This window comes from Acomys minous (assembly GCF_964271855.1).
Source record: "Acomys minous genome assembly, chromosome: 6".
Classification (NCBI taxonomy): Eukaryota; Metazoa; Chordata; class Mammalia; order Rodentia; family Muridae; genus Acomys; species Acomys minous.
Window position 1 is genome coordinate 107,960,599 of NC_140487.1, and position 284,960 is coordinate 108,245,558.

Here is a 284,960-nt window from a genome sequence, read left to right on the forward strand (position 1 = left end):
GTTGCCACCGTGTTGGGATGAAACTTTTTAGTGTTGCAGCTGTTGGGGGGTGGGGGGTCACCCATGTTCTTGTAAGTAAGCCCAATAAAAATCATTGGTTCACCAAGATAGATGTGGGTGGAAATGTTTGTGTCCTTGGTGCCCTGCCTAGAGTGAATAGAAAAAATAGTAATAATAATGCAACTAAGGAGAAGGGGGAGGGAAGATCAGGAGAGCAGATCCTGAATTAACCCTTGGCTCTGTAGAAGATGGGATTGTGAATGTCAATGTCAAGCATTTCTCCAAAAGAACGAAGGTGAGCAGGAAGCGCACAAGCACACAGTGTGTGTGTGTGTGTGTGTGTGTGTGTGTGTGTGTGTGTGTGTGTGTGTCTGTGTCTGTGTGTGTGTGTAGAGCAGCTGGAGCTGTCCAATGGAGCAAGGTGCTTTCTGAAAGCCATTTGAGGCTGGCCAAATGCTCAGTGGATAAAAGTGTTTGCCACAGAAGCCTGTCTCCTAAATTCAATCCCTAAGACTCATGTAAAGGGAGAGGGGGAGAAGCAGGCAGACAAGAATATAAGTACATATTTATTTATTTAATTAATTTATTTATTTATTTATTTATTGGTTTTTCTAGACAGGGTTTCTCTGTGTAGCCTTGGCTGTTCTGGACTCACTTTGTAGACCAGGCTGGCCTGGAACTCACAGCGATCCACCTGCCTCTGCCTCCGAGTGCTGGGATTAAAGGCGTGCGCCACCACACCCGGCTATACTTTTTATTTCTTGGCACACACCTGTAATGCCAGTCCTGAGGAAACAGAGGCTGGTGAGATCTTTGTGAGTTTGAGGCCAGCCTAGTCAACAGAGCAAGTTCCAGGACAGCCAGGGATAGACAGAGAAACTCTGTCTCAACAAACAAAAACAAAATTATTTTGGGGGGCTGGAGAGATGACATGCTTTTCCATAGGACCCAAATTAACCCCCAGCACCCACAGGGCAGCTCACAGCCATCTCTAACACTAGTTCTAGGGGATCTGGTGCCCTCTTCTGTCTCCATGGACGCTGTGTGCACATGGTGCAGACATGCATTCAGGCAAAAGACCCATACATGTACAGTTTTAAATATTTGTACTAGCCAGGCGGTGGTGGCACACACCTTTAATCCCAGCACTTGGGAGGCAGAGGCAGGTGGATCGCTGTGATTTCGAGGTCATCCTGGTCTACAGAGCAAGTTCCATGAGAGCCAGGATTACAGAGAGAAGCCGTGTCAGAGAGAGAGAGTTGGATTCCCCCACCCCTGAGCCCAAGAGAAAATTCATATATTTGAGATTGGCATATAGGGCCTGGGGAGATGTGGCATATAGGGCCTGGGGAGATGTGGCATATAGGGCCTGGGGAGATGTGGCATATAGGGGCTGGGGAGATGTGGCATATAGGGCCTGGGGAGATGTGGCATATAGGCGCTGGGGAGATGTGGCATATAGGGCCTGGGGAGATGTGGCATATAGGGCCTGGGGAGATGTGATATATAGGGCCTGGGGAGATGTGGCATATAGGGGCTGGGGAGATGTGGCATATAGGGGCTGGGGAGATGTGGCATATAGGGCCTGGGGAGATGTGATATATAGGGCCTGGGGAGATGTGATATATAGGGCCTGGGGAGATGTGGCATATAGGGGCTGGGGAGATGTGGCATATAGGGGCTGGGGAGATGTGGCATATAGGCGCTGGGGAGATGTGGCATATAGGGCCTGGGGAGATGTGGCATATAGGGCCTGGGGAGATGTGGCATATAGGCGCTGGGGAGATGTGGCATATAGGGCCTGGGGAGATGTGGCATATAGGGCCTGGGGAGATGTGGCATATAGGGCCTGGGGAGATGTGGCATATAGGCGCTGGGGAGATGTGGCATATAGGGGCTGGGGAGACGTGGCATATAGGGCCTGGGGAGATGTGGCATATAGGGCCTGGGGAGATGTGGCATATAGGGCCTGGGGAGATGTGATATATAGGGCCTGGGGAGATGTGGCATATAGGGCCTGGGGAGATGTGGCATATAGGGGCTGGGGAGATGTGGCATATAGGGGCTGGGGAGATGTGGCATATAGGGCCTGGGGAGATGTGATATATAGGGCCTGGGGAGATGTGATATATAGGGCCTGGGGAGATGTGATATATAGGGCCTGGGGAGATGTGGCATATAGGGGCTGGGGAGATGTGGCATATAGGGCCTGGGGAGATGTGATATATAGGGCCTGGGGAGATGTGGCATATAGGCGCTGGGGAGATGTGGCATATAGGGCCTGGGGAGATGTGGCATATAGGGGCTGGGGAGATGTGGCATATAGGGCCTGGGGAGATGTGGCATATAGGGCCTGGGGAGACGTGGCATATAGGGCCTGGGGAGATGTGGCATATAGGGCCTGGGAAGGTGTGATATATAGGCGCTGGGAAGATGTGATATATAGGCGCTGGGAAGATGGTCATAGGACCTGGCTTGATTCTCAGCTCCCTCTTGGCAGCTCACAACTCTCTGTAACCCCTGTCATAGGGGATCTGATGCCCTCTCCTGGCCTCCTTGGCACCGCATACACATGATACCCAGACATACATGTAGGCATTCACACATACACATAAATAAATAAATAAAGGCATGGCATGCATGTCCTTAATCCCAGGGTTCAGGAGGCAGAGACAGGAGTATCTCTGTGAATTCAAGACCAGCCTGGTCTACATAGCAAGCTCAAGGCCAACTAAAGCTACAGGATGAAACACATACATACACCCCCACCCATCTCAAAAATAGGTAGGTAGGTGGGTAGATAGATAGATTATAGATAAAGTGCTGGGTGTGGTAGTACGTGCCTTTAGTCCCAGTACTGGGGCTCACTCTGAGTTTGAGGTCAGCTTGGTCTACAAAGTGAGTTCTAGGTCAGTCATAACTGTTAAGTAGAGAAACCCTATCTCAAAGGGGGAAAAATATTTTTCAAAGATTGGCATGTTGCCTAGGTGTGGTGGCACATGCCTTTTTTTTAATATTTATTTTTATTTTATATACATTAATGTTTTGACTGCATGTACATCTGTGTGAGGGTGTCAGATCCCCTGAAACAGGAGTTATAGACAGTTGTGAGCTGCCATGCAGGTGCTGGGAATTGAACTTGGGTCCTCTGAAAGAGCAGTAAGTGCTCTTAACCCCTGATATCTCTCCAACCCCGGAACATGCCTTTAATTCCAGCACTTGAGGCTGTCAGATCTCTGAGTTGAAGGCCAATCTACATAGTAAGTTCCAGGATATCCAGGGCTGTGTAGACAGACCCCATGTCTAAAAGCAACCAACCGACCGACCCACCCACCATTGCCCAGACAGCCAGAAGCCAGGAAGTTTTTTTTTTTTTTTTTTTTTTTTTTTAGTTTGGGTTTGGTTTGTTTGTTTTTCGAGATAGGTTTTTTTTTTAAGGTTTTTGGTTTTTTTAAAACATATATGAGTGCTCTGCCTGTATGTAATGTACACCTGCATGTCAGAAGAGGGCATCAGATCACATCATAGATGGTTGTGAGCCACCATGTGGTTGCTGGGAATTAAACTCAGAACCTCTAGAAGAGCAGGCAGTGCTCTTAACCCCTGAGCCATCTCCTCAGCCCCCCAGAGACAGGGTTTTTCTGTGTAGCCTTGGCTGTCCTAGATTCGATTTGTAGGCCAGGCTGGCCTTGAACTCACAGTGATCCGCCTGCCTCTGCCTCCCGAGTGCTGGGATTACAGGCGTGCGCCACCACACCCGGCTGAGGCCAGGAAGTTTTAGGTGAAGCCTGGTATGGCTGTAAGGATGGAAAACATTGCCTAGGGTACCTGGGTGTAGACTAGAGTTGAAAATAGACAGGAAAGGGCTAGCTGGGATGCGGGTATAGGTGTTTGGACCCAAGATAAGGAAGGAACCCGTGAGGGAGCTCTCTGAGGAAGAATTCGCTAAAAAGCAAGGGGGTTGTGGAGAGGCTGGAGGTAACAACAGGATAAACGCTGAAGACAGAGGGGCCCACCTAGGACTAGGAAGCCGTCATGAAGAAGCTAACTGTGGCTGGACGCAGTGGCGCGTGCCTGTAATCCCGGCACACAGGAGGCAGAGGCAGGAGGATTGCCTTGAGTTCCATTCCAGGATTTCTTAGTGAGCTTTTACCTCAAAAAAATAAACAAAACTGGGAATGTAGCTCAGTTGGTGTAAAGTGCTTACCTGGCATGCACCAGGCCTCGGGTTTGATCCGTTCCCCCTATGCCACATGAACAAGACAGATGATGCGAGCCTGTAATCCCAGCAGATGGAAACCAGCCTCCAATACAGTAAATCCTGTCCTAGAAGGGGCAGGAGGAGGAGGAAGATAATAAGGACGAGAGGGGAAAGAAATAGGAAGCCGACGGGAAGGAGCGGAGCAGGATAAGACCACCCCTCTCCGTCTGGGGAAGAGCCCTGGCGAGGAAGAGACTCCATTCAGGATGCTGGTGCTGCGTCACAGGGAAGGCTTTGCAGGCTTGAACCTCTCCGGAGGCAGGGAAAGGGGAGGCTGTAGTTTTCAGGGCTACATCTTCTTAAGGCAGGCACAACCCTGCAGCCACTGGCGACTATAAGACTTCCTCACACCAAGGCGGTTTGCCAGGGTGGTGCAAGAGCCTTGAGAAAAGGTAGAGCACGCCTTGGGCCGTCGGTTGGTGGCACACACCTTTAATCTCAGCTCTTGGGGTCTCAAGAAGGACAGCCTGGCCTACCCAAAGAGAAACCTCGTCTTGACAAAAACAAAACAAAACACCACAGCTTGGGGCTGGCTACTGGAATGTGGAGCTCGTCTGGGTAATTCAGCCATGTGAGTCTCCCCGTCTGGCCATGACAAGAGTGTCTATAAAACAATCAGGACTTCCGGACCTGGAGGGTTGCTGTGTTGTTATGGTATAAAAAGCCCATGGGGGCTGGAGAGATGGCTCAGTGGTTAAGAGCACTGCCTGCTCTTCCAAAGGACCTGGGTTCAATTCCCAGCACCCACATGGCAGCTCACAACTGTCTGTAACTCTAAGATCTGACACCCCTATACCAATGCACATAAATTAAAATTAAATAAAATATTAAAAAAAAAAAAAGCCCATGGGCGTGAGACCACACTGTGAGAAGCGTTCACACAGCACAACAGCCCTGTGGGACCAAAACTGCCGCTATTCTACAGCTGAGAGGCAGATGTGTGACTCTAGCCCACTGGACACTGCAGGGAGGCACTGGGCACAGTGACATCATCTTTTCCTGTGAGTGGGCCTGGCCTTCGAGGCAGGGGATTTCCAGACTAGTTCTCCCAACCCTAATTAGACTGTTCCCTCTGCCCCACCCCACCCCACCCCACCCGCCCCTGCCCGAGACAGGGTTTCTCTTGTAGTCCTCAGTGCCCTGGACTTGCTTTGTAGACCAGGCTGACCTTGAACTCACAGAGATCCGTGAGTGCTGAGACTAAAGGAAGCCATGTACCACCATTTTTGTTTTTCGAGCCAGGGTTTCTCTGTATTAGCCTTGGCTGTCCTGGACTGGCTTGAGGCGCTTTGTAGACCAGGCCAGCCTCGAACTCACAGAGATCCACCTGCTTCTGCCTCCCAAGTGCTGGGATTAAAGGCGTGCGCCACCATGCCTGGCTCTACTTTTTTTTTTTTTAAGTAATTTGCTTGTATGTTTATAGGTGTTTTACGTGCATGTATATCTGCGCACCACTCCCTGCTTGATGCCTTCAGAGTTGGACGATTGTGAGCTGCTATGAGGCTTCTGAGAATTGAACCTGGCCCACTGAAAGAGCATCATGTGCTCTCAACCCTGAGCCATCTCCTCCCCCACCCACCATAGGAATGGTTGGCCAGCATGTGTGTCTATGTACCACATAGATGCCTGGTGTCCGTGGAGGTCAGACAAGAATACCAAATCCCGGGCTGGAGAGATGGCTCAGAGGTTAAAGGCATTCACTGCTCTTCCGGAGGACCTGAGTTCAATTCCCAGCAACCACTTGGTGGCTCACAACCATCTGTAATGTGATCTGTTGCCCTCTTCTGGCCTGCAGGTGTACATGCAAGCAGAGCTATTGTATACATAATAATAAATTAAAAAAAAAAAAAGAATACCAAATCCCTTGGAGCCAGAGTTAGGAATGTTTGTGACCCACCATTGTGGTGCTAAGAATTGAACTATTATTACTCTACAATACTAGCAAATTCTCTGAACTGCCCCCCCCCCACTCCCCTGCATCCTTTTTGTTTGTTTGTGGATTTTCTTGCTGTTGTTTGGTTGGTTGGTTTTCTGGTTTTGGTTTTTCGAGACAGGGCAGGCGGATCGCTGTGAGTTCGAGGCCAGCCTGGTCTACAAAGCGAGTCCAGGACAGCCATGGCTACACAGAGAGACCTTGTCTTGAAAAACCAAAAAAAAAAAGAAAGAAAGAAAGAAAGAAAGAAAGAAAAAAGGAAAGAAAGAAAGAAACTCTCGGGCTGGAGAAATGGCTCAGCGGTTAAGAGCACTGACTGCTCTTCCAGAGGTGCTGAGTTCAATTCCCAGCAACCACATGGTGGCTCACAGCCATCCACAATGAGATCTAGTGCCCTCTTCTGGCCTGCAGGTGTACATGCAGGCAGAGCACTGTGTACATAATAAATAAATAAATATTTTTAAAAAAGAAAGAAACTCTCCTGGTAAAACTACCTCTGCATGACTGAACTGCCAGGAACTCAGCTCCACTGCACCGCCTCTCAACTCACTGACTCAATGGAACTGACTAGAACTCGGAGATCTGCGTGGCTCTGTCTCCTGAGAGCTGGGATTAAAGGTGTATCCCACCACGCCTAGACCTAAGCTTTTCTTTACCTGGACCTTGCTCTGTACCACGTTGGCCTTGGATTTAGAGATCTGCTTACCTCTGTCTTCTGGGATTCAAGGTGTATATATCTGTATTCCAGACCTTCCCAGAAGGCCTTTGGAGGTGATCTCTTGACAGAGCAGCCATGTTCTGAATTTAAATTCCTCTCTAACCAAGGCCCATCATCCAATGGTTCCCCCAGCAAACAGACCCTGCTGGCTCCTCCACCTTGTTTCCCATGTGTCCAACAAATAGCTGCTCATTCCCGGTCAGCCCCGAAACAGAGTTCTAGTCACTCAGCTTGGCTTGGGAACCGTGAGAAGCTACGTGCCTGTGTTAGGGCCAGACTCAAGCTACCGTAAGGGCTGGGAAACTGGAAGCCAAGCTTGCGCTAGAATTCCCCCTCACCTCCTTGCCAGCAAAGCAGTGGACAGACGCTGGGGAGCTGTCCTCCAACACAGGGATGCTGCCGGAAATGGTCATGTGGAAGCCAAGAAAGAAACCTCGAAGAAGCCGGGCGTGGTGGTGCACGCCTTTAATCCCAGCACTCGGGAGGCAGAGGCACGCGGATCGCTGTGAGTTTGAGGCCAGCCTGGTCTACAAAGTGAGTCCAAGACAGCCAAGGCTACACAGAGAAACCCTGTCTCGAAAAACCAAAAAAAAAAAGAAAGAAAGAAAGAAAGAAACCTCGAAGCATGACATTGCCCCTCAGCTGTCAGTGAGGCAGGCCCTGAGTGAGCGAGCCTGCCCCTGATGTCATGTCTTAACCTCCCTGTGCAGGGGAATTAAAAAAGAATTTGTTTGCTCTGGCATGGTAGCACAGGCCTTTAATCCTAGCACTCAGGAGGCCAGCCTGGTCTGCAAAGTGAGTCCAGGACAGCCAGGGCAGGTACACAGAGAAACCCTACCTCAAAAAAATAAAACAAAAAATAATGTTTTACTATGGGTTTTTGCAATAGTCTAAGGTAACCCAGGCTGACCTTGAACTCTTTACTAAGCTGACAATCTCTCTCTCTCTCTTTTTAATTTAATTTATTTTTTTTTTTATTTTATCTCTGTGTAGCTTTGGCTGTCTTGGATTCACTTTGTAGACCAGACTGGCCTCGAACTCACAGCAATCTGCCTGCCTCTGCCTCCGGAGTGCTGGGATTAAAGGCGTGCGCCACCACGCCTGGCTTTTTTGAGAATCTCTTAACTCCTCTTCTTGTCTCTGCCTTCCAGGTTGCAGGAGGACTACAGGCATTTGTTTGTTTTCATTTTTTCAAGACAGGGTTTCTCTTGTAGTCCTGGCTGTTCTAGACTCTTTGTAGACCAGCCTGGCATTGAACTCACAGAGGTCCACCCGCCTCTGCCTCCCGAGTGCTGGGATCAAAGGCTTGCGCCACCACCACCTGGCTCAACTACAGGCATTTGTGTACCATTAAATGACAATAAGTTGCATACCTGGTCTTAGATTTTCCTCTAGAAAGGAATTGTGCTGAGAATTAAAATCCCAGGAGAGGGCCTGGCCTAGGGGGACACATCTGTAGTCTCAATCACTCCAAAGGGGATACTGGTTCAAGGGCAGCCTGGGCACTTTAGCAAGATCCATTCAGAATATAAAAGATAAAAGGGCGGAGGCTGTCTGTAGCTAGCCAAGCCCTGTGTTTAATCTCAAACAAAGAAAAAAGTCCCAAGAATTAGAGGGCAGGCACATGTCAGTCTTTCTGTCATTTGCCCTCCTGTCTCACAGGAGAGTCTGAGGCGGGCACTGCTTTAACCCTTTCTCTCCTGGAGTCAACACTGGCATGGCCCTGAGTCCTGCTTCCTCCGGCTGGGGGATCTAGGATTTGAGGCTCTACGGAGGAGCCTGACACCAGCCCAGTCCTCTTCCAGTTTGATGTCCCCCTGCTGCAGGGCCTGTTCGATGGCACGGGTGATAGTGTCAAAGGCCAGGTCCACATTGCAGTTACTTTTGGCTGAGGTCTCCACGAAGGCCATGCCCAGCGAGGCAGCCAGCTCCTCCGCCTCCTGCGTGGAGACGCACCGGCTGCTCAGGTCACACTTGTGACCAACCAGTAAGAAGATGACTTTGTCGGGGCCCTGAGTGGACAGGACCTCCTGGTGCCAGGCTTGGATGTGTTCAAAGGACTGTCTGTTGGTCACGTCGAAGACCAACAGAGCACCCACCATGTTCCGGTAGAAAGATCTGGTAATGCACCTGGGGGGAGGGGGATATAAAGTAGAGTCTGAGCGTCTTTACGACAGCCTCAGGGGCTCCAGAGATCACAGGAGCTTCCTAGTCCAGCCCAGCACATCCCAGTCAGGGTCTCAGTGAGTCCCCGCTCTCTGCATCACTGACAGTTCCTCCAGGGCTGGGTGAGGGCTTCGGGTGAGGGGATGTGGCTCGGTGACAGCACTGTGTTGGGGCTGGGGGCTTGAGGAAGAATGTTAACTCAGAACGAGGAGGCTGTTCTGGCCAGAGATCACATCCAAAGACCTCCTAGATGGGTGTGATCGGGCTGGAATACAGACACGCCTTTAAGTCGGGGACGCAGAGGCAGACAGATCCTAAGGGAAGCTATTTAAGAGGCACTTTTACTAGGACAGTAATAGAGAGATGGGTTGGGGGGAGAGAGAGAGGGAGAGAGAGAGAGAGAGAGGGAGAGAGAGGAAGAGAGGGGGGGGGAGAGAGAGAGTGAGAACCTCAGGTGAAAATAGAAGAAGAAGCCAGATTAGAGCAGATTGATAAATTAGTTTGAGATAAATTAACGTGAGGCCAAGCAGAGCAATTCTGGGCTGAGAGAGAAGCCAGATTGAAGAGGTTAGTCGGGAGAAGAGTTTGAGCCAGAACAGCTGAGTTGAATCAGCCAGCCCAAAGCTCAGAAAGAACAAGTAAGCGTGAGCTTATTCAGCAGTAAGTCTCAGAGGCTGAAAACATTCTAGGCCTAGATTAGATTGTACCGAGGCTAGAAGCTTCCAGGACTAGGCCTAGGTTAGCAGAGGGAGGGAGTTAGCCTCCCAGATAACAACTGAGCCAGGAGAATAAAAGTTACTTTTACGGTTGGTTTGTAAGATGAATGATTGAGTGCCGAGGGTTTGACAGGGTAGGGGCCACGGATCTCTGCTTGAGCCCTGCAGTTGGCACCTGCGGGGCGAGGGTCCCCCTCAGGTGAATGACATTAAGACAAACAGACAAACACACACACCTCTCAGGTGACTGGCATTAAGACGGACTCTCTGTCTCTCTGTCCCTCCCTCCCTCCCTCCCTCCCTCCCTCCCTCCCTCCCTCCCTCCCTCTCTCCCTCCCTCTCTCTCTCTCTCTCTCTCTCTCTCTCTCTCTCTCTCTCTCTCTCTCTCTCTCTCACACACACACACACACACACACACACACACACACACACACACACACACACACACACACACACTTCCTCCGGCCCGCACCTGAAGCGCTCCTGTCCTGCTGTGTCCCAGAGCTGCAGCTTGACCTGCCGCCCCGGGGACAGCTGCAGCGCGCGGCTGTAGAACTCCACGCCCACAGTGGGCTCCGGCTCTGGCTCCGGCTCCAGCTCCGGCTCCGCCACCCGCGGCGACGCACCGGCCACATAGCGCCGCAGCAGTGACGTCTTGCCCACCGCCCCATCCCCGATCAGCGCGATCCGAAACTGGTAGCTGCAGCTCGCCCCCTCCATGGGCTCTGGGCTCTGACAGTTTCTGTGTGGCTCCGCCCCTGTTGCGGGGCGGGGGAGCCTTCTCCTCCTACTCTTCCTATGCGTCCCTCCTGGTCTTGGGACAGCTTCGGAAAAAGGGTCACAGTCAGCGGGGCTGAGAAACCTGGCCCCTGGGAGGCCAATCCCTGGTGTTGGTCGGGCAGGGTGGAAATCCCTACCTCTGTAGTAAAGTGGGGCCGTGACAACCTCTACTTCACAGGATAAAGGAAACAGAAGCCTTTAATCTCAGCCGTTGGGAGACAGGGGCAGGTGTATCTCTGAGTTTGAGGCCAGTGTTGTCTGGGATCTGGAACAGCCCAGGTTCGATTATGCTTCGTTTACTTCTCTTTTTATATTTACTTATTGGTATGTGTGGATGGGTAGACATGCACCAGGGCACATGTGCGCAGGCCAGAGGACACCTTGAAGGAGTTGGTCCCGGGGACTGAACTCAGGTCTTTAAGCTTAGCAGTAAATATTTTACCCAATAAGCCATGTTGATGGCCCTCTTCTCAGTGATCCTAAACAAAGAATCAAAAAGCCACTTAAGGGCGCTGGAGAGATGGCTCAGCGGTTAAGAGCACTGACTGCTCTTCCAAAGGACCCAGGTTCAACTCCCGCCACCCACACGGCGGCTCACAACTGTCTGTAACTCCAAGATCTGACACCCGCACACAGACATACGTGCAGGCAATGGACATAAAAATAAAAATAAATAAAGATTTTAAAAAAACACTTAAATAATCCTAGCCAGGGAAGCTGGGCAAATGCAGAGAGGCACAGCTGGAGAGGAGCCCTCCCCAAAGATGAGCTCGGGTCAGCTGTGCAGTGTCAGCATCTGCTTCTTTGAACTTCCCCTCTCTGAGGCTCCTGCTGGGGCTGGGGTCACGTGTCCGCCTCTGATTGCACCTGGCATGAGAATCCACGTGTCAGCTGAGCCACCCCACAGATAAGGAGTGTGTAACCCAAGGGGCTAGCCTGGGCTACAAGGGGGTCCCTGACCCCTGCTTCCTCATCTGCCAAGACAAATCCACACGGGGTGGCTCAGAACTGTAAGCCACAGTGGCTAGGCATCTGCACACTTCCATTGGGGCGCTTTGGGTTGTGGTTCAAGGGCCACTTACTGGTTTTGCAATCTCAGCCAAGTTTCATTCATCTTTCAGTTGTCACATGCGGGCCAGCAGACAACTTTGTGGAGTCAGGTCCAGTGGCTTCTGGGCCTTGAACTCAAGTTTCAGAGTTGTACTGCAGTTACCAGCTGAGCCCTCTCACTGGCCCATCCTTTTTTTTTTTTTGGTTTTTGCGAGACAGGGTCTCTCTGTGTAGCCTTGGCTGTCCTGGACTCACTCTGAAGACCAGGCTGGCCTCAAACTCACAGCAATTCGCCTGCCTCAGCCTCCCGAGTGCTGGGATTAAAGGCTTTTTTTTTTGTTGTTCTTTTTAGACAGGATTTCCAAGGCTACACAGAGAAATGGTGTCTCAAAAAAAAAAATCAAAACCAAACCCCCCTAAATATAAAAATAAACAAAACAAAAATAAGGTAGGGTTTTTGTTACTGCGGGTGTCTTTAATCCCAACACCCAGGAGGTAGAAGCAGGTGGATCTCTGTAAATTCAAGGTCACCCTGGTCTACAGAGTGAGACCCTGTGTCAACAACAAAATATCTCCCGAAACTACCTCTCCCAGCTCGCTGTGTGGGTGCTAGGACCCGAACTGTGCTCTTCACGCTTGCACAGAAAAATCTCTGAACCTCTGCGGTGTCTCTCCAGGCTAAAACGTATTTTTTCAGGTGTATTTAGGAGCTGAAGGGTATAGCTTTGGAGCAGTTTGTGGTAAGGCTAATAATAACCTCTACTATTGAGGAGGGAAAAAAAAGCGAGGTAGGTCTGGTGGTCATGGACCAACAGTGCAGGATTGTAATCCCAGCTCCTTGGGAGGCTGAAGCTTGGCCTGGGTAAACTAGTGAGTTGCTATGTAAAGCCAAGAAAATGTCACCTCTTTGCTATATACCATAGTGTGATATGGCCAGCTGCCTTGCCCCCTGATGCCTGCAGTGATGGGTTGTAACCTAGAATCATAAGTCCAATAAATTTTTTCCCTCAAAGGTGGGGGTGGGGGGGTGGGGGATGGGGGTAGGGGAGGCCAATAGAGGCATACAATTTACAAATTAACCATACCACAGAATAGGCAGTTAATCCTTGGACACCACTATTTACATTCCCCGCCCCACCCCCTTTTTGAGACAAGGCCTCAAGTAGCCCTGGCTGGCCTCAAAACTTAGCTTAACCAATTCCAGCACTGGGAAGTAGAGGCAGAGCTAGGTGTATCTTTGTGAGTTCGAGGCCAGCCTGGTCAATGTAGTAAATTCCAGGACAGGCAGAGCTACAGAATAAAGAGACCCTGTCTCAAAACAAAACAAAACACCCCCAAAATCTCTTCCCCTCCCCCTCCGACAGGGTTTCTCTGTGTAGCCTTGACTGTCCTGGACTCACTTTGTAGACCAGGCTGGCCTCGAACTCACAGCGATCCACCTGCCTCTGCCTCCCAAGTGCTGGGATTAAAGGCGTGTATCTGAGGTGCCTGGCTTTTCAGAAAATCCTTTCTAAACTTGGTGTTAATTCAAAGTCGCCCGGTGAATTAATCCACAAGGATGGCAACTGTTCTCAGAAGTGAAGTGCAGAGCCGATCCCCTCCCTTTTCCTTCCTCCCTCCCCAGGCTCTGGCTTTTTGCCGGGGAGATGATCCCTATTGTTTTCTGATTGCTGACAGAAGCACTGAACTTTCCAAAGAAAGAGCCACTTGCAGGCATCCCTTCCGGGCAGGATTGGGAAAGGGTGTGAGGTGGAGGGAAGCGCAGGGCTGTGTATCACTGTCAAGCTGACAAATTGTCCCATAGGCTGAGATCAGCAATACAAGACGACGCAGTAGTATTGTTGCTGAGCACCAACAAGCAAAGGTAAAAGGTAATGTTTTAGACAAGCACAGCCCACACACGGAACGTGAAGGCGAAAAGGGCAAAGGCAGGCGGGACAAGACTGTAACAGCGGCACTAAGCTTTGGAAGATTCTCGATCCGTTAGCGGCTTTGGGTGCCAGGGACTCCATCCTAGTCTGAGCCCCAGCTTGCTCAGGGCTCAGTGTAAGTCCAGCTCGCTGTGCTGTGGCCCCAGTGGAAATATTCAGGGCCGGCTCAGCAGCAGGACCAAGAGCGGCGCGTGAACTACATTTCCCAGTGGCGCCTTGCGGCAGGCGGAGGGCGCAGGCGCTGCTTAGGGCGCGAGCGTATATAAGCAGGCTGCAGGGCCGGTTTGGTCCTTTCCCTCTTGCTCTCCATGCTGGTGTGTTTGGCTCGTGGCGCCATGTACTCTCCACTATTACCCGCGCCCCCGACCCCCAGGCTGCCACCCCCGGTCCGCACTCTCCAGATGCTCACCCAACGGCTGTGGGATGCAGAGCCTACGGCGGAGAAACCTGGCTTTTCCATCTCGGCGTTTGGCCGGTAAGTCACCATGGCCGCATGCGCAGTGGTGGTCGGCGGCCTACGCACCGCGCCCTTGCCCGGGTGAGTGATGCAGGCGATCGGCTTGGTGGTGGTGGGATCCGGTAACGGCATTTACGGGCTGAAGGGATTACGTGCTTGGGTGCAGTGACCTTAAGGGACGACTCTGAACCAGGCCCGTGTCAGTTGTCTGACCTTTGTCGACCAAACTCGGTCCTGTGCTGGTTTGAACTCGGGTCCTGGCACGTGCTACGTGATAACGTGTGTCAGCTATAGCACCCAAAAGTTTCTTCCCCCGGCCCATCCTTAACCCTTACCGAGTACGGCAAGACATTTAGAATCTCAACTTGTCCTTTTCTGATTGCGAGAGCGGCAATTTTAAAAACTTAACCGTAGTGGCTAAACCAAGTTAGTTCGTCAGAATTTGTGTGTGGAGACCCCGGAGCGTCATGAGTTCGAGACTGCTGCGGGTTATTTTCAGGAACCTGTGCCAGTGTTTTAAGCTGCATGCATTAAACTAAGGGTCTTTGAAGCTTACAGGGTTGTCTTTTTTTGGGGGGGGGGGTTGGTCCGTCTCTGGTAGACAAAGCTGTACGGGTGAGGCAGGTGGCACGCGTGTGGGCTGGAGAACTTGGAACCACACCTGTCTGTGGCCCTTATCGAAGCTACAGCAGCTTCTCTGTAGCTGCTGTGGTCAAAACGGAGGCCCAGAGAAACAGTTTTCCTTGACGGTCGCGGTTCTGTTTTGCTGTAACTGTTCTGCAACATTTTGGGAAAAGACAACTCCACCTTCAGATTTCTCAAGGGCATCTAGGGAATCAATCTATATGAATATGAATGTGTTCAGTGGGGGTGGCCCACGACTTTAATCTCGGCACTCAGGAGGCAAGTATGCCAGCCTGGCCTAGAGTGAGTATCAGGCTACAAAGAAAACCACGCATCAACACAAAGCCAGTAAAAAAAAAACTTTACGTCTTGAATGTGGAATTAACAGGCTAACATAGTTGGAAGTAGTTTGGTGGGCCTTTAAATGTCTTGGTATGTAGCAGTGCCTTGGTCACTTATCTGTAAGAAGGCCAGTTGAGGACCAGGTGCAGGTGCTATAAGATTACTGTGGATTGGAAGGGAGTTGGGCTACATGTGAAGTGAATAAGTTTTTTGAAATTAATAAGAAAAGTAAAAAAATTGCTGTGGATAATTGTGTTGCCGTTAATCTTAGCTGTTCCAGATGAAGACGCCATGAAGTCAGTAGTACAAAAGAAGCCCAGAAGCCGCGAGGGTGGTGACGTGGCAGCAGTGGGGCCTGGTAAGTGGCGGTTTGGGGGTTGAGAAATACAGCATGTTTCCAAGGGCTGTGGCTGGTTGTAGCCATGGGATCTCCAACTGCATGCCAGAGTAACTGGAGAGACTTTGACAGCCCAGGTCTGCACAGTGCCTGCAGCTGCCACTCAGCTTTCCTATACACACGGGGCCTGGACTTGGCTGGAGTACTGTTTGTGCTGTCCCTCAGTGCTCACGCCAAAGCTTCCTTCTCTGCAGGTTACACTCAAGGCTCTTGGAAAGTCTGCGAAGCTAGCCTGTCTGCCGTGCTCATTAAACCAAGGTAAAGTTGCTCTCTGAGACAGCCTGACCCTCTGGTTCCCTTTCCCATCGGATCGCGACACTGGTCTTGGTGGTCGTAAAGGAGGAAGAGTACCCTGAAGCTGGCCTCACAGCGCTGTACTCAGGTATAGAGCATTGGCCAGATTCAGACACGCCCAGGCTCTAACATGGGATAATTTGAGAATTAAAGATACCTCTGGGCAGTTGTACCATTGCATTGCTGACTTGGGTTTCTTTCATGCGTTACTTTTTTTAGGGCTGTGTAACCAGTGAAGGGGCCATCATTTACACTTAGGTCTACAGTTGGTGGTTAAGGGTAAGTTAAGGGCTATTAGGAACCCTGGCTGGAAAAACTAAGGTTAGCATCTCAGTAATTCATGGTCTTGCCTGTGTGTGCTGTAGTAGCTGCTCACATCCAGGGACAGGGGATGCTTGCCGTGTGGCGTGGCTTGGCTTGTCATCTACCCATTGAAGGCCATGAACAGTCCTGAGCTTGCGCTATTACCCCTGCAACCAGGGAAGATGCATCCTGAGGAGGGGGAGGCCGGCAGCCCAGACACTGGTCCATGATGAAACCTAATCTTAGTGGACATCTGTGGATGAGAAATGCGGATATGGGACTGAGACCAGTTCTTAGAGAAAGCCTGACCGTGGGGAATTTGAGCCTGAGGGCAGAACTAACACTGGTCACTCATTTCCTTTCTAGAAAAATTCAGCAAGAGGAATGACTGCCTTGGAAGCAAGCAGAAGTCTTTGACTAATACTCAGCCAGGCAGCACTTGAAGGTAGAAACAGGTGCATCTCAGCCTGGCCTACAGAGTAAAATGACTTAATATGTAATTGTCAATAAAGACTTTGGAAAGTGTCTCTCTGTAAGTGGATTTTTAAAAGTGTTCTGACTGCTACTAAACCATCTCTTACTCCCCTTGATTTTTGTGGTGTGATGCCCATGAGTCATAAACTGCATTCTGAGACCACAGAGAGAAGGCTCCCAGTGCTGGACACCAGCATCTGGCCTTTTGAGTATCTGACCATAAAGCTGCTTGACCCTCCACAGGGCCCTGACCTAGGAAGAAGCAAGGCTTGGCTGCTCCAATAATTAGCAGGTCCTGTCACTGTTCGACTTTGTTCTTTGGGCTTGTGGGAGCTGGAGTTTTTCTACTGGTGGAAGACAGGATGATCAAGGCAAATTTAGTTTATTGAAGACAGTCTGAGCCAATAAGCCTCAGGTCAGGGTTAGGACACATGGGGCCATGGGAAGGTGTAAGGCCCCCAGCAGTGTTAGGTCTATGGATGACCCTGGTTCTTGTGAGTTCCTGAGGAGCAATTACAGGCAGAAGGGTGGCTTGTGGGAGGCAGGTAGGTGTGGCCTTTGCTAGGAGCACTTGTCAGATGAATCTGAGTATCTCACACCCCTGCCTGGGCATTTTAAATGGGAGCTGGTTTTCACCAATTTAATAGCACATAGAGGCAAAAGAAGTTGACAACAATTTCAGGAAATGACAGTTTATTAAAGTCTTATAAAAGATAAAAGCTTCAAAATTAAAAAACTATTGCCTTGATAACAGTCCATGTCCTGGCTACAGCATGGCAGGGATCTCTGAGCACACAGTGTCCAGGGGCTGCCAGTGACAGTCCATCAGTGCATCATACAGCTCCTCGCTCTGCTCCATGAACTCCTTGTTGGCCTCAGTCACATCCAGCTGTGGTGCTGGGTCTGGAGGGAAAAGGAAAGGTCAACCAGGCCCAAAGAGCCACCTACCTAGAAGAGTTCATTGAGGTCCTGTCTGCAGGCTTAGGATGGTGTCTAAGGAAGTGATTTGGAGCATGTGACAGCTGCTGTTTCTCCTTTAGCTTACAAAGCCACACCTGGATAACTGCCTTAGATTTCCAGTTCTCAAATTTAAAACATTTAAATTAATGAATCCAAAGTGCCACCTTAAGAACTGAACCGATATCTAATGTAAGACACAGTCACATGTGTGGTGGGCCCTGTAACTACTCGGGAGGTGGAGGCAGATGGATCATGAGTTTCAACTGAGCCTTAGCAGATATATTGAAATGTCTAAAAAATAATAAAACCTGCCTGGCGTGGCGGTGCTCAACTTTAATCCCAGCAGAGGCAGGCGGATCTTTGTGAGTTTGAGGCCAGCCTGGTCTACAAAGGGAGTCCAGGATAGCCAAGGCTATACAGAGAGACCCTGTCTCAAAAACAAATGCATATCAGACATTTAGGTTTTTGAGGCTGGGTCCAGGTGCATCTCAAACTCAACCCTGCCTCAGCCTGGAGATTATAGAGGTGCTCTACCATGTTAGGCATGGAGGGCCTCAGTGTAGAGTCTCAGCAGGAGTTAGCTGTAGGCTCAGCTAGCAATCAATTAAGACACTGACACTTGTTACATTTTAAAATAGCCATAGCTAACCTGGGGCAGGGCAGATATTAGTCTTCTAACTACTCCCATAGTGGGGCAGGCATGTGATACCTGTTTTAATTTTATGTCATTTGTTTTCAATAACTTTTATTAAGCTACCTCCCATCTATAATCCCAAATACTTGTTAATGTTTTTATCTGAGCTGGGTTCTCCATCCATGCTGGCCATGTGTTTTTCTTTCATCTAACCCATGGTGGCCTCCTCTCCTCCTCATGGCGGTCTTCACCACCCCCCTTCTTTGGACCCTTAGCCACACCTATCTCATTTGCCCTGCCCAGGTGGGATGGCTTTTTATTAATCAAAAGGTGAGCCACAGAGACAGTAATTAGCACCAAAATACATTAGACCACCCCCAACAGTTAGCTGTGTGGCCCTGTCTGGTCTAGAACCAACACTAGGTCTAAATAAAGCTTTGCACTACCACACCAAGCTGACTTGTTTTCCTCTTCTGCTTCTCCTTCATCTTTCCTGGCACCATGTAGACCAGGCTGGCCTCTGACTGGGAAATACATGTCCTTGCCTGACAAGCGCAGTGTTTAAAGGCTGGTACCACAACACCTGCTCTTCTCTCCTTTGATACAAAGTCTCACCATGTAACCAAACCTGGCCTTGAACTCAAAGTAATCATTTTGTCTCAACCAGACAGTTTAAACTCAGCTGTACTTTAAGAAAACTGAGCTGCAGCCTGGCATGGTGGCGCAGGCCTTTAATCCCAGCACTTGGGAGGCAGAGGCAGGTGGAGCTCTGACTTCAAGGCCAGCCTAGCCTGTAAGTTCCAGAGAAACTGTCCGGAAAAACAAAATAAAGAGCAAGCTCACACATCTTTAGTGTTCTCCGGCATCTGGCTGGCACCTGAACAGTTAGCAGAGGCACCAGGGGATCCTTACCTTCCAGGGCATCATCCCCGACCTCTTCATACGTCTGTCAAGAGAAGAAAGGATGGGTGAGGGCCCCGAGAAAATCCAAGATGGCTTTTTACAAGCCTTCCCCACCTTCTCAGAGTCCTAGTCCATGGGGAGAATTCACTGGGGACAATGATGGTCCCTGGAGGCAAAATGAGACCCAAGAGTTGCCAAGCGCGGTTACCTGCATGGTGCTCTGTGTGTAGCCATACTGGGGGTAGCTGTAGCTGTAGCTGCCTGTGTTCTGGTCATAGCCCCACTGGGCATAGTAGTTCTGGTACTGCTGGTAATACTGGTTGTAGCTGTAACTGTACATCTGGCTGTACTCAACTGGCTTTACGCGGCTCCTTACAGGAAACAAAACCAGCTGTAAGCGGACACTTCCCTCCCACTGCCCTCCACATTCCCCATGCCCGCCCTGCTATACAGATGAGGGCACAGAACATTCAAGTGACTGCTCCTGGGCCACATGACTAAGGGACAGACAAAGCTAGGTGGTCTGCCTGCAGATCCTATGCCCTAAGAAACAAGCTTTTCTGGCTCAACTGTGTGCTTGTCAGGCCTGACTCTTTCTTCAAAATTCCTTTTTAAAAAAGATTTGTTGCCGGGTGTGGTAGCGCACACCTTTAATCCCAGTACTTGGGAAGCAGAGGCAGGCGGATCTGAGTTCCAGGACAGCCAAGGCTATACAGAGAACGCTGTTTGCATTTTGTTTTTAAGACAGGGTTTCTCTGTAGCCTTGGCTGTCCTGGACTCCCTTTGTAGGCCAGGCTGGCCTTGAACTCACAGAGACCCACCTGCCTCTGCCTCCCAAGTGCTGGGATTAAAGGCGTGCGCCACCACGCCCGGCTGGAGTACACCTTTAATACCAGCACTCAGGAGGCAAAAGCAGGGGGTTTCTGAGTTTGAGGCCAGAATGGTCTACAGAGTGAGTTCCAGGACAGTCGGGGCTACACAGAGAAACCTATCTGTAATAATAATATAATAACTAATAAAAAGAATAAAATGATAATGATGACTCAAGATGGATTTCAAACTACAGACTACTCACCACCTGGCCCACACTGCAGCAGCCTTTACTGTCTCTGCAGGAACGTTACTTTTCTGTGGAGCTGAACTCAAGTCTTTCACATGCTAGGCAATGTGCTTCCCCCTCCCCCAGCTGCCTCATCTGATGAGTTACCTGGGATTTGTAATTTGTTCTTGCAGTGCTGGGGACACATACAATAAAGGCCTCATTTATCACTGCCATCATACCAACAAGAAAGCTAAGTCTCTAAACGCTCTGGAATTGACAAGATGGTTCAGTAGGTAAAATGCATAACCCCGACAACACACACAAAGATGAAAGAACAAGGCTGTACTCTGACCATAGGCTCAATGGGGGCCTGTGCACATCTTTGTGCGCATATATGCAGTATAATAAGTAAAATGAGCTGGGTGTGGTGGCACACGCCTTTAATCCCAGCACTCGGGAGGCAGAGGCAGGCGGATCGCTGTGAGTTCAAGGCCAGCCTGGTCTACAAAGGGAGTCCAGGACAGCCATGGCTACACAGAGAAACCCTGTCTCAAAAAACAAAACAAAAACAACAAAAAACCAAATAAAATGTCTTAAAATTTAAAAACTGAAGCCAGGCGTGGTGGCACATGCCTTTAATCCTAGCATTTGGGAAGCAGAGGCAGATGGATCTCTGTGAGTTCAAAAGTCAGCCAGAACGAGTCCAGGCCAGCCAGAGCTACACAGAGAAACCCTGTCTTCAAAAATGAAAACAAAAACAAAACAAACAAAAAACTAGAGCCAGGTGTGATGACTCTCACCTTTAATGACAGCTCTTGGAAAGCAGAGGCACTGCTAAATATATGACCTTCTCTATAAAAAAAGAATAAAGTCCCGTGATTTGGCTGAGGCTAATCCTAGGACTAGACTTAACTCCCAACAGGGTGCCAAATCCACAAAGGATCCACTACTTTAAAAGTCAGGAAAAACATGTATGGAGAAACTTCGGAAACAGGCTCAGATCGAAGTGGTAACCTAGTTGAGAAAATCTCAGGAGCGCAAGCAGAGCTCAGGCACGGGAGGATGGTTTCCACTAAGAGTGTCCTGACACCAACATCACACAGGAGCCACACGCTGACTCCAGCATGCAGCTGGCTGACTCAGGAGAATCACTTCTGTCCTCACCACTGGTACATCCCATTGCTCTGCTAATGAAGCCAGAGAGGAAGCTGTTAGCAGGAGCTGAGAGCACCAGGCACTGCAAAGGCGGCACTTAACTAAGCACCTGTAAACGCCTCACTTTGTGAAGGGGACTCAGCTGCTGTCTGCTGAAGCATGCAGCTCTAGACCAGGATGCTTTGCTGCAGGCTGTAGGCAGAAAGTCCGCCTCTTTATGAAGTAGTGCATCTCCACCACTCTGTGGACAGCAACTGAGGTTCATCTTCCCCACCTGGGCTCCTTGAGTCTCCTTCAGGCAGTCTCCAGGGCCTGACCCTTTCCTGAGGGCTTGAGGACACCTCCCCAGGGGCGGGCACTGATTATAACAACAGCGTTCAGTGTGGCATAGATAGAAGAAGTTAGAAGTTTGCAGACGAGCCTTTGTCTCTGTTTACAGCCATATGGACAGAGTCTAACTATTGATCACCCTAAAACGGCAAAAGCGATCAACAGGGGAACTGTTGGACAGAACCTACACATAAAACACGCTGCAGTAGTTAAACCTAAAACCATCGGCAGGAGACTATTTGAGTGGAGACTGTGCTTTGCTTAGAAGGTGAGGTCTAATACCAAGCAGCCCCATTCCTACCAAGAAGCACATGCAGAGAATTGTGAAACTGTACGGGGAAGTGTGCAAATGGAATAAACAGAGAAAAAGGGAATAAATATTACTTATGAAATTCAAAACTGAGTGAAAGACTCTGGGTTTGAACCCCAGAATTACAAAAGAAATAAACCTTACCACATGTAAATTGACTTATATATATGAACTTGGAAGGGAATTGAGAAATGATAATTAGCCCGCATGGGCTGGGCCTTTAATCCCAGCACTCAGGAGGCAGAGGCAGGTGGATTGCTGTGAGTTCAAGGCCAGCCTGGTCTACAAAGTGAGTCCAGGACAGCCAAGGCTACACAGAGACCCTGTCTAGGAAAAAACAAAAGAGAGAAAGAGAGAGAGAGAGAGAGAGAAATGATAATTACCTTTGTTTGTTTGTTTGTTAAGACAGGGTTTCCCTGTGTAGCCCTGGCTGGCCTGCAACTCTGATCATCCCATCTCAACCTCCTGAGTCGGTCCTCTGGAAGAGCATCTCTGCAGACCTGTAACTTTCTCTGCTGAGCCTGCTGGCCCACACCTATAATCCCATCACTCTGGAGGCAGAGGCAGAGGCAGACGGATCTCTGAGTTTGAGGCCTGCCTGATGTACAAAGCAAGTTTTGGGCCAGCCAGGGCTACACAGTGAGACCTTGTGATACATTCCAGTCTCTGTGTGTCAACATGATCATGCGGAAGGTCCGTCCTGAAGTCTGGCCGCTTCTGTACTGCTTTTGCTAATGGAAGGGGTGCGACACCCAGTTCCTACCTCTAGGGCTGCCCTGTGCACTGACTGCAGCAGCACCCCTCGCTATGACCTCCTGGATGCTACTCCACATCCTCTGTCCTAATACCCTAAGAAACTCCCAGATGCTGCCAATGCCTCCTAGGGGGTGACATTGCCACCTGCTGAGAAGGACCGCACTGGCTGACGGGTAAGAACTGTCACTCATGATAGCATACACATTTAATGCCAGCACTTGGAGGCAGAGGCAGGTGGGTCTCTGTGAGTTCCTGGGTAGTCACGGATAGATAGTAAGATCTGCCTCAAAGAACAAAACAAAGAACTTAGGTGTAATCAGAGAGGCCTTGTCCCTAAAACAAAAACAAAAAGATGAGCCAGGTGTGGTGGCGCACGCCTGTAATCCCAGCACTCGGGAGGCAGAGGCAGGCAGATCTCTGTGAGTTCGAGGCCAGCCTGGTCTACAAAGTGAGTCCAGGACAGCCAAGGCTACACAGAGAAATCCTATCTTGAAAAACCAAACCAAACTAAACTAAACCAAACCAAATCAAACCCCAAACCAAAAAGATGTTACTAATGGAAAAATTGCTTTATGCTTGTGTAAGACAACACACTTGAACTTACAAGCGTTTTCTATTTCTACCTAGCTAGTTAACAGTGAGACATACAATATTTCAGAAGGTATCCAGAATTATTTTTAAATGAATTTATTAATTTTTATTATTTTTGCTCTTTTTTTTTTTTTTTTGAGATAGGGTTTCTCCGTGTAGCCCTGGCTGTCCTGGACTCGCTTTGTAGACCAGGCTGGCCTTGAACTCACAGAGACCTACCTGCCTCTGCCTCACTGAGTGCTGGGATTGCAGAAATGCACTACTGCACCTGGCTCTATGTTTATTTTACATGCACTGGTGTTTGCCTGCGATGTACAGCTGAGGGGAGGTGTTGGGCCTCTGGAACTAGAGTTACAGATGGGTGTGAGCAGCCGTGTGGGTGCTAGGAATTGAACCTGGGACTGTGGGAGAACAGCCAGCGCTCTTAACCGCTGAGCCACCTCTCCAGCTCCAACTGTTTAGAACTCTGAGCCAGTCATTCCCACTGCAACAGACACTATCTGGAACTTTGTGAGCCTCCATATAAATAAGGCTAAACTTGAAAGAAAAGTTTCCCCTCTGTTTAACTCTGATCAATTCTATAGATAATTTCCCAACAACAGCTGCTGGGCAAGAAGTAAGGACATAGACAAAGGTCGGGCCTTGGCTCTCGCCCTCAGCGTCTGACTACCTAGCTGGGAGCGTACTTGTTCATCCCCACACCCAGCCTGAGCAAAGCACACAGTATTTGTGACTTCTGCCTCTCTGTCGCTTTGTGTCCCATGAATGGATGGGTGTCCTGATTAACACACAGCCAGCGAGAGCCCCAGGCTGGCCCAGGGCCGCTGCTCTCTGCAGGACTCACGCTTTAGGAATGGCCACACTGAGCCGCACAGGTTTAGACCCCAGTCCCACTGCTCCCTGGCACTCCGTCAAGGCTCGCTTCTGTTCCAATTCATCTGTAAATTTCACAAAACCATAGCCCCTGGAGGGAGAGAAAACCCAACACACTCCTTAGATCCCAGCTGTGATGAAGCCTACACGGAACGGAGGGTGGGGAAGAAACAGGAGGAGCGCGGGGGAGGAGGGCTGGGGGGGGGGCGCCGAGTCCCAGCACACACGGTGCAGAGGGAGGAGGGCTGGGGGGGGCGCTGAGTCCCAGCACACGCGGTGCAGAGGGAGGAGGGCTGGGGGGGGCGCTGAGTCCCAGCACACACGGTGCAGAGGGAGGAGGGCTGGGGGGGGCGCTGAGTCCCAGCACACACGGTGCAGAGGGAGGAGGGCTGGGGGGGGCGCTGAGTCCCAGCACACACGGTGCAGAGGGTCAGGGCAGACACACTGTGATCCCTTCTTTCTGTTCAGTTGCCCACTCCCCTCCACTCCTTCATCCAGGCTCCTTCCCAGTGTGGAAGGCAACACTGTTTCCATTGTGAAGTCGGCCCACAGGCTTTTCAGACCTTATGAGGGGTTATGCTGGGTGTGTGGTGGAGCAGGTACAGACAGACCTGGATCCTGAGCCTGCAGTTGGTGAGCGCCCCTCCCATGGAGTGCCACACTGCACTAAAGAGCAGCCAGAGTTCAGAGGTCTGATAACTTGCTCAAAGTCACACACACACACACCAGAAACTCTGGACCACACGCTGAAAGCCCGAGGATGAGGACTGCATTGATCAAGAGTCCATCTTTTGCTGCTATTGGCCTGTAATACTAGCACTAAGGAAACCAAGCATGGAGAATAGTGAGTTCCAGGCCAGCTACGGCCGCATGGAAACAAAGAGGAGAGACAGGACTGAGGAAGTGCCTCTGTGGTAGGGCACTCACTACTCACTGGCTCAGCACACTAAGTAGCTAGGTGCAGCCCCAGTACTGAAATATAAAAAGAATGCGCCATTCTTCGATTTGGAGGATATATATGGCTGGGTTCAATCCTATGCACAGTAAAGAAAAAGAAAATAAGAAAAACCTTCCTTCCTGCCTGGAGTTGGGAAATAGAACTCAGGACCTTGTACACGCTAAGCCAGCTCCCTAACACTGAGCTATACACTAGCCCTTTGAATGTTTTAACTTTTTTTTTTTGGTTTTTTTCTGTCTGGCAGTAACAGTCCTGGCTGTCCTGGCCTCTCTTTGTAGACCAGCCTGGCCCTGAACCCAGAGATCCACCTGCCTCTGGCTCCTGAGTGCTGGAAATACAGGTGTGCACTGCCTCATTAGGCTAAACTATAACATTTTTAACTACGTAGAAAGCCTTAGTAACAGAAGTAAACAGCGATAACTAGCTATTTATACTATTTCCTCTACTGTCAATCATATGAATGCCACAGCTAGATTGTCTTAATGTATAGACTGGAACATAGTCAGGGAGTGTCTGTCATTTGTCTAGTGCATAGCTCCTTGTCAGTGATGAAGGTGAGGTTCACCCCAGGCTGCCTGGCTTGGAAGCCTGCACTCGGAGGCACCACCCTCCCTGGTGTCTCCTCAACACCTTCACAGGGGGTATGAATGCAGAACCAGGAGGAAACACAAACAGCAGGGAAGGCCTTACTTAGACACGCCTGTCTGGTCCAAAACCACCTTGCCTCCCCGGCAGGAGGGGTAGACTTTGACAAAGAACTCATACAGCATGCCATCATCCACGTCTGGGGTCAGGTCCCCCACAAAGAGGGAGTACTCAGGGCTGAGAGGAGAGAAGAGTAAACAACAAACAAAACAAGACAAAAAAACAAAACTCTGATGTCAGTTTCTGAAATCTTCCTTTCTCCGCTTTTCTTTTCTTTTTGTTTTTTGAATCAAGGCTTCTCTGTGTAACAAGAGCCCTGGCTGTTCTGGACTCGATTTGTAGACCAGGCTGGCTTTGAACTCACAGACATCTGCCTGCCTCTGCCTCTTGAGTCTCTTTTCTAAGACAAAAGGCTTTGCTATGGAGCCCAGGCCGATCCCAAACTCCTAGCAATCCTCCCACCTAAGCTTCCTGAGTGCTGGAATGGAACTACAGGCACATTTTGCCATATCTAGTGGTATCTGGCATAGTTCAGATAAACCTCTAGGGCCTTCTCAAGAATACCAAATCTGATTTGCCTACTTAATCAGATACCCTAGACTCGAACCCAGTACCTCATGTGTGTGAAGCTTAGTCAGCCTAGCATTTTAGTTCATTATACATGTGGCAAAGGAGTTATGGAAACAGTACCATGTCCTGAATTTTCCAAACAATATAGGAAAATTGTCTGACTTTTAGCATCAAGAGTTCTCTGAGTTTGAGGTATGGCCAACCGCTGTAAGTTTTAGGGCAGCCAAGGATATAGTAAAAACTTGTCTCAAAAAAATAAAGAGTAAGAGAACGAGAGAGAGAGGTGAGAGGCAGAGAGACAGAGACCAGATGAAGGGATAGATCAGAGGCATCTCCATGGAGTTTTCACATGTTGAATGTAATGATAAAATAAAATAAGACACTAGGGTTGGAGAGGTGGCTCAGAGGTTAAGAGCACTGTCTGCTCTTCTAAAAGTCCTGAGTTCAATTCCCAGCAACCACATGGTGGCTCACAACCATCTACAATGACATCTGGTGCCCTCTTCTGGCACACATGTGGGCAGAATACTGCATAAATAAATAGATCTTTAAAAACAAAACAAAACAAACAAAAAAACCAAGACACTCTAAAGCCCTAAAGCTATTTAAGATGAAATGCTCAAACTCTGTTGGAAAAGGATAAACAAAGGTTTTCTAGAAATGTTTACAGATGTATTTAGTTAGGAGAATAGTTTGCGTTTTGCGCCACCAGGCCAGGTCTATTTTAGCATTTCAGGCATGATACATATTCTTTGTATAAAATTAGAATATAAAAACTCACAAAGAAGCTAGGCAGTGGTGGTGGCTCACAGCTTTGATCTCAGCCCTGGGGAGGCAGAGACAGGCAGAGCTGAGTTCCAGGCCTACAGAGTGAGTTCTAGGACAGTCAGGGCTACACAGAGAAACCCTGTCTTGAAAAGCCAAAAACAAACAACCCAACCTCATAAGAAAAATAAAATTAGTGGCCAGATCTGGTAGCCCATGCCCAGGGGTAGAGAGGAGGATGCACAGTTCAAGGCTAGCTTTAGCTCTATAGCAAGTTCACAGTCAGCCTTGGCTGTGTGAGACTTTGCCTTGACACCTATACACATGCTGGGAATGAACTCGAGTCCTCTGCAGGAGCAATGCGCTCTCTCAACTGCTGAGCCATCTCGCTAGCCCATCATACGGCTTTTGAAACAGAGTCTCATATAGCTCAAGTTAGCCTCAAACTCCACATTTTGCTTAAAATGACCTAATCTTCTGGTTTACCCGCCTCCACCTCCCATGTGGTGGGATTGCAGGCGAGTCTATGCCAGTTTATGTGGTGCTGGGGACTGAAACAGGGCTCCCTGCAGACTCTGCCTAAGGAGCTACGTCCTCCAGCCCTGTCATTCCTTTTGGGTTTACAAAAGTTCAACATGATCCATTATATCTCATTTCTGCTACTTTTAGTTCTCATATATTGCCCAGAGTGCGCGCAGGAAACCTCACCTGCAAACCTCAGGCACTCAGGAGGCCGCGGCAGGAGTCTGAGGTCACCTAGGCAACACAGCCATATTGCCTACACCATGACATGGGGACTCTACAATGTGGCTGGTGAGCATTCCAGTAAAGGAACACATTATAACTGAGCCCCTTCTCTACCATCAGGCCGTCTGGGGCTCCCTCAACGTTCCCAGTCACACACATGTTTTAATAAGCACTTGTGAGGCTACTCCTTGCACAGAACCATGAATAAATTCTCAAAGTTGGAATTACACGGTCAGTGTAAAACAAGCTTGGTAAAGCTTCTGAGACATTGTCTTAAAATGTCAAAAACTACTGAAGACTAAGGAGAACAACTCAATTGTTTGGTTTGAGTAAGGGCCTTGCTATGCAGCCCTGGCTAGCTGGGAACTCACCATGTAGGCTAGGAGTACCTCCAACTTGCCGGGTTCCTCTTGCCTCTACCTCCTGAATGCTGAGAGCAGGGATGGCATGGTGCCACCATGCCTGACCACAGTGCTGTCTTTAGAGGCTGAAGAACCATTGCTCAATAAGAAGCCAAGTGAAGCAGGCAGCATTGCTTCCAATGTCGAAATGCAAAATTGGATTACTTCTTCTAGCCTGGACTGCTAAATCTCTAAGGCTGTAGAAATGCTGCTTCCTGAGAGCCACTGTACATGATAACCAATGCATACTGTTACAGTAAGTAGATTCTATTATTATTATTATTATTATTATTATTATTATTATTATTATTACTACTACTACTACTCACAGTGCTGCCTGCATATATGCTTGCACAACAGAAAAGGACACTAGATCTCACTATAGATGGTTGTGAGCCACCATGTGGTTGCTGGGAATTGCACTCAGGACCTTTGGAAGAGCAGACCTCTGAGCCATTTCTCCAGCCCCCAATAAGTAGATTCTTACTGAATAAGACCTCAAAACCTAACAGGGTGGAAGGTTGAAGGAGGACCACACAGAGCAAAGATATGATACTGCCAAGCATGGTGGCACACACCCAAAATCTTAAGCACCTATGAGGCATAAAGATGACTGCTGTGAGTTAAGGCCAGCCTGGGCAACATAGTGAATTCTAGGTTAGTGTAGTCTACAGACCCTGTCTCAATTAAAAAAAAAAATGCTAGTTGGCGGTAGCGCATGCCTTTAATCCTAGCACTTGGGAGGCAGAGGCAGGTGGATCTCTGAATTTGAGGCTAGCTGGGTCCACATAGTAAGTTCCAGGACAGCCAGGGCTACATAGAGAAACTTTGATTGAAAAACAAAAAATAAACAGCTAAGGCTGAGACAAAAAATAGTTTTTGCCTTCTGTGGAGGATTGAGTGAGACTGGCTCCCACAGGTGCATATATTTGGTGTTTGGTCTCCAGTGAGTGAAAGTCTTTGGTAGGATCAGGAGGGGTGGCCTCGTTAGAGAAAGTCTGTCACTGGGCTGGGCTTTGACGTTTCCAAAGCCCATTCCAAGCCCCATGTCTCTCTGCGCCTACTGGTCAGGACATCGTTCTCAACCACTCCTACAATGCTTACAATGTCTGTCGCCATGCTCCCTGCCGTGATGATAAAGGGCTACCTCTGAAACTCTTAAGTAAGCCCTCCCCCCATTAAATGTTTTCTTTATAAGAGTTGTCGTGGTCTCTGTGTCTCTCCACAGAAACCTTGAGTGACTAAGACACCTTCCATGCACAAGGATCTGGGTTCAATTAGCAGCACTGTGTGTCACTACCATCTAGCAAACCTGGGGGTGAAGCACATGTCCTAACCCAGCACATGGGAGGCAGATGGAGCAGACGGTTACAAGTTTAAGGTCATCCTTGACCAGAGCTTGAGGCCAGTCTGGGAACATGAGACTCTGTCTCCCCCACTAAAAGGAGCCATCCAAAGAAGGAAGGACATGGCCTGGCCTCACACGGAGGCCAGGGACGGGGAGAGTGTTGTCTTTCAGAAGGGGGCAAATTGCAGCCAGAGTCCCCTCCCCACCCTCCTGTTGGCAGTAATTGCACTGTAACATCCCGTGCTTCTGTTCAGACATATATTAGGGCTTGACCTACACTGGTGCAGCTCCTTACTTACCTATTGTCTGGTTGTTTTCCATAAGTTGCATAATTCAGTTTAAAACGTTTTGCCTGGAAATTTAAAAACACATGGACAATTAAAACGGAGAAGGGTCTTTCAAAAGTCAAACAATATTTGAAAAAAACTGAAATAAATTACCTTGGCCAAAACATCTCCCCCTCTCTAAGCCTCAGCTTTTCTCCTGTATAAAATGAAGGGGTTGCACGGTTGACCGTTAAGGGCACTGCCAGCTCCATGGTTCTATGAGCCCAGGTGTGGCAGCTGGTACAGCTGTAAGCTAAGTAACTGTAGGAAGAGCAGAATGTGACTCTCTTGAAATGTGTTATTGCTGCTGCCAGCCTGTTCTAGATTCTCAACTAGGAAAAGACCTAGAGCTTCATTCTTTTTTTTTTTTTTTAATTTTTAAAAAATATTCTTAAAAAAGATTTATTTATTATTATGTATACAGTGCTCTGCCTGCACGTACACCTGCAGGCCAGAAGAGGGCATTAGATCGCCTTATAGATGGTTGTGAGCCACCATGTGGTTGCTGGGAACTGAACTCAGGACAGTGCTCTTAGCCGCTGAGCCATCTCTCCGGCCCCTAGAGCTTCAAATCTTCATTTATTATTTTTGATGGAGAATGAACCCAGCGACCTGGGCATATGCTAGACAAGTACTCTCCCACTAAGCTACACCCCCAGCGCAATTTTTGGATCTTCTGTAATAAAGGGAGTACTGCAAAGCGGAAGGGCCTGGGCTTGAAGGCAGTTAATCTTCCGTCTGAATCTTGGCTCTGCCACTTACTACCTGTGTCGCCCTCAGCGAGTCACTGCACCTCCCTCAGCTTCAGTTTCCTGCTTGATCAAAGATAACAGAACCTATTGTGCAGGTGGCTCAGGGGTTAAATAAAATGCTGTGAGTTTCCGGTAGCAATGCATTATGTGCTGGTAATTAACGACAACAAAACGGCAAGGTCTTCATCATCCCAATGTCCTTACAGGTGTGGCTCCTGGAAGGGGCTTCCCATTAATTTTGTGCAAACACTTCTCGGCTGTGGCCAAATCGGCAAATTCCACAAAGCAGTAGCCAGCTGGGATTCTGGAAGCAAGCAGAGAAAGATAAGGATGCCAAGAGAGGAAAAATCGCTTCCTCTCCCCCCCCCCCCCACTTCTCTGTTAAGACAGGTTTTACTACATAGCTCTGTCTGCCCTGGAACTCACTCTGTAGACCAGCCTGGCCTTGAACTCATAAAGATCCACCTGCCTCTGTCTTCTAAGTGCTGGGATAAAAGACAGACATGTGCCCAGCTTAAAAAAAAAAAAAGTGGTTTTCGGGGGCTGGAGAGGTGGCTCAGAGGTTAAGGTCCTGAGTTCAATTCCCAGCAACGGCATGGTGGCTCACAACCATCTATAATGAGATCTGGTACCTTCTTCTGGTGGGCAGGCCCACATGCAGGCAGGACGTTGTATACATAGTAAATAAATAAATGGTTTTCAATAACTCGTTTTTCTGATAGAGCCATACTATTTTTGTTCTACTCTGTAGTCCAGATCAGAAATAACTACAAACTTAAAAACAAGGACTGTGAATCTGGCCAGTCCCTGATTTACTTAATAAACCACTTACTATGTATATGTGATATCACCTATGAAATACTGTCAAAAACCCTTAATGTGATCCATTCAAGCCTTCAGATCCATTATCTGGCTTACTAGAACTTGAGAATAGCCCCAGAGAAAATACAGAAGAAACCAATCCAGGTCATGATTTCTACCTACATTAGAGCTGGGCAGTGGTGGCGCACGCCTTTAATCCCAGCACTTGGGAGGCAGAGGCAGGCAGATTGCTGTGAGTTGGAGGCCAGCCTGGTCTACAAAGCGAGTCCAGGACAGCCAGGGCTACACAGAGAAACCCTGTATGGGGGGGGGGGGAAGAAAGTGTACATTAAACTGGGCAGTAGCAACACACAACCTTAATCCCAGCTCTCAGGAGGCAGAGGCAGGCAGCTCTCTGAAAATGTGAGGCCAGCCTTGTCACAGACTCAGTTCCAGGATAGCCAAGTCTACACAGAGAAACCCTGTCTCAAAAAGCCAGACAAAACTACAAAGTCCACACTAAAGCACCTGCCTAACACCCACCGGATTCTGTACCCAGCTCAAAGGCAGGGAAGTGTCATAGGAAAAGGAAAAGGAAGGCTCTAGAGCTGCTCATGATGGTGTGATCAGAACACGTGAGATGGCAAAGTTTAGAAGCTGAGGCTAGCAGGCTGCCTCAAGTTCAGTGCCAGTCCTGGATGCATAGTGAGTTCAAGGCCAGTCTGCACTATAAAATGAGACCCTGTCGTTTTAAAGATTTATTTGTTTATTATGTATACAGTGTTTTCACCTGCCTGTTCCCCTGCAGGCCAGAAGAGGGCACCAGATCTCATTCTAGGTGGTTATGAGCCATCATGTGGTTGCTGGGATTGAACTCAGGACCTCTGAAGAGCAGACAGCGCTCTTAACAGCTGAGCCATCTCTCCAGCCCTGAGACCCTGTCTTTTATACTTTTTGTTTGAGACAGGTTCTCTACGGAGCCTTGGCTGCCCTTGAACTTAATATGTAGACTATGAAAGCCTTGAACTCACAGAGACTCACCCACCTCAACTTGTTTGCAGAATTCTTGGATTAAAGGCATATTCAGCTCTTTTAAAAATTCTTTAATATTTACATTAATTATTTGAAAATCCTTTGCTTTTTTGAGACAGGGCATCACCATATAGCTCTGGCTTGTTTTGGCTTCCCAACATGCTGGGATTAAAGGCATGTACCACCACTGTTCATCAATTATTTGAGAATTCTGGACAATGTATCATGGGTCTAGGGTTTCCAACTCTGGTCAACAGGCTTATGAGGTAAGTGCTCGGACCTCAGCCTGACTGCTGAGCCACCTCACGGCCCACCCCGGGCACTTGTACTTCTGAACTCTCCTAATTTCTTGAAAAAAAAAAAAAAAAAAAAAAGAAAGAAAGAAGGTGGGGCGGGCCACATGCTCAAAACTATAAAAAAGGGGAGCTGGAGATATGGTTCAGCTGTAAAGAGTTCCGTACAGTAGTACAGAACCAAGGGACCTCAGTCTGATGCTCAGCAACCATGAAGGGCCACATCACCGGATTTGACACCGCTGGCCTGCAAGGGCACCTGCACTCTTCCTCATCACATACATACACCTGTAATCTAAAGTAAAAAACAAAAGAGCCAGAAGTGCGGACACACCTACGATTCCAGTACTCGGGAGGCAGAAGCAGGGCTGCTGTAAGTCTATGGTACTACAGTGAGACCTTGGTTTTTTGTTTGTTTGTTTTGTTTTTTTAACACAGGTTCCAGCATCCTGCCCGGCAACACTGGGATAATGAAACCTGAACTTCTGCTCAGGAAGCCACCTTCCACATTCCTTTTTTTTTTTTTTTCAATGGTTTTTCGAGACAGCGTTTCTCTGTGTTAGCCTTGGCTGTCCTGGACTCGCTTTGTAGCCCAGGCTGGCCTCGAACTCACAGTGATGCACCTGCCTCTGCCTCCCGGAGTACTGGGATTAAAGGCATTAGCCACCGCCTGCCAGGCTCCACATTCCCTTTTTTTTAATACTGTGATCCCTCCTCCTAGGGATGGCGAGAGAGGCCCTGACCCTGTGCGGTGTTTATTCTCTTGGATGACAGCAGCGGCCACTTCTATTCGGCGAGAATGGAAAGAGGGAAAGGGAGCCGTACCCAGTGAGGCGGTTTCGGATGATTTTGACGCTCATCACGGTTTCCCCCATGGTGGCGAAGGCTCTCGAGATGAAGTTCTCATCCATGTAGGGTTCCAGCTGCATAGACACCAGAGCAGAGAGGCCCATGAGGGGTCCAGCCCTTCCCACACCGCCCAGGACACCCCACTGCACTGTCAAGCTAGACTAGCCAGGTTTTCCTCCCCAGAAGGGCGCACGCCTTTAAGTCCACTACTCGGTAGCCAATGGCAGGCAGATTCTGTGAGTTAGAGGCCAGTTCGGTCTACATCGTGGGTACCAGGGCAGTCAGGACTAGAGGAGACCCCCCATCTCAAAGCAAAACAAACAAAACAGCTCCCCCCTCCTTTAAAGAACTCCCCATGCCTTCTGCCCTAAAGACACAAGACCCCTCAATCCTTGGGGTTCCTCCCACTCACTCCACGCCCCCCAAATCTCCTTTTCTTTCCCACGCTGGAAAGAAGGACCCCAGAACCTCTAACCCATAGACTCGGCATCGGATGAATCTTGGATGTTCTAGACTCCCTTTCCTATGAGGGCCGGGGTAAGACGGGGGCCTCGCTACGAAGCCATAGCTGGCCTAAAGCCTCGAGCTTGTGGCAATCCTCCTGCCTCTGCCTCGCAAGTGCAGGGATTAAGGCGTGCGCCACCGCACCCGGCCTGGTTTACTTTACGTCTCCGGTACCTTTCCTGTTCACTTCCACCCTTCTGGGATCCGAAGGCCCCTCCCCCTCAGGCCCTTCCTCCTCCTCCTCCTCCTCCTCCTCCAACAACTCGAGACCCTCTCGTCCTCCTCGGAGCGGAGGTGTCCCTCACTCACGTCTCCCATCCACAGGCTGGCCGCCATCCCGCACCCGGGCGGGGACGGTGCGGGCTTGTGGCGCGCGCCCGCGCCAGTCTGCGCCGCCGAGACCGCCCGGAGTCTGCGCCCGAGGCACCTCCCGCGCACACGCGGAGCAGGCGGCCGGAGGCGCCGATCCGGGTTTTCCTCGGATCTGTCAGCAGCTTCCGGTTCGCAGGGGGCGTGGCGTCGTGGCAGGCCCGGGGCGTGGCTTCGGCACGGGCAGGGGCGTGGCTCCGAGTCGGCGCAGGAAGGCTAGCTGGCAAACGCTCTGAGGAAAAACTGTGGGTTGGACTGCTCCGCTCTCTAATAAAAGCACGTAAATGCGTCTCTAAATAGAGATGTAAGAATTGCTCTCTGTAGGGAATAACAAGCATAAGCACGGAAGGAGAATTAGTGAGGGAACCCCTCTGGGAGCGTGGACGACCCGCTTCCCTGGGACTATGGAGGAGCCGCGGCCGGCACAGCCGGTCCTCTTCCTGTTAACCAACCTCGAAAAAACCGAGAGCGCCTTTTTGAAGATGTAATGGGACTTTATTTTCCTAAAGCCCTGTGGAGGAGAGGACTAAGGGATAGTTCTTGATAATCCAATCAAAGACTGATGACTCATCAGTTCTGGGGGAGCGGGCCGGCAGTGGCATGATCTCTAGCTTCGGTCAGGTTTTGTTGAAGTCCAGTCCTCGAAAAGCATACCTTATCCTTAACGGTGGACCCATCTCTCCAGCTCCACGCGTTTTTGCTTTTTTGTTTTGGGGAAAGGCGTCATTATGTTGTGCCCAGGTACACACTATATAATTTAGGCTGGCTGCAAATTCTCGGCAATCCTCCTTCAGTCTGTTAAATGCTAGGTTTACAAGTACTAGGCATCACTCCTGGCTTCTTCCACTTTTATAGTATTTTACTCCAAAACGTCAAGGCTTTACCACAGGGCACAGACTTGCCCTAGAAAACCCCTCAGTAAGGGCTGGAGAGATGATGGCTCGGAGGTTAAGAGCACCCACTGTTCTTCCAGAGGTTCAATTCCCAGCAACCGCATGGTGGCTCACAACCATCTATAATGAGATCTGTGCCCTCTTCTGGCCTGCAGCCATACATGCAGGCAGAATACTGTATACATAATAAATCTAAAACAAAAAAACAACAAAAACCCTCAGTAAACTTGGTTTTTGAAAGCTCCTAAGGTGGGTATCTCCCAGGTTTCAACATCAGTGTGGTACCTAGTTCAAAGTGGGAAGCTCCTGAATTGAGATTGGCCTGCCAACGGAAGCCCACCCAGAGTGCCTGAAGGAGCCCTAAGCTCCTTAAATCCCAAATTTAGGATGTCGCTCCAAGCCAAGAGCAACGCCTCTGAAAACCAGAGGCCAACTGGGTCTACAAATTTTGTATTTCCCTCTGTGACTGTATGAATAGTGCTAAGGGGCAAAGGCACATGCCACCAAGCTGATGTGCCCGCACCCGCACTCACACGTTTAAAAAAGGTCTTTCAGGGTAATTATTGTATATATGTATAATAATATAAATGTATATATAAAAAAGTAAAATAAAGGTCTTTCAGGCCCCGATGTGGTGGCACACGCCTTTAATCCCAGCACTTGGGAGGTAGAGGCAGGCGGATTGCTGTGAGTTCAAAGCCAGCCTGGTCTACAAAGCGAGTCCAGGACAGCCAAGGCTGTTACACATAGAAACCTTGTCTTGAAAAAAAAAAAAAGCTCCGCCTCGTCCGCCTCCTTCTGCCGCTCCTGGTGCTGCTTGTGTGTTCCTTCAGTGCGGACCTGGTGCCTCTTTTGTGAAGCGGCAGCTGAGGAGACTCCGGCGCTTGCCATGGCCGACGAGAAACCCAAGGAAGGAGTCAAGACTGAGAACAACGATCATATTAATTTGAAGGTGGCGGGGCAGAGGGTTTGTCGATGAGGCAGATCAGATTCCAGTTTGATGGGCAACCAATCAATGAAACAGACACACCTGCACAGTTGGAAATGGAGGACGAAGATACGATTGATGTGTTCCAGCAGCAGACAGGAGGTGTCTACTAAAAAGGGAACCTGCTACTTTACTCCAGAATTTTGTTATAGACCAAGAATACATTCTCAATTAGAAAGCCGCAATTTGGTTCCACCATCCTGACTACTACAGTATAGTTTTCTCTATTCTTTCATTTCTCTGTCCCCATTTCTTTATTGTACATAAAGTAACTGGTGTATGTGCACAAGCATATTGCTCTTCTTTTTCTCTTTTGAACTAAATGGCCAATGTTCTGCTTTGGTTGACATCAGATGGAGACGGTCTGGGGAAAGTACTGGTTCTGTGAAAACACCCCCCCTTTCTCCACTAGTGGCATGCGCATTCAGCTCTTATCTTTATATTCCAGTAAGTTATTTTTCTCTCATTGTTTTAACAAAAGAACCCAACAACATAAATCCCTGCATACCTTGTTCGATTGGAGAATTTTAATGTTTTTCATTTATCATTGTAAAACCAAGGACAATTTTATAACTTTTTTGTAAGTAGCTGTTACATGTAGGGCAATCTGTCTTTAAGTAGGGGTAAATACTCTTGAACAAAATGACCCTAGATAGTTTTCCCTTCAAGTCAAGCGTCTTGTTGTTTAAATAAACTTCTTGTTTAAAAAAAAAAAAGAAAGAAAGAAAGAGAAAGAGAAAAATAATCCTGTAAAGAACAAAACCCTGGTTTGGGATTAAGAAATTACATCCCAAGCTAGAGAGAGAGCTCAGAGGACTTGAGTTCAATTCCCAGCAACCACATGGTAGCTCACAGCCATCTACAATGTGATCTAATGCCCTCTTCTGCTGTGCAGGTGTACATGCAGACAGAGCATTGTATAATCAATAAATAAATCTTAAAAAAAAGAAAATAAAAATTCCATCCCAAAGCCAGGCCTGTAAGATTAGACTTACAGGCTGAGCAGGTCAGGTCAGCTTGGCCTACACTGGGAGCCCAATTTAAAAAAAAAAAAATCGCCTTCACCTCTCTTATGCATTATGGTCGTTTAGAACCCTCAGTGGTTCCTACTGCATGACTACCCAAACACCTTTTGCCTTCTCCAGACTTTGGAGAGATTGTACCAGCCACACCCTTAACATAAGCAGGCTTGTAGGCATGTTTATCCCATTCTTTTAATAATGCCTGGCACATGACAAACACCTCTAGGGAACATGAATAAAAAGAAAGTGCGTATTTTATAAAACTCTAAATTTATTCAAAGTGTTAAAAGATTTCACTCTTCCCTCTAAAATAGTATACAAAAACAAAACAAAACAAAAAACTATTTTCTTAGCCACTGTTACTTCCTTTCCTCAGGACCAGCCTCTGCCCTCCAATCCTCCCACAGCACTGTTACAAAACCAACTCCTCCCTTCCCCAATACCCTGCCTTGACTGCCCAGCCAAGCCCAGCATGGCTTCTCAGTCCTCTGTGGCAGAAAGGCTGGCTGGGGAATGCACAGGTGACACCCAAGAGACAGAGGGGTGCTTTGTGCTTTTCAGAGAATAGCTAGTTGGCTTTTTCCAAGTGGACCACTGTTTTGCCCATGGACACCTGTTTAGAGCCAAATGTTTGGCTTAGGTCACCCAGAGCCTTGCAAAGCCTTTGTCCAGATCTCCCCAGGCATGGGTCCATCCCCGACAACTGCATCTAATGACCACACATGCCGTCTGTCTCCTTGGCAACTACTGTTCAGGGCAGGAAGACTGGCACATGGGAAGTAGGGCTTGACGGAGTCCCAACTGTTCAGAGCACGAACCCCAAAACCCCAGGGCAGGAAGGTTTGGGGTAGCTGGGCAATGAGCCAGGGCCAGCGAGGACCACAGGAGGCGGGATAGCGAAGGGAGGCAAGGTCTAATGACATAAGTCTGGGGTAAGCAAAGATCCTCTGAGACCCCCCCTTCCCACCCCCACCCCCCACATCCTGCAAGTACCAGGATGAATGGAGAAAAGAGGACGAAACAGAAGAAAGGGGTTTTGCTGTGGTGACGACAGCTGCTCAGGGCTGGGGACGGGCCTTCTGGAATCTGTAGCTGGCTGTTTTCCTGTTCTGTGAAGCTGGGTTGAGGGCCAGAAGCCAGACCCAGGAAGACTTCATCAGCTCTGATCCTTGTCCTTAACTAGTAAGACGGTGTGCTGGCCCCCACTGGACACAGTTAAGACCACACGGTTCTCCAGCTGTTTGCCAGTCATTTCCACAGGGCTCCAGGCATCTTCCTCCTCCCCAGTGCCCAGCTGGTAGTTGGTGCCCATGCCCCAGGCAAAAACACGACCTGCAAAGGACAGAAATAGAGGCAGCTATCCTTGGGGCCCTCAGCCTGGCCTTTCAACACCAGGAAATGCCCGGGACATGAGGCTGAACTTTTGCCATGACCAATAGCAGTCTAGCAAGGTTCCAGGCCAAGAGTTCAAGGGAGTCTGGAAGAGCCTGGGAGGTTATATCCTCCACGGCATCCTCCCTGCTCCCAGGAACAGCACTGAGGGGCCCCATCCTGAGTCCCCGTTGCTGGAACCAGCCAACTTTACACTGTTCAAGACCCTCCCTTGGGTTTGATATGCCACCCTCTGGTGTTTTGTTTTTAATTGTTTTGATAAGGTGGCACTATGTGGTTCTGGCTGGTCTAGAACTCACTATGTAGATAAGACTGGCCTCAAACTCATGAGATATGCAGCTCACAACAATCAGTAACTCCAGTCCCCCGGGGATCTGATGCCCTCTTCTGGTCTCTGTAGGCATCAGTATATACATGCAGGCAAGACAACATAGATATTTTAAAAGATAAAAAATAAGTAAAATATAAAAAAACCATTCTTGAACCCAGTATGATGGTGCACACCTTTGATTCCAGAACTCACAAGGCAAAGGCAGAGGCAAGCAGATCTCTATGAGTTCCAGGCCAGCCTGGTCTACGTAGTGAGACCCTTTATCAAAAGCAAAACAACAGTAAAAACACTTCAGAGTTTCTGAGAGTCAATGGTAAAGCAGTGTTATCTCCACCACTGCATCTCAGTTCCACCTGACAGGAGACAAGAATTTGCTGGTCATCATGAGCCCCAGGCTCCAACCATACCAGGTCTGAGGAGCCCCACTTACCATCCTTGGACACGGCATACCCCACAGAAGCCCCACAGGCCACTGAGGAGATGATGGGCAGCCTGGAAATATGGGTGGGGATGCTCTTCTCCTCAGCACCCTCCCCAAGGCCCAGGCGCCCGTACTCAGCCCGGCCCAGGCTGTATGCTTTTCCTGTGTGGTGAAGGAGAGAGCAGAGCATTAGCGGGGGCCCCACGCTCCTGAGGGCTTGCTGCTGTTCTCAGGTGGTGATACGGTCTGCAGGGAGCGGGAGCTACAGACACAGAAGGACGTGGGACTCCTACCTTCGGAATCCATGCAGATTGTATGATGCTGGCCCCCAGAGAAGCCCACCCAGGACTTGGTGGAATTCTTGAAAGATGTCAAGTTCTGAGGAATGAAGCAAGATCCAGTGCCTGGAGTTCCTGTTGTCAAGGGTGAAGGTGTTCCAGAAGCTTCCCTTCTCACTGCAAGCCCTCCCACCACCCCCTCCAGAAATGCTCTGAGGGGTCTAGAGTCGTGCCTGAGGCTGGGATCAGGACTCACCGAGCTGGTGATAGTTGGAGAGGCCAAAGCCATACACGTGGCCCTCTCGAGAGATGGCAAAAGTGAAATAGGCGCCACAGAAGACATCCTGGAACCGGACACGGCCACGGCTTCCCCTGGATTTCAGCAGCACACATTTGGGGACCAGGAGTCGCTCTGTAGTATAAAGGAAGCCAGGATCAGTGACAGACACAGGGTGTTTTCTCTTCCACAAAATCCCCAAAGGAGGCTAAGCAGGGTCATCCTTGTTAGAAGGGAGGTAACTTAAGCCAATAGAGTTCAAATGCCCTACTCTGAACTTTAAAAGTCACGAAGTGGAACTACTCTGTGCCAAACATTTTTTCCTTTTTCTTTTTGGATTTTCGAGACAGAGTCTCTCTGTGTTAGCCCTGGCTGTCCAGGACTAACTTTGTAGACCAGGCTGGCCTCAAACTCACAGTGATCTACCTCCCTCTGCCTCTCAAGTGCTGGGATTAAAGGTAAGCGCCACCACACCCGGCCACCAGACATTTTTTGATTAAGTCATTTCTCTCTTTATAGTAACCTATAGGGGTAGGGCGAGAGGGGGGGGTTTAGAGGTAAGGAGCCAGCCCCCAAAGTCTGAGGATCTCGACTCCGCCCCCCATTTTTTTTTTTGGAGATTATTTATTGGCTGGTCTAGAATTTACGCCTCTGCCACCTGCCCACATTACAGCCTGCAGTGCACTGAATGTAAGCCCCTCACACAGAATCCCTACTGCCTTTTACCAAATTGTCCCCCTGGAGGCATCAAAGCCACTTACCAAGGCCCTGGCGGCCACCTCGATTGGCAAATAATTCAGGCACACGGCCCAGCTGACCCTGCTCTCCACAACCCAAGGTGTAGAGGTCTCCATCAGTAGTCAGCATCACCAAGTGGTCATTCCCTGAGGACAAGAGGAAAGCAGCAGAGGACGGCTTGCCTGCGAGGTCCGAGGCTGGGCTGCCTCAGCTCCTGGCCGCAGTGTGCCCAACACTCACCTGAGGCTACCTTCACCACGGGCATATCTAGCTGCACTTGAACAGGCACCATGCTCTTCTTCATGGGCTCCAACAACCCGATCACACCATTATTGTCCTAAAGGAAGAGACAGAGACTTAAGCTCTGTAGGGGCGACACAGCTGCCTGGGGAAAGGCAGGAAGTGACAACAAATATGGACAGTGAGACAGCAGCAGGGGCCTGAGGAATGAAAACATCCACAGTACGGGAACTGTGTTAAAGCAAGCGAGGGGCAGATGTGCTGTAGGTCAACAAATCTGGCTAAGAGTCAGTTAATAATTGGAGCAGCATGGCAAGAAGATGGAGGTGCAATGCATTATTCCAAGCATTTCTGTTAAAAACTTCCCCATAGAAACGTTAACAACAGCCTCTACAGGCATGCTGGCAAGCTCCGTTCATCCCAGAACTTACCAGCCTGAGCTATGATCTCTTTGAGTTGGAGGTCAGCCTCATCTACACGGGGATGCACACCAAGACCCCATCTCAAAAATATAAATGAGGGCCTAGCACAGCACGGTGACACACGCACACACTTTTAATCCTAGAGGCAGGAGAACCTCTGTGAGGTCAGAGCCCAGCCTGTTCTACAAAGCAAGCCCCAGGACAGACAGAACTACATAAAGTAGTAGTTTATGTACAAAAACTAAGTGAATAGATAAATAAATCAGTGAATAAATAATTGCTTTTGCAATAGCCTTAATAAGGACATACTCATGAGATTCCATTTTGTTTTTTAGTTTACTTTTAAGGTATGTGTGTTTTGCATGTACCTGTGTCTATGCACCGTGTGTGGGCCTGGAACCTGAGTTATAAACAGCTGTGACTGCTATGTGGGTGTGGGAAACAGCCTGAGTCCTCTGCAAGGATATACATGCTCTTAACCACAGAGGCATCACTCCAGCCACAAGACTGAAACCATTATTTCACCACGCTGGGACTGTAGCTCCCTTGAGGCTCTTCCTGACTGCCATTCACAAAGCCCAGGGTTTGATCTCTGCCTTCAGACAAGAATGGGAGCCCCTAATTCCAGCACCCAGAAGCCGGAGGCAGGAGGATCACAAGTTCAAAGTCATTCTCAGCTACACAGCCAGTATGGGGCTAACCTGAAATACATGAGACCTTGTCTTGGGGGGAAGGGGGAGACAGGGACGGATGGATGGACACTATAGTCCCTCGACTTAGAAAGACCAAGAAGTGACACTCATCACCCCCACAAATCTTTCTTTCGAAGCCTCCAGAAGAGGGTCATGAGTGAGAAGGGGAAACGGAGAGCGAGGCAGGGGATGAGCAGACACAGCAGCCTCCAGGGGCAGCCGCAGCCCAGAGGCAACCTTGACCCATCCCTTCCCAAAGACATGTATCACACTCAAGCAAACAGCCAGTCGAGTGGACAGCCCAGGAGAAGATGGCAGGGGTTGGCTCTGGGCCCTGCCTCTGCATGTGATCACTCCTTCCCACCAGTAGGCAAGCAGAACGGGGACAGGAGAGCAGGTCACTTGGGGACCCTGAGTTCACTCTGCCTGCCAGCCTGCACATAATTTTGTAGGCCCAGTCTTACCCGGAAAGAGCCCCACAGGAAGACACGACCATCTTCAGTGAGGGCTGCCGTGTGACTGTCTCCTGCGGACACTTGCACCACCTTCTCTTGCAGCTCCACTTTCCCAGGGACCATCTCTGAGCCCTCCACTGACGTGTCCCTTCCCAGGGCACCCTCATCATTGCAGCCGAAGGAGTAGACCTGTGCCCAGGGTGTCCCATTAGCACAGGGCCTGACCCACACCCTTGCCCCCAGGCCATATCCAACCCAACCCCGCAACCCTCTGACCTACCTGGCCACTTTGGCTCAGGCACACAGTATGCATGCCCCCAGCCTCAGCCTGCACGACATCTTGTAGAAGGGGTACCAAGGCCGGCTTCTTCCTCTCCAGCACACTCTCACCCAGCCCTAGCTGGCCCACGTCGCCCTGGCCCAGTGTCAGCACCAAGCCTGGTTCTGTGTTGTGGGACCTGTGTGAGACTGAAGGGCGGAGAAGACAGGCGCTGAGCGTGCAGGATGAGGGCAGAGAAGAGGTCACATCACGGGCTCTGGGATTCTGACGGCCTGGGTTCAAGCCCTTGCTCTGCCAACAGGCCATAAATAAGACCTTTGTGGGGCTAAGTGTCCTCATCTGTGAACGGAGGATGACAAGAGTATCTGTCTCGCAGGGTTTTTGTAAGGATTAAAACACAAGCAAGTTATTGACACGAGGAGGACTGAGAAACGAGGAGACACAGAGTAAAATGCATCTCAGTGGGCAGAGCACAAGGGCAGTGAGGACAAAAGGCAATTTCCAGGTGAGCCCAGGGCGAAGGTATGGACCCACAGTGCCAACCTTTTACTAACTGCTCACTCTACCAACACTAGCTGGTTCTGCAGATCTCCCATACTTAGAAGTCCATGTTGCCAGGCCTGGTGGCACACACCTTTAATCCTAGTCTTTGGAGACAGAGGGAGGTGAATCTTTGTAAGTTCAAGGCCAGCCTGGTCTATATTCTGAGTTCCAGGATAGCCAGGACTATTCTACCTAAAATAACCTCAAAAATAGAAGACTTTGCTTTACAGGACATGGAACAGAGCCTCCCGGAGTGTCGCTAACCTTCCCAGGTAATAAAGCTAATTAGCGGAGTTTACACTGGAACTCAGGGCAACCACCTGGGTTAGAGCACTTATTAGCTCCCATCTGAATGCCCCTCCAGCCCTGTACACAGGACAGAAACAGCCCCTCCTGCCAGCAGGGCAGCACACGGCTGCTTCAGAGGAACAGAAGGCCCAGTAAGAACCCACAGGTGCATTTGCAGAGAGGTGTGGGCCATGCAGTGGGGAGTGCAAGGTCTTTTGGTGGCCAATGAAAGCCTGCCACAGCCCTCCGGTCAATGGCATCCAGTGCCCTCCCCAAGGGTGTGGCCTCAGCTGCCAGGGCCACTGCCGCTGCACAGAGGCTGCCCTGGGCAGGAAGCCAGCTGGTTGGGTTTTCTGGTCAGTTGGGCTTGGCCCACAGGCACCTTGGCAGGAGCGCGTGGCAGGACCGCGGTCACGAGGGCCTGCAAAAAACAGACCCTGTCTGAGTGTGCGCCTGAGCTCCTCCCTCCCACGCCAGCCGGCACTTCTCTCGTCCTCGCCACACTCGGGGTTGTGAGAGAGAGACGTTACAGGACAGGTCTCGTCTACTCCCCAAGGACTCGGACAGGTGACGGGAGAGCTCATCTCCACTCTATCAAGGAAAGCGCAACCTCAGCTAGGTGAGGTGACCTGGCTGTGGTCACACATGCAGAAAGAGGCGGAGCTAGGACCTGAACCCATCTCTGAAAACCCAGGAGGTCCAAGAGCCTTGGGCTTTCAAGCTGTTAGTTCAGAGCAAATGGACCTAAGGCCAAGGACTTTTCAGGGAGAGGAGCCCAAAGTACTTTAGATAGACTAAGTCATGCATTTGCCTGGGGCCAAATTATAGGATCCTCGTTTTGTTGCTATCATTTGTGTTTTTTGGGTTTTTGGGGGGGGGGCAGAGGGTTTTATCAGCATTTGCGTTGAGTGCTCTGGTAAGTCTTGGCTTAGGCCTCTTTTCTGACTGCTAAAGGATTGAACTGGGTGCGACGCATGAGACCCTGCAGCTGGGCAGAGTCCCTGGACATCTAAGCCCCTCAGCGCTTCAAGCCAGGGAGGAAGGAGCACAGGCCCGGCGTCTCAGGGCCAAGAAGGGCTCTCGGCCAGCTTACCTTTCACCTTCTTGCTTTTGGGGATGGCATCTTCTGGGGGTGACCTTCTCTTAGCTATGCGCTTGGGTGGCATCTTCCTGTCCTGAAAAACCCAGCCAAACACTACTTGTCAGAATAACACCTTCCCGTGCAATGTTTATCAAAAGCCTGAGAAGTAAGAGGGGTCCCACAGCAGTCGCCCCTCTGGGCGGTTATCCCAGAACCGTGATTTGTGAGTAACAGCAAATTCACATTCTCTGCTGTTGCTAACACGGGGAAAATGAGCAAATCACATGCTTAATACTACTGGACTGAGGGCTGCTCATCCTGGCGAGAACCTGCCTAAGTCCCAAGTCCAGTCCTGGTTCAAATCCCAGCACTGGGTCCGGTAGCAGACGCTGTAATCTCAGCTCTAAGGGGGTGGAGTCGGGAGGAGCTCAGCACTAGCGGACTGGCCACACTTGGAGACTATCCACGGCACAACAGTAGGAAGCCATCAAAAACGACGGTTTTAGAGACAAACTCTACTGAACAAAAAGACATTCTCCGTGACTAAGAAAAGCAGACAGAAGCCAGGGGAAGTGCCTACTCATGACCCCAGCACTGCCGCACCCAGAGTTCTAGGCCAGCCAATCTCAAATACATCTAACAAAAACAAGTGGTGCATGCCTTAATCCCAGCATTTACTCAAGAGACAGAGACAGGCGGATCTCTGGCCGACTCAGTAAATTCCAGGCCAGCCACAGCTACACAGGGAGACTCTGTCTCAAAACACAGCAAAACAACAAACCACACAGGACAAAATCAAAACCTCAGGCCCAAACCAGGCAGTCTAACTATTATTTTGAAACAGTCCAATGCAGCTTAGGATGGCCTTGAACTCCTCACCTTCCTGCCAATACCTCCTGAGGTGAATTTACAAGCGTGTGCTTATAGAAGTGGCTGATGTAAGGGTTAAATGAGCTGATACTGTGGCAGCACGCCGTGTTGGGGTGTGGCTCATTGGCAGTGTGTTTGAGGCTCTGGATTCCATCCCATAACAGGAAAAAAGTTTTAATTAAAATAAAACTGGGGGGTGGGGGGTGGGTGGAGAGATGGATGGCTCAGTAGGTAAGAGCACTGGCTGTTCTTCCAGAGGTCCTGAGTTCAACTCCCAGCAACCACATGGTGGCTCACAGCCATCTATAATGTGACCTAATGCACACTGTGCACTAAATAAATAAATCTTAAAAAAATATATATAAAATAAAATAAAACTGGGAAGCCTGGCATGGTGGCACATGCCTTTAATCCCAGGCAGAGGCAGGCAGATCACTGTGGGTTCAAGGCCAGCCTAGTCTACAAAGTGAGTCCAGAATAGCAAAGGCTACACAGAGAAACTCCCTCTTGAAAAGCCAAGAATAAATAAACAAATAAAATAAAGCTGAGAGCCAAGCATAGTGGTTCACATCTTTAATCCTAGCACTCAAGGAGGCAGAAGCAGAAGCTCTGAGTTCAAGGCCAGCTTGGTCTACAAAGCGACTCCATAGCAGCCAATGCTACACAGAACAATCCTGTCTTGAAAAACCAAAAAACTAAAAAAAAAAAGAAAAAAAAATTTTTTTTTTTTGGTTTTTCAAGACAGGGTTTCTCTGTGTAGCCTTGACTGTCTTGGATTCACCTTGTAGTCCAGGCTGGCCTCGAACTCACAGCGATCCGCCTGCCTCTGCCTCTCAAGTGCTGGGATTAAAGGCGTGTACCACCACGCTGGCCCTAAAAAAAAATTTTTTTTAAAGGAAATAAAATAAAGCTGGGAGTTGTGGCACAAGCCTTAATTCCAGCAGACTAGCCAGCCTATCCACACAGTGAGTTTAAGGACAGGCAGGTCTATATAGAGACCCTGTCTCAAAGACAAACTCAATAAATAATTTAAAATGTTCCTATAGTAAGTGCTCACTCAATAAAATAATGTTGGTGGTAGAGTGGTCTTCAGGGTCTTCTCCCAGGTGATACTGAAACACATAGCTATTGGGATCTAAGCAGCTCACCAGTCCTTCTCCTGACACACAGGGATGAAAATCCTGCTCAAGGGCCGGGCGTGGTGGCGCACGCCTTTAATCTCAGCACTTGGGAGGCCTAGGCAGGCAGATCACTGTTAGTTCGAGGCCAGCCTGGTCTACAAAGGGAGTCCAAGAAAGCCAAGGCTACATAGAGAAACCCTGTCTCAAAAAACCAAACCAACCAACCAAACACTGCTCAAGGCGACAAGAGAGAGACCAGCAAAGGCCCCGCCCAGTGTCTGCTGAGATCTGATCTGAACTACCCCCATGCCTCCTGTGAGGCCTGATCGCCTCAGGCTTCCCAGTTGTCAACTCTGAGGCTCTGGATACGAGGCTAGAGAGTTCTGACTCAGAGGGAGGAAACCGAAGCATTTAAAACAGGCCCAGGATCCTGCTGAGCCTGTGTGGGTTGTGGCTGGCCCAGTTCTGCCATGAGGTGGCTTCCATCCTCCCTGTGACGGGATCCGCCTCTGAGACCCCTCTCCCTACGCAGAAAATGGTTGCCCTTTGGGATTAATGGGAACTCAATCCACTGTCATCTGTTAAAAAGGAGACATCAAGGCCGGGCGCGGTGGCACAAGTCTTTAATCCCAGCACATGGGCGGCAGAGGCAGGTAGATTTCTGTGAGTTTGAAGATAGCCAGGGCTGTGCTACACAGAGAAAAAACCCTGTCTCAAAACAAAACAAAGCAAAGCAAACAAAAGATGACAAGGACCTCTGAAGGCAGACAGAAGTCTGGGCTGCATGCATGCCATTAGCACAGAGCAGACGCTCAGTGACGTGTGCACCCGTCTCACAGACACTCAAGAGTGCTGGGGTTGGGCTCAGATGCCATGTGTGGCAGAGGCAGAGGAGGTGGCAACCTGCCTCGTGTGCTCATGGAACTTACATTGTAGGAAGAAAATAAGATTATTCTAAAAGTCATCCCTTGTTCCCCTCCTCCTAAAGCCGCCATTCCCGCCCACAGAAACCAGGAAAATGTTTTTCATGAGTTTTCAATGCACAACAACAACAACAAAACAAATTTTACATGCCTTTAATCTCAGCACTTGGGAGGCAGAGGCAGGAGGATCTCTGTGAGTTTGAGGCCAGCCTGGTCTACAGAGCAAGTCCAGGACAGCCAGGGCTACACAAAGAAAACCGGTCTGGAAAAACACAAAATTTACTTTTCAAAACAAGCTGAAGCTAGGCATGGTGGCAAATGCCTGGAATCCTAGTGCTTATGAGAAAAAGGTCATTCCCAGCCACATAGCCACACTGAGGATAGCCCAGGCTACATGAGACCCTGTCTTAAAAACCAAAACAAAGGGTTTTAGAAATGATCCTTCAGTCAGCAAAGTGACAGTTGTGCAAAGCACAACATACCTACAATCCTAGTGCAGGGAAGATGGGGAGACACACGGCCCCCCCCCCCCGAAGCTCCCTGGCTCGGCAGGGTACCTAACAGGTCAGCTCCAGGTTCACTGGCCCAATGAGGAAGGTAGAGAGCCATCAATAAAGACACTGTGGCCAAACCTCTGCCCTCCACAGTCTCTCACGCACATTCACACAAACACGTGTGTACACCACACAACAAACTCAACGCAACTCAGAAAAGCCAAGACATCGGCCCTCCTATTTCATGATGCTCAGCTGCCAGATCCAATGGGTCCCCTGCTGAGGGGAGAGATCCTGAGCTACCCTAGTCGTCTTTGAGCCACATGGTCTTGTGACCCGGGCAACTCTCGGTGCTGCACTTGGCAGTAGGCAAACACAGATGCAAGGCAAGGGAAGGGCAGCACTTTTTAAAAGGTGGATCTAGCTGGGTGTGGCGGGCAGAGGCAGGATTTGTGATCGCCACAATTCTAGGCCAGACTGGTCTACACAGTGAGACCTACTCTGTTTCAACAAATACATAAGCCAGAGCTGAAGAGATGGACCAGCTCTTCTCGGGGACCCAGGTTTGGCTCCCAGCACCCAGGGGCTGCTCACAATCACCTGTGACTCTAGTCCCAGGGGATCCAATGCCCTCTTCTGGCCTCCTGGGCCACAGCACGCATGCGGTACACAGACACACATACAGGCAAAAATACTCATAAACGTAACAACATCTGTTACTGTATTTGCATTCCCCCTTCCGCTCCCCAGGATCCATCTTCAAGGACTTTAAAAACTGGGAAAAGGCTGGGCGTGGTGGCCCACGCCTTTAATCCCAGCACTCAGGAGGCAGAGGCAAGCGGCCAGCCTGGTCTACAAAGTGAGTATAGGACAGCCAAGGCCACACAGAGAAACCCTGTCTCAAAAAAAGAAAAAAAAAAAAAAACCCAAAACAAACAAACAACAACAAAAAATCTGGGAGAAGAGCGAACAAGACTCAGAAACAATATCCAGAAAGGAGCCAACTTGCATCAAAAGCACCTACAGTGTGCGACCCCCTAAGAGCTCAGGTCTGTCCCCCATGTCAGGGACAGGTGTGCAGACCACTCCTGGATGACGACGTGACAGCGCAGAGGGCACCCCACCCCCACCCCAGCTGGAGCTCCTCCCAGCCTGTTTCCTCACCTGCTAAGTCAAAGGGTAGGAATACTAGGTTAGAAGGATCAGGAGCCAGGTGTTTGCCTGTGACCCTGGGGGCTCGCCACAGGCTCGCTTCTGGAGCATCTGGCAATCCCAGCAGCAGCCCCCTTAATTCCCCCACACTCAGAGGGAACTCCCTCCCTAGGCACGGGGGGGGGGGGGGGGGGTAGGGGTGGGGCGGGGGTGGGGTGGGGGGAGAACACGGAAGAATATCTTTGTGGGGAAGGCTACCAGGAGAGAAAGGAAGGCCTGTGCAAGCAGCTGCTGCTGTGTGCTGTCAGGAACTGAGCTAGCCCACCTCACACCAGGAAGTCCCGCGCTCGGGGTCGGCCTGAGGCTCTCTGTCAGTTTTTCCCTAGGGAGAGGGGCCATAGCTTCTGGCAGATTAGAGCCACTGACTTTGTGCAGATTATAGGACCTGGTACCTTTATTTTATAGGTAAGACGACTAAGGTCCAATAGGATCTAGTGGGATGGGGACCCAGACTCCTGTTTTTAATTGTCCCTGCACCCAGGACGTGGTGAGTCACTTTTAACTCATCTTTCCCAAGCGCCATTAGGGTGGTCTTCTTGGGTGAAGTCTCCCACACCCACTGCAACAAACTTCCCACAATCCCCACACACCACTGATGTCTGCGATCCCCCCAAACACTTCTATCGGCTGCATGCCCTGTGCCCCATGGCTGGATTTTACCCTCTTTGTAAGATCCAAAACATCTTACAACCTCACCAAGAAAGCTATCCCCCAACCCTCCACGGCCCGGTTACTGCTTCCGTTTTGGAGTTCCAGTCCGTTTCATACCCTCAGCTTCTGCCAAGGCACACGTGGTCGGGGGACTTAATTTCTGATGAATCAAAGCAGCAGCAACGCGCGAGCTCCACGGGCATACTTTGCTGGCCTCAGGAGACCCTAGCTGTGGGCCCATGGAAGTCTCGCCAGGGGGCTCCCGGGCTCCGCAGAGGTCACCGAGGCCCGCCTTTGTCACCATTGTTCCCCAGCGGGTTCAGGAGTAGCACGGAACCGTCAGGCGGCCAACGACCGGGTGACACGGGGTAGGTGGGGGTTAAGAGCAGGCGGCTGTGTGGACGCGGCCGTCCCCTCCCAGCGGAGGCCACCGGAGCTCACCGCGGCCGCGCGCCCCCGGCCGCCGCGCACCGGCCGTTTGAATCTCCCGCCGCGTGGCGGGGCGCGCGCCCGGAGCGCGGCGACTAAGGGGCTGCGCGGCCCGCGCGCGGGGCGAGGCGGGGCCCACGCGGGCCGGAGCTCGCGCGCCCGCAGGGTCACTTGCTTCACGTGCAGCCCCCGCCCGGCGCTACAGCACGCGGGCAGCGGTCTCGGACCGACACGGCACCGCATGCCACCCAGATCTCCGTCCCTGGGGTTCCCCGCGAATCGGAGCGCGCGACCTACCTCGGTGCAGGGCGGCCACCAGCAACTCTGAAGCTCCGCGGCCGGCGGCGAACTGCCCTGAGCATGCGCTCTGCGGGCCTCCGGCCGCGACCCTGACCAAAAGGGAAAACACAGGGCCGAGCGGCCCCTGGCGGCCACTGTGGGAAATGCGAGCGGCTGCTCCTGGATTGTACCCACTTACAGTGCTTGGATTTGAGAGACCTTAAAGTAGGACAACCAGGCGGAGAAACTACCAGAATCCTAGTTTGTTCAGGAAAATCTGGTGCGTGAGATCTGTACGGAGCAAAACAGGGCTGAAAAATCCAACTATTACCATCCCAACAGGGCCATCTGACTCAGCCTCGGTAGGGATCAAGAACGGCTAATCTGGGGCTGGAGAGATGGCTCAGAGGCTAAGAGCACTGTCTACTCTTCCAGAGGTCCTGAGCTCAACTCCCAGCACCCACATGGCAGTTCACAACTGTCTGTAACTCCAGTTCCAGAGGATCCGACATGTTCTCACAGACATGCATGCAAGCAAAACACCAATGCAAATGAGATAATTAAAAAAAAAAAAGAACGGCTAATCTAAGTGGGAAAGGCATTCAGGATGGGGAAAACTTGCTTATTTACTACATGTATGGCTGTTTTTCAAGCAGGTATGTCTGTTGTGGGTCCAATGCCGACGACGACAAGAAATAAGGAGTTGGTTGCTCTAGAACTGCATTTACAGATGGGTGCGACCCGCCATGTGTGCTGCAGTGGAATTTCTCCTGTAAGAGCCAACAAGCTCTCCCAACAACCAAGCATCTCTCCAGCCCCTGTCATTTGCAATGACAGAGGGTAGAGTGAGGGTCTAGTGTGTCCACAGAGGCACTTAGTTACCACGGGAGGGCTCTGGTCACATGATATAATCAGAACTTTAAGAATGGAAGAACAGCTGGGCGTGTTGGTGCCCACCTTTAACCCCAGCACTCGGGAGGCAGAGGCAGGCGGATCGCTGTGAGTTTGAGGCCAGCCTGGTCTACAAAGCGAGTCCAGTATAGCCAAGGCTACACGGAGAAACCCTGTGTGAGGGGGTGGGGTGGGGTGGGGTGGGGTGGGAGGAAAGAATGGAAGAGCATTGACCAAGCGGGAAGAGAGAGAGGGCTGGGTTGGAGGCACTGCTTATAATCCCATGATTCCGGAGGCTGAGGCAAGAGGATACACAATGAGATGATTCTATTTCAGAAAAGAAAAGGAAAAAGAAATGCGGAAAGGAGAGAGGGATTATGGATGTAGCTCAGTGGCTGAGTGTAAAGTTCAAGGTTCAACTACAAGACCATGAAAGAAAGGAAAAGATGACTCAGGGCTGGGCTAGGAACTGCTGGGAGCTTACACTGGAAACGGAGCACTGTGAAAAAGGTTCCTTTCCCCCTAACATCCTCATGCAACAGCCCTGTAGGTTTTGTTTTGTTTTCAATTATGTATACAGTGCTCTGCCTGCATGTACACCTGCAGGCCACAAGAGGGCACCAGATCTCATTATAGATGGCTGTGGGGCTTGAACTCAGGACCTTTAGAAGAATAGCCAGTGCTCTTAACCTCTGAGCCATCTCTTCAGGCCCAGCCCTGTAGGTTTAAAGTGTCCCCAGGTAATGTTCAGAACACCTGACTGTATGGTCTTCCTGAGGGCTGTAATCTCTACAAAAGGTATTTAGTGTTTCACATTAATTCTGAATGTCATCCTAAAGAGACATTGTTAGTGTTTTTCAAGACAAGGTCTCACTATGAGACAAGGCTGCCTATACCTCCCCGTTATTTATTTATTTATTTTGGTTTTTCGAGACAGGGTTTCTCTGTGTACCCTTGGCTGTCTTGGACTCGCTTTGTAGACCAGGCTGGCCCAGAACTCACAGCGATCCACCTGCCTCTGCTTCCAAAGTGCTGGGAATAAAGGCGTGTGCCACCACGCCCGGCAAGATCAGCACATGGAAAGGGCTGGCACCTTGGCCACAGCTGGGGGTGGGGACCATCAGCATACACAGCCTCATGTGTCACATTTTTACTTGTGGCTATGCATGTGCATGCTAGCATGCTTGTGGAGGTCAGGGGACAACTTTCAGGGCTTCGTTCCATCTTTCCACTGTGTGGTAAGTCCTCAGGCTTGGCAGCAACTGAGCCGTCTCCTTTGGATGACTATTTCCCAGCTGTATGTGCCCTGTCATGTCGTGCCAGCCACAAAGCAACCCCCTAATTTTGTCTTACCTTTTCAGGCTTACTCCTGCCTCCATCGTGACCTCCTCTCTTGGGTGGTAAACTGTGACGTTTCTCCAGGCTTCACCCTGGGAACTCTCATCTTTCTGCTGTCTTTCTCCAAGATCTTACTCATTCACATGGCTTAATGTAATTACAGAAAAATGATCCATCACTTATCTTACCTTATAAAAAATATTTTCCCCACTCTAGATGGTTGTGAGCTATCATGTGGTTGCTAGGAATTGAACTTGGGACTTTTGGAAAAGTAGCCAGCACTGTGTAGCCTTGGCTGTCCTGGACTCGCTTTGTAGACTAGGCTGGCCTCGAACTCACAGCGATCCACCTGCCTCTGCCTCCTGAGTGCTGGGATTAAAGGTGTGCGCCACCACGTCTGGCTTATAGGCAGCACTCTTAAAGGCTGAGCCATCTCTCCAGTCCCAAACCCACTTATTTTTAACTATATGTCTGTGTGTAGGTTTGTTCATGAAGCATAGTGCCTGCAGCCTGCAGAAGACTTGAGGTTAGAAAAGATTTAAGTTGTTGCTCTTAAACTGGGCATGGTGGTGCATGCCTTTAGTCCCAGCATTCAAGAGGCAGAGGCAGGTGGATCTCTGTGAGTTCCAGGTCAGCTAAGGCTACACAGAGAAACCCTGTCTCAGAAAAAACAAAACCAGTTAAGTAAACAGGCAAAAATGAAAGAAATTGATGTTTTTTTTTTTTTTTGCAGAGAACCTGGCTGGATTCTCAGTACCCATATGGTGGCTCTGTAACTCCAATTCCAGATGAACCCATGCCCTCTTAAAAAATACACGCAGGCAGCATTCACACATAAAATGGATATATCACACATAAAATGGATATAAAGTGCTGGAAATAGGCCTTGGCCTTTGGGGGCTGTGGCTGCTCTCCCAGGGGACCTGGGTTCAATTCCCAGCAACCCACATGGCAGCTTACAACTGTCTCTAACTCTACTTCCAGAGGACCTGAAACTCTCACAGACATATATATGGCTAAACACCAACTGCACATTAAAACATAAATTAAAAGAAAAAGTTTTAGGCTGGGCGGTGGTGGCACACGCCTTTAATCCCAGCACTCGAGAGGCAGAGGCAGGCGGATCGCTGTGAGTTCGAGGCCAGCCTGGTCTACAAAGTGAGTCCAGGACAGCCAAGGCTACACAGAGAAACCCTGTCTCGAAAACCATGCCCCCCCCCAAAAGGGGGGCTTCAGCTTGGTGTTGGTGGCACACACCTTTAATCACAACACTAGGGAGGCTGCATCAGGGTTATATAAATTACTAGACATCACAGTAGAAGTTGGGAGCTATCATTTATTTCAATGTTCAAACTTGAACCCAGGACCTCTCACAGACCAGGCAAGTACTCTACTTTTGAGCGAATCCCTAGGCCCTGGCTACCATTTTCCTTTTTCTGGCATTTCAAGAAACAGGGCATCTTTATGTAGCCCTGTTCTCAGAGATAAGCCTGCCTTCGGAGTGCTGGGATTAAATATGTGCAACATTTGAACTTGTTTAATACTTACATCTGCAGTTACATGCCTGTGTTCACGAAACCCAGGATGTGGTATGGATGCTGGGGTCCCATGGCTGTATACTAGATGCTCTAACCACTGAACCATCCATCTCTCCAGCCCCACTCTCATTTAAAAGCCCTAGTCTATGGCTGGGCAGTAGTGTGATACTTTAATCCCAGAGGCAGGGAAATTTGAGGCCTATCTGGACAGCAGGACTTCACAGAGAAACCGTTTTTTTGTTTTTGAGACAGGATTTCTTTCTGTGTAGCCCTGGCTAGCCAGGAACTCAGAAAAGGGAGGGCATCAGATCCTATGGAACAACAGTGCTTTTAAACCCTTGGCTGCCCTGGACTCACTTTGTAGACCAGAACGACTCTGACTCGGGAGTGCTGAGATTAAAGGCGTGTCCCACCCCACCTGGCACCACTAGCATTTTGAATAGCTTTTTTTTTTTTGAGTGTTTCTCTGTGTAGCCTTGGACTCACTCTGCAGATCAGGCTAACCTTGAACTCACAGGGCTCCACCTGCCTCTTCCTCCTGAGTGCTGTGATTAAAGGCCTGCGCTACCTCACCTAATGAAACCTTTCAACACCAACAAAAAGACGTTTATGTGGACCAGGCTGGCCTGGAATACACGTGCCAACAGGCTGATTCTGCAGTCAATTCAAAGAAGCCTCAGACCTAGCATCCTGCTCTATACCTTGTTCCAGGCGTACTACTAGTCCTGTAGAGATAGGTATTTTGAGAGGGGGTCTCACTGAGCAGCCCTGGATAGCCTCGAATATGTCTACCTCTGGCTTCAGAGTAGAGGAATTCTAAGTACACCAGCTGGAGGTGGGGGGGGGGGGTAGTTAAAGAGATGGCTCAGTACGGGCTGTTCTTCCTGAGGACCCAGGTTCAATTCCCTGCACCACCCACAAGGTAGCTCATAATTGTTAACTCCAGTTCCAGGGGATCTGCCACTCACATACATGCGGGCAAAACCAATGTATATATAAAATGTGCCACCTGTGTTAGGAATTGAATTTAGGGGATCACACATGCTGAGCAAGAACTCAGCACTAAGCTTTATTCCCAGCCTTGTATAGTTACCTACATAGTATACTACTGGCTAATACAAGTTCATAGAAGAAACACATGTCTGGAGGTTACCAACCAGTGACATCTTTCTGTGGGAGGCTGGCAATTTGAGATCAGAATTAAGGGTACTTGCCTTAGGAAAGGGTTCAACTAAAGCTGGCCTGGAGACTAGCCTTCTTGGAAGCAGCAGGCTAAGCGTGAGTGGTACCAGCAGCGTTTTAACCCAGACCCAGACCGCTCATCTCAAGACTGGCAGCATGCAGGGGGACATTGCAGTCATTTCCGTTTTATCTGGAAGCCAACATACTTACTCCCCATCGAGGCCCCACTACAGGAGAACTAAGGGGTTGAGTGGTGGTCTGTCTCAACTCTTGAAAATCCTGCCCAAACAGGCTTCAAACTGTCAGACCCACTCCTTGGCATTTATAGCACTTGGGCATGAACTTTTTTTGACAAGGCTGGTCACACCATTCACTTAGATAACACTAAAAGCCAACACCGTAGCCATTGTAGTTAAGAGAAACGCCAAGTGTCACACCCATTTCTTTTTCACTCCCAAGGACAGGGGAATGTAGCAGCGTATTTAGGCCTACCTTCAAGATGACTGCCTCTCCTCCCGTTCATCCTTCAGACCTTTGCCTTTCCTAGGCATGCTGAAGGCAGCCAGCACTTCCCATTATGACTTGAGGACCCATCCCTCACATAAGGCCACCACCAGTTTCAGGCCTGAGCAGTCCACAGCTCGCTTGACCAGCACCTCCCAACACCCAGTACCTACTCCAGTCACATCACCATCATGGTGGAGAACGGAACTCAACCTGTCTTTAGCTGCATCAAACCTTCACTCATGGTTTCCATTGCTAGAAAGAGACCTTCTGCAGTCTCCTGCACGCGCACACCAGACACAAAACAGCAGAAAATAAATTCAAGTCTACTTTAATTCACAGAACGTTAACATCAGAATTATTAGGCATATCACAAATATTCACAATACAAATACATTCTGTAACCTATAGTGTGATCTTATAGGAAATATAGACACAAACAAGTTCCTCATGTAGTTTATATGGTTCTGGGGAAGACTAAAGAGGGCCTTAAAAAAAAGAGGCTCACACATTACAAATACTTCTACACGTAGTAGATGGACAGTTGGGGCACAACTATGGTAAAGTCCTTCCAATAGATTTTTAAAAAGCACTTGGGGAAAAAAGCATCCAGGAGGGTCTAAGTTTAAAAAAAAAAAAAAACTCCAAAGGCAGACAAATTTTTCAAACTCCATACAAATAAAAGGCCTCAAAGTTACACATCAAGTTAACCTTTGTCAGGTGGCTGTGACAGGTCCTCTTCTTTCCTGAACAAAAATAGCACAATGATTAGATTCCTGAAAAAAAAAAAATGGCACACTGAAAGCATCAGCACTTAAGACTATTGTTTCCTGCATGGTTTGTCTCCTCAGTCACCGTCCACAGGACTCTGAGAAGTCGTAGGAATATGCAGGCGCGGACTCGAAGCCCAGCTTTATCTTCAACGTTGTGGAAGGGGACTGTACGTCACGGGGCAAAGCCCTATGCTCCCGTCCGCCACTAGGACAGAGCCCGGGGAGAGTGACCTCCCGGGGTATCCACGTTGGAATGCAATCTGTCAACTTCACCCAATACTCAAGACCAAACCCCACTAGTCTCTAGCCACTAATAACTTACACACAAAATGTATAATACCCGAGTTTTCAAATGGAACAAAGATCACGTGGCAGGCACTATTAAGCCACCTTCAGAGCTGGAGTACACTTACCTCCACGAGCTACTTGCGATCACCGGTGTGAGCTCTGCAATAGAAGGCATCCTATTAGTAAATGAAATTCTTAGAAGCAGCCTCAGCCCGAGACGGTTTGATTTTAGACTGTTTCCTGCATGGTTTGTCTCCTCAGTCACCGTCCACAGGACTCTGAGAAGTCGTAGGAATATGCAGGCGCGGACTCGAAGCCCGGCTTCATCTCCAACGTTGTGGAAGGGGACTGTACGTCACGGGGCAAAGCCCTATGCTCCCGTCCGCCACTAGGACAGAGCCCGGGGAGAGTGACCTCCCGGGGTATCCACGTTGGATGGTCACAATAAATAATTCCATTTGATTAAAAAATAAAAAGGACTGCCCTTTCCTTGCCAAACCTCCAGCACTGTGGTTTGTCTCCGTGCCGGAGCTACTGGCCTGAGCCACCAAGGCCGCCTTGAAGAGCAGCTCTCTGAATAATTTAATAGACTAGGGTCAAAAACTTGCTGCTGGGGCACTAGGATCAATGATTTAAAGCCCAGCGCCAAGTACAGTCACAACCCAATCACATGGCAGGTTTTATCAGAAGCAAGAGGGGCGTTTCCTCTTAAGCAGAACGAATTTTAAAGAAAAGCGCATATAAGCATTCTCTTGAGTTTTCCCGGCAAGATACCACTAGCTTTGGGGTTCCCTAAAGCAAACGCCTTACTGGGTTGGGAGGCACGTGTCCACCGGGACCAGCCATACTAAGCGAGTGAACCCCGGCTTCACAGGCGGATCCCGCCCAGCAACAACCCTTCCACCCAAAGCCTCGGTGCCGAGGCGCGCGAGTAAACCCAGAGCAGCAGAGGAGGCAACGTAAGAAAACTCACCAACACAGAACCACACCAGAGATGCAGAGTCTTAAGAGACCGAGACGTGCCGACACAGCCGTATTTATACCTTATGAAGGGACCGGAAGTCATGCGACGTACAGTGCGCCTGCGCAGCACATGCGCACTTAGGACCATGGGAAATTCGCTAAGGATGATGGGATCTTCTTAACGTTTAGCTTTCCCTCTATCGGGATTGGAAATCTCTTGAGCTACTTACTAGGTTTTTCGCCCGTTTTCTGTGGTCTGTCCTCCCTATCTGGATACACTAGCATATACAAAATGAGAAGAAGAAGAAAAAGAAAAAGTCTAGAGAAAAGCTTTTGGAAGAAACAGTTGATACAGAACACAGGTGCATCTAGAAGTGTTGGCTGCAATTAAAAACTTTCCGGGAGTGGGAGGCGCTGGAGAGATGCCTTGGTGGTTTAAGAGCACTGGTTGCTCTCCCACAGTACCTGGGTTCAATTCCCAACACCTGGATGGCATTTCGCAGCGCTCAGCTCACAACTGAGCTGTCACTCCAGTTCCAGGTATCTGCAGATACAACACACACGGTCCACATAACACAATTTGTATTCCATGCAAATAAAAATCAAGCATATTAAAACACAAAACAAAGAGCTTTTTAATGTTTTTTGGGGGGAGGTTGTTTTTGTTTGTTTTGTTTTTGGTTTGGTTTTTCGAGACAGGGTTTCTCTGTGTAGCCTTGACTGCCCTAGAAGGAGCTGTTTAATGTAATGGTCACTTTACACACAAACACATCAAACTAAAAATGCCTTTAATCCCAGGTTTCTCTTCATAGACCAGACTGGCCTTGAACTCACCAGGGCCTCCCTGAGATTAAAGGTGTGCACCACCACACCCTGGCAAATAACAACAACAACTCCACCACAGCCTGCCAAATAAAGAATAACAATAATAATTATTACAAAAATTGTTTGGGTTTTTGTTTGTTGGTTTTGGGGTTTTGTTGTTTTGTTTTTGAGCCACAGTTTCTTTGAGTAACAGCTTTGGTGGTCCTGGACTCGTTCTGTTGACCAGGCTGTCCTGGAACTCACAAAGATCCGCCTGCCTCTGACTCCCAAGTGCTGGGATTAAAGGTGTGCGCCACCACCGCCGCCGGCTCCCCGCCCCTCCTCCCCAGAGCTTCTCTGTGTATAGGCCTGGCTGTCCTGGATATATATATATATATATTCCTTCATGTACTCTAGCCAGTTGATTGAATTGAAATGGCCTCTTTGTTTAAACGTTGTGTGCCAATGTATGATGGTGGGGGGCAGTGACAGGTGTCACAAAGTATCCAGGTTGCCAACTGAGCTAGGCTGCTTTTCCTTTGTGCTGACCAGGGATGGAATTGAAATTAATCTTGACCATAAGTACAGTCTGATGATGGTCCATTCACTCTTTTTTGTTTTGTTTTGTTTTTCGAGACAGGGTTTCTCTGTGTAGCCTTGGCTGTCCTGGATTCACTTTGTAGACCAGGCTGGCCTCGAACTCACAGCGATCCGCCTGCCTCTGCCTCCCGAGTGCTGGGATTAAAGGCGTGCGCCACCACCGCCCGGCTGGTCCATTCACTCTTGACCCTTACTGTCTGTGCAGATATTAAGAACACAAAAGGGCTGGAGATGGCTCAGTGATTAAGAGCACTAGCTGCTCTTCCAAAACAGAAAAACCTTGTCTCAAAAAAAAACAAACAAACAAACAAAAAAAAAAACCTAAAACCAAAATCAAAACAAACTAACAAACAAACAAAAAAACCCAAACAGTTGTTAATGGCCATGTGGGTGCTGGGGCTTGAACCCTGGTCCCAGAGTGCTGGGATGAAAGGAATGTGCCGCCACTGCCACCAGGCTCATTCTCAGCTTTTATAAAACATCCAGTCCCAGATGGGCATGGTGACATGCACCTTTAACACTTTTGTAAATAGAGAGAAGTATGAAAATTTATCCCAGCCTGGCTTTGAATTTGCTGTGTTACTCAAGATGACCTTGAACTTAGTTTTTTTAATGTGCACTGGTGTTCTGCTTGCATGTATGTGTGAGGGTGTCTGATCTTAGAGTTACAGACAGCTGCCATGTGGGTGCTGGGAACTGAACCTGGGTTCTCTGGAAGAGCAGTCAGTACTCTTAGCTGCTGAGCCATTTCTCAAGCCCCCTCCCTCCCTCAGACCTTGAATTTCTATCCTTCTGCCTCAGCATCAGAAGTGTTGGGAGACACTTTGCCTTGTTTTGTGTGATGCGAGGACTGTAACGCAGGGCTTGGTGCATACTGGGCAAGCACTTTACTGAGCTACAACTCTGGCCCTGTTGAGTTTGGTTTGTGTAGAGAAATAGGCAACCATGATAGACTCTCACTTCTGGCTACATATAACATCTTTTCATGGGAGTCGTTAGCAGTGTTTCAGGTATTATTATTAAGTTGCTTGAATCTTCTAGAATAAAGTAAAACAAAACCATAGGTCAGGGGTGCGGCTTAGCGGTACAGTGACTGAGGCACAGGAGTGCATGAGGCTCAATTGCCAGTACTGAAAAACAAAAAATGAATAAATCCAGTTCTTTTTGATATTCTAAAATACTTTAATAATTAATATCGGTGGGAAGGCTGATATACAACGTAATTACTTATTTTACAAGATTCTGTACATTAGGGAAGCCTCTTAACGTACAATATGCTAGGCTTTTACTCCTTTACATTATGACGGTGAGTTTCAAATTACAGGAAGAAAACACAAAATCGGCTTTTATATACATAGAAACAAAACCACTGACTAGATGCCACGCTAACATATCCCGGTCCAGAAGACACGTGAGATGAATGAGTCAGAGCCCTTGATGGCACACGGGAGCAGACGGGAAGCTCAGGCTTGGCACTGAGGAAAGCAGCAGCGAGGAGACTGAAAAGTTGCTTAGCAGTCAGGCATGGTGGGCACAGCTGTGCGCCCCGTACTTGGGGCAGGGAGACAGGGGGATCCTTGGCTACACAGTGAGTTCAAGGCCAGCCTGAGCTACATGAGACCCTGTCTAGTAAAACAAAACAGAAAATGTTGCCCGAGTCATAGATAGCACAGGCGTACGCACAGTGGTCTCCAAACCACCATGAAAGGGTGGTTTGGAATCAGCTGGGATGGAGCAGGGGCAGAGCCCTGGCCTCCCTTGTGAGAGCTCGGCTTTCCTCACAAAGACGATGGTGGATGTTAGCAGTTCCAGCAGGTTAGCAGCCCTGGCAACCTTGTATCTAGACTTCTAACAGACTTAGTGGAGCCATGGTTGGCTTCTCTTTCCTTAAGCCAAGTGTTAAGAAGCTCTGAGGAGGTGGGGATGCAGCCTTTTCTCCATAGCTAGAAAGTATCTGCAGTAACAGGAAAAACAAACAAAACCACCTCTTCCCCCATAGAGAAGAAAGTACTGCTTTTAAGGTCACTTTAGCTTTTTCTTTGCCTTTAGTAAGTGTGATGTTACCAAAGAGAAAATCGCTGAAAGAATATAGACAGGAAACAGAATAAAGAAAAAAAATTTTTTTTTTTTTTTTTACAATTTACTAAACATTAAGGTAAGTAAAAGCTGGGTTGATGCCTATGCTCCTAGACTGGGAAAGGCGAGAAGGAAGACCTTAGTCGAAGGCTAGCTTGTGCTACACACTGAGGTGCAGACGTATTTCTCTTCCTCTTACAGTGTAAATAGCAATTAGGAGAACAGTAAGGCTGTATGGGTTTCAAGAGAAAAAGTCTTTGAGGTACAAAAGCAAATGTGTATCACAAATACAAATGGGGAAGACCTGATGCAAAAACTTAGGCACCAAGCACACTGGCTGCAGCCTGGAATCTAAAGGCCAGAGCGTGCGCAGGAAGGCTGCTGTGCAGAGGGGCTCTGCAGTACGGAGGGCCAACAGCACTGAGGGCTCTGCAGTACAGAGGGCCAACAGCACTGAGGGCTCTGCAGTACGGGGGGCCACAGCTCTGAGGGGCTCTGCAGTACGGAGGGCCAACAGCTCTGAGGGACTCTGCAGTACGGAGGGCCACAGCTCTGAGGGGCTCTGCAGTACGGAGGGCCAACAGCACCGAGGAGGGGGCTCTGGCCACAGGCATGGGCACCAGCAGCAGACAGTGCTCCACTGGCTGTGGTAATTTACAGTATCATTTGGTACAAGGATCACATAATAGCCTATGAAGTGTGGCCCAAACAGGCATTAATATTAAGGCCTTTTTCTTGGTTTGAATATATAGAAAATGCACATGGCTTTGTCATTTGAATGCTTGGACTCTGATTGCTGCATAGATTGGGTAATGACTAAATTTCCATTATTTCTTTACGATCACTTTAAAAAATAAGGACCAGCATGAAAGCCACGCATGACAGCTCACACTTGTAATCCTAGCACTCGGGAGGCTGAGACAGGAGTTTGAGGCTAGCCTGAGCTACAGTGAGTTGCAGGCCAGCCTTAGCCATAGTATACAAGATCTTGTCTCAAAACAAAAGGAAAGGAGCTGGGAGGACAAGTGCCAAAGCGAGCAGCAGGGCAGACCCTGAGCTTTCCAGTCGGCCTCACTGCCGTGAGCTAGGAGGTATAGTGCAGACCCCGAGCTTTCCAGTCAGGCCTCACTGCCGTGAGCTACGAGGTATAGTGCAGTCTTTTAAATGGCACAGAGAGGGCCAACACTCCTGGAAGTGGGGGCCCCTTTGCAGAAGGGTTGATGTCTCCAGAAGGTTTTTTTTTTTTCCTGTCAAGATGATTTGATGGGCGGAACTAAAGCCTTCATGAGCGGGTCTCGCAGCAGCCAGGGCAGGCAGGAAAGGCTCCTGGTGCAAACTGCCTCAGCACAGACAGGTGTGCTGCAGCCAGGGAAGCGCAGAAGCTGCAAGGGGCCCTGAGCTGCTGTGGCTGCTGAGCCAAAAGCCCCCAAGTCTGCTGCAGCGCTGTGAAGAGGCTCGAAGCACGGGTGCCTCACTCTTCTCTACGGGAAGCACAGGAATCTGTTCCAGTGAAAGCTACATTCACAGAAGTGCTGTTCACCCTGAACCAGATCCCAGAGCAGCTCTGGCCGGGCAGGAAGTGCTATGCTGACCCTGGAGACAAGCAACAAAATAGCTCTGCTTTTCCGATCGATGGTCCTTTAGTTCCTTTCTCATACTTCAGGCTCATGGGCGATGGTAGCTGGAAGGAGTCAAAAAGGGAGAAGCTATCAGACAATGGAGACTGTCTTCTTAGTTTTAGATTTTGTTTGGGAAAAGTAAAAGGATTTTTGTTGATTACAAAAATATACACATAAGCTGGGCGTGGTGGCACATGCCTTTAATCCCAGCACTCGGGAGGCAGAGAGACAGGTGGATTGCTCTGAATTTGGGGCCAGCCTGGTCTACAAAGCGAGTCTAGGAAAACAAAGGCTACACAGAGAAACACTGTCTTGAAAAGCCAAAACCAACCAACCAACCAACCAACAATACACACTTCAAGTGGTGCTGAGGCCTGGCCCAGCACTAAGTTAGCTCTGCAGCGTGGGTATGGCTGGATTAGTACCGGGTGCCACAGCTGGAGTGGTGTGGTGCTTCCAGCACTTGGGAGCTGGGGGCAGGAGGCTGTTTCCCCTTCAGGATCTACTGTTTGGTGCTGACACGGGTGTCACATTCACACTCTAGGCTGAGGAGGGAGGGTCTGAGAGGGGTGCTGCTGGCTCTCTAGATGCCAGGCAGCTCCATCTCAGTATGCTATGGGCACATCAGAGTTTGTAGAAGGCCAAGGTTCTGATCCAGAACTGTATGGACTGTGTCTAGGAGCTCGGTGACGACTTGTAGAATGTACTTAGCTGTTACACAGCAAACTGTCTCACAGAGATCAGTAACCAAGGCGGAAGTGAGCACTCAGGCCTGCTGCCTTCTGGAGGCTGAGACGGTATCAGGAGCTCCAGGCAGCTGGGCACGATGGCACAGGGCTGCAATCCCGGCACTTGGGAGGCAGTCAGTACATGCCAGGCCAGCCACAACTGCACAGGGAGACCCTGCCTCAAAAGCAACAACAGAAAAAGTAGCTGGGGCTTAGTAACTCCAGTGAATCATCCCAGCACTTAGAAGATGGAGGTTAGACAGCTCTGAGTTTCAGGCCAGCACTGGTCATACATAAATTCTAGGCCTCGGCTATGACAAAACTCAGAATGGGCATTTACAACTGCTTCTCATTCTCTTCTGTTGGTGGTGCTGCTTTGGGACAGGGTCTGACTTAGCCTAGGATGCTCTGGAACTTACTGTGTAGCTGAGGATGACCTTGAACTCCTGATCCTCCTGCCTCTATCTCCTGAGTGCTGGGATAACTGACATACAACACCATACCCAGTTTATGGAGGTGTGGGGACGGAACCCAGGGCTTCAGGCATGCTAGACAAGCCCTCTACCAACTGAGCTACACCCTCAGCCCGTGGTACTTATTTACTATTCTATTTTTAAAGTGTGTGTGTGTGTCTGTGTGCTGTGGGGTGTGTGTGTGTGTGCGTGTGTGCTGTGTGCGCGTGTCTGTGCGTGCATGTGTGTGTGTGTGTGTGCTGTGTGAGTGCAGGCCCACGTAGACAACAATGGATATGTGGAAGACAGATGACAGCCTAGAGTTTCAGTCTTTGTCGTCCATCCTGTTTGAGTCACTGCTGTGTATAGCAGGCTAGCTGGCCCATCTCTCCCTCCATCGCAGCGTGGTGCACGGGGATGACAGACACTCACTGCTGCAGTGCAATGTGAGCTCTGGGGACCAAACTCATCTCTATACTTTCCCAGCAGAGCCATCACCTGGCCCCATTTAACTTGTTTCTTAATATAAAGTCTTATGAAGTCCACACGCTGGGATCATGGATGTATGCCACCAAGCCTAGCTTTCCAGATTAGCAGATTCCTGAACACCTCTCAGGAATGATTTTGGCTGTTGGGGAAATTTTACTTAGCTACAAATAACTGTATCTTTTGGGTCTCACCGTGTGAAATGTTTGCTGTCTTCATGGACCTCCATCTCTGAGCTTTTAAATTCATTCAGTTCTTTTCTTATGGCAGCCTGTAGGAGAGAAGGAAGATTTAAAGATCTTATTTTCTCCTGAGGAGCAGCTGTGGGACTTAACCCAAGTCTCTATTGGACTTAGCTCCAAGAGGATCCTGGGCACAGCTCAGAGGGAAGAAAACGCCAGGTCCCAGACGTGTGTCACCCTTCCTGACACACACACTATGCTTCATGCAAACACCAAAATTTGAAGTTAAAGCAAAGAATTAAAAAAAAATTCACCTAAAAAAAATTCACTGAGGCTGGAGAGATGGCTCAGAGGTTAAAAGCATTGGCTGCTTGCTCTTCCAGAGGTCCTGAGTTCAATTCCCAGCAACCACATGGTAGCTTACAACTATCTATAATAGAATCTGATGTCCTCTTCTGTCATGCAAACATATGTGCAAATAGAGCACTCATATACATAAATAAATAAATGTTAAAAATATACTCTGTATGGGGCTGGAAAGATGACTCGGTGGTTAAGAGCACTGTCTGCTCTTCCAAAGGACCTGGGTTCAGTTCCCAGCGCCCACATGGCAGCTCACAAACTGTGTGTAACTCTAGTTCCAAAAGACCTGATACTCTTACAACAATGCACATAAAATAAAATAATTATTAAAAAAAAATACACTGTACAGTCTGTAGTTTTCACAGCACATTAAACATGGGCATAGAAGTGAAATAAGCATAACTCAAATATAGTACCAAATTTCCTCCAATTGCTGCTGCTAGAAATGTTTTTTTGTTTTGAGACAGGGTTTCTCTGTATAGCCTTGACTGTGTGTCCCAGTCTCCCTTTGTAGATCAGGCTGGCCTTGAACTCACAGAGATCGGCCTGCCTCTGCTGGGATTAAAGGCATGCACCACCACTGCCCAACTTAAAAATGTTTTAATGGGTCCGGAGAGATGGCTTAGCAGCAGAGAGCACAGGTTGCTCTTCTAGAGGACCTGGCTTCACCCACAAGGTGGCTAACAAATGCCTGTAACTCAGTGCCAAGGGATCTGATGCTCTCTTCCGGCCTCTCTACACAGGCATACAGGTCTGCAAAACATTTGTACATATTAAAAACATTTTTAAAAATGAATTTTATTTCATCTCAAATTTTTGTGCTATGATACAGCTGGTTTCTTTTAATGTTGAATATAGTATCTGGGTTTACATCTTGGCATTTTGTATCTTGCTTTAAAAGTGAGCATTCTATCAAAACTAGAAGCACTGTCGCAAGCTTCCCCCTCCTATTAGTAACTCGCCAGACTATGGATTCCAGAGACGCCCACACTAGGGTCTATGCTGTGCTTGGCTAAGTGCTTCTCTCTCTGTTACTCCCAAGTTTAAATCTGTGTCTCTTAAACCCTAACTGTGCTTCAAAATAAAATAGTAACAGAAAAGAGACAAGTAAGAGGGAGAATATAAGAGACTACGTGAGCATTTTTGAGTTACCTTGTCGGCAGGAGTCAGCTTGGTCCACGGTTTATCGGCTCGACGGTCATAGTCTTGAGCATCTGTTACCTCCACATACTCATTAAACCTCAGAATCTTCCTGGCAAGAAGTTCAGCTACAGTTGGCCTTTGACTGAGCTGAAAGAAACAGCCAATCATTCATTAAAGTTGCCTTGACCATTCAATGAACACTGGAGTTATTTGCGAGCCTTTTTTTTTTTTTTCCTTTTGAGACAGGGTCCTATACTGTAGCTCAGGCTAGCCTGAAACTTCCTGCTGACTCAACTTCCTCAGTGCCAGAATGACAGGCCTGAGTCACTACATCCAGATTACCTGGGAAGCTCTAACTATGCCACCCTGGATCCCCAAAGCTCCCAAGGGATTCTGGGTACCAGGGGTTTAAGTTAGTGAGAGCATTTCCCACCAATCTGAACTGTGTTTAATACCTGAGACTCAAGGAGTGGAAAGAGAGATCTGACACCCACAAATTGTCCTCTGACTTCAACATGCCTGCCAAAATATGCAACACTCCATATACACAAAATACATAAAAATGTATTAAAAAGGATAAGAGTATATATTTATTTATTTATTGTTTTTTTTGAGACAGGGTTTCTCTGTGTAGCCTTGGCTATCCTAGACTCGCTTTGTAGACCAGGCTGGCCTTGAATTCACAGCGATCCGCCTGCCTCTGCCTCTTGAGTGCTGGGATTAAAGGCGTGCACCACCACTCCCAGCTTAAGTTTTTATTTTAATTCATTTCATTGTACAGAGAATTACTGCCAAGCCTCATGTTCTACAAACTTTACTATGTGCCCCAAGAGCCTGAGGACCTGGTTACAATGTAGAGTCTGACTGCAAAGCACATGTATAGCATCCCTGACACCCTTAGCCTGTTTCCCAAGACTGGCCCTCTCCCTCCTCCCTGCCCCAAGAAAAAGTATATACTGATTAAATGGGTCTAGAATAGAACCTGAGATTACATAGCTCTGAGAAGTTCCCAGGTCAATACAACCTAAAAAGCAGATTCTGTGGAAATTATAATTTCTTTTTAAGTAAAGATTAATTCGTGTATTTTATGTGTAAAGGGCTCTATCTGCATGTGCACCTGCATGCCAGAAAAGGGCATCAAATCACATTATAGATTGTTGTGAAGCACCATGTGGGTGTTGGGAATGGAACTCAAGATGTCTCTAAGAGCAGCCAGTGCTCTTAAGCACTGAGCATCTCTCCAGCCTTGAGACGTCATTTAAGGCTGTACAGTTAGGTAGCCTTAAATGATAAAAGGCAACAGGCCTAGGGGCGATCACTAATCAGCAAGGATAGTCCCTCTGCTCCTGGAGAGGGACAGATAAAATATCCACAATTTCACTAATCTTGGAACTTTTTTTTTAAATATTTCTTCTTATCCTTTATTTATTTGTTTGTTTGTTTAGTTTTGAAATAGGGTTTCTCTGAGTATCCCTGGCTGTCCTGGAACTCGCTCTGTATACCAGGCTGGCCTCAAACTCAGAGATGCACCTGCCCCTGCCTCCCAAGTGCTGGGAGTAAAGGTGCTGTGGCCTAGGCCTGACCGTTGTGATGATTTTTAGGATGTCCCATGAAGAGGTGAGAGCACAGGAGAATCTGCAGGAGGGAACCACAAACATAGGGGGGAATGGCAAAGAAAGGAGACGACTCAGCACCAACACGGCCTAATGCATGGCAAGTCCTACCCTACGGATCTCGACCATGGAGAAAACCATGTCCCTTCCAATAGTTCAGGTCTCAGGATCATTTTAATTATTTTCTTGATTAGAAAACAACCAGTTTCAAAACAAACAAACAAACAAACAAATAAACAACAACAAAAAACCCACCAGGTGTGGTGGTGAATGCCTTTAATCCCAGCACTCCGGGAAGGTAGAGGCAGGCTGACTGCTGTTAAGTTCCAGGCCAGCCTGGTCTACAAAACAAATCCAGGACAGCCAAGGCTATACAAAGAAACCCTATCTTGGGGGGGAAAAACCCCAAAAAACTAAAAACAAACAAAAAACCCAAACAAGGGCTGGAGAGATGGCTTGGAGGTTGGGTGCACTGGCTGCTCTTCCAGAGGTCCTGAGTTCAGTTCCCTGCAACCACATGGTGGCTCACAACCATCTACAACGTGATCTGATGCCCTCTTCTGACATGTAGGTGTTCACGTATACATAGTATACATAGTAATAAATAAATAAATCTTAAAAACAAACAGAAACACAAAACATAACAACCAGTTTGCTTTGCAAAAAATGGAATATTATACAATCCTATCATTGCTTCTACATATCAACAAAATCTTTAGTATAAAATGGCTCACTGGCAGAGCACTTGTCTAGAATACAAAAGGCTGTTCTTTTGATCCCCAGAACCAAAAAAAAAAAAAAAAAAAAAAAAAGCAAACAAGACCCTGTAGACAAGAACCTCCCACCCAGGTCAGAGCTTTGGTTTAAATGCATCATGTGCCAGCCTTTTTCAAACATTATGAACAAGCCAGCAGATGCCACTCCTGTTAATGTGCTGGGTTTCTATGATATGTTTATTTTCTTTCTTTCTTTCTTTCTTTCTTTTTTCCCCGAGACAGGATTTCTCTGTGTAGCTTTGGTTGTCCTGGACTCACTCTGTAGACCAGGCTGGCCTTGAACTCACAGTGATCCGCCTGCCTCTGCCTCCCAAGTGCTGGGATTAAAGGTGCGCGGCACCGATATGCTTATTTTCATACTGATCTAAGGCATAAGCCAAATTTGGTCATAGTAATCACACAGGTTGTCCATATACAAGGACACCCACCATACCTTTCTAGTGAGCCGACGCTTAATCTCCCGTTTCTCTGCTTGGCGATCAGCTTCATTTTTAGCTTCAGTTGACAAAAACAAAGAGTATTACTTCAAAATGCTAATTTGCATAGCAAATATTTTAGTAATCATAATACACATATTTCTTAGAGGCCAAAGCAGCTAACAAGAACATTTTCCTAGCACGGCAGTGGCCAGGCACACCTTTAACCCCACCACTAAGAAACAGAGGCAGGAGGATCTCTGTGAGTTTGAGAACAGCCTGGTCTAGAGTGAGTTCAAGGGCAGCCAGGGCTACACAGAGAAACCATGTATCGGGAAAAAAGAAAAAAGAAAGTCAGTGACTAGAGAGATGGCTCAGAAGTTAAGAGCACTGGCTATTTTCCCAAAGGTCCTGAGTTCAATTCCCAGCATTCTCATGGTGGCTCACAAATATAATGAGATCTGGTGCCCTCTTCTGGTGTGCAGGAGTACATGTAGGCAGAGCACTGTGTGTGTATATATATATAAAATAAAAATTTTTTAAAATGTGTGTGTGTGTGTGTGTTTGGGGGGGGGGGAGGGAGGGAGAGAGAAGCCTGGTGTGGTGGTGCGCACCTTTAATCCTAGCACTCAGGAGACAAAGGCAGGTGGATCTCTGAGTTCAAGGCCATCCTAGTCTACAGAGTAAGTTCCAGGACAGCCAAGGCTACAGAGAAACTCTGTCTCAAAAAACCAAAACTGAAACGAGAGAGAGAGAGAGAGAGAGAGAGAGAGAAAGAGAAAGAGAAAGACAGAGAAACAGACAGGTAGAGAAAAGAAAGGAAAAGCAAAACAAAAAGAGGAAACTTTTTCCTGTCTAATGTAGAGTCAAATATCTAAAAGCCAGACAGGAACCTATAGCAGGGTATCAGGTTTGCTGCTCATGAGCTAACCAAACGGGACCGAGGATGCTATGAGAACATCCTGACAAAGCTGTCTGGCATGTCACAGTACACTAAACAATACCATGGTGACATCTTCCTGGGAAGCTTGGACTTCCTGAGAGGGACTAAGTCCTGTTGGCCCTTTTAGCACACACTTCTGTCCTAGTGCATACTACATCATGGTGCACAGAGAAGACCTGGGCCTTGGCACGCTGGACTCACGCTGTAGTATATTCCGCTGCTCCAGCTCTTCCGCGGTTGGTCTCTGACTCAGTCGCCTACAACAGAGAGACATGGGGACTTACTGTCTGTGGTAACCCACCAAACACCGTTTCTAAGAACTTGGGTTTTGGTTTTTTTGGCCAAGATTTATGTTGATGGATAACAAATCTGTAAAAATTTTAACATATATATCAGTAGTTTGTTTATCATGAAACCAACTTGACACAGAAAGTGCTAACACACAGCACTATATGGAATGTGGTGGTCACACGGTGAGGCCAGCACCTGAGGGTAGATACACAGGCTTACTAGATCCTGCCTCAGAACAGAAAGGTGGACGAGTGTGCTGGTAACTTAGCAGCTAAAAACACTGGCTGTTCTTACACAGAACCTAGGTTCTGTTCCAAGCACCCACATGGCAGCTCACCCCAGCAATCTGCCTGTCTCTGCTGCCTGGCTTTTTGTTTTTGTTTTTTGTTTTTCAAGAAAGGTATTTTCTGTGTAGTCCAGGCTATCCAAAAACTCACAGCAATCCACCTGTCTCTGCATTCTGAGTGCTGGGATTAAAGGCGTGCTCTACCACACCTGGCCCAGAGCAAACATTGTAATGATTAACTAAACCCTACCTAGCTGCTTTTAGCTTTTTTATTAATAAGTGTTTTACTACCTAGCCTAGGCTACTCTCAAGTTCACTACAGTTCTCCTACTTTAGTCCAGCTGCTGGGATTCTGGGGACGTAGCACCATTCCAGTGTTTTAACTTTTTAGCGTTCCCCACGTAGGCTATCAATGCTGCATTTCTACCACAGAGTAAGGCTCCAGCTAGTTCACACCCTTGAGCTGGTTCACACCCTTGCTTCCACTTATGCTTTGTTTCTTAGTCCGTCATTCCCCTAAGTGTGGACAGATGTCTCCGGTGGTTCTGTTTCTCTGATTATTAGTGATGCTGAATATATTTTTGTTCTAAGACAGAATCTCACTGTGTACCTCTGACTGTTCTAGAACTCACTATGTAGACCAGGCTGGCATCAAACTCAGAGATTGACTTGCCCCTGCCTTCCAAGTAATGGAATTAAAGGTATGCACCACCATACCTGGCCATGCTGAATGTTTTTAAAATATATCTGACGGCATGCATACACACACACACACACACACACATATATATACACATGAATGTATGTGTGTGTGGATAGATAGATAGATAGATAGATAGATAGATAGATAGATAGATAGATAGATGATAGATAGATAGTGTTTTATTTTTTGGAAACAGGGTTTCCCACTGTAGATTAGACTGGTCTGAAACTTGCGGTAATCTTCTTGTCTCAGCCTCCTGAGTGCTGGGATTCCAGGTATGTGGCATGCAGTCTGCTGCAATCCTGGGAGTAAGGCAACAGTAATGCTGTCCTTTGCATGGCCAGTCAGGGAGTGAAGGCGACGTCTCAGGAAAGGTTACACCTGTGACCAATTATTCCGCATTTCCTGACAAGAGTAGAGGTAGAGGGTGGGGAAGGACCCGCACTGCTGGGCACAGTCCCCGACGCCGCTAAGTTCCAGCACATGGGAGGCAGAGGCAGGAAGCCTGCCATAGGGACAAGGCCAGCTTCAGCTACAGAGTGAGTTCCAGGCCAGCGTAGGCCAAAGCATGAGACTTACACAAAACAACAAGAGAGTTGACACTAGAATCTCAAAAAATTTTGCACCGAGGACACGGGTAGAAACTAATGGAATCCTGGCCTTCAGTTGGCCCCAGGATCAGTAGTATGAACAAGAAATACAAACCAGGCCCCACCCTGAAACAAAACCTGGTTGGGACACAACAATTTGCTTCTTAAGCAAGCCTGCTAGGTAGGTTCAGCCTGCCAAATGAATACTTAAGTGTGAGAACCACTGACTGAAATTAATTAGAATAGCAAAACCCAGAGGTAAACACCATCTAACAGGGCATGACTCAATTAATTGTATCAATTTAGTGGACATTAGTAGTAAGGGCAAAAGCTAAAGATTTGACTGCTGGTGGTGGCGCACTCCTTTAGTGCCAGCACTCAGGAGCAGAGGCAGGCGGATCCCTTGAAGTTGGAGGCCAGCCTGGTCTACATAGCAAGTTCAAGGACAGCCAGGGCTACACAGTAAGACCTTGTCTCAAAACAAACAAACAAACAAATGACAACAAGGAAAATTGTTATGATTTTTACAAAAATGTTAGCTGGGCAGTGATGGGCAGGACTTTAATCCCAGCACTCAGGAGGCAGAGGCAGGTGGATCTCTGAGTTTGAGGTCAGCCTGGTCTAAAGAGAGAATTCCAGGACAGCCAAGGTTACAGAGAAACTCTGTTTCAAACACACACACACACACACACACACACACCAACAAAAATCAAATAAAGCAAAGCAAAGCAAAACAAACAAACAAACAAAATAACGACTCTGTATCCTTTTGTGGGTCAGATCTAGCTGAGTCATACTTTTCTTTTCTTTTTTTTTTTTTTGTTTTTTTTTGTTTTTCAAGACAGGGTTCCTCTGTGCAACTTTGGCTGTCCTGAACTCCCTTTGTAGACCAGGCTGGCCTCGAACCCACAGCAATCCGCCTGCCTCTGCCTCCTGAGTTCTGGGATTAAAGGCGTGTACCACCGCACACGGCCTTCAGATCTTGCAGCTATAGATAGTTGTGAGCTGCCATGTGGGTACTGGGAATTGAACTCTGGTCCTTTGGAAGAGCAGTCAGTGCTCTCAACTGCTGAGCCATCTCTCCAGCCTCTAGGTTTTCTATTTCCCATAGTCTTCTAACTATTAATATGATGAAAACATGTTTCTTTTCATAGTGTCAAATGAGAAAAAAAGAAAACACCTTTGCAATCATAATTGATAGATGGTAGAGCCAGACATGGTAGTGCATACCTTTAAACCTAGCAATAAGGATGCTGAATTAAGTGGATCTCTGTGAGTTCAAGGCTAGCCTGATCTACATAGCAAGTTCCAGGTCCACCAGGGCTACATAATGAGAGCCTGACTCAAAAAATAATGTATGGAGCTGAGAGATGGCTCACTAGTTAAGAACACTGGCTGTTCTTGCAGAGGACCTGGGTTCAATTCCTAGCACCCACATGGCAGCTTACAATTGTCTGTAACTCCAGTTCCATGGGATCTGACACCTGCACACAGACATACCATGTCACACAGACACCCAGGTAAACACCCAGTGCACATAAGCTAAAAATAAATAAAAGTTTAAAAATATACTAGTAGCACACGCCTTTAATCCTAGCACTTGGGGGGCAAGAGACAGGAGATGGCTCAGTGGGTAAAGTGCTTGATGTGCAAGCAGGAGGACCTCCGCTTAGCACCCATGTAAAAACGAGGTTTAGCGGCAAGTATCTGCAATCTCCGCATTGGGGGAATGAGACAGGTGGTCTGGGAGCTCTCTGCCTGGCAAGCCAACTCAGCAAGCTCCAGGAGAGACCCTGCCTTAACTGATACGGCAGGGAGGGACAGAGAGCGACTCGGATGACCTCACCTTTGGCCTGTGTGGGGTTGATCTGGAGCTACTATGTATTCAAATATTAACTGCTTGACCCCCGAGATCCTTACTGTCCTACCAGCGAATTCTCACGTATCCGCAATGACACCTGTGAACCTTGCCTCCCAAATTACCCGATTAACTAAAAGTTGCCTACAGCCTGGGCCAATCAGAGGAGAAGTAGGCAGAGTGAAGGTTCAACAGCTTGTGGAGTCCCAGAAGAACTGCTGGGAAAGAGAGGAAGAAGGAAGGAAAAGCAGGTCAGCATGGGTTAACTAGGAGCACGTGGCCAAGAGCTAGGCAGGCAGGTGGCTCTGAGTTCCAGGCCAGCCTGATCTATAGACTGAGTCCAGGACAGCCAGGGCTCTGTGTAACACAGAAACCCTGTCTCAAACAAACAAACAAACAAACAAACAGCTGCCTGTACTGAGGACCGGCCTGGTGGAGCAGAAGCTGCCCAAGTGGAACAAGTGCAAATATTTATGGGGATTTTAGATGAGAAGCGGACAAGTTATCTTAGAGAGTTGATATCTGCCCGGCCTAGTGTTTCAAGGCTTATTATAAATCTAAGAAGTTTCTGTCTTTTATTTATAAAATAACAGGTTAGGGAATAACTGTTGCTATAGTAATAACCAGATTTAATTAATATTAACAGAATAATTAATTCCTTTTACATATATGAATCAATACTAAACATTTTTTAAAAGATTTATTTGTTTATTATTATGTATACAGTGCTCTGCCTGCATTTACACCTGCATGCCGGAAGAAGGCATCTAATTACATTACAGATGGTTGTGAGCCACCATGTGGTTGCTGGGAATTGAACTCAGGACCTCTGGAAGAACAGCCAGTGCTATTAACCGCTGAGCCATCTCTCCAGCCCCCACTAAACATTTTTAAATCCAGAACAAACATGGGTGAGGCACACCCCTACCTTCCTATTCTCTCTCTCACACACACACATACTCTGAACACAAACTATGTGCACACATACATACACACACTCTGCATGTATGCACACACACACACACACACAGTGCACACAAACACACAAGTAGAAAAGTTAAATATATTATAAGGAATAACTGAAATTTCACAAGAAGACAACCAGACTGACTCAAATGTAGGTGCATTCTATAAAATATATAAGCATATTATTTTTTTTTTGTTTGTTGTTGTTAAGACTATGGCTCTCTACATAGTCCTGGCTGTCCTGAGCTTGCTGTATAAACTAAGATGGCCTGGAACTCACTGAGATCTGACTGCTTCTGCCTCCTAGGTGGTGAATATGTTCTTAAAAAAAAAAAAGCATGGTATTGGTGGTACATGCCTTTAGTCCCAGCATTCGGGAGGCAGAGGCAGGTAGAAATCTGAGTTCGAGGCCAGCCTAATCTACAGAGCAAGTTCCAGGACAGCCAGGGCTACACAGAGAAACCCTGTCTTAAAAACAACAACAGGGGCTGGTGAGATGGCTCTAGTGGTTAAGAGCACTGCCTGCTCTTCCAGAGGTCCTGAGTTCAATTCCCAGCAACCACATGGTGGCTTACAACCATCTATAATGTGATCTGATGCCCTCTTTTGGCCTGCAAGTATATATGCAGGCAGAGCACTGTATACATAATAATAAAATAAATAAATGTCTAACATCTCACCTAGTTCAGAGCAGCTGACTAGGGCTGGAGGGATGGCTCAGAGGCTAAGAGCACTGACTGCTCTTCCAGAGGTCCTGAGTTCAATTCCCAGCATCCACTAGGCGGCTCACACCCATCTATGTGATCTGATGACCTCTCCAGGTCTGCAGGTGTATATGTAGGTAGAGCACTGTATACATAATAATAAATAAATCTTAAAAAAAAAAACGAAAGAAGGAAAGAAAGAGAACAACAGCAATGAAAGATAGTGAGGATCTTCTAGGGAGCCCGAGTTTGATTCCTGTAATCCATATAAAGTGGCTCACAACTGTCTGTGACTCCAGTTCCAGGGGACCCTATACCCTTCTAGCCTCCGAGGGTAACACACTCATGTGTGCACATGACTGTAAAAACACATACACACACACACACTTATTAAACCTTTAGAATAAAATAGCTAAGAAAAATCTTCATTTTAAAGCAGATCACAGAGACAGGGTAATTAAATATTACATATTACCTCAGGCTAGAAAAATTAGACTTGAAAGCATAAACCCCTATTAAAAATATTACAGAGCAAAGCTAAAGAGATTTCTTAGCAGTTAAGAGCACTGGGTTCAGTTCCAGCACCCACATGGCAGCTCACAACTGTCTGTATCTCAAGTTCCAGTGAATCCAACTCCCTCACACAGACATACAGACCAAATATCAATGCACATTAAAAAAAAAATTTTTTTTTTAATATTATGGGGTAAACTGGGCAGTGGTGATCTCTGTGAGTTCGAGGCCAGCCTGGTACAGAGTGAATTCTACAACAGTCAAGGATACACTGTGGGGATAGGAGAATGTTTGTTGGAGCACTTAGCAGTAAAGAAAAAATCAGCTGAGCCTGGTGTGGTGGCCCATGCCTTTAATTCCAATATGCAGCAGTGGGAGGTGGATCTTTGTGAGTTCAAGACTAGCCAGAGCTGTATCATGAGACTGTCTTAATAAACAAAATCAGCTGGACGTGTTAAGTGTACAAACACCTGTAATCCTAGCACCTGACAGACTGAGGTAAGAGGATTCAGAGTTCAAGGCCAGCCTGGGTTACATAGAGATTTTGACGGCAGCCTGAGCTACAATGAGAAAACCTGACTTAAAAAAAAAAACAATAAAAAAGCCAGGTGGTGGTGGTGCACACCTTTAATTGCAGCACTTGGGAGGCAGAGGCAGGCAGATCTCTGTGAGTTCCAGGCCAGCCTGGTCTACAAAGTTAGTCCAGGATAGCCAAGGCTACGCAGAGAAACCTTGTCTCGAAAAAACAGAAAAACAAACCAACCAACCAAACAACCAACAACCAACCAGAGATTATGAATGCTTGAGATGGTCTCACTCTATGGCCCAGGTTAGCTGGGAACAAGCCATTGCCTAGCTTCCCTGTCCAGCGTGCTGGAGTTACACGTGGGAGACATCAATAGCCAGCTTCATTGTACGCTGAAGTGTCTGGGCCACACAGACACTGTTTACATATAAACACACGTATGCACAGACAAGAGGCCAGTCTGCATTTCACATTCTTCCTTTTTTTATTTCAGCTGACTTGAAAAAAATATACTAACTTTTTTTTAGAGAAGTAGTTACATGGTATTTATTAAATGAAAAACAAAACAAGTACGACGAGTCAGGTCGACATTTCGTGGTTCAGCAACCGGATAAAGTCACACAGGAATCTGAGTGTGCCGGGAACCAGCCTGACCTCTTTAGCAACTTTTGCAAAACCTCCCGTCTTATCTGATGGTTGACCGCTCCCAGTGAGTGCCATCTGTGTAGTTCCCTGACCTCCTTAAGAAACGCTGTCTTAAAACACGTGAATGCTTCACTTCTAAGTGTCTGACACACACAACCCCAAACGCCAGGACCTACCGGATCAGCGTGCTCCCAATCTGGTGCCGAATTTCATTCCACTCCTCCTTGCTTTTACGAGGCCAGGAATTCAGGTTCAGCTCTGGTTCACTGGGCCTGCTGTTCAGTTTCATGGCCAGTGTGTCTTTCCTCTTCACTCTGTTGGCCAGGGCACCTTTACACAGGGAAGAAATGCTGAAGCGCAAAGGCACAGGCTCATGTGACCCACACAAGAGTGAGAATACGACTCCCATCACCCAGCTGGCTTCAGATGACCCAGCCAAACACAGAAGGGACACATAAGACATAAGACACTTCAAGGTATTTTTGGCAAAATGGCCAGAGATAGCTAAAGAATACCTTCTCTCTACTACCAGCTCTCCACACTGAGTTTCTAAAGATGGAATCTTGTCTATACTGGGACAGTCCTCCAATTTAAAACATAGAAGTTTTTTATAATATAGCTTATAAACTGTTGAATACAATGTTTCTGAGAGAGAACCTTCTATATTGCCGGGCTGCTCTCAGACTCCCGAGCTCACTTACTCTGTTCACCTCTCTTCTTCCTCTCAGTAGCTGGACTACGTCATCACCTGGGAAATCTCCCAACCCGGCTTTCTTTGCTGTTCTGAGACAAGCTTTCTAGTAGCTATCGGCCCACACTCCTGCCCCTCCCTGCCTGCCGCCCTTCGTCCCTCCAGACCATTTTTGGTTTTGAGTTCATTTGGAAGCTCAAGCTCTGTTCCAACTAATGTGATCTTCTGCCTCACCCTCTCAGGTGCTGCGCTTACAGGTGTGAGCCACCAAACCAGAAGACACTTTTTTCTTTGGTTTAACAAGAAGCTCGCTATATTGAAGCTATATTGAAGTCTTTTATTTAAGTCTTTATTTGTAATGGGATATGTGTTTATGTCTGTGTGGAGGTCTATGCTGCACAGGAGGCCAGAGCTGTTGCATTCCCTGGAGCTGAAGTTACAGGTGGTTGTGAGCTACCCAAATGGGTGCTGGGATTCGAACCAGGTCCTCTCCAAGAACAGTATCCATTCTTAACTGCTGAGCCAGCCCTCTAGCATTTCACCTAGCTTTTCAATATAACCTCGGTACCAGTTTTTCTCTGTATTCCTTAGATACTCGTATCTCTTCGGTCTCTGTATTTCCTTCATGGTGTGAATGGGTTTGGTTTTTTCTGGTGTTGGAGACTGCACCCAGGCCCTGTGCTTAGCTTAGCACAGGCTCTATGACTGAACCATAGCTCTGGTCTCTGGATGAAGAGACCTAAAATACAAACCAAGAATCTGAATGATGGTGGCGCACACCTTTAACCCTAGCACTAAGGAGGCAGAGGCAGGTGACTGTCTCTGAGTTCAATGTCACTCTGGTCTACACAGTCAGCTCCAGGATAAGCTGGGCTAAACAGTGAGAGTCTGTCTCAAAAATATGTAAGTATTAGCCAGGCAGTGGTGCCATACACCTTCAATTCCAGCACTCGGGAGGCAGAGGCAGGCAGATCTTTGTTGAGTTCGAGGCCAGCCTGGTCTACAGACCAAGTTCCAGGACAACCACGGCTACAGAAAAACCCTTCTATAAAAACAAACAAACAAACAAAGAAACCACACAAACCAATAAATAACAACAAAAATTAAATCTGGACAATTCTGTCAATGTAGCTCCTTATTCAACAGAAGCGTGACAACAGGGAGGAGGATCCTTCACACTGGCTTCCAACAGCCGCAACTCCATGGAACAGGGACTATCTCCACTCTTGCTGGGGACCTAGCTCGTGGGTAGAGGCTCTGCCTGGTACCAGCACCACACACAACACAACTTTCTTCTGCACTTCCCCTCCTTTCCTTACTTTGATGGCTTTCCTCTTCATCATCTTCATCCTCTTCATCTCGATACTGAATGGGACCCTCTGAATCTGAGTCACTCTCCTTTTCTTCCTCTTGCAGACACAATGGTAGTTTCGGAGTGGCTGAGGTAGACGTCATGTCTTCAACAAACGCCACCGGGCAGATCTGCTCTTCTTCTTCATCATCTGGACTAACAAATAAATGTAAGGATATGGTTTTGTTTTTGTTTTTGTTTTTTCAGAAACAATGAGATTTCTCAAAAGAAAAGACTGGACCACACATAAAAATCCATTGGTGGAATAACTCATAAATCCCAGTCTTAACTTTAACACTCTTCCTATGAAGCTTTTTAGGATTCATGTAAAAAAGCAGTGGGTTCAAATCACAGCCTGATTTTTGGTAGTCATTAACACATTTCAGAGTTTTCCCAATTTCATTCACAAAAGCCTTTAGGGTAGTTAGTACTCCCATTTAGAGACAAGATACTAAAAACAAAGAAAGGCTGAGCTGTGCGCCTGGAGCTGGAGAGATGTGAGAACTCGGAATCCTCACCATGAGCAAAGGTATTTTTTTCTTTTCCTTTTTCCTTTTTTGGGGGGTGTTTTCTGAGACAGGGTTTCTCTGTGTCACGTTGGCTGTCCTGGACTCGCTTTGTAGACTAGGGTGGCCTGGAACTCACATGCTGGGATAACAGGCATGCACCACTGCACCCAACCATCAAAGGCTCTTAAGCACCATGTAACATATTTGTATCATCTAAAACCAGTAGTGTTAATGTTCATATCTACAAACAGATAAATGTGGTGTTGACAGAGAAATCACCATAAAAATCCAATTAAAAAAACCCCACAAGGTTACAGAAATCAGCAAGATAAAAAAGCCCTGCTTTTAGAATTGACTCTTGGCAGGAGCATTCCTGGAACTTTAATTTACCCACAGTGTCTGAGAACCTTTCCTGTGCAGAGCCACCTACACTAAGCACAGAAACAAGAGGCAGGCAGTAAACACTCACACTTTCAGCATTTCAATGGTGATGGGAAGTGACCTGGTCCGACCCAGGGTACCACTGTCCTCAGAGAAGCTGGCGCTGTTCTCAAAGAGCAGTGAGTGAGCTCTGTGAGTGCCTTCCAAGGGAGGGGTCATGGGAAGGGGGCTGGTAAGGGCCTGCTGAATTCGGATATGCAGTGGGAGTGGGGGCAGCCGGGAGGGTATGTGGGGTTCCCCAAAGCTCTGGTCCTGTATCTTCTTGAGGATTTCCTTTTTCTGATCTTCCTGCTGGGAAACATCCTGGGACAGATCTAGACAAGGGGAAAACTCAACTTCTGGCACCATTTGAAAAGTCTTAGCCGGGAACGGTGGGGACCGCGGGGGCTCTGGAGGTATGTGGGTAGGCAGTGGGGGTGATGGGGAGGAAGGCGGGATGATCAGCGGAGCTTCCGAACACATGGAGACAGTTGTTTCTCTTTGATCACTTGCTGTTTTTGTTGTGAGTGAAGCAGCGGGCTCGGAGGTGGGTGCCGAGGTTGACGGAATGCCTCTCTTGGGGGGCAAGGGCGGGGATGGTTTCCACAGCACTGTGCCGCTGTTTACTGCCTGCGATAGTTCAGCTGGAAAGGAGAGAGCAACACGGCGTTACCATGGCTTTATAATGCACTGAAGTCCTAGGTCAGAGCTGAGGCCAGAATTAACCATTCAAACAAATTATATAATTTCATGGCTTTGCAATTCCTGAAACAAAATTTGTATTTATTCAGGGAAAGGCCTAATAAGTAGAGGTATGAGAAAACCCAGATGATTAAAATTTAATTACTACGATGATAGATGTGACAACTCTATGGCCTGATGGTATAAACAGAATAGGTGCAAGGGAAAAAACTCATTAGAAGTTGTTTCTTAATTTCTATTTTATGTGTATGAGTGTTTTGTTTACATGCATGTCTGTGCAACACTGTGTGCTTGGACTAGTGCCTGCAGAGGCCAGAAAGAGGGCATCAGATCCCCAGAACTGCAGTTACAGATGACTGTGAGCTGCCACTGTGGGTGTTGGGAATTGAACCTGGCTCTCTTGAAGAGTAGCCAGTGCTCTTAACTGCTGAGCCATCTCTCCAGCCCAATAATCCCAGAACTCAGGGGAAGAGTACCACAAGCTCAAAACCAGCTTCCCTGCATAGCTAGTTCCAGGCCAGCCAGGGCTATAGTGTAAGACTGTCTTCTCTGTGTAATTGGGGATGTGGGGGGAAAAGAACATACAACAAAAGTTGGTCTTAAGCCGGGCACGGTAGCGCACGCCTTTAATCCCAGCACTAGGGAGGCAGAGGCAGGTGGATCTCTTTGAGAAAATATGACAGATCAGATTCAAACGGCTTCCCGTGGTATTCTGAAATTCATCCCAGCTGTAGGCTGAGTGACCTGCAGGTTGGATAGACTTGCCAAAGTCCAGAAACGTCAGCAATTCCTTGGAGTCAGGCTCTGCTCAGTGATCTGACGCAGGGCTGAGCCCTTTATGTCTTTTAAATCATTTGTGTGTGCATGCATGTGGCCACCAGAGGACAACTTGGGGTAATTGGTTCTTTTTTTCCCACCATGAAAGACAGAGAACCGAAGTGAGATTGTCAAGCTTGGTGGCAAGTACCTTTATCCCTGAGCCGTCTCACCAGCCCTGTTTGTAAAGTCTTATTCTCCAGTACCACCTGAGGTGAGAAGGAAACACAAAATACCATCTCTTTTTTTCTCCCTCCTTCCAGAAGGAATACTAGCAGCCAGACACTAGGAAACTTGCCCGCGATCATACTAGAAATAAGCAGGCCTTTAGCTAGTATCCGGCCTGGCTATCCTCTGTTCCTCACTGCCCTCTCTTAGGGGCACAGGCCCTTTGTACAGCCATGTTCACTTGGCATTACCCTCTGGGCTTGATGGCAGGACAACTCTTGCCTCCATCAGCAGCGTGTTCACAGGGCTACACACAGTGTGCCCTCGATACATGCCTCCATCAGCAGCATGTTCACAGGGCTACACACAGTGTGCCCTCAATACATGTTGACAATACAGACGCCCTTACTCTATCATGACAGTACACATCACTATTCATCTTCCCAGGGCCCGAATGACTCAGGCTTTAACCCATGTAAGAAGTGGCCATCGCATCACAGTAACGAACTCTGGGAACCTATTAAAGAGGCATTCTTTTGATGAGCAGCCTCTAATCATCTACCTGAATCTTTTATTTTAGCCTATCCAATGTTCTCAAAGAATCTATAAATTTCCCTAAAAATTTATTGTTTCCCCTTAATCTCATTCCATGTATGCATTCTAAGTTGAGGATAAGCTAATCTCAGACTAATATCACTTATCAGAAGCTACACAAAGGGAATTTTGCGCGGACACAGCAGTGAGCCCTGATGATCTCAGCGGTGAGAGGAGGATGAGGAGTTCAAGATCACACTCATCTACAGAGTGAGCTCAAGGAGTGAGCTACAGATGAGACTTGTCAGAAAAACAAAAACAAACAAGGAAAAAAACTGAACCCCTCCCCCCCAAAATCAAAAGAACAATCTAGAAAACAGTGCATACAATATACAAAGGAAAAATAGCAGTTAGCTATTCCATCTACAGTAAAACTGGCCCCCAGCAAAACCATATTTCAGTTTTTCTTTTCTTTTCTTTCTTTTTCTTTGTTTTTTCGGGACAGGGTTTCTCTGTGTAGCCTTGGCTGTCCTGGACCCGCTTTGTAGACCAGGCTGGCCTCAAACTAACAGTGATCCACCTGCCACTGCCTCCCGAGTGCTGGGATTATAGGCCTGTGCCACCACGCCCGGCTTTCTTTTTCTTTTTTAAGACAGAGTCTCTGTACAGCCTCAGCTGTCCTGGACTCACTTTGTAGACCAAGCTAGACTTATACTCAAAGATCCGCCTGCCTCTGCCTCCTGAGTGCTGGGATTAGAGGCATGCACCACCATGCCAGCTTCAGCGTTTTAATTTTAGTTGAAGTAAGATGTTTAAATTTTTGTTTGTTTGTAAACAAGGTTTCTCTATGTCACCCTGGCTGTCCTAGACTCACTTTATAGACCAGGCTGGCCTTGAACTCACAGTGATCTGCCTGCCTCTGCCTCCTGAGTGCTGGGATTAAAGGCATGCACAGCTATGCCCAGCCTGATGCTTAAATTTTTTGAGACAGGGTCTCATTGTGTAGGTCTGTAGGTTGGCCTGAACTCACTATGTAGACCAGGTTAGCCTGAACTCATCCTGTATAGCCCCTACCTTGTTTTTAAAGGCATTCTATCATTAAGACCTGAGGCTTGCCAGTTAGGCAAGGCTGACTGGCAAGTGACCCCAAGAATCCACCTGTCTCTGTCTCCCTAGCAGTCACTGAGCACCATCATACCCACATTTTAGGAGAGTTTTAGGGGTCATGCACCTGTGCTTACAAGGCATGTATTTTATAGACCTGGCTACCCTAGACTCCCTTTGTAGACCACCAGGCTGGTCTTGAACTCACAGCGATCCACCTGCCTCTGCTTCCCTGAGTGCTGGGATTACAGGCCACAACGCCTAGCTATTCTTTTTATGGTTTTCTTTCTTTTTTCTCTTCTTTTGGTTTTCCAAGACAGGGTTTCTGTGTGTAGCCCTGGCCTTGCTTTGTAGACCAGGCAGTCCTCGAACTCACAGAGATCCGCCTGCCTCTGCCTCCTGAGTACTGGGATTAAAGGCATGCACCACCATGCCTGACTCTCTTTTTATGTTTAAAAAAATTTTTTTTTAATGTATGTTTGTGTGTGGGTAGGTACCCAGAAAGGCCAGAAAAGGCACTGGATCCCCTGGAGCTAAAATTACAGATCAGCGGAGGCAGTTCTGAGAGAACAGGAAGTGTGCTTGATGGCTGCATCATCTCTTTAAGAACTACCCCACCCCCAAACCCAGCCCATCATCTTTAAGGATTTCTAAGTAACAGCTCATATTAATCAAAGCACTTGATCTTTAAAATCAAAGCATTAGGAGGTCATTAATTTTAGAACAAGGTCTAACTTTAAATCAAATCTATTAATCTTGGTAAAAACCATAAATTATCCATTTCCCTTTTGTGAGGACCTGTCATGAAAACGATGTTGATTCTTCAGTCATGAGGCCTACTGCTCTGGCCTACCAGTTAAAGACACTTTTAGGTTTGGTTTGGTTTTGCTTGGTTTTCCATGTTCTCAGGTAGCCCAGGCTAGTCTTAACTTACTACATAGGTGCTCCTGCCGAGACTCCTCCTGCTCCTGCCTCCTAAGGACTCAGATGGTAGATAGCTACTTAATGTGTTGCCATCACTAGAAAGACAGACAGCACTGGCCCTGAGAGGAGCACAGAGCACAGCACCTGGACCAGCAGCATCACCATCCTCTGTAAATCTAATAGAAATATAGACTCTTGGGCCGGCTTACTGACATCAGACCCTCTGGGATCAGGGTCCCCTCAGGCCTTCTAGGTGAACCCAGCCAACAGCAATCTAGATGACAGCCTGAGAACCACACTGTGGCGATCAGAGGCAAGTTTCTGCCCCACATTAGCTACATCCTTGGTGAGTCACAGCGTTTGCGCTTCTAATTGTCTCTACAGATAGCAGACACAGTCATTTACTACAGCCAAGGGGGTTCTGAGAGTGCAGTGAAAGCTCCTCAGGCTCCTCAGAGGTAAGTCAGGACATCCACTAAGGCAACGCCAACACAATGCTCCTCCTGCCTCTCGACATGGCTTTTGAAGCCTAATAAGGTTCAAGTCACTCCACCCAATAACCTAGTGACATTAGGTTATTCATGACTTTACTTTGTATTAATTATCTGGGCAAACATTAATAAGAACTTTAAGCAGGGGTGAGTTTAATATTGTTTTTCCTGAAAAATCACATTTTCATTAGCTCTGAAATACTTTATCAGTAACGGCTTTTCCCTTTCCTTTCCTTTCTGGAAAATGTCAGTGGGGAGGGCAACTACGATAGGACTGTAAGAGACCTAACCAGGACTTCAGGAACATGCAAAGTAGCTCACTAAGCCCATAAGCACATCCTCACGCACTTCCCGGCCTTCATCTTGCAGTGGTCCTGAAGACTGACCCCAGGGCGCTCCGCATGCTGGGCCAGCACTTCACACGGCTGTACCCCAGGCCTTCACTGTTCTTTAACATTCCCAGACAAGAAGGCCCCAAGTTCAAGACTGGCCACCAAGGCCTTGAATTTATAATCCTCAGTAGCTGAGATCACAGAGCTGTTCTAGCAGGCCTGGTTTCCTTTACCATTACTTATTTTTATACCTACCTACCTATACCTATCTACCTACTTACTTTTGACACAAGATCTATAGACGCTGAGCTAGAATCTGCTATGCAGACCAGGACAGCCTCAATGTTAGCAAACCCTCTATTTACTGAGTGCTAAGTTTACAGCATGCCACCACACCTGAGAGAGGAGCATTCTTAACTCTCCCCAAGATAAGTGTGATGTTATCAGTACAACTTAAATACCTCTGTAGTTCCCATGAAGCCACTAAACTGGACACTGAATCACAAGTTAAACAGACACTGACAAAACCATCATTTTATTTACTAGACTTAATGCTTAAAGAAGGAATTGGTGGTTTAGAGTAGATGAGCTATTGCCCCTGTAACTGCGCCATTACTCTAATTTTCTCACCGAGGCTGGAGGAAATTCTATGATGGTCAAAGTCTGTCATGGTCTTCACATCAACTATTCGTAATGGGATTTTTTGTTATTGTTGTTTTGGGTTTTAGTTTGTTTTTTCAGAGAAAGGGAAATCGTAACAGAGTTTCATGTAGCCCAGGCTAGCCTCAAACTCACACATCCAAAGATGATGTTGAGTCCCAATTCTCCTGCCTCTGCCACCTGAGTGTTTCCCAGGTGTCACCAACATTCTAGGGAATATTCTTTTTAAATTTTCAAAATTGTAATTATCCAATAAAGTAAATAAGGGAAGTTAAAGTTACTTTTGTAATCCTTATCTAATAAAACAGATATTAATCTCCCCAGATTTCAACTTAATTTTACTGATGTTTCCAATTTATAACCATTTTTATTTTAGTCTTAAAGCTTTTTTCTTTCTTTCTTTCTTTTCTTTTGGAGGGGGGCCAGGGTTTCTGTTTTAACAGCCTTGGCTATCCTGGACCTCATTTGGTAGCCCAGGCTGGCCTTTAATTCACAGAGATACCCTGCCTCTGCCTCTCAAGTGCTGGGATTAGCACACCTGGGTCTAAAACCTTTTTCCATATTGAGAATATTCAGAAGATGAGTTAGAAAACTTTTTCACAGAGCAAATCAGTAATCTAATAGTCATTCAATAAAACCAAGCCAAACCCAAACCCAAAATCTGAAAACTTACCAATAACAGGGTTGCTGTTTCTGTGAGCTGGTTTAGGGGGCGGGATGGGGGGCTGCTTGGCAGGGCCTGTATGAGTAAAACTTAGGGTGGCAGTAGTGTTAGCGCTGACAGGAGCAGCAGGCAGAGTCCTGGGGGCTGGGGCAGGGGTGACAAAGGAATTAGCAGTCTTTGTTATGTTTGTGGCAGCAGTGGAGACAGCAGATGTCGTGGTGGTAGAGCCAGAAGTAGAGGAGACAGCCCTCACTGCACTGCTGGACATGGCCTCCTTTGCCTGGCCTTCCCTGGCTTCAGAAGAAGAGGACGAGGTTCTTTTGGGGGGGAGTAGAGGCTGCTTAGGTCCATGCTCAGGACCAGACTCTGCTTCAGAGTTAGGCTGGCTTCCAGTTGAACCTGTGCAATAGAAGACACGATTTAAAGAGGGAGAGAGACTGAAAATGTGAGCACACTTACAAACAACTTCACCAATGAATTTACAGCTCACAGATCAGTTTCCAGCTGCCTTCAACAGGCCTACAGAATGTCAGTGAGAGACGCTCAGAAAGCTGGGCGTGGTGCCACACATCTTTAATCCTAGCACTCGGGAGGCAGAGGCAGGTGGATCACTGTGAGTTCAAGGCCAGCCTGGTCTACAAAGTGAGTCCAGAACAGCTAAGCCTACACAGAGAAACCCTATCTTGAAAAAACAAACAAACAAACAAACAAAAAAGAAAAAGAAAAAAAAAAAAGAAAGAAAAACCAAGATCAGCACTCGGGAGGCAAAGGCAGGTGGATCACTGTGAGTTCCAGGCGAGCCTGGTCTACAAAGCAAGTCTAGGACAGCCAAGGCCACATAGAGAAACCTTGTCTCAAACAAACAAACAAACAAAAAACCCAAGCCCAAAACAAAACAAAAAACAGCTAAGGTTACACAAACAAAAACCAGAAAAACCAAGATGAGGGCTGGAGAGATGGCTCAGAGGTTAAGAGCATTAGCTGCTCTTCCAGAGGTCTTGAGTTCAGTTCCTGGCAACCACAGGTGACTCACAACCATCTACAATGATATCTGGTGCCGGCTCCTGGCGAGCAAGCATACATGCAGGCAAAACATTATACATAATAAATAAATAAATCTTAAAAAAAAAAAAAAAAGAAAAGAAAAGAAAAACCAAGATGAAGCTGGGCAGTACTGCCACCTAACCAATCAATCAATCAATCAATAAAATATAAACAAGTTTATTCCTCTCCCCAAAAGGAGAAGGAATAATAACAACAAATATAAACATAATATAAATATAAATAAAATTTCCCCTCTCTCTAAAAGGAGAGCAAAAAAAAGACATCCAATGTCAACCTCTGGTATCACATGTATATGAACACACACCCATAAAAGCACAAACACAAAATTTCTTGTAGAACATGAGGAATGTGGAGCTTGACAAGACCCCACTGAAGAGCTAGGTGTGGTAGCTCATACCTGAAACCCAGCACGTAGGAGGCAGAGGCAGGAGGATCTTTTTGAGTTTGAAGCCAGTTAGTCAACACAGAGACACTGTCTAAACAACAACAATCTGTGGCTTTCAACCCCCAAAATCTCTGGTACCTAGTCTCTTCTTTGGATCCTCTTCTGGAGTAAGATTCCTAAGACTTGATACTGTGACCAGCTCCTGTTCCACCAGTTCTGGACTAGAAGACCCGGCACTCCCTATGGGGGTGGTGTGGCCATTCTTCAATGTGGCATGGCTCTGCTTTCCTGGATCCTCACCACCTGCAAGAAGAAAAAGAAAGTGCTAAGTAATGGACCTGGCAGGCCCAGATGGGAAGCAATGGTGGCTCCTAGGCTCCTTCTGTAAGCAGGCTTATCGTCCAGGCCTGTGCTGTCAGCATCCCTGCAGCATTAGCAGAAACAGTAGCTCCTCTTGCAAAAGGTGGTTTATTGCCAATTATACCAAGTAACTGGCAGATAACCTATTCTGCACACATCACAATGTTAAGGCGGGTATAGCTCAGGGGTAGAATACTTACCTAGCCTATGTAAGTAAGGCCCTGGGACCAACAGCCAGCACTGAGGAGGAAATGGACACTAGTCTGATAGAAAGACTATAGTGAGAACGAAGAAAACCCATTCTTCTGGGATGGGAAAGGGTTTGCAGAAGCAGCAAAGAAAGTGATAGGCCCTGAAAGAGGAACATAAGACTACCACATTGACGAAAGATGGTCAACTTAAACTAAGACAATAGCAGGGGCTGAAAAGATGGCTCAGTGGTAAAGAACACATATTGCTCTTGCAAGGCCCTGCGTTCCGTTCCCAGCATCCATCCCAGGCAGTTCCAGGGGATCTTACAACTCTAACCTATGTAGGCCTCCGCACTTATATGCACATACCCCTACACAGACACACCAGACATATACATAAGTTTAATAAGTAAATCTTGCCAGGCAATGGTGGTGCACACCTTTAATTCCAGCACTCAAGAGGCAGAGGTAGGCAGATCTTTGAGTTTGAGGGCAGCCTGGACCACAGGTGAGCTCTAAGATCGCCAGAGCTACACAAGAGAACCCTGTCTCAAAAGAGAGAGAGAGAGAGAAGGGTGGGGAGGGAAGAGAAAGGAAGAATGTTGCCTCGGAAAGCTGTTAGGAAAAAGGGTTATAGACAAGTAGCATTGAACAGGAAAAGCAATAGAAACTATTGTTTTAATGTATGTGGGGAAAAAAAAATGGCAAGGGCCACAGAAGGTTGCAGAAATATGGCCACAGCTGGCTGTCCTGCTACTAAGTTAATTGGTTAGTAACTAAACTAGCTCTGATAGTCCTTGTTTGTTTGTTGTTTTTTCAAGAAAGGTCTCTTTGTCTGTGTAGCCCTTGCTGTCCTAGACTCCCTCTGTAGACCAGGGTGGTCTTGAATTCACAGAGATCCAGCTGCCTCTGCCTCCCCGACTGCTGAGGTAACAGGAGTGTGCCACTGTTCCCGCTTTACTGTTTGTTTGAGACAGAGCCTTAATATGTACCCCTGGCTGACCTAGAGCTCCCTATATATACCAGGCTGGTTTTTAACCTAGAACAACTCTCATGACTCTGCCTCCTGGGATTATAGGTACATATCACTACCATCCAGTTGTAGTTTTGTTTTGTTTTTGTTTTTTGAGACAGGGTTTCTCTGTGTAGCCTTGGCTCCTTGAACTCACAGCGATCCACCTGCCTCTGTCTTGCATGTGCTAGGACCAACGATATGTGCCACCACACCTGGCTTTTTATTTATTTTTAAAGCTATTATTTATTTACAGACGTGTGCACATGCATGAATATGTCATGAGAATATGCTGAGATGAGGCGACTCATGGGTGTCAATTCTCTACAGGTTCCTTTACTTGTGAGACCATCTCTCTGGCACTGTACTTTTTATATTTTATTAATTTTTAGACTATTTTGTTGTTGGTTTTTAAGTGTATTAGTGTTTTGTCTGCATGTCTGTATACCACATCCTTGCCTGGTGCCAGGGGAAGGCAGAAAAGGGCGCTAGCTCACCTGGAACTGGAGTTACAGACGCTGTGCGACGTTGTGTGGATACCTGCAACTGCGCCCAGGTCATCTGGAAGGGCAGCAAGTGCCCTTAACACCGAGCCACACCTACAGTGCCTATTTCTTACTTTAGGAGAGGAAGGGGCAAGATGGCAATTCTGCAAAAGTAGTGAACTAATCTGCGTATGAAACTGAAGAGAAATGAACTGAACCAGGGTACAGTGCTGGGTCTTCCATTTCTAATCCCTCGCTTCCTAACAGTCACACAAGACAGTCTCAACACTATTCATCCGTAACGAGTACTCAACCACCACGAGTGATCACTGTGATGGTGAGGTGAGCACGGAGGCAATTTGGTCAAAACTACCAATCCGCAATTTCAGGTAACTGTCACCACTGAAGGTGGCACAATCTGAGGAAGACAGAGGGACAGCAAAGGTGCTGCCAGGACCCTCACCAATTATTCTAATTCAGAGCTTAAGAGTGAAGCCAGCCACCTGGGAAGAAATAGGGAACCACACTTTTACAGTGCTCCTCCACCATAACTACAGCAAGAGTAAAGCAAAGCAGAGAAGTCAAACATGGAGTGGGACCCAAGGACAGACCACTGCACACACAGGCGTAGCTGATAATTTGGAACTCACCCTGCTCGGGGTCCTCCAACAGAACCCCTCGTTTAACCAGCTCTTCTCTCGGTTTTCGCATAGATATTTTTCTCTCTAAAACTAACATTAAATTGGAAACGGAACTCAGAAATGTGGCAGTTGGAAGGTCAACATATATCTTAGCTTTATAAGTATTAAAGAATAAAGTGTACCGAGAAGAGACTTGATACCCTATGAGCATATACAGGGGGAGGAGGTCCCCCTTAGTAACAGTCATAGGGGAGGGGAGTAAGGGGAAAATAGGAGGGAGGGAAGGAGGGAGGAATGGGATGATACAAGGGATGGGATAACCATTAAGATGTAATAAGAATAAATTAATAAAATAAAATTAAATAAAAATAAAAATAAAAAATAAAACCAAAACAATGGCTGGGTGTGGTGTGGCTGCCTTTGATCCCAGGACTCTAGAGGCAGAGGCAGGTGGATCTCTGTGAGTTCGAGGTTAGCCTTGTCTACAAAGGGAGTCCAGGACAGCCAAGGCTACACAGAGAAACCCTGTCTTGAAAAACAAAACAAGGGCTGGGTGTGGTAGTGCATACCTGTAATTCCAGCGCTCTGAGAGGCAGAGACAGGCAAATATCTGTGAGTTCAAGGTCAGTCTGGTCTACAGAGTGAGTCTAGGGCAGCCAAGGCAACACAGAGAAACCTTGTCTTGAAAAACAAACAAACAAAAACAAAACAACAATAACTCGGTAGTGGGCTAAGCAGAAGCACCTTAGACCTGCTACAGTGCAGGGAATACAGAGTTTCATTGCATATTCCTATCTAGTCCTTTTATTTTCATATTTATTATTTGTTCCCCTCGAACTCTGCCTACTTCTGCCTCCCAAGTGCTGTTTGTTTGTTTTGGACACAGGGTTTCTCTGTGGAGCCTTGGCTGTCGTACCTGGACTCACTTTGTAGACCAGGCTATCCTCAAACTCACAGCAATCCACCTGCCTCTGCCTCTGCCTCCCGAGTGCTGGGATTACAGGGTGCACCACCATGCCTAGCTTCAGACTTTGAAATTTTTAATAGACTCAAGAAACAAATTGTAGTTTAACCAACAATTAAGCTAGGCGCGGTGGCACATGCCTACAATCCTAGCACTTGGGGAGGTGGAGGCAGGTGGATCTCTATAAGTTCAAAGGCCAGCCTGGTCTACACAGCGAGTCCAGGACAGCTAAGGCTACACAGAGACACCCTGTCTTGAAAAACCAGCCTCCCTGCCCCCAAAAAGAACAAAACTACAACTGGACACCATGATCCACACCACTGCACTTGGGAGGCTGAGGCAGGATTAGTGCTACAACAGAGGCCATGCCAGGAAAGAAGTGAATAGCAGGTTAACTGAGGCCCTGCCTTAAAAAAATTAAAAAGCCCTGAGGCGTAGGTCAGTGGTAGAGCACATGCCTGAGGTTCATAAGCTTACTCCTCAACACAAAATGCAGAGAGCAAAGGCTCAGTAAAGGACCATTTATCTAAATTCTGAAAGACTACGCTTTTCAAGTAGGAGGTTATAGAAGTTTAGGAAGATGTGAAAAGTTGGGTGCTTCTAAAACAGGAAACCCACTGGGTAGGATGTGTGCCTTCCAAGCAGAAGCCCTGCCCAATCTCCAGCACTGTAGAAACACAATCTACTGCACATCCCTGGAATTCTAGTGCTCAGGAGGGAGAGGGAGGAGAAGACGCGGGCAAGGCCGTCCCTGCTGTATACAGAGTACATGGGCACCCTGTGATGCATGAGACTGTCCTCTATAACAATCAAGGAACCAATTAATTAATGGAACCCCCACAAGCACTTTGTTGTTACTGTTTGTCTCGTATAATCCAGACTCTGAATTTTCTGTGTGGCCAAGGATAACTTTAAACCCTTCATCTTCCCGCCTCTGCCTTCCAAATGCTGGGATCATAGCCTAAACTACCAAAACCACCTAAATCAGGGAATTTTTATTTTTTTCATGTGTGTGAACAATTTGTATGTATATGTGTGCAAGCATACTTGGTAACATGCATGACATGGTATGATGTGAAGGTCAGAGGTCAACCTCCAGTATCAGTTCTCACAACTTTGGTTGAGACAGGGTTTCTCTGTGTAGCCTTGGCTGTCCTAGACTCACTTTGTAGACCAGGCTGGCCTCACAGAGATCCACCTCTGCCTCCCGAGTGCTGGGATTACAGAAGTGCGCCACCATGCCAGGGACTCGTTTTTTTTCTGTTTTTCTTTCCCCACTGTGCATGCCAGTTGTCCCTTGGGTTTCTGGGGATTCTCTGTTGCAGTCTTTCATCTCCCACAAAAGCACCGGACCACAATAGTATATGCACCAAACCTGGCTTTATGTGGGTTCTGGGGTTCCAATTTAGGTCCTCACATTTGCATCAAGAATCTGACCTACTCAGTCACGTCCTCAGCCCACACAGGGAACACTTAAAATTAGAAGCCTTATCCCAGGAAACATTTAAAATTAGATGCCTTATTAATTTGTTTGTTTGTTTGCTTATTAGCAAGGTCTCATAGGGCTCGGAACACTTAAAATTAGAAGCCTTCCTTACTTATTGATTGATTGATTGGCAAGGTCCTACAGAGCTCCACTTAGCCAGAAACTCAATATATGTATCAGGAAGAACCTAACTAGGCGAGCACCCACCCCACTCCTCAGAGCACACATTTAAATCTTACATCTTACCTTCTGATGTTTCTTTGAATTTATCACTGCTTTTTTTTTTCCTCCATTTCCACGGCTTGAAGATCTTGCCAAATCCGGAGAACTTGCTTTTTCTTTTGGTGGGAGGTGTTGTGTCTCCTGCTTCCACACTGTCCATGACCATGCCTGGGTCTCCAGAGGGCTGCTCGGCTTCTTCTGCACAGAGAGGAGAGTGGGAGGGGACAGCCAATTCATTATTCCTGCATAACCTCTAAAAATGTCCCCCTCTTCCTGTGACTCTTGGAAAAGATGAGAGCAACGAAAAACAATCAGGAGGGAAGTCACACTGCAGATGTCACGTGGACAGCCAAGGCCCAACTCAAGTCTGATGCCACTTAAGAAGAAAGTTGAAGAAAGTTCCATGAGCCGATGAGGACCAGGGCCACACCCATGAGCTCTGTATCAGCGAAGCGAGGAATCCACCACTGAGGACTCACTGTTGAACACCACCCTCTCAACAGTGTCCTGGATTCAAACAGTTCAGGGAAGGGCAACCCATCAAGTGTTGACACCTCGAGTCTGTTTATCAGATTTACTCCCCGCAACAAAAGGGGCTCTGCATAAATGTGGAGGAGTCTGAGGAGGGGGAGGGGCATTAGAGAAGATGCTTTGACATGGAGGGACAGAGGGACTAAGGGGGCAGCAGAGGTGAGAGTCTACTTTGCCTATCACAGTATTGCTTAGGGAAAATGCTGCTAATAAGGATTTGACCCAAAACAGGTGACACGCCACAAGCTCAGGGCTGAGATCAAAGATCTTAAGGCCCTCATAATGACAACATGCACAGGCCTTAGTTAGCTTTAACGGTAGAGAAAGTAGCAGCCAAGGCGGGACAGGAAGGCAACCATGACAACAAAAAGAAAAAGCAGGAAGGCAACACAATGCAGCCTTGCACTCCACCTACTGCCCCAGAGTTGTTTGGCCTAGTGAAGGAAGCAGCTCTGAGGACGTGCTGCTGGGCCAGAAGCACTCAACCTATGGACAGAAACAATGATCTCCTTTTAGCACAGTAGGTCTGTGTTGTTGTTATTTTTCAAATACATTCTTTTTTACGTTAGCTTCTGGGCATGTGGGTGGGTGGGGAGGCAGGGGAGCTGCACACAGCCCAGGGCATATGTGGAGGACAGGAAAACAGTCAATCTTCTTCCACTGCGTGGGTCCTGGGACTGAACTCAGGTCATCAGGCTTGGCTTCCAGGGCGTTTACCTATGAGCCACCTTGGGGCTGGGTTAGGCCCTTTTTCAGACAATGGCTTGCTAGGTAGCCCATTCTGGTCTTGAACATGTGATCTTCCTGCCTTAACCTCTTCAGCATTGGATTTACAGGTATGTGCCTCCACACATGACTCCTGTAAAATCCATGAGTGTTGCAGAAAATGTTATTTAACTGAAAGAAGAAAAAATTACATACATCTAAAGTTTTCTTTTAAAGATTTTATTTATTTATTTTATGTACATGAGTACTCTATCTGCATGCACACCAGGAGAGGGCATTAGAGGGTATAGATGGTTGTGCTGTGAGTCACCATGTGTTTGCTGGAAATTGAACTCAGGACCTTTGGAAGAGAAGACAGTGTTCTTAACCTCTGAACCATCTTTCCAGCCTATATCTAAAGTTTTAATTGGACTAAAAATGGGAAAGAAAAGACCATAAAGGGAAACAGCCAAAATTTCAGCCAGACAGAGAAGGTTCTGCCTGAAGGGTCTTTAAACAAAGTTATCATGGAGCCAGGTGTGGTGGCATCCTTTAATCCCAGCACTTGGGAGGCAGAGGCAGGTGGATCACTGTGAGTTCGAGACCAGTCTTGTCTACAAAGTGAGTCCAGGAGAGCCAAGGCTTCACAGAGAAACCCTGTCATGAAAAAACCAAAAACCAAAAACCAAAAAAAAAAAAAAGCAACCCATACCAAACACTCATCTTGGGTTTTGTTTTTGTTTTTGCTTTGGGTGGGGGCATTTGGTTTTGTTTTCTTCTTCTTTTTTCTCTGTGTAACAGAGTCCTGGACTCACTTTGTAGACTAGGCTGGACTCACAGAAATCCATCTGCCTCTGCCTCTGCCTCTGGAGTGCTGGCCACTAAATGCTTTCCAAAGTAAAACTTAATTTGACACTTTTAATTCTTCATTATTTTTAACACTGTATTTATGTGTCATCTTTCTTGCAAGGATTCAAAATGACAAAGACTAGAAATGTAGCTCAAACTTTTAAAGTATGTGTGTGTCTCTATGTCCAGTCCCTATTGAAACACACACGAAAACACATGTGCGCACCTGTTTTGCTTTGTATAAAGCAGGTCCTGAGCATATCACCAAATACAGAAAGTGAAAAGGAAAATTTTTTTGGTTTTTCATGACAGGTTTCTCTGTATAGCCCTGGCTGTCCTGAAACGCACTCTGTAGACCAGTCTGACCTCCAAGTCAGAGATCCACCTACCTCTGACTCCTGAGTGCTGGTACTAAAGGTGTGCGCCATCATGCCTGGCAGAAACATTATTTTCTTTGCTTCTCTCTTCATATGTATCTGATTTTGTCAAGTGTTTTAGAACAGAACTTTGCTTCATGCAGTGGGGTGAAGCCACACCTAGCCCTGAACATTATGTTTTCCAATTCATTCATCCATATTAACATTTGTTATCCATGTATCATTGTATTTTTACTTTTGTTTGTTTTATGTGACAGGGTCTTAAGTAGCCCAGGCTTACTTTGAATTCATCTGTAGCTAAAGATGACCCTGAACCCCTGATCCTCCATGGCCTCCCTCTCAAATGATGAGATTACAGGTATGAGCCACCACATCCGGCTTCACTTAGGTTTCTATTCTTCTTCCTCCTCCCCTCCCTACTTTCAATGACAAACTGCATATTATCTCAGTGACTCACACGTCTGTCCAAATATTTAGAATCAGCCCAACTGCCTTCATAATATACAGGCTTTTCAGGAAGTGGGACCATGAATCCTTTTAAAAACTCTGCAGTCAGGTGTGATGGCACACACCTATAATCTCAGCACCCAGGAGGCAAAAACAGGAGCACCAAAAGCTCCAGGACATTGTAGGCTAAGAAGGAGACCCTGTCTCAAAAACACAAGGGCAGGGCTGAAGCTCTCAAAAGTGAGTGTGGCACTGGCACAAGGTCCTGCATGCAACTAAAACACCCTAAATATTCAGGGGGCTTGTGTCCACTAAGCCTGTCACCCAAACTCAGATTATTATCTAGAAACCTCACATGTTAAGAGACAGAGGCAGGCATTTTCTGCCTTGTTGAGGCAGTTGGAAGAGCCCAAGTTACAGCACTGCTCAGCAAGGCTTCCCCACAGGGATGACAAGGTGACCCAGTGCTTCCAAGGCTCACTCACACACACCTCAAAATAAAAGGAACCATACCCTTGTTTTGTTTTTTGAGACAGGGTCTATGTGTAGTCCTGGCTGTTCAGGAACTCTATGTAAGCTGTGGGTCACACCCCTTTGGGGTCACCCTCAACCATCAGAAAACCTAAATATTTACATTAAAATTCAAAACAGTAACAATATTACAGTTACAAAATAGCAACAAAAATAATTTTATGGTGGGGAGAGGGTCACCACAACATGAGGAACTGTATTTAAAGGTCACAGCATTAGAAGTGTGATCTCAAACCCACAGAGATCCTCCTACCACTGTCTCCAGAGTATTGGGATTTAAGGCATGAATTGCCACACCCAGCCAGAAACACAAATTTTTCTAAGCAAACTTATATTACATTTCGTATACAACTGAAAACAGTGTGCACTGTGCCAAATACAGTGGTGCACACCTATAATATCTGCACTTGGGAGGCTTAGGCAGGAGGATTGCTTGAGGTTCAGACCACAGAGTGAGTTCTTAAACTACATACTAAGATCTTAACTCAAGAATAAACAGGGCCAGAGAGATGGTTCTGTGGGTAAAACCTGGTCTGAGTTCCCAGAATATATCACAAACTCACACTGATAATAAAGTAATACGGGACTAGAAAGATGGCTCAGCCGAAGTCCCAGGTTCAAGTCCCAGCACCTACACGGTGGCTCACAACCATGGACAACTCCAGTTCCAGAGGATCAGAGGCTCTCTTTCAACCTCCACAGGCATCAGGCATGCATACAGCGCACATACATACACACAGGAAAAACATAGAAACACATTAAACAAGATAAAACAATTTTACAAATTAAAATAATAAACAATGTATCATGAGCAGGACCCAATGGCTCACAGTTAATGATCCCAGCACTCAGCACTATGAAGGCACATAGGCTATGTTCATAGCAAGCCTTGTCTAAATACAGACACACATGCTGGGTGTGGTAGCGCACGCCTGTAATCTCAGCACTTGGAGGCAGAGGCAGGCAGATCTCTGAGTGCGAGGCCAGACTGGTCTTCAAAGAGAGTCCCAGGACGGCCAGGGCTATTACACAGAGAGACCAGGCCACCAACCAGACGATGGCGCCGCATACTGTGCAGTGTGGCTGGGTATAGTGTAATGCCCAAATGTGCCAGTCAGGTCAAATTGGTTCTTTGTGTTGCACAATCATTAATATCGTGTCTGGTGTGCTGTCTGCTTGTTCCACACTGTTGGGAGAGGTACAGTAGTATCTCTAATTATTAAAGGAATTTGTCTCTGCTTTGTGTGACAAGGTCTTACTCTTCTGATGGATAATTATAGATATAGTTATGTTTTCCTCTTTTTTATTCTTTTGCCTTTCAGGACAGGGTTTTCTTGGCTGGCTTATCTTGGACTTGCTTTGCAGACCAGGATGTTCTTGAACTCAGAAATCCACCTGCCTCTGCCTCCTGAGTTCTGGGATTAAAGGCATGCGCCACCATGGCAGACATGTTTTTCTCTTTTACAAAAAAATTTAAGAGCCAGGCATGGTGGCACAGGCCTTTAATCCCAGCACTCAAGAGGCAAAGGCAGACGACTTCTGAGTTCCAGGGCAACCAGGACTACACAGAAAAACCCTGTCTCAAAAACCAAAACCAAAAAATTTAAGAAACAAATATATGAGGGTATTTCATCTTCATATATGTCTATGCACTCTGTGTGTGTGTGTGTGTGTGTGTGTGTGTGTGTGTGTGTACCTAGTGCCTGAGGGGGCTAGAAATAGAAAGAGGGTGTCAGATCCCCAGGGACTAAAGTTGCAGATAGTTTTAAGTCCTGGTGTGAGGGCTGGGAATCCAGGTCCTCTGGAAGAGCAGCCAGTGCTCTTACCCACAAGCCATCTCTCCAGCCCGTAAGTACATTTAAAACATTATGTGTATATGTGTGTGTGCACATGTGGTTGTGTGGGTCCCTGTGAGTTCAGAGGAAGGTATCAGATCCCTTGGAGCTGGAGTCCTGGGAAGTCCCAAGCCACCTAATGTGAATGCCACCTCTCTAGCCCAGATGGTTTCCTCTTGATTGGACCCTTTTTACTAATATGAAGTTTCCTTTATCACTGTAGAAACACATTTCCCTCTATTTTGTTTTCCTGTTTCACTTGACAGCTGTCTTTTTGCCCCCTTGAAACAAGGTCTACGCTGGCTGCCTTCAAACCCAGGCTCCTCTCAGTCTCTCAAGCACAGAGATGACAGGTGCACAGCACCACACCCAGTCAGCCATCTTTTGTTTGTTTTTTGTTTTTGTTTCCGAGACAGGGTCTCTCTGTATAGCCTTGGCCTCACCTCCCCAGTGCTGGGAGTAAGACACCACCACTGCCAGGCTGGTGCCACATACTTTTAATCTCAGCTCTTAGGATGCAGAGGCAGATGAATCTCTGTGAATTCCAGACCAACTTGGACTACATGTCAAGTTTCAGACCAGCAAGGGTTCCATGTGAGACAGCTGTCTAAAGGAAAAAGAAACAGAAACAGAAAGAAGAGGAGAGAGAGAAGAGCAAGAAGGGGCGTGAGAAATAGCTCAGTGGTTAAGGGCACTGGCTGTTCTCCCAGAGGACCTAGGTTTGCTTCCCAGCACCCAGATGGTGACTCAGAACCATCTAAGCCGGGTGTGGTAGCACCCGACTTTAATCTCAGCACTCGGGGCCAGAGACAGGCGGATGGATCACTGTGAGTTCGAGGCCAGCCTGGTCTACAAAGGGAGTCCAGGAAAGCCAAGGCTACACAGAGAAATTCTGTCTCGAAACATCCAAAAAGCAAAACAAAAACAACCGTCTGTGACTTCAGTTCCAGAAGAATCCAGCATCCTCTTCTGACTTCTTCACCAGGCATGCATATCATGCACAGATAAGTATGTTGGCAAAATACTCATATACATCAAGTAAAATAATGTTAATAAAAATAAAGTGGCTGGACAAGCACAGTGACTTACACATGTAATCCTAGCACTCAGGGTGGCAGAGGAAGGCAGATCTCTATGAGTTTGAGGCCAGCCTGGTCTACAAAGTCCAGAAGCCAAGGCTACACAGAAACCCCATTTCAAAAACCCAAAAAATGAATAAATGGGTGAATGATTCCTGGGTAGGGACACCCAGGCCTGACCTCTGGCCTCCACGCATACCTGCATACCCACAAATAACAAAACAGACGTCTTCCAATATGTGAGTAAGGAATTGATCAACTATCACAGGACATTTTAATGACTTATAACTGGATGACAAATTAGTTTGTAGAAGAATTTAATTTGAATCTGAATTTATAATTTTGACCTTTTTAATTAAAAGTTAGACTTACTTATTTGTGTGTTCACGTGCACATGCAGTGTGCATAAGGAGGTCAGAGGACAGCGTACAGGAGTCTGCTCCCTCTCGCTACCATGTGGGTCTCGGGTCAAACTCAGGTTGTCAGACTTATGACCAGCAAGTGTCTTTACCTGCAAAGCCATCTTTCCAGCCCCTTTATAAAGTTTGATATTGAATAATATTTGAGATAAATAACAGTTGCGTAGGTTGTTGTGAAAATAAGAGTTATATAATATGCTATTTTGTAAATTGCATTTTTGTGTGTTTTGTTGTTGCTGTTTAACTTTTGTTTTTTTGAGATATCGTTTCATATGCCACAGATGGCCTTGAACTTTTGGTAATTATCTTTGATGTTTAATTTAATGTTGGTTGATCTGGCTATCAAATGCTGGGATTGTAGGTGTGTATTATCTTGCCATTATAAATTGTATGCTATAAGCCTTTGTTAGTAAGTGAATCCACATGTAAGAAATAATACTCCTAGCCGGGTGTGGTGGCTCACGCCTTTAATCCCAGCACTCGGGAGGCAGAGGCAGGCGGATCTCTGTTAGTTTGAGGCCAGCCTGGTCTACAAAACGAGTCCAGGATGGCCAAGGCTACACAGAGAGACCCTGTCTTGAAAAACCAAAACAAACAAACAAACAAAAAAAACAAAAAGTATGTGCTACCCCTATCCAGGGGTGGTTTAGTTTTATGGTTTTGGTTTTGATTTTTGGTATTTTCGGTTTTTAGGTTTTGGAGACAGGGTTTCTCTGTGTCACCCTGGTGTTCTGAAATTTGCTCTGTATACCAAGTTGGCTCAAATTCACAGAGATCTACCTGCCTCTGCCTTCTAAGTCCTGGGATTAAAGGACTGTGCTGTGTGTGTATGTGTGTGTGTGCGTCTGTGTGTGTGTGTGTCTGTGTGTGTGTGTGTGTGTGTGTGAGAGAGAGAGAGAGAGAGAGAGAGAGAGAGAGAGAGAGAGAGAATTTTAAAAGCACAGAGAGGGTTGTCAAGATAGATATTTATAGTCATAAAAACCACTAAAAGTTGGCTATAGTGATACATGCCTATGACTGGAACACTTCAAAGACTGGAGTAGGGGTTAGCTGTATTTTTTGAGATCTAGTCTAAGGTGCATAGCGAGTCCAAGGCCAACCTGGATTTCAGAGCAGAGACTTTGTCTCAAAACAACGAAAGCAAGCCAAACCTTTTAACACTTTGGCTCTTCAGATATTCACTAATTATGTGTAAGTTACACCCATACATAAGTAGATAAAGAAAACTAACCGAGGATGGCGGCACACACCTTTAACCCCAGCAGTTGGGAGGCAGAGGCAGGTGGATCACTGTGAGTTTGAAGCCATCCTGGTCTACAAAGCAAGTCCAGGGCAGCCAGGGATACACAGAGAAACCCTGTCTCAAAAAAACAAAACACACACACACACACACACACACACACACACACACACACACAAAGAAAGAAAGAAAACTACAAATAAATGTATATTAAAAAAAAACAGGATTAAACAATACACCCGAGGTCAAAGACTATATAATTTTATATATCCCAATTTTAGTAGTACCAGGGACTGAAACAAAGGCCTCCTGTATTATACCACTAAACTGTGTCCCTAGGCTTCTTTCCGTTTAATTTTTTCTTAAAATTGATTGATTGATTGATTGATTCTGTGAATGAGTGCCCTATCTGCATGTACACCTGCATACCAGAAGAGGACATCAGATCACATTATAGATGGGTGTGAGCCACCATGTGGTTGTTGGGAACTGAATTCAGGACCTCTGGAAAAACAGTCAATGTTCTTTTTTTTTTTTTTAAGATTTATTTATTATTTATACAGTATTCTGCCCGCACGTGTGCCTGTCCACCACAAGAAGGCACCAGATCTCACTACAGGTGGTTATGAGCCACCATGTGGTTGCTGGGAATTGAACTCGGGACCTTTGGAAGAACAGATGGCGCTCTTAACCTCTGAGCCATCTCTCCAGCCCCTTTCCATTTACTTTGAGATGAGACCTCATTCCCTCAGACTGGCCTTGCGCTCACTGTCTCCAGCTTCCAGAGTGGCTGGTCTTACAGACAGTAGCATCACACCCAACCACAGGTAGGTCACCTATGCTGGATGGCTACATGTTGTTAGGCAACAGAAATCCACAAAACACAAATCTTCAACATTCCTTCACTAAATTTGTAACAAATGACTAAATTACCTAGTTTATTTGAATTCCACGTCTATTATTTATACTGTTTCAATTTAAAAAAAGATTTATTTCTTTATTACATATCAGCGCTCTGCCTGCATGTACACCTGCCGGCCAGAAGAGGGCATCAAATCTCATTATAGATGGTTGTGAGCCACCAGGTGGTTGCCTGGGAATTGAACTCAGGACCTTTGGAAGAACAGTCAATGCTCTTAACCTCTGAGCCACCTCTTCAGCTCATACCTTATCAACTTAAAAAATTATTACTTATTAATTTTTGGCTGGTTTTTGCTTTCATTTGTAAGATCACATCCTGTCCCCCATTCATTATGTATGAGTGTGTGTGTGTGTGTGTGTGTGTGTACATATGCCAGGGCTCATGTGTAGAGGTCAAAGGACAGCCTGAAGGAGTTTCTCTCCTTCTACCATGTGGGTTTCAGGGATGAAATTCAGGGCATCAAACTTGAATGACAAGTACTTTTACTACCAGTGCAATATTTTTGGCTCTTTTTGGTTTTGAGGTTTTTGTTTTGTTTTGTTCTGGTTTCACACACAATGTTTCTTTGTGTAACAGAATCATAGAGGCGCTATGTAGACCAGGCTGGCCTCAAACTCACAGAGATCTGCAAGTCTCTGTCTCCCGAGTGCAGGAATTAAAAGTGTGCAATTCCTTTGAGCATGGTGGAGCACGCCTGTAATCTCAGCACTTAGGGAGGCAGAGGCAGGTGGATCTCTGTGAGTTCAAGGCCAGCCTGGTCTACAAAGCCAGTCCAGGACAGCCAGGGCTACACAGAGAAGCCCTGACCCTGTCTTGAAAAAACAAAAACAAGGGGCCAGTTGTGTTGGTGCACACCTTTAATATCAGCACTCAGGAGGTGGATCGCTGTGAGTTTGAGGCCAGCATGGTCTACAAAGTGAGTCCAAGACAGCCAAGGCTACACAGAGAAACCCTGTCTTGGGGGGGGGGGCGGGGAAGAAGAAAGAAAAAAAAAAGAAAGAAAGAAGAGATGAAAACAACTCAACAAACAAACAAAAAAGACAAAGAGTCCCACTGCCCATCCCTGGCTGACCTTAAACTTCAGCACTTTGGAAACAGGCAGGATAGTTTATGACACTTTGCCACAGCACTTAACACATTGCTCTTGTTCTCTAAAAGATTTAAAAACAAGTTTCAGAAAACTGCAACAAAGTTAGAGAACCAAAATCTTTCACTAATGAACAAAGCCGACTTTGTGCAGAGAAGGCCTGCATAGCTTCTGAAGATCTTACACAGCCTTGACCATGGGGCTTAGAAAGAACCGGACAGAGGAGACAGATAAGGTTTCTGCACTTCTCTCTCTCTCTCTCCTCCTCTCCTCTTCTCGCTCTCTCTCTCCTCTTCTCTCTCTCTCTCAAAAGATTTATTATTATTATTAATCATCATCATCATTCAGTGTTCTGCCTGTGTGTACACCTGCAGGCCAAAGAGGGCATCAGATCACATATAGATGGTTGTGAGCCACCATGTGGTTGCTGGGAATTGAACTCAGGACTTCCAGAATAGCAGTTAGTGCTCTTAATCTCTGAGCCATCTGTCCAGCCCCTGGTTTCTGCATTTCTCACACAAGCAGAGAAAATGTATGTTGTCACAGCTGCAGCCAGAAGTGATTCACTAGAGCTCAGCAAGTGGAAGAGGGCTTGCTTAGCCTAGGGCAAAGCCCACACCACACAGTGAAGCTGCTTACACCTCAGCCACAGGACGTGCACACTCCATAGATAAGGATGCCTGACTGCGAGGCTGAGCAACAGCGGCGTCAGTACAGTGCTCACCAAGACAGTTTGGTTTTGGATCCCCAGCATCCATGTAAAAGCCAGCATGGCAGCTCGATGCCAGTAATCCCAGCACTCCGGACATAGAGGCAGGTGGATCTCTGTGAGTTCAAGGCCAGCTTGGTCTACAAAGCAAGTCCAGGACAGCCAAGGAACCCTGTCTGGGAAAAAAACAAAACAAAAACAAGACTCTAGCTACTGAACCAAGAGACCTGAGTTTGATTTCTGGGTTCCATATTGGGGAGGTAGAGAACAGACTCTGTTAAGCTGTCCTCTGACTTCTACAAAAGCACTGTGTGTTCCATATACATGTCTCTAAACATGCGTATGCACACATAACAACTACCTAAAGAAAAACAATGTAAAGCACAACAACAACAATAAAGTAGAGAGAGTGACTGAGAAGGTAACTGAAATCCACCTCAGGGCTCCACCTGCACACCTTCATAAATACGTGCATATACACAACACCACACACACACACAGCCACGCACATACACAACACCAGACACACGATATAGCACAAACACACATGAACAGTACCACACACACCTCAGGACACCACATGATACCTAAACACACACACAGGTCTGTTTTTTTTTTTTTTTAAAGGAAAGAGTGAACAAAGACCTAAGTATTATAGCTCTAGTATACCGAACTGCGGCATATTTTGGCTTATTTATCCCTCTAAAGGATCTGGGGAAGCCTTCTAATCAGTGCCTTCTAAAGCACATCCTAAAAATATTAGTATCCGAGGGTGCCGAGGTGGCTCGGTGGGTAAGAGCACTGGCTGCGCTTCCACAGACTTAACTCTGACTCCTGCTCCCCCCTATCTGTAACTCCACTTTCAGGGGACAAGATGCCCTCTTCTGGACTCAGTGGACACCAAGCGCACATGTGGTATGCAGGGCAAAACCCACATACAAGTAAAATTTTAAAAAACATATTTTTTTTGTTTGTCATTTTTTGAGACAAGAGCTTCTCTACATTGCCCTAGTTGTCCTGGAACTTGATCAGGCTGGCCTCGAACTCACAGAGATCCACCTGCCTCTGCCTCCCAAGTGCTGGGATTAAAGGCGTGCGCCACCATGCCTGGCTATTGTCTGCCATGGTTGGGATCAAATCCAATCCAGGGTCTCAGGCATGCTAGTAAGCACTTTACCTCAGGCCACACCTCCAGTCTCCCAAAGTTCTTGAGAAGTGTTTCAGGCGACCCAGGCAAGCCTGGCACTCAGTATGTAGCCAAGAGGAACGGGGGCATTCCGATCCCCTACCTCCACCTGAATGCCAGTTTTACAGGCATGCACCACACCCAAGCTTATGTGGTGCTGGAGACTGAACCCAAGGCTTTGTCCAGCTAGCAGGAGCACCCTACAACTGGGGCACAACTCAAGACTCCTTGGTTCGTTCATTCTTTTGTTCTTTCTTTCTTTTTAAAAAATTATTATGTATACAGTGCTCTGCCTGCATGTACACCTGCAGGCCAGAAGAGGGCATCAGATCTCATTATAGATGGCTGTGAGCCACCATGTGGTTGCTGGGAATTGAACTCAGGACCTCTGGAGGAGCAGCCAGTGCTCTTAACTGTGAAACCATCTCTCCAGCCCCCTGGTTCATTCGTTAGTTAGTTAGTTTGTTTGTTTATTTACTTAGTTTTCCTGATTCTTTCTTAAAAGCACAGAAAAAGTGATCAGTATAGAGATTAGACAGATGTTCTTTATAAAAAAAAGGCCACATCACTAAATCGTACCAGTTCAACAACTTGATGTTTCTCAGAATCCTCTCATTTCCGTGGTGTGAATAAACGCCTGCCATTACTTGAGATCAGTTTCTGTTTGAGAAGACCTGTGGTGCCGCAATCACAGCGGCGCTCTGCTACCTAGTGGGTAACTTATCAATACAGGGTAAGGTTGGCTTGAGGAGCAAAAACGCAACGTGTCCTTGGAAGGGCGAGAAGGTGGGGGTTGGGAATATCTCTACTTTGGTTCTTTTTTTTAAGAAATTGTTTAGTTAAACGTCTGGGTGTGGGAAGCAGGGTCTCCTAAAACCGAGGCTGGCCTGAAGTTGCTATCCGGTCCAGGCTGACTCTTGAGCTCCTGGTCCCCTGCTTCTTCCTCCAGGCCCCGGGGCTGCCCGCCTGCACCCCACTCTGCCTCTATTCTGTTTGCTCAAGCTGAAGTGGTCCTACAGGGTCGCTTGCATTTTTCTGTATACCCTTTTCTTAAAAGCATTTCACTTTTTAAAAAGTGAAATACTGTACCGAGAAAGCCTTAGTGCAGCGATCAAAGGGAAGCATGGCTGGATCCCGTCCTGACTGCAGTCCACATGCTCTGTTTCAGGAATACCTGAAAACACTTTCCCTGGAAAATCAGAAGCTAAACTGCAACGAATTATGAGGCACATCTGAGGTATTACCTGCTTCCCAACCCTTTACGCTTTTCTTTAGTCACTATCACTTTTTTTTTTTAAAGACTCAGTTTCCCTGTGTAGTCCTGGACTCACTTTGTAGACCAGGCTGGCCTTAAACTCAGAGATCCACCTGCTTTGCCTCTTGAGCGCTGGGGTTACAGGCATGCGCCACCACGCCCGGCTGTCACTATCACTTCTTATTTTATCATAGTGGTTGTTTTTAGCCTTCGCTAGCCTGGAACTCAGTGTGTAGACCAGGGAGGCCTAAAAGTAGAGATTCACCTGCCTCTGCCTCCTCGGTACTGGGATGAAAGGTGTGCACCACGCCCAGCTTAGACCTTTTATTTCTTAGTAGAAAAAAACCCAAATTGAAGAGGCCTCCTGAAGTTTCCAGAGCCAAACTTACCCTATACACTTTTTCCTTAAATAACACACTGCTCAGAAATAACTTTGACGCTTTCGCTTACTCTACCTTTTCCAATCTTCTTTTTAAAACCACTCCCCAATCTATCATCGTCATCAACTATAACACCCTCCAAAGATAGGAGAATGTGCTCGCCAAGGTGATGGGCGACCTCATCACTTCACAGCTCCAACTCCGAGCCATGCTCACAATTCCCACGTTCTTCAGTGTGAGCTGCCCCGGGACAGTCACTTCAAAAGTCCTTACGAGGAGCAAACAGAGAAGAAAGCCCAGGTCTGGCTTGGAAGTGGTGTAACAAGTCTAAAAATCTCACTCAACCTTTAAAAATGGGCCCATTTTTAAAATTCAGCAGTTTTATTTCTAGATCACACACGTTTCAAATGCCCAAACTTGAGCGGGGCATGGTGGCACACAGCTGTAATCCCAGCACTCGGGAGGCAGAAGCAGGTGGATCTCTGTGAGTTCGAGGCCAGCCTGGTCTACAAAGTGAGTCTAGGACAGCCAAGGCTACACAGAGAAACCCTGTCTCAAAACACCAAAACCAACCAAACAAACAAAAGACAAGTGCCCAAACTTACAGAATACCAGTAAGATACCGCTGATCCCTAACAGCTCCTGTAAGTTTTATTTTCTACAAAGACAAGAAATTAAGAAGTAGGTAACTTCCTAGCAACATAATCTAAAAACAGAACTTCAGAAAACAAAAAAGACAAGGTTGTAAGAAGGAAATGGATTTAGCTGAGTGGAAACAACTTTAAAGTTTTCATTCATTTCTCACAAACTTTTATAAATGTGCCAAGGTCTTGCATTCCAATTCCTAAGAGACACCAACTTCAGCTGTAACCCTGCCTTGCTTCTGCCAAGATGTCTTATTTTTCCGCCTTCTATTACTCACCAACTGCATCTGGATTTACCGGTCTGGAGACATCAGCTTGCCCCATGGTTATAATTGTCTTAGATGTATCCCACGACAACAAACTGTCCCGGACAAAAGCAAACTTCTTTTAAAAGACAAATCCACAGAAAGGCCCAGCAATCCTGAACCACAGCCCAGTGCCGAGAAGCAGCATGAGATGGGGAGCTTCTGTGTTCCTGTGTCCAGGCCACCGGCTACTGAGGATCTCACGAAGGTCTTCACGCTGGCTCTCTTCACACGGGAATGCCTGTCATTCCAGAGTGCACAGTGTGTAGAGCTCCAGTGCGGAAGGGGAGGAGACAGCCAACCACATTCTGGCTGCCAGTGGCACAGCCCAAAAGCCCGCACCTCCTTTTCCTGACTCTGAGCGTGGTTGGAAGCCTGGAGGCTGAGAGCCAAGAAGACAGGAAGCCTGCCCCGCCCCAAAGTATAGCAAAGACCCTACACATTTCCTCATAACAGAACAGCCCACCAGCAGCAGGGCCTGAGTAGCAGTGGAATGTGGACAGCAGGCCATCTCAAAGGTACATTCGAGATACGGCCTCACTTGCAAAACATTTAATTATTCTAGAATTTCTGTGTTGTATACAGACTAAGTATTTGTTACCTCCCCATCCACCCACATTGTACAACACTCATGTGGCTTTCATCCTCCTTTTCTGGTGTGTGTGTGTGTGTGTGTGTGTGTGTATGTGTGTGTGTGTGTGTGTGTGTATGTGTGTGTGTGTATTTGTGTATGTGTGTGTGTATGTATGTGTATGTGTGTGTGTGTGTGTGTGTGTGTGTGTGTGTGTGTGCGTGTGTTGGGGCTGGAGAGATGGTTTGGCAGTTAAGAGTATGTGTTGTTCTTTTTCTTTCTTTTGGTGTTTTGTTTTGTTTTGTTTTTTGGGTTTTTTGAGACAGGGCTTCTCTGTATAGTCTGGCTGTCTTGGACTTGCTTTGTAGACCAGGCTAGCCTCAGACTCACAGAGATCTGCCTGCCTTTGCCTCCTGAGTGCTGAGATTAAAGGCGTGTGCCACCAGTAAGCTTGGGTTTCATTCCTAGCACCCATATGATGGCTCACACCATGTATAACTCCTGTTCCTGTTCCAGGGGATCCAACATTCTCTTCTGACCTTTGTGGGCACCAGGCATACAGAACACATACATACATACATACATACACACACACACACACACACACACACACACACACACACACAGAGGCAAAAAGACATAGAATAAATCAAATATATCTTAAAATAAATCATATATATACATGAATCTCTGAAGTTAACAACGTATAATTACTTACAACACACACACACACACACACACACACACACACACACACACACACACACGCGACACAGTTTCATGTAGTCCAGGTTCGCCCTAACCTGGACTATGTATCCTTGAATTGCTGACCTTCCTGCCTCTACTTCCCAAGTGCTGGTATTTAGGCTGGCATTACAGGCCCACACTACCATACTTGGTTATGTGATGCTGGGGTTGACCCAGGGGCTTTGTGTGACATTTTCTTTTACATGTATTTATTTGTGTGTGAGAGAAAGCACACATACACACACCTGTGGAGGTTAAGGAAGACTTCATTCTTTTCAGCCTGTGGATCCTGGAGATAGAACTTAAGTTATAAGGCTTGGTGGCCAGCGCCTTTACCTGCTGAGGCATCTCAGTGGTCCCTTAACACCTATTATCAACTTTTTGTGCATATGTGTACGGTGTAAGTATGGGCACGTGTGCATGTATGCAAAGGCTCCTGTGGAAGCAGAGGTCTGCCTTCCTCCAGCTTCAGTGGTCCATGTGCCCTGTGCTAGGTTAGCTGTGCAAGGTCTTCATGCTTACACAGCAAACACGGAGCCACCTCCCTTCATCTTTATGATCCATCTTGATAGAGAAACAAACAACACAAAGCCACAGTGATAGCAAGAAAGAGACTGAAATGCTGAGGCACAATACAAGGAGAAATGTAGAACACTCAGGCAATGATGTAATGACACACTCTGGCTGCCGGGCTTTGGATACTTGCTGGTAACAGCATCTGTCAATGCCTATTCCACGTCAGGGTAGAAGGCCTCCCTAGCCATTTGTGCAAACTCTTCACTATATTTTTCATCTGTGTAAAATTTTCCTTTAGCCTAGAAGCTCTTTCCTAAGTCCAGGCGGAGAGGATCTATCCACCATTTTTGGGAGGTGGGTTGGTTTTTTGAGATAGGGTTTCTCTGTGCAACAGAGCCCTGCTGTTCTGGATCTCTTGCTGTAGAACCACCACACCCGGCCATCTGTCCACACTTTAAGAACTGGTTCATGGACTGGAAAGATGGCTCAGTGGTTAAGAGCACCATCTGCTCTTCCAGAGGTCCTGAGTTCAATTTCCAGCAACTACATGATGGCTCACAACCATTTATGATGTGATCTGATGCCCTCTTCTGGTGCACATGTACATACAGATTGAGTACTCATATACATAAAAATAAATTAAAAAAAAAAAAAGAAATAAAAGAATTGGCTCATGCCAGACATGCTGGCGCATGCCTGTAATCCCATCATTTGGGAGACAGAGGCAGGTGGATCTCTGTGAGTTTGAGGCCATTCAGGTCTACAAAGTGAGTCCAGGACAGCAAGGACTACAAAAGAAACCCTGTTTCAAAAACAAACAAACAACAAAAACAAAAAACACCAACCAGCCAAACAACAATTAAAAAAAAAAAACAACAAAAAAAAAAACTATCTGGGCATGGTGGTGCACGCCTATAATCCCAGCACTCAGTGAAGCAGAGGCAGGCAGATCTCTGTGAGTTCGAGGCCAGCCTGGTCTCAAAGGGAGTCCAGGACAGTCAAGGCTACACAGAGAGACACTATCTCGAAAAAGCAAACAAACAAAAAAAGAACTGGCTCAAATTTTGCTTCCTTGGTTAAAGCCTTTCTTTAGCCACACTAACAGGATTCCCATAAAGATTTCCTGAACACTGATTATGTGCCCAGCACGATGTTGGCACCAAAAGCAAGGTTTTGCCCTAGTTGCTTACAGTACTGAGAGCTATCACAGAATATAATGAGCATATAGGCACCTTGTAACCACATACTGGGGGGAAGGGGTAACCATGTCTACAGGAAACCAGAGAAGGTATAACAGGGGCGAGGAAAAGGAACAAGTAGCAGAGACACTACTGCAAAGACAAAGAACTGATTACCGCCATGACTATGGCACAAGGACCAGCACTAGGGCAGTGGAGGCAGAAGGCTCTATTCCGGGCTATGTAGAGCTACATGATAAAATTTTCTAAAAAGAAAACAACTCAAATCAAACAAAAAGAATGACTAGGCCAGTGGTTCTTAAACCTTCTCAATGCTGTAACCCTTTAATATAGTTCCTCATATTGCAGGGACCCCCAACCTTAAAATTAATTTTATTGCTACTTCATAACTGTAATGTTAGGTGGTCCTGTGAAAGAGTTATTTGATCCCCAAAGAGGTCGTGACTCATAGGTTAAGAACCACAGGACTAGGCAATGGTCTTGGGGTACACAACACCTAGAACTGCAATAATCTACACACATCCTCGATGTCTAGAAGCTCTCCATGGGCGGGGACAATGATGCATTTATCCTTACACTAACTACCAATGCTTGACATAAGTAGCCCGGTGCACGCTGTACATGCAACAGGTCTCTAGCCACCTGAACCTGCCGCCCCTGCAGCATGCCTCACATATGCTAGGCAAGCAAGCACTGAGCTACAGCCTCAGCAAGAAACAGCATTAGTCTGAAGACTTGCTTACAGAACCTATAGCAGAAGGCAATCAGTGTCACTTCTGTAACCCAGCATTCAGGAAGGATGCTGCAGTAGGAGGAATGACAAGGTAAAAGCAGCCAGGTTATACAAGACCCCACTTCAAGTGAGACAAGGCCATCAGGACAAAGGGTGTGAGGAGAGGAGAAGACGTGCAGAACGCACTGCTCTGTCACTCGCTTTTGGGGGTCAGGGGATGGCATGCTCATAATGAATTTTGAAAATGTATTCCCAGCTGAGTGTGGTGATGCACTCCTTGAATCTCAGCACTTGAGAGGCAGAGGTAGGCAAATCTGTGTGAGTTTGAGGCCACCCTGGTCTACATACATGGTGAGTTCCAGGACAGCTAGAGCTACATTATGAGACTCTATTAAAAAAAAAAAAAAGGCCCTATATGGGGTAGGGGAAATATATAAATGGTAAAATCAATGTTCCACTTTCTTCACAGGAGGATTGTAAAAGAGTAAGTTAAAAAAAAACTGTAAAGTAGAGAGGTATTGAGGAATTAGGGATCACTTTTTTTTCACAATTAATTCAGAAAAAGAAATCATGAGGGCATACCTATGAATGGAGATAATTCCTCATGTTCTGAGGAGTAGCTCAAGAGAAATACCTACAGCTCACTGGCCGATCAGCCTAGCTTGTATGGGGACCTTCAGGTTCAGTAGGAGATGATGTCTCAAAAAATAAGACCGAGAGCAACATGGTGAGGCACGGTGGCACACACTTCCAGTCCTAGCTCTAGGGAAGCAGAAGCAGGCAGGTCCAAGGTCAACCTGATCTCTACAGCCAGTCCCAGGACAGCCGTGGCTTACACAGAGATATGCTGTCTCAAAACAACAAAACAAGAAGATGGAAAGCTGCAGACGAATAGACATCATGTCCCCCTCTGGCACCTACACGCATACACCACACACCACATACAAGATGCAGTGTGACAGAAGAGAGGAAGACATACAACACAAATTCATCCATATGCATGTACACACATGTGAGTTTGTATCTGTACTCAGACATGTATACATACACATGAGTGCTCACACATACAAGAAAACATATATTCATACATACACCATATACAGACAAAAAAAAGTTACCAGGATTAAAACTCTTATCAAAGTGCCTTCCTGTTAAAGCGATGACTTAACCAATGCAATATTCTGGGTGGGGGGTGGGGGGTGGGGGAGAGACTCCAGGAAATGTTGGCCAGGGCAGTGGCCACAGTGTACTTTCTATAATGAATCTAAGTCAATGCTTGCCAAATAAGGCAAACAAACAAACAAAGAATTCAAGTGAATTGTGTTACTAAGAAGCCTCACTGGCCACCAATTTTTTCTACTCTATTACTTTTTCATGAGCAGAATATGGTTGCTTTTTATAGTTACAATAAAAGAAATTAAGTAGTCTTTTAGTGGGGGAAAAAAGCCTTATAAAATCACATGGAAGTGCCAGCTGAACTCTATTAAGAAACGGAGAGGTATCAATGATGTGTGGAAACTGGGCAGGCAGAACCCAGGACCCAATGCAGGGTTTTGAAATGTGCTGCTTGTTTCCCAATACGCAGCACTCACTGCTGGTGACTCAGGAGATGACGCGCAAGCACTGCTGCTCTGCCTCCCTTCTCTCTCTCCTAGCTCTTTACAACTCAGCTGCCTCACAAACCATCTCCAAGCAAAGGAGACAGAAATGTGCGTAGACTCAGGCCTCAGTCACGTCTCTGTGGGAACACAGGAACTGAGGAGAGCCATGGCACCTGAACGGTTATGCAGGAACTTCCAGCACGGGTTCAGGCTAAGGGGCATTCCTTTCCGGCTCATATGCAGAAGAATCCATTCTTTATCCTCTCCTAAATAAAAAGTCTGAGTAATGAACACCTGGTGCCATAGTGAGCCAACACTCATTCCTGCAAAATCACTAAGGATGACTATGTAAATGTTGTTTCTATCAAACTTGCTCCAGCTAGTAATTCAAGTGCACTTAGCTGTTTTCATGTATAAAATAGCCCTCCCTTCAAAACCTTCATTTTTTTTTTTAGAAACACAGGAGGGGTTGTATATAATTAAATTTTTTTCACAGAATTTTTAAAATCAAAGAGAAAATGATGTTTTGTATTACACATACCTTTGCTTCTAAATTTCATTTTAAAAATAGAGCCAAATGTACTTGTGTCATAGGAAAAGTCTAGAGAAATCAGACACTATGCACCTATGCTTATCTGTCAATGCTAAAGCAGCCAGTGTAATGCTACATTTCTGAAAAGCTTTATGAGAGCTGTGGATAAATATGTATCCCAAAAAACAGAACCTTCCAAGAAACAAAGTTAGTGATTGTCATTTCAACCTAAAAGCTGTTTCTTTTGTAAAGAACCCTTAAATGAAATATGACCCCACCAGAGGTGATGACTTATGCTGAAGGTTCTAGCAATTGGGAGGGTGAGACTAGTGTTAAGCCACCAAGTGAGACTGTACCTCAAAAATAAATAAATAAATAAATAGCTAGCCAGGTGGTGGTGGTGGCACACACCTTTAATCCCAGCACTCAGAAGGCAGAGGCAGGTGGATCTCTGTGAATTTCAGGCCAGCCTGGTCTACATAGTGAGTTCCAGGATACTCAGTGCTACACATAGAAACCCTGTCTCAAAAAGCTAAAATAAATAAAATTACTAAAGATAAGACAAAATAAGCAGAATCCATCAGCCATTAAACACTATACTCCCCATTCCCTGGGTTAGGCACCAAGAACCTTAAGAGTACTACCTATCAGCCAGGCGCCATGGTGCACACCTGTAATCCCAGCACTCGGAGGCAGAGGCAGGTGGATCTCTTTGAGTTTGAGGCCAGTCTGGTCTACAAAGTAAGTCCAGGATAGCCAGGGGTACGCAGAGAAATCCTGTCTCAGAAAAACAAAACAAAAAAAGTACTACCTATCTAAAATCTAAAGAGCCACATGTTGTTTAATCTTTACTGTGAACTTGACTGGACAGAGAGTTGTCATGGAAACCCACCTCACGGTTTATTAGAAGGGTATTTCCAGAAAGGTTTAACTAAGGCTGGCAAAATGGCCTGCCATATAAGGCTGGAGACCTGAGTTTCACCCTAGAATCCACATAAAAGGTAGAAAAAGAACCAACTCAACAAAGCTGTCTTCTGACCAACACATACACTAAATTAATACACTAAATTAATAAATGAGTAAAGTTCACAAAGAAGCTTTAGTTTAGGAGAAGACTCGCTGTATATAAAGGCAGCACCCTCCCATGGGCTAGTGTCCTGAGCTGACTAGAAAGCAGAAAATGGCCTGGTGAGGTGGCTCAGCAGGAAAAGGCACTTGCTGCTAAGCCTGACAACTTGCATTCAATGCCCAGGTCCCACATGGTGGAAGGAAAGAACACACTCCAATAAGTTCTCTTCTGACCTCCACAGGCACACACCTGAGATGCACACACACCTGAGATGCACACACACTCACATAATAAAGAAAGCAAGCAAGCTGGGCAGTGATGGCACATGTCTTTAATCCCAGCACTCAGGAGACAGAAGCAGGTGGATCTCTCTGAATTCAAGGCCAGCCGGGTCTACAAAGTGAGTCCAGTACAGCCAGGGCTACAGAGAAACCCTGTCACAGGGGGGTTAAAAAAAAAAAAAAAAACTAAACAAGCAAACAAATAACTAAATAAATGTAATTGCAATTTTTTTTAAAGTAGGAAGCTCCAGGCATGACGCAGCCCACTGAGAGGTAAGCAAAACCAAGCTTTCCTCCCTTAAGGTGCTTCTTTGGTCACAAGAACAGCAGTTACTGCTGAAAACCAGTTTGCTGTATTGATTTGCAGTGATGTGGGAAGAGTATCCCATTTTTCTTTTTCAAGACAGGGTCTCATGTACTCCAGGCTGTCCTCCAATGCCCTAAGAGGCTGAAACTGACCTTTCACATGCTCAGCATGTATGGTGTGAGACAGAACCTGCTAAACACTCTACCAGCTGAGCTGCAACACCAGCTACTAAGGGGAATTCCTGACTTGATTCAAAAAAATTTTTTTTCCTTTTAAGAAAAACTTTCTAAGAGCCAGGCGCAGTGGCAACACACCTGTAATCCCAGCACTTGGGAGGTAGAGGCAGGCGGATCTCTGTAAATTTGAGGCCAGCCTGGTCTACAAAATGAGTGCTCCCTGCCAGCAGGACCTGCAGCTGGAATGGTGGCTCCGGGCTAATCCCAGGCTGCGGCAGGAAGACTACAGATGGTTCAAGAGCAGCCTGGGCTACACGACAAGACGCTGTGCAGCAGGGATGTCAAGGCCAGGGCTTGAGGCTGAGTGTCCTCCTTGATCATTCCCAGCTCATTACTGGAGACCAAAAAAAAAAAAAAAAAAAAGGAAGAATTGTCATGGTAGCCTCAAAAAATAGAAGAACAGCACACTATAGCGTTCAAGAAATCCTTAGGGACCCATATATGTAAAAGGGCTTGCTCTAGAAGGCTGATGACCTGACTCTCATGCCCAGGACCCACAGAGGGAAAGGCTCTCTTGAGTTATGGTGGATTTAAATTGAAATGTACACGGGGATTAGAAGTTATGAACACATAATAATCATCAGTCAGTTGTTAGAAGGAACAAAAAAGACAGCATAATTGAGATTATCTTGTTATGTGTGGGTTATGTGTTATTAAAAATTAGCTTCCACATGAGACTATGCTATTCTAAATTAGTTTCCCTGAGTTATATGTTATTATAAATTAGCTTTCTCAGAGGAACGCCTTTCATCCCAGCACTCAGGAGGCGGAGACAGGCGGATCTCTGTGAGTTTGAGGGCAGTCTGGTCTACAAAGTGAGTCCAGGACAGCCAAGGCTACTGGAGGGGGGGGGGGAGTTAATTTTGTCTGACATTAATAATTCCAAACCTTTTTAATGCCAGCACTTGGAAGGCAAAGGTAGGAGGATCTCTGTGAATTTGAGGCCAGCCTGGTCCACATAGTGAGTTCCAGGATAGCTAGTGCTGCTACACAAAGAAGCTCTGTATCAAAAAAAAAAAAAAAAAAAAATACGGGGCTGGAGAGATGGCTCAGAGGTTAACAGCACTGGCTGCTCCTCCTGAGGTCCTGAGTTCAATTCCCAGCAACCACATGGTGGCTCACAACCATCTATAATGTGATCTGATGCCTTCTGGCCTGTAGGTGTACATGCAGACAGAGCACTGTATACATAATAAATAAATAAATAAATAAATATTTTCTTTTTATTTCAAATCTCTTAAAACTTTATATTGTCTTTCTTTCTTTGTGTATTCTGCATCCAAGTGCATATGGACAGATGTGTGTAGGCCATAAGTCAACTCTCAGTAGCCTTCTCAAACATGTTACAATTTATTTTTGAGACAAGGGCTATCACTAAAGCTGGAACTCACTGACTCAGCTATACTGGCTGGCCAGCAAGCTCAGGAGCTCAGCCTGTCTCTACCTGGTCAGCCCTGGGATCACACAGGCCACTGTACTTGGCTTTTAGATGGTGTTGAAGATCTGAACTCAAGCCCTTACGCTTGCACAGAAGCACCCTACCCATGGAGCCAGCCCAGGCCCCTGAAACACTACCCTACTCTTTCCTTCATGGCAGCTAGGGCAGAGTGCCCACTAAAATTTGTTGGGAGAACTAATAAATTAGTCATCAAGGTGTCCAACAACCCACCACTACCTTTTGATTGAGGTTAGGACACTCACTCACTAACTAGCCTTCATAAATCAATATTAAAATACATATCGTGGGTACATGAGATAAAAAGCAGAAGCCGACGGCAGGCACACAGCTTTGTATGTTCAAACTAAGTCAAACTACTCATCTTTCTAAGAATGTCTCTTCAGGGCTGGAGAGAGAGCTCAGCAGTTAAGAACACTGGTTGCTCTTCCGGAGAAGGGGAATTCAATTCCCAGTACCACAACTGGCAGCTCACAGCCATCTGTAACTGCAGTCCCAGGGAATCTGACACCCTCTTCTGGCCTTTGAGAGCACCAGGCATGCCTGTGGTATACAGACATATCTGCAGATGAACAGCCATACATATAAAGTAAATCCTTAGCCCCAAAACCAAACACCCAGCCTCTACAACAAAACAAAACAACAACAAAAAAAAACCCCAGAAAATTTTATTTTACAATTAGTACATTACTTATAGTAGTAATTTTCCATGTACTCATGTTTATTTGTGTATAGATGCACATGCCTACACGGGTACACGTTTATGCAGATTCATGTGAAGACGCAAGGACAAGCTTATATGCCATCATCCAGAATGCTGTCTATCTCCTTTGAAACAAGGTCTCGCACTGACTTAGAGCTCACAAGCACTGTCCTGTCCCCGCCTCCCAGCACTGTGCTGCACTCACTCATCACTATGCCCAGCATTCTCAAGTGGCTTCTCAGAGTACGTTACCAACTGAACCATCCTCTACTCACCCTTCTTGTCTGTCTGTCTAGGTATGTATGTTTGTATGTATGTATGTATGTATGTGTCTAACTATATCTATCTATTTTTTTGTCTTTCTATCTCTACCTATCTCTTTTTCCTAGCTATCATCTAGCTAGCTAGCTTTCTAGCTCTATCTTTCCACCCACCCATCTATCTTCAGTTTTGATATGGAGAATTAATCTGTAGCCCAGGCTATAGTGGAATTCATTATTTATCTCAAGATGGCATCAAATTAGTGGTAATGCTCCTGCTTCAGTCTCCAGAATGCTTGGATTACAAGTATGAGCCACCAAGACAACATACATTATTCTTTTTTTTTTTTAATTTTATTTAATTTTTTAAATGTATGTGCATAGGCGTGAGGATGTCAGATCTTAGAGCTACAGACAGTTGTGAGCTGCCATGTGGGTGCTGCAGCCTCCCCCCTTTTTTTTTTCTTTTCTTTTTTTTTTTTGGTTTTTTGAGACAAGATTTCTCTGTGTAACAGCCCTGGCTGACCTCAACTCACTCTGTAGACCAGGCTGTCCTCAACTCACAGCGATCCGCCCGCCTCTGCCTCCTGACTGCTGGGATTAAAGGCGTGGGCCACCACGCCCGGCTCCCATTATTTTTTTTTTTAAAGATTTATTTACTTTATACAGTATTCTGCCTGCATGTACACCTGCAGGCCAGAAGAGGGCATCAGATCTCATTATAGATGGTTGTGAGCCACCATGTGGTTGCTGGGAATTGAACTCAGGACCTCTGGAAGAGCAGACGGTGCTCTTAACCTCTGAGCCATCTCTCCAGCCCACTCCCATTATTCTTAAATGCCCTTTTCAATTTTTCTCTTTTTGAGACAGCGTTTTAGATTAGCCAAAAGCTACACTAAACTCTGTCTCAAAAGCAAAAACAAAAAGACTGAGGCTGAAGAGATGGCTCAGTTGCTAAGAGCACTGGCCGTTCTTAGAGGACCTAAGATCAGTTCCCAGCATTCACCAGGCGGTTCACAATCATCCGTTACTCCAGTTCTAGGGATCCATCTCCCTCTTCTGGCCTCTGAGAGCAATGCACGCACACAGCGCACACACGTACGTGCAGGCGAGCTCTTACACACAGGAAATAAAAACAAACAACATTTTAAACAAAGAAACAATGGCACAATGTCTGCCTATCCTTGAACTCCTGTCCTTCTGCCTCTGCCTCCAGAGGCTGGTATTTCAGAGATTTGCCACCACAGCTGGCTTGTGTGGCAACCACATTTAATTTCACAAACAAATGAAATCTCCCAGAAGAAAGATATACGCTAAGAATCCCATGTTCACTTTTGAGAAGTGGAATATGGCAGTAAAAAGCTCCTGTGCTCTACGTTTACGCTTGTATCAGGGAAGGAGATGACAGGAGCCCTTTACTACATATTAGTAAAGATGCTATTTCTAGATAAAACTCCAAGAAAGACCTTTTCTGGCTCCAGGACTCAGGAGACTCAGGATGTTGTGTGTTTGGAGTCAGCCTGAAATATCTTGTCTCAAAAACAAGCAATCAAGCCACACACACACTTCAGGAGAAGATGAACTAACATTACTTTTAGCCTCATTTAATCTTAGAGGAATTTATCTCCTACGCCTGAGGGACTCAACTAAGTGAAGCTCATGTTTCCTCCTCCTTTTTAATGGACAGGAAGGGCGGTATTGCTGACATACTTTTAGCTTCCAGTGTTAACACAGTATCACGAAAAACTTCCCATGAACTTTGAAACAAGACACACTAGCTAGGAACACACTACTTAACAATACTCTCTACCACACAGAGCAGTTGTCCTCAACTTGCCTAACACTGTGACCCTCCTCATGTTGTGGTGACCCCAACCATAAAATCATTTCGTTGCTACTTCATAACTTATTTTGCTACTGCTATGAATTATAATGTAATTACCTAATATGAAGGATAGCTGATGTTTGACCCCCAAAGGAGTTATGAGCCACGGGTTAACCAGTGAGGTAGCCGGGTGTGGTGGCGCACACCTGTAATCCCAGCACATGGGAGACAAGAGGCAGGTGGATCTCTGTGAGTTCGAGGCCACCCTGGTCTTCAATACTAGTCCATGACAGCCAGGCTATACAGAGAAACCAACACCAAATAAATAAATAAACAAACAAACAAACCTGTGAAATAGAGCAAAGATATCAACAAACCCAAAACTTCTACAACCAAATAAAAACTTAAATATTCAGACACTGGGACAGGGGGTAATGGTGCACTCCTTGAGAAGCAGAAGCAAGAGCTCTGTGGGTTCAAGGCTAGCCTGATCTGCCTAGTGAGCTCCAGGACAGCCTATAAAGACCTTTTCTATGCATACATACATGCATGCATACATACATACATACACGCATACACACATACATACATACATACACACATACATACATACACACATACATACATACACATACATACATACATACATACACACATACATACATACACACATACATACATACATACACACATACATACATACATACACACATACATACACACATACATACATACATACATACATACACACACACACATACATACACACACACATACATACACACATACACACATACACACATACATACATACACACATACATACATACATACACAAACACATACATACACACACATACATACATACATACATACACACATACATACATACACACACACACATACATACATACACACATACATACACACATACATACATACACACATACATACATACATACATACACACATACATACATACATACACAAACACATACATACATACACACACACACATACATACATACATACACACATACATACACACATACATACACACATACATACATACATACATACACACACACATACATACACACATACATACACACATACACACATACATACATACACACATACATACATACATACACAAACACATACATACACACACATACATACATACATACACACATACATACATACACACACACATACATACATACATACACACATACATACACACATACATACATACACACACATACATACATACATACACACATACATACATACACACACACATACATACATACATACACACATACATACATACACACATACATACATACATACATACACACATACATACATACACACACACATACATACTAGACACAACAGTCTCTTGGGCCACTGTCCACTCTCATTCCACTTTGTTCTATAATAACCTTAGTCACTGTCTTCCATGCTAAATAAAGTAAACTAAACATTAAAATAAAATTGATCTTATTTGTTCATTGTTTTGTTCTTTTTATTTATTTTTATTTTATGTGCATTGCACGTATGTCTGTGTGAAGGTGTTGAATTAGAGACAACTGTGAGCTGCCAGGCGGGTGCTGAGAGTGGAACCCAGGTCCTCTTGAAGAGCAGCCATCTCTCTAACCGGACCTTATTTGTTTAGGAAATAAATTGCTCACTACACTAACAAATGGTTTCTTAAATTTTCTAAATGATACAATTTTAATAAAAAAAAAATAGGTATAACCATCTGGAGAATTGATTTTGTTCAGCCCAGCATGGTGGCGCACACCTTTAACCCCAGCACTGAGGAAGCAGAGGCAGGTGGGTCTCTGTAAATTCAAGGCCAGCCTGGTCTACAGAATGAGTCCAGGACAGTTACAGTTACAAAGAGAACCCTGTCCTGAAAACACAGAAGAGGGGGAGGGGGAGGGAGGGAGGGAGAGGGAGAGAGAGAGCAAACTTGTTCTTGCAGAGGACTGGGATTCGATTCTCAGCACCCACACAGTGGCTCACAACTATCTGTAAGTCCAGTCCCAGGGGCCCAGCGCCAGCTTCTGACGTCAGTAGGCACCGGACACACAAACGGTGCATCTACATGATGTATGCAAAACACTCATAAACTTAAAACTATAATTTTTAAAAATAGGTATTACTACCCAGAAGGTGCTCCCAATACATGGGAGACAGAGGCAGGCTGATCTCTGAGTTCAAGACCAGTCTGGTCTATAAAGCAAGTTCCAGGACAGCAGCGGCTACACAGAGAAAGATGCAAGGAAATATAACTCAGTTCAGAGAGTGTTTGCCTAGAACGCACAAGGATTGGGCTCCATCCCCAGCGCTGCATAAAAACAGTTGTGGCGCAGACCTGTAGTTCCCAGACTCATTTGAACTCACTTTATAGTAAATTTAAAGCAGCTACCTGGATTGCATAAGATCCGATCTCAAAAAACAATTCTAAAAGGGCCAAACAGAGAGTTATTCTTGGCCATTCTGGTCTACATAGTGAGTTCCCGGCCATCCAAGGATACATAGGAGATCCTGTCCCAAAACAGGGTAGAGGGAGTTGGGTCTAACTGGCTCAGGTGGTAAAGACACTTGCTGCCAAGCTTAAGTACCAGAGTTCAAGCCCCAGACCCCACGTGGTAGGAGAGACTCTTGAAAGTTGTCCTCTGGCCAGGTGTGGTGGCGCACACCTTTAATCCCAGCACTTGGGAGGCAGAGGCAGGTGGATTGCTGTGAGTTTGAGGCCAGCCTGGTCTACATAGCAAGTCCAGGACAGCCAACAAAACATAAAGAAACGCTGTCTCAAAAAAAAAGAAAAGAAAGTTGTCCTCTGATCTCTACACTGTTGTGCTGAATACACACACACACACATACACACACACACACACATACACACACACACACAAATAACTATCTACAAAGGAAGTCCAGGACAACCAAGGATACACAAAGAAGCCCTGTTATGAAAAACCAATAAAGAAATTAATTAATTAACTAATTAATTAATTAACTAAAGCCAAGCACAGTGGTGCACACCTGCAATCCCAGTACTCTGGGAAGCAGGGGCAGGGGGATCTCTGTGAGTTCGAGGCCAGCCTAGTCTACAAAATGAGTCCAGAACAGCCAAGGGTACAGAGAGAAACCCTGTCTCCAAACAACCAAAAACCTAAATAAATAAATAAATCCAATCTCTCAATTCCTCAAAATAACATCAAGAATAGCTTAAGATGAAACTAGGTTTATTCACAAGGTGCCGACTGCCCTCTGGTGTTCAAACTAAAGATCTGCCTAGGAGCTCCAACATCTTCCATCACCTAGGCTCATTAAAACAAGAAAACTGCTGACCTTGCAAGGTCTTAAAAGTCTTCTCAACTTGAGGCCAAAAACATATCCTGAACTTCCTGTTTATAGCTACCAGGTCAGGAAGCCCAAGAAGTTCTAGGCCTCAGTAACATCAATGGCAACTGGGCAACACAAGAAGAAAATAAACTAAATTAATATTTCAGACACACTTCCCAAGATCTGGGGATATAGCTTATGATAAGGTTTTACAATGTGTACATGTTCAAATGAGGTCTCTGTCTCTCTTAGCTGCTCAATCATCTTTCCAGCCCCTGAAGTCTAATTTACAATATAGCAAATGTTAACAAAAAATATATTGGTATACTCAATTATATTAAAAGTATGAATGGAGGGCAACATTGCAGTATACCCAGGAGGGAAAGGCACAGGGATCTCTCAAAGTTCAAGATCAACCTGGTTTACATAGTGAGTTCCAGGCCAGCTACAGAGTGAGAATGTGTCTCAAAACAAAAACAAAACCCTAGGGCTAGGGGCTGGAGGGTGAGGAGGCAGAGGCAGGAGGATCTCTGTGAGTCTGAGGCAGCCTGGTCTACATAATGAGCTCCAGGACAGTCAAGACTAGGTAGAGAGATCCTGTCTCAAAAGTACAACACAAGATAAAATTACAAAACAAAAACAAAAAAAAACCTAACAAACTAGAGTACAAATGGATGCTGAGAGCTGCTTGCTGTTCTACATCAGCCCCTGAGCATGAGATAATTTACTCAAAGCTGTAACAGGCAAAGACAAATCACAAGCATCAATATAAATGCAGGCCGTACTCACCAAATGGATCCTCCATGTCACTGTCAACCAGCGCAGGGAGACGAGGAATAGTGTCTAAAAAAAGAAAAGGTAAAGGCAATCCTGAGAACGTCACATCAATCCAACTCATTAACACTTATTATACACAGTGAGAACACTGCTAACTGGAGGCTGGTGAGACGGTCCAGCAAATGAAAGCATCTACCACACAAGCCTGATGACCTGAGTCCCATCCCAGAAGCCTGGGGAAAATGCCAGCTGCAGTGGCTTGCATCTATAACCTCCTCACTCCTAAGGGGAAGTGGGGACTAAGACAAGAGAATCCTCTGAGCACTCCTAGGCCAGGTCTCCTGGAGAATGTAGCACACCAGAAACAATAGACCACTCTTCAACAAGCTGGAAGGAAGGCCAGGCCATGGCAGCACATGTCTATTCCCAGCACTTGGAGGCAGAGGAAGGAGGATCGCTGTGAGTTCGAGGCCAGCCTGGTCTACAAGGTGAGTCTAGGACAGCCAAGGCTACACAGCGAAACCCTGTGTCAAAAAACCAAAACCAAACAAACAAAAAAAAAAAGGAAAGCAACAACTGTTCTGTCTCCCACATGTGCACCGTGCCACGCTTCACACTCATTCACACTCACACTCATATATATGTACACATAGAATAATTATTTAAATAAAAAAAAACACTGCTAACCAGTAGTTTGGGTTTTTGGGGTTTGGTTTGGTTGGTTTTTCGAGACAGGGTTTCTCTGTGTGTTAGCCTTGGCTGTCCTGGACTCACTTTGTAGACCAGGCTGGCCTCGAACTCACAGGGAGAGAAGTAATTTTACACAGGAAATTATTTAGGTACAGGAATCAAAACTTAGATCACTCACATGTGAAAATAAAACAAGAGAGAAATGTAAAAAAAAAATGTTTTGGTGGTGGTTTTTTGTTTGTTTGTTTTTTGGTTTCTGTTTTTGTTTTTTTTGAGACAGACAGGGTTTCTCTGTGTAGCCTTGGCTGTCCTAGACTCGCTTTGTAGACCAGGCTGGCCTTGAACTCACAGTGATCCGCCTGCCTCTGTCTCCCTGAGTGCTGGGATTAAAGGTGTGCATACCACACCTGGCTTGGTGGTGGTTTTTTTTGTTTTGTTTTTTGAGACAAGGCTTCACTTTGTAGCTGGCATGCCAATTATTGAGATCCTCCTGTCTCTCCCTCTTCGGTATTGGTATTAAAGGTGTGCAACACCATGTCAAGCTAAGAATTTTGACTGAATATAGATATTTACTCAATTTCTTGCACATCTGATAAAGATAGGGTCAAATCTACCCCATCTAGCTTTGTGCTCAGGCCAGTTTCTGATACAATCTCTGTACGGTTTCATCTTAAGTATGTTCCCTAATGAACAACAGTCTGAATACCAAACTCTAGTTGGAGCCACTAATGACTAGAGAGACCTGGTTGATAAGATGGGGGTTTGGAGTAGACTACAGGGCAGACCCATGGCACTGAGGTCAAATGTACAACACAGATTTCCCCTGGCACAACGCACTGCTGGTCCAGCTCTTAAACTTTCAGCAGTGGGGCTGGAGAGATGGCTGAGAGGTTAACAGCACTGACTGCTCTAGAAGTCCTGAGTTCAATTCCCAGCAAACACATGGTGGCTCATAACAATCTATGAGATCTGGTGCCCTCTTCTGGCATGCAGGTATACAAGCAGGCAGAATACTGTATACATAATAAATAAATCTTTAAAAAAAAACAACTTTCGAGCTGGGCAGTGGTGGTGCGTGCCTTTAATCCCAGCACTTGGGAGGCAGAGGCGGGTGGATCGCTGTGAGTTCGAGGCCAGCCTGGTCTACAAAGCAAGTACAGCACAGCCAAAGCTAAACAGAGAAACCTTGTCTCGAAAACAAACAAACAAACAAAAAACAAAAACCTTTCAGCAGCGGCAGGAAATGTACTACTTGACTAGGTGTATCAGCCACTGGAAGATAAGAAAGCAGCAACTAAGATGACAGTGGAGGGCCGCCGGCGGTATCATGGTGTCCCAGAACCCCCCTCCCCAAGACTATGAAAGTGATGACGAGTCTTATGAAGTGTTGGATTTAACTGAGTATGCGAGAAGACACCACTGGTGGAATCGAGTATTTGGCCACAGTTCGGGACCTATGGTAGAAAAAATACTCAGTAGCTACCCAGGTTGTGATGGGTGGTGTGACTGGCTGGTGTGCAGGATTTTTATTCCAAAAGGTTGGAAAACTTGCGGCAACTGTAGTAGGTGGTGGTTTTCTTCTCCTACAGGGATAAAAAATGCTTTGCTATTAGAGAATGTTTATGAGGATATTATCTGCCACTCATGTCTGCTTGGTTGCCAGTCACAGTGGCTATGTGCAGATCGACTGGAAGAGAGTTGAGAAAGATGTAAACAAAGCAAAAAGACAGATTAAGAAGCGAGCGAATAAAGCAGCACCTGAAATCAACAATATAATTGAAGAAGCAACAGAATTTATCAAGCAGAACATTGTGATATCCTGTGGCTTTGTGGGAGGCTTTTTGCTAGGCCTTGCTTCTTAAGAACTTGAAGGCTCTGTCTTAGTGGATCCAACAGTGAGAGGAGAACTGGTGGCAGCAGGGGGATCTTTCAATGACACATGCCACCAGACTCTCCAGAGTAAGGAACAACCAGCTGGACAATTGCAAATGCAACAGCTTAGCATTTTGCCACCTGAAGCTTGACAAGCTAGTATCTGCTGCAAGACAACCATGTGGTGTGTAAACCATAGTATTCTTGAGCAAATCATGGCTTTTCCCATTTTTAAAATTTACATAGCCTATGATTATTATCACTGGATATATTGGAGACAGAAAAAGCTATTATGTGTACTGTCCAATGAAATATTACCCTGTCTTATTTTAAAAGTTCTTTGTGCTTTACTGTATAGTGCCAATAATTAAAAACTGTCTTATAGCTTCAAAAAAAAAGATGACAGTGGAACTGAGAAACTACTGCCAGACTCAACCAATATGAAAATAAGTACGAGAGATTGACAGTTGGTCACCTGACACACAGATAGGGAAGCCTCAAAGTATCCTTGGTGACAGCTGGGGTTCGTCTCACTTGCAGCAGGATGACAACAGAAAGGACTGAGGACCAGCCTAAGAGCCAATCATCAGAGTACCCCAGTGCCAGAGGTGGCTGGTTCTGCACAGAAGTCATGGTCTGCTTACCCGATGTGTGCTATGGCATACCAACAAGAGGGCCCTGAGTGAGAAACGATCAGGACATCTAAGCTGATGCCGCTGTGACTTAGATGTGTTAGGAACCTTGTCCCCAGGATGCTGGTATTAGTACACAACCTAGAAGAGCTAGGGCCTAGCCGGGCAGTGGTGGTGCACCTGGGAGGCAGAGGCAGGGGGATTGCTGTGAGTTCAAAGCCGGCCTGGTCTACAAAGTGAGTCCAAGACAGTCAAGGCTACACAGAGAAACCCTGTCTCAAAAAGCCAAAAAAGAAAGAAAGAAAGAAAGAAAGAAAGAGCGAGCTGGGGCCTAATGGAGAGCACTAGGTACCTTGGGGGAACTGCTAAGTTTATGAGAGGGCAAGCTGTTATAAAGGCCTGAGCCTGACCTTCCCTCCCTGTCATGTCATGCATAGTAAGGTCCTCAGCAAAAGCTGGAAAACTTACTGGTTCACAGCACTTAAGGAAATCTCTGACTAATCATTAGTTACATTAGTTAACCAAACGAGTTCAAGCTGCAGTGGGTACACAGAACAAAGACCACGCTACACGGTTAGTCCAGGAGAGTCACCAAACAAAGAAAAAGAAACCTACAGAAAGGAATTGTATTTCCAGGGCATGCTGTGTATATGTATTTTAAAAAAAGGGGGGGGGGTAGGGAAGAGGGTTAAAGGGCTTAAAAATTGAGAGAGACAGGCAGGCAGAGGTAGGCATATCTCTGTGAGTTCGAGGCCAGCCTGGTTTACAAAGTGAGCCCAGGACAGCCATAGCGACACAGAGAACCCCCGCCTCCAAAAAATCAAGAGAGACCACAAATAAATAGGAAAGTATGGCTTGTAATTAGGTGGGAAAAAATCAGTCAAGAAAGCTGAACTGGGCCAGGGGTGGTTCTTAATCCCAACAGTCAGGAGGTAGAGGCAGTCTGACTTATGTGAATTACAGGCTACCCTGGTCTACATAGCAAGTTCCAAGTCAGCAAAGGCTACATGGTAAAACTTTCTTTAAAAAAAAAAAAAAAGAAAAGGCCGGGCGTGGTGGCGCACGCCTTTAATCCCAGCACTCGGGAGGCAGAGGCAGGTGGATCGCTGTGAGTTCGAGGCCAGCCTGGTCTACAAAGTGAGTCCAGGATGGCCAAGGCTACACAGAGAAACCCTGTCTCGAAAAACCAAAAAAAAAAAAAAAAAAAAAAAAAAAAAAAAGAAAAAAGAAAAAGAAAAAAGGGGCTGGAGAGATGGCTCAGCGGTTAAGAGCACTGACTGCTCTTCCAGAGGTCCTGAGTTCAATTCCCAGCAACCACATGGTGGCTCACAACCATCTCTAAAGTGATCTGTGCCCTCCTCTGGCCTGCAGATGTACATGTAGGCAGAGCATTGTATACATAATAAATAAATAAATCTTTAAAAAAAGATTTATTTATTATTATGTATACAATGCACACCAGATCACATTATAGATGGTTGTGAGCCACCATGTGGTTGCTGGGAATTGAACTCATGACCTTTGGAAGAGCAGTCAGTGCTCTTAACCGCTGAGCCATCTCTCCAGCCCAATAAATTTAAAAAAAAAAAAAAAAGAAAAGAAAAGAAAAAAAGCCAGGCATCATGATGCACACCTTTAATCCCGGCACTTGGAAGGCAGAAGCAGGTGGATCTCTAAGTCCAGGACAGCCAAGACTACACAGAGAAACCTTATCTAAAAGAAAAAAGAAAAAGAAAAAAAAAAAGGAAATAGAAGCTGAATCAAGGAATCCTACCTATAAACTTAAAAGATTTTAAATAGCTACAGAAACTACTTGTAAATCTTAAGATCAAAGGGTTAGGGTGTAGCTCTATAAAAAAACATCTTTCACAGGACTTGGTCTCTAACAGCACCAAAAAAAGAACTAAAAGGAGTCATGTCTAATTAATTTGTTTGTTTTTCAAAACCTGGTCTTAACTCTGTAGCCCAAACTGGCCTAGCGCTTTGTGCCTCCTGCAACTCTGCCTCCTGGGCGCCATCCACTTACACGTGCGCTAAGTCCAGGGCGAACCTCTGCTTTGCTCAAGCTATCTAGAGGGTTATTAGAATCCAAACGTTAAGACCCACGTGTAACACTCTCTGCCTTCCCAATCGCTCCCTCCCTAGACACACAGCTAAACATGCGTCCGCTCCATCCCATCCCTGTGCTAGGATGATAACCTTAGGGCTGGGGAGCAGTTCCCTCTGGAAAGTGCTGTCTTGCAGCCATCACTATCTGAGTCTGCTCACCAGAAGGCATGTTTACTTAAAACAAAACTCTGGGATAGGCTACCACAGGAAGATCCCTGAGGCTTGCTGGCCAGGCAGCCCAAGCTACTTGGAGAGTTCCAGGCCAGTAGAAGACCTTGTCTCAAAACAGTGTGTGCATCTGACAAAGGACACCGAAGGTTGGCCTCTGCTCTCCACCTGTGTGTTTATCTGTGTGAACACAACCCTTAAAGGAAGGTGGAGAAGGAGGAAGAGGAAAATCTGGAGAGTGAGAAGTGTGCCTGGATTCCTTCCTACTTACCCTAAGACTCTACTGGAAAATCCACCTCTGTAATGCCTTCCTTCACTGCCTACCCGAACAGAATCTTTTTTGGTTTTTCGAGACAGGGTTTCTCTCTGTAGCCCTGGCTGTCCTGGAACTTGCTTTGTAGACCATACTGGCCTCAAAGTCAGAGATCTACTTGCCTCTGCCTCCCAAGTGCTGGAATTAAAGTTGTGTGTGCTACTACCACTGCCTGGGTCTAAATTTTATTTTCATTTAAAAATGAGCCGGGCTTGGTGGAGCACGCCTTTAATCCCACCACTCGGGAGACAGAGGAAGGAGGGTCACTGCGAGTTCGAGGCCAGCCTGGTCTACAAAGTGAGTCCAGGACAGCCAAGGCTACACAGAGAAACCCTGTCTTTAAAAAGCAAAAACAAAAAACAAAACAAAACAAAAATGATATGTATGTGCTTGCCTATATGTATGTCTGTGCACCAGATGTGAGCCTGGGGCCCCTAGAGGCCAGAAGAGGGACTGATCCCCTGGATTTATAGATGGATTTACAGATGCTGGGAACCAAACCTGGATCCTTTGCAAAACAAAGTGCTTTCAACTATTGAGTTATCGCTCCAACTCCTGTTTGTTTGTTTGTTTGTTTGTTTGTTTCTTTAGAGAATGTGAGTGTGATGTGTGGAGGTCAGCAGGCAAGAGTTGGTTAGCGGGGATACAAAGATGGTTCAGAAGTTAAAAGCACTATCTGCTCTTCCAAAGGTACTGAGTTCAGTTCCCAGCAATCACATGGTGGCTCACAACCATCTATAATGAGATCTGGTGCCTTCTTCTGGTGTGCAGGCACACATGCCAGCAGAATACTGTATAAATAATAAATAAATAAATCTTTAAAAAAAAAGAAAGAAAGCAAAGAGTTGGCTCTTTCCATCTATTATGTGGGTTCCAGGTTTAATCTAGTAGCTTGGTGCCTTTACTGCCTGAGCCACCTCAGCACCCAGTCCCTATCTATTTTAAAATATATCTCTTTTTGGCACCATTACACAGTTACACTTAGATTTTTGGAGCCTGGGCTCTACGCCATTACATCATTATGCTCATAAAACATGCAGCCTCCACCAGCACAACAGCAAAACAAAGGTTTCTGCTGGATGAAACATGTATTTTGGTTCTGATGCTCTCCAGAACTGTACCTGCCCACTTTGATCATTCATCCATGCAGTAACCAACCAGTGAGTGGCCTTCCAATGAAACAGCCAGAGCTCAGGCTGGAAAGGGGGCTCAGCGGTTAAGGGTATGGGCTGCTCTTACAGTAGGACCCAGCTTTGATGCACAGCACCCTCATTGGGACTTGCAACTGCCTACAAATCCAGATTCAGGCCACCCAATACCCTTTTCTTTTCGGTTTTTCAAAACAGGGTTTCAGGCCAGGCGGTGGTGGCGCACACCTTTAATCCCACCACTCAGGAGACAGAGGCAGGAGGATCACTGTGAGTTCGAGGCCAGTCTACACTACAAAGTGAGTCCAGGACAGCCAAGGCTACACAGAGAAACCCAGTCTCGAACAAGCCAAAAAACAAACAAACAAAAAAGCCACTAAACCTGTCTGTAATTTAGCACTGAGAAAGCTGAAGCAGCAGTGACAGTTCCGGGATAGCCTGGGCTAAGTAACAAGATCCTATCTCAATCCTATCCCAAAAAGAAAAAAATAAGAGAAAGAACCTAAACTAATAACACTGACTCAATTCCACTGGAATGCTACGCATTTCACTTAACAATTTAAGTACAAGCGTGGAAGCAGGTTGCTATTTCTGATGTCACATTCACGGCATGTTCTGACAGACAACCAAGACCAAACTCCAGGTTTAGTCTGCTCAGGTTTCCACTCAGCAAAGACGTTAAGAAAGCATTATTCTAAGTCTTAACACTCTAAAAGGCACATGAATTTGAGTTCTGTCTCAGAGCTAGGTTTCCGGAGCCAAAGCTGCCTTACCTACTTCTCTTACATACATACTTTTCTTTTTCCCTCAAGACAGGGTTTCACTGTGTATATCCCTGGTTGTCCTGTAACTGGATTTGTAGAGCAGGCTATCCTCGAACTCACAGACACCTGCCTGCCTGTGCCTCCTAAGGGCTGGATTAAAGCTATATGCCAGCACCAACACCGGGCTCATACACACTTCTTAATAAATTTTTAACTATCTTCTCCATCTTCCTTCCCCCTTCCCTCTGTTTTTTTTTTCTTTTTTTTTTAAAAAACATGGTCTTACTGTGTAGCTCTGGCTGACCTGAAAATTGTTATGAAGACCAGCCTGGCCTCAAATATAACCACCTTTTAATAAAAGATTAAAACCACAACTTAGTAATTTATTCTTTTGTCCCTAAGGCCCCATTAAGTTGCTCTTCTGCCTAGACACAGCATAATCAAGGGAAAGCAGCAATCTTCAGCACAGCTTCTGGAAAAGACTTTGAATTTCAGTTCCTTATAAATCAGTTTGTTTGGACTGAAAAATATTTCCATAATTTTTCTTTAATATTCATAGCCCAGCAAAATAAAGCAGTTTGTAGAAATATGATTAGTACCTGCACTAAATTCGAACAGAAAGCACTAGGCTTGCTATTTATTTCAGCTTTCCTACCTGGGCTAACTGTATGGCTTTGGGCCAGCCACTTAACATTTTAGAGACAAGGCTGCATCAACCGCAAAAGGAGAGCCAACAGCTCATGTGACTGTGGTGAAGATATAATAGTTACACAATGTGTATTAATAAGATTTATACAATGTCTATAACTTCAAAATATAACATGCACAGCACTATCATGTTGAGTAAATAAACACGAAAATATAAAGCCTGCTATATACTCAGAGTTTAAGTGGTGGTTGTCACTATAATAATCTAAGCACTTGGAAAGGCAAAGGCAGGATTGGGAGAGTTCAAGGCCAGAGTGGGCTGCAGAGCCACCCAATCTCAGGTCAACACATGAATCTCTAGTCCCAATGACGGAAGAATAGCAGCAGCTGAGCACGTGCTGCACATGGTCAAGATCCGGGATTCCATTCCTAGCACAACGAAAAAAGAAAAAAAGTGTGGCTGGCAAAATGGCGCAGATGGTAACGGCTCTCGTCATGCGAGCCTGGCTGGCTGGGTTCTGTCCCAGGAACCCACAATAAAGTAGGAGAGAACTCCACAGAGCTGTTCTCTGAAGTCACACTGGCACCCACCCCACTGCCCTCCCTCCATACACATTTAAGAAAACCTTTTTTTTTTTTTTTTCGGTTTTTCGAGACAGGGTTTCTCTGTGTAGCCTTGGCTGTCCCGGACTCACTTTGTATACCAGGCTGGCCTCGAACTCAAAGCGATCCGCCTGCCTCTGCCTCCCGAGTGCTGGGATTAAAGGCGTGCGCCACCACGCCCGGCTAAGAAAACCTTTTTTTTTTTTCCTGAGACAGGCTCTCAGTTATGTAGCCCTGGCTGGTCTTGAACTCACGTTCCTCCTTCCTTAGCACATGGAGTCACAGAGGCGTGCCACCACAACTTGCTAAGAAAGGCACAACAGCCCCTATCAAAGACCTTCCATCTCGACACATTAACACAACCTAAGGGTCTCAAAGTCATTTCCATTATGAAAAGTCAAACATTCTAGAATAATGAAGACTTTATTTGACTCCATGTCTAGGGTGGGAAGGTCACCCCAAAACACCCTTCCTGATTCATGTAAAAGGGTTCCAATTGCCTTCCCTCAAGGAATTTGAAATACTAACTGATTCTCAAATGGTATTACCTTGACCTTTATACAGCTTTACACCTATGCTAAGGGACATACAGTTACCACTATCTAACCAAACTGGATCAAATGCACACAATTCAATGGTGTCCAGTAAGAATACATTTTAATCACTCTTCCCATAAACTGCCCTCATTTTTCCCCCCTCGTGGTTAAAAAACAAAAAAACTTTCTAGACTCTACTGGGTTTCTAGGTGCTTCAATGAGCTGACTTTTTCTTTGGAGTTTTTGTTTAATAAAGAAAAACGGCGGAGTCTGGGATGCCCAAGAGCTGCGTGGGCGAATGAGGCGCTAAGGACTGTTTGCAGGCAATGAATGATGGCCCTGGAAAACACTCCCCGCCGATTTTCAGGTTTCTGAAAGCAATGACTCGCTTGAGTTCTTTGCCCGACCGCCCCCCCTCCCGCCCCCCATCCCCTCCCCATGGCAGCAAATTCCACTCTTTGTCAGTTTCCGGGACTGGGGCTCCAAGTCTCACTTCTTTTTTTTTTTTTTTTTTTAAGACTCCATCCTCTAGAGGAGAAAAGAGCCTAGAGTTTTGATCCCTTGCTACCGGAGGCTGACATTTAGAAAGAAGTTGGACAATACTCTCGAGGTTTCCACTTAAACTAAGCCAGGCTCCAAAACCTCCGCTGGGCTCAGCCAGGATGCCGAGGTCTGAGGGAGGTCACTTTTGAAAGATGGACTTTGACCCGCTCCAGTTACAGTAACCGGATCCCCCAGGGAGCGGTCCCCAGCGGGACGTGCGGACTCCCCGGGAGACCACGACTCCACGCACCGCTACAAAGTAAGGGGGGGGGGGAGGGAAGCGCCGCAGACAAAAGGGCCCCGCGGAGGCTGGGGGGCGGAGAGCTCCAATCTGCGCGGGCCGGCCACAGGCGGGGACACCGCCGCGGGACCGTTGTGGGAGGGCCGAGGAGGGAGGAGGCTACGGCCCGCCACGCCCTGGCTGCACGGACCGCCGCCGGCGCCGCTACCCCCCCCCCCCTTACCCCGGCGCGGCCCGCGACCCCCAGCCGAGCCCAGACGGCAGCCGCAGCCGCAGCGCGCCCGAGCAGCTCACTTTCTCCAGTCTGGGGAACTCACCCAGGTCGCCGCTGCCTCCTCAGGCTCCAAAGCACTTTCTCCCGGAAATCCTACCTGGTCTCTGGCCGCCCGGCTCCAGCCAGAGCCTTCGGCCCCATGGGAGGGGGGCGGAGGGAGCGGGCCGGACAGTGAGGGTAGGAAGTGCCGCCGCGGAGGCTCACGGGACTTGTAGTTAACAGCAGTGGCCAGCTGTGTGGCGAGCGGGACAAAATGGCGGGAACGGCCGGCCCTCCGCAGCGAAGCGCCTGGTCCCTCCAACTCTGCCGGTCTGGGCATGCGCAGTCCCGGGCCGGTGCTCTGCACGTAATCGGATTTGGGCAGCTTGCCCAGTTCTGAGCAAGACGAAGGTCTCTGGGTTTGGTAACACACTCCTGGCGAAGCCCAAGAAAGGAGGTGATGTATGTGCAATGTTCTACAAAAGGAGGCTAGTCTGTTTCAAACTATAGAGAGCCAATTTTTTTTTTTTTAGAGAACAAATTTGAAGTGCAAAAAAACTTGGAAACAAGTTACCCGCAATGTTGCATGACGGTAAGGAACCTAACCCATTAAGTGGAGACATTCTACACACTTCCAACTGTTTGCGTTTTTTCCCACTATCACCGAGTGGAAGGCACCATCTATCTATACGTGGCAGTCATTCCAGGCTCTAGAGCTATCACCCTCCACACACCCTCTTTACTGCTGCTGAAAGATCTTTCTAAATGCCAAACCCATGGGTCACACCCATATTAGACCTAAATGTAAACATTTTTTTAAATTATAATATATATGGAGGGAAGCACAGGAGAAAAATCTATGCTTTTTTTTTCCTTTTTTAAAGTTAGATTTATTTATTTATTATGTATACAGTGTTCTACCTGCATGTAACTCCTGCATGCAGAAGAGGATACAAGATCTCATTATCGATGGTGGGAAGCCACCATGTGGTTGCTGGGAATTGAACTCAGGACCTCTGGAAGAGCAGCCAGTGCTCTCAACCTCTGAGCCATCTCTCCAGCCCAATCTATGCGTTTCTAATACACAACCATAACATTAAAAATATCAATAAGAGCTGGAGAGATGGCTCAGAGGTTAAGAGCACTAGTCTATTCTCCCAAAGGTCCTGAGTTCAATTCCCAGCAACCACATGGTGGCTCACAACCATCTATAATGTGATCTGGTGCCCTCTTCTGGCCTGCAGGTGTGCATGCAGGCAGAATATTGTATACACAGTAAATAAATCTTAAAAAAAAAAAAAAAGCAATAAATTACAACCCAGTTGTGGCAGCAACACGTCTGTATTCTTGAATACTCTGGAGATTGGGGCTGAAATACTGCTTGAGTACAAAATCAGTTTGGTCTGCACAGTTCCAGACAAGGTCAGCCAGAACTACATGGTGAGACTCTGTCTCAAAACAAAAAAAACAACAGCGATAAACAATACAGGGCAGCCAGATGACATCTGGTAAAATTAATAATGAGGAGGAGGAGGAAGAGGAGGAGGATGTCACCAGAAATTAAGCTTTCACATTTTAAGGCCATATAAACATAAAAAGGTGAATTCAACTTATTTTCAAGTCTACATCCCTTTTCCTTTCTAACCTTCTTTCTCTCCTACTTAGGATTGGGGAATCAGAAGGGAAGTAGAGTGTAAGCTCAATTTTCTTGACAATTATACATTATTATGAACTCACTAACGGAGCGTACCTCCCTTACAACCCTACTTACCCAAACAATAGGAAAAGGATATTAAAGAACATAATATTGAAACCTTAAAGATATCAGTTCCAGCGCCAGGCGTGGTGGTGCACGCCTTTAATCCCAGCACTCGGGAGGCAGAGGCGGGCGGATCGCTGTGAGTTCGAGGCCAGCCTGGTCTACAAAGTGAGTCCAGGACAGCCAAGGCTAACACAGAGAGACCCTGTCTCGAAAAACAAAACAAAACAACAACAACAAAAAAGATATCAGTTCTGAGGAACGATTATTCTCAGCTAACCAGCAATTGGACCAAGGTTACTGCTGGAACCTGGAACAGCAACTGAGGCCCAGAGCCTCAGCCGGAGCCCAAAGCCTGGAAGCCTCCCCTAGAGCTGTTCCCTCGTCTCTTGAAGTGTAGAGATGAACAGCCAAAACAATCCAAGTCCGCTCTCTCTCCAAGCCTCTTGTTTTGGGCACACACACACACACACACACACACACACACACACACACACACACACACATTTCCTCTCACAGTATCTACTAGGATGTTTTCAGCTGGCAACATCCAAGCTCCCCAACGAAGCGGTTCGACTTCTAAGGGGATAAGCATCCTGCTCTCTCACTAGTCTGTTCCTCATCCCACACTTGGGATCAAGACAAAAACATTTATCTCCTCTTCAGTAGAGGCTTAAGGAACCCCAAATAAAGTAGGTTTAAAAAGTAGTGCCAACATACCTCAATAAACTTTGCTTGCCCTTCTAAGATAGATAAAACAAGCCGGGCGGTGGTGGTGCACACCTTTAATCCCAGCACTCGGGAGGCAGAGGCAGGCGGATCACTGTGAGTTCAAGGCCAGCGTGGTCCACAAAGTGAGTCCAGGACAGCCAAGGCTGCACAGAGAAACCCTGTCTCAGGGGAAAAAAAAAAAAAAGATAAAATAAGATAAGTAATAAATAAAAAAGCAAGCCACCAACCAGAACAAATTAGTTATAAAACATATAGTCAACAAAAGACTAGTATTGAATATACAAAAACCTCACTGATCTCAATTAGGAGATAATCCATGGATAGCCAGGCAGTGGTGCACACACCTTTAATCCCAGCACTGAGGAGGCAGTGGCAGATGGATCTCTGTGTTCCAGTCCAGCCTGGTCTACAGAGCGAGAGTTCCAGGACAGCAAGGGATACACAGAGAAACCCTGTCTCCAAAAACCAAATAACACCGATGATGAATTACACAGGGAGAGAGACAGAACGAAGCTAACAGTTTGCATCGCAACTTCAATCTCTTTTATAAGATTGATTTTAATTCTGCGTGTGTGTATGTGCTTCTCTGTGGTGTGCATGTGCAAATGCATATGTTTGTGCATGTGCATGTGTGTGTGTGTGTGTGTGTCCCTGAAGCTGATGACAGATGTCTTCCTTCCTGGACTGCTCTCTACCTTACATATTGAGGCAAAGTCTGTCGAGTAACATGGAGCTCACCAGTTCCAACTAACAGAGCTAGGCAGCTTGCCCCAGGGATCCCAACTCTCGACCTCCAGAGTACTAAGACTGCAGGCAGCTGCCATGGCTGCCCTGCTTTTACGTGGGGGGGGGGGGGGGGGGCTGGTGACCCTCATCTCCAGTACTAAGAGTGAGAGGCAAGCAGTTTATCTGCTGAGCCATCACCCAGCCCCTTTAAAGTTTTTGTTTAAGGCTTTCCTGTTCTATTAATGGCCACATATTAGAAGGCCTCATTGTGCTGGGCTCTTTTGACCTGGTGTAAATGTTTTGATCTGTACTTGTAGATTTAGGGAAGGTGGCACTTGATTTTATTCTGTCTTGGGATACAGAGTTTCATGTAGCCCAAGCTGGCCTCAAACATACCACATAGCTAGAGTACACAGAGAAAAGAAATCTGTCTCAAAAACAGACAATGGGGTGGCGGTGGCGCACGCCTTTAATCCCAGCACTTGGGAGGCAGAGGCAGGCAGATCACTGTGAGTTCGAGGCCAGCCTGGTCTACAAAGCAAGTCCAGGACAGCCAAGGCTAACACAGAGAAACCCTGTCTCGAAAAACCAAAAAACAAACAGACAAACAGACAAAAAAAAATGTTGTTTCTAGAAAATAGAATTTATGAATAGAAAAGTTGCCATTATATGTGTACATAAACTTTTCTTTTTTCTTTAAGACATGAGCTTGGAGCTGGGCATGGTGGAGCACGCCTGTAATCCCAGCACTCAGGGAAGCAGAGGCAGGAGGATCTCTGTGAGTTCAAGGCCACCCTGGGCTACAGAGCGAGTCCAGGACACCCAAGGCTAACACAGAGAAACCCTGTCTGGGAAAACCAAACAACAACAACAACAATAACAACAAACAAAACAAAAGACAAGAGCTCAGAAAGCCCAGGCTGGTCTGGAACCCTCTACTTGGTCAAGGATTACCTTGAGCTCGTGAGCGCTGGCATCGCAGATGTGAGTCACTACAAATCAGAGACTGTTAAGGTTGCCGCCAGTTACAGGCCACGTTGCTCACTAACAGGTTCACAGGTTCTGCCCCACCCCTACCAGGGGAGGATTTCTGAGCTCTCTGGGGGAACTCTGGATCAAGTGGAGAAAGTTTCCTAGCAATTTCCCTCTTCCCCCGTCACCCTACAGTCTGCCCACAAACCACAGTTGTAATTAGGGGGTTCCTAAAAGTGGGGTCTAGGAGATCAGATTGGGTTTGGAACTTGTCCTCCGCCCCCATGAGTAATGCCTCAGTTTTCTCATCCATACAATGGGTATGCTAAGAGCCCCTCCAGGGCTGATAGAGCACACTGCCTGAAGTCTGGGCGGTCCCACCACAAATGTTAGGGGTTGTTGTCAGACAGAGTGGCACCTATCCCATTCCAGACGGACAGGTGGTGCCCTAGCCCAGCAGGCCAGCGGGCAGACCTTTAGCATCTGTAGCCCTTCCTACCGCTTACGCCTTGTGTCTCAACCTTGCTGAACTTTGCTTGACCCTACAGGTGGCTTGGGAGATTAATGAGGTCATCGACAGGAAGTACTGAGACCGACCGAGCCCAGCATGGAGTTGACAGATAATAGATGGGGTGAAGATGGAATGATGATTAACACAAAAATAGTTACCAAAGATAGCTAAAGGTTACACAGCACAGAGTGCAAACTGCCAGGCTCTGGGCAGCCACTAGCCTCCAGGCATTTTTCCGAATTGTTGGCCAGCGTAGAAATGTCAAAAAGAATGCATGCACACACTTTGTGTACACACACACACACACACACACACACACACACACACACACAGGCAAAAGACCCATACACATAAAAGAATAATTATTTAAAATAAAATTTTCATCTGGGTGTACCTGTGCTCGCCCCACCAATGTGGGAGGTTGAAACGGAAAGACTGATAGTTTGATACCAGTCTGGGCTACATTGCATGACCCTCTCTCAAAAACAAAACAAAACAAAAGCCAAACTGTCTTGGGGGTGGATTATTTGTAATCCCTGGGCTCCAGAGGTAGGGGAAGGAGGGTTGAAAGGTCAAGGCCATGGGTCAAGCATTTATTTATTATGTATACAGTGTTCTGTCTGCATGTACAGAGGCACCAGATCTTATTACAGATGGTTGTGAGCCACCGTGTGGTTGCTGGGAACTGAACTCAAGACCTTTGGAAAGGCAGCCAGTGTTCTTAACCCCTGAGCCACCTCTCCAGCCCAAGGCTTAAACGTAAGCTGGGTGCAGTGGCTCACACCTGTGATCCCAGCACTCAGGGAGGCAGAGGCAGGTGGATCTCCGGGGGTTTGAGGCCAGCCTGGTCTACAAAGTGAGTCCAGGACAGCCAGGGCTACACAGAGAAACCCTGTCTCAAAAAACCAAAATAATAATGATAATAATGATGATGATGATGATGATGATGATGATGATGATAATAATAATAATAAATGTATGGTACTGGAAAAATGGCTCAGAGGTTGAGAACATCTGCTGCTCTCCCAGAGGACCCAGGATGTTGACTCACAACCATCTGTAATTCCAGTTGTAGGGAACCCAACACCTGCTGGCTTCTGCAGCCACTGGACTCACACTGCAAGTAAACCATTCATACACACAAAAGAAAAATAAGTAAAAAAAAAGACATTCAATGACGCAGTGGAAGATTTTGTTTTCTTAAAAACCTCAGTTATGTTATGTTTTGGTTTTGATGCCAAGCATGGAATATGGGGCTGCTTTCAGTTCGTCCACAACTAATAATTGCCTCCTGTGTCTTGGACAGGGCCATGGCCTTTGGCCTTTGCCAGCTGCAGTTAGTTGAATTCTGAGGACTCGTACAGGGTATAAATACCAGATCCCAGAGAGAGAGAGAGAAAGGACGAGTCAAGGAAGCTCCCAGAGAGAGGAGGACACTTCTAAAAGGTGCTCCAAGAAGGGACGCTCTGAGAGAGACTGCTTAAAGGGACACTTTGAGGAGTCCCTAGGAAGACGACGAAGTCTCTTGGTTCTTTCGCTGTTCGCTGGACTGCTGCCCACCCTGAAGACTGAGATTGGTATTGCCTCAAAGGACCCGATGACCCTGACTAGCTGGAAGTAGCTAAAGAGAACTCTGCTTCCTCCCTCTCCTCACTAACCTTCTTTCTCTCCTACCTAGTGTTGGGGAGCAGGGTTGGTGGCAGGGAGGTAGAGGTATAAGAAGCCAAATTAAAATAGATAATAAAAAACTCTAAAACAATGAGGCTGGAGAGATAACTCAATGGGAAGAGCGTCTGCTAATCTTCCAGAGGCGCTAGAGTTCGATTCCCCACACCTTCACGGCAGCTCACAACTGTGTGTAACTCCACTTCTGGAGGATGTGACACACTCACACAGACATGCATACAGGAAGAACATGATTAAAAAATATTTTTGGGGGCTGGAGAGATGGCTCAGTGGGTAAGAGCACCGCCTGCTCTTCCAAAGGTCCTGAGTTCAATTCCCAGCAACCACATGGTGGCTCACAGCCATCTATAATGTAATGTGATGTGATGCCCTCTTCTGGCCTGAAGGTGTACATGCAGGCAGAACACTGTATACATAATAAATAAATCTTTTTTTTTTTTTTTTGAGACAGGGTCTCTCTGTGTAGCCTTGGCTGTCCTGGGCTCCGTTTGTAGACCAGGCTGGCCTCGAACTCACAGCGATCCACCAGCCTCTGCCTCCCAAGTGCTGGGATTAAAGGCGTGTGCCACCATGCCCAGCTACATAATAAATAAATCTTAAAAAAAAAAAAAACTATCAAAAAAATATTTTTTTGTAGGGGCTGAAGAGATGACTCAGCAGGTAAGAGCACTGGCTGTTCTTCCAGAGGACTCAGGTTCAATTCCCAGCACCTACATGACATCTTACAACTATCTGAAATTCCTGTTCCAGGGGATCTGATCCCCACATAGACATGCATGCAGTCAAAACACTAAGGTACATAAAATAAAAGTAAATAAGTTAAATTTTAAAAATTTAAGGCAATGATTGTGTATGTGCGCGTGTATGCATGTGTGTGCACATTACGTGTGGTAGGGGGGAGCCTGCTCCATGGCACACTTGGTACGATCAGAAGACAACTTTGGGAGGTTTGACCTTTCTTTTCGCCCTCACATGATTCAGGGGATTGACTTCAAACTCGCATGGCGAACACTTGACTAGATGAACCACCTCACCAGATCTCAACATACATTTTTCCATTTGACAGTGAAAAAAAAAGTGATATGCCTCTATAGGCGTACTTTTTTTTTTTTTTTTTTTTTTGGTTGTCGAGACAGGGTTTCCCTGTGTAGCCTTGGCTGTCCTGGACTCACTTTGTAGACCAGGCTGGCCTCGAACTCACAGCGATCAAACTGCCTCTGCCTCCCGAGTGCTGGGATTAAAGGCGTGCGCCACCACGCCCAGCTGTAGGTGTAGTTTTACACTCTATTTTTATTTTGGTTTCTTATATTTCTTTCCCTCTTCTCCATCTCAATCCTTTCCAACACCCCAATGGCAGGGAGGAGAGAAAGAAGGTTAGTAGGGAGACGGGGAGGAGTTTTCCTTAGCTACTTTCTGCGGTTCGGGGCGGTCAGGTTCCCCGGGGGGGGGCGAGTCCAATCCTCCTTTCAGGGTATCTCCAGCTTCTTCTTGTCAAACTGCATCAGCAACAACCGGGAGCAGCAGGGACGAGCAGCGGCAACATTCTTTCTTCTCTGAGACCCCCCCATCTCTCTCTGGGCTCTTCCATTTATCCCTTCTCCAGAGTCCTCAGAATTAAACCAGCCGCAGCTGGCAAAGACCACACCCTTCTCAGTCTGCAGGAGGCTAATAGGCTGCTGCTGTGTGCAAGCCTGTATCCCACACCTGGGATTAAAATAAAAATGTGTTTTACGTTACCATAAACCAAAACCTCCATAACACGCCTTCAGCAGCGGCCATCCTTTGAATTGTGGGTTTTTCCTAGTGACTGAGGGAAACTCGGATGACGCTGGGCAGCAGCAGCAGTGTGCGTCAACTCCAGCAGCCTCTCACCTATTACGCAACGGGGCTGGGGCCGGGATGGGCGACAGAACTGGTTCTAGATCGTGTACTGTGTTGCCAGTATTTGTTAAGGTGTGGGTATTCACAGCAGGGCACTGAATTCCCAGCACTCAGGGAAGCAGAGGTGGGCAGATCTCTGTGAGTTCGAGGCCAGCATGGCCTACAAAGCAAGTCCAGGACAGCCAAGGCTACACAAAGAAACCCTGTCTCAAAACAAAACAAAACAAAAATTTAAAAAGATATGGATATTCATAAAATTACACGAGCTATTCGACTGGTCAGCACTTTGTTTTCAGATAGGCATTGTGAGCCGGGCAGGCGCAGTGGCCCATGCCTGTAATCCCAGCACTTGGGAGGCAGAGGCAGGCAGATCCCTGTGAGTTCGAGGCCAGCCTGGTCTACAAAGCAAGTCCAGGATAGCCAAGGCTACAAAGAGAAACCTTGTCTTGAAAAACCAACCAACCAACCAACCAATCAAACAGGTAGGCATTATGTTAGATAACATGTCTGGCTGTCAGACACTGTTTGGAAGGTTAGGCTAAGCTGTGACATTCAGGGAGTTAGTTGTGCTAAACGCATTTACTTGGTCTTTTTTTCTTTTTCAAAGATAGGCTCATTCCAGACCAGCCTGGATGCTGCTATGACAGCCCCTCAGGGTAACCTCAGCCTTGTCAGTCTCCTACCTCCGCTACCTTACTAGTGGTATTTCTAGGCACAGACCACCACACCCACCTAAAAGGCATTTTGAGTAGTGATTTTTTTTTCCCCTCTCACAGTGAATCCACACAGAAGCATTTGCACGTCGAGGCTGGACTCTGGGCAGTAAGTAGTTCATTGATGTGACAAGCTAGAGGCTGGCCAGCTCAGAAGGTGGAGGAGTGCAAAGGGCCCATCTGCAGGAGCGCAAGCGGCAAAGGGAGATTTTACAAGAGCCACGTGGTGATGCCCACCAGGCTGGGCGTCTGACATTCACTTTTCTTTTCTTTTTTTAAATGATTTGTTCATTTTTATTTCATGTGCACGGGTGTTTGTCTGCCTGTTTGTTTGGGTGAAGGTGTGTGATCCCTTAGAACTTGAGTTACAGGCAGTTGTGAGCTGCCACGTGGGTGCTGGGAAAGGAACCCGGGTCCTCCAGAAGAGCAGTCGGCACTCTTAACCGCTGAGCCATTTCCCTAGCCCATTTGTTTGTTTGTTTGTTTTTCAAGACAGGGTCTCTCTGTGTAGCCTTGGCTGTCCTGGGCTCCGTTTGTAGACCAGGCTGGCCTCGAACTCACAGCGCACAGCGATCTGCCTGCCTCTGCCCCCCCCTCCCCCAGTGCTGGGATTAAAGGCATGTGGCACAGTGCCTGGCTTCGGCACTTGTCTTTCTAATGGAAAAATGAGAAGAAAGAGATAGCCAAGGACGTAGAACAACAAGATGCAGAGTTCAACTCATAATGCCTAACGCAATTTGTTCCCAATACTTGGTTGCTAACAAAGTAAACTGTGAATTTAAAATTATTATTATTATTATTATTATTATTAGTAGTAGTAGTAGTAGTAGTAGTATTTTGTGTGTGTGTGTGTGTGTGTGTGTGTGTGTGTGTGTGCATGGCCTTGGCTGGCTTGCACACTATACAGACAGGGCTAGCCTCATGCTGGGATTAAAGACATGTGCTGCCACACCAAGCAGTCAGAAGACAACTTTCAGAAATCAGTTCTCTCTTTCCACCCTGGGTTCTGGGATTAAACTCAAATTGTCAGGTTTGTGCGGCTTTCCCCTTTACCTGAGAAGCCATCTTGCCATCCCTACGTAGGTTATTATTTCATTCTTTCTACTCAGTTAACAAAAACAGCCCACCAAAACGGTGTGCACCGAGGAACAATTGGATACAAGAATGAATGAAATAGACGCTGCCCGGATCCTTTGGGAATTGACGATCTGGAGAGGATCCGAGTGCTGTGAGAGGTGATGAGAGAGCTCGGGGTGCAGCTCGGCGGTGGTGGGTGGTGGGTGGTGGGTGGTGGGTGGTGGGTGGTGGGTGGTGGGTGGTGGGTGCTACAGGGAGACGATAACTGGGAACCCAACATATCACAGCCGGTAGAGAAGTTATCCTGGAAAAAGTGATAGTCAAGGGTTGGGTGCGGAGGCAGAGGCAGGAGAATCTCTGTGAGTTCAAGCCAAGCCTGGACAACTTATGAGTTCCAGCCAGGCAGGGCTGCATAGGGAGACCTGGCTCTCCTCTCTCCCCCCCCCCACCCCCTTTCTTTCTTTCTTACACACACACACACACACACACACACACACACACACACACACACACACAAAGTTAACTGAAAAACCAGGAGGCCCGGGTGTGGTGGCGCACGCCTTTAATCCCAGCACTCAGGAGGCAGAGGCAGGTGGATCTCCATGAATTCGAGGACAGCCTGGTCTACAAAGCAAGTCCAGGACAGCCAGGGCTACCCAGAGAAACACTGTCTCAAAAAACAAAACTAACACGAAAACCAAAAGCAGGAGGCATAAAGTGAAATGAAAGTGTCTGTCCCTCAGTCTCCAAAAAAAAGGAAAACAGGACGAGTGTCCCAGACAACAAGGACAGCAGATGGAAGACACTATTCTCTCAACAACGGGATGTGAGAGCAGCCCCGCACTTCCCACAGAGGAGGAAAAGGCGGCTGAGAGACATCAACCATCCCTCCCAGGCGGGGCAAGAGCCAGAGTGGGAGCCTGTACCGCCTACACCGAGCTTCTCTTTGCTGCTGAGGCAGGTACTTCATAGTTTGCCCGTTCTCCCTAAGGGTCAGGTGAATGGAATGGGACGTGCAGATGCCTGCAATGCAGGAAGTTGAAATCTTAGCTTACCAGGTCTGCAGGCACGCTTTGATTCATGACTGACTGTCACTTTTGGAATGATAGCTATTTGGTGACAGAGCTTTTCAGCTCATGTCTAAGTGGGTGTTCAGTTTACCTAATGTGATTCAAGAGCTGTGTGTACTGGGGACCTACTATGTGCTAGCCATGATGCCAGGCACTGCTAGAATTACAAACTGGGTAAGGCAAGTTCCCAGGTATTAGCTAAAGAGAATTGTTAATTACTGACTGACTGACTCGTGTGTGTGTGTGTGTGTGTGTGTGTGTGTGTGAGAGAGAGAGAGAGAGAGAGAGAAAGAGAGAGAGAGAGAGAGAGAGAGAGAGAGAGAGAGAGAGAGAGACTGTAGCACATGCTAGGGAAATGCTCTACAACTGAGTCAAATCCCCAGCCTGACATCTTTTTCAAATGCCAGAAATCTGACCCGGAGGACTTTGGGTAATGATTGTAATACCCTCATCTTTTTAGCATTAGCCACATGTTCAGTACTGCATGAAGTACTTCAGCTTGGGTTCAAGCTGGCGTGACAGCTTTCTCTGGTATCCTTGGAGGTGTGATGCTGAGGCGAGAGCTGTGCTTGGACCAGAGAATCCAAGAGCAGCCTCAGCCACATATTAAGAACAGAGAGAGAGAGAGAGAGAGAGAGAGAGAGAGAGAGAGAGAGATGGTTTGGTGGGTAAAGGCATTTGCAGCAAAGCCTGATGACCTGTGGCATTCTTTCCCTAGAACCCATGTAAACGTAGAAAGGGAACTGATTCCACAAAGCTGTCATATGACCATTCCACTCATGGCACAGGGGAAGCCCCCATCACAATGTAATAATAATAATAATAATAATAATAATAATAATAATAATAATAATAATAATAAAAAAGATAATAATAGTGGTAGTAAATAAGAATAATGAATGAAACCAATTTTTTGTTTATTTTTGAGACAGGGTTTCTCTGTGTAGCCTTGGCTATCCTGGACTTGCTTTGTTGTAGACCAGGCTAGCCTCAAGTTTGCAGAAATCTGCCTGCCTCTGTCTCTGCCTCCCCAAGTGCTGGGATTATAGGCCACTGCACCTGGCAAAGAGAGTCATTTTGTCAAAAGCCCACATGAATGTTCTCTGAGCTGTGCAGCCATGAACACATCCAAACAAAAAGCAATTTGTGGTTTTGGGGGTTTTTTTGTTGTTTTGTTTTTTTGAGACGGGTCTCTCTGTGTAGCCTTGGCTGTCCTGGACTCGCTTCTTAGACCAGGCTGGCCTCAAACTCACAGCAATCCGCCTGCCTCTGCCTCCCAAGTGGTGGGATTAAAGACGTGCGCCACCACGCCCAGCTCGCAATTTGTGTTTTTAAAATCTCCCAGTCCAGTCGGGGAGTTGGCTTCTGGGGCAAAGGCATTTGCTGCCAAGCCCAATGACCTGAGTTCAATCCCTGGGCCCCATATAATGGAAGGAGAGACGCAGCTCTCATAAGCTGTCCTCTGACCTCCACGTACACATTCAGTAAACACGTAGTAAAAAAATAAAATAAAAGCCAAAAATAGAACCTTCAAACACCAGGCCTGTTGACAAACATCTGAAATCTCAGCACACTAAAAGCTGAGGCAGGAAGGATCCTGAGTTCAAGGACATCCTGGGATGTATAGTAAGAATCTGTCTCAAAACAAAACAAAACCAAAAAAACCCCGAAGCCCTATGATTGCAGGGGTGAAATGTGCTGTGGTATTAGGAACTGAACTGGCCGAGGCGCTGAGAGACTGCAGGTAACCTGGGCGACAGAAGATACCCTTCCACTTCAAAATTAAATAAACAATGACCAGCCACCCCCACACACACACCAGGGAAGTAAAAAAAAAAACAAACCAAAATATTTAAATAATATGCCTTGCCAGACAGTGATGGAGTACACCTTTAATCCCAGCACTGGGGAGGTAGAGGCAAGTGGCTCTCTATAAATTCAAGGCCAGTCTGGTCTATAGAACAATTCTAGGACAGCCAAGGCTACACCAAAAAACCCTGTCTCAAAACAAACAAGAAAACAAATAAAATGATAATGATGATGACAATAATGTGCTCTTGTGATTAGATCTGGTAAATCTCTAAAGGAAAAACCCATCGAAAACTTATTTTTATCTTAGTACAGATGCAAAATTTATCATTTAATCAGTAACTAAAACTCAAAATCTTTGGTATTAAGACACATTACACATGGGCTGGAGAGATGGCTCATAGGTTAAGAGCACTGTCTGCTTTTCCAAAGGTCCTGCGTTCAATTCCCAGCGACTACATGGTGTCTCACAGCCATCTATAGTGAGATCTGGTGCCCTCTTCTGATGGGCAGGCACACATGTGGGCAGAATACTGTATACATAATAAATTAATGAATCTTAAAAAAAAAACAAACAACGATGCATTGCACGTTTTGTGTGTATGTCAGTCTGTCCTATGCACGTGTGTACACCTGTGGCAGGGAGTTGCCCGCACCCTAATTGGCCAGAAGAGGACGTCAGGTGTAGGCCTCTACCAATCCCACCGTACTCCCTTAAACAGGCTTCTCACTGACTCCAGAGCTTGTTCTTTTTAGCTCTGCACCACTCTACCCACGACCTTTGCCCTGCGACACTAGGACTACAGGTACTCTCAGCTACATCCGGCTTTTTACATGGGTGCTGGAAACCCAAACAGAGAGAAGAGAGAGACAGACAGACAGACAGACAGACAGACAGACACAGACAGACAGACAGATAGACACAGACAGACAGACAGACAGAGACAGAGAGAGAGAAAGGAAGAGGGAAGGAAGGAGAAAGGAGGAAGGAGGGAGAGAGGAGAGACAGTTACGTTGTGCTTTGTAAACTGGGATTAAAAACAAACAGGCAAAACAATACGAAATCAGGCTGGAGAAAGGGCTCAGAGGTTAAGAGCACTGGCTGCTCTTCCAAAGGGCCTGAGTTCAATTCCCAGCAACCACATGGTGGCTCACAACCATCTGTAATGAGATCTGGTGCCCTCTTCTGGCCTGCATGTGTACATGTGGGCAGAACACTGTATACATAATAAAAAAGTAAATCTTTTTTTTTTTTTTTTTTTTTTGGTTTTTCGAGACAGGGTTTCTCTATGTAGTCTTGGCTGTAGGCTGGCCTCGAACTCACAGTGATCCGCCTGCCTCTGCCTCCTGAGTGTGTGAATTAAAGGCGTGTGCCACCACGCCCGGCAAGTAAATCTTCTTAAAAATTACAAAATCTACAGAGTAGGCAGCCATCAGCCCTGGGCTATATGACCGTCCTCCTGTCTCCATGATTACTCCTGGCTTGGAGGAAGCAGGAATGTCACTTCCTCTGTCCTGATGTGGCACGGGTAAAATCTCTGCAACTAAGAAAGTACCCAAGACTGGAAAGATGGCTCAGAGGTTAAGAGCACTGACTGCTGCTCCAAAGGTCCTGAGTTCAATCCCCAGAAAACGCATGGGGCTCATAACCATCTATAATGAGATCTGGTGCCCTCTTCTGGGCTACAGGTGTATGTGCAGGCAGAACATTGTATAGGAAATAAATAAATAAATCTTTAAAAGAAAAAAAGAAAGAAAGAAAGAAAAAGAAAGTAAGTGTCCAGGGGCCGGACAGATGTCTCAGAGGTTAAGAGCACTGACTGCTCTTCCAGAGGTCCTGAGTTCAATTCCCAGCAACCACATGGTGGCTCACAACCATCTATAATGTGATATAATGCTCTCTTTTGCCCTGCAAGAGTACATGAAGGCAGGGCACTATATACATAATAATAAATAAATCTTAAAAAAAAGAAAGAAAGAAAGAAAGAAAGTGTCCAAATTGGCTCTGTGACAGATGGACAGGGAAGACCATGCAGTGTTCAAACACGAATGTTTGCAGTATGGCATTCAAGCGTATAGATGCTTGCCTTCCCACCTCTTTGCCAGTCCTGTGCCTCAGTGCAAAAGCGCAACAGAAGAGGCTAAGATTTACTGGCTGTCACTTTGAGCTCCCCTCGCTCCATATTTCATTTAAATGCTGCAAATATAGGCGTTCAGAGAAGTAAAACTCCTAGCTTGGCAACTTTGTCACTTACTGTCACAAGACCCTCTTAGTAACGCACAATAATAGTGTCCACTAATTGAGTGCATACTGTGCCCCAGGCGTTGTGCAAGGCCCTCCTCGTGTGTTTTATTCAATATTCATAGCAGCTCTGCGACATAAGGACAAAGAGAGAGAGACTGAGACTCATGAGGTTAAGTGACTTGCAGGGGTCACACGGTTAGCTTCCGGCCTCTGTTTGGGTCTGACTTCTCATTACAGACACGTAACACCAAACCCGCTTTTGTTTCAGACACTCTTCAGAACACGTTATCCAGAGCCAGGCCCTGTGGGACAGGTCTCTCATCCTACCTACAACATAGACTGAGGAGGCAACAGGACGTGGCGGCGCATGCCTTTAATCCCAGCACTCGGGAGGCAGAGGCAGGTGGATCGTTGTGAGTTTGAGGCCAGCCTGGTCTACAGAGGGAGTTCCAAGACAGCCAGGGCTACACAGAGAAACCCTGTCTCAAAAAACTAAAAAACAAACAAACAAACAAGACTGAGGCAAGAGAATTGCAAGTTCAAGTCCCGCACAGGCTATAGCTCAAGACAAATCAGACAACTTAGTAAGACACTGTCTCAAAATCAAAATAGGGGCTGGAGAGACGGCTTAGGAGTTAAAAAGGACTTGTTCTCAGCCATCTTGGTCTACATAGTGAGTTCCAGGCTGGTCAAGTTTGCACAGACCCAAAAAGAGAGAGAATCCGGGACAAGGGAGGGAGTCTACAGAAAGAGAACAGCTCCATTTCTCACGCATTTAATTTTTCTGTACACCAGCCTCCAAATCCCACCAAAACCTCAGGAAAGGAATGTTTTCAAGCAGGAAGAAGGCTGCTGGGTGTGGGGACCCCAGCTGCAGAACGGTAGATATGAGAGAGCAGAATACATGGGAAGTGACTTGGCCGACTCAGGACCGCCAAAGCCGAGGCCAGAAATGAGAGAGAGAGCTAAGGAGCAGCCTGCCATGTGCAAGAAGCAATCTACTCCTGGAGGTGGCCGGTGGCCGGCGGCCGGCAGCGGAAATAAGGGCCAGGTGAAGGCAGATTTCCTTTCCCTGCCTCCCTGTCTCCCAGCAATTACATGGAGGTTTACGCTCTTGAGCGAGTAAACAGCACCGGCAAGAAGGACCACCCGACACAATTAGGGGTACCACACTAAAAGGGGAGCAGATGGGCTGTCATGCTGGAGAGAGCCAAGCCGGATATGGAGCAGCTTACGGTAATGCATAGAGGTTTCCCAGCAACCGGCTATCCGTGGTCAGTGACCTTTTCTGGCCATTGGATCCTGAACAAGTGACTTCATGGTCAATGACTCTCACCGCTCTGCACAGGGCTTTCAATCAGCCTAATTCCACCTTTTACCACTAAGCAAAAAGCCAAAGATGGTCAGACACAGGGTTTTCCTCCATCAGAAGATCCAGAGAGCAAACAACAAAGCAAACGTGGAAGGGAGGAACGAAACTTTAGATTCCTTTTATTATTTTTAATGTATGTATTTTTATTTTATGTGCATTGGTGTTTTGCCTGCATGTACGTCTGTGTGAGGGTATCATATCTTGGAGTCAGAGACAGCTGTAAGCAGTCATACTGGTGCTGGAACTTGAACCTGGCTCGTCTCTCCAGCCCCGAGGGAATCAGATCTCCCCAAAGCTGGAGCTGTAGGCATGGATACAGGGAATCAAGTTTGGGTCCTCTGTAAGAGCAGTTTGTGCTCTTAACCTCTGAGCCAACTCTTCACCATGGAAAATAAAACCTTAAAAACTATCAAGGGAGTGGGGCTGGAGAGATGGTTCAATGCTTAAGAGCACTGGTTTCTCTTCCAGAGGTCCTGGGTTCGATTTCCGGCACCCAGGTGGCAGCTCACAACTGTCTGTAACTCCAGTCCCAGGGGACCCAACATGCTCACACAGACATACATGTGGACAAAACACCAATGCAAATAAAATAAATAAGCTTTTTTGTTTTGTTTTGTTTTGTTTGAGACAGGGTTTCACCAACCAAACAACAGCAAAACAAAAGAAACAAATATTTAAAAATAAAATGAGTGGGTTTGATTTTTTTCCCCCTTCTCTTCCAATAACCCAAAACAGCACCCAAGGGAGCTATTTATTTTGATTCTAGTCATCCATTACACCTGTTTGTTTGTTCCTTAAATTAGTCCCATCATTTCATACTCACAATACCAAGGAAAAACACAGAAACAATTACAGTCAGCTGGACATAGGGCCAGTACAGTGACTCACATCCTGTCCACCTCTGAAGTCCAGCCCTGGCTCTCCATCAAAGAGCAATATCGCTATTAAGAACCTGTTACCGGGATGAGGGAGGTGGGGGGGGGGGAGATGGAGACATAGCTCAGCGATTTAGAGCGCTGGCTGCTCTTCCCGAAGGCCCAGGTTCAATCCGCATCACCCACATGACAGTTCACAGCTGCCTGTAACTCCGGGTCCAGAGGATCCAACACCCTCACATAGACACACCTGCAGGCATAACATCAATGTACATTTTAAAAAGAAGAACCTCTCACTGCAGACAGCATCCTAGGCAACTCCTCTCTCATTTGAGAAGAGAGCCAACTACCTCCCAAGTGCATGGACAGGCTAACCTTCTCCTTGGCATTCATACACTGGCCATCCCACACAGACTCCACAGCCAGGAAGAAAGGGGAAAATTCCATACATCCTTACTTCACTTTGGGGGGTGGGGGGTGGGATTCAAGACAGGGTTCCTCTGTGTAGCCTTGGCTGTACTGGAACTCTCGCTGTAGACTAGGCTGGCTTCAAACACTAAAGGTCGCCTGCCTCTGCTTCCTGACTGCTGCTAGGATCAAAGGTGTGTGCTACTGCTGCCCTGCTATTTTTTAAATTACACAAAAATTATACATCCATTGTGAAAAAAATTAAAATGAGCTGGGCAGGGAGGCATATGTCAGGAATTCCAGCACACAGGTGACTATAGCAGGAGGAGAAAGAGTTTGAGGTCAGCCTAGGATACACAGCAAAACGCTCTATCAATTAAAAACTTATATTAAGAAGTAGGGGCTGGAGAGATGGCTCAGTGGTTAAGAGCACTGCCTGCTCTTCCAAAGGACCAGGGTTCAATTCCCAGCACCCACATGACAGCTCACAAGTGTCTGTAACTCCAAGATCTGACACTTTCACACCAATGCACATAAATTAAAACTAAATAAAATATTTTTAAAAAAAAAGAAGAAGAAGAAGTAGGGGCCAGGCAGTAGTGGCGCGCGCCTTTATCCCAGCACTCAGGAGGCAGAGGCAGGCAGATCACTGTGAGTTCAAGACCAGCCTGGTCTACAAAGCGAGTTCAGGACAGCCAAGGCTACACAGAGAAACCCTGTCTTGAAAAACCAAAAAAAAAAAAAAAAAAAAAAAAAAAGAAAGAAAGAAAGAAGAAAGAAAAAGAAGAAGTAGGTGCTGGGCGTGTGCTGCATGGCTTTAATCTCAGCACTCAGGAGGCAGAGGTAGGTGGATTTCTGTGAATTCAAGGCCAGCCTGGTCTATAAAGCAAGTTCCAGGACAGCCAGAACTACACAGAGGAACCTTGTCTAGTGATGGGAAGGAGAAAGAAAGAAAGAAAGGAAGGAAGGAAGGAAGGAAGGAAGAAGGAAGGAAGGAACCAGCCACTGGCCTACAGAGACTGCTCAGCAGTTAAGAGCACAGGCTGCTCTTCTAGAGGACCAGAGTTCGATTCTCAGCTCCCACATGGCAGCTCACAACTGTCCGTAATTTAAGGTTCAGCTGACCTGACGCCCTTTTCTAGCCTCTTGCCTGCACCAGGCACACAGGTGGTGCACAGACATACATGCAGACAAAACATCCACACACATTAAAAAAAAATAGAAAAAGAAATAAAAGTAGGCTGCAGCTCAGTGGTTAGGATTGGCTTAGTATGTGTAAAGCCCCTTGTAGGGGTCCAGGCTTGTAGTCCTCTGCTGGGAAACAGAGAAAAGAAGCTTCTTGGGGCCAGTCGTGGTGGCGCACACTTTTAATCCCAGCACTCAGGAGGCAGAGCCAGGTGCATTGCTGTGAGTTCAAGGCCAGCCTGGTCTACAAAGTGACTCCAGGACAGCTAAGGCTGCACAGAAATACACTGTCTTGAAAAACCTAAAAAAAAAAAAACAAAGAAAAGAAAAGAAAAGAAAAAGCTCCTTAGCTGGGCGTGGTGGCACACACCGTTAATTCCAGCACTCAGGAGGCAGAGGCAGGCGGATCACTGTGAGTTCGAGGCCAGCCTGGTCTACAAAGTGAGTCCAGGACAGCCAAGGCTACACAGAGAAACCCTGTCTCGAGAAACCAAAAAGAAGAAGAAGAAGAAGAAGAAGAAGAAGAAGAAGAAGAAGAAGAAGAAGAAGAAGAAGAAGAAGAAGAAGAAGAAAGAAGCAGCAGCAGCTCCTTGGGGTTTGCTTGCCACCAGTCTAGCCTAACTGGCAAACTCTAGAGTTAGCAAGCAACCCTGTCTCTGAGAAAAAGATGGATGGCTCCTGAGTCCTCATGGACACACACACACACACACACACACACACACACACGCACCTGGACACACACACACACACACACACCTGAACACACACACACACACACACACACACACACACATGCTGATACACATACATACAAAGAGGTACAAAAATAATACTGACATATACGGATACAGCTCCATGACTAGAGCATTTGTGTAACCAGCAAGCAAACAATATACTAGGTTTTACGCATTTATGCTCACTGGGAACTTAGCTCCTTTGACCTGCTTCTGAGAAGTGGGACTGTCACTACCTGCATGAGAAAATAGACTTTGTGAAAGCGTAAATCATTTGCCCAGTACGCAAACAGCTATGAAGTGTCAGAGCTAGACGCCAAAAGGGACACACGTATAGATGAGAGTGCAAGGATCGTGGTGAAATGTGAGATGCATGGTGTCAGTTAGCTGTTGTCAGAGGTCAGAGGTCAGAGGTCAAGGCTGAGGAGGTAGCTCAGCTGGTAGAAGGCTTACTTTGACCTCTGCGCTGCACTCACCAGGCATGGAAGCCTGTATCTGGAATGTCAACACTTTAGAGGTAGGGGCAGAAGTCGTCCGTGGCTCGGGAGTTCAAGGCCAGCTTATGCTACAGGACATTCCGTAGCAAAACAAATAAATAAACTCTGGCCAGGTGGTGGTGGCGCACACCTTTCATCCCAGCACTCGGGAGGCAGAGGCAAGTGGATAGCTGTGAGTTCGAGGCCAGCCTGGTCTACAAAGCAAGTCCAGGACAGCCAAGGTTACACCGAGAGACCCTGTCTCGAAAAACCAAAGACAACAAACCAAAAAACCCTCTCTGTCTTTTAAAAAGTTAGAGGTTAAAAAAATAAGTTAGAGGTCAAAGGGACAGACTGATGCGGCCTAGAACAGACCCAAGAAAGACAGAAATACCCTACTTCTTAGGAGCTGTGATGAAAAGCTTCACGTGGGCAGCTGGAGAACGGGCTCAGGGGTTAAGAGCACTTGCTATTCTTGCAGAGGACCCGGGTTCTATTCCCAGCACCCGCGTGGTAGCTTGCAGTCATCCGAAATTCCAGTTCTAAGGCCTCTGGGGATACTAGGCACCCATATGGTGTACAGACACACATGCAGACAAAACACTCCTTGAATGAGTAAAATAAATAACTCAAAAAAAAAAAAAAGGGTATACAGGTAAGAGAACTATCCATTACTTGCCAGTGATTTGGAGGTGGTGGTGGTGGTGTTTTTTTTGTTTTTTACTTGTTTGTTTGACACAAGGTTTCTCTGTGTAGCCCTGGCTGCCCTGGACTCATTTTGTAGACCAGGCTGGTCTTGAACTCAAAGAAAGTTCCTGCCTCTGCTTCCTGAGTGCTGGGACTTTTTTTAATTAATTAATTAATTATTATGTAAACAGTGTTCAGCCTACATGTACACGTGCAGGCCAGAAGAGGGCACCAGATCACATTATAGATGGTTGTGAGCCACCATGTGGTTGCTGGGAATTGAACTCAGGTCCTCTGGAAGAGCAGTGCTCTTGACCTCTGAGCCATCTCTCCAGCCCGAGTGCTGGGATTAAAGGTGTGCGCCACCATGCCCAGTACTTGTTTGTCTCACTTTTTTAAAACAAGGTCTTACTATGTAGCCATGACTGGCCTGGAACTCCCAAAGGAGACCTGGCTGGCCTTGAACTCATAGAACACCACCTGCCTGCCTTTCAAGTGCTGGCATTGAAGATGTGCACCAGTGTACCCAGTTTTAATTTTGTTTTAAATTTGTTAGTGTGTGTGTGTGTGTGTGTGTGTGTGTGTGTGTGTGTGTACACAGGTTTGTGAAAATGATGACTTAGCTTTTTATTATAGCATACTGAAATAGAAGGTGTGTTTTTTATTTTTATTTTTGTTGTTTTGCTTTTGTTTTTCCAGACAGGATCTCACTATGCAGCCCCTTAGCTGTCCCGAAACTCACTATGTAGACCAGATTGGCAAAACAAACAAACAAACAAACCCTCAAATCCACCTGCCTCTGCTAGGACCAAAGGGGTGTGTCACCACACCTGGCTAGTTTTTAAAAAAAAAAACTTTTTTATTTTTTACTTTTACTTTATGTGTATGGGGATTCTGTCAGCATTTATGGCTGTGCACCATGTGGATGCAGTGCCCACAGAGGCCAGAAGGGGGCATTGGATTGCCTGGGACTGGAGTAACAGTCAGCTGTGAGCCCCAGGTGAGTGCCAAGAATTGATCATGGGTCCTTTGAAAGAGCAGCTCTCGAGCTGTATGGCCAGCATGAGACCAGTAGGAGTTCAAAGCTTACCTTGGCTACATAGCAAGTTCAAGATCAAGGTGGACTATATGAGGGCCAATCCTTTATTTTATTTTATTTTAATTTATGTGTGTTGGTGTGAGGTGTCAGATCTTGGAGTTACAGACAGTTGTGAGCTGCCATGTGGGTGCTGGGAATTGAACCCGGGTCCTTTGGAAGAGCAGGCAGTGGTCTTAATCACTGAGCCATCTCTCCAGCCTGAGGGCCCATCTTTTTTAAAATGTACTTATTTTATGTATACAAGTACACTGTCTTCATGTACACCAAGAAGGCACCAGATTGTACTGCAGATGGATGTGAGCCACCATGTGGTTGCTGGGAATTGAACTCAGGACTTGCGGAAGAGCAGCCAGTGCTCTTAAGCGCTGAGTCATCTCTCCAGCCCCAGGGCCTGTCTTGTACAAACAGTGAAACTCTTTGTCTTGTAGTGCAGGGATTTAAACCCGAGGACTTAAAACATGCTTGCCAAGTGTGATTGGTTATCTTCGAGGAACAAATGAACCAATTCAAGCCAAATTAGAGTAGAAAGGCAGGTTTATTGAAGTCCACATGCAGAGGGACACAGAAAAGGGAGGGGTACAGAGAGAGAGAGGAGGGAGGAAATGCAGAAGGTGGGGATGGGGTGGGGGTGGGGGGGAGGGACGGACCAAAATGTCTGAATTATACAGTGAAGCGCAGCTGGGGGAGAGCAAGGCCAGTCCTTAGGTCGGGAAGCTCAGGTGGACACTGAGGGATGCTGAGAGTACCCAGAGGCCAGGTCCACTTTGGTTAAATTACACCTCAACCGCTTGTCCAGGCTCTGAATCCCAACAAAGTGCCCTACAACTTGAGAGCGCTCTTACACTTTGGAGGCTGGGACAGATGTACTGCCATGAGTTCAAGACCAGCCTGGGCTAGAGAGTTCTAGATTAGCGTGATTCCATGCCTCTATAAACAGAATAAAGGAAAACTCCTGTGTGTGTGTGTGTGTGTGTGTTGTTAGCTATGACTGCAAACTACATTGTAGTGTATTGAGGAACTAGCATGCTTTTCCTCCAAAGAGCCAGACAGTATATATGGCCTTGAATTCATAGAGCTCCAACTGTCTGTCTTGCAAGTGCTCAGATTGAACATGCACCTTACCAGGACAGCCAGGGATGTGCAGAGAAACTGTCTAACACACACACACACACACACACACACACACACACACACAGAAACACACACACACACACACAGAAACACACACACAGACACACACAGACAGACAGACAGACACACACACACAGACACACACACAGACAGACATACACAGACACACACAGACACACAGACATACAGACACACACAGACACACACAGACACACACACACACACACACATACACACACAGACACACACACACACACACACTTCATTCATTTGCTACCTTAGGCCACTCTTGCACATGCATAGGGTACAGCAGAGAACGGAAAAAAAAAAAAAACCAAAAACAAAACACCTCATTTCATCAGAGGAAGATGGGGGCTCCCATACATGAGTGCATGAACAGTTATTATCCATGGAGGGAAAAATGGGATTTTGCTCTATAACTTCCCAGCCCTGAAGTCTCATATTTGGTAGATTGAACCCTCCAAGTGCTGGGGTTGCAAGTGTGTGGCTGTGGCCTTTGAAAAGGAAGTCTATTATTAGGGGAAAGCAAAGCAGGGGTACCTGCCCTACCAGTAGAACCGGATCTACCACAAAGCCAATAAAAACATCACCCTGCCAGCTGCGGGCAGATAACAAAGAAAAGGCCAATGGGCTGTAGTGAGGGAGCCAAGACAGCCTGTGCTGTGCTGCGGAGTTAATATGTGGTAAAGGTGACACAGCACTGGAGAGAGATTTGTCGCAGGTGCTGAGAGAAACTAAGTCATCACAGGGAGAAGAAACCATACGGAAGAGACAGACTTCAAATGCCTTAAAGGCCGAAAAGTCAAAGTTAAAAATCATGAAGTCAGTATAAGAAAACGTAGGATGGCTGCTGAGATGGCGCAACGGGGAAAGGCACCCCCAACTTGGACCCATGCAGCGAAAGGAAAGAACACACTCCCACAGGCTGTCATCGGACCTCCACACCCAAGCCGTGGCACGCCTGTGAGGGTGTGCTTGCCAACACTTGCAGTGTGGGTGCACACATGTGCGAGCACACACATACACACAATGTATTTTAAGAAAATGAGACTAGGCATGATGGTGCCTACATTTACTCCCAGCAGTCTGGAAGTAAAAGCAAGTGGATTTCTGTGAGTTCAAGGCCAGGCTTACTACTTCGGATGTATGAGTTTCATGAGACCCTATGACAGAATAAAAAACAAGAAGTGAACAAAAATAAATGCAATTCTTGGGTTATAAATGGGAGAGAACCAGCACTCGGGAGGCAGAGGTAGGCGGATCGTTGTGAGTTCGAGGCCAGCCTGGTCTACAAAGTGAGTCCAGGACGGCCAAGGCTACACAGAGAGACCCTGTCTCGGAAAAAACAAAAAACAAAACAAAACAAACCAAAAATAAATAAAAATAAATGGGAGAGAATAGAATAACTTAGTGCTGGATGTGGTACTTTCACACCTGGAATCCCAGCACTCGGGAAGCAAAGGCAGAAGGATTGCCTCAAGTTCAAGGCTGACCTGGGCTAGAAAGAAAGACCCTGTCTAGCACAGAACAAACAGGGTGGAGGGGGCAGGGGCGGGGTGGGGGGCGGGGGTGCTGCACAGTGAGGAGCAGTGTCTAAATTCTGACACTAACACATTGTGACAGCATGCCCTAGTTTGCTCCCTGTTGCTGTGGTAAATACCAACAACAATTTGAAGAATTAAAGGCTTATTTTGTCTTGTAACCTCCAGGTTACAATCAATCCCTCACTGAGGGAAATCAGGGCAGGAACTTGGAGGCATAAACGGAAGAAAAGATCATGGAGGAACAGAGCTTCGGCCTCCTCCTCCTCCCCCTCCTCTTCCTCCTCCTCCTCTTCTGGTTTATCAAGACAAGTAGTTTCTCTGTGTAGCTCTGGCTGTCCTGGAACTTGCTCTAGAGACCAGACTTGAACTCAAAGATCTGCCTGCCTCTGATTCCTGAGTGCTAGGGTTACTGCCATGTGTCACCATGCCTGGCTGAGGAATACTTCTTATGTGTCCCAGACTGGCCTCAAATTTGCAATCTTAGCCAGGTGTGGTGGTGCATGCCTTTAATCCCAGCACTTGGGAGGCAGAGGCGGGCGGATTGCTGTGAGTTCGAGGCCAGCCTGGTCTACAAAGTGAGTCCAGGACAGCCAAGGCTATAGAGAGAGACCCTGTCTCAAACTCCTCCCCCCCAAAAAAATTTGCAATCTTTCTGCCTCAGTCTCCATGGAGCTGGAACTAGAGATGTGTGCCACCAATCTGCTTAGGATTCTCTCTTTCTCTGTTACTATTATTATTATTATTATTATTATTATTATTATTATTATTACTATTATTACTATTATTACTATTACTACTACTACTACTACATGCATGTCTGCTTGCTAGGGCATATATGTGTAGTTCAGAGGACAATTTATTTTGGCTTTTTGAGACAGGGTTTCTCTGCCTAACAAGAGCCTTGGCTGTCCTGGATTTACGTAGTAGACCAGGGTAGCCTCAGTCTCACAGGGATCCACCTGCCTTTGCCTCCCGAGTATTAAGATTAAAGACGTGCGCTGCCAGTGCCTGGCTTTCGATTTTATTGGTACTGACAGGCTTCATACTCTTCGGCCAGAATTACCATCACACAAAGGCTCATCTATCTAGTAAAGCTCTAGGGGCCCAGTGACTTCATCAATTAGTTCTACTGGTCCTGGCCCAATTCCCAGGACAGTTGGTTCAATCGGTGTATGCCTAGCATCATCCTGGATTAAACTTAACATTCAGCCCCAATGCAATGTTGAATAATTCAATGAAGGTGTTTTCTTTCTTTAGATTTTTTTTTTGTTCATTTATTACATATACACTTCTGTCTGTATGTACACCCGCACACCACAAAAGGGCACCAGATCTCACTATAGTTATGAGCCACTACGTGGTTGCTGGGAATTGAACTCAAAACCTCTGCAAGAGCAGACAGTGCTCTTAACCGCTGAGCCACCTCTCCAGCTCCAATGAGGGTGTTTTCCTCTGGGCTTTGACCCACGTGGGGCTGGCCACAGTACTCCAACTCTGAGCTCTCGAGGGTTTCTCCCTTGAGTCTGCTTGGAGGCACACTCAGCAGCGTGAGAACACTGGACAGTGGGCGGCCTTCTCTTTCCCCATCTTTAAGTCAGTTCGAGCCACAAGGATCATTTTGTAGGTCTGGAGAGATGGCTCAGTGGTGAAGAGCACCACCTGCTCTTCTGAGGGTCCCGAGTTTAGTCCCCAGCAACCGAATGGTGGCTCACAACCATCTATAATGAAATCTGATGCCCTCTTCTGGCATGTAGGTATACATGCAGGCAGAACTTTGTATACATAATAAATAAATAAATGTTTTTTTTTTAAAGGAGGGAGGGAGGAATGGGAGGATACAAGGGATGGGATAACAATTTAGATGTAATATGAATAAATTAATAAAATATATTTTAAAAAAAGAATCATTTTGTATTCCCCACTCTCTCCCAAGATGCTTGCTTCCGTTCCCGTCTCTGGGTCTCTATTGTCTCACTTGTTGAGTTCTGGGGAGACATCTAAGGTGGCTCCAGAGACCCCAGCCCAGGCACAATGCCACAAGCAACTCTAGCAGCCAAGCTGAGTGTACCAGGATGAGGCAAATACGCCATAACCAAGAACTCGGAGAGCATCTGACACACTACTCACTCACACCTCGTGGCTGTCCACTCCCGAAGAAGGGTGTGTCTGTCTTTGCATGCTGGGATTAAAGGCATCGAACACCACCCTTAGCTGGCTTTTGATATTGTGCAAACTGGATCTTAAATTCCTGGGCTCAAGTGAGCCTCACACTTCAGCTTCTTCGGTAGTGGCGACAAATGAGGGCAAACTGTGCCTGGCGTGATAGTTTCTGTGAGTTTTTGTGTGTGAGACGTATTCCTGCCAGGCATGGTGGCACACGCCTTTACTCCCAGCACTTGGGAGGCAGAGGCAGGCAGATCTTTGTGAGTTCGAGGCCAGCATGGTCTACAAAGGGAGTCCAGGACAGCCAGTACTAAAAAAAAAAAAAAAAAGAACTTGTAGCATGGTGGTACATGCCTTTAATCCCAGCACCAGGGAGGCAGAGGCAGGTGGATCAATTTGAGTTCGAGGCTAGCCTGGTCTACAAAGCAAGTCCAGGATAGCCAAGGCTATCCAGAGAGACCCTGTCTAGAAAAACAAAACAAAAAAGGAGTCCTGTCCCAAAAAAAGCAAACAAAAACAAAAAACAGAAACCAACCAAACAAACAAAAACTTCCAGGGGCTGGAAAGATGGCTCAGTAGATAAGGGCACTGACTGCTCTTCCAGAGGTCCTGAGTTCAATTCCCAGCAACCACATGGTGGCTCACAACCATCTGTAATGTGATCTGATGCCCTCTTCTGCAGATATACAATAAATAAAATAATCTTAAAAAAAAAAAGCTTCCAATTATAGCTACACTGCAATAAATGGTGCAGGCATGCCAGCCATGAAAGAAAGAGCCATCTCTGGCATTTTATTAGTTTTTAATATGGTCCATTAACAAATCTCTTCTCGCCGGGAGTGGTGGCGCATGCCTTTAATCCCAGCACTCGGGAGGCAGAGGCAGGCAGATCGCTATGAGTTCGAGGCCAGCCTGGTCTACAAAGTGAGTCCAGGATAGCCAAGGCTAACACAGAGAGACCCTGTCTCGAAAAACCAAAAAAACAAAAACAAAAAAACCACAACAACAGATCTCTTCTCTCTCTCTCTCCTTCTCCACCCCCCCCACCCCCCGTCTCTGTGTGTGTGTCTGTGTGTCCCAGCGTGCTCGAGGGTTGAAACAAGATCTTGTTTTGTAGCCCACACTAACCTTGAATTTGTGATCCTCCTGCCTCAGCCTTCCTAATGCTTTGATAACAAGATGGCTCAAATATATACTTTGATGAAATCAGAAAACATCTCCACAAAGGATAATCGCATGGGACTGGGGCTGCAGCTCAGTGGCAGTGCTCACCTAACGTGCTTACGGGTCTGACTTAATTGTCTTCTCCTCCGTTTGGTCTTGCGTGTGGCAAAGAGCTGCAGGGTAAGAGTAAGGGTCGGGCTGGGGAGGAGGCACAGCAGGGAAAGCATTGCAGCAAAAGTAAAATATACAAAGCTGCATCTAATTGCAAGTGCTTCAAATGAGGCTGTAATAGAAACATTTTTTCATTTTTAAAAGGAGCCTAACTTGTTTATATTGTGGTTTATAACTCACAAGTAGTATTTGATATTTGTATTTTTACTACTGTATCATGGTCATTGCATAGTTTATCATATTTGGCTTAGATGGCTTTATGAATTTTGATAAATGGTTCAGCTGGTCCTTCACACGGAGTTTCTCGTACAGACTGCACGAGAGTGCTTCCAGGTGAGTCATGACATCCTTGGATCATTGTGGATCGATCGATCACACTGTACCTGATGTTCAGATGTTTTTCTCACATAAATAAATGTATTAAAAAAAAAAAAAAAAAGAAAGTACTGAAACCAGAGCTCAGGTCCCAGGCTCCAGCTGGAGGTGGCTACTGGCTTCTGTAACCCCAGTGCTGCAGGGTGGAGAGGCAGATCCAAGGGGCTGTCTGTGAGAGAATTTGCCTGGGAAAAAAAGTGATTGACAGGCTTGAGTTCCATACTCAGGCCCCACACAGTTAATGTACTGAACCAACTACTGGAAGTTGTCCTTTGACCTCCACATGTGCACAGGTAAGGCCTAAATAAATAAATCTAGTATTTCATTAGGGTTTTCTTTGTAGGATCCTGGGTAAGACTCCTAAAAAGCAAAACAAAATAAAACAAAATAAAAACATAGAATAAAAAAGAACTTAAAAGCTGGGCATGCTGGTGCATGTCTTTAATCCCAGCACTTGGGAGGCAGAGGCAGGCAGATCCCTGTGAGTTCCAGGCCAGCCTGGTCTACAAAGTGAGTCCAGAACAGCCAAGGCTAATACAGGGAGACCTGTCTCAGGAAAACCAAAAACTAAAAAAGAACTTAATGTTTTCCTGACAGGGAAGAAAAATATCTGATGTCACACTCTGACCTCTTCACATGTAAAACTATCCTTGGATGTTCTAGAACTCACTCTGTAGACAGGACTGGCTCTGCTTCCTGAGTGCTGGGATAAAAGGCGTGTGCCATCATCACCACCACCTGGACTTTTCCCCCTGCACATATGTCCGTGTAGTATGTGTGTCTGGTGCCTATGTAGTTCAAAAGAGGGCATCAGATCCCCTAGAAGTGGAGTTACAGAAGGTTATTAGCAACCGAGTGGGTGCTGGGAATTACGCCTGGGTCCTCTGCAAGAGCAGCCAGTGCTCTTAACAGCTGAGCCATCTCTCCAGCCACTAGCCATTTAATTGTGTGTGGGTGTGCACATGTGTGGGTGTGCACATGTGTGGGTGTGCACATGTGTGGGTGCAGGAGTGTATGGAGAGAGAGGCTAACAAGCTGCAGGAGTTAGTTCTCGCTACCATGTGGGTCCTGGAGAGGCTGCTGGTCCCCCACAGGGGTGCCCACATGCACCATAAACAACAACAGTAAAACAACCATAGTAACTACTTAAGGAACTTAGTAATAATTGTATGAAGTTAGAAATAGTAAGCCTCAGAGTCAAAATTGTTTCTTTTCAATCTTTATTAGCCACTCTGCCAGCTCACAACACCCTTACACATTTTGTATATCAACAAGAAGACAGTTAAGAGCATATGAAGAATACAAAATAAATAAAGCAATAAGAAACATTTTTTTATAAAACAAGAGACAAAACAGTGATCAAAGTTGCTTTCTGACTTTTCTTGGAGAAGCTGCTGTATTCCCTTTCCCTGTCTTTGAGCTTTGGGAGCATCAGGGAGAGGGGGCGGGGGAGAGGGGCGGACATAGACTTGAACAGATCTCCATGTTATCCTGGGCCTCTCACTGGAAGAGACTGTCAAGGAGATGGAACAGCCAGCTACAGTACGGAGAGCCTTTAACACGCAACATGCGCACTTAGGCGGGAAGTGCAGGGGACCTCTGCGGTCCAGGCTTGCTAGTTTATGGAACCAATTTTTTTCACTATCGCTCCCTTGTCCTGAAGTCAGAGGGCCTGGCTGGCAGCAGTCACCGGGGCTCTTGGGAGACCCTTCTCCTACCAAGCGGCGACAAGCCTCAAAGACGGACAGACCTTCCTCATCACATAAGCCTTTTGGGGTCTATTTTCTCCAGGTGAACCAGAGGTTTGAGCTGCTCTGCGAAGTTCCTCATGTCATCAGAGACCATATCCTGCCCAGCTGGCGCGACAACGCTTAACTCCACGAGATAGGAGAGCGACAGGGCCTCTGTGCTGTCGGTGTTCCCTGGGACCAGGATTCGGAAGATCTTGTACACCACAATCTTCATGATGCCCTTCCGGAACAGGTGTCCTTTGGCGACAAACTCGTGGTCCATGCGGAAGCCCATCTCCATCAGGAAGTCTGTGAGGTTCTCGGACGTGGCGATGTCCACGCAGTTGCGCACCAGGGCGTGGCGGTTTTTGTCTCCCATTTCGGGCTGTCCTAGGTACCGTAGATGCCAGGGTGCCCCGGCCCTGTCCATGGAGCGGCGGGCCCTCAGGACGAACGGGCTGGCCTGCTGGCCCTTAAGAAGGAATACCATCTCATGATCGAGGAAAGTCTCAGGCTCCATGTTGTCACACAAACCACGAAGGCGATGGATGAGGCTTTCCAAACTGTGGTCTAAAACACTTCCTGAGGAGGTGAGAACACAGGGAGTACAGGCTTCCATCTCACTGTGAAACTAGCAAAAGACACACACGCACACGTGCGCGCACACACACTAAACAGCTCTCTGCATTGTCCTATAGGAACAACCCATGGGTTTCTATTTCTTTAAAACTTGCCATATGTAGTTATTCATGTAAAAGCATGCACGCATGGTAGCAGCAAGCATACGAGAACGTGACGGCACACGTATGTTGGTCAGAAGGTAATCTGCCAGGCTTGGTTCTCTCCTTGTAGCCGTGGGTCCCGCGGAGGGAACTCAGGCTGTCAGGTTTGGCAGCAAGTGTGTGCACTGGTTTGAACGAGAGCAGCCCCATAGGCTCCCACATGAGAACGAAGGTCTAGGCCCTAGTGGCAGATTTGCTTGGGAAGGAGGAGGAGGAACGTCCTTTTTGGAAGGCGTGTGTGGAGTGGGCTTTGCGTTTTCACAAGTCTCTCTTTCTCTGCCAGTGCATCAGGAGGTAGCTCTCGGCCTCTGCTCCAGCACCTGCCTGCCACCTTATTCCTCACCACGATGATCATGAACCGCCCCTCCGAACCTGTAGGCAAGGCCCCAATGTGCTTACTTTCTAAGAGCTGCCTTGGTCATGGTGTCAAGCAATAATACAACTAAGGGTGCGACTAAGACACACCCTTGGGCTGGAGAGATGGCTCAGTGGTTAAGAGCACCGCCTGCTCTTCCAGAGGTCCTGAGTTCAATTCCTAGAAACCACATGGTGGCTCACAATTATCTGTAATGTGATCTGATGCCCTCTGTTGCAGATAAAGCACTCATATACAGTAAATAAATAAATCTTTAAAAAAAAAAGACACACCCTTACCCTCCCAGCTGTCTCAATGGCCTACAGCCAGTTTTCTTTCTTTTTTTCTCTTAAAAAAATTTATCTTTTGTGTAGCTTTGGCTGTCCTGGACCTCCCTCTATAGACCAGCTAGCCTTGGACTCAGAGATCCACCTGCCTCTGCTGGGACCAAAGGCGTGCGCCACCACGCCCAGCTTCTTTCCATATTGTTCCATAAAAGGAAGAATTTCATTTCCTGGAAATAAATCATTATAGCCAGGTGTTGATCAGTGGCAGAGGATTGAGCAAAGCACCAAAACAGATGAGGGTGGATGCAAGGTGGGAGAGTTCTAATGCACAAGGCTATAGGTGCAATTTCTAGCACTACAAAAATAAAATAAAATTAAATTAAATAACAAAACAGAGCCAGGCATGATGGTGCATGCCTTTAATTCCAGCACTCGGGAGGCAGAGGCAGGCAGACTGTTGCTGAGTTCGAGGCCAGCCTAGTCTACAAAGTGTGTCCAGGACAGCCAGGGCTACACAAAGAAATCCTGTCTTGAAAAAAACAAAATGAGCCAGGCATGGTGGTGGATTCCTTTAATCACAGCACTCAGGAGGCAGAGGCAGGGGGATCACTGTGAGTTCGAGGCCAGCCTGGTCTACAAAGCAAATCCAGGACAGCCAAGGCTACACAGAGAAACCGTCTCGAAAAACCAACCAAAACAAAAAACCAAAAAGCCAAACTCTACCACCACCAAAACAGTATCGTTCTATTTAGCCAGGCATGATGGCGCTCAGGAGGCAGAGGCAGCAAAACCACTGGAACGTCAAGGACTGCAAATGGCTTAGTGCTCAAGTGTTTGAACTGCTCTTGCAGGAGACCAGGGTTCAGTTCCACACACAAGTGGCTTCCAACTGCCCAACTCAAATGCCAAGGATCCCACACCTCCAGCCTCACACGCATGCACACACACCCTGATACACACACAGACACCCTGACACACACACCACACATACACACATACCCTGACACACATGCACACACCACACACACACATACATGCACGCATAATTAAAAATGATTTTTTAAATCTAAACACACAAACACACACAAACCCTGACCCCAAAATAAGTAAGAAGAGAAAAGACAATTGTTCAACCCTTAAAATTAAATGTTTGTTCAGGAACATTTTGGGGGGGCCAATGAGAAGAGGTGCTTGCTTGCTGCCTAGCTAACAACCTAGGTAGCCACATAATGAAGGGCAAGAACCAATTCCCACATGCATGTTCTCTGACCTCTACAGGTATGTTGTGGCATGCATGAGGCTCCTCTCAAACAAAAATTTAACAATAAATAAATAAATAAAATTAAAGACCGCTCAAATGGTTCATCAGGTAAGACACTTTCTGCTAACCCTGAGGACTTGAGTTTGGTTCCCAGGATCCTCACGGCAGTAGAAAAATGACCAGATGGGCACACACACACTTCAAAAACAATGTCTTAATGTTTAAATTTGTCCACTGATTGTGTCCTGTGATCTCCTAAAATCAGCACTCAGTCTCTGAGTCTTGTGTTATCACTGGGCCTTCACCTCTGTCTTCTGGTCTCTAGGACAGAGCTAATAAAAATAAAAAATAACCTGCGCTGATACAAGATTCAAGTAAAGCCAGAAATGAAGGCGCTCTCCTCTGATGCTAGTACCAGGAGGCAGAGGCAGGTGGATGTCTGTGAGTTTGAGGCTAGCCTGGTCTACAGAGTGAGTCCAGGATAGCCAGGGCTACACACAGAAACCCTGTCTGGAAAACAGACAAACACAGAGTAGAAATTCAGAAACATGAACGCAACAGTGTCTGTAATCCTAGCAAATAGAGAGGGAGTCCACAGCAGGAACACACAGTGGTCAGGGCCTGCCTGGGCTATACTGCAAATTCAAGACCGGCCTAAATGAGATGCTCTCAAAATGATTAAAAGGGGCTATAATGTAGCTCAGTGGCAGCTCACTTGCCTTGCATGCTCAAGGCCATAGGTTCAACACTCAAAACAAAAACCTCAGACCCCCAAAATCTTTTTTTTTTTTTTATTAAAAGGCAGGGTCTTACCTAATGTGGTTTAGGAGTGCAGCACTCACAGTGTAGCCCAGGTTAGCCTTGATTCACAGCAATTCTCATGTCACTCCATCCCAACTCTTGGGACTGCAGGCATGAACTACCACAGAGAGTTTATCGTAACTTTTGTTTTTGTTTTTCGAGACAGGGTTTCTCTGCGTAGTCTTGGCTGTCCTGGACTCACTCTGTAGACCAGGCTGGCCTCGAACTCACAGAGATCCGCCTACCTCTGCCTCCCAAGTGCTGGCATTAAAGGCGTGCACCATCACCGCCCGGCCTGAGACCTTGTTTCCCAAAAACAATATAAATTAATTCTGATAAGGACACAAACTCTGTCAAGGCCAACAGTGCTAGAGGAAATAACCCAGGCACAGAACCGGTCACCTCACTTACATGAGGCACTAACCCATCAGTAGGGGACACAAAGTGAGAAGGGAATTAGTGAGGGCCAGGAGAGAGGGGGAATTGGTGTTTAATGAATACAGAGTTTTAATTTTTCAAGATGAAAGAAAATAAATGAAGCCCAGCAGTGGTGGCACACACCTTTAATCCTAGTGCACTGAGTTCGAGGCCAGCCTGGTCTACGGAGGGAGTTCTAGGACAGCCAGGGCTACAAAGAGAAACCCTGTCTAGAGAAACCAAAAAGGAAGGAGGGAGGGAGAGAGAGAGAGAGAGAGAGAGAGAGAGAGAGAGAGAGAGAGAGAGAGAATAGCCAAGTGTTGCACACACCTGTGACCCCAGGCACTTGAGGCCACCTCGGTCTACATGTGAGTTTCTGGACACTGAGCCACCTTCCCACCCATCCCCTTTTAATCATAATGACTTACCGCATGACAGGAACCATGAAGCTGCCTCTACGTCATCTCTACCTACTCTGACCAGAAAAAAAACAAAAAACGAAAAACAAAACCCGAAAACTTGGTAAGGCAGGCTCACTTACCCTGCAGGAGGTACTCCATCATGTTGATGGTGCCCCCGATGACAGGCATCATGGTGACTGGTGGTGCCTCCATGATGCTTCCTTCTAGCTAGGTTCCAATCGGGTAAGTCCGGGATCCACCTGGAAGAGTCTCACTTGTCCATACACTGGGGCGGAGAAGGTGTGGCCCAGCGGATCTGCAGTGGCACAGGCCTTGAAGTGAAGATTCATAACGTTGAACATTTGCTTAAACGGTCAGTTCCCAGAACGGATGACACAGCAACAAAAGAGCTCTGGCCTCGGTGACACCGCAAAACTATCTAGTCTCAAGGTCGGAGCTTTGTAAGAGTTTTCTATGTAATCTTGAGGCAGCTGTGCAACCTCTTACTCTGGAACCTACTGTCCTTTTTAAAAGACCAGGGCATTAGCCAGGTGTGGTGGGGCGCACGCCTTTAATCCCAGCACTTGGGGGACAGAGGCAGGTGGATCTCTGTGAGTTCGAGGCCAGCCTGGACTACAAAGCGAGTCCAAGACAGTCAAGGCTACACAGAGAAACCCTGTCTCGAAAAGCAAAAAACAAAAACAAAACAAAAAGACCAGGGCATTTAACCACACAGCTCCCCTCTCCCCACAAGCTATGTGGCTCAAATTAATCTACCGACATACAACTAAGTTTTTCAAAGGTGAAAATCACCTTGGACTACAGAGAGGCTTCGTTTCTTTTTTTGGTTCTTCGAGACAGGGTTTCTATGTGTAACTGCTCTGGCTGTCCTGGAACTCGCTCTGTAGACCAGGCTGGCCTCGAAATCATGGAGATCCGCCTGTCTCCGTCTCCCAAGCGTTGGGATTAAAGGCGGCGTGCGCCACCACCTCCCGGCTTGAGGCTCCGTTTCTAAATATAAAGAAATAAAAGCCGGCCGTGTTGGGAATACATCCGTAATGCCAGCACTCGGGAGCAAGAGTTAGGAAAACGGCTACAAGTTTGGGGCCAGAATGGTCTATACAGCAAATCCCGGCCAACTAGGACACCACAGTGTGACCCTCTCAAAAACCCCAAAAGATCCGAAAGTGATCTAAGCGGTATACGGAGGTCGTGAGGCATCTTGGCCCCAGGGCATACTGGAGATCAGACCAGAACTGGATTCTGCCTTTCTGAAAACGCCTTTCTTTCTTTTTTATTATTATTATTATTATTATTATTATTATTATTATTATTATTATTATTATTATTATTAGTTTCTGGCTTTTTGAGACAGGGTCTCTGTGTGTAGCCTTGGCTGTCCTGGACTTGATTTGTAGACCAGGCTAGCCTCGCTGAAAACGCCTTTTCAAACGAGTCCGGCGGGAAAGATGAAGTTAAAATGATTGAGCCGTCCCTCCCACGCGGGATCCGGGACACGTGCACACTTACTCTAGTAACCCGCCGCCGTTCACGCAACAGAACCCTGCAAGGGTAGACTTAAATCCACTCATGCGCTCCCGCAATCTGCACCCCCCAAAACGCACAGACCCCGCCAGAGGAGATCCAGTCAAACAGCCAAACAGACTCCCTCCCGCACTTCCGGTAGGAAGCTGACGGACAGGAAGTCTCTACACTGCAGCCCCTGGAAGTACGGGTGCCGAGAGAGCAAGGAACGCGACCGCCTTCTGGCACCGGAGTGCAAGCGCGCATGTGTTCAATGCGGCGCTGCGGCTCGTGCAATGGGGTCCTATTCTAGAGTGGTGCGCTCTGTTAACTGCAGAGCTTTACGTCATAGGACGTCTCTAGGATAAGTTTTCCAGCTTCGGTGACCTGGATGGTTTGATCAGATCTCTTGAAACTGATTGGATACAATATTTAAATCTTGAAGTCAGCCACTGGGGGGAGCGAGGAGGGAAAGAATGAAAAAGAAGGTATGTTATAAATTTGAAGTACTAAGCGCAGTATAGACCTCAGCAGTAACAATTAGTAGTTTGTGTGCTTTTAAGGGCCTGGAGCGACAACCCAGTGCTGTCCACTGGGCACACTGCAAGGCCCAGTGCAAGGCCACAAGTTTAATACGAAACAACAGCAAACTCGTTCAATTGACTGTGCATACTATGATTTTAAATACGCGGGACCAGGCACAGTCCGAATCTGAGAACCTCAGGAGGCTGCGGTAAGGATCTCTCCAGCGGAGCCATTCAAGGTTTAAATAACACTGTGAGACATTTCAAAAACTAAATAAGAGCTAGAGCGATGGCTCGGCGGTTTAGAGCGCTTGCTGCTCTCGCAGAGGTCCCCAACACCCCACAGAGTGGCTAACAACCATGTGCAATTCCCCTTCCAAGAGATCCAGTCTCTCTTCTGACCTCCTCGGGCGCTGCCTCCATGTGCCACACGTACACACATGCTTGCAAAAACACTCATAACGCATAAGATATAAATAAATTAAATAAGGGCTGGGTAGACGCCTAAGCAGTTAAGAGCATTCGCTGCTTTTGCAGACCACTTGGGTTCAGTCACCGTCACCCACGTCAGGTGACTCACAACCACCTGTAACTGTAGTTCCAAGGGATCTGACACCCTCATCTACCATCCATGGGCACCTATAGAGGACATGTGTGGTACACATACATACATTCAGGCGCATACATACATATACATTAAATAAGTAAGTAAATAATAAATGAAGATTTTAGACTCAACAAGTATTCGTTGAACTCTGTTCCTAAGGCCAAACACACATGGGATAGAGTAAAATGAACCCCCCTTAATCCTTCAGGAACCCCCCCCCTTAATACCCACCCCCAAAGGTCAAAACTACCTTTGGGCAAGGAGACGTAGTTCGCAGTCAGTCTGGGCAGCCTGTATCGGCTCAGATCCCCGTCCTGCTAACTGGCATATAAAAGCTGCTTGCTTTTCTGCCAGTTTGCTCTTCTTTCTGCTCTTGCCCCATGGCCCTGACTGTTTGGTTTCCCATAAGTCTTTTCTTCTACTCATGGAGTAGTGGTCTAGTTCGGTAGGTTATCTGTGCCGTCACTCATAGCGTTCATTTGGGATGATAATTTAAGACAACATCAAGAAGTTGAGTATTTAACATTAAGAAAAATTCCGGATACGCCGGGCATGGTGGCGCACGCCTTTAATCCCAGCACTCAGGAGGCAGAGGCAGGGGGATCGCTGTGAGTTCAAGGCCAGCTTGGTCTACAAAGTAAGTCCAGGACAGCCAAGGCTAACAGAGAGAAGCCCTGTCTTATAAAACCAGAGAGAGAGAGAGAGAGAGAGAGAGAGAGAGAGAGAGAGAGAGAATAGAAAAATGCTGGGTGCAGGTCCACAAGCCTATAATCCCAGCACTCCAGGAGGTAGATGCAGCAGGATCTTTATGAGTTCGAGGCCAGCCTGGTCTACAGAGTTCCAGGACAGCCTGGAGAAACTCTGTCTCAAAAAAACAAAGAGACAGAGGTGACAGAGAGATAGACAGAGACTGTTGAGTGCTTAGCCACGAATGGGGTGTCCATAATACCTCCTCCAAAGCTCAGAGATCATCATAGAAGAGGCCTGAGGAAGGGGAGGTGGCGTTGGTGTCAAACGCTGACTTCCGGGCATGATGTGGCCAGGGGCCTTTTGAACTCCCAAGTAATTGTGCTTACTTGGAGCTGCTTAAGATTGGGCCCACCCCTGTCAGAAAGGAGGGAGAGGCTTGGGGAGGGGAGCCCCACCCATCCCTGAAGACTTAGAGGCAATTAATGTTTAATTGGGGAAGGAGAGACATTTGCTTCAGTGCTGGAAGCTACGGTACAGTGCACATCCTCCTGTAAGAGCAAGCCTAGTGAAATGCATTGGGGAAAACCAACATGGAAGGAGAGAGGGAGACTGCTTGGGAGGGGTCGGGGCGTGAGTGGAACTGGGGGGGGAGGGGCTAGAGAGATTAGTAGGGTAGGTGTTTGGCCCGACCAAAACACATTCTGTACACTTATAGAAATGTCTTATGAAACCTGTTATTATGTATAATTAATACATGCTAGTTAAAACAAAACAAAACAATAAAAGGCTGCCAAGATGTCGTAGTGGGTAAAAAATGTCTGCCACCAAGCCTGATAAGTTGCATTGGCTGTCAGGGACCCAACTGTCGGAATGAGAGATTCCCCAGAAGCTGTCTTCTGACTTCCATAGGTATGCTGTGGCACATGTGTCACTTAAAAGGCATAATAAGCAGGGCGTCGTGGCGCATACCTTTAAATTCCAGCATTTAGGAGGCAAAGGCAGCCAGATCTCTGCAGCTTACATGGCCTACGTGATCAGACTCTATCCCCCACCCCTGAAATATAAAAGCCATCATCAAAGGGCGGTGGGGGGAATTGGTACCAATCTTGACCAGCAAATGTTAAGTCCTGGTTTGAATCCAGGGTGATGCACACGAGGCAAGAAGATTAGGAGTTGAACCTCACTTGAGTCCGGCTCAACATACATAAGACCCAGCGTCTCTGGGGAATTTTTTTTTTTTTTTGACACACTAAAGACCAAATGTAAGGCGTCATGCATTTGAGACGAGTATTTTACCACTAACTAAACCATAACTCCTGCCCTGAGACTCTGTCCAAATGGAAAAGAAAAGGTGGAGGAAGAAGAGGAGGAGAAGGAAAAGGAGGAAGAAGAAAAGCAGGTTTAATGACTAGCCAGTGGAGGGAGGAGAGAGAAGATAAAGTCAGAATTGTCTAGATCTCTGCCTGTGTGGCTGAAGCCATGGTAGAGTTTTTTTTTTTTTTTCATTTCTTTTTTCTCCCACAAGATCAGGCAAATGATAAGCACTCTGTGTGGCCACGATCAGAGGAGGCCTTCTTTGCCCACATGGATGCTAACTTCAGACTAGAATGTTGCCGGGTGGGGGTGGCACACCCCCTTAATCCTAGCACTCTGGAAGCAGAGGCAGGTGGATCTCTGTAAATTCAAGGCCAGCCTGGTCTATAAAGTGAGTTCAGGACAGCCAAGGCTACACAGAGAAATGCTGTCTCGAAAAAGCAAAAACCAAACCAAACCAAACCAAACCAAACCAAACCCAGAATAGAATGCCCAGTGGTTTGTATGGATCACTTGAGACAACAAGCTATTTATTAAAGTTTAAATACATTTAAAATTTGAAAGAGGAACAAGAACTGAGCATGATGGTGTGCACTTGTAATCCTAGCACTTGGAGGGGAGAGGGAGAGAGACAGAGAGAGAGAGAGGGAGGGAGGGAGGGAGGGAGGGAGGGAGGGAAGGAGAGGCCACACTGCAAGCAAATGTCTGAGCTCACATTTAAATGCAGTTCTCTGTGCTGCCAAGTCTGTTCCTATCTCTGTGAGAGTAAAAGGCAGGCCATTAAATGCTGATATGATCTGCCCACATCCCTTTACCTCTCTGACCAGGAACTGCGAAGCGTCCCCATCTGTGCCTCTCACTCCAGCCACGCAATTCTCCATGCTCTAAGTTCCGCGTGTCCAGGATGCTCCTGTTCAGCTGCTTCTGCAGCTGGAGTCTGACTGAAAGCTTCGCCCAGCCTCCCAACTGTGGCATTCATTCCCTCACTTTGTTTTTTGTTTGTTTGTTAATTTTTTTTTTTTCCGAGACAGGGTTTCTCTGTGTAGTTTCCCTAGCTATTCTGGAACTCACTTTGTAGACCAGGCTGGCCTCTAACTCAGAGATCTGCCTGCCTCTGCCTCTCCAGCGCTGGGACTAAAGATGTGTGTCACTGTGACCAGCTGTCATTCTCTCTCACTTTCTATTTCCCTGCAAATCTTTTTTTGTTTTTGTTTTTCGAGACAGGGTTTCTCTGTGGCGCCTTGGCTGTTCTAGACTCACTTTGTAGATCAAGCTGGCCTCAAACTCACAGCGATCAGCCAGACTCTGCCTCCCGAGTGCTGGGATTAAAGGTGTGCACCACCACACCTGGTGCAAATCTTTTTTATTATTCATGCGCGTGCATGAGCGTGTGTGTGTGTGTGTGTGTGTGTGTGTGTGTGTGTGTGTATGATTAAATGGGGGTGTATATGTATTTGTGCCAGAGTACCTGTGGAAGTCAGAGGTCAATTACAATTATTGTTACTCAAGAGCCCCTTGCCTTGTTTTTGCTTGTTTGTTTGTTTTGTTTTGTTTTTTAAAGATTCTTTATTATGTATATAATGTTCTGCCTGCACATGCATCTGCAGGCCAGAAGAGGGCACCATATCTCATTATAGATGGTTGTGAGCCACCATGTGGTTGCTAGGAATTGAACTCAGGACCTTTGGAAGAGCCGGAGACGCTCTTAACCTCTGAGCCTTCTCTCCAGCCCTGCTTGTTTGTTTCTGAGCAGGGCTCGCTCATTTGTCCCAGAGCTCAAGCAGGCTAGACCCCCTGACTGGCCAGCACGATCCAGAGAGCCACTGTCTCTGCCTCCTCCCCTAAACAGAAATGGATACAAGGGTGCCACCATGGTCCTCTTTCTCATGTGGGATCCAGGGATCAAACTCTGATCTTTATGCTTGCAGGGCCAGCACTTTGCTGACTGTCTCCTCAGTCTCCCAAATCCTCCTGCTCTTTTAGAGCTGTTTTCTCTGGCCACCTGTTTCCATTTGTAATCCAAGCCAGATGTGATTGGGCTAGTATATATACCCGTAAGGCCAGTTACTCAGGAAGCTGAGTCAGGAGGCTGGAGGAACACCAGCAGGTGGAGATCAGCTGGTAGCGTAAAAATTCTCCACTTCAAACAATACTCCGTACAAATAAGGGGTTGGTTAGATGCTTTGGCAGGTAAAAGAGGATCGCCTGAGGACCGGAGTATGGTCCTGATCACATGGTGGGGAGAGAGAACTAGCTCCCAAAAGTTGGCCTGTGGTGGACCCTGTGCACCCACACACACAAACACCATACACACCCAACACTCAATTAAATTAAAAATTATACCACAGGGGCTGGAGAGATGGCTCAGCAGTTAAAAGCACCAAATTCTCTTCCAGAGGCCCCAGGTTCACTTCCCAGCACCCACCTCACAATTTACAACTGTCGGTAACCCCCAAGATCCGACACTCTCACACAGGCAGACATGATGAAGGCAAAACACTAATGCACATAAAATAAAAATAAATAAATTAAAAAAAAAAAAAGGCTGGGCATGGGTGGTGCAGCACACCTTTAATCCCAGCACTCCGGAGGCAGAGGCAGGCGGATCGCTTTGAGTTCAAGGCCAGTCAGGTCAAGACAAAGTGAAACCAGGACAGTCAGGGAAACCCTGTCTCGAAAAACCAAGATAAATAAAAAAAAGAGACAGGAGGTCTGCCAGCTCTAGGCTAGCCTGACCACATAATGAGATCCTGTCGCAATTCAATAACGGGTTATATTGTACTTTGGTGATAGATTAGGTGCCTAACCAATAAAGTCTCAGGGGCTAGCAGATTGTGGTGTCCCATGTCTTTAATCCCAGCAAAGAGGTTCAGGAGTTCTAGGTCATCCTTGTTTACACATTGAGTTCAAAGCCACCCTGGACTACAGAAGTCCTTATATACCTCCCCAGCCCCACCAAAGGAGGTTTTAAAAAAAAAAAAAGAATAAGCAAGAGAAATGCCTCTAAATACATGTGTCTGTGTGCTCATTATAAGTGGAAGCCTAGTAAACAGGGACTCAAATGCACGTTAGATAGCCCAGCGTGATGGCGCACACCTTTAATCCCAGCACTCGGGAGGCAGAGGCAGGCAGGTCTCTGTGAGTTCGAAGCCAGCCTGGTCTACAGAGTGAGTCCAGGACAGATAAGAGTACACAGAGAAACCCTGTCTCAAAAGAAGAAAAAAAAAAAAGCATGTTAGAATTGAGAAAAGAAGCTGGACTTTATCAAGTTGTTCTCCACAAAGATGTAGCCTTGGGGCTGGAGAGATGGCTCGGAGGTTAAGAGCACTGCCTGTTCTTCCAAAGGTCCTGAGTTCAATTCCCAGCAACCACATGGTGGCTCACAACCATCCATATTGAGATCTGGTGCCCTCTTCTGGAGCACAGGCGCACATGCAGGCAGAACACTGTACACTTAGTAAATAAATAAATCTTAAAAAAAAAAAATGTAGCCATAGTCACTCTGCACCTTTGGACTAGTTTTTTTGTTTTGTTTTTTGTTTGTTTTGTTTGTTTCCTGCTTTGAGAACGGCAGCATGGCTTTTAATAGTAGCCACCAACAGTAAACACCCAGTGACAGATAAATACTGCTGTCCGTGGTTGAGAACTTTGGCTTGTGGGAAGACAGGAAGACCTGCCAGGTGGTTTTGTGCCTAGCGCTCCTTCCTGCCTGAGTGCTGACTCTAGAGTTTATCTTCTGTCACCACCACCCCCTTGGGTGACAGGCAGCATGAATCATTTCATCTGGGGCGGGGGTGGCTTAGAAAATTTGCTGCCTGAAGGTAACTGCCGTATTTATTTGTTCTTTTCCATTCAGCCAACCCACCCAGCTGCAGGTTGACCAGGGGTTAAGCCGCCTCCAGAGGACAGCTATAATGGTTAATGTATTACGCAGGTCCGTAAAAGATTAAAGATCAGCTCTTGCTTTAGCTGAACCTGTAACTGTCTGTTTGGGCCGTCCCCCTACCCGTGCTGTCTGGGGGGAAGTCGGCCTTGTTTTCTGTCTGAGGATAATTAACCCACTGGGGCTCAGAGTTCCTGGATGGAGGCTTTCTGAGGTAGCACCCTTTAGGGAGCGAGCACCTATTGGGTACCAGGCTCTAGGGTAAATATTTTCTGTCAATCTCTCTCTCTCTCTCTCTCTCTCTCTCTCTCTCTCTCTCTCTCTCTCTCTCTCTCTCTCTCGTTTATTTATTCCATTTACCAGCCCTCTGAGGCAGGTGGGGGTCTCACAGTTTGCCATGGGTTTCTGGTCCTCACTTTACCATTAAACCCTTCCTCGGGCCAGGCATGTATATCAGCAACCTGACGCTTTTCTCTGTATAGTGCAGAAGTACGGGCTTGGAAGAGGTCTGTAGCCGGGCGTGGTGGCGCACACCTTTAATCCCAGCACTCGGGAGTCAGAGGCAAGCAGATCGCTGTGAGTTCGAGGCCAGCTGGGCTACAAAGTGAGTCTAGGACAAGCAAGGCTAACACAGAGAGACTCTGTCTCAAAAAGAAAAAGAAAAGAAAAAAGGCTGTAAAGAAGGAAGAAACATTGGTTGCAAAGCTCCGTGGTTGAGTGTGTGTGAGGCCCTGGGCTCTAGCCTGTACCACAGTGTTTGCTGCCTACTATAGTGGTGCAGGTTTATGAACCTACTACAGGACTACAGGAGAATGAAGCAGGAGAATCAAGAGTTTAAGGGGGCTGAGACATGGCTGGACAGTCAATAGCATGCACTGGTTTTTACAAAGGAACTGCGTTCAGTTCAAAACACCAGATCAGACAGTCACGGTTGCCTGTAACTCCAGCTCCAGCGGGAGTGGTCCTTGGGCCTCCTTGGGCCCTGTGCTAACAGGAGTACATGTGCACACACACAAACACAGTATAAAAAATAATTTTTTTGCCGGGTGTGGTGGCGCACACCTTTAATCCCAGCACTCGGGAGGCAGAGGCAGGTGGATCACTGTGAGTTCCAGACCAGCCAGGTCTACAAAGTGAGTCCAGGACAGCCAAGGCTACACAGAGAAACCCTGTCTCAAAAAAAAAAAATAAATAAAACAAAGAAACAAAAATAATAATAATTATAATTTTTTTTGCCAGGTGTGGTGGCACATGCCTGCAATCTGGGAGGCAGAGGCAGGTGGATCTCTGTGAGTCAAGCCCAGCCTGGTTTACAAAGCAAATCCAGGACTGCCAAGGCTACACAGAGAAACCTTGTCTTGAAAAACAAAAACAAAAACATTTTTTAAAGAAAATTAAGACTTAGACTGGAGATGTAGATAGGTCAGTTGATAGAGTACAAGGGCTCTGGGTCACTCTCCAGCACCGCATGTAAATAAAATCAAACATGGCGCAACTAACTGGAGACTACACAGGCATCAGGCACTCAAGAAGTGCACATACAAGTGCAAGCAAAACACTCATACACAAAAAATAAAATAAATAAGAGATAAGTGCCCACCTGAGTAGTGACAGGGTGAGTTCAAGGCCAGCTTAGATAACTTAATTTGGCCTTTTTCTGAAAAAGTGAAAAAAAATGAAACTACAGGGGCTAATGGGATCACTTAGAGGTCAAGAGCGGGTTGCAGCACAAGCTGAGGATCCGGGTTCAAATCCCCAACTCAGCACTATAACCCCAGTGCTGCAGGGTCTCTAGCCTAGCTCCAGTTTCATTGTGAGATCTTGTGTGACAGCAGTAAAGCAGAGGTGATAGAGCAAGGTCCGGGACATTCTTTTGTTTTGTTTTGTTTTGTTTTTCGGTCAGGGAGGAAGAAAAGGGGGAGGGTTTCAAGACAGAGTTTCTCTGTGTAGCCTTGGCTGTCTTGAGCTCACTTTGTAGGCTGTCCTCAAACTCACAGTGATCCACCTGCCTCTGCCTCCCAAGTGCTGGGATTAAAGGCATGCGCCACCGTGCCTGGCCTCCATAACATTCTCTGGCCTCTGCTAGCCTATAGGCACGCGCACACGCGTGTGCACACACACACACACACACACAAAACACACACACACACACACAACCCCACCCCCCTCACACACACACACTTGCTTTTCTAAACTTTTGTTTTTATTTTGCAACTCTGTGAACTCTGTGTCTGGGGTGTCTGTGCCTGGGTCAATCCCAGTGCCCTTGGAGTCTATAGGAGGGTTTAAGGTCCCATGGAGCTGGAATTACAGGAGATGGTGAGCCCTCCAAGTGTGAGCTGAGAAAAAACTCAGATCTTCTGGAAGAGCATAAAGAACTCGTGGAATTCATGCTGTTAAAAAAATATATATATATGGGCTGGAGAGATGGCTCCGCAGTTAAGAGCACTGACTGCTCTTTCAGAGGTCATGAGTTCAATTCTCAGCAACCACATGGTGGCTCACAACCATCTATAATGTGATCTGATGCCCTCTTCTGGCATGCAGGTGTACATGCAGGCAGAACACTGTATACATAATAAATAAATAAATCTTAAAAATAAAATAAAATAGGCTGGGTGGTGGTGGCACAAGCCTTTAATCCCAGCACTTGGGAGGCAGAGGCAGGCAGAGCCTGGTCTACAAAGCCAGTCCAGGACAGCCAAGGCTACACAGAGAAACCCTGTCTCTAAAAAAAAAAAAAACAAAAAATAAAATAAAATAAAGAACTCTTAACCTTTAAACTATCTCTCCTGCCATTTAACCTAATTCTTGAGAGAGATGGTGGGGAGGGGTGGGGGTGGGGGTGTTAGTCAGCAGGAGTGAGGCTCTGGGTTCAATCCCCCGGCAGTGCACAGCAAAACAGAAGCAAATTGCGGGAAAGCCCCACTGGGAGGCAGAGAGGAGTGAGTGGAGGGGGAGGGGAGGGGAATGCTCAGAGACTCCATATGGCTACAGAAATCTTGGGAAAATCCCGCTAGAGGCCAAGGCTGTTAGGGACGAGACTTGGGGCTGATTGCATCGCCACCTTGGTGAATGGGGCCTCCCAGCCACTAGCTAGGTAGTAAGAAACCACACAAAGGCACACATCGGCGTTTGTAGGCGGAGACATCGGAGAAGATTCAGGTCCCCGTTTCTGGAACTCTGGCAGGAAGATAACAACCCGGAATAAGTGTGATAAAAGAGATGTGCACAGCATCCCTCAGCGCTCCACCGGCGCTCCATCCTGTACCGTCAGGACCAGCAGAGGGGAGAGCGACAAAGACAAGATGCCAGCTGATGGAAAGGAAACCCCGTGTGACACACCTGGCATGCGGTGTCACCATTCTTGCCACCCTAATAGTCCAGGTGCAGACATGGCTCAGTAGGAACTGTCAAAACAAAAACAAAAACAAAAACAAAAATGAGCTACAGTTAGGTGCAGTGGCGCACGCCTATAATCCTAGCGCTCTGGAAGGCCAGCCTGGTCTACAGAGTGAGTTCCAGGGCAGCCAAGGCTACACAGAGAAACCCTGTCACAAAACAAAAAACAGGCGGGCGTGGTGGCACACTCCTTTAATCCCAGCACTGGGGAGGCAGAGGTGGGCGGATCAGTGTGAGTTCGAGGCCAGCCTGGTCTACAAATCGAGTCCAGGACAGCCAAGGCTACACAGAGAAACCTTGTCTCAAAAAAACAAAAAATAAAATAAAAGCTACAAGCAAGAACTACAAGCAGTCTGGAGCTGATATGTCTGTTAGTTGCTCTTCCCCTGAAGGAAGGTTAGGAACAGTCTGTGCAGGAGTGGGAAGGTGTTGGTGGTGTCACTTAAGGGAAAATCCTTCTAACCTAAAATTACAGGCTATAGGCTGGAAGGAGAAAGATGTCTTCAGAGGCTTCAGCCTCTACAAAAGGACGGGAAACCAAGCCCTGAGGAGCAGAAGGGACTTGCCCAGTGGCTGACTCAGGCTAAAACAGTCAGCCCCGAGCAACAGGCAGGCTTTTTCTTTCTGTTTCTTTCTCAGCACAATCTCTTCGTTTTCAGTTTTAGAGAGTTTTGAGAGAGAGACTCACTTTGTAGCCTAGGTTGGCCTCCCAAATGCAAGGATTACCATCACATTTTATATATATATATATATATATATATATATATATATATATATATATATATAATGTGTCAGTATATAATATAAATATGTGTTATATATATGTACATATATATATTTATATATATATATATACATACACATATGTTTGTTGTAGTTTTTCTTTCTTCTTCCTCTTTGTTTTTTACTGTTGTTGCTATTTTCCAAGACAGGGTTTCTCTGTGTCGCCCTGGCTGTCCTGGAACTCACTATATAGACCAGGCTGGTCTCAAACCCAGAGATCTGCCCGCCTCTGCCTCCCAAGTGCTGGGATTAAAGGCACGCATCCCCCATCTTCACCCAGCTATTTTTATTTTTATTTTATTTTATTTTATTTTATTTTGGTTTTTCGAGACAGGGTTTCTCTGTTATTTTTATTATAGTATATATGGGTGTGTATATACTTTTTATTACATTTTACTTTATTTGCGTTGGGGGGGATGCTACAGCACTCTTGTGAAGTTTGAGGAAAACTTGTGGGAGTCAGTTCTCTCCTTCCACCACGTGGGTCCCCGGGGGTTAAAACTCAGGTTGTCAAGTTTGGTGCAAACAAGACAAGTCTTGCTATGTAGCCCAGGCTAGCCTAGAAGTCATTATGATGCCCAGGCTTGTATAATTTCTTTAGTTATATAGACCTGCATGATTCCTGACCCTGCACTAACCTGTGTGATTTTGGTTTGTTTATTTTTTGTTTTTTGTTTTTTGAGACAGGGTTTCTCTTTGTAGCCTTTGCTGTCCTGGACTCACTTTGTAGACCAGGCTGGCCTCAAACTCACAGCGATCCACCTGCCTCTGCCTCCCGAGTGCCGGGATTAAAAGTGTGCACCACCACGCCTGGCAATCCCAGTATTTTCATTTGTCAAATTAAATGATGACATCAATCTTACTGGGTTGCCATGAAGATTGAAGTATATGGTATGCGTAGTGTGTAATTATTAAAATACAAATCTAGTTCCTATTTTACAGGTGAGGAACGAAGGCTTGCCACAACTTCTCCTGTCATAGGATTGTACCTCAAGGCAAAGAGAGAGCTTAGAAGTTGAGGAAACTTCTAGATGAAGATTGCATGGGTTTGACGGAGCCAACCTCTCCTAGCACTGCTCACTGGGAGCCATCTTTTTGTCTAGGAGAGCTAAAAAAACAAAACAAAACAAAATAAAACCAAAAAACCAAGCACCCAGAAGCATCCTGTTGGGACTCTACGGCCTAGTGGACAAACAGGTTGTGACACTACCTGGCCATGACTCAGCCTGGACCAGCCCTGCTGCTTAGGGCCAGCAGGCTGAGGCTGATTGCCTGAGTCCTGAAAGGACACTGTGTCTAACAAACACATTGCCTGTCAAAGTCCTGACAGGGTGCCAAGCACAGACTGTGAACTCTGGCCGTTGGGGCGTCACGAATGACTGAACTGGAGTACCAACGTTGTGTGCGTCTCCTGCTTGTTATTCTTGTCTCATGATGGCCCAGAGCTAATCTCAGGATAAAGGAATGTGCTAGAAGCTGTGGAGCTGCTATCTCTCAAAGGGAAGCTTGGCCTGGCCTTTGAGGTCACCATTATGCAAAGCAGAGAGGTCAGTGCCCTGGCTCTGCTGCTGAGACTAGCTACGACCCTGGGGACCTGTCTTTAACCCCTTCAAGCATGAACTTCTTACTATAGAAAACCCTCACCTTAGGCCAGGCGTGGTGGCCCAAGCCTTTAATCCCAGCAATCCTCAGGAGGCAGAGGCAGGCGGATCGTTATGAGTTCGAGCCCAGCCTGTTCTACAAATTGAAGCCCAAGGCTACACAGAGAAACTCTGTCTCAAAAAATACTGAAAAAACAAACAAACAAACAAAAAATGATCACCTTGAAAAACTGTCATGTGGCTGGAGAGATGGCTCAGTGGTTAAGAGTACTAGCTGCAGCCAGGCATGGTGGCGCACGCCTTTAATCCTTGCACTCAGGAGGCAGAGGCGATGGATCTCTGTGAGGTCGAGTCCAGCCTAGTCTACAAAGTGAGTCTAGGACACTCAAGGCTGTTACACATAAAAAAAATCCTGTCTAAAAAACCAAAAAAAAAAAACCAAAAAAAAAAAAAAAGTACTGGCTAGTCTTCCAGAGGACCCAGGTTCAATTCTCAGCACCCACACCCATATGGCAGCTCACAGATGTCTGTAATTCAAGTTCAAGGGGATCTGACACCTTCACACAGACACATGCAGGCAAAACATCAGTGCATATTAAATAAATAAATAAATAAATAAATAAATAAATAAATAAGAACGTTGTCATCTCGTGCTGGGAGATGGCTCAGTAGTAAGAGCACGGGCTTTTCTTCTAGAGGTCTAGAGTTCAATTCCCAGCACCCTCATGACAGTTTCCAACTGTCTGTAACTCCAGTTCCAGAGGATCTAACACTCTCACACAGACATACATACAGGCAGAACACTAATGCACATGAAATAAAAATAAAATCATAGCCGGGTGTGGTGGCGCACGCCTTTAATCCCAGCACTCGGGAGGCAGAGGCAGGCAGATCCTTGTGAGTTCAAGGCCAGCCTGGTCTACAAAGTGAGTCCAGGACAGCCGCGGCTACACAGAGAAATCCTGTCTTGAAAAACCTAAAATAAATAAAAATAAATAAATGAAAATAAAGTCATAAGAAAAGTTACCACATCATGATAAAGAATGCAAAATTCCTAAAATACAGTAAAGCAGCCCCAGGGCACCAACAATGAACTGTGAAACTTCCACAAGTGGCTGAGTCACGGTGGTCTGCTCTCTCATGAGCAGACCCAGAAATTCATCTGTTATCACTGGACTGGCTTCCTCCTAAACACCAGGACCACCACCACCTCCTTCCACCAACGCCCTGCCTCTTTCTGCCGCCTTCTGCGCGGTTCCAATGGCCTTACCATTCCGTCTTGAAATCTTCACCCTTCAGAACCGCAAGGAGTCGGTTCTTAGTCACTATCAATTACTCAGCTTGAGCTGTTGTGGTGACTCACGTCTGTAACCCCGCCATTTGAAAAGGGTAATGTGCCTGGCGTGGTGGCGCACGCCTTGAATCCCAGCACTTGGGAGGCAGAGGCAGGTAGATCTCTGCAAGTTTGAGGCCAGCCTGGTCTACACAGTGAGTTCCAAGAGACCTGTCTCAAATAAATAAATAAATAAATAAATACATACATACATACATACACGCATGCATACATACATACATGTGTATGTACATACATAGGAAGAAGAGAGAGTGATGTGTGATAATCAACATGTGTTCAAACAAACTTAGGCTACAGACAGAGTGAGGCCTTTCTCAGAAAATGAAATAACAATAACAAAAGCCACGCTACCACAGGATTTATGTATTTAACACGTGTGCATGTGACTAGGTGGGGGCGGGGACCAGACACATGGCACGGTGTGTGTCATATGCTAGGAGACAATTTAAAGAAGTTGCTCCTCTCTTACTTTCTGAGCCATCTGGCTGCCCACCACCACTGAAATCTAAAAGCAAAAGAAGCCAGTGACAAAGGGCCACATATTACATGATTTAATTAGGTGTTTTATTTTATCTAGACAAACTGCCTTTATAGCCAAAGATAACCTTGAATCTTCTTACATTCACCTCCCATGAGCTGGGATTATAGACAACTCCCCACACGTTTCTCTTGGTACTGAGGTGAGGAGCTTCCATTATGAAGCGGGAACAGTCTACACAGCGCACGCAGCCCATGTTTACCCCCTTATTATTGCTTCCGGCTTCCACTCATTTATGCTCAGGTGGGCACGTGTGTTTGTGCATGCCTGTAATCCCAGAACTTGCGAGATAGAGTCAAGAAGATGAGGAGTTCAAGGCCAGCCTGGCTGCAGGAGAGCGTATCTAAAAGAAATAAAAATGAAATTCACGGGGCTGGGACGATGCTTCCACAGGTAAAGGCACTGTCATCAAGACCTATGACCTCTGCTGGGCGTGGTGGCGCACGCCTTTAATCCCAGGACTCGGAAGGCAGAGGCAGGGGGATCACTGTGAGTTCGAGGCCAGCCTGGTCTACAAAGTGAGTCCAGGACAGCCAAGGCTACACAGAGAAACTCTGTCTCAAAATAAAAACAAAACAAAAAAATTATTTATTTATTTATTATTATGCATACAGTGTTCTGCCTGTGTGTACACCTGCATGCCGGAAAAGGGCATCAGATCTCTCATTATAGATGGTTATGAGCCGCCATGTGGTTGCTGGCAATTGAACTCATGACCTTTGGAAGAACAGACAGTGCTCTTAACCTCTGAGCTATCTCTCCAGGCCTTGTTGGGGTTTTTTGTTTTTTTTGTGTTTTGACACAGGGTCTCTCTGTGTAGCCTTGGCTGTCCTGGACTCCCTTTGTAGACCAGGCTGGCCTCGAACTCACATCTATCGGCCTGCCTCTGCCTCCCGAGTGCCGGGATTAAAGGTCTGTGCCACTGCACCAGGCTACCCTGCCTTTCTTTTATCTTGCGCAAATGTTTTGTTTTTCTTCTAATATGTTCCAACAGACATACTCGGCACAATTCTCATGGCGTCGGCTTGCTGAACATACCCTTCCTTGTTACCAATCTCTGCGGTCTAATCAGCCAGAGCAGAAGTCATTGTGTATCCGTATCTGGAGATAAGGAGTTAGGCTCAGGCCTTCCAGAACTAACTACATGGGGGCTGGGGTGTGCTAAGATAAGTGCATCTCCAGATGAGAATCCCCCGTGCTGTTGCCAGGAGATGAGGGAGAGGATGGGTGGGCAATTCATACCCTTTTCCCAGGATGTTTGAGATGCAACTGACTCAGCCTCTCTCCTCCCAGAGAGCTGTACGTGTTGCTCGGAGCTCACCGTCCACTTCGTTCTTGGGTTGCTCACACCTTGTCAGTGATTAAACACTTGTTTCTATGCCCACCCGAGCCCTCTCCAAGCTCAGGTGCTAAGTACTTTGAGCCCATTCATTCCTACCAAACAAACAGTTTGGGCCCAATTTATCAACTTTTCCAGGCAGATCTGTTGCTACAGCGCCACACACTTCCTGTGGCCTAACACCTCAGTTCTGCAAAGTCTTCTTCCAAGACCGTCTTCCAAGACCAGCTCACTCACACTTCCCCCCTTGAAGACTTGTTAACTGCCCCCCCCCCACCTACAGCTAAGCTCAGATTGTTTTCATCCACCTGAACACCCTGCCTCTGCCTCTCTGTATCAGATGGATTACACTGTCTTTTTCTCCCCTACGGGACCCTAAAGCTTTGGAAAGCAAAGACTATATTCATCCTTTCATTTCCATTACAGCCCATCACATTAGTCATGTGTGACTAGGGAAAGTCATTCCTGTCTCTGAGGTTTGGTGTGTGTGGTGTGTGGTGTGTGTGTGTGGTGTGTGGTGTGTGGTGTGTGTGTGTGTTGGGAATTTGTTGCAGGCTCTCCCATGTGCTGTGGTATCTATGCAAGTATTCTACCACTAAGCTAAATCTCATTCAATCTATTCTTTTGTGAAATAGGGTTGGTAATGTCTCTGTTCTAGTTTTTTGGTTTTTGTTTTGTTTTGTGTGTGTGTGTCTGTGCTTGCTTGAGCATGCACAGATGGACACATAAATAATTTTAATTATTTATTTCTGATACAAGATCTTACTATGTAGCTCTTGTTATAATATATAGAGGCCACCTAACAGATCTGGTACAAAGAGGTTTTTTGTATGAAGGCAGAGACAGAGAGATAGAGAGCTGGAGAGAGAAAAAGACATTAGGAGATCATAGGTGGAAGGAGAGAGACAGAGAGATAGTGGGAGAGCAACCGGGAGAGCGAGATGGGGGGAGGGGGCGCCCCAGACCTAGGGACCAGGATAGAAACTGAGGCAGGGAGAGAGAGTAAGAGACTGGCCGGTCCTTTATACCTTGTGCGCAGCTGAAGATGTCTCGAGCACACTTGGCCCAGGCATGGGATGACGTCAGGTTGCTAGGAGCAGGCTAGTGGATCAGCTTGTGAATTAACAGCTCCGCGCTTAGCCTAGAACTCACTACGTGGACCATGCTGGCCTCAAACTCACAGAGATCCTCCTGCCTCGGTGTCCCAAGTGGTGGGATTAAAGGCGTGTGCCGTCACGCCTGACCTAGTTCTTTGACACGTATATACTAGGTGTGCCTTGCATTAGACAAACACCTGTGCTGACAGCTAGAGTTCAGATGTTCTCTAGGCACAGAGTGGTGCGACTGAGGACTGTTCCAAACATCCCTCTACGTAGGAAGCAGTGGTTGGCACACGGCAGGGGAAACAGCGAGGGTTGCTAAATGCTCTTCTCAGTAGAACTGAATCCGTTTCCGCTTTGGCTGTCCTTTGCCCTGGATTTCTTGGACCCTCCCTAGTTGGTGGGCTGGGCGGGGTGGGGGTAACGGAGGGGCGGATCACGTGACACAAAGTGCTCTTGAAGGGTCTCATTTCTTGCTGAGCTACACACCCCATCTTCTGAGCACTCCTGTGAAGGGAGGCTAGGAGGGAGGGGCGGAAGTCCTGGCTCTGAAGCTGCCCAGGAGTCTTTGTGCTGACCCAGACAACGGCTGGAACTCAAGCCAAGGGACACACTGCCCGATGGGGAAAGTGTTAGCCTTGGCGTCCCCTCCCCCACCATCCCAGGAGTCCAAAGTCCAAGGCTGTACTTCTGAACGTAGTGCTCGCCACTCGGTTTCCAAGGCTCTTTTGGTGATAAAAACCAGTTCTTCGCGTTTATCTTCCCTCCGTCGCGCTCTCTCTGCAAGATGCCTGAGGAAAGAGCCACGGAAGGTTCAGGACGCACTGAGTGAACTACGGTCCCTGCTCCTAGGGACACAGTTTCCTCAGAAAGGGAGCTGGGAAGGTGGTCTGGAATAGATGGCCAGCACCCATGTAAAAATCCCTAGCACCCATGACAAAGCCTATAGAATCTTGGTGCTATGGAAACAAAGACAGGACAGTCCTCGCAGCTTGTGAGCTCCAGATTCAACGAGAAACCCTGTCCTCCCAAAATATGGTAGGGCCTGGAAAGATGGCTCAGGGGTTGAGCGCAGTTACCGATCATCCAGAGTTCAATTCCCAGCACCCACAATGCGGGGAGAGGGACTCCCCAACACCTGTACCTTCAGCTCCCAGAGGTCCAATACCTCTTCTAAGGGCACTTGCACATACCACCAACACATGCGCCTGCACACACACACACACACGAACACATACACATGCATACGACATACATACACACTAAAATACAGTTTGCTTTCTAGTTACCAGCACTTGAGAATTAGCAGGTATTGTACTGAAAACATCTGTGTGTTATTTCACTCCGAAATTTTCAACCTTGGGACCAGTGACTTTTTGGACTGGATAATTGTTTGTTATGGGGTGTGTCTATTTGATGGAGCATGCTTGCAGCACCCCTGGTTTTGACACAGTGAAAGTCAGGAGTACCACCAGTTGGGACAAATAAAAATGTTCCCAGACATTGCCAAATGTTCTGGCAGGTGAATTATCCATAGGCAAGAGTGACAGGACTTTTTTTTCTTTTCTCTATTTATTTATTTTTATTTTTGGGTTTTTGGAGACAGGGTTTCTCTGTGTCACAGTTCTGGCTGTCCTGAAACTTGCTTTGTAGATCAGGCTGGCCTCAAACTCACAGAGATCTGCCTCCCAAGTGTTGGAATTAAAGGCGTGTGCCAGCATCACCTGGCTTTTTTCTTCCTTTAAAAAATTTTTTTTATTATTATTAGTGACAGAGAGAGAGAGAGAGAAAGAAAGAGAAAGAGAGAGAGAAACACAAAGAGAGAAGAGACAGAGTAAAAGAGAAAGAGAGAGAGAAACACAGAGACAGAGAGAAAGAGAAAGAAACACAGAGACAGAGACAGAGACAGAGACAGAGGGAAAGAGAGAGAGAGAGAAACACAGACAGAAAAAGAAAGAGAAAGAGAAAGAGAAAGAGAGAGAGAAACACAGAGAGAGACAGAGACAGAAGAGAGAGAGAGAGAGAGAGAGAGAGAGAGAGAGAGGATGTCTGTGCACACCATGGCACATGTGTGACAACCATGAGGAGTGAGTTCTCTCCTTTTACCTTGTAAACTCTAAACATGGGTCTCAAGTTGTCGGGCTTAGCGGCAAGTGCCTTTTCCTGCTGAGCCACCTCATTGGACCTAATAACACCTTTATAAATAAATAGTCAGATGACAAGGGCTCACTGTGTAGCCCTGGCTGTCTCAGAACTTTCTACGTAGACCAGGCTGGCCTCAAACTCACAGAGCTCTCCCTGTATCTGCAAACCAAGCACTGAGATTAAAGGTGTGCTCTGACCATATCTAGCGTAACTTTTGGAGGTTGCGGATGACATGACCGCTTTATAGATGGAAAAAAAATTAAACGAGTTATTAATGGTCACGCGAGCACTCGCTTCTGTTTGCTTATATGCTGCTGCCTCATTCCAGATGGACCTGCACTCAGGTTTGAGGTTCCTCTGTCTGGTTCCAAAGTCCAAGCTCTTTCCTCACCGCCAGACTGAGCTTAATTGTCTGAGACCAGGGCCACAGAGCAGCCAGCCAGGCAGGGAGAGAGAACTGGAAAGGAGCCCAGGTCATTGCCTCAGAGACTGTGATTTTTTTTTTTTAAATCCTTTAAGAAATTACATGCCTTTGATCCCAGCACTTGGGAGGCAGAGGCAGGAGGATCACTGGGAATTTCAGGCCAGCCTGTTCTACAAAGCGAGTCCAGGACAGCGAAGGCTGCACAAAGAAACCCTGTCTTGAAAAACCAAAACCAAAAAGCAAACAATAAACAAACAAATAAAAAAAACCAAAACAAAAAAAATTATTCATTTCATGGATTGTATGCATGATGTGTGTGTGTGTGTGTGTGTGTGTGTGTGTGTGTGTTTGTGAAAACTTCCACCCCGTGGGTCCCAAGGATTTGATTCCATTTGTCAGATTTGCCATCAAGTGTCTTTGCTGGTGAGCGGTCTCACTAGCCTGAGCCTGGGATTTCTCGAGTGCCGAGGCTTTACCACTAGACCAGGCATTCTGGGAAAACAGAAACTTACTGCACACCCATTCACTCAGCCAACAAGAACCCCAGCCTCCCCAGCTGTTGTTGTTGCTTTTGTTTTGTTTGTGTTTTGTTTTCCGAGACAGAGATTAAAGGCGTGCGCCCCCACACCCGGCTCTCCTTACAGTTTTTAAGTGAATAGAGAAATAAGATAGCCACACACATAATCATAAACTTAGATTAAAAAAAAGAAAGACCCCAGCACTTGGGAGGCAGAGGCAGGTGGATCGCTGTGAGTTCGAGACCAGCCTGGTCTACAAAGTGAGTCCAGGACAGCCAAGGCCACACAGAGAAACCCTGTCTCGGGGGGGGGGGGGGGGGGGGAAAGAACGGCTCTGCAGGCTGGCCATGTAACTATGACACACTTGCTCGGCCCCAAGGCCCTAGATCAACTCTCATCTTGGAGATTTGGCATGAAGGGAGAAACTACAGTAAAATAAAGGCTTGGGAATGGAAGGATTTTAAAAGGAAGAGATGGGGAACCAGGGAAAATCTTTTTTTGTTCCTTGAGACAGGGTCTCATGTAGCACAGGCTGGTCTCAGACTCAGTACGTAGCCAAGGATAGCCTCTGACTCTGGACCCTGCTTCCTTATCCCAAACGCTGGGATTATAGGCATTCATCCCCTTTCCTGGTCTACACAGGGAGCAAACCCAGGGCTTCGTGAATGCCAGGCAAGCACCTCCTGCCACCCAGCTAACACTCGGCCCCAGATAGTCTATAGTTATTTAATTAATCAATTTTGAGACAGAGTTTTCCTATACATCCCTAAGTAGGTGGTCTCGAACTCACCGTGCACATTGGATTCTCCCCCAGCTGTGGCCTCCCAACACTGGCTCCCAAGTGCTGGGATTTAGGCCATAGGCCACTGAAGTCTGACGTCCATATTGTTTGCCTTTGTTTTGCTGTTATTTTTTTTAAGATAGGGTCTCAGGGCTGAAGAGACGGCTCAGAGGTTAAGAGCACTGACTGCTCTTCCAAAGGTTCTGAGTTCGGTTCCCAGCAACCATATGGTGGCTCACAACCATCTATAGTGAGATCTGGTGCCTTCCTCTGGTGTGCAGGTGTACACACAGGCAGAACACTGTATACATCATAATAAATTAGAGAGAGAGAGAGAGAGAGAGAGAGAGTCTCTTGTAGTCCAGTCTGGCCTTAAACATCTCATCCTCCCACTCCTGCCTCCCAGTGCTGGAATGAGACGCTGGTCCCACCATGCCTGGCTTCCATGTGTGCTTTTCTCTGAGTAAGGGTCTAATTCTGCGCTCTAGACTGTCAATCATCCTGCCTCAGCCTCTCAAGTGCTGGGATGGTGGCCCGGGCGACTATAGCCAGCTAGACATGAAAATCTTTTTACAAGAGAGGCTTTTGAGACAAGTTGTTTTTTTGTTGTTTACTGGCTTTTTTTTTTCTCTCCAAATTTCACGTGCATTGGTATTTTGCCTGCATGGATGTCTGTGTGAGGGTGTCGGATCTTCTGAAACTGGAGCTGCAAACACTTGTGAGTTGCCATGTGGGGACTTGAACCCGGGTCCTCTGGATGAACAGCTGGGCTGTCTCTCCAGCCCGTAGAGAGGCTTCTGAAATTGAGGCTCATTAGAACCGTCTGTATAACAGAGTTAATAAAGCCAGGCATGGTGATCTCCCCCTGTTATTCCAGAATTCGAAAGGCTAAGGCAAGTGGATCATGAAATTAGATAGACAGATAGATAGATAGATAGAAAGATAGAAAGAAAGAAAGAAAGAAAGAAAGAAAGAAAGAAAGAAAAAGAAGACATAAGCTGGGTGTGGTGGCGCACGCCTTTAATCCCAGCACTCGGGAGGCAGAGGCAGGCGGATCGTTGTGAGTTCGAGGCCAGCCTGGTCTACAAAGCGAGTCCAGGACAAAAAAAAAAAAAAAAGAATAAGAAGACATAAGAGTCTCCATATGGAAAGATATGAGCGTTGTCTATAAGGCAGACCACGCCTGCGAGTACTGCACACTCCCTCTTCTAATAAATAGTATCTACTTTGCTATTCACTGCTACATTCCCTCTGAAGACTTCCCAGCATCTATAGGACAAATGCTAAAAAGAATTTTTTTTTTTAATTTACAGAGTTGAGTATAAAACTCCAGGGCAGCCGGGAGTGGTGGCACACACCTTTAATCCCTGAACTCGGGGAGGCAGAGGCAAGCAGATTGCTGTGAGTTCGAGGCCAGCCTGGTCTACGAAGCGAGTCCAGGACAGGCAAGGCTATACAGAGAAACCCTGCCTGGGAAAAACAAAAAGACAGACAAACAAAAACCAAAAACCAACCACACACACACACACACACACAAAAGCCAAGGCCTAGTACATGTTGGCCAAGGTGCTCTGCCTCTATATCTCTAGGCCAAAGTCCAAAATTCTACCAGACTTGCCCAGGACTTTTTCCAGGCTTGGCATTCCTCAATTTTCCCTTCTCCTGTCCCTCAAATCTGGCTTTCTTTTCTAGATCACTTAGGCTGGGCATGGTGACTCAAGCCTTTAGTCCCAGTACTTGGAAGGCAGAGACAGGCTGATCTCATGAGACATCGTCTCAAAAACAAAACAGATTCTCTTTCTTTTCTTTTCTTTCTTTTTTTTTTATTTTTATTTTTTTTTTATTTTTGAGACAGGGTTTCTTTGTGTAGCCTTGGCTGTCCTGGACTCCCTTTGTAGACCAGGCTGGCCTTGAACTCACAACGATCCGTCTGCCTCTGCTTCCCGAGTGCTGGGATTAAAGACGTGCGCCACCATGCCCAGCTATCTTTCTTTTCTTTTCTTTCTTTTTTTTAAGACAGGGTTTCTTTGTGTAGCCTTGGCTGTCCTGGACTCCCTTTGTAGACCAGGCTGGCCTCAAACCCACACAGATTGCCTGCCTCTGCCTCCCCAGTGCTGGGATTAAAGGCGTGCGCCACCTCTATGCCCAGCTCATAATCTCTTTCTATGCAAGTTCCATTGGCCTCATTTTTTTCCCCCTTCTACCCTAAGTCCACTTCTGTTTAATGAGTCCAGGGTAGGCTGTACTTACTCACATCTTCTTGGACTTTGATTTTTCCCAGGATTTATCATGAGTGTCTATAAGAAATTCATTTTTCAGCCGGGCGTGGTGGCGCACAACTTTAAAAAGTGGCATTGTTGTATTTGTTTTTATTATTTTATTATTTATTTTTATTTATTTATTTATTTTTGGTTTTTTGAGATAGGGTTTCTCTGTGCAGCCTTGGCTGTCCTAGACTCACTTTGTAGATCAAGCTGGCCTTGAACTCACAGTGATCCTCCTGCCTCTACCTCCCGAATGCGGGGAGTAAAGGTGCGTGCCACCGCGCCCGGCTTAGTATTTATTTATTTACTTACTTATTTTGGTTTTTCGAGACAGAGTTTCTCTGTGTAGCCTTGGCTGTCCTAGACTTACTTTGTAGACCAGGCTGGCTTCGAACTCAATGGCGATCTACCTGCCTCTGCCTCCGGACTGTTGTTTTTATTTTTAAAGACAGGGTCTTGTGGATTTGAGACTGTCCTTGAGCTTACAATGTAGGCAAGGATAACTCTGAGCTTCTGATCCTCCTGTTCCCTTCCACCTGGCCTGTTTTATGCAGTGCTAGGGACAGAGCCCAGAGCTTCCTGCATGCTAAGGAAACTTTCTACCGAGTGAGCTGCGTCCCCAGCGGAGAGGGAGGACAAGCCTGAGCAGCGCAGGCTCTAGCTCCCCAAACTCTGAGATTAAGTTTGGGCCACCACACCCACTAAGATGGACTTTGTTTGTTTGTTTATTTATTTAATGTATGAGAGTTCTTTATCTGCAGAAGAGGGCATCAGATCACATTATAGATGGTTGTGAGCCACCATGTGGTTTCTGGGAATCGAACTCAGGACCTCTGGAAGAGCAGCTGCCTGCTCTTAACCACTGAGCCATGTCTCCAGCCCAAGATGGACTTTGTTGACCAAGTGAGTTTTTAATTATATTTTGGTTTTTCAAGACAGGGTTTCTTTGTTACGTAGACCCCTGGCTGTCCTGGACTCACTTTGTAGACCAGGCTGGCCTCGAACTCACAGTGATCCACCTGCCTCTGCTTCCCGAGTGCTGGGATTACAGGTGCGAGCCATCATGCCCTGCTGACAAGTGAGTTTTGACTCTCTGAAAGTCAATAGGCACTCAAGGAACAGGAATCAAGCCAATTTGGATTTAGGAAGGAAGGAATTTCTGCAGCTAAGACCAGTAAGAGATGTTCTGGTTTTTGTTTTTCTTCGCAGGACCGGAGGCAAGCTTAAGAGAAGATAGGGAGGGGGCTGGAGAGATGGCTCAGTAGTTAAGAGCACTGCCTGTTCTTCCAAAGGACCCGGGTTCAATTCCCAGCACCCACATGGTAGCTCACAACTGTCTGTAACTCCAAGATCCGATGCTTTCACATCAATGCACATAGATTAAAACTAAATAAAATATTTTTAAAAAGAGAGAGAAGATAGAGGACTCTGCCACTGTAGGTTTTGCTTTTTCTCCAGAGAGAGGAAGTGACTGCCCCAAAGTCTCCAGCCCCGGGAACAGAAACTTAATCTGGCTAACACACCTGCTGCCACCAACTTCAGGAAGAGAGGAAATAAGGCAGGGCGCTGAAATCCAGCACCTGGGAGGTAGAGGCCACAGGATCAGGAGTCAGGGCCAACCTCAGCCACGCAGTAAATTTAAGACCAACGTGGGCTACTCGAGACCCTGACCTGGGAAAAGGATAAGTTTACTTATTTTTATTTTAGTGTGTGTGTGTGAGTGTGTGAATGTATGTGTGTATATTTGTGTACTGTGTGCGTGCCTGGTGGCTGAGGAGATATCTGAAGAGGGCATCAGATCTCCTGGAACTGGAGTTTCAGACAGTTGTAAGCCTCCATGTTTGTGCTGGGAACCGAACCTGGGTCCTTACAAGAATAGCAAGTTTGGGCTGGAGAGATGGCTCAGTGGTTAAGAGCACCATCTGCTCTTCCAAAGGATCCAGGTTCAGTTCCCAGCACCCACATGGCAGCTCACAACTGTCTGTAACTCCAAGATCTGACACCCTCACACCAATGCACATAAATTTTAAAAATTAAATAAAAATATTAAAAACATAGCAAGTTCTCCTCATCACTGAGTCATTGCTCCAGCTCCTTAATTTTTTTTTTTCAGAACAAGGTTTCTCTGTGTAGCCCTGCCTGTCCTCGAGCTGGCTTTGAGGACCAAACTGACCTCTCATACTCATAGAGATGCCTGACTTCTGTCTCCTGAGTCCTGGGATTAAAAGTGTGTGTGACCATAGCCCTGCAACTAACTAAAATAATTATTTTAAATTATAAATTAAAAAAAATATATATGCTTGTTTTGTTTTGCTTTGCTTTTCGAGACAGGGTTTCTCTTGTAGACCAGGCTGGCCTCGAGCTCACAGAGCTCTGCCTGCCTCTGCCTCCTGAATGCTTGGATTAAAGGTGTGAGCCACCAGGTCCAGCTAAAATATAAATTTAAAAATAAAGAGAGAAAATCACATCAGGAAACTGCCGAGTTGTGGCACTACATCCATGTGACAAGCAGGTCCTCATGCTGTTTTTATTTTTACCATCTAGAGTGCTGAAGTATCTTAGGTCAAGATACTGGTAAGACTACTCTGAGGTAGAAACTTGCTTACAGCTTTGTCTGGGAACTGTATCCTAGGATAGGGAGAAGCTGGGGTCAGGGAGAAGCTGGGCTGCAGTGTAGCTGTAACAGATCTGAAGGCTCTGCTGAAATTGCGGTGATCCTTCCAAGTTGTTCGAAAGAAAGGCAAAAGAGCAGATTTCCCAAAGAGATTTTCAGGGGCAAGGTCTTTTAGGGTTGCAGCTGTAGCTCAATTGGTAGAGCGCTTGCCTAGCACGCACAGAGCCTTGGGTTCAATCCTTAGCACCGCAGGAACCCGGCACGGTATCTTAGTTCTGTAATCCCAGGACTCAAGGGCTGGAAGCAGTTGGAGACCAGCCTGTCTTGGGGGTGGGGGTTGGGTTGGGGGTGTGAGGCTGTGGGTGGGGAGAGGGAGGTGGGGAAAAAGTACTGACTGCTCTTCCAGAGGTCCTGAGTTCAATTCCCAGCAACCACATGGTGGCTCACAACCATCTATAATGAGACCTGGTGCCCTCTTCTGGCCTGTAGGCATACACACAGGCAGAACACTGTATACATAGATAATAAATAAATAAATCTTAAAAACAAAACAAGGAAACGTGCTCTTTCTCTGTAGCCTAGGCTAGCTTTGACCACGCTCTGTAGCTAAGGCTAACCCTCAGACTCAAACTCCTCTCGCCTCAGCTTCCTGCAGCCTGAGACAACAGGCGTGCACCGCCATGCCCAGTTGACCTTAATATACACTCCTCTCCAGTGGCGGAGCACTCAGCAGACGCTGACTGCCATCACCTAGAGGGGACCCTGACTGTCAGCCAAGGTGCTCCCTTCAGCCCAGCGCAGTTCCAAGAGAGGGACTTAGCTGAGAGCTTCAGCAACCGCCACTGAATGAAGCGGGGAGCAAGGGAAGGAACGGGAGCCACCATCTGTGTGGCATGCTAGAGGAGTGTAGAGAAAAATCTAAACTGTTCTGTGGAGACCTCGGCTTCCGAGAAGGAACTTCAGTGGGTGGGAAAGCACTCTCAGATGTGCTGCAGCTGCTGTCATGGTCTAATCTATTTCCTTGGACAAGAAGTTTCTGCTCCAACTCTGGAGTTGGAAATTGCTTTGGAGGACCTCCTGTTTCCCCTTTGAGGTGCCGGTCACCAATTGGGACTTCGTAAATCATTAGTTGAATGACAATTCTACATCAGGCCCCTCCACTTGCCGGCAAATCCCAAGGGAGTGGAGTGGGTACTTTGTCCCAGGATTCACTCCTGTATCTATAGGGCTGGTTACACATTAGGCGACCAGCCTCTGCTGAGTGAGCAAACACACCGGAGCAGTGGTTTAAGATGTAATTCCAGCTCTGCCTCCAACCACGGGACCTCCAAGGGATTCTCAGGGGTGAATCTGGAGCACTTCTGTCTACTTACCTGCCCCAGGGCTCTGAAAGCTGCCAGAGATTCCCTCTGCTCCTTTTTTCTCTGATTGTATTCCTTTTGTCTCTAATTGTAGCACTCAGTGGTTAGCTACAAAGGCCTCCATGGGCTAATGAGACACCCTCCGCCACCAGTCTCAAAAAACAAAAACATAAGGAACTAAGAGGGGGAAAAAATCTTCATAGCTGCCTTTCACAAACTCCAAGAATTCCAGGACAGCCAGGGCTGTTACACAGAGAAATCCTGTCTTGGAAAATAAAGACAAAAACACCCACAAACTCCAAGCAGGGTAGTTGTGCCCAGATCTAGAATTGTTGAGTACAGAGGTTTCAAATAAATTCATTAATAGAAACTGGAGCTGAGAGTGTGAGAGTTTTCAGGTCTATGTGCTAACAGAATAAAACATGCTTAAAAAAAAAAATTGAGCTCAAGGTCCAGCATGGTAATGTATACTTTTAATCTCAGCACTCAGGAGGCAGAGGCTGGTGGATCTCTGAATTTGAGGCCAGTCTGGTCTACAAAGTGAGTCCAGGATAGCCAGGGCTACATAATAAGACCCTTGGCTCAAAAATAAAGGAAAAAAAAAATTTAGCTTGAGAGCTGGTGAAATGTCTGTGTGTAAAGGTGCCTGTCGCCAAACCTGTCCCAAGGTTGGTCCTCAGGTCCCGAATGATGGAAGGTGAGCACCGACTCCTTCAAATTGTCCTCTGACCTCCACCCATAAGAAGAGGAAAAAAAAAACCAGCTGGTCTGGGAACAAAAGCAACACAATACAAACAACTCTGGGATAGATCTTGCATGGTGGCACACACCTGTGACCCAGCATCCAAACGGCAGACAGGAGGAGTGTGGAAAGTTTGAGGCCAGCCCGCACAGTTACCTCGGGGGGTGGGGGGGGGAGTTGGGGCAGGGGGAGAGGGTGGGAGTGGTGTAAAGGATTCACAAGCCTCTCATGGGGAGGCTTCTAGAAGGGTACCACACCTCAGCTTTTGGTGGTGGTGCACAGGGTAAATGGGAGGCCAGCAGGAGAGGTCTTAGCTTAGTCACTGTGTGGGTTTCCTGCTGTGCTTGCTAGTTCCTGGTACCAAGTAGCTTTGATCAAGCTCAATGCCTTCCTCTCCACCCCCACCCCCGAGACAGGGTTTCTCTGTGTAACAGCCTTGGCTGTCCTCTGCAACTCCCTCTGTAGACCAGGCTGGCCTCGAACTCAGATAGATCCCCCTGCCTCTGCCTCCCAAGTGCTGGGACCATATTTAACTTTCTTTCTTTTCCTGAGACAGGGTTTCTCCGTGTAGCTTTGGCTGCCCTGAAATCACTCCATACACCAGGCTGGTCTCAAACTCACAGCGATCCACCTGCCTCTGCCTCTCTGAGTGCTGCAATTACAGGCGTGTGCCATGGGGCCCAGCATCATCTGGGTGCTTTTTCTTTTTTTGGGGGGGGGGGGAAGGGTTGAAACAGGGTTTCTCTGAGTAGTACCAGCTGTCCTGGACTCGTTTTGTGGCTTTGCAGATCAGATTGGCCTCAAACTCACAAGGATTTAACTTTCTTAAAAGATGTATTATTCTTAGCTGGGTGTGGTGGTGCACACCTTCAATCCCAGCACTCGGGAGGCAGAGGCAGGTGGATTGCTGTGAGTTCGAGGCCAGCCTGGTTTACAAAGCAAGTCCAGGACAGCCAAGGATAACACTGAGAGGCCCTGACTCAAAAAAAAATTTTTTAATTTTTCTATTTTTATTTGCACGCTGCTTGTCTGTGTGCATAGGCATGTATGTGCAGGTGCCATAACAGGACAAGAAGAATGTGTTGGATTTGCTGGAACTGGAGTGATAGGCATTTATATGCGTGCTGGGAATTGAACTCACGTACTCTGCAAGTGCAGTAAGTGCTCCTAATGCCTGCATTTTGCCTCTATATTTAACTCACTTTGATAGTGCTGCCTCCTCAATTCCATACAAGAAGCATAATGACGTGGTGAAGGGGGAACCCTCAGGTGGCCAAACATCCTTCCTGTCACAAGGATGTCCTAAAGTGGGGGAGGGGACGGCGATGACAGGAAGGTAGAGCGCCAAGGCCTCAGTCAAGCAAGTCCCGCTGAAATCCTAGCTCCCTGGCCTCATCAGCATAACTTCGCCTCCATGGCAAATCTCTTCCAAGATGGTTGCAGCTTCAGGGAAACGGCCTTCCACTACCCAGCTAGGGCCACCTCAGTCAGAAAACAACACTGCCATTTATCAGCCCACAGTACCAGATGTGCCAAATGGGTGGCACAAGCAACGATAGACTTTGTTTTGTGTTGTCAGAGATCAAGCCCAGGACCGCACACATAGGAGCCAGCTGACTTCCAATGCCAGCAGGCCCCAGTCGTGCAATCACTGGGCACAGGTACAGGCAGGACAGAGGCCACGAGGTCAAGTCCATGACGCAATCACTGCTCCTGGTTTATACTAGGATGTGAACTCTGACCTTCAGGAAATGGACAAACATCCTATTAACAAGGACTACAAAACAAACCTCAGCGAACTTTTATTTCTATTACCTAGAACTTCTCACAACGTCAAAGATTTCTGTATTTTTAACACTGGATGCCCTTCCAACCCACCCAGGGACACGGTCAGCATCATTGTGTCAACGTGTCACCTCGCGGACTTAACTCCCATGCTGGGGGACCCTCCCCTCTTGCCCACCATCGCTGCAGGGAGGCCTCTGAAGCCTGGAGGGGGTACTAGTTGCTTCCCGTGCCTGCACGGGTATGAAATGTGGCACAGTGGCCAGGCTCCTGTTCCGCCTGGCCCAAACGGAGAGTGGGGGAAAAAGCAGCAGTGAGTCCTTGATTTTCTCAGACACCTCTGGACTGGTCTGAGGAGGCACCTACTGCTGGTGGAGGTGGGGGGGGGGGTGTCAGAATTCACAGTTGTTTGCTATGCAAAGTGCTTGTCAGTCTTGGCTGCTTCTGCCAAGTAACCCACTTAAACCTAGGAGAGGGGACAGACGGGGCCCTGGGATGGGGTGGCATCCCTTGGAAGGCAGCCAGGAGAGGCTGACTGTAGAACAAGGGTCTCCAGAGGACTTCAAGGTCTTGGGGGAAAAAAAAAAGAATCAAATCAGCCTGTTGGGGATGGTTTGGCCTGAGAACCCAGAGGAAAGCATCGAACCTTGAGAAACTGAAGCCAACCCCTGTGAGGTCCAAGAGGTGTGGCCGTGGGGCTCAGAGAAAGAGAACGTTGGTATATGCCTCTTACTGGGTGGGCCCTGGTGCCACCTAAGAAAGGCTGTTTTTTTGTTTTTGGCAAACATTCTTGGCAGAGCCCACGGGGTCAGGAGAACGGGATCCAGCCTCTGCATATCAGTACAGTCTAGGACAGGATCTCCTCCCTCCTAGGCCTTGACTCTGGCTCTGCTGTGAGGTCCTCAAGAGGCCAGACCTCACCCTCAAGACCCAGATACAGAATTCATCCTGATTCTTCAGACAACAGAGGGACCAGCATGGCCTCCAACTCCCCAGAGACAGTGTGTTCTTTGGCTATGCTTGGCCCCTCTCCCGGGCCCCGCATCACCAGGCATGGGAGAAAAGGGTATGAGGGCAAAGGAGACAAAAGAACTGAACCAAAATTCAGGCAACCAGAGAACAGGCTGCCCAACAGAACAGGCTTCGGGGGAGCTGGGCACACAGACCAGCTGTGAGTCCGACTTTCACATTGATGGGTGGAAGGTGGGCGGGAGGTGATGAAAATGGAGAAGGAGGAAGGAGGGAAGGCAAGCTCCCTGGAGTGTTAGTCCCTGGAGGTCTTTGCTTCTCTTCCACATGGGCAGCCAGGGGCTTCCCAGTCCAGGAAGTCAGCACTTGTGGTGCCTGGGGTCCAGCCTGCTGGCACGTAAGTCAGACTTTAGTTCTGTAGCCTTCATCTGCTTTAGGAGCAGGGAAAGAAAAGGGGTCATGGGCCCCTGGGATTTCCTAGTCTTCTTTTAGCTCCAGGGGCAGAGCTGAGACCCCCAAAGTCAGTGCAACGGTCCTGTCAAGTCCAGTGAGGAAAAGGAAGGCGTGACCTGCCTTGGGAGCGACACACCACACACACGCCTACCCCCAAAATTCGGTGCATGGACACCAGACAAAAAGTGTCCTGGATCTGTCTCCAGATAGAGAAATCCTTGCAGAGAGGACAGTGCCCCAGGTCAGCCGCTCCGGGTGCTGGTCCCGCGTGCTGGGGGGGAGTCAGGTCATATGGCGGGTGATGGCCCGGAGGGCGTAGAGCAGGGCCGCTTGCATGCGGGCCTCTAGGAGCAGCAAGTTCACGTGAACCTGGGGCACGGAGAGAAGAAGGCTTCAGAACTGTAGCCCTCCCAGTCTAAATGGTCCCTAACTACTCACCTCACCCACACCTCCCACCAAGATGTGCCTAGCTTTGCTAAGTAAGACTCTGCAGTCGGCTTCAGTGGGCTTCAGTGACCGCTGAGGAGCTCCCCTGTGGTGACAAACGCTTTACCTCACAAGTCTGAAAGGAGAGCTACCACTAACCGGCCCCCAGGGCAGGATCAAACGTTTCTATACATAGCCTCATTGTGTCTTCCCAACTTTGAGAAGCAGCAGTATCTCTTCTCCTTATAAAGCGGAAGCGCTCTAAGGTAACTTGCCCAAAGTCACACTTCTCCCCTGTAGAGACTGAGATCTGCACCTGTGCCCACCAGTCTGCACCAAAGACCGTGTGGGAAGCAGGCATCCCGTGTGCCGGATTGAGGTGAGGCCTGACATCACACAGTGGAGGAGTTAGCCAAGGACAACAGGGCGGGTGTCCTACCTGGCAGGACAGAACCCCCCCACACACACACACTGTGTGACCCTCACTGAGCCCTACCCTGTGACTCTTCAACAGGCTGGGCCTGGCCTGGCTGTTTCCACATCATCACCGCTGCCTTTACCTTCTCTGAGTGGCGGAAGTGCCTCCAGAAGAGACTGTACATTCTGCGCGTTGTCCTCTCTGGGTAGCAGGCCACGGTCTTGATATATATTTTGAGGTTCCTTTCCAGGAGCTGGTTTACCTCCCCATAATCATAGTCATCGTAGCTGCGGGAAAGACGATGACAAGGACAGCGTTACTCATGCGCTGCCCCCGGGAGCGGCGTGGCGGCTCCCCTGCCCCCACCCTACAGAAGGAGGAACAGAGTGGCAAGAAAAACCAGAAGGTAGGAAGCCACGAGAAGCCTGCTTCCTCCTAGAAAAACAGCTGACGTCACGTGTCACAGGTTATACCAGGCTTGCAGAGGAACACTGCAAAAGTGACGCTGACACTGAGCATGCGCTGTCGCGCTCTGACCGTGCCAAACATGAGCCCGCAAAACTACACACCCCGGCCCATGTACAGCGGACAGTGCTCATCAATTTCATTTTTCCGAGATTCAAAGAGGGCACTGGCTGTCGGCAGCAGGGGGGGGACTTTCAAGTTCAGCTCTCCCACACTCATTGTTCTATAGCAAAGACAGGAGGTCGGTCCCTACTAATCCCGGGGAATGAAGTGGTTAAGGGAAAAGACAGCGCTGATTTTATAGATGGACAAAATAAGGCCCAGAGAAGGCAATTAACTTGTTAAAAATTCAAAGCAAACTAGGAGTGAGTCTAGAAGTTACCTATGTCTCCTCAGTGCATAGAAAAAAAAAAAAAATTAAAAACCAGGAAGGAGGTTGGCTCAGAGGTTAAGGACACTGACTGCTCCTCCAGAGGTCCTGAGTTCAATTTCCAGCAACCACATAGTGGCTCACAGCCATCTGTAATGTGATCTGATGCCTTCTTCTGGCCTGCAGGTATACATGCAGGTAGAACACTGTGTAACTAATAATAAAATAAATCTTAAAAAAAAAAAAAACCCAGGAAGGAAACACCTGATGATAATAAAATTAGGTGATATACTAGACAATTTTGGTATTTCTTGTTTGTTTTTTAAGAGTCCTGTAGCCCAGCGGTTGAACTTATTAATTAGCCATGGATGGCCTTGAACTCCAGATCTTTCTGTCTCTGTCTTCTCTGTGCTAGGATTACAGGTATGTGCAAGAAATAAATTCATTAAAAGAAAAAGCCAGGGGCTGGAGAGTTGGCTCAGTGGTTAAGAGCACCATCTGCTCTTCCAAAGGTCCTGGGTTCAATTCCCAGCACCCACATGGCAGCTCACAACTGTCTGTAACTCCAAGATCTGACACCCTCACACCAATGCACATAAAATTTAAAAAATTAAATAAAAATATTTAAAAAAAAAAAAGAAAGAAAGAAAGAAAAAGCCAGCCGGGTGGCACACACCTTTAATCCCAGTACTTGGGAGACAGAGGCAGGTGGATCACTGTGAGTTTGAGACCAGCCTGGTCTACAAAGCAAGTATAGGACAGTCAAGGCTACACAGAGAAATTCTTTCTCGGGTGTGGGGGTGGGGGGTCGAGAGAAATAAAGAAAAAAGAAAAAGCAGAAGACAAGTGATTAGTTCATATCTGCAACCCCAGCATTGGAGAGACTGCTGTGAGTTCAAGGTCAACCTGAGCTAGCTTTCTTTTCTTTTTTTCTTTTCAAACAAAACAGGGTTTCCCTGTGTAGTCTTGGCTGTCCTGGAACTTATAGAGATCCACCTGCCTCCCAAGCACTGGGATTAAAGGCGTGCACTGCTGCTGCCGCCACCACTGCCACCACCACCATCAAGCTGACCTGGCCTATCTTGAAAGACCACATCTCAAAAATAAATAAAGTTCCATGGATCTCTTAAATAAATCATTTTATTTGGGAGATTTACCTATAAGAACATGTGTGAGAGCCAGGTGTGGTGGTGCACACATTTAATCCCAGCACTTGGGAGGCAGAGGCAGGTGGATCTCTGTGAGTTCAAGGCCAGCCTCCCAGGTATTAGGATTAAAGGCGTGCACCACCGAGCCTGTCAGTGAGTTAATTTTTGTCTTGTTACCAATCTTCTTTTATTTTAAAAGAAAATTAGGTATATTTTATTTACTTGTATGTATGTGTGTATACATACACACACGTGTGACACAGTACACATGTGGAGGTCAGAGGAAAACTCACTGGGGTTGGTTCTCTCCTTGCACCATGTGGGGCCCAGGGGTCAAACTTGGGTCACTGACAGCAAGCTCTTTACTCATTGAGCCATCTTGCCTGTCTACTGACTGAGTGTTGAGAAAGGATCTTCCCCCTGCCCTCCCCCAAGCGTTCCAGAAAGAGTGAGATTAAAGGCATGCGCCACCACGCCCTGCTGCTGTCCTTATTTACTACGAGGAAAGATGTGCTCTTTGGAAATTTAAACATGATTCTGTGTAGTGTGTACATATGTAGTGTATGCATATGTTTTATGCATGTTATTTGCGTAGAGGTGTGTGAATACCCACAGGAAACCATAGTTTAAAGTATGTTGGAGGAGCAGGTCTGTAAGCCCAGCACCTAAGCAGCCAGGGCAGGAAGACTGTCAAAGGTCAAGGTCAGCCTGTACCATATAAGTTCTAGGCTAGTCAAGGTTACAGAGTGAGACCCTATCTCAACATATCCAAAATAAATAAATGAGTATATCAAGTATCATAAAACAACACACGAAAAAATAAGGAGCAGATGTCCAGCACACATGGGGCCCTGGGCACAGCACAACAGAGCAAGGTGTCCAGCACCCACACGGCCCTGGGCACAGCACAACAGAGCAAGGCCCTGCTATCTCTGGCAAGAGAAGAAAAATAACAGTGAGCTCAGGAAAGGCCTGCAGCACCCGTGGGGCCTGAACTTGGGGGACACGTGCTCACCGGATGCCAAAGACGCAGTGGATGTAGTTCCAGATGGCCCTGCGGAGCATGGAGGTGTCCACGCCACTGTGCATGGCGATGGTGTTATAGGTGAGGCTGTAGGCAACCTGAAATTTCTCGTCCAGCAGCTGCCCTCCCTCAGGGTAGAGCCGCTGGATCAGTGAGTAGCCGTGGTCTTCCCAGGTATAGTCCTGAGGAATGAAGGGAGAGGTCAGTGAGCAAGACTTTGGAGGACCAAGGCTGGCCAGAGGTCTGGCCTCTGTACCTCTAGGAGTCACACCTTAGCTTTGCATAACATACCCTTCCTGGCCTGAGACACTAACCAGGCTGTCCCTGGGTGTGACTTTCCCACCCTCCCTGTAGGGCCCTTTCAAGTCTCCCGGGCAGGGAGGAGGCATGCAACTTAGAACCATGTGCCTCCCCCCCTGCGCATATGTAAATCTGAGGTGATAATGACCAACATTGGTGCGGGACCCTCACCTGGGCCCGGAAGGTTGGGGGCGCCTGAGTCCCTCGGCGAGTGAAGTCTTCATATCCAAAGGCAGGGTCTTCCACAAAGCACAGAATGTCCGGGTGTGGAGAGGGCTCCAGGATGTCCGCTAAAGGCCGTATCAAAAAAGGTGATGACAGTGAGGCTGGGCAGAGCAGGCTCCACGTCATCAGGGAAGCCGTGGGGGGTGAGGGGGGCAAGTATAGTAGGGGACCTCAGAGAGCCCCTCCCCAACGAACTGGGAAGACTTTAGCAAGAGCCAGGTCCTGCAGAGCAGGCGACTCCTACCCGTGGACCCAAGAGGCAGGACCCCCATAACAGTCATAGAGGCAGGTCTATGGAATGGCTTTGATCTTGGCTCTGTCTACCTGACACACAAGCCCTGCAGGGCTAACAGACCAGGAGTCAAAGGCAAGTCTGAACGCAAGGTCCATGCTCAGAACCCCTTGGAAGGAGAAGGCATGGTGTATGGAGGTGTCTGCTGCCATCAGCAATGTAAAGGGCGGGGGATGGAGGGGAGGCCACAGCACCGAGGCTTGTGATCCTGTACCTGAGGGGGTCACCAGCAGGCTTTCTGACTTCTCCAGCTCAAAACGGTTCTCCATTTCCTCCTGGGAAGCCCCCTCGTCCCGCAGCAGGCTCTCCTGCAGCTGCCTCATGCGTTCCATCAGAGCCTCTACATCACGGGCGGCTTCAAAACCCTGCACGGAAGGACCTGGCCATCACCACTTCGTCCTCCCTTCATGGCCCTCTGGGAAACAACACTCAGTGTTTCCATATTTCAGGCCTTCCTGAGTGATCAGAAACCGCAGCCAGTTTCTGGGGCCACTGCACTGGGCACCTCCGGCAGCCTGAGCCTCCCAAAGGGTACTTTGTAAGTCCAGAGAGGAGACAACTGCCTTCCTTCGTTGGTAATTTACAAGCTTTCTGGGTTTGTTTGTTCTGGTTTTTTGAGACAGGGTCTCTCTGTGTTAGCCTTGGCTGTCCTGGACTCACTTTGTAGACCAGGCTGGCCTCGAACTCACAGAGATCAGCCTGCCTCTGCCTCCCAAGTGCTGGGATTAAAGGCGTGTGCTACCAGCACCCCGCTAAAAAGCCAAGCAATTTTGCTGTGGTCTCTCACAGTGGAGAGATGGGGAGGCAAGCAGAGGTCTCTATTCCCACAGCAGGGCCCGCACCAGCTTTCTCCCACACCGCGATCCAGGGCCATGACTCACCCCAGTGTTGTTCAGTGGGTCCCCATTTGGGGGGCTGCCTTGCTCACTGGGGGGTGAGGGTGCCTGTGAGGCAGGGCTGCCCTCTGCATCTCCTTCAGGAAGAATTCCACAGCCAAACACAAAGGACGCCAGAGAGTGGCAGTGGGTAAGCAGGACCAGCGCTTGGATGAGTTCAGCCAGGGACCAGCTGTGCTCCCCAGTCTTCAGTAAGGCCTGAGATGGTGGGAGGGAGAGTCAAGAGGCTTAGTGGCTGCCCCTGGGCAGCCTCAGCCCCGCCCCTGGGCTGCCCTAGGGTCCCAGGCTCTCTCTGCCTGCCACACCTGGATATGGTCCTTGGTGATGAGCCAAGGCCGATGTGCCAGTAACTTGTTGATCTCGCTGAGTTTTCGAAGTTTTTCAGGGGCCCGGTCAAGGCCCAGCAGCCACTCAGGGTCACCTCCAGTCTGCAGGAACTCCGTCATGTGGGTACCCACCAGGTAAGAACACTGGTGGCGGGCAGCAGCCTGTGGAGGGAGTCCATAAGCCTGAATTACCTGCGTTCTGTGGCCCATCCTGGGAAGACCCCCTTGAAATCTAAGAGGCAGAGAAATCTATGTTCTAACTTCAGCTCCAGTACCAGCTTGCTGGTCACCTGACCCCTTTGCACCTCAGTTTCCCCATTTGCAAAATATACACTTAAAGATGTCTCTCTTCAGCCGGGAGGTGGTGGCACACATCTTTGATCCCAGCACTCAGGAGGCAGAGGCAGGTGGATCTCTCTGTGTTCCAGGCCAGCCTGGTCTACAAAGCGAGTCTAGGACAGCCAAGGCTACACAGAGAAAAAAAAAGGTGTCTCTCTTTAAAGCCTAAAATTCCACGGACACCATCAGGTAAAGCTAGAACTTCCTTTTCACCTTTAAAACAAAACAAAACAAAAACAAAAACAAACAAATGAAAAGCTGGGGGGGGCACTGGAGAGATGGCTCAGAGGTTAAGAACATTGACTGTTCTTCCAAAGGTCATGAGTTCAATTCCCAGCAACTACATGGTAGCTCACAACCATCTATAACGAGATCTGGTGCTCTCTCCAGATCTCTGGTACAGAATGCTATATACATAATAAATAAATAATGGTGCACGTCTTTAATCCCAGCACTCAGGAGGCAGAGGCAGGCGGATCACAGTGAGTTTGAGGCCAGCCTGGCCTACAAAGGGAGTCTAGGACAGCGAAGGCTACACAGAGAGACCATGTCTCAAAAAAAAACCCAAGGCTGGGCTTTAATCCCAGCAGAGGCAGGTGGATAAGTTCGGGAGGCCAGCCTGGTCTACAGAGTGAGCCCCTGATAGTCAAGACTACACAGAGAAACCCTATCTCGAAAAAACAAACAAACAAAAAAACCAACCCACCTCAGGAGAGTGCCAGCAATGAAGTTAGAAACACTATTTGGGCCACCCCGCAAGCATCAGGCCCAGGCAAGCTTACCATGATGGCGATGTAGTGGCGCCAGGAGCTGGCCAGGGGTCCATCCGTGTGCAGCAGCAGGTAGTGCAGGCGCCAAAAGCTGCTAAGGTAGTCGGGGTGTAGCCCCATCACCACCGCCAGGTTGTCCACCCGCCCCGAAGACATCATCGCCTCAAGACCCAGGTGCTGCTCCAGGCTCTCAGCTCCTTCCCGAAAGATCTGCTGGGCAAAGAGGACAGCATGGGCTCTCTCCTGCCCCCCAACCCCTTCTCTGTTTTATACATATAGTTGTAGTATTTAGCTATAAGAGCAGGAAACCGAATACCACCAATCACATCCACAGGAGGAGGCCGACTGAGCAAACACTTACTAGGTACCTTATAAGGTCTACCACATTTTGGACGCTGTCCAAGTACTTCATATAAACTTACTCAAGACAGCTAGGAAATTAGGGTTTCATTTTCTCTATTTTTACTCTGCAATGATAAAAAGATTTCTTTCTTTTAATTTTTTTTTTTCAATGCTGTGGATCAAACCTAGGGCCTCGTGCACGCTCGACACACGTCATCCCCAGGCCCTCCTCCCCTTCTTCTTTTTATTTTTTTGCAGCAGGGTTTCTCTGTGCATCCCTGGCTGTCCTGTAACTTGCTCTGTAGAGCAGGCTGGCCTCAGACACACAGAGATCGGCCTGGCTCTACTTCCCGAGTGCTGAGATTAAAGGTGCGGGCCAGCGCTGCCTGGCTCCCTTCTCTCTTCAGTATAGAACCAGGTTTTTACACTTCACAATCTCGGGGCTCAGAGTGGGATCAAATATCCTGTAACATTGATCCTCTTGCCTTTACCCCCCAAGTGATGGGATTATAGGCATGCACTACTGTTAGGATTCTGCTGTACTCTGCCTACCCGTGATGACATTGCCTACCTGCCACCCGGGTATGGCCCTGCCCAGGGCTATATAAAAGGACAGAACCTCCTCGTGGCCCCCCTCTCTCAACTCCCTTACTCCTTACTTTTCCTCTCTCTGGGGTACCCCTCCCCTTTTCCTCCTCCCCCCATGCTCATTTAATAAACTCCTCTACAACATACTATCTGCTGCCTGGTACCTTATTACCTTATATCTTTATATTTAATCATAAAACCCACTATGACCAGTTTATGTGGAGCTAAGGATCTACCCCAGGGCTTTGTGGACGGCAGGCAAACACACTAACATCCGCAGTGGCCTCTCCCACAGCCCCTCGTCCCTTTTCCTTCCTCCTTCTCTTCTTGTTTGTTCACTGTGGAGCTGGGTCCCAAACCCAGGGCCTTGTGCATGGCGAGCAAGTGTTCTGTCTCTGAGCGACACCCCTATCCCTCACTGGTTCATTCACCTAACAGACAGCTATCCGATTAGGAATCTCCTTGGGTGTTTGAACTTGCCCTGTGAGGTGAATACTATTATTTTCCTCCATTAACAGATGAAAAAACCAGATCTGCTTGAGGTCACAGATCTGATAAATAATAGAAACAGGATTCTAATCTAGATGAACTCCAAGGCCCCCTGTTTCTCCCCGCCCCCTTTTTAAAAAAAAATAAAAGATGAATTATTTATAAACAGAAAAAAAGAAAGCACAAGGACAATATTGTGAGGGTAAAATGCCGGGATGCAGCCGTAAAATACGAGCGGGCTGCTCATCTTACATTACTGTGGTCTGGGGGTCTCAAGTTTGGCTGGGTCACTGTCCTCTCATCCTTTGAACTTCCTTCTTTGCAGACAACGAGGTTGAGAACATCCCAGCCTCAAGAGCTGTTGTATGAAACTAAATATATCAGGAGTGGGAAAAGAAAAGATCCCGATCTTCCTGGGGTCCATGCCCTTTCCTCCTGCCCCCCACGCCCTTCCAAACTCACCTCCTCCACTGGAATGAAGGCACTGGGCCCTCGAGGACCTCGTCGAGCTGGGCCTTCCCGATGCTCCTGTGCGGGGAAACATGTGGTGGTTATTTAGCAGAAGGGAGGACCGAGGAGGATGGAGAGAGCTGTTAGCTGTCTAGCCTCCTTCTCCAACCCAAGTGTCACTGAGTTTCTTTCTTTTCTTTTTTCTTTTTCTTACTTTCTTTCTTTTTTTTTTTTTTTTTTTTTTTGGTGTTTTGAGACAGGGTCTCTGTGTGAGCCTTGGCTGTCCTGGACTCACTGTGTAGACCAGCCTCAAACTCATAGAGATCCACCTGCCTCTGTCTCCCAAGTGCTGGGATTAAAGGCATGAGCCAACACGCCCAGCAGGTCACTGAGTTTCTGAAGTACCTTCTTGGTACAGCCCTCATAGAGGAGCCAGGGAGAACATTTAGACTCGTTGGGTATGCAGCGAACAGGTAAGAGAAAGAGCACATCGATGCTGGCCTGTACAGACTCAGCCAGGGCCCGGAAACCAAGCATGGCCGGGCAGGAGGGACCAAGGAAGGCAAGAGACAGCTTTCATTTCGCCTGTCTCCAGGAGGCCAATGTCTCTGCAGCCCCAGAGGACTTGTGTAGTACACAGAATTCTTTACCCAGGCCAAAGAGATGCCCCAGTGGGGGAAGGGGCTTGCCAGCAAGTGGGAAGCCTTAAATTCCATCCCTGGGCACCCACACGGTAGAAAGAGACCTGACTCCTACAGGTTGTCCTCTGACCTCACACACACACATGCTGTGATTTATGCACACACACTTTTTAAAACAAGAAATTAGAAGTCCAGGACAGCCAAGGCTACAGGAGAAACCTTGTCCCAAACAAACAAAAGAAAAGAAAAAGAAAAACAAACAAGAACTCAAGCCACGGGAGTGGTGGCGCACACCTGTAATCCAGCCCTTGGGGAGGCAGAGGGCAGGCGGATCGCTGTGAGTTCCAGGACAGTCGGGGCTACACAGTGAGACACTTATCTGGGGCTGAGGGGAGACTCTTTTCAAATAAGAGCCCTTTATATTCCAAAGCCAGTTACTACTCTCCATGCCTTTGAAGAAGCTTCAGTGCCTCTCAAATATTCATCTTTCTTTCTTTCTTGTTTCTGTCTTCAATGCTGAGGATGAACCTAGGCATCATGCCTGGCATGCTGGGCACACTCTACACTGATCTGCACCCCTCACAGGCCTGCAAACGGTCATGTGCTCACCTTTCCTTCAGAAGCGGCTAGGCCGTCATCATGGTCAGCCTCGTCAACTGCCCCTGTCTGCACCAGCCAGAACCTACCCGGTACCCAGATGGACTTTCTGGAGTATGAATCACTTAAGCCCACCTTTCCCTTACCAAAGCCTTCCTGATAAACGAGTGATCCAGCCCCACTCAATGCCATCGTGGGGCTCGCTGTATCAGCCTTGATACAACTGATCCAAATAAGCCGGTGTGGTGGCGCATGCCTTTAGTCTCAGAACTCGGGAGGCAGATCACTGAGAGTTTGAGGACAGCCTGATCTACAAAGCTAAGGCTACAGAAAGAAACCCTGTCACAAACAAAACAAAACAAAAATCTGCCTGCCTCTGCCTCCCGAGTACTGGGATTAAAGGCTTGCACCACTATGCCCGGTGGCAAGTAGATCTCTAAATTCAAGGCCAGTCTGGTCTACAGAGTGAGTGAGTGAGTCACAAGCCAGCCAGGGCTACATAGAGAAACCCTGTCTCAGAAAAACAAAACAAAAATTCCCCCCAAAAAACAATACAAAAGTGCTTTGAAGGAGAGGCAACCTCTAGAGGCCTACAGGATAACAAAAGAAAGGAACCTGGTGGCCTAAGTACGCATACTGGTTCTTCTGCTAATTTTCTTTTCTGTGCTGTCTGGCCTAAAAGTTAGGTAGACTCTCTCTCTGGGTCTGATCCCTGAAGGCAGAAGAGACTAGGCTGGCCCCTTTCAACCCACCCCACCCCCTTTTTTTTCTTAGCAGTCCTGGAACTCACTCTGTAGACCAGGCCTGAACTCCAAGATGCAGCTGCCTGCACCTCCTGAGTGCAGGCATGAAAGGCCTGTGCCGGCAGCCACCACGCAGGGTTTCAACCCACACTTGGAAGAGGTAGCAGTAGCAGGCTGGTCTGGTCTGAGGACTTACAGAAATACCACGCTGCACAAGCACTCCCTTTACAGCTCCCCTCCCTCCCTCACTTGAGAAAATGCCCAACAGCTCTGTCAGGAGATAAGACCTGCTGACTCCACCGACTGGGCCTCCAGCTCTCCTGAGGACCTGAGGGCAGACAGAAAAAAGCACAGCTAAACACCTGCAACACCAGCATTGGGGAGGCTGAGGCAAGAGGATCAGGAGTTTGAGGCTTTGAGGCCAGCCTTGGCTACACAGTGAGCTGTTGTCTCAAAACCAATCAGCAAACGAAACCATTGGAGTGGGGCCATAGCTCCTTTGTAGGGTGTCGCCATGGAGGGGGCTGAAAGCAGGGCTCAAATAGGCGCACATAGCCTGCGTAAGGCCCTGGGTTCAAGGCTGGGCACACACAAAAGAATGTTTTTGATAGGCCGGCCCACCAGTTAGCAACGTGAGCCTCAGTTTCCTCCTGGTAACTGGACTTTCACTGGGGACTTTACGGCCCCTGCTCCTCTCTCACTTGAGAGGGTGGCCCAGCAGCTCTGTCTGGGAAACAAGGACTGCTGCCGGTGCTGCTGTGCTTTCCTTGTTCTCTTTTCCATTTTCATTTTTCATCTCAGAACTTTAATATCCACACATACCCAAATTGGCTTGTTTGTTACGAGGATTTAAAGGGACTGTGCCACAGTTTACCTCAGGGCCTCCACCAGGGAGAGCACTTTGTAAAAGTCCTCGTCATTAACTTCATTGTTATTTTAAACAAGAGTCTCTCTGCCCTGCAAGTCCATTAGAATCCCTTTGTGAAGCTTTTTTTTCTTTAATTACTAAAACCAAAGCCGCCGCCCCCCCCCTTCAGCAATCCACACAGGGATTGGGGGTGGGGGGCAGGGCGGCAGCGGATGCTTTTTACCAATGGCTGTCTCAGGCACAGAGCGCAGTGCTAAGTGCTTTCCAGGTAAAATCAGAATTAATTTGTTCATTTGACAATCTCTTGATGACTGTATTGCAGGCAGTATGAATACACTAGTGAAAAAGACAGCGTCCAGCCAGCCTTCATATAATTTTCGTTCCCAGGGAGAGAGCAAACGAATGATGAACAGGATTTCCAATCATAGGAGAGGGGTGAAACAGAGCCGTGAGTAATGGCGGGGTGGGAGAGAGTGTGTGGCATTTTAGTTTAAGAGGACAGGAAAATCTACTCGGGAGGTAAGTGACCTTTGAGCTGCCTGTGAGGATGGAGAGGCCCAGCGGTCAGCCTCTAGGGACACTGGGGAGCCCTAGATATAAGGCTAGACACTGGAACCCATCCGGCTCCAGTACCCTGACCGCTCCCCTCCCCGCACACCTGGGCATGCCCAGGGCAGGCTGGAGGAGCAGGGCCGCGCTGCCAAGATGTGGCATCACCAGCACAGACGTCCTCCCGGGCCCTGGGACGTCCATAATAGCATTGAGCAGTTACAAGGGAATCCCCGGCTCCACTGGCGTATGCGTTGACTCCACGTCTGCTATCATCTAAACTAGATGGTAGAAGCTGCGACTGAAGTGTTACAGCTGAGAGATAAGGCTCTGAGAGGTCCAAGTTAGTGTGGTGGCGCACGCCTTTAGTCCCAGCAATCGGGAGGCAGAGGCAGGCGGATCTCTAAGTTTGAGGCCAGCCTGGTCTACAGAGTGGGTTCCAGGACAGGCAGGGCTACACAGAGAAACCCTGTCTCCCATATCTCAAAAACAAAAAGCAAAAACAAAAAACAAAGAGTGCAAGCAGAACTTTCCAGATGGGGGGATGTTTTGCATCTGCACTAACACTCATGGTAGTCCCTGTCCATTCTTCATGCCCAAGCATTTGAAATGTGACCACAGCAACAACAACAAAAATTTCAATTTTTGATTAACTTAATTGGAATTTGGCTTAATTAGTTTAAAAACTTTTTTTTTAAAAAAAGGTTTTTCAAGACACGGTCTCTTTGTGTAGCCTTAGCTGTCCTGGACTCACTTTGTAGACCAGGCTGGCCTCGAACTCACAGCGATCCACCTGCCTCTGTCTCCCGAGTGCTGGGATTAAAGCCGTACACCACCACACCTAAGAATAAAGTACCAACCATCTAACAAGTGTCTAATATGCAATTTGAACCCAAAGGGAGCCATTTCTACTCTACCATAACCGGCTCTGGAAATGGGGCCAGACCTAGCGATTTGAATCCAGACCTCCCAGATCGCTGTTCACCAGCTGCTTTGGCCCCTCAGAGTAGCCCACCCAGCCTTTCTTCTTGTTCTCTGGAGTCTGCCAGCTCCAGGCCTCAGCAAGAGATACCTGCTAAGTCATTCTGCAAACTGGTAATAAGGTCTGTCCACTCCCTGTCAGCTCAATCCAGATTATGTGTCCCCGTTTACTGTTTACACCTCAGATGAAGACCTCCAAGCCAGCCTTGGGGGGGACGGGGCGGAGGGGCAGAGCAGCAGACAGCATGGAATGGCCCAAGGCTAAAAGTGCTTTACGAGCTTTGTTCTCACAAGCACCTTAATTCCTCTCAAACACCCTAAGAGAAGCAGAACTTGACCTCTCTTCAGAGACGAGTGACCGAAGCTCAAGAGTGGTCCCTTTCTGGCCTGGCACTGTTCATAGGGAGGTTTCAGAGCCTCAACAGTTGACAAGGGTCAGCTAAGAATGCAGCTGCAAACCATAGTGAGCCCTGCGGGTGTTACTAAGTAGTCCAGGGAAGGGAGGCCGGCGCGGAGTGGAGGGCCCAGCTTTTGGAACTAGCTTGCAAAGGCGGAGGGACTAGAAGAGGTAGGCAAAGGCACTCATCTGGTGGGGAGAAAAGGCTTTTCTGAGGAAGTGACAGACGTTTGAGGAAGTCGTTCTAGAATCCCATAAGCATGTTTTGAAAACATGCAAGAGTCGGGTCCATGGAACTTACTGGAGACAGGTGTATTTGAAGGCCTTGACCCTCTGCAAGAAGGTCTGGAGCGGTTGAGTGGACTACCCACCCTCCCCTTGGGTCTTGCACACTAGGGCCTGGACGATGGGCGCCCTCTCTTCTCAGGCTCCCACTCAAAGCAGACACCCTCAAGGTCATCTTTTCTTGAGGGAGAGGGAGCTGTAGAAATGTTGTAAACCTTACCAGCTTTCCTCAATACTGTTAAAGTGACTTTCTTAAATCCAGTGTGTTGGGGGGGCAGGGGGAAGGGGACAACTGTAATTCCAACCCTCAAGAGGTTGAGGTGGGAAGATAGTCTCGAGGTCGAGGCCGGCCTAGGGGTGGGGGGAGGGGGAGTGCAGGTCCTCTAAGGCATCCTATCTCCCTAGGGTCCTACCTAGACTGCCTGCGATTGTCTTCCCCTCCAGGCACTGCGGGGAGAGAACTGGGCTGGCTCTCCTCCTTAGGTAGCAGAGAAAAAAAGATTCAGACTCCCTCCAGAGGCACTGGGGGCGGGGCGGGACGTCTGCTAAGTCAGTCTTATAGAGAAGCTAGCATTTTAAATGCAAGGACGGTTCCCTGCAATAAATATGTCCCAGGCACTCTGCTTCGGGCCTTTGCTTGTATTTGAGGTTAATTTGCCCAACAATATCTTAGCAATACCATCAAAATACCTATAAAAGAGACTGCATTCAAGGCGGCCACTTGGCCAAGATAAGCCAGCAAGAAAGTGGAGGGTGGGGCTGGAATCCAGGACTCACCCACCAGAGCTCTCACTAACAACACTGTTCACAAAGCAGGCAGACAGGAGTGATCGGCAAAGAAGGAACAGAAGAGGCGGGGAGGGGGGCTTTCTTCACACTGATTCCTAAACCTTGCAAAGAAACCACAGGCTGCTGAGCGGAGGACCCCCAGATGTGACATTCCTCAGGCATGGGCAGAGCTTCTCTGAGGGTCATACACCTTCGGACTAGCACCCTACCCCCCATTTCCAGCCCTGGCAATATACCTTCCACACTGCTCTAGGCTTAGAAAAAAAAAACAAAAAACCAAAACAAGACAAAAAACCGCCGAACAATCCGAAGTGTCTCTCTCTCTGTCTCTCTCTCTGTCTCTCTGTCTCTCTGTCTCTCTGTCTCTCTCTCTCTCTCTCTCTCTCTCTCTCTCTCTCTCTCTCTCTCTCTCTCCTTCTCGGCCTCGATTTTCTCGTTCTGTAAAATGGGCCTAAATGGCAGTCTGTATTTGCTGTCTTTGTCAGACAAAACCTACACACTGGCATCCAGTAGGTGCTCCATAAAGGATAGACGGTGTTCATCGCCAAGGCTGTTGGAGGAGGACGGCTTTCTTTATACCTTGCCTCCCTGCTAAGAGTTCCTCTACGCTCTGAAGGGACAGCAAGACAAACTTTGAGGATCCCAGAACATTCTAATAGGGAGCAGCCTGAGACTTGTTACTCTTTGAGAGTGCGGACCAAGGGTTATCCGTTCTCTCCCCCCACCCCCACCTCCAGCTCTGGCTGCCGCCGCCGAGGATCAGGCGGCCAGCCAAACCCCTAAAGCACTCGGGCTAGTTTCCAGATCGGGGGTGCAGGTGGGGACTGGGTGGGGGGGTCGACCTTCGCTGGCCAGTCCCAGGTGGCTCACTCCCTCCGTTGCGCGATCGGAGCACACACGGACCCTAGAAAGAGCTCCCAGACCGCCGGCCCCCACAGAGAGGAAGGGAATCTGCGGAAGGGGGCGGGGTGGAGGAGTGGTCGGGTCTCTCCGGCCGGGATTTGCCTGGACTTGAAAACGTTCGCTGCTCCAGAGCACAAACCCACAGAGAAGGCGTCCCCTCTCATTGGCCTGGAGTCCGAAGGAGGCAGGGAGGGCTCCGCGGCCCCCTCCCTCCCAGGGTGGTGGGGGCGAGAGAGGCGAGGGCAATGGGAAAAAGAAGGGAGACCCAGAGGCTGCAGTTGATGCAACCCTAGCCCTAGCTTACGTGCTCCTAGACCCTGAGCCCGGGGAGGGGGGGGGGTCGCACCAGACTTAGCCCGGGTCAGCCCGAGGCTCATCAGTGGCTAGAGAAGAGCGGCGTCGCCCGGCGGTTGCTTACCTCTCCGGTCCCGGGGCCGTCAACGCCGCCCCTGGCGAACGGCAGGTAGCTCTCGATCTCCGCACCGCACTCGGAGTCCGCAACGATCATGGTGTGCGCCAGGACCCAGCCGCGGCTCGTCAGCGCCCGGGGCACCCGAGGGGGTCTGAGGCGGGCGCGCGCCGGAGGCCGGGACTAGGGGTCGCCGCTGCTGGGGGGAAAGCTCGAGAAGCCCTGGGTGTCTGTCGGGATGCGGAGAACCGGCGCTACCTCGTTGGACACTCCTTCCAGCCCAGCTTGGGGCACTGTGACCGGCCTCGGAGGCCTGGGGTTGGTCGCGGCGCAGGGGTTTTCACGGCCGGGAGTGCCTCGGAAGTCCGCAGTAGCCAGCGCTGCTCGCGAAGCCGGCGCTCCTCAGCATCCCCACCGCGGAACTGCCAGCGCTCGCCGGGCTCTTGTCAGCCCGCTGCGGTCCCTGGGGGAGGGCGGGGACACAAAAGCCTCACGGCACAGCCAATCAGATGCCTGTTTCCCGGGGAGGCGGGGCCGACACCTCCCTCCGGAGCCAACCGTCCCTCCAATCAGCACCGAGAAGCGCCTCGGAACTCTGGGAGCTGTAGTTGGCCTCGCACAGATGCTGCAAACTTTTGCAAGAAGGGGGTTGTTAGTCAGATCTCTGGCAATACCAGATGAGAGTGACAGCCCAGGGAGTCATTAGGGCTACGTGATGAAACGGGACTTCACGGGGCTGGACCAGACAGCCAGGTGTGAAATCCCTTCCGAGTAAGTTCTTCGGCTTTCCAGTTCCTGGAGGGACTGGTTAGGGCTGCAGAAAGCCCTAACCACATCCAGTTGTTCTAATTATAGACCAAATACCACAAATTGGAGGCCAAGAGCCACACCCTGTCCCCTCAGGCTCTGAGAGATCTGCACCTTCAGAAGCACCAAACCAAGGAAATCACCTTATTTTTGGAGTCTAGGGAAAGCCCTCGCTGAAATACCCTTGGCTCCTCTCAGATTTAATCTCAATCCGGATTGCTACAATTTCCCTCTGCTGCCCTGCCTGGGTGCCTGCCCTCCTGTCTTCCACCCTGCAGGACCTCCTGGAAACTTTGTAACTTGGGTGTCTGGCTGAGTCTATTCTGGTTTCTGCCTCTGGCCACTCCCCGCCTCTGACTCCTCTTTTTCCTTCCCCTCCCTAACCGTGGGTGCTCCCCTAGTTTCTGTTTTTATCCCTCTTTTTTTTTTTTCCTAGACACTTCCTGGCACTCACTTCTCCTCTTGCCAGGAGATTGCCTCTTCCAACGCCCCCAGCACTTTAAGCTCCATTCACCCGTTCACTTTTAGTAATCGCATCCTTCAGGCTGTTCTTCTTTGTTTCTTTTTAAATTTCTCTTTATTCTGGTCAAGGAGTCCCGGACAGACCTGGAGCGGACTAGTCCTTTCAGTTTCCCCCTGAAACAGTCTGAATTTCTGTTTATGATACCAAGGATGCTCTTCTGACCTGGTCTAGTTCCTCTCTTTAGTGGGGAAGGCAGTTGGCCGACTCCCTCTAGAGCTCCCTAAGGAACATTTTCATCTTTTTCATACTCTGCCTTGTTCTGTCACTTTCTGTGCATTTGTCTTATCTGAACATGTGTATTACAAACTTGTTGAGGCCAAGGTCTACATTTTGACATCTTTTTCTCCCTGCCTTATGCCACCTGACATAATGGCCTCCTAGTAACATACCCTTGGTCACTAAGTATCTCTTCCTATCAGATTTGGTTTCTCTTTAAAAGCATCTACTAGCCTCGTGGTGGCGCACGCCTTTAATCCCAGCACTCAGGAGGTAGGCGGATCGCTGTGAGTTCGAGGCCAGCCTGGTCTACAAAGTGAGTCCAGGACGGCCAAAGCTATACAGAGAGACCCTGTCTCAAAAAAAAAAAAAAAAGCATCTACTACTCTGTAGGCTGGAGATGGGGCCTAGTGTTACAGTGTCCACTTTAGGATCTCAAAGCCTTGGCTTCTGGTCCCCACACCCAGGCAGAGAAGACAAACAAAACTCGCTATAATGTTAGCAGCCAGGTTCGAATGTTTTCAGTGCTATTTCATCAGCTATTGAGTAAAGTTAAACCTCTAGGTTGAACCTCAAGGCCTGCCAAGATACGTGTCAGCCCACATCTTTAGTCTTATCTGCCACACCCACGATCCAACTTTTCACCACTCTTCTGCAAGTTTCACCTATGGGAGATACATGGAGCCCTCACCGCCTTCTCCCTGTGTGGGGCCCGGATGCAGGATGCAGCCTTCAAGATGCCACTAACTACAAAAAGCCTTCCTTAGCCCTGCTGAAAGATGTCCTGCCCTGTTTTCCAAATCTGCTCAGTCTCACTGTCCTATTTGCAGGCCGTACCCTTTCCTTCCAGTTAATGGACTGTATTACCAGTCACTCGGACAGAGTGAGGACACTTCAGTACAGAAAGGTAAAAATGGATTGTCAAGGTCACACAGCATCTTCTTCTGGCTGCATTAAGCTGTGGGAAATTGTCATTTAAGACAGTAATCGTGTCTCCCCCTCTACCCCTCACCGCACTGGCCTGTGTTATTTAATACTTTTGTTTTTCAGTACTGGGGATCAAAGATCAAATCAGGGTCCTTTACATGCTAGAAAGCGTTCCTCCGCTGAGCTACACCTCCATGCCTCCAGTACAGATGTTTGAATGAATGTGAGTTATTGTCTTCATAAGAATAATCCTTTAGCCAGATGGTGGTGGCGGTGGTAGTGGTGGTGGTGGCGGCACATATCTTTAATCCCAGTGCTTGCATGCAGATCTCTGTAAACTCAGCCTGGTCTACAGAATGAAAAACAACAACAACAAAAACAAATAAATAAAATAAAATAATAGGCTGGGCGGTGGTGGACTGCTGTGAGTTCAAGGCCAGCCTGGACTACAAAGTGAGTCTAGGCCAGCTAAGGCTACACAGAGAGACCCAGTCTTGAAAAGCCAAAATAAATAAATAAATAAATAAAAATAAAATAAATAAATAAAATAATAATCCTTTAACAAAGATGGGCATAGTGTATATTCTTGTAATGCTGGCACTCAGGAGGTAGAGACAGAAGGCTCAGCAAAGGAAACCGGAGCTACATGAGGGGACCCCATCTAAAAAGAAAAGAAAATTGACTTTCTGATCATCAGAGATAAGAAAAGATGAATCCAAGCCGGGCGGTGGTTTCTCTGTGTAGCCTCCGCTGTCCTGGACTCACTGTGTAGAGGAGGCTGACCTCGAACTCATATCGATCCACCTGCCTCTGCCTCCCGAGTGCTGGGATTAAAGGTGTGTGCCACCATGCCCGGCCTCAAGACAAATGGTTTTGTGGAGGAAAATCAGAGGGCACTAATAAACCAAAAGTGGGCGATATTTCGCGACCTAGCTAGTGTTTGGTTCTACTAACGGGAGTCCGGGCTAGACCTATTATCCCATTATAACTCTCACCACGGCCTCCTTAAGTAGCCTTTATGTCCCCATTTGATGGATGACAAAACTGAAGCTCTCAAGAGGTGCGCCGGCCGAGGTCAGGTGGCTTAGTAATGGGCAAAGTGTTCTAAGGCAGTATGACTCCATAGCAGAAACTCTGCCACACCAGTGATGAGAGAGGGACGCGAGTATGTAGGAGGCAGGGAGGCAGGCTGGCACTTGTCATTGATGCCTAGAGCAGAGATAGGGACTAGGAGTAAGAAACGTAACTGTAAAGTGGCCTAGAGTGGGTGTGTCAGCACATCTCCGGGGACAGGGGCTCTATGGAAAGAGATGGCTTAGGGCAGCTAGAATCTGAGCGAGAGAGTAACCAGTGTGGAGGTAGAGGGACGCACTCGCTGGCTGCGTTCAGAGAGGTCTGCTCCGTTCTGCTCTTTCATTCAGTAAAGAATTTTGACCATGCCCTGTGTGCCAGCTCCTGGCCTAGGAAAACCAGCAGTGAAGTTCCCAGCCCAGCGAGGAATGGGGAGGTGTGTGAGTTACTGGTTGGCTGCGTTCCTCCCCTCCCCCCATCAGGCACGGTCTCCCTCTTCCTCCTGTTGCTATACTCTCTGGACTCTTGCATCAGCCGCGTTAAGGCCACTGATTGGCCGAAGCTATTTTTATTCCTCAATCATATTGCAGTCCCGAAGACATGTCTCGATCCGATGTGAAGTGTTTTTGAGACTTCTCCAGCCTGGGATCCTCTCAGATTATGAACCGAATGGGATTCTCACCTTTTTTTTTTTTTTCTGAATTGATTTTTGTGGTATTAAATTCTTGGATCATTTTATTATAGTGACCTTACATTGTAACCATTCCAGGGACTATGATTTGTCACTCCTTGTCTCAGTTTGTTTTTTTTTTTTCTTGAGAGCTTATTGTTTTCCAGCCCCAGTCCCCAATAGCAGAACACAATTTCTACCGCGGGAAATCTTGTAGGAAGGACGTCTTGTTCCGATCATTTTAATAAAGCCAAAGAGACACGCCACGCATCCAGCAAAGCTTACATTCATTCGCTTACTCATTAAGCAGGCATTGTGCGAGGTGCCGAACAAGGACGAACCGTGACTCTCCGAGGTGTCACAGACCCTCTGAAACAGAGTCAATGACGATCCGCAAGCATTTTCGAGGAGTCGGGCAACTCAGACGCTTTCCTTTCCCAACTCTGTTTTCTTATGTACTAAACCAAGGAATTTCGGAAAGAGCCCTCTCTCCAGTCACTGTGCAGAGAGCTAGTGATTGTCTGGAAAACGTCACTTCCCTCGATTGCACGTTTTGGATAGAAAACGCCGAAGTTTGGAAAAAGCTCATCCTACTAAATAAAATACGAAAGCAAACCTACTCTATATGCTTTTGGACGATTAAGCTGGGCTTTTCGAATGTAATCAGTTGAGCGGGCCCGCAGCGCCCCCTGCAGGCCATATCTTGCTATAGCTCAGTCACCGTGGACTGAAGAAGGCTCCCGAGGCCGCTCTAGTGACTCAGTATACATGATTGTCAGGCCCCGTGTCATGGCGTCCAGGTCTTAACAAGAAGAAGCCACTTAGACGGTGGCTAAGTAAATATCGTGTGGCCGCTGAAAAGCCTAGCAAGAAGTAAGCGTTCCCAAGACTTCACAGTCTAAATATTTCTCCCACTGTTTGGCCTTGCCCTCTCACCCCACAGTTCAGGAAGCCCCTGCTCATGAGGCTCAAGAGGGAAGGAATTCGCTAAAGACCCTCGGAAAGCTGATTCAGGGGCTTATATCCAGAAAAAGCAAAAAGCAAAAGCAAAAACCAAAAGCCAATCTGTTTGCTACGGTGTCCTCCTTCTCTCACTCCATTCCCACGAAGCCTCCCTATCAGGACAGAGGGGATAAAGGATGCAGTCTCAGCTCTTTAAACCCTTGTAAAATCTGGACAAGTCTCTGCACCTGTTTCCCGCTGGGTCAAAGCAGGGCTGCTGTGAGGACGGAAGCTAATTCAAGGAAACCCTTCAACAGGGCTTCGTGCAAACCACGTGGTCAATGAAGCAGCCGGGGTCGTTATTTTATTTATATTGTTATTGTTGTTTTGCCCAAAGTCTCCGAACCGAAAGCTGCAACATTTTTTTTTTTTTTTTGGGTGCTCAGCAACAGGCTCCTCTTACGTCAATCGCGGCGGCCAATGAACAGGACGGTGGGCGTGGTCTTATAAGGAGCCAATTGGAGCGGGCAGCGACGCTCAGGATAGGACCAGGCGGGTTTCTAGGCTGACTAAGGAAGAGAGTCTCCGAGGCTGCGGAAGGGACCGGAAGGGTCTTTAAAATTCTTCATGCTCTGCCTATCAACCGGGCTCTGATTGGTGTAGACGCAGCGCCTGCCTCTCCCCCGCCCTCCCCGAGCAGAAAGGGAGCAGGTAGCTCAAGGCTTGGTTTTTTCGGCTTTTTGTTTTTGTTTTTTAAACTTTCTGAGACTAGGTCTCCTGTACACCAGGCTGGTCTGGAGACTGATCCCCCTGCCACAGCCTCTCAAGTAGTTTAACTGATATTACAAGTGAGGATCACCTTCCCTGGCGTTTTAAATCTGTACACATTTTTACCCGTTTACATTTAAAAGGTTCAATAGATTACATTTTTAATTTTGGGAGACCCTTAAGTGGGGCGTGATAGTGCACAGGCATGTGTTCAAGGCCAGACTGGGCTACACAGTGAATTTTAATAATTCAGTAAGTGCAGTCTCAAAAGACAAAAAATAAAAAAATAAATAAAAATTAAAAAAAAAATGAAAGAGAAGTCCGTTTAAAGACCGGGAAGAAGCAACTATTTGATTTTACTGCTTTAGCCCCCTGAGTAGTTGGGTTTTTACAAACTTGGCTGTATGATCTTTGTGGTTTACTTCTTATTTGTACTGTCTTTGTAAGCTCTTATGTAAGGCAGGGTCTTCTGTAGTACATGCTTTCCTTGGACTTTATGTAGCCTACAGGATGACCTTGAATGTCTAACCCCGACCTCACCGGCTAGAGTGCTAAGATTAGAAGTCTGTGCCATAATACTGGGCTCTTCAACTTTTACTTGTAAAAACTGCATATTTTATGTGTATGTGCCTGTATATAAGCATGTGCACTGCATGTACACAGGTGCCTTCAGAAATCTGTGTTACACAAGACCTTATCTTGCCAAAAAATTTTTTTCTTTGTTTTGAGAGATTTCGCATAAAATCCCCTATTTGCTGGTAGTGGCACACACTGGTGGGATTTGCTGAAGGAGGCAGAGGCAGAAAGATCACGAATTCGAGGCTAGCCTGGGCTACAAATTTAAACTGCACCCCTTCGAGGGCTAGAGAGATGGCCCAGCAGCTAGGAGCACTGGTTGCTCTTCCTGAGGTCCTAAATTCAATTCCCGGAAAACCACATGGTGGCTCCCAACCATCTATAGTGGAATCTGCTGCCCTCTTCTGGCCTGAAAGTGTACATGCAGATAGAACACTCTTACATAAAGCAAATAAATACATCTTAAATAAATAAGTAAAGTGTATGCCTTTGATCCCAGGACTCAGGGAGACAGAGGCAGGCGGATCACTGTGAGTTCGAGGCCAGCCTGGTCTACAAAGCAAGTCCTGGACATCCAAGGCTACACAAAGAAACCCTGTCTCGAAAAATAAACAAATAAACCAAACCAAACCAAACCAACAACAACAACCAAAAAAGTCTATCTGTGGGGCTGGAGAGATGGCTAAGAGGTTAAGAGCACCAATTGCTCTTCTAAAGGTCCTGAGTTCAATTCCCAGCAACCACATGGTGGCTCACAACCATCTATTTGATCTGATACCCTCTTCTGGCCTGCAGGCACACATGCAGGAGGAACACCATATATATAGTAAATAAATAAAATCTTTTTTTTTTTAATCCTGCCTTGTTAAAAAAAAAACCTAATGTGTGATTTCTCTTGGGACACTTTGCTTCCGGCCAGTAGCTAGACTTGTCATTTCCTGTTTTTAGCAATCACAAAACATATGTGTAAGGCGCAGCCACACCCGATAATGGCGGCGACCGTTACCACTTGGCGGCAACCGTTAACGCTCCCGCGCAAGCGCAGACATAAGCCCTCTCAATGCACCCCTCCCGAACAGGGGTATGCAAATGAAGCACTCCAACACAGCCGTCTGGACTGCGGGCATGCTAATGGGGCATGCTAATAAGGCATGCTAATGAGGCATCCAAATGTAACCAATGAGACTTTGACACGCCACATGCAGACAGTATTTAAAAGGCGTGCTCGCAGGCATTCGGGGTCTTTCGATTCAGCTTCAAAGGTGCTCCCAATAAAGAGGATTGAGAAGGATCCTGGTGTCTGCGCTGTTCCTGCCGGCGGGAGGGCGCGACACATATGGACCTTTTAACTTACCCACATTATCTATAGGAACCTGAGTCGGAAACTAGCTGGAGCTGGCAGCCTATGCCTGTAATCTCAGCTCCTGGGGAGGCTGAAGCAGGCCGACCCAAGGACTGGTTGGGAGATTTAGTGAGACCCTGTTCTCTGGTTCCAAAAAGAAAAGCAAAAGGGGCCGGGGAGTGGGGCTGTGTCTGGAGAGATGGCTCAGCAGATAAGAGCATTGGGTGCTCTTGCGGAGGACTTAGGTTTGATTCCCAGCCCCCACGTGGTGTCTCACGATCACTTGCAACTACAGTTCCAGGGGATTTGATGTCCTCTTCTGGCTGTTACAGGCACCAGCCATGCCAGTAGTGCACAGACATACATAGAAGCAAAAACACCCATACACGTTTAAAATATAACTTAAGTAAAAGCGAGATGTGCGCTACAAGGCCAGAAATACGGGGAAGGGGAGTAAGACATGAGCTGGGGTGTGGCTCGGTGGCAGAGCACACGCGAAAAAGGCGCTAGGTCAATCCCCAGCACTACTTTCCTTTTTTTTTTTTTTAATTTTTTTATTATTTATTATTTATTTTTTTTTAAGGAGACAGGGTCTTTATAGCACTCAGGGGCTGCCCTGAACCTCATTATGTAGACCAGGTCGGCCTCAAACTCAGAGAGCTTCTGCTTCTGCCTCCTGAGTGCTGGGATTAAAGGTATGTGACATTATGCCTAGACCTTCTCTTTTAAATGCACATTTACTTATTTAGTTTGTGTGTGTGTGTGTGTGCGCACACGTGTGTCATGTGTCACGGCTTGCATGTGGAGGCCAGAAGACCACCTGTGGGAGTTAGTTTTCTCCTTCTACCATTTGCGTTCTGGGTATCAGCTCAGACCCTTGGTCTTGTTGGCGAGTGCCCTTCCTCGCTGAGGCATCTCGCCTGCCGCTCTTTTTTTTTTTTTTTTTTTTTTTTTTTTTTGTGCTGAAGATCAAATTGTGGGCCTTTGAACATGTGAGGGAATCCTCCTGCCTCTGAGCAACACCAGCAGCCTCCACTTCCTTCTACTTTTGCAAGTACTTATTGACTCAGCTTTGCTGGAGGTCAAGGTCAGAGGCAAAGACAGTAGGAGTTAGAAGTTTCCCATTCACTTCCCACGCTTTTGAATGCCTTTTTTTTAAAAAAAGATTTATTCATTTATTACATATACAATGTTCTGCCTACATGTACACCTGCACACCAGAAGAAGGCACCATATCTCATTACAGATGGTTGTGAGCCACCATGTGGTTGCTGGGAATTGAACTCAGGACCTTTGGAAGAACAGACTGTGCTCTTAACTGCTGAGCCAACTCGCCAGCCCACCCTTTTTTTTTTTTAAGATTTATTTATTTATTATTATGTATACAGTGCTCTGCCAGAAGAGGGCGTGGGATCACATTATAGATGGTTGTGAGCCACCATGTGGTTGCTGGGAATTGAACTCAGACCTTTGGAAGATCAGTCAGTGCTCTTAAGCTCTGAGCCACCTCTCCAGCCATTAATGCCTTTATATAGTAGTTAAATACTCATTAATTTCTCCCTACCACTTAAGAGACAAGGTCTATTATTTTGTGTAGCTGCCATTAAAATCTTGGCTTCCCAGAGAAGCCTTGTGTCAAATAAGACCCCCCCCCAAAAAAAAAGCAGGGCATGGTGGCGCACACCTTTAATCCCAGCACTCGGGAGGCAGAGGCGAGTGTTTAGTGCTCAGGTGGCAGAGACTCAGAGATCTCTGAGTTCGAGGCCAGCATGTTCTACAGAGTGAGTTCCAGGACAGTCAGGGATCCACAGAGAAACTCTGTCTCAAACAAACAAAAAGCAAAAGGAAAAAAGCAAAAAGAAAGAAAGAAAAAAGAAAAGCTGGGCCGGGCGTGGTGGCGCACGCCTTTAATCCCAGCACTCGGGAGGCAGAGGCAGGGGGATCGCTGTGAGTTCGAGGCCAGCCTGGTCTACAAAGCGAGTCCAGGACAGCCAAGGCTACACAGAGAGACCCTGTCTCGAAAAACCAAAAAAAAAAAAAAAAAAAAAAAGAAAAGAAAAGCTGGGTGTGGTGGCGCATGTCTTCAAATTTCAGCCCTCGGGAGGCAGAAGCAGGTGGATCGCTGTGAATTCGAGGCCAACCTGGTCTACAAGGCGAGTCTAGGACAGCCAAAGCTACACAGAGAAACCCTGTCTGGAAAAAACAAAACCAAAACAAACAAACAAACAAAGAAACAAAAATCAAAGCCTGCAACTGTGTGCCTGCAGACGCAGAGCGTGGCTGGGAGGTGGGGAGAGACGGGAGGATTACTAAGGTTTCTGGCTGTTACGTCTGTTAGAACCCTTCCCCTGGACAGACAAGCAGAAACACCTACCTCCTCCTTACAGGGCACCCACAACAAGCCGAAGCAGGATCCCGCTGAAGTCCAGCTTGGGAAACCAGTGACCTCACTGGGCTTGTTTGGAAAGCCATCCCTCAGTATGATGACTTCCTTACAGCTGCAGATCGAGTCCCTCCCTGCAGTTAACCTTGCCCCGGTCTGTACTCGTGAGATGACCAGGCCTTGTACAGCTCACTGGGAAGTGCATGAGGAAGGAACTGGAATCTAAGAGGGGAAGGGGGGTTGTATCACACTCCCCAGACTCCCCCCTCCTCTGAGGAAAGGCCGAAGGTCAACAACAGCTCTGATCTCCTGGGTCACTTGTAAGTAGTCACAGCACTCTGGGGGGAAATTATGACTTTTATGCTGTGGAAGACAGAGAGCTGCCTGTGTAACACTGGCCGGACAGCCTGGCTGAAAACCTACCTCTGAGCTTCCGGTTTGGTGAGCGACCCTGTCTCCAGAGAGTAAGGTGGAAGGGAAGGCAATAAGGCAGGCCATCCTAGCCCAGCCTCCATGCATGTGGACTTCTCTTTAGCTGCCATGGAAAGCGAAGTTCAAGGCCAGCCTGGGACATCTGAGACCTGTCACAAAACAAAACAAAACAAAAAAACACTATGTGAAACAAAACCCCGGTTTTCTTTTCATTTATTTATTTAGTTAGTTAGTTAGTTTGTTAGTTATTATGTATACAATGTTTTGCCTGCATGTACACGTGCAGGCCAGAAGAGGGCACCATATAGATCGTCATGAGCCACCATGCGGTTGCTGGGAATTGAACTCAGGACCATTAGAAGAACGGACAGTGCTCTTAACCTCTGAGCCATCTCTCCAGCCCTCTTTCCTTCTTTCTTTCTTTTTCTTCTTTTTTTGGTTTTTAGAGACAGGTTTCTCTGTGTAGCCTGGGCTGTCCTAGACTCACTTTGTAGACCAGGCTGGCCTCGAACTCCCAGTGATTCGCCTGCCTCTTCCTCCCAAGTGCCGGGATTAAAGGCGTGTGCCACCAAGCCGGGCCTTTCTTTCCTTTTTTTTTTTTAAACCTAGGATATACAACTATGTTTCTGGAATGGAGAAATGACCCAGGGTTCTCTGAAGGAATTGGGCAAAGAGACCAACACACACACACACACACACACACACACACACACACACACACACACACAGAGCCACCTTAAGTAGAATGTCTCTCTTGGTGAAAAGAGTAGAAACTGAATTTTCATCCTTGCTGGTGCCTTCAGCCTGGTGTTTTGTACAGGAAATAAACTGCTCAAACACAGACAGACCAACTTGCGATTTTAGCCATAGTTAAGGAGGAAAAAAAACCTCTGGTGATTTTTTTTGAAAACACTAATGCCCAGGATCAAATTGTTTTGATTTTTTTGTTGTTGTTGAAATAGCATCATGATGGGTGTGGTGGCGCAGGCCTGTAATCCCAGCACTTGGTCCAGGAGGCAGAGGCACTTGGATCTCTGAGATGGAGGCCAGCAAAATTTTTTTATTTTTTGAGACAAAGTTTCTCTGTGTAACAGCCTTGGCTGTCCTAGACTCACTTTGGCTTTTTGGGTTCTTTTTTGGTTTTTTTTTCTTTTTCAAGACAGGGTTTCTCCGTGTAGCCCTGGCTGTCCTGGACTCACTTTGTAGACCAGGCTGACCTCGAACTCACAGTGATCCTCCTGCCTCTGCTTCCTGAGTGCTGGGATTAAAGGTGTGCGCCACCACACCCAGCTTCTTCCCAGTGCTGTACAGAGCAAATTCTAACACAGGGCTACACAGAGAAACCCTGTTTTGAGAAACCAAGCCAAATAAATAAATAATAAGATTTGATGTGTATGTATGAGTATGTTTTCCCTGCACGTATATGCACCACATCCATGCTTGATGCCCTTTGCCTTACATCTCCTGGAATTTGAATTAGAAGCAGTTGTGAGCCTCAGTGTGGGAGCTAAGACCCAAGCGTGGATCCTGGTTCAGCAAGCGCTCTCAACTGCTGAGCCATCTCTCCAGCTCTCTTATCTTCTTTCTTTCTTTTTTTTTGTTTTTTGTTTTTTGTTTTTGTTTTTCTTTTTGGTTTTTCGAGACAGGGTCTCTCTGTGTAGCCTTGGCTGTCCCGGACTCGCTTTGCAGACTAGGCTGGCCTCGAACTCACAGCGATCCGCCTGCCTCTGCCTCCCGTGTGCTGGGATTAAAAGCGTGCGCCACCACGCCCAGCTCTCCCTTTTCTTTTGAGATAAGGTTTTGCAAAGGAGTTCATGATGGCTTGAGGTGCTCCTGTGGCTGCCTTCAGAGTGTTGGGATTATGGGTGTAAGGCAATCTGGGAGTTGTGCGTGTCTGTGGAGTATAGGTACAGTCAACAAGGTGTGTATGCACACGAGTGCAGGAGTGTGGTGGGTGTCTTTCTCAGTCTCTCAGTTGCTTTCCGTCTTTTTGTTCTGAGACAAGGCAGGTGGATCGCCATGAGTTCGAGGCCAGTCTGGTCTACACAGTGAGTCCGGGACAGCCAGGGCTATACAGAGAAACTCTGTCTTGTAAAACCAATAAGAAAAATAGAAAAAGAAAGAAAGAAAGAAACTAAGAAAGAAAGAAAGAAAGGGGCTGGAGCGATGGCTCAGAGGTTAAGAGCACTGGCTGCTCTTTCAAAGGTCCTGAGTTCAATTCCCAGCAACCACATGGTGGCTCACAACCATCTGTAATGAGATCTGGTGCCCTCTTCTGGTGCCCAGAAACACAGGCACTCAGAACACTGTATACATAATAAATAAATACATAATTAAAAAAAGAAAGAAAGAAAACTGAAGTTTATGCGTTAGGCTAGGCTGATGCCTAATGAACTTCACAGACCCTCCTGCCTCGACCTCCCCTTTCCTCCTTTATGCCAGAGTTACTGGTCCTCACGCTTCTGCAGTAGGCACGTCATTCACTGAGCCATGTCTTCAGCTGTACATTTGGATGATACTGGTCCTGGGATGCTGGTGATCTTCTTTTTCCTCTTCCTCCTCGCCTTTCCCCCACTTCTTTTCCCAGGCCTGGGACTCCAACCCAGGGAGATTTTGTTTCTAGAGACACCCCGCCCCCCACCCCCACCCCTCCACCGCCCTGCCCCACCAATATTTCTGTGTGCAGCTTGAGTTGAAAACAACTTTGTTTTGTTTTGTGACAAGATTTCTCTGTGGAGTCCTGGCTGTCCTGGAACTTGTTCTAATAGACCACACTGATCTAGGACTCACAGAGATCTGCCCGCCTCTGCTTCTGCTTCCCCCCCCCCCACATCTCCCCCCACCCCCCAGGTGCTGCCATTAAAGGCATGCAACACTCCTGCCCAGCTGAAAACAACTTTTGAGTTAGCGGCTGTGGAAATCTCCGACAGCTAGGATCACAAGTTTGCGTTGCAGGGACATGCACAGACATGCTGATGGGGGATTCGTGTCACAGCTAACACACCAGAGCCAATGCCAACCACAGCCACCTCTTCACCTCCTGCTAAGGAGCCTTTATCCATTCACCTCCACAGGACCACCCACACTGCTCCTCACACCTGATCCCCAGGTAAGGGGGAGTTCTTGGCTACCAAAAGCTCCTGGAACTGTAGCTAAGGGCTTTGAAAGCACATTCTGAAGTAACAGCTTTTTGCTCAGGACAGACCTCATCATGAGACCTGCCGGAAGTTACCTCATAGCCTGTTTTTCAAGACAGGGTTTCTCTGTGTAGCCCTGGCTGTCCTGGACTCACTTTGTAGACCAGGCTGGCCTCGAACTCACAGGTATCCAACTGCCTCTGCCTCCCTAAGTGTTGGGATTAAAGGTGTGCACCACAATGCCCGGGACCCCTTGTTCTTTTTTGGCTGCTACTTAGTAACTATAATTCTGCTATTGTTATGAATTATAAAGCAAGTATCTGATATTTCCCGCAGTCTCAGGCGACTCTTATGAAAGGGTCTCAACCCACCGGCTGGGGACTGCCGCTCTAGATAGAAGGCATCAGGCACAGTTTACTGGTGATAACTTTATTATCTGTGAGTGGTACACAACCAAATATTCATCACACAAAACCATGTCTCTGTGGGAGTGGGGACGATGCCCAGGCCATCCCAGGAGGGGCGTGGTGTCTAATTATTGTTGTCCTTTAGGGTTTTTAGCTTCTTCTTATGCCGCTCAATCTGTTTCTGCAGCCGCTCAATCTCCTTCACGTGATGCTCAATCTCGTCTTCGTGATGTTTCTTCAGGGCAGCCAGCTGCTCTCTAGTCTTCTCTCTGCAAGGAAACAGTGGGCTGAGGGTTTAATTCCAACCGTTCTTTCCTTTTCTTTTTCTCTAAGACAGGGTCTCTCTGTGTAACACTGGCTGTCTTAGACTCGCTTTGTAGACCAGGCTGGTCTTGAACTCGCAGAGATCTACACCTGCCTCTGCCTCCTGAGTGCTGGGAGTAAAAGTGTGCACCACCACGCCTGGCTCTTTATTTTACCTTTTTGTTTTGTTTTGTTTTTTTGAGACAGGGTTTCTCTGTGTAGCCTTGGCTGTCCTGGACTCACTTTATAGACCAGGCTGGCCTCGAACTCACAGTGATCCGCCTGCCTCTGCCTCCCGAGTGCTGGGATTAAAGGCGTGCGCCACCATGCCTGGCTTATTTTACTTTTATAACATTTATGTTGCAGAAAATAAAAAGGCTATAAATGTTTACTATTAATAGCCTATAAATTTTATTATTTATTTATTTATTTATTTTGAGACAGGGTTTCTCTGGGTAGTCTTGACTGTCCTAGATTTGCTTTGTATGTAGACCAGGCTAGCCTCAAACTCACAGCAATCTGGCTGCCTCTGCTTCAAGAGTGCTGGGATTAAAGGTGTGTGCCAACCCCACCCGGCTAGCCTATAAATTTTATGGCAGTTATTATAAACCTGCTACCATACCGATAAAATGCCTACATCTGGGCAGGGCAAAAGAGGTGGGCGTGGCCAAAATTCAAGGGCTTGGAAGACAGAAGAATCAAGGGAAGGGGAGAGACAGTCCTAGAGGGGGGGAGGGGAGCTGGACTGCCATGGGTGAGTGTGGAGAGGACCAGGTGGCCAGGAGGAATGTGCTGAGAATCAGTGATGCTGGAGAGAAGCAGAGGGAAAGCATAAACATGGGATTATGAGAGGGAAGTAGCCCAGATAGGGATGATTACCGCAGCTGGCATGGGACGTGGGGCTGGGAGGTAGCAAGGTATCTTAGGGGGCTTAGTATATCTTTCTAGCCCCAGGTTTAAGGCATAGTAAAAATACAACAGGTTGGGCTGGAGAGATGGCTCAGCGGTTAAGAGCACTGTTTGCTCTTCCAGAGGTCCTGAGTTCAATTTCCAGCAACCACGTGGTGGCTCACAACCATCTATAATGAGATCTGCTGCCCTCTTCTGGCATACATGTAGGTAGAGCAATGTATATGTAATAAATAAATCTTAAAAAAACAAAACAAAAAACAGAACAGGTGTCTGTGTCTTTTATTGGTTGATAGTGGGATAAATAATAACTTTGTAATAATTATATGGCTTGGTTTAATAATAGCTATAATAAACAATTTTTTTTCTGGGGGCTGGAGAGATGGCTCAGTGGTTAAGAGCACTGACTGTTTTTCCAGAGGAAATGAGTTCAATTCCCAGCAACCACATGGTGGCTCACAACCATCTATAATGTGATCTGATGCCTCTTCTGGCAGAGCACTGTATACATAATATACAAATTTTTTTTTCCCACAGCATCTTTATTTGCATGTGTGCATGGGGTGAGGGGGTGTTAGGGGATGAAGCCTGTGGGAGTCAGTTCTCCTCCTATCACGTGAGTCCCAGGCATCAAAACGCAGGTCCATAGTCTTGGTTATAAAGCACTTTTACCCTGTGGGTCATTTCAACTAACTCCCAAGGGAATCGTTGATGCTCACCAGGGAGACCTAAGGCAGGTCGAGTCTGCGCTCACAGCTGCAGTCTCAGCAGCTCGAGGGCTGAGACATGGCTCAGTGGTTAAGAGCACTGGCTGCTCTTGCAGAGGACCCGGGTTCGGCTCCCAGCCCCCACACAGTGGCTGACAGCCATCTGTGACTCCAGTTCTAGGGGATCCAACTGAAGCTCCCCCAGTTGCGACTGGGAACATGGGTCAATGATTAAGAGCAAGCTGCTCTTGCAGAGAACCCAGGGTCGGTTCCAGCACTCAAACAGCGGCTCGCAACCATATGTAACTGTTCCAGGAGATCTGGTGCCCTCTTCTAGCACAGGTATGGGGTACTCATGCAGTATACACACAATACATGCAGGTAATACACTCATATACATAAAACATACAATAAAATTGAAGATGGAGAGATGGCTCTGACATTAACAGAATATATTTTTCTCCCATAGGAATGCAAATTTGATTCCCAGCACCAATGCCAGGCAGGTTATAACTACCTGTAAATCCAACTCCAGAGGATCTATCTACCTGCCTCTGGCTTAGGCTGGTCCTCACACACTTGGCACAAACATGCATGCAGGCATGTGTGTCTCACACACATTTAAGTAAACCACAAACATGATCAGCTTCTTCTTCTTTTTGAGATTTAAATATATATATATATATATATATATATATATATATATTTATTAAGTATACAGTGTTTTGCCTGTATGTGTGCCTGCATGCCAGAAGAGGGCACCAGATCTCAGTATAGATGGTTGTGAGCCACCATGTGGTTGCTGGGAATTGAACTCAGGACCTTTGGAAGAACAGGCAGTGTTTTTAACCTGTGAGCCATCCCTCCAGCCTGAGATTTATTTGTTTTAATCTTATGTGTATGAGTGTTTTGCCAGCATATATATGCTATCTATGTATGGCACTCCTGGAACTCGCTCGATATGTAGACCAGACTGGCCTCAAACTCAAGAGAGATCTGCCTGCCTCTGCCTTTGCCTCCAGAGTGTTTGGGTTACAGGTGTGCACCACACCTGGCGTCTGCATGTATGTTTAATGCACCACATGCATGCACTGCCCATGTAGGCCAGCAGAGGGTATGCGGTGCCATGGAATTGGAGCCATAGACAGTTGTTAGACACCACGTGGGCACTGGCAATAGAACCTGGGTCCTCTGGAAGAGCAGTCGTTGCTCTCGATCCCCGAGCCACCTCTCCAGGCCCTGCATCCTGCTCTTGCGGAGGACCTCAGTTTGGTCGCCAGCATCCCCGCCAACAGCTCACAACTGCTCTCTTTCTAATTCCAGGAGCATCCACTAGTTTCTCAATGGGCACCTTTACGCATGTGCATGTGTCCACACAGTCACAGAATTTAAAAAGGAATCTTTGAAAGAAGAAAACCAAAACTCAACCCCCCCTCCCCAAAACAATAATACCTAAGGTAAAGAATAGAGGTTCCATCAAGCGTGGTGCCCCCCCCCCTTCCTGGTAGCCTGTAATCCCAGCACCTGGGGAGGCAGAGGCAGGCAGATCCCTGTGAGTTCAAAGCCAGCCTGGTCTACAAAACAAATCCAGGCCAGCCAAGGCCACACAGAGAAACCCTGTCTTGAAACAAACAAACAAACAAACAAACAAACAAAAAGAGTAGAGGTTCCAAGGCAGGAGTGGTAGGAGCTAGGAAGGCTGAGGCTGCCATCCTGATAATTGTGGTGTTTTTTTTTTGTTTGTTTGTTTTTTTGGTTGTTGTTGTCATTTTTTTGTTTTGGTTTTTTTGGTTTTTTTTTTTTTTTTTTTTGATAATTGTGGTTTTGGTTCAGAGATTTGAACACCGGGCCTCTGCGTGTTTAAGCTCTTAGTCCATAATTGAGCAACAACCCTCAAAGACTTAGTATAGAGACCAAAGGAGAAACGGAAGCAAGATTAGTTTCTGGCCTCTCTCCAGTGTGGCCAGAAAGTTAGCTAAAGATAACTCAGGGCTGGGAAAAGGTCGCAGATAGACCTAGTCCACTCCCTATTTCTTTCTTTTCTTTTTTTAAGTCACAATTTGCTGTAGTGCGTCTTTTTTTTTTTTTTTTTTTAATTTACATTGACAGTCTGCCTTCATGTATGTCTGTGTAAGGGTGTCAAATTCCTTCCGGAATTACAGACTTACAGACAGTTGTAAATTGCCATGTGGCTGCTGGGATTTGAAGCCAGGTGCTTTGGAAGAATAGCCAGGGTTCTTAAACCATCTCTCCAGCCCCAAAATCATGGTGAACTTTTTTGTTTGGTTGGCTTTTTTCAAGACAAGGTTTCTCTGTGTTGCCTTGGCTGTCCCCGAACTCATTTTGTACACCAGGCTGGTCTCGAACTCACAGAGATCCGCCTGCCTCTGCCTCACGATCGCTGTGTGCGTCACCATGGGCCGGTTTACTCCCTATTTTCTAACCAGTTGACAGAAATCTACAACCCAGGGTTTGAGTAGTACAAAAGTCTCCTGAAGTGGGGGACGTCTACCTCGAGTAGGTACTAGCTAGTTCTCGAAAAGAATTGCAGAACACGTGCAGGGGCTAGAAACAGCTGACCGGGTCTGAGGTCTCAGGGAATGGACACAGCCTTTACAGAACTAAAGCGGGGAGCCGGCGGTTGGGGGAGAAAAGATGAGGTGACTGGTGAGGGAGCCGGGCTCAGAGGATCTGTACATTTTGGCTGGATGGTGGTAAATAACGCGCCTGGGGCAGCCTCGCACCACCAAGGTTGCAGAGGTCGAGGACGGTGACAGCAAATGATAAATCTGGAGATGAGCCTTGGGCTGAGGTCCTGCAGACCGGGTGTAAAAGGTTGAGGGCTGGGCGGGAGGCCAGGAGTGTGATGTTAGCTGTTTTCTTCACTCGTGATGAGACGCAATGGCTTCAGCGGCCTAGGAATTCAGCCAGAAGATGGGCGCCCCAAGGGACCAGGTAAAGATGGGTGGAGCGACAGAGGGCGTAGAAAAAGGACAGAAAGGGAAACTGGGGGCTGGACTTGGGACCAAGTGGGCCTCACCGGAAGTACCGATCCTCTTCGGCCTTCTCCCTCTTTCCGAAGGCCCCACCGGCTTCTCGGATGGAGCCAGCGCCAGTGTCCATGCTGTCCGACTGCAGGGAGAGACGTGGGCATGGAAAACGGCACAACGAGGGAGGGAGGACCCGCGCCCCGGGGATGGGCCGTGGGTGGGGTCGTGACCTACCGAGTCCGAGCCGAAGCTTCGGGTTTGCAGGACCCTCATGCCCCAAACACCGAGCCGAGCCCGAGCCGCCAACGCCGAGCCTGCCATTGTCGCCTGCAACGCTCCTTCTAAGGTTCCGGGCGTGGCAGCTTCTCTCCTAGCGCGCTAAGAGCGAGGGCGGCTGAGCAGCCAATGCGGAAGGCGGAGAGGCGGGACTAGTACCGAAATAGCGAATCAGGAGGGAGGGGCAGGGGCTCTGGTCGTCCTCCGCGAGTGTTGAGAGAGGGACGCTGGTTTATATTTTAGCCAACTGTTGTTAAGCCAGGTTCCCGTACATCGTGAACCCTGAGGCTATGGAGCAGTGTCTGAAAGCGAAGTCTTGGCTTTGGTCCCATTAGAATGAGACATGTCGTTCGCTCTCACAGCATAATTTCAGTGCTTAAAGGTCGATTTTTATTAAAAAATGTAAACGATGGGAATTTAAATCGGGGAAGTAGAGGGTTTGTGGTAGCGTTGTCACTTCAGACTCTTCTCTCACCTTAAATGTCGCGGTCTCAGAGAAACCTTAGTCATCCTGCCTTCAGCAGGTTTTTTATTTTTTTAATATCCTACTTCCCAGTTCTCTCTCAACAGTGTTGTGAAGCCACCAAAGCCTTAGTAGGTAGTTAATTAGTATTTTTGAACTGTGTTAATGTGTCGTTGAGTGGACCACCACATAACTTCTGGTTATGTGATGCAACGAAGCGGAAGAGACCATCAGGTGAACTGGTGGTACAAACGTGCAATCTCAGCACTCCTGAGGGACACGCAGGGAAAAAGAGCAGACATGGTTAGTTCATCCTGTGCTAGGGAATTCTGGGCCAGCTAGGACTTCATAGCGGCACATTGGTTTAAAAACCAAACAAACAGGTCTGGAGAGATGGTTCAGCAGTTAAGAGCATTTGCTGCGCTTCCAAAGGACCTCGCGTGGCAGCTCACAACTTGTCTCCAGTTCCAAAAGATCCTCACAGACGCACATCTGCCTCTCAAGTGCTGGAACAGGATCCACCTGGTGAACTTTAAAAATATTCTACGTTAAAGAGCTAAACACGAAGTGAGACGCGGTGGAGTCTCACTTTAATCCTAGCACTCCAGGGGCAGAGGCAAGGTGATCGCTGTGAGTTCCAGGACAGTCAGAGCTATACAGAGAAATTCTGTCTCAAAAAGCCAAAAAAAATATGTATTTATATGTATGTATATATACGTATATATATTCCACCCATGGGGATGTGTGAAAAAAATTACGTGTGGCAAGGCATGTTGTTGGTACTTGCCTCCTAGAACTCAGAAGGCAGAGGCAGGCGGATCTCTGAGTATCAAGGCCAGCCTTGTCTACAAAGTTAAGTTCCAGGAGCCAGGGCTATGTAGAGAGACACAAAACAACCAGAATGTGTGTAGTGTGTTTGACGTCAGAAGGCAACTTTTGGGAGTCTTTGTTCTTTTTTTCTTTCACTCTGTCCTCAGGTTTGGAGGTGAGAGTGCTGACCAGTCAGCTCGTTTCTCTCTCTGGGACTAAAGTTGTGCACCACCACGCCTGGCTCTGCTGAGCTATTTCAAAGGTCCTTCATTTTAATTTTTCTAGGTGCATCTCTAATCCTAGGACTCACGGGGCAGAGGCGGGTAGATCTCTGAGTTACAGGCCAGCCTGGTCTATAGAGTCAGTTCCAGTAGCCAGAGAAACCCTATTCTGAAAACCAAAAAAAAAAAAAAAAAAAAAAAAGGAAAGAAAAGAAAAGTGGGTACAGGCTGCAGAGATGTTTCCGGGGTTAAAGGCTAGGCTCATAACCAAAAATCTAAGCGTAGGGTCTCGGTCCCTTTAAGTGCGGATTGCTGGCGGAGGCAGATCCGAAAGGTCCGCTTGGAGGAGGTGGGTCACGTGGGGGCTGCGCCTGCGCAGAACGGTCACGTGGTGGCTGGCCGGGAAAATGGCGGCTTCGGGGGAGAGCGGCGCATCGGGCGGCGGGGGCAGCACAGAGGAGGCATTTATGACCTTTTATAGTGAGGTGAGCCCAGAGTAAGGATGGTGGCTTCAGGGAGACCGCGCCCCGGCTCCGTCCGCAGAGGCCGGGGTCAGCGGGACGCCTCCCGGGACTGTTGGCCTGCGCCGGCCGGCCGGCCTGGGGACTGCGGAGCGGCGGCGGGGGTGCGTGCGTGACCGCCACTGTGCCTGTTGGGGTCCCCGGAGCGTGGCGGGGCGCAGAGGCTTGGAGAGGGGGCGACGATCTGCTTGGGGCGCGGTGTAGCCTGCAGACCGGGGGGGGGGGGGCTCTCCGATCGGCGGAGGCCGGGCCCAGAATTCCTGGCGGAGACTGAGCTGCGGGACACCTGCTTTTATTTGTAAACAGGAGGGAGGCCTTTCCCAACTCCTCTGCCATGAATTTGGTGCCAGTGGCCATCTCTGCGGGTTAACCGGTGCCGAGCACTGTTGATCGTGACAAGAATGCGTTATGTGACACCCCGCCCCCCGCCCCCCATCTTTAACATGAACCTTAAGAGTGCGCATACGTACTTGGTTCTGCGACTTAAATAGCAGATAACAACTTGGTGTCAGGTAGGACAGGAGTGAACTTGGTCCGAGCCGTGTTTACCATTGCATCGCCAGCGCCTAGTGTTTGGTGGGTGTTTAGATATATTTATTGATTACATAAACGGGCAGGCTGAATGAAAGTAAACTATTTGGAGTAAGACATCACTTCCTACATTTATGAGTTAATACTATACTAGTTTTCATGACATCCAGGCGGTGGTGGCGCACCGCCTTTATTAATTCCAGCAGGGAGGCTGTGAGTTCGAGGCCAGCCTTGGTCTACAAAGTGACAGCCAAGGCTACACAGCGAAACAATGTCTCGAAAAACCAAAAAAAAAAAAAACCAAAAAAAATTCATGACAGGATTTAATTTATAAGAAAGCAGCTTGCAGATTATAAAGTAGAAGCAACAGGCATTTTTTTAAAAAGTCATTAGCTCCTGTTAGCCTAGGTTGGACCCACACGCTAAAGCCTCCGAAGCCCAGGGATTAGAGCCGTTGTCTCTTGTGTTATATCGGTACTTGCTACATAGTTTTTCTTTCTTCATATCTTTTTCCCTCCTGAGACAGAGTTTCTCTTTGTAACAGACACTGGTTGTCCTGGGACTCGCTCTGTAGACCAGGCTGGTCCGCCTGTGCCTGCCTCTGCCTCCTGAGTGCTGGGATTAAAGTCGTGCGCCACCACAGCCCGGACTATTTAGTTTTTTTTAGACCCTATTTAGGCTTTTCATCGCAGGGTTTCTCTGTGTGTAGCCCTGGCTGCCCTGGTGCTCCATCTGTAGACCAGGCCCAACTCGGACTCCCAGAGATCACGTGCCTCTGCCTAAGATGTGCGCCACCATTGCCGCTGGGCCTGGCTTTTTATAAATTCTCAGCGAAGCTTAGGTCCGTCCACTCACTTTGCAGTGCTGGCTGCCAGGAACTAATGGTGATCCTCCTGCTTCAGCCTCCCAAATACTAGAATTAGAGGAGTGAGCCGCCTCATCCAGCTGTATTCTTTTGCTGAGGAGCAAACCCAGGATTTTATGCATGATAGGCCGAGCAGTCCAGCTCAGCTACACCCCAAGTCCCAGTAATGGTGTTGAATGTTGCTCACAGTTCTCGGTTCAGTGGAACTGCATTTTTCCTCTCAACATGAAAAAAAGATGGCCTAGCTTTGCAATTCCAGTTCTGTGGAGGCTGCTGTGCTTCATATCTGGGTATTGTTTTTAAAATTATCTGTGTTATCTGTAGGCCCGGCTAGCGATCAATTAAGACACAGAAACTTGTTATGTTTTAAAATAGCCTTGGTTAACTGGGGCAGGGCAGATATCAATCCTCTAAACTACTTTCCATAGTAGGGCCTCAGGCATGGGGTCCCTGTCTCAATCCCATGCCATCTGCTTCTAATAACTTCTATCAAGCTACCTCCCATCCAAAATCCCAAATACTTGCTCATGTTCTTCATCTGGGCCGGATTCTCCATCCACGCCGCGGGCCATGTGCTGCTCCTCCAGCTGACCCATGGCCCCCTTCCTCTCTTCACTTCAGGTCTCTTTCCTGTTTCTCGGGGCAGTCTTTCTTCTTTTCAGAATCCCTCTCTCTCTTAGCCCCACCTACCTCCTTTGTCCTGCCCAGGTGAGAAGGCTTTTTATTAAACAAAAGGTTGGTCACAGAGACAGTAAACAGGAATTAACACCAAAATACATCAGACCTTCTCCCTACGTCTGGGAATCTTCTTGATGTCTGACTGGCTGTCAAGCCCTTGGGGTAAATGTCTTACAAGTTAGGTAATTGGAAGTCTCTGTCTCTGTAAGCCTTATTTTTTCCTATGTCTAAAATGGGGAGAAGCCTTGGCTGTCCTGCACTCATTTTGTTGACCAGGCTGGCCTGGAACTCACAGCTATCCACCGGCCTCTGCCTCCCAAGTGCTGGTATTAAAGGCGTGCACCACCACACCTGGATTTTTAAAGATTTATTTACTTATTATGTATACAATGTAGGCCAGAAGAGGGCATCAGATCTCATTATAGATGGTTGTGAGCCACCATGTGGTTGCTGGGAATTGAACTCAGGACCTTTGGAAGAGCAGACAGTGCTCTTAACCTCTGAGCCATCTCTCCAGCGCCTCCCCCCATGTTATTTTTTTGAGACAAGATCTGTCACTGAATGTGGAGCTCAACAGTTGTCTAGCTTGGCTGTCCAGTGAGCTCTGGGCTCCACCTGCCTCCTCCTTCCCTAGCTCTGGGGTTTCAGGTGCCTGTGCCCACGCTCAGCCTTCCGTGGATGCTGGAGTCTGAGCTACTATTGTATGACTAGGCACGCTGTTGTAATCACTCCTCAGTGTTTCAGCAAAGTGTTCTGCACATTGATAGAGTGAGTAGTTGTTGCTGAGCATATTGGTATTGGGTTAAAGTAGATATTCAGCTTTTTTTAAAAAAAAGATTTATTTATTTTAAGTATTAATGCTCCCAGCTTATTATTTTTACTAATGAAATTATCATTCCTTTTACCCTTAGGTGAAACAAATAGAGAAGAGAGATTCAGTTCTAACATCCAAAAATCAGATTGAAAGATTGACTCGTCCTGGTTCCTCTTACTTTAATCTGAACCCATTTGAGGTGAGTGGACTGTCACTGTAGAGTCACTGTGGAGAGCTTTTCGTATGCGCAGACTGAGTTATGTGTGTGTTCATTGTTGCTGCTGTAGTGTCTGGTGGAGAGCTTTAAAATATATATATATATATATATATATATATGTATATGTAAAAATGCAGGTTTATCAGCACAGCAGGGGAAGGGACAGGGTGGGGTGGGGTGGGGTGGGGTGGGGAGGGAGGGAGGGAGAGCAGGCAGGGGGGCGGGAGAAGGGCAAGAGCAGAAGTGGGCAAAAGGGGCTGGTAGAGAGCTTTTCGTACATAAACATATGAAAGTAGGATGTAGGGGATTCATTTTTTTTTTTTTAAACTCCAGATCCCCCTGCCTCATCCTCCCAAATGCTGAGACTGTAGAAATAGGAACCACCGCCCCTGGCTAGCTATTTCTGAAATAGGATCTTGCTGTAGCTCGAAGTGTCCTGGGGCTCACTGTGCACCCCAGCTTGGCCTTGGGCTCTGTGCTGCCCCTGCTTCAGTCTCTAAGTGCTGGGGCTTCAGGAGTCAGCCGTGATGCCGTGAACCTGACTTGGAGGGAGATTGTGTTACAGCATACACCCCAGGTTATATTAGGTGGGAATGAAAAACACAGGTAAAGTGGAATTTATATGGTGCGTAGCTTGTCTTTGAAGGTTGTGTGGTTTTATTGTGAGTAGAGTTGTTGAGGTAGCTTATTTAAGAAAAATGAGCTAGATTTTTGTCCTGCCAAATATTCTCCAGTACTTCCGTGGACCAAATATACAAAGGTTTGCTTTTTGTTGTTTTTGTTGCTGTTGTTTTAGGCTTTTCGAGACAGGGTTTCTCTGTGTAATAGTCCCTGGCTGTCCTGGACTCGCTTTGTCGACCAGGCTGGCCTTGAACTCACAGCGATCCGCTTACCTCTGCCTCCCAGGTGCTGGGATTAAAGGCGCCCAGCCAAAAGTTTGTTTTTGATACAGAGATATAACTTGTCTGATAAATTTAGGGTCCTTGTTTTTTAAAATTTTGCCAGGTGAGGTGGAACACTCCTTTAATCGAGTCACTTGGAGGTAGAGGCAGGTAGATCACTAAGTTCAAGGCCAGCCTGGTCTACAAAGACCAGGACAGCCAAGGCTACACAGAGAGACCCTATCTCAGAAAAAAAAGTTTAGTCATGCCAGGTATGTAGTACTCTTCTGGACTCAGGAGACAGAGGCAGGAGTATCCCTACAGGCTTGAGGCCAGCCTGGTCTACATAGGCAAGGAAGGCTTGGGCCAGCCCTGGGCTCCATGGAGACCCTGTTTTTTGTTTTTAAAGAAAAAGCAAAAAGTTTGTTAGAACTTTTTTGTTACAGGAAAAAAAAAAACCCAAAGATTCAGTAAAGGCAGAATGATGGCTCGGGGAGTTTAGAGATGCTGGTGCACTTTCTGTTTTGAACACATCTCAGATGTAGCCCAGATTGGCTCAGCCTAGTACTCCTCCTATGTCACCTTCTCGAGAGTGTGATAGAGTGTGTGTGTGTGTGTGTGTGTGTGTGTGTGTGTGTGTGTGAGAGAGAGAGAGAGAAGGGGGAGAGAGAGAGATATCGTGGGTACCACCCACGGTAATGCCTGGTTCTGAACAGGTCTTTTGTTTTTAGAGACAGGGTTTCTCTGTGTAGCCCTGGCTGTCCTGGAACTCGCTCTGTAGACCAGGCTGGCCTCGAACTCAGAGATCAGCCTGCCTCTGCCTCCGGAGTGCTGGGATTACAGGCGTGTGCCACCACTGCAGGGAGTTCTGAATGTTTCTTTTTTCTTTTTTTAAAACATATTTATTTATTTTTATGTATATGAGTGCTCTATCTGCATGGACAGCTTCATGCCAGAAGGCGGCATTAGATCACATTATAAATGGTTATGAGCCACCATGTGGTTGCTGGGAATTGAACTCAGGACCTCTGGAAAAGCAGACAGTGCTCTTAACCTCTGAGCCATCTCTCCAGCCCCACTGAACGTTTCTTATCATCACTAATCACTGTTCTTTTTTGTGTTGTTTACCTCAAATCCCAGTTAGTCCGCAGCATGGCTTCCTCTGTCTCTCCAGTACAGTGCTGCAGACAGGTTCTGGTGCTGCCCTCAGTGACTCTGACACTGTTGAGTCTGTGCCTCAGAGCCTCCAAATGCACTAATGATTTGTTTTGTTTTGTTTTTGAAGACAGGGTTTTCCTGTATAGCTTTGGCTGTCCTGAAGTAACGGTAGATCAGGCCTTGAACTCACAAAGACCACCTGCCTCTGCTTCCCAAGTGTGGAATTAAAGGTGTGCGCCGCCACCTGCCCGGCTAAAAATATTTTATTTTATTGGTTTTTTGAGACAGGGTTTCTCTATTTAGAAAATTTCTTTTAATCTATATATATGCTTGTTTTGTCTGCATGGTGCTAGCCATGATATGGGTGCTGGGAATTAGTCGAAGGAGCATTCTTAAGTGTGGAGCCATTTCTCTGTTTCTTTCCTTGATGCTGTGAATCAAACTCAAGGGTTTCAGACAAACCGTTAACATTGTGCATACTAGATTCGCCCTTTGGTTTGGTTTAGTTTGGGCTCTTTTGTTTTTCTAGACAGGGTTTCTCTGTGTAGCCCTGCCTGTCCTGGAACTTCTTCTGTAGACCAGGCTGGCCTTGAACTCACAGGGATCCACCTGCCTGTTTCCCTAGTGCTGGCCTTTGCCATCCTCGCTTGGCTTTTTTGTTGTTTTGAGACAGCATCTCAGGTAGCCCAGGCTGCCTCTAAACTCAGTTGGGTAGCTGAGGAAATCCCTGAACGTTCTGCTCAGCATCCCAAATGCTGGGATTGAAGGCCTGGGCCTGTTGCCACACCAGTGATACCCGTTTTTGTTTGTTTTGTTTTGTTGTTTGTTTGCTTTTGTAGTTTTTCTTTAAGAGATATTTTTCTCATTCATTTATTTACTTACTTTTTTGTTTTGTTTCGTTTTTCGTTTTTGTTTTTCAAGGTAGGGTTTCTCTGTGCGGCCTTGGCTGTCCTGCATCTCCCATCATAGACCAGGCTGGCCCCAAACTCACAGAGATCCGCCTGCCTCTGCTTTCCAAGTGCTGTGATCAAAGGTGTGCGCCACTGTGCCTGGATAAGACTTTCTTAGATTATGTGACTGTGTGTGGGTTTGTGTTCCCGGGTCAGGGTACACATGGAGAGCAGACATGTTGGATTCCTAGAGTTGGAGACACAGGTAGTTGCGAACCACCCAAGATGGGAGCTGATAGCCAGGTTGGGTCCTCTGTAAGAGCAACAAGCATTCCTAACCACGGAGTCATAGCCCCACCCACCTTTTTTTTTTTTTAATTATTTATTTATTTTGGGTTTTTTGACACAAGGTTTCTATTTGTAGCTTTGACTGTCCAGGACTCGCTTTGTAGAGCAAGCTGTACTCGAACTCACAGCGATCCGCCTGCCTCTGCCTCCTGAGTGCTGGGATTAAAGGCGTGCGCCACCACGCCTGGCTTCCACCCACCGTTCTTATTTTAAATTCTCTGTGTGTCTATATCTGGGTCTCTGCACATGTGAGTACAGGTGCCCATGGAGGCCACGTGTGTCGGATCCCCTGGGGGTTAAAGGTGGCTGGGAACTGAACTCCTGTCGCAGAGCAGTGCATGCTATTAACTCCCGAGCCATCTCTCCAGCCTCTGTTCTTGTTTTTATAGTCAGATTCTCTCTTTTTTGCTTAGGTCAGCCTATAACTCTGACAGAGCTGTCAGCTTGCTAAATACTGGGGTTACGGGCGTGAAGCACTGGGCGGAGTCCATGTTAACGTCTCTACCCTCCTTAGGCACTGACACAGCACGCCAGGCAGCCTGACTCTGGCCTTGCCTTCCTCATCCTTTCTTGCAGGCCACGTCAGGCTGGTCAGGCTGCCGTTCCCCCCAGCACAGGCTCTAGCACTCTGACTAACCTTTTGTGTGTGCGCTCTCTTCCCTGTCCTGGGGGAGCTCTGAGCTCTGACTCTGTGTTCTGGACTGTACGTCCCTTCACGTGGTTTTACTTAATGAATTTAGTTATATTGCTCAGGACAGAAGTGGGACAGACGGCGTGAGGGAGGGGGAGTACATATTTAGCAGGCACATTCACTCTCTCTCACACACACACACACACACACACACACACACACATACACACATTCATTCTCTCTCTCTCTCTCTCTCTCTCTCTCTCTCTCTCTCTCTGAGACATATCTCATGCAGCCCAGGCTGGAATTGAGTTTGTTACATAGCCAAGCATGGCCTTGACTTCCTGACCGTGTGTATAGGATTCTAGGACTACTGCCCCACACCCAGTCTTGTGTTTTTGTTGGTTTGGAGGTTGTCCTGCTTGTAACCAAGCCTGGGCCTGCACTTGCGATCCTTCTGCCTCTGTTTTCCTAGGATGGAGGTGACATAAGGGCCACCATGCTCAGCTTTACACTTGTTGGCTCTTGGTTCTTGCAGGTTCTTCAGATAGACCCTGAAGTGACGGATGAAGAAATAAAGAAGCGGTTCCGGCAGGTACGGTCTGTCGCTCCCACTAGAGGCTGCGGTCTCAGGCAGGGGCGGCTCGTCTAGAATTCCTTACTGTGCAATAAGGGATGACCTTGACCTTCTCATCTTCCTGTTCTCACTTGCCTGTGTTCTGGGACTACAGTCATGTGCCATACCTGGTTTATGCGGTGCTGGGGTTTGAACCCAGGTTTCCATGTACACTAAGACAAGCCCTCTACCAATTGAGCTGCATCCTAGATAGGATTTTTGAGGACTAGATTTTATTTCCTTTCCAAATTAAGACTGGATAACTGTTCTCATAAGCTTATGGTGACATATATGTGTGGTGATATAAGATGTTAAATCATATAGTAAGTAAAGGTTGTCCCGTGAGTATAATTTTTATTTCCAAATTTAGTAGCTGCAGACTTGTGCTTTGTATTTGATAAATGTAAGAAGTTCTTAAAAAATAAATACCTGGCCAGGCGTGGTGGCTCATGCTTTTAATCCCAGCACTCGGGAGGCGGAGTCAGAGGCAGGTGGATTGCTGTGAGTTCAAGGCCAGCCTAGTCTACAGAGCGAGTCTAGGACAGCCAGGACTACACAGAGAAACCCTGTCTCAAAAAACCAAAAGACCAACAAACAAAAAAACCTGGCTTAGGTTTTGTTTTTGTTTTTGTTTTTTTTTTCTGTTTGTTTTGCTTTGACACAGGGTTTCTCTGTGTTAGCCTTGGCGTCTTGGACTCACTTTATAGACCAGGCTAGCCTCAAACTCACAGCGATCTGCCTGCCTCTGCCTTTGGAGTGCTGGGATCACAGGCATGTGCAACTGAGCCAGCTGGGTTTTTTTCCTCCCACCTTACACTCTACCTCTCTGGTCCCTGCCAGGGCCACCCTGGCTTAGTTGTAACAAGTGCCTTTTGGCTTTTTGAAATTTCTTCAGGAAAGTAGCTCTGTGGCCTCTGAATCTTGCCAGTGTCTGTCTTTCTTTTTCTTCTTTAATCTTCCTATGCTCTTTAAATCTTAATGTTTTCACATTTGAGTAGGACCTGGCCCATGCTGACTGTAGTGCTCTGATTCTCACAGCCGTTTTATTACTATCCACTGCAATAGATTTCTCCATATTGCTGACTCACAGTTACCTCTGATCTCCCAGCAAGCTATATTAAGCTAAGATGTTTTGGTTTTGACTGCTCAGTCATTTCCCATTATATAACTTTATAGCTTTAGTCTTCCTAACTCTGCATAAACTTAGCATCCACCCCGCCCCCTTCTCAGTCTTGTTTTCCAGTACAGCCCATTACAACAAGCACTTCAGTCCTTACTCAGACTTTTCTTGGAGCTTGATTTTTATTTTTATTTTTTCCTTTGAGACAGGGTTTCTCTTGTGTATCCTTGACTGTCCCTAGACTCACTTTGTAGATCAGGCTGGCCTCGAACTTACAGAGATCCACTTGCCTCTGCCTCTGGAGTGCTGGGATTAAAGGCGCGTGCGCGCGCGCCACAACACCACCTGGCCACCTTAATAAGATTTATAACTCCCATAGTTAAGAGCAATATGACTTTAGTTCTAATTTATTCTCTTGAACAAGTGCTTTGGACTTTTCTGTGTCTATTTGACCTCATTTGGTAAGTGTGTCTAAATGTTTAAATGAGGTGTCACACACAGCAGGCTTTCAGAGGGTGCCTGGAGAGTTTGTGCGTACTAACCATATCCGTGGAGGTTACTGTGCAGATTCCTGCTCTCTCTCTTTTTCCTTGATCTCCTCTCCCTTCCGCTTCTCATTTCCTCTTTTCCATTTTTCCTTCTCATCCTTTCCCTCCTCTTCGCTGTTTTCCTCTCCTTTTTTTCTCTTCTTTCCCTGCCTATCCCATAGAGTTTTACCATGTAGCCCAGGCTAGCCCTGAACTCATAATCATCCCCCGTGTTGAGAGCAGAGAATACTGCCTCCCTCCCCCAGTCAGCGTCTTCTTAGACTTGCATTGTTCATTTTGTTCACACAGCAAACTACTGGAGTGCTTTGTGTCTTTCCAGCAATGGAGCAGGAAGCTAAGTGAAGATAGGTTTTGTTGCTCAGGGTCAGAAAGCCAGCATGTCACTGAGGTTAGAATCACAACTGGCCGGGCGCCTTTAATCCCAGCACTCGGGAGGCAGAGGCCAGCCTGGTCTACAAAGCGACTCCAGGCCAGCCAAGACTGCACAGAGAAAATCTGTCTCTACAAACAAACAAACAAACAAACAAAAGAATCACAACTGACTGTGGCTCTGGGAGTCTGCGATTAACATTAGGTTTCATCTCAGGTTCTTTTTGCTCCAACTCCTTTCTGCTCCATTAGTGGCAGTGAGTCAGGAATCTTGTAAATGTCTTATAAAAAAGTTTCTGTTGCTGGGCGGTGGTGGCGCACACATCTAACCCCAGCACTAGGGAGGCAGAGGCAGGCAGATCGCTGTGAATTCGAGGCCAGCCTGGTGTACAAAGTAAGTCCAGGACAGCCAAGGAAACCTGTCTCTAAAAACCAAAAAAAAAAAAAAGAAAAGAAAAAAAAGAAAAGAAAGAAAGAGGGCTGGAGAGATGGCTCAGAGGGTAAGAGTCCTGTCTGCTCTTCCAAAGGTCCTGAGTTCAATTCCCAGCAACAACATGGTGGCTCACAAGCACCTGTATTGAGATCTGGTGCCCTCTTCTGGCGTGCAAGCTCATGCAGGCAGAACACTGTATAAATAATAAATAAATCTTTAAAAAAGGAAAAACAGAGAAACCCTGTCTCGAAAAACCAAAAGAAAAAAAAAAGCGTTCCTGTTTTATTTATTCACTGACTGATGTATGTGAAGAGTGCAAGTCACTTCTATGAACTGTTGACAAACCTGACTTCTCTCTTCCGTGTAGTTATCAATATTGGTGCATCCTGACAAAAATCAAGACGATGCTGACAGAGCACAGAAGGCTTTTGAAGGTATTTGTAAATTTACCTGCTTTTGAGTAATGTATGTTGTCAATGCTGAGCAGTAACTGGCTATGGAGAAGCTGTGGGCTTCAGTAAAGCAGCCATTTAAGCAGACTATGTCCTTGGGGCTGGGTGTGTAGCTCAGTGCTCGTCTGGCATGCTTGAGGCCCTGGGTTCAGTCCCCAGCACGGCACAGAAAGTGCACCTTTGTTTTGTTAAGACTCATGTGTTGGCCAATATACTTTTATTGCATAAGATTTTTTCTTCACTGAATATAAGTGGGAAATACTTTATCACTGTGTTAAATCTAGATGTGGTATGTTTAGCCTTGAGTGTATATTTAATAATTTTTTTCTAAGACTTTCAAGGTCATTGCTATGGTTGTATGCTTTTTTTTTTTTTTTAAAGATGGGTTTAACAATGGTTAATAATTTAACAAATAGGGAATGTTTTTAGATAGTGCAAGTCCATTTACACTGCCTGAGTCTAGCTCAGACTTTGAGAGGGTATTTGCAGAAACAGTTAACCTCAATGTTTTGCATTAGCTGTGGACAAAGCTTACAAGTTGCTACTGGATCAGGAACAAAAGAAGAGGGCCCTGGATGTAATTCAGGCAGGAAAAGAATACGTGGAACACACTGTAAGTATTTCTAGTGCTGCTGTGTTTACAGGAAGTAACAGCAAGCCGTGGGCGCTGTAGAAGGGTGTGTGCAACCTAGCAGTACAGAGCACCCGGCTAGTGGTCTCTCTGGTTCTCGCTACCTTTCCGCTGTGGTGCTCATGAACGGTGCAGAAGCTAGCGTCCTTTGCTGAATTGAGCTCAGGGTGAGGAGCGCCTAGGACGCCGCCATGACCACTCACCCGCCAGGCCTGTGTGGTAGATAGTCACTTCCGGCCTTGCAGCCATGTTGCCACGCTACCCTAGTGAGAGTGGAGAAGTGTGGCTCTGACGGCGTTGCCTCCTCTGGTTTTACTGTTGTTGCTGTGAAGGGTTTGGAGATGCGAGAGGCTGTCAAGGAGCCCTGAGTGCATCCATTGTAAAGCAGGGGAGGCGCATGTCCAGACGAATAACAACACTCTGAAGACGCAATTGAAACGAACAACGTTACAGTTTTTTGTTTTTTCGAGACAGGGTCTCTCTGTGTAGCCTTGGCTGTCCTGGACTCGCTTTGTAGACCAGGCTGGCCTGGAACTCACAGCAATCCACCTGCCTCTGCCTCCTGAGTGCTGGGATTGCAGTGGTGTGTGTTTTATCTGCATGTGTGTCTGGGCACCATAGGCGCCAGGTGATGAGACGCATCATGATCCTGTGGACCCGTACTTATGGATGGTTGTGAGCCACTGTGTGGGTGCTGGGAACTGAGCCTGGATCCTTGCAGGAACAGCTGAGCCATGTCTTCTGCCCTTGGCCTTGCATTCTTGATTCTTCTCCATGTCCAGTTGCTCAGATTGTAGGACTGCAGCTCTGTGCCCAGTGAGAACGCTCTCAAGACCATCCCAGGAGTGATTTCAGTGGTGAGCAAGTCAGGAGTCCACTTTTGTTTTGAAGAGCGTTAGATCCTGAATTGGGACTTTGTAGGCAGTAATAATAAAGACTGGCCCATTTTAGATGAAGACAATGAGAGGAAAAATAGGGAAAGGAAAGGGTTGGCTTTTTTTGTTTGTTTGTTTTGTTTTGTGTTTCGAGACAGGGTTTCTCTGTGTGTATCCCTGGCTGTCCTGGCCTTGCTTTGTAGACCAGGCTGGCCTCGAACTCACAGCGATTCGCCTGCCTCTGCCTCCCGAGTGCTGGGATTAAAGGCGTGCGCCACCACCGCCCGGCAAGGAAAGGGTTGTAATGGGGTCCTGCTGGTTGTGTTGCACAGGGCGCTTGGAGAGCCAGTCTTTGGAGATCAGAAGAGCACACAACAGAATGTACAATCCTCCTCTCTATTTTGCTTATAAAGAATCATCCTTACAATTTCTGGCCACAAGGTGGCAGTAAAGTGCTTCTGAACCTGGCTGCTGCATGGCTGTGTGAGGCTCTCATGGGTCACTTATGGAGTAGTATCAGTCTCTTGTGAATTCTTTTTTTTTTTTTTTTTTTTTAAGCTCAGTGGTGGCCAGAGTGATGAGCACATCCGTTAGTGTCATGTGAAAATTATGGTTTCCTGGAGTTTCACAGTGGAAACCATCAAGAATATACTTTTAGAAATTACCAGCAATGCTGGGTGTAGTGGTGCACGCCTTTAATCCCAGTACTCTGGAGGCAGAGGCAGGCGGATCCCTGTCAGTTTTAGGCCAGCCTGGTCTACAGAGTGAGTCCAGGACAGCCAGAGCTCTGTTACACAGAGAAACCCTGTCTCATAAATAAATAAGAAAGAAAGAAAAAGAAATTCCCAGTAACCACATGGTGGCTCACAACCATCTATACCCTCTAATGCCCTCTTCTGGTGTGCAGGCGTACATGCAGATAGAGCACTCATATGCATAAAATAAATAAAATCTTAAAAAAAAAAATTTTTTTTTATACTTAAAATGCCATATATTTTCTAGATCCTTCTAAAGTTTGGCAAACATGCTTTCTTTGTTATAACTTTGTGACCAGGAGTTAAGAAAGCTAAACGAAGCCGGGCGTGGTGGCGCACGCCTTTAGTCCCAGCACTCGGGAGGCAGAGGCAGGTGGATCACTGTGAGTTCGAGGCCAGCCTGGTCTACAAAGTGAGTCAAGGACAGCCAAGGCTACACAGAGAGACCCTGTCTCGAAAAACAAAAAACAAAAAAAAGCAAGCTAAATGAGGGGCTAGAACAATGGCTCCGAGGCTCTTCCAGAGTCCTGAGTTCAATTTCAGGCAACCACATGGTGGTTCACAACTATCTGTATTACAGTATGATGCCCTCTTCTGGTGTGCAGGTGTACATGCAAATAGAGGACTCCTATACAATTAAAAAAAAAAATCTGAAAAAAAAGCTAAGTGACCATGTCTAAGGCTGTTGGCTGGGGCTCAGCCTTTATGAGTTGGGGACATCTATCTGCTGGTTGCCTTTCCCTAGTGTTTACCATGAGTACAGGCAGGGGAGGATTCAGATGGTGTTAGAGGAGGGGCCTAAGGCTCCACGACTTCTTAGTTGCTTTATAGTGTTTTTTATTATTATTATTATTATTATTATTATTATTATTATTATTATTATTATTATTATTATTTCTACTACTACTACTATTAATGGTGCAGGAGGAGGCTCTTTTGCTTTCACCTTACCCTATGCTATGGAAGAGTGTGTTATGCCTATGGAAAAGTGCACATATGTACAGCTCAACTGTTCTTAAGGTGGGATTGCTTATATTTTGATGAAAAAAATTCTTTTTAGGTTAAAGAGCGCAAAAAACAACTAAAGAAGGAAGGAAAGCCTACAAATGTAGAGGAAGATGATCCAGAGCTGGTGAGTTACTGTGGAAGGCCATTTTTCCTATGTGGTTTTTGGGTAAGAGAAGCGCCTCACTTAAAACGTGGAAGTGCATGTTTCATTTACCCTTTTCTTATTCATCCTGTGGGTGGGTGGGTGGGTGTATTTGTCTTACGTCTGGGTATGTGCTATATGTATGTTGTATGTGCACAAGTGTGTTCGTGTGTGTACATATATGTAGAAGCCAGGGGAGGTATCTGCTGTATCACTTTTTATCTGTTCCCCTTAGACGGGGTCTTTGGCTGAAATACTTGGAGCCAGGCTGGTGGCCAGCAAGTCCGTGGCTTGTGCTGTCCGCTCCAGCACTGGGTTTCAGGCATGTGTTGTCACGTTAGGGCGCTGGAGATTTTCACTCAGGCCCTCATACTTGCACAGCAGGCACACTTGCCCACTAAACCATCTCTCTTCGCCTTTTTCTTTTTCTTTTCTTTCTTTCTTTTTTTTTTTTTTTTTGAGACAGGGTCTCTCTGTGTAGCCTTGGCTGTCCTGGACTAACTTTGTAGACCAGGCTGGCCTCAAACTCACAGCGATCTACCTGCCTCTGCCTCCCGAGTGCTGGGATTACAGGCGTGCGCCACTGCTACCGCCTGGCCTCTCTCAGCCTTTTAAATGTAGGGCTATTGCCCTTCCTTCCTTCTTTCCTTCTTTTTTTTTTTTTTTCTCCAAGACAGAGTTTCTCTCTGTAGCCTTGACTGTCCTGGACTCGCTTTGTAGACCTGGCTGGGCTTGAACTCACAGGGATCCGCCTGCCTCTGTGTCCTGGGGTGCTGGGATTAAAGGCGTGCGCCACCACTGCCAGTGTCATCGTTTAAATATACTTCTCCTAGAGTTTGCTGTTGACTACTTTACAAGCCACACATACGAAGTATTATATATAGTTATGGTTTTGAATGTCTTTTGAGATACATAAGAACTGTAGGTCCTTGTGAAGGAATCTTGGGCTGGAGGGAGCTCCGTGCTCGGAACTGCTGCTCTTGTAGAGAACCTGGGTTCAGTTTCTAGCGCCCACGTGGTGGCTCACAGCTCCTTGTCAGTTCCAGTTCTAAGAGATGTGACGCCATTTCTTGTCCTCTATTAGTTAGCACTTACACACACAGACAAGCAGACACACACACAAACACGCATAGGGTAATTAAATAAAAAATTTGGGAAAGCCAGGTGTGATTCACACCTCTAACCCTAGCACTTGAGAGCTAGACAGCTAGATCGCTGTGAGTTTGAAGTTAGCTGGTCCATATGATGAGTTCTGGGACAGTGAGAGCTACATCCAAAGCATCGAGGCAGGAGCTCATGCACAGGCTATGGACGGGTGGTCAGCCAGATTTATTATAGAGCCCAGGGCCACTAGATCAAGGATGGCACCACCACCACTGGTCTGGGCACACCGCCATCAAACATTAATTAAGAAAAGTGCTCTACAATTGGATCTTATGGAGGTGTCTTTTTTTTTTTGAGACAGGGTCTCTCTGTGTAGCCTTGGCTGCCTGGACTCCCTTTGTAGACCAGGCTGGCCTCAAACTCACAGCAGTCCGCTTACCTCTGCCTCCCGAGTGCTGGGATTAAAGGCATGTGCCACCATGCCCGGTGGAGGCATCCTTTTCAGTTGATGTTTGCTCCTTTTAGATAATCTTAGCTTGTGTCTTGTTGGCATAAAACTAGCCAGCACACGCCTATACACACAAACATATATATATATACCCATAGACACACATACTACAAGGAACTTAGAAGTTGGAGTCTGGAGAGATGGGTTTTATTTACTTTTAGGTTATTTTTTTTCAAGACAGGGTTGCTCTGTTTAACAGGAACTCAATTTTGGACTCACAGAGATCTGCCTGCTTTTGCCTCCCAATTTACTTTTAGTTTTTTTGTTTTTTTGTTTTTTTGTTTGTTTGTTTGTTTTTTGGTTTTTCGAGACAGGATTTCTCTGTGTAGCCTTGGCTGTCCTGGACTCACTTTGTAGACTGGGCTGGCCTTGAATTCACAGTGATCCACCTGCCTCTGCCTCCCAAGTGCTGGGATTAAAGGCGTGCACCACCACTGCACGGCTAAGTGCTGATATTTTAGTATCTTTAAAAAGCTCTAAATAGTTGGGAGGCAGAGGCAGGCGGATCTCTGTGAGTTCCAGTTCAAATCCTAGCAGCCATGTGGTAGCTTCACAACTGTACAGCTCCAGTCCCTGGAGATCCAATGCTCTCTTCTGGCCTCTGAAGGTACCAGGCATACATGTGGTACACAGACAGACAGACAGACAGACAGACAGACAGACAGACAAAACAGCCATACACATAAAAATAAAGCTTAAAAACTAAAACTAAAAGTAGCTGCTGGTGGTGGTGGCGCACACCTTTAATCCCAGCACTTGGGAGGCAGAGGCAAGCGGAGCACTGTGAGTTCAAGGCCAGCCTGGTACAAAGTGAGTCCCTGGTCTACAGAAGTGAGTCCAGGACAGCTGGGACTACACAGGGAAACCTTATCTCTAAAAAACAAAACAAACAAAGCTACTAAAATATTTGGGGCTGGGGAATTGGCTCAGTGGGTCAGGCCTTGCCATACAAGTCTAAGGATCAGAGTTCAAGTCCCCGTATCCCAAGCACAGCCTGGACAGGCGTGGTGGCTGCCCACATCCAGAGCTCTAGAGGCCTGTTAGACTAGCTGGAAGTGGTGAGTTCCAGGCTCAGTGAAAGACTGCCTTACTCAGTAAAGTTGAGTCAATTGCTGAAGACACCTGATGTCAGTTTCAGGCCTCCACATTCACCCTCTCATCTGCATCCATGTCCGTGTGTTTTCTATTTAACCTTGTCTTAGATGTTCCTGTCAGTGTATTGCTTAAGGTGTAAAGAGAACTGGTTACAGGACACAGAATGGCTTGATCAAGGGAGAGCTTGTCTGCCCTGTGTAGACATCTTGGTGGGAGGCCTGCTGGCACCATGTCCTTCAAGGCTTTGCCTCTTCATGGCTCTGGGAACAAGGATGTGGCTCCCACCTCCGTGGTCCACGGTGTCTTACCATCTCCCTCATGTGCCAAATAGAATTAAGGGGGAGGAAGGACGATGCCACTCCTTCTAAGAACATCCAGATGTTGCACCTGAGTATTTGACTGAACTCTGTGTCGTGTGGCCATACGTCGTTGTGAGGAAGCCTGAGGAGTGTGGGCTTTTATGTGTAGTGCTTTATCCCTTAAGACGGGATTGCAGCTGTGGGCGGGGTCAACTATGTAGGGTTCAGCTTGGTTCTAGCCACTAGGTCAAAATTATAAAGTATTTATGGCAAGGAGGAGTAGATGATAGTCTTGGGAGTTCTTGGAGAAGAACAGCCTTCAAAATCTCAGGTGGTGGCATAAGTTGTTTATATTTTTCTCTAAGAGCCAGGTTCCTAGAAGAGGAAAAGTCTCCCTAAATAGTCAGTGTTGCTAGTTGGGTCTCCCTGCATACATTTCCTTGCCAGTTGTAATCTTTATAGGACTAAATGTAATTACTTGATTTCACCGTTGATGTGGATTGTTTACTTTTATTTTCTTCTGTCCTTAATTTTCTTGCAGTTCAAACAGGCAGTCTACAAACAGACCATGAAACTGTTCGCTGAGCTGGAAATTAAAAGGAAAGAGAGAGAAGCCAAAGAAATGCATGAAAGGTACACGTCCCTGTACCCACCTTAACCTCAGTTAGTGCGCAGACTGGCTAAGGCAGGCCTCTGGGGATTGTTCTCGTGGATTTGATAGCTCATCATTTAGGAGAATAAGCTGGAAAGGCGGGGCACAGCTTATGGTGGAGCTCCTGCCTGGGACAGTCACCGCTGAGACACTGAGGAGTTCTGGGAAATCCTGACTACACCTGTCTGTAGGGAGTTTGTTTTCCTTGTGTGTGTTTTCTTCCTTTCTGGAATTCAGTGGAGTTTTTGAGGCTCTTGAGGCCCACTGTGGTGAGTAGGTAGGGTTGGGATAGGACAGCTTGAACGGGTTACTCTGCTCAAGTACGATTTCCTTTGATTGTCAGAGTGTTGAGGTTGCCAGTTATGGTGGTACACACCCACGATCCCAGCACTTGGGCGGTGCGTGCAGGAAAAAAAGTAGTTGAAGCCTACTTTTGGCAAAATAGCAAGTCTGAGGCCAGCTTGAATTACTTGAGTCCTTGTCTCAAAAAAATACAAAAACAACAAAAGGAAGCTAGCCTTGGTGGTATAGTGTAGGCTCAATTTTCTTGACCAATATATTTTATTAACAACTTAGTGACCGAGCCTACGTCACTTATAACCCGACTAACCAAAACAATAGGAAATGAGGATTAATGCACACAATAACAAAACCTTAAGGATATCAGTTCTGAGGAACGATTCTCCGGGCGTGAGCCGCAGGATTTCTTCTGCTGGAACCTGGAGTAACCAGAACCCAGAACCTCAGCAGGAGCTGGAGCCCCGAATCCTTCCCTCGAGCCGTTTTCTCTAGGAGCGTCCTGAAGTGCAGCGATGAACAGCCAAATCTATCCCAAGTCTCCAAAAAGTCCCGCCTCCAGGTCTGGGCTCATTTATATATCTCCGCCCAGAGCCTGGTCACGGGATCTTTTCAGCTGACAACAATTAAGCTCCCGCAGGAGGTGGTTGCTCTTCTTGTGAATTAACCGCACCTGTTCTCTCACGAGACCGTTCCGATCCCGCACTTGGAATCCTAAAAAAACAAGTTTATCTCTCCTTTAACCCTGGCAGGGGCAGGTGGATTTCTGTGAGGTTGAGGCCAGCCTGGTCTGCAAAGCGAGTTTCAGGACAACTACAATTATTACACAGAGAAACCCTGCCTTGGTTTTTTGTTTGTTTTGTTTTGTTTTGTTTTCCGACACAGGGTTTCTCTTGTGTGGCCCTGGCTGTCCTTGAACTCACCAAGTGCTGGGATTAAAGGCGTGCATCACCATGCCTGTTGAGAAACTGTGTCTTGAGAAGCAAAAAAAAGGGGGGGGGGATGGGGAACCACTGAGGTCAATTTGTCGTCTGTATTTTGTGTTGTTGGCTGGAGTAATTAGGTTTTGCTGGTTGAGTTTGTATGAAGTCATTTAGGGTTGGATTTTATCATCTTCATGTTTTGAGGCCTCTGCTGGCTCTGGCTTTCTGTGTCCTTCTGTGCAGCTACACATTAGCTCATGCTCTGAAGAGCACCCAGTAAAGACTGCTCTGCTCTTCTCCCAGGAAACGGCAGAGAGAAGAGGAAATCGAAGCCCAGGAAAAAGCCAAGCGAGAAAGGGAGTGGCAGAAAAACTTTGAGGTGAGTAGCTGGGGTGGTTCCTTCCAGGGGAAGAAGGTTTGATTCCTGGGGCTCCGAGGGTGCTGGGTGGACAGGGAAGTGGGATGTGTGGGTGAGCGTAGGCGCTGGAGACGCAGGGTGTGGGGCCGCCTTGCCCTGAGAAGCCACCAGATGGGCCCAGGACAAATGAATTCAGGGGTAACATGAAGTATTACCCTACTTAGCTTTGAGAATAATTTGTGGAAACAGGTTCTTTTGGGGGGTGAGGAATTCAGACAAGTTCTTGCGTAGTCCAGTCTGGCTTTGACCTTACTGCGTAACTGATGATGACCTTGAATTCCTGATTCTTTTTCAACTTCCAAAATCCTGGGAGTAAGGTGTGCACCAACACATACAAACCACTGGAAACAGGTTCTTTTGACCCAATTGTCCATATTTCAGAGAGAGTCTGACATTTCGTCTATTGAGACAGTCTTACTTTGCAGCCTAAGGTTTCTTAGAACTCATTCTGTAGCCTAGGCTGGCCTTGAACCCTTGATGCTCTTTTTACCTCAGCCACTTCAGTGCTGGGATTACAGGCATGTGCCGCCACCCCAGCTCACCTTGTAGCTTTTGAACTGGGTCCGTTGCTCTTCAGTTCTGGATTACATTTGGTCTCTCTTTTTAAATAGGATTTAGAATTTATAGAATTTTTTACTTTAGCTTTATGAAAAGGGTAAATGAGTAGTTGATTTGATAATAAAGTAGAGCTCTTTGTGGCCAAAGGGTAGCTGGCTTTGGAACATGCCATCGTAGTCGCTGAAAGGGTAGCAGGACACAGTGAAGAAAGAATGGCTGTACTCCCAGCTAGCTTTACGGTTGAGAAAACCATCAACCTTCCCCATTGTACAGTCCTGTCCAGCATACACTGCAGTCGGCTTCTTGTAAAGGTTAGGAGAGACAAGCAGGGCTCCAGGTGTGATGGGGCGTGTCTTGTCCCAGCACCCAGGAGGCAGAGGCAGGCAGATAGCTGTGAGTTCAAGGCCAGCCTGGTCTACAAAGTGAGGCGACCAAGGCTACACAGTGAAACTTATCTCGAAACAAACAAACAACAGCAACAACAACAAAAAACCCACCAAACAAAAAGCTAGCGTTGGCAGTGTAGCTCAGTTGTGGAAATACAACAGAAGGAGCTCGGGTGGAACACCCGCCCAGAGGCCCACAACAAGCTGCTTTGAAAGGCTCCCCAGAGGAGGGAGGTGCTGGTCTCCACTCTGCGCTGTCCAGAGAGCTGATTGGCTGGGCTCTGGAGGACAGTTGGTGGCAGGACATGCTCAGCCCTTCCTTGCTTATTAGTGACCTCACCTTGAACTTCCTTCTGTTTTCGTTCAGGAAAGTCGGGATGGTCGGGTGGACAGTTGGCGAAATTTCCAGGCAAATACAAAGGGGAAGAAGGAGAAGAAGAACCGGACCTTCTTGCGGCCACCGAAAGTCAAAATGGAGCAGCGCGAGTGAGCGGCAGGCCGTGGCCAGAGCGGTTCTGGCCGTTCCCTCTGCTTCCAGGACTCACTCTTTCTCCTCCTCCACCCCAACATAGAGCAGCGTTGGCTTTTTAGTTTATTTTGGTTTTCCATGCAATTTAATACCAATCAAAGTAATTCTCTGTACATTGACAGGAGGGGCTTGGTCTAACCTTCCCCGTCCTTACCCACGGAACCACCAGGATCTGAAGGAGCCACCGACTCAAGCCGCCTTCTTTTCCCACAGCCTGTAACTTAATGTTTCCTATTTCACTGAATTGTGGTGGCTCGAAGGTCACACATACCTAGTGGAAATCCTTCAGTTAAATGTCCTGCTCACAGTGGTGTTGCCGTGACTCCACACCAGCCTGGGCCGCCTTGGGAAGCCCCTCTGCTTGCTTCTGGGCGTGCATCCCTGAAGCCCTCGGTCCAACCGGAGCGGCACTGTGGGCTCACGGGGCAGTCCCGTGATGCCCTGACACCCTGTGGCGTTTGGCACCAGATCTTCTGTCTGACTGACCAATCAGTCGGGGTGGCATGAGGCTCCCGGCCACTTAAACCTGCTCACTTTCCAAAGAGCTAGCCATCTTCCAACCAGTCCCAGGTGTCCTCGCTTGTCTGCATTCATTAGTGGTAATATTCTTTTACGTATAATAAATTTTTATACCCAAGCTTTTGATGTTCTCTTCCTCAGGTGTGACTCCAAGGGCAGCCAGGTCTATTGTCTTGCATGGGCCAGCCCTGAGAGTGTCTTATGGCTGAACACACAAAGCGGAACCTTAGCTTCTTTACCTACATACAAACTGGGACTACATGCCTAGCATGTGTGCTCTCAGAACAGCAGAAACAGTACAGGAATATCAAGTAGGGCAGGAGACGGACGGGATGTGTGTATGAGCCCCAGACTTCACCCCACCAGCACCAACGATTTGGATTGATTGGTTTCGCTGTTGGAACTTTTGAGTTGGCCGCTGCATGTCTGACGCAGCCACCATCCTGTCCAACATGGGTATTCTTGATGTCATATCTGTAAAGTTAGATACTGCTCACTTTGTGGATAAAGTGTTGTATGTGAAAATCTACTTGCCAGGCGTGGTGGCGCACGCCTTTAATCCCAGCACTTGGGAGGCAGAGACAGGCGGATCGCTGTGACTTCGAGGCCAGCCTGGTCTACAAAGCGAGTCCAGGATAGTCAAGGCTACACAGAGAAACCCTGTCTCGAAAAACCAAAAAAAAAAAAAAAAAAAAGAAAAGAAAAGAAAATGACACGTGAGATGAGACAGTATGAAAGATACTTTGTTGTGCTGCCTGTAGATGTGTCCGGGTGAAATGGCTGCACTGCCCTTCCAGCTGCATCTGGGCATGACCAACTCACGTGGGATGCAGTAACTCCTCACACCAAACCAAGGCAGAGGGAGGGAAGTGCCTGGTCACCAGGCAGAACTGCTGCATCTCCTGAGCTGATGCAGATTGTCCTGGGCGGGGAGCTTTCCAGGCAGGCAGAGCGGCACCTCCTCCAGCGTCCAGGGGCTCGCACATACATGAGAGTGCCTTGAGGTGATTCGGTTCAGGCCCCCGGCAAGCCCATGTGGGTCCTCAGAAGGCCAGCAATTAGCCACTGTCGTGCTCACACTGACAAGCTGCTGTGGAAGTGAACTCTGCCTCGCAGCTGAGGCACAGTGAGCAGGAACAAAGATTGAGGAAGGCACATGGACCTGCTACTCTAGAGACCTGTCCTGCTCTGTCCTTGGCAGCCAGCAGGTGTGTCCTGGAGTAATGTGTTCGGTGGGAGTTGCACAGCTTCAGTTGCAGGGTAAAATAAGTGCAGTATATGTTCCCCTACCTCTGGTATTCACAGCCTTGGTGACACCAAGGGAATGGCTGCACTGTTGCTGCTCCATCCAGGAGGCTTTGTCATCTTGCTCTACCCAGATCACGAGACTCTCAAAAAGACCACCAGGACTCAATACCTGTGCAATACACACAAGGGCCTTTTTCAACTCAAGCTGGCCTCTGCGGGTCACCAATACAGTGGTATCCCGAAAGAGCCCCCAACTCTGAGCTAAGAGCAAATGTATAAATAGGTTCCTATCCTTCCCAGTACCCCCAAAGCAGGGGCGTTCCAGTCTGGCAAGCACCTATTGGTTGAGTCACATAAGGAAATCTAATGTCCAAAGGTGACAGACTACAGAAAAAGACCTAAGACTGCCCATGGCTTAGCTTTCTTTGTTGTCTTTGTTCACTACCTTGTCCAGGGAAGTGTCTGGTTTCTTTCTTTTTTTTTAAAAAAAAGGATTTATTTATTTATGTACATAGTGTTCTGTCTGTGTGTACACCAGAAGAGGGCACCAGATCTCATTATAAATTGTTTTGAGCTACTGTATGGTTGCTGGGAATTGAACTCAGGACCTTTAGAAGGGCAGGCAGTAGTCTTAACCTCTGAGCCATCTCTCCAGCCCCCAAGTGTCTGGTTTCTTATTAACCCTATCTCTGGTGGGCAGGAAGGAATGTGGCCGTAAAACTGGGTCTCTTATCAATTCTTTTGGGTCAGTCATTAGGCAACGCTGTCTTGAGTGGGGTTCTTCTCTGCAGCTGGCCAGACTATCTCCCTGTAGGCCTGTTTCTTAACCTTTGACCCGGTAACCCTCAAATCCGATGTTATTTCTTTTGGTCCTTCAATCTCAGTAGCTGGAAGCTGCACCTTATAACTGTAAAGTGAAAGGTCCCAGGAAGTGGTTTCCCCAGAGGTGGAAGTCCCCCAAATGGGTCCGAGGACATGTCTAGTGAAGGGCAGCTGTGCAGAAGAGACAGAATAAGCCTTCCCTTGGGAGTCCCGCCCGTTCCCAAAGAGATAAAGTTTGTCAATGAGAGGGGGAATCTTCTGGAACACTTAACAATGACTGACACAGCTGGAGAGGGGAAGGTGTTAAGGTCAGAAGCAGCCCCACGTGGCTGGCAGTGAGGCCATATTCTCTGCCTGCATCATGGTGCTCGGGGAGCTAGGGTCAGGAGTTCCTTGAGCTAGTTGGGTTTCAGTTAAGGACATCCCACATTTTCTAGATGAAATGGTCACATTTTGGCCTATAGACTGGCCTGGAAGAGTAGCAGTGGCCCTCATCCTAGACAAAACCTTGCTCAGAACAGTTTTCTCGGTGGTAACCCAAGCTCACAGCCAAGTCTGAGCTCTCTGCAGCCCCTTATCTCTGCCCCCTCGCTCTCCCCCCATCCCCCCATCCCCCCATCCCCCCACCCCCGCAGTCCCAGAGAGGGAAAGGGAAGCTCCAGGCACCAAAGGCTCAGTGGCAGATTGCTGAATCAAGAGCCATCCCACTCCTCTTCCTGTGGCGTGTGTGAGTCAAAGCCACCGCCCCACACCTTCTATGGCACAGTCACCTGTTAACAAGGCCTCACCGGCACAGGTAAAGCAGCTGGAGCCAGTGAGGATCTCGGCATTTGAGTCAGCAATGACGTCAACCCAAACCCTCAGCTCCCTCGCGTGAAGTAGCGACCGTGCCTTTAAAAGGCAACTTGTAACCATTGCAGGCAGCTAGTCACTCCTTTAGCAGTCTGCTCAGCACTCTGGTGAGGAGCTGCCGGGAGAGACTTAGCGCAGAAGCTGGAACTGCAGCCAAGTCCTTGGTCCTTGTCAGAGCTGCGGTCTTTGGCTCCCATCAGACTAAGGGCTCCTCCGAGACAGGGTTATCTGCCTCCCTCTCAGCTGAGGTAACTTCAGAAGGCAGCGTTGTCTCCTTACAGACTAGGCATCCTAAAGGCAAAGTTATCAAGCTTCCTTGCTTGGAGTGCCTTTGGTCATCTGTGATCCTTGGTGTGTCTCCTCAGACAAGTGTCTTCTGAAATTAATCTTTGGGGCTTTCCTCTCAGGCTCACTGGATTTGGGACTGTCTTGCTGAACTTCAGGCTCCTGAGTACAGTGCTAGAATCTTCCATCTCCCCGCTCAGACAGGGGGCCCGGTTCTTTAACTTTCTGCTTCCCCAGGCCTGGCCCTTCCTCCCAGAGGGGCCCAGTGTTGGCTGAAAGGAGTACAGAGTCCTAGTTGGGTGTATTTCTGGTGACCTTGGGGTTGGGGCTCCACCCAAGGAGTTAGCTTCCTGCCCTCAGGTGCCCTGCTGTTCAGCAGAGCCCGAAAGCAAACTTCCCCCAGTTCTTCATCCTAATGTCACCAATGAAAAAAACAGGGAGTGGAGGGCAGAATAAAGTGACTCACACACTTGAGTCTCAGCCCGCCTTCTGCCTACGCCTCTCTCATTCTCTGCCCTGCTTCCCGAGAGGAACCGTCAAGGAAACAGGCTCTTAATGGCCTCCCTCCCCTGCAGCTCTCTCACCTTGTGGACCAGCATCCTCACCACTGCTCAGGTAAGAATTGGATGGCCTGAGTGAGATTCAGGTGTACCCAGCTGGCTGACCTAAAGAACCACTCAGGCTTTATTTACATGGGTCTTCAGGCCTAGGTTATATCTAACTTAAACACACACACATGTCATAGCCTCTCAGTCCTCAGATCTTTACATGTGAACAGACACATCTTTTACACACATCATACAATATACAGCCTCAGCTGTGTGTGTGTGGGGGGGTGCCCAAGCCTGTAGTTTTTGGAGGCTGGAGGACCAGGAGTTCAAGGTCATCCTCAGCTATACAGCAATTATGAGGTTACTGAGGTAGATGAGACTCTGTTTTAAAACAAAGCCGGGAGTGGTGGCACACACATTTAATCGCAGCACTTGGGAGGCGGAGGCAAGAGGATCGCTGTGAGTTCGAGGCCAGCCTGGTCTACAAAGTGAGTCCAGGACAGCCAAGGCTACACAGAAAAACCCTGTCTCTAAACAAAAACAAACAAACAAACAACAAACATACAAACAAAACAAAACAGCCCCAAAACAAAACCAGGGCTGGAGAGATGAATGGCTCAGGGGTTAGGAGCAAATACTGGTCTTTAAGAAGACTGGAGGGGGTGGGGTGAGGACCTGAGTTCAGTTCCCAGCATTCAGGTGGCTTGCAGCTCCAGCTCCAAGGGGCATGTGATGCCCTCTTCTGGCCTTTGAAGGTACCTACACTCAAGTTGCACATACACCCAGAGAGCACATACTCACAAAGACACACATCTAGCCATAGTTAAATAGCAAAATCTTGGGCTGGAGAGATGGCTCAGCACTTAGCAGCATGTCCTGTTCTTGCAGAGTACCCATGTCAGGTGACTCACTACCTAGTGTAACCACAACCTCAGGGGATTGGACACCTGGCCTCCCACCCCCACCCCCCAGAACATGCACACAAAACGTGATTTAAAATAAATAAATTATAACAATTGAGTTGTAATCTGAATAAATTACTTAAATAAAAAATTTTTTAAAAATTTACCCAGGTGTGGTGTCACATGCCTTTAATCCCAGCATTCAGGGAGGCAGAAGCAGGCAGATCTCTGTGAGTTTGAAGCCAGCCTGGTCTACAAAGCAAGTCCAGGGCAGCCAAAGCTCCACAGGGAAACCCTGTCTCGTGCCCCCTCTCCAAAATAAGAATATTAAAATATTTTTTTTCAAAACCCACAGCATCTCCCCTATATACCCACATACACACCACAGACCGTTGTCATCCACAGATGGAACCTATGACCACTCACTATATGTAACACTATACAACACACAAACTGTCACCAACTGACATGAGATTTTATTGATCATTTGCTGGATGAAACACACATTAAAAAAAAAAAACAAACCCAAAACACTGAGGGCACCAGATCTCATTATAGATGGTTGTGAACCACCATGTCATTGCTGGGAATTGAACTCAAGACCTCTGGAAGAGCAGACAGTGCACTTAACCACTGAACCATCTCTCTAGCCCAAAACACACATCATTAGACATAGTGTGTGCAATTGCACTGGCAGGCATCTCCTTGCCACATGGAAGAGCCTCCAGTTTGCTCACTGGGGACAAGCCTGCTGCACAAGGTAACACAAACATCTCCAACACACACACACACACACACACACACACACACACACTCATACAGAAACATCTGCACATGCCACAGATCCCTTTGTTCATAGGTCCTCAGGACACTTGGATACCACTCCACTTAAGCGGGGGTCAACAACACAACCCTCCAGTTTACATGGTCTCTGCTTCTGAGTTGTCTACTGTGTTTCTCTGAACTCTGTTTAGCCTCGGTTACCACTTCCTCATCATCTGGGTGCTGCAACGTTGCACTGAGAGTCGGTACGAGAGGGAGAAGCCCGTTGTGCGTCCTGGCTTGCGTATGTCCAGTCTTCATAAGGCTGTCGGCTATTCTTGGAGCTTTGTTTTTCACTTGGGATTTAAGCAGTCAGCTTGTAAAGTTCCTTGGAAAATTCTCTTGGGCTATGAATGCGTGTGTTTGCATGTGTGCATGTTGTAATACATGTGTGTGTGCTTATGTGCAAACCCATGCATGTGCATACAGAAGCCTAAGAAAGGGTGGTGTCTTCCTCTACCACACTCTCCAACTTCTTCTTTCTTTCTTTCTTTCTTTCTTTCTTTCTTTCCTTGTTTGTTTCTTTGTTTCTTTCTTTCTTTTTTTGAGACAGAGTTTCTCTATGTAGCCTTGGCTGTCCTGAGCTCGTTTTGTAGGGCCGGCTGGCCAGCGATCCGCCTGCCTTTGCAGCTGCCTCTGCCTCCCAAGTGCTGGGATTAAAGGTATGCGCCACCACAATTTCTTTTCTCTGTCCTGGAACTCGCTCTGTAGACCAGGCTGACTATGAACTCAAGAGATCCATCTTAGCTGGGTGTGGTGGCGCACGCTTTTAATCCCAGCACTCGGGAGGCAGAGGCAGGCGGGAACGCTGCGAGTTCCAGGCCAGCCTGGTCTTCAAAGTGAGTCTAGGTCAGCCAAGGCTACACAGAGAAACCCTGTCTCACAGAGAGAGAGAGAGAGAGAGAGAGAGAGAGAGAGAGAGAGAGAGAGAGATCTGCCTCTAACTCCTGGGAGTGATGAAAAGCTAGCAAGGCTTTGTGACAGTTAATGAGGGACAGAACTGGCCTTAGCGAGTCTGGCTCCTGCTTCCAGCTCCCACACCCTTTCCTCAGTTGTTTCCTCTCCTTAATTCATTGGTTCAATTACTATTGTATAGCCCTTGTGATGTGCCCCCAAGAGATTTAAAAAATGTTATTTATTTAGTGTATGTGTATGGGTGCATGCACGCCATGGCATGCCTGCTGGGAACAACTCGGAATCAGTTCTCTCCTTCCACTATGTGTGTCCCAGGCATTAAACTCGGGTCGTCATGAGTCTTGGCAGCAAGCCTCTTTCCCTGCTGAGCCATCTTGTTGGCCCCATCCCAAGAGATTTTTTTTTTAAAGCCAACATAGAAACTTTTAGAAACATAGGAAATACAGTTCAGGGCTAGAGAGATGGCCCAGTGGTGAAGAGCACTTGCTGGTTTTTCAGAGGACTCAGTTTGGTTCCTCGACATCCACACTGGGCAACTCACAGTGCCTAATGTTCCAGTTTCAGGGGACCCAGCACTGCCCCAGTGGGTAACCAGTGAGGGTGTTCTCTAGCTCACTGTGTAGCCTAGGCTACATAGGACCCTGTCTGGTGAGCCAGGCATGGTGGTGCACACCTTAACTCCAGAACTCAGGAGGCAAAGGCACTTAGATCTCTGTGAGTTCGAGGCCAGCCTGGTCTACATAGCAAGCTCCACTTGCCTCTGCTTCCTAAGTGCTGGGATTAAAGCCACTACACTCAGCTTCAAATTTTAAAATATATTTATCCGAACATCCCATATGCATCTTTTCTTCTATTACAAAAATGTTTTTGGAAGCTAGGCAGTGGTGGCACACACCTTTAATCCCAGCACTTGGGAGACAAAGGCAGGTGGATCTCTGAGTCCGAGGTCAGCCTGGTCTACAGAGTGAGTTCCAGGACAGCCAAGGATACATAGAGAAACCCTGTCTCAAAGAAAAAATAAAAAGAAAAACATGTTTGCATGTAGCCCTGCACACCACACGCACAGCTTCATATATAATTACGCACATGCACTCTCATATTTAGATGAGAGCTCAGCCTGGCCTCGAACTCAGAAATCCACCTGCCTCTGCTTCCCAAGTGCTTGGATTAAAGGCGTGTGCCACCACCCAGCTGTGAACGTGTTCTGAGCATATCTGCCCGTGTGATGAGCGGAGGTGGAGAGGAGACTGGGCAGAACGTCTCAGAATTTACCGTGCACGTTCTACGGATTGACGTTCGGGTCATGAGGCTACGTGGTGAGCACCTTTACCCTGTGAGTCACGTAGCCAGAGCACAGCCACCTCATTCCCTGCCCCCACCCCCACCCCAAGACAAGGTCTCTCTGTGTAGCCTTGGCTGTCCTAGATTCCCTTTATAGATCAGGCTGGCCTGGAACTCACAGCGGTTCCCCTGCCTCTGCCTCCCGAGTGCTGGAATTAAAGGCATGCGTCACCACCGCCCGGCCAGCCACCTTAGTTTCTGAGAGAGCATCTCTCACTGAACCTGGAGTTTGTGATTTGACCATACTGGCTGGTCAGCAAGTCCTAGGGAATTCCCTTTTATCTGCCTCTCCAGAGCTAGAACTGCATGCATATTCTACAACCTCTATCTTTTTTCACCTGATTGAACTCAGATCCTCAGACTTGTATGAAAAACACCAAATGAGCCATTTCCCTGTCTTCCTCCTTCTCTTCCTCCCCTCCCTCTTCTTCCTCCTTTCTTCTAAAGCATCTCATGTAGCCCAGGCTAGCTTTGAACTCAGTGTGCAGCCAAGAATGACCCTGAACCTCTGAGCCTCCTGTCTCCACCTTCTAAGTGCTGGCACTGTACATGCGAGCCGCATACCCATAGTTCTCTGGGGCTGAAGCAATGTTAATCATGCTTTAAACCATAGGGGGCCATTTTAGCGCTGACCAGAAGCCTCAGTAGGGTCTGACCAGCAGCAAGGGGCTCAGCTCACCCAGCTGCTCAGGAACCAAGGTTGGCCAGTGTGTGGGGATTCAGAAGGCCTGCTCTCTCTTGGCTCTGTTTTGTCACATGCTGGTCCTTTCTGGACTTCAGCTGCCCTCCCTGTGGCAGAGGGGGTTGGGTCGGCTGGCGCCTGAGGGGCTTGTTTTCTTGGTCAGTGTCTTTCGTGGACCTGGTGCCAATCGACCATTTAGGGTTAAAATTAGTTAGCACTAAGCAGAAGGGAACTAAAGCACCTGGGGGGGGGGTGGGGGGGGCTCTCTGACTTATCTCTCATGCGTGCACACGAAGGCCTCACCTGACACCCTCTCACACAAACCCACTTGTGCTCGCTCGTCCCCAGCTGCGCACGCCTCTTCCCCCTCACTCCCACAAACTCACTTGCCGCTCCACTCCATCTCAGAGGCCTGAGAGATTTCCTCCTTCCTCCAGCCCTCTGACTGCGCAGTCCCCTGGGTTTCTCGAGCCCAATGCTTCTTGCTCACCAGGAGGCCCTGCCCAGCCTTAATGACCACAGCTGTACCTTCCAGCACTTTCTTCCCCCCTTCTCCACATCTAGCGGCCTCTCTCTCCTACAGAGGTGCACACTCTCCCAGGTCCATTCACGCACACTCGGGCCCACTCTCTTGTCGCTCCCTTGGTCTCTGTCTCTGTGCCCTCCTGCATCCCTGTTTACATCAGCTGTCCTCCCCCTCCCTCTTTCCCCGCCCTCTCCTTTCCTTTCCTGACTCCCTTTCTCTCTCCTTGTGCTAACTGGTTGTTCTGGCCACCTCTCTCCCTCTCTCTCTCTCTCTCTCTCTCTCTCTCTCTCTCTCTCTCTCATGCTTTCTCTGTCTCTGTCTGTCTCTCCCCGCTCCACACACCCAGGGACTGCCGCCTACACCCACGCTGCCCCTTGCTTGCTTGCTCTGCAGGAAGCCTCCGCAATACTCAGGTCTGGCTGGCTCAGCGGTGGAGGTTCCTGTGGCATCCGTTGGAGGGGCCCCCCGGGTCACTGTGTTTCCTCCCAGGGGTGACTTGGCAGGGCTATACTCTTGTTTCCTCACTTCTGCAATTGCCAGGCCGGGAGCTTGGACCCAGAGGGGACACGCAGAGCCTACAGCTGAGCTACTCCATCCAGGTAAGGAGGAGGGTAGCAGTCCCAGCTGGGCGAGGGAGAACCCTACACAGATGTCCTTATGGCCCCAGGTCATACTAAGGTAGATGAGTGACTGGATTTTTTTTTTCTTTTTCCAAGACAGGGTTTCTCTGTGTAGCGTTGGCTGTCCTGGAATTGCTTTGTAGACCAGGCTGGCCTCAAGCTCAAGCAATCTGCCTGATTCTGCCTCCCAGAGTGCTGGGACTAAACATGTCTGGCTCGGTGGCTGGCTTTTTTTTTTTAAGATTTATTTATTTATTATGTATACAGATCTCATTATAGATGGTTGTAAACCAACATGTGGTTGCTGGGAATTGAACTCATGACCTTTGGAAGCGCAGTCAGTACCCTTAACCTCTGAGCCATCTCTCCAGCCCCCTATTTTTATTTTTTTAACATTTAAAAAAATGTCATTGTTGTGTTTCTGCTAGCAGGCTCGGGCTGCGTGTGGTGGTGGGTCTGGTGGGCTCAGAGCTGGTGACGATGGAGGAGCTGATGACTTGGTGGCCGGGTTAGATACGCTTCTGGGAAGCCTGGAGGGAGGACTCGTGGCACACCATAGCTAAGTCCCCAGTAAGGTTGGGAAACTCTTGGGAATTTAGCTGCCCATCACAGTTGAGTCCAGCCTCTTCATCATGGGGTCAAGGACTCCAGGGTCCTTCCGGTTCTTTGTGAAGGCAGCCGGCTCTGTGTCAGCGAGAGCAAGGAACTCAGTTTCGGAGAGTTGACAGCTGCCGCATCCTTCCCACTGTCCTTTTAGAAATCAGCGATCAGGGACAGCATCACTCGGTCTCTGAGCCTGGACGTGTTTGCCAAGTTGAGAAGCGAGGTCGGGGTGCCACTGAGGTTGACGGCCGCTGGGACAAGAGTCGGGTGGCTGGATTTTTAAAGAACCAATCTCAGGCCAAGCTTCATGATCAAAAAAAGAGCTTTTTTTTTTGCTGTGCGACGGGCCAAATCCATTAAGCAGGATCTTACACCTGCTTAACTAGTACTCTACAACTGAGCTCTGTCATCAAGTCTGCTTTTACTTTTTATTTGTGTGTGTGTGTGTGTGTGTGTGTGTAGCAGTCAGTTCGCTTCTGGCCCCACGTGTCCTGGGGATTAATTTTCGTCCTTAGGCTTAGCAGCAGGTGCCTCTACTCACTGAGCTATCTCACCAACCCCAAGTTCTTGCAACCCTTCCGAAGCTGGCTTGGAGCTCACTGTGTAGTACAGGCCACCTTGGATTATTTTATGTGTATGGGCATTTTGCTTGCCTGTTGCTGTATGCTTGCCATGTGTGCGTGCCTGGTGCCTTGGAGTTTATAAGAGGCGGGGTCAGACCCCTGGAACTGGAGTTAGAGATGCTTGTGAGGCACCATATGGGTGTTGGGAGCAGAACCTGGATCCTTTCCAAGAGCAGCCAGTGCACTTCCACCCACCCCATCCCCCCACCCCCCACCCCACCCCCCACATGGCTGGGTTTCTCTGTGTAGCCTTGGCTGTCCTGAACTCTCTTTGTAGACCAGGCTGGCCTCGAACTCACAGTGATCCACCTGCCTCTGCCTCTGGAGTGCTGGGATTAAAGGCGTGTGCCACCACTGCCCGGCTTAGAGCAGCCAGTGCTCTTGTCTCTCCAGCCCCTATCCTTGGTTCTTAGCCCTCTTTCGATCTTCTGAGTAGTTGGCATTTCTGGCTCGCCATCAAGTCTGACATAGAAAGAGCTTGTGATCGAACGTTCCAGGAAACCCTCCTTTTCTGAGACTAAGCTGGAGCTGTCATTTCCTTAAGCACCCGGAGGCGATGGTGCTGGTGAGAGGCGGCTACTTGGGGCTCTGCGAGCAGAGTGCAGGGTGTGATGCTGTGTGACTTTGGCGAAGCCAGACACCCTCTCTGGGCATAATCAGTGTCATCTCCCCCAGAGAAGACAGCTTCTCTGGGGAGAGTGAGCTAAAGGATCTGGGACAGGGCTGGGGACCTGGGACCTCACTGGCTGACTGCATTTCCCCAAGAGGATGAGGACAACTGGGTCGCCGGTACAGAGGACTAGGCCCACTGGCCGTTGCTACATTCAGTCTCAAGTGTTGGGGTCAGAGCCCCGTGTGGTACTGGCCATCTCTCCCCGGCAGGAGTCTCGGGGTCAGGTTGACAAGCCAGAGCTGCCTACCACGGACTTGTGGGAACTGAGGTTGGTAAAGGACCCACAGCTCTCTCCTTTGCTGCTGGCCGAACACCTGGCTGCACTCCAGAGGGTCAAGGACCAGGGGCATGTTGGGGTGAGGGGTAGCGCCTGGCAGAGAAAAGCAGGTCCCTTCCTCTGGGTACCCAGCTGGGGAAAAAGAGGAGGAGACTGGCCTGGGCCTTCTGTGGCAGCTTCAGATTTGCTTATGAACTGGGACCTTGGCCAACTGTGTAACCTCACTTTTCTCCGTTGTGGTTTAAAATTCTGACCTCGTAGGTTTGTGGAAAGATGAACTGATGGGTCTGGTGGGTGGACATGCTTTGCCGACCATGAAACAGTCGCCGTCAGTGCTGATACCATAGCTCTTACTGAGGACGCCGTAAAGAGGAGCAGTGCTTTTACTTTTACTGTTTCGTCTCCCAGTTAGCAGGCTTTGGCGTGGCACAGCATAGGACTTTCGTATGGACTGGGTACCGTGGGCGCATCTGTGGTCTCCAGAGCCAGAGAGACAGTAGGATCAGGAGTTTGAGGCTAGCCTTAGCTACATAGCAAGTTGAAGGCCAGCCTGGGCTACTCGAGATCCGCCTCCCCCCAACCCCTTTCCCAAATATGTACTAAGTAGATGAAAAGATAGCATCATCATCAAAACTGTAGTTGTTTGGGGTGGACAGTGAGCCACAGGCTAGCTCTGTTCTCACCCTACTCACCGTGGGCCACTCCATCGGATCAGTGATGGTCCAGACAAGGGATTCACAGTCCCTGGCAGAGATGACCAAATGTGCCCCGTGGGCAAGTTTTCTTCCCAGTTGTTGGGATGTGAGAAGCCCTGGCATGGCCTCAGTTTTACCTTTTTCTCAATTAATATTTATTTGTTTATTTATTTGCTTATTTATTTAACAGCTTCCCCTCCCTCTACTCCTTTGGCCCTGCCTCTTCTGTTTATCCTTTTTATGGGAATCAGAGGCCTCCCCTCCCCCGGCTGCAGAGACCTCCCCTCCCTTGGAGGCAGACAGGACTTGTTGAAAGCCATTGACTTCTTCCTTTTCCGTACAGGGCCCCTCAGTAAATGGAGGTTTGGGGTCAGGATGGACTGATAGCTGAGCCAGAGTCTGGGAGCATGGCTGGATGGCTGGATGGGCCTCCTCCCTGAGAGCGGAGCCAGTTCCTAAGAGCAGAAGCTAGCCCCCAGCGCAGCCGCCCTGGCCCTGAGCAGACACTTAGCATCTGGGTGAGAGAAGGAGAAAGCTTCTGCGTGTTTGTGTGTGGGCTTGGTGTTCAGCCCTGCAGGAGTGGGACCTCCCAACAGCTCTGGAGGCTACTTGAGCTAGCTGACCCAGGAAATATGTCAGTAACCTGGGCAAAGCCCTCTCCAGTTTCTAAAGCCCATTTTAATTTAGCTAAACACTTCGCCTTCCCATCTCCTGAGATTTCACTTCCCTTGCACAGTCCTGTCCGAGGCTGGCACTGCACCCCCGCCCCGCCCTCACTCCCCACCCTCCCACCTCCCCACCCCCCAACTACAGATACCAGCACACCCGCACACCTCCCCCCTCCCCCCCCCATCTGAACCGGGGAGAGATTCTCTCAAGGAGGCAGGTGACACCCGCTGAGACCAGAGTCCTGCTCCCCTGACCACAGTGACTGAGCTTTCCCTCCAGCAACCCTGGAGGCTTCTTCCCAAAGATGTGGTTGGGGGCCGGTGCACCGTGGATTTGTGGCTCTTTGGCCGTTAAAGCTACTGTCACCAGTCTGAACCTTGAAAGGACTGACAGCTTCTTGTCTTGCTGATGGGCCACCGCTCACTTGCAAAAAAACAAAACAATGACCCCCGATGACCAGGTGGCTCCCAGCTGTTGACCATCAGGTCCCCCCCACAAAGTCCACAAACCCTTAAGCAGGGGGATCCAGACGGCTGGTCTGGACGCCATGTTGGCACTCAAGGCAACCTTGGAATCTTTCTGATGATAAATAAATGTCTACTGGTTGCCATGACAGTAATAGACCATGCCCAAAAACAGAGGAGAATAGGAAAAAAAACACCAAGGCTCCTGGAATCTCATCCCTGGAAGGGTTTGGTGGCTGCAGATAATCACCCCGCCCCCACCCTCCCATATCGCAGCCCTAGTTAAACATTCAGGCCCTAAGCCTGCTGGGAGAGGTCCCTCGGAGTGCGAGTGCCTGTTCTCCACTGACAGTTGCATAAAATTCCTTTCTGCTCCTAGGACAATCTGCTAATGTGCGCATGATGGGGAAAGAGTCTGTAGTTTTGGTGAAAATACTTTGTAGGAAGATTTTGATTTTACTTATTTATGTTTCTACTTTTATTTTATTTTTGAAACAGTATCTTGTGCAATCCAGGCTGGCCTCCAACTTACTGTGTAAATCAGGCTGGGACTTGAATTCATTTATTTTTTTTTATTTTTTGTTGTTGTAGTTTTGTTTTTTTTGAGATGGGTTTCTCTGTGTAGCTTTGGTTGGTCTGGACTCTCTTTGTAGACCAGGCTGGCTGCGAACTCACAGAGATCTCCCTGTCTCTGCCTCCCAAGTGCTGGGATTAAAGGCGTTCACCACCATGCCTGGCCTGGACTTGATTTGGTTTGTTTGTTTGTTTGTTTGTTCTTTTGAGACAGGGTTTCTCTGCTTGGCCTTGGCTGTCCTGGACTCACTCTGTAGACCAGACTGGCCTCGAACTCAGAGATCTGCCTGCCTCTGCCTTCTCGGTGCTGGGATTAACAGCGTGCGCCACCACGCCCTCATTGGGACTTGAATTCTTGATCCTCCTGCCTCCATTTCCCAAGTGCTGGCGTTATAGGCTTGTTCCACTACATCCAGCCATAGAAAGTCAGATAGTTGGTTTGTTGTTGTTGTTTCTCTGTGTATCCTTAGCTATCCTAGAACTTGCTCTGTAGACCAGGTTGGCCTTGAACTCAGAGATCTGCCTGCCTCTGCCTCCCTAGTGTTACCACCCCACCCTTGCTTCATAGAAAGATAGAAGGGTTTTTTGGTTGTTGTTGTTTTGTTTTGTTTTTGAGACAGGGTTTCTCTGTGTATCCTTGGGTTGTCCTAGACTTGCTTTGTAGACCAGGCTGGCCTTGAACTCAAAGCAATCCATCTGCCTCTGCCTCCCCAGTGCTGGGAATAATAAAGGTATGGGCCATCACCACCTGGCCCTCATAGAAAAAGGTTTTAATTCTCATCATTTGGCATATGAGGAAAGGAAATGTAGCCAGACATGGTGGGCCACGTCTGAATTCCCATCACTTTGGAGACTGAGGCAGGAGGATTGCTATGAGCTTGAGACCAGCCTGAGACATAGAAGGAGACCCTATCACAATAAATACGTGAATAAACAAACAGGAAAAAAAGAAGAAAAAAAGAAAGGGAATCTGGGGGCGATAACTCCGTCACGCCAAGCAGTTATCTTGCAGGCATGAGGACCCGAGTTTAACCTTCTTGTAAAAAAGCCAGTCGTGGGCACATACCCGCATCCCATTGTGGGAAAGTGAGACCAGTGCATCTTGGGGTGGGGGTGGGGTTCACGGGCAAGTCAACCTCACCTGCTCAGAGACCCTGTCTCAAAAGACAAGGGGACTGAATGTGAGGGCAGCTGATACCTGGATCAGCTGACTTCTGGTACACACACTCACACACCACACACACACACACACCATGCACACACATACACAACATACATACTGTACACACACTCACACACCACACACACACACACCATACACACTCATACACAACACACATACTGTACACACACTCACACACACCACACACACACACACCATACACACTCATACACAACACACATACTGTACACACACTCACACACACCACACACACACACACCATACACACTCATACACAACACACACACCATACATACTCATATACAACACACATACCATACACACACTCACACACCACACACACTGCACACACTGCACAATACATGCTCATACCCACAACACACACGATCACATACTCACACACACTATGCACACACACGACACATGCACACACTCACGACACATACATACACTCACATACACACCACACACCACACACACACACTCACACACACAAACACTTTCATATATACATATACAGTCATACCTGGATCAAGATAGGGTCCCCAGCAAAAAAGGAAATTGGTTAATTCTGGTCCTAGCCCTGGGATTCTGTCCTCACCAGTCAGTCACTTGTTTAGCATAATGCTACTATTGCAGGGACTCTGGTTTAGAACCTCCACGGGTATTCGATCTCTGCTTTTGGCCTCGGTTCTCCTCACATCTTGGAAAAACGGCAGTGAGAACACTAGGAGGGCATCTAAGAGGGTCTGGCCGCCATAGCTGGCCCAGCCAGGACACAACCGTGAGGCAAGCGGAGCCCCAACAGGAAGTAGCTCGCTTATTTAGTGAGCGCCTCCTCTAGACTCAGCACTTCCTCCTGTTTTCCTGTGTGTGTATACGGGTGTGAGTGTGTGTGTGTGAGCGTGCACACACGGTTCATTATATGAATGTGTGAGTATGTGAGAGCAGGAGTGTGCAGATGTATGTGAGTGTGAGTGTGTGTATGCACACGTGCGTGTGAGTGTATGTGTGTGCCTGTGTTATACACGTGTCATACACATAACTTTTTCTAAAGATAGAAGAGCTTATTGTAAAATTATATTTATTTGTTTATATGCATGTGTGTGGAGGTCAAGGGTCAAGTTTGTTATTTCTCTTCACCATGTGGGTTTCGTGATGGAGCTGAGGTCTTTTGCTTTGATGGCAAGTGCCTTTAGCAGCGGAGCCATCTCACTGGCCTTAGCAGGCAGTTTTTGTTTAATCTTTGCAGTGACCCTAGAAAGTGGAATTGTGGTTTTTCAATCTTTCTGGGTGAGTAGGCAAAGGTGCCATATGTTTAGGTTTCTTATAATCAGCATCTTGCAGCTGACACTGAGAAGAAGTTTGCACAAAGATTGTGCAGTTATGAAGGCCAGGTCATGTGATCTCAAGTTAAAAAAAAAAACATGTCATGGCCAGGAGGTCGCGGCGCATGCCTTGAGACAGGTGGATCTCTGAGTTTGAGGCCAGTAGAATGTAATGCCTTCCAGGACAGCCAAGGCTACACAGAGAAACTGTCTCAGAAACCCAAACCGGGCTGAATAGATGGCTCAGAGGTTAAGAGCACTGGCTGTTCTTCCAAAAGATCCAGGTTCAAATCCCAGCACCCACATGACAGTTCACAGCTTGCCTGTAATTCCAGTTCCAAGGGATCTGGCACCCTCACACAGACACATGGAGGCAGATTACCAATGTAAATAAAACAAAATAAAATAATAATTAAAATTAGAAAAAGAAAAACTAAACCAACCAAACAAACAAACAAAACCCACAGAATGGGCAGGAGAGACGGCTCAGTGGTTAAGAGCATGGACTTCATCTTCAGAGAATCTGAGTTTAATTCAGAGGAGCTGAGGCAGGTGGCTCACAACTGTCAGTGGACTTTAGCTTCAGGCCAGTGTCTCTGTGGGCACTTGCATTCATGTTTGCACAGCTTACACATAATTAAAACAGTACAAAATAAATCTTTAAAAAAAAAGGTGAACCTCCAATAAGTCTGCTTAAAACACACACACACACACACACACACACACACACACACACACACACACACCATACTTTCAAATCTGCCATCTCTTAGACTTATATTAAATCTTTCTTTTTTTTCTTTAGCATTGTGGAGTCTACCTAAGGCCTCAGGTGCTTAACCACTGGGCTACAGCCCTCTTTTATTTTTTAAATTTTTAACGAACTGATTAAGAGACAGAGCCACTTGTATCTCAGGCTGGCCTTAGAACTTGCTAGATGGCTGATGATGACCTTGAACTTTCGCTCCTCAGCCTCTACCTCCTCAATACCGGGATTACAGGCATGGGCCACCACACCAGGGGTATACAGTGCTAAGGAGAAAGGGCTCTGCACTTGCAAAGCAAGCACTCTACCGGCTAGATCCGCCGACCTCTAGTTTGTATCTTATATTTTACATTGACCTGTTGTGTGTAAGGGGCTAAGGGCGACGGGCTGGCAGAGGAGGGCCGTGCCAAGGCATGAGTATGGAGGCCAGAGGGCAACCCCTGGGCGTTGGTTTCCTCCCTCTGCCCGGTGTCTCTCTAGTATCGGGATTGGCAGCAAGCGTCTTCATCGGCTGAGCCATTGCATCAGCTCCTCAAACCCACCTCTACTTGACACAACAGTGAGTTTTACATTACTGTTTATGTACTTATTTTAGTTTTCCAGACAGAGTCTCTCTGTGTAGCCTTGGCTGTCCTGGACTCACTTTGTAGACCAGGCTGGCCTCGAACTCACAGCGATCCGCCTGCCTCTGCCTCCCGAGTACTGGGATCAAAGGCGTGCACCACCACCGCCCGGCCTCCCTTGTTTTGTTTTTGATAGCGTTCATTTTTAGTGAGTGTGGGGTGAAATCCTTTCATTTTGCGCTTCTGTGATGATGGCTGGTATAGGCGACAGAGGTACCTGCTGTTATGGCTGATTCTTTTGCCCCCAGCCCCTTTTTAGAAGGTCTCATACTATAGTTTATGCAGCTCAAGCGGGGCCTTGAACTTGCCGGGCAGTCAAGATTGGCTTTAGTCTCCTGTTCCTCCTGCCTCTACCTTCCAAGTGTTGGGATTACAGGGGAACATCACCATGCCTGCCTTTCAGCCCATTTAGAAAGATTCATATTGCGAAATGGGACATGGTGGTGGCACACCTTTAATACCAGACTTTGAGCCGGGCTTGGTGGCACACACCTTTAATCCCAGCACTTGGGAGGCAGAGGCAGGCAGATCTCTGTGAGTTCGAGGCCAGCCTGGTCTACAAAGCGAGTCCAGGACAGCCAAGGCTACACAGAGAAACCCTGTCTCGAAAAACAAAAAACAAAAAACAAAAACAAAACAAAAAAACCAAACCAAACCAAGATCTGGTGCCCTCTTCTGGCCTGCAGGTGTTACGTGCAGGGAGAACACTATATACATAATAAATCAATAAATCTCTTTAAAAAAAAACAAAAACCTCATTTGCACAGGATCTATAATCCCAGGTAAAAACCTAATGCCTGAGATTCCCCTAGTGAAGGCTGGTCAGTGTCCTGGGTTTAGGTGAGCGGGCTCATGTCCTGCTCCCACACCCTCAACCAAGCAGCCGGTGCTTGGGTCCCAGTGGTAGTGATGGTGTGGGATGTATGCCCCCCCCCCCACTCCTCAACCACACCCTGTTGGCAAATGCACCTTCTTGCCCTGAGGGTTTTCGAGACACAGCAAGAGATACAAATGAAGTTGCCTGATTTACAGTTTATAAATATTTAGACAGTTCTGCCCTTGCCCTCAACTGACTCTACAAAGTAACAGGGCTGGCCTGCTGGTGAACTCAAGCCAGTGTCTGCACTGGGAATTTCCAGCCCGTTTTTCTTCTGCCCAGTGGCTGATGGTCCCTCTCTCCTCACTGTCCTGGCTGGGAACCCTTCCCTCAGGTGTCCTGGGACCTGCTAGTGTTTCCAGTGGGTGTGGGGTAGAGAGACCCAGATGGCAGGATTCTTCTGTTTCATTGATATGTGTGGTCTACCCCACCCCCATCTGAGGACTGGGCAGGTGCCTAAGCTTCTGCCCTTCAGGGAACTGTGCCCCAAGTTTTTTTTTTCTTTCCTTTTCTTTCTTTCTTTCTTTCTTTCTTTCTTTCTTTCTTTCTTTCTTTCTTTCTTTTTCTTCTTCTTTTTCTGTTTTGGATCTTTTGAGATAGGGTCTCTCTGTATAGCCTTGCCTGTCCTGGAGCTCCCTCTGTAGACCAGAACTCAGAGATCCATCTGCCTCTGCCTCCTTGAGTGCTGGGATTAAAAGTGTGCACCACCACGCCTGGCCTACAAACTGATGTCTTTATGGCTGGAGAGACCCCACTCTTCCCAGTTCATTTTACCCTCAGTTTGCCCCCTCCCCCCAGAAAAGCTAGACTTATTTTCTTCCTTCCTTTCTTTCTTTCTTTCTTTCTTTCTTTCTTTCTTTCTTTCTTTCTCTTTTTTTCGAGACAGGGTTTCTCTGTGTAGGCTTGGCTGTCCACCTGCCTCTGCCTCCTGAGTGCTGGGATTAAAGGCATGAGCCGCCATGCCCAGCTTTTCTTTTTGACATTTACTGTGAAATTGTTGCTGGTGGCTTAGTGGTTCCTTTATTTGTGGCCACAGATAATGAGTGTAAAAGAAATAAAAACGGAGGCGGAGACAATTGTAGTATAGTATTATTTAGGTCGGTAAATACAGTGTTCGTGCTTCTTTCGACAAAGCCCCGTGACTGCCTCACTTCCCTAACCCTAGGCTTTCTCAATGAGCCTGCGCAGTCATGACACAGGGCAGGATCCACAATGCCCTGAGCTAAAGCTGGCCTTCTGACGGGAGACTTTCTGGAGATAGTCACGGTCGTCTTCCTAACCGGAGCCAGACCCAAGAGGAGGAAGGTACTTCCTGTGTGGGTAGGGACATGGGTTCCCCACAGATGCAGAGTGAGTGCCCTGAGCTGCCTGGCTGTGGGCTGCACCTGCTCCCTGCCCTTCTCAGAGAGCTTGACCAGATGCGCTTCCCACCTCAGGAACCCCCCAGTCAAGGGGACCAGCAGGACAAAGACGGGGATCAGAAGAAGGAGCATCTTCACCCCAGTGGAAAGGGGGCTGAGACTATGGGGCAGGGACACGCACATTTTCCTTGGCTGTCCTGGCCTCGCTTTGCAGACCAGGCTGGCCTCGAACTCACAGCAATCCGCCTGCCTCTGCCTCCCGAGTGCTGGGATTAAAGGCGTGCGCCACCACTGCCTGGCTAAGACCCCGGTTTCTATGGGTCATAGCTACCACTGTGCACTGTATGGGCTGGGTTGCAGCGTATCATTAGAGATCTTGCCATGCATGTGTGAGACCTCAGATGCTAGAGAGAATAAAAAAGAAAAAAGAAAAAGGAAAAAAGAAAAGAAAAGAAAAAAAAAACCAAAAAAACACTGCAGCTGAGACTTTCTAAAACAATTCAAAATAAAACAGGAAACCGAAAAGCTATTCTATCTTAGCGCAAACAAAATGCATTTTTACAGGAAACAACTGGATTTTCTAAAGCAAACAGTTTAGGGAGAACAGTGACATTGGTATACTTTGTTTACAAAGCTTTTTAATGTTGGGTTAAATAGGAGACAGCTGGGGTCTCCTGACTGCTTCCACTTTCGCTATGTGGTGACCAGCTGCCTTGGTTGTGCTGATAAAGGAGGTTTTGTTTTGTTTTATTTTGTTTCTTGTTTTTTGTTTTGTTTTGTTTTGTTTTTTCTTGAGCTGGGAATGGAACTCAGAGCCTTGCTCATGCAGGGAAATTGCTCTACCCCTGAGCTCAGAGGGCTCCCAAATAGCTGACTTTACTTTAAAAATACTTTTGTTGTTGTTGTTGTTGTTTTCCAGACAGGGTCTCTCTGTGTAGCCCTGGCTGCCCTGGACTTGCTTTTGTAGACCAGTCTGGCCTCGAACTCACCAGCGATCTGCCTGCTTCTGCCTCCCAAGTGCTGGGATTAAAGGCGTGCGCCCGGCTTCCTCTATCACTTCTTGCTAAACCAGGAGACACATTGTTGTTGTTGTTGTTGTTGTTGTTGTTGTTGTTGTTGTTGTTGTCGTTTTCAGCCTTTCTGGCCAACAAGCCGAGCAATCCTCCTGGATCCAACCCTCACTGCTGGCATTACAGGCTTCCTTCCCCAGGAGGACCACACCAAGTTTTTCATGGTGCTGCAATCCGAACGTACCTTCTCACGCTTAAACAGCAAGCACTCTTCACCACTCTTCCTTCCTTCCTTCCTTCCTTCCTTTTTTGTTTCTTTGTTTTTTTTTTCACCACACCCGGCTTTCTTCACCACTCTTAAAGCTCTTAAGTTTTGCTTTGTGTCAGGGCCCCACTGTGTAGCCCTGACTGGCCTTGAACTTGGAGCAGTTCCAGGCATGTGCTACTGCTCTGACCAGCTCTTCTTGGACATGGTACCAAAAATCATAAATAGTGGCTTCTTAATGTCTCTCTTTCTTTCTTTGAGAAAAGGTCTCCTTCAGCCCAGACTGGCCTTGAACTTGCTTTGTGGGTCCCTCCATCTCCCAAGTGCTGGCATTAAAGGCATGAACCACCATGCCTGAATTTAATATATTTCTTTCCTCTGCCAGGCTGATTCAGAGGCAAGTTCATCTCACAGTTCAAATTATTTCATAGATTTTTTTTTTCCTGGAAGGGCACATGATAGTTGGCTGCAAAAGTCTTTTATAAATGCTATCCATTTCACATGTAGAATATTTAAAAGATGTGTGCTTAGCCAGGAGTGGTGGCACATGCCTTTAATCCAGCACTTGGGAGGCAGAGGCAGGCAGATCTCTGTGAGTTCGAGGCCAGCCAGGTCTACAGAGTGAGTTCCAGGATAGCCACGGCTAACACAGAGAGACCCTGTCTCGAAAAACCAAAACCAAACCAAACCAAAACAAGCCCCCCCAAAACAAAACAAAACAAAACAAAACAGAATGACCTTAACCACTAAGCCATCTCTCCAGCCTCTCCTTTGGTTTTTCAAGATAATAGATTAAAAAAAAATTTTTTAAGAGAAATGATTGTGATTTATCAGGAGTTCTGAGACCTACAGATCTGGCATACAAATTACTGTCTTATTAAATGGAGCAAAGACACAAAAAATGTTCTCAACAAAATTCTGTTGACAACTGGTTGCTTCTTTAAACGTACTTGTATTTAGCCTCATTTGAGCATTGGGCCTCTTTATCTTCGGAAGGTTCCTGAAGGGATGGGTGTCACTAGCCGGGCTTCTCCTCCATCCTATGCTTTGGTCTTCGGTTCTGAGACTAAATGTGGAAGAGACAATTCCTGGTTCTCACAGGTGGCTCAGCCTCCATGAAGAACTGAAATTCAGATCAGGTCTGAATCATGAGTTGAAACTGGCCAAGTGAAAGGAGTGGAGGGGCGGGGGGCGGGGGGGGGGGGCTGCTCCAGTTTCCTTTCTGATACTTTGATAAACTATTCTGACCAAGCCCGGGAGGTGGTGGCGCACGCCTTTCATCCCAGCACTGGGGAGGCAGAGGCAGAGGCAGCTAGACCTCTGAGTTCAAGGCCAGTCTGGTCTACAGAGCAAGTTCCAGGACAGCCAGGGCTACACAGAGAGACCCTGTCTTGAAGAACCAAACCAAACCAAACCAAACCAAACCAAACCAAACAAAAGAAACAAACAAAAGTCTAAAAGCTATTCTGAGCAAAAACAGTGTAGACCAGGAATGGGTTTACTTGGCCTATTCTAGTCTGTCATTAAAGGAAGCCAAGGCAGGGAACTGAAGGCGCACAGTAGCTTTCTATTCCACGTAGCATCGCCTTTAACAAACAAGGAACTCGCTTAATAGTCAAAGGAGTACAGCAGAAACCAAAGAGGATGCAGCTCGCTGGCCTTTTTATACACTTCAGGATCCTCTGCCTAGAGGATGGCGCCGCCCACAGTGGGCTGTGCCTCCCTACAGCAGTGAACCATTGAGAAAATGCCCCATAGACACACCTCGACGGCCAGTCTGATAGATCGAGGCCATTTTCTCAGCTGAAGCTGCGTCAAGTTGGGGGAACTATCTAGAATATGTAGCTCTGAGATATAGTCCTTATGAGGTATATGGAGAATATGTAGCTCTGAGATATAGTCCTTATGAGGTATACGGAGACCTTGGGTTCTATTAGCATTGGGAAGGAGAGGAGAGGAAAAGAGAGAGAGGAGAGAAAGAGAGAGAGATAGGAGGTGGTGGAGGGGTGGACGGCGGGAAGAGCCTTCAAGGCAGCTGGCTGGGGCAAGGGACACGTGGTGGGCTTCCTCCAGTTCTTAGAAACTGCCTGTCTCATAGCCAGGCATGGTGGTGCACACCTTTAGACAGATTTCAGTGAGTTCGGAGCCAGCCTGGTCTACAAAATAGACTTCTAGGATAGCCAAGGATACGCAGAGAAACCCCATCTCGAAAGACAAAACAAAAGCAAGAAACAAAACACACACACACACACACACACACACACACACACACACACACACACACACAGAGAGAGAGAGAGAGAGAGAGAGAGAGAGAGAAAGTGTCCGTCGTCCCTTTGCCTGCTCAGTCCTGGCACCGTGCACACTATCTGTTCAGGATGTTTGCACCGTAACTCCTCCTCCTCCTCTATGCTTTCTCAGAAGTGCTGCCTGCTTTCCCAGGTCTCTTCTTCTTCTTACAGCAGCTGTCTGTCTGAAGCCCTTTAGCTTTTCTCCCTGGTGAGAAGATAAGTTCCTTGAAGGCAAGCTGCTTTGCTGTACTCTTCAGTATGCCTCATAGGTGCACAGAAAT

At 47.5% G+C, this 284,960-nt stretch overlaps 8 protein-coding genes and 1 pseudogene across 35 annotated transcripts in view; 3 read left to right on the forward strand and 6 right to left on the reverse strand.

Moving 5' to 3' along the window:
• Positions 1 to 8,441: 8,441 nt before the first annotated feature.
• RAB42 (RAB42, member RAS oncogene family) lies at positions 8,442 to 10,533 on the reverse strand. The gene is made up of 2 exons (XM_084784905.1): positions 10,267 to 10,533; positions 8,442 to 9,042 (listed from the first exon to the last, which is right to left on the reverse strand). The coding sequence occupies exons 1-2, from the start codon at positions 10,512 to 10,514 to the stop codon at positions 8,619 to 8,621; spliced, it is 672 nt and encodes a 223-aa protein (XP_084641031.1). The 5' UTR covers positions 10,515 to 10,533; the 3' UTR covers positions 8,442 to 8,618.
• Positions 10,534 to 17,122: 6,589 nt separating this feature from the next.
• TRNAU1AP (tRNA selenocysteine 1 associated protein 1) lies at positions 17,123 to 34,491 on the reverse strand. Of its 3 annotated transcripts, XM_084786430.1 has the most exons (9): positions 34,301 to 34,491; positions 33,464 to 33,561; positions 30,717 to 30,816; positions 29,734 to 29,786; positions 25,649 to 25,780; positions 23,972 to 24,091; positions 19,152 to 19,314; positions 18,953 to 18,986; positions 17,123 to 17,349 (listed from the first exon to the last, which is right to left on the reverse strand). In XM_084786430.1, the coding sequence occupies exons 1-9, from the start codon at positions 34,325 to 34,327 to the stop codon at positions 17,213 to 17,215; spliced, it is 864 nt and encodes a 287-aa protein (XP_084642556.1). In that variant the 5' UTR covers positions 34,328 to 34,491; the 3' UTR covers positions 17,123 to 17,212. The 3 variants fall into 3 exon arrangements, with proteins under 3 accessions (XP_084642556.1, XP_084642555.1, XP_084642554.1); XM_084786429.1 differs by lacking the exon at positions 25,649 to 25,780 and having other exon boundaries at positions 34,301 to 34,467; XM_084786428.1 differs by lacking the exon at positions 23,972 to 24,091 and having other exon boundaries at positions 34,301 to 34,467.
• Positions 34,492 to 36,047: 1,556 nt separating this feature from the next.
• On the forward strand, positions 36,048 to 36,746 carry LOC311600616 (small ubiquitin-related modifier 2-like; annotated as a pseudogene). The gene has a single exon. The product of its transcript is annotated as a small ubiquitin-related modifier 2-like (transcript).
• Positions 36,747 to 37,442: 696 nt separating this feature from the next.
• Positions 37,443 to 58,282, reverse strand: RCC1 (regulator of chromosome condensation 1). 11 transcript variants are annotated; one of them, XM_084787516.1, is made up of 14 exons: positions 58,168 to 58,282; positions 57,320 to 57,353; positions 56,845 to 56,879; positions 52,925 to 53,056; positions 44,714 to 44,795; positions 44,003 to 44,041; positions 42,790 to 42,977; positions 42,519 to 42,698; positions 40,941 to 41,037; positions 40,724 to 40,846; positions 39,942 to 40,097; positions 39,701 to 39,820; positions 39,417 to 39,569; positions 37,443 to 38,595 (listed from the first exon to the last, which is right to left on the reverse strand). In XM_084787516.1, the coding sequence occupies exons 5-14, from the start codon at positions 44,784 to 44,786 to the stop codon at positions 38,420 to 38,422; spliced, it is 1,305 nt and encodes a 434-aa protein (XP_084643642.1). In that variant the 5' UTR covers positions 44,787 to 44,795; positions 52,925 to 53,056; positions 56,845 to 56,879; positions 57,320 to 57,353; positions 58,168 to 58,282; the 3' UTR covers positions 37,443 to 38,419. The 11 variants fall into 11 exon arrangements, with proteins under 11 accessions (XP_084643642.1, XP_084643641.1, XP_084643644.1 ...); XM_084787515.1 differs by having other exon boundaries at positions 56,122 to 56,879; XM_084787518.1 differs by having other exon boundaries at positions 56,122 to 56,909; positions 58,168 to 58,267.
• A 2,457-nt stretch (positions 58,283 to 60,739) lies between these two features.
• On the reverse strand, positions 60,740 to 171,143 carry MED18 (mediator complex subunit 18; the record flags this gene model as incomplete). Of its 9 annotated transcripts, none has more annotated exons than XM_084787476.1 (15): positions 170,967 to 171,142; positions 169,577 to 169,752; positions 124,309 to 124,362; positions 93,642 to 93,815; positions 90,955 to 91,035; positions 88,395 to 88,559; positions 86,816 to 87,205; positions 80,461 to 81,055; positions 79,451 to 79,638; positions 77,617 to 77,770; positions 70,560 to 70,615; positions 69,433 to 69,494; positions 66,620 to 66,757; positions 65,117 to 65,193; positions 60,740 to 63,318 (listed from the first exon to the last, which is right to left on the reverse strand). In XM_084787476.1, the coding sequence occupies exons 2-15, from the start codon at positions 169,647 to 169,649 to the stop codon at positions 63,303 to 63,305; spliced, it is 2,223 nt and encodes a 740-aa protein (XP_084643602.1). In that variant the 5' UTR covers positions 169,650 to 169,752; positions 170,967 to 171,142. The 9 variants fall into 9 exon arrangements, with proteins under 9 accessions (XP_084643602.1, XP_084643601.1, XP_084643603.1 ...); XM_084787475.1 differs by having other exon boundaries at positions 169,577 to 169,768; XM_084787477.1 differs by lacking the exon at positions 170,967 to 171,142 and adding an exon at positions 170,250 to 170,718 and having other exon boundaries at positions 169,577 to 169,768.
• Positions 171,144 to 200,722: 29,579 nt separating this feature from the next.
• On the reverse strand, positions 200,723 to 218,646 carry SESN2 (sestrin 2). Of its 2 annotated transcripts, none has more exons than XM_084787504.1 (10): positions 218,191 to 218,646; positions 211,032 to 211,097; positions 209,163 to 209,360; positions 208,021 to 208,203; positions 207,701 to 207,913; positions 207,034 to 207,184; positions 206,474 to 206,592; positions 205,994 to 206,184; positions 203,138 to 203,282; positions 200,723 to 202,520 (listed from the first exon to the last, which is right to left on the reverse strand). In XM_084787504.1, the coding sequence occupies exons 1-10, from the start codon at positions 218,278 to 218,280 to the stop codon at positions 202,434 to 202,436; spliced, it is 1,443 nt and encodes a 480-aa protein (XP_084643630.1). In that variant the 5' UTR covers positions 218,281 to 218,646; the 3' UTR covers positions 200,723 to 202,433. The 2 variants fall into 2 exon arrangements, with proteins under 2 accessions (XP_084643630.1, XP_084643629.1); XM_084787503.1 differs by having other exon boundaries at positions 209,163 to 209,363.
• A 13,136-nt stretch (positions 218,647 to 231,782) lies between these two features.
• Positions 231,783 to 260,950, forward strand: DNAJC8 (DnaJ heat shock protein family (Hsp40) member C8). Of its 2 annotated transcripts, none has more exons than XM_084787541.1 (9): positions 231,783 to 231,947; positions 242,568 to 242,669; positions 247,134 to 247,190; positions 250,049 to 250,115; positions 250,652 to 250,746; positions 253,455 to 253,526; positions 257,092 to 257,183; positions 258,726 to 258,801; positions 260,152 to 260,950. In XM_084787541.1, exons 1-9 carry the CDS (start codon positions 231,798 to 231,800, stop codon positions 260,272 to 260,274), a joined length of 834 nt encoding a protein of 277 aa, XP_084643667.1. In that variant the 5' UTR covers positions 231,783 to 231,797; the 3' UTR covers positions 260,275 to 260,950. The 2 variants fall into 2 exon arrangements, with proteins under 2 accessions (XP_084643667.1, XP_084643668.1); XM_084787542.1 differs by lacking the exon at positions 231,783 to 231,947 and adding an exon at positions 239,393 to 239,546.
• On the reverse strand, positions 232,389 to 237,686 carry ATP5IF1 (ATP synthase inhibitory factor subunit 1). Its single transcript, XM_084787551.1, has 3 exons — positions 237,526 to 237,686; positions 237,342 to 237,433; positions 232,389 to 232,651 (listed from the first exon to the last, which is right to left on the reverse strand). The coding sequence occupies exons 1-3, from the start codon at positions 237,610 to 237,612 to the stop codon at positions 232,507 to 232,509; spliced, it is 324 nt and encodes a 107-aa protein (XP_084643677.1). The 5' UTR covers positions 237,613 to 237,686; the 3' UTR covers positions 232,389 to 232,506.
• A 2,880-nt stretch (positions 260,951 to 263,830) lies between the features above and the next one.
• The window catches only part of PTAFR (platelet activating factor receptor), a 26,748-nt gene continuing 5,618 nt past the window's right edge, over positions 263,831 to 284,960 (forward strand). For 2 of the 5 annotated variants that reach the window (XM_084787532.1, XM_084787531.1), the window contains exons 1-2: positions 269,806 to 270,377; positions 280,918 to 281,057. The gene's annotated coding sequence lies outside the window, so the exon portion shown is untranslated. Of the gene's footprint in view, positions 264,655 to 269,805; positions 270,378 to 280,917; positions 281,058 to 284,960 lie in introns of those variants that run through there. The other 3 variants (XM_084787533.1, XM_084787534.1, XM_084787530.1) reach the window with 3 other exon arrangements.

Coding starts and splice junctions, on each gene's coding strand:
- RAB42 (XM_084784905.1), bottom strand. CDS start 10,514: ATGGAGGGGGCGAGCTGCAGCTACCAGTTTCGGATCGCGCTGATCGGG. Junction 9,043..10,266: donor GCAGGACAGGAGCGCTTCAG/GTGCGGGCCGGA, acceptor CCCTCCCCCCAG/GTGCATTACCAGATCTTTCT.
- DNAJC8 (XM_084787541.1), top strand. CDS start 231,798: ATGCACAGACATGCTGATGGGGGATTCGTGTCACAGCTAACACACCAG. Junction 250,116..250,651: donor AGCACAGAAGGCTTTTGAAG/GTATTTGTAAAT, acceptor GTTTTGCATTAG/CTGTGGACAAAGCTTACAAG. Junction 257,184..258,725: donor GCCAAAGAAATGCATGAAAG/GTACACGTCCCT, acceptor CTCTTCTCCCAG/GAAACGGCAGAGAGAAGAGG.
- RCC1 (XM_084787517.1), bottom strand. CDS start 44,786: ATGCCACCCAAGCGCATAGCTAAGAGAAGGTCACCCCCAGAAGATGCC. Junction 42,699..42,789: donor GCCTGAGCCAAAGTGGCCAG/GTAGGTCAGAGG, acceptor CCCTGGGCACAG/GTCTACTCCTTCGGCTGCAA. Junction 40,847..40,940: donor CGTGGTGAAGGTAGCCTCAG/GTGAGTGTTGGG, acceptor TCTTGTCCTCAG/GGAATGACCACTTGGTGATG.
- ATP5IF1 (XM_084787551.1), bottom strand. CDS start 237,612: ATGGCAGGCTCGGCGTTGGCGGCTCGGGCTCGGCTCGGTGTTTGGGGC. Junction 237,434..237,525: donor GAAGCTTCGGCTCGGACTCG/GTAGGTCACGAC, acceptor CTCTCCCTGCAG/TCGGACAGCATGGACACTGG. Junction 232,652..237,341: donor GAAGAGGATCGGTACTTCCG/GTGAGGCCCACT, acceptor GTTTCCTTGCAG/AGAGAAGACTAGAGAGCAGC.
- TRNAU1AP (XM_084786430.1), bottom strand. CDS start 34,327: ATGGCGGCCAGCCTGTGGATGGGAGAC. Junction 30,817..33,463: donor ATCCGAAACCGCCTCACTGG/GTACGGCTCCCT, acceptor GCTTGCTTCCAG/AATCCCAGCTGGCTACTGCT. Junction 18,987..19,151: donor ACACACAGAGCACCATGCAG/GTAACCGCGCTT, acceptor TTCTCTTGACAG/ACGTATGAAGAGGTCGGGGA.
- SESN2 (XM_084787503.1), bottom strand. CDS start 218,280: ATGATCGTTGCGGACTCCGAGTGCGGTGCGGAGATCGAGAGCTACCTG. Junction 211,098..218,190: donor ACGGCCCCGGGACCGGAGAG/GTAAGCAACCGC, acceptor TTCCCCGCACAG/GAGCATCGGGAAGGCCCAGC. Junction 203,283..205,993: donor CACTGCGTCTTTGGCATCCG/GTGAGCACGTGT, acceptor TCTTTCCCGCAG/CTACGATGACTATGATTATG.